A 254,873-nucleotide genomic window follows, 5' to 3' on the forward strand; every position below is an offset into this window, starting at 1 on the left:
GTGTGTTTTGGTTGCGGGGAAGTTGGTCACTTCGTTCGAGCGTGTCCTGGGAAAAATACTTCTGAAAATTCGGCGCAAACTCCAGATAAAGAGAGCGACAAATTGCTGAATCAAGTTGAGGCCACAAGTTCGGGGAGCGCAGTGACAAAAGAAATAGAAGGGCAAACGTCTGAGAAAAAAGATATGAATGAGACATGCTTGTCAGAAGATGGAGAATTTGTTTTGAAAAACCAAACAGTGAATGATTTACAGGAAAAGCAGGAAGATAACAGTGAGGAGGGACAGTCAGAGTTTACTAAAGTCTCTTCAGGAGAAAGCAAATACTGAAGAAAAAGAGGATGAGGAAGATGGTTTGGGAATTTCTAAAAAGGACATTTTCTGAAGGTCTTTTTGGTTCTCAAACTGAACGTGATGAAAGAGATTTAGACTTAGAATGTTCAGGAAAAGTTCTAGAGTCAGAAAGTAATATGGAAGAGGAAGGTGATGATGAAGGTTGGACTGAAGATAGTTTGGCCTCATCTTGTAATTTCCCTTGTCCAAAGTCAACAAAGGAAAGGTTATGGTGTACTAAATGTTAAACATTTTTTAAAAGTTACTAAGAATATGAAAAGTGTAAAAGTAGATTTTTTTTTTTCCTGACAAGAAACTTTTTTTCACGCATGCGAGATCTCAGTTGAACAATAAAAGAAAAGGGGAATATAATGATAAAGAAGTTTACCGGTTAAAAAATTTTATCTGAAAACTTAAGCAAGAATTCAACAACGACGATGAGTTTGAAGTTTAAATGTCTGGTTTTTTTTTTGTTTTTGTTTTTCTTCCATCTTTGGTACTGTCACTTCAGAGTTTCTACTTTAAATCTGAATGGAGCTAGAGATGTGAAAAAGAGAATCAATGTGTTTGAATTAATGAATTTGAAAAAGATAAATGTTTTAATGGTACAAGAAACACATAGTGATTGTTTAAATGAGCTAGATTGGAGGAGAGAATGGGGGGGGAGAAATTATTTTGAGTCATTTAAGTCAGACCAGTGGGAGAGTTGCAATTCTGTTTTCGAAAAATTTTCTACCTGTGTCTTATCAAGTTGAGGAAGTAATCAAGGGTAGATTAATGGTAGTGAAAGCAAAATATGAGTGTTTTAATATTGTTTTTGTAAATGTTTATGCTCTGAATACAAGAGGAGGGAGGATTCGTTTGTTAAATGAACTTGAAGACGTTTTGAGTAAGTCATTTTGAACCTCACCCAGCTTCGACAATGTTTTTGAAACATTTGATTGTTTTATTTTTTTTTGGTTGATATTTGGAGAGAAATGCACAATCATGAAATTCAATATATTTGGGCTAGACAAACAAATGATTCATTTTCTGCAGCTAGGTTGGATAAAATATATAGTTTCAGACATAATTTTGGAATTTTTCAAAACTGTAATATGAATCCTGTAAGTTTTTCAGATCATGCGTTGATTTTGTGTAGTGTGTTTATTGCCAATATTAAACATAAATCTGCTTATTGGCATTTTAATACTGCTTTGTTGTTAGATACAAATTTTAAAGAAAGTTTTATTTATTTTTGGAGAATGTATAAAACTAGAAAAGAGGACTTTGTATCTTTAGGGCAGTGGTGGGATCACGGGAAAATTGAAATTAAAGAACTTTGTTAACAGTACACTGTTAATGTTTCATCTAGGTTAACTATGTCTATTAGAAATCTGGAGATTGAAATAGTGGAATTGCAGGCTTCTGCACAATCCACAGGAGATCGGGGTTATTTTGAAACCTCAAGTCAAAAAAGGCTGCTTTAGCTGAATTGCTGGGTTCAAAAACACAGGGAGTGCTGGTTCGAAGCAGATTTCAGAAAGTTGCTTTAATGGACACTTTGACAAAGTTTTCTTCTCATTGGAAAAAAAGCAAGGACAGTGCAAGTTTATGCATGGTTTACAATGGACTGCTGATATTCTTCTGATTGCAGCAGATGGTGACATCAGGCGGAGGGCTGCAGATTTTTATGCCGATCTGTACAGCTCTGAATGCATTGAAGATGCATTCAGAGCTGTACGAAAGAAGATTAACGATTTTTGCACTGGTCTTCCAAGAGTTTGGAGGAGATTCATACTGTATTGCAAGGCATGGAAGGAGGGAAAGCACCTGGCATTGATGGTCTTCCCAGTGAATTTTACAGAACTTTCTGGTCTGAACTTTGCTTTGACCTCTTGGAGGTTTTTAAGGAGAGTTTTGCTAAAGGTTTTCTACCTCAGAGCTGCAGGAGAGCAGTTCTCACATTGTTACCAAAGAAAGGTGATCTTCAAGACATAAAAAATTGGAGACCTGTTTCTCTATTATGTACAGACTATAAACTGTTGTCAAAGGTGCTGGCAAACAGACTGAAAAAGGTGATGGATCAGATGGTTCATCAAATACAAACTTACTGTGTTCCTGGCAGATCAATGTTTGATAATATTTCTCTTATTAGAGATATTTTGGACGTTGGAATGTAATGCTGGTTTGGTTTCTTTGGAGCAGGAAAAGGCTTATGACTGAGTTGAGCACCAGTACCTGTGGAAGGTGTTGGAGAGGTTTGGTCTAGACTCTGGATTTATTGTCAAGATTATGGTTCTATATGAAAACATTGAAAGTATACTGAAAATTAATGGCTGTCTGTGTAAACCTTTTATAGTCAAGAGATGTGTTCGACAAGGTTGTTCTTTGTCTGGAATGTTATATGCTCTTTCGATTGAAACATTGTTAAAGAAAACAAGGTTAAATATTGAGGTATTGGTTTTACCAAAGTGTAATATGTCTTTTTCTTTATCAGCTTATGCGGATGATGTTATTATTATAGTTAAAAATCAAGAAGAAGTGAATAATTCAGGTAGAATTGTTGATTTATTTAGTAAATTGTCAGCTGCCTGTGTTAATTGGGCTAAAAGTGAAGTTTTGGCTATAGGAAGCTGGCTTAGCGGGTTTCCTCAACTACCAGGTGGATTAAGATGGAAAAGAGGGGGTCTAAAGTATCTTGGTGTATATTTGGGAGATGAAGATACAGAAAAAAGAATTGGGAGGGGATGTTAGAGAAAGTAGAGGGAAGGTTAGATAAATGGAAATGGTTGATACCACAGATGTCTTACAGAGGGAGAGTGCTTATTATAAATGATTTAGTTGCTTCTTTATTATGGCATAAATTAGAATTTTAGAACCACCTGCTGGATTACTTAATAGAATTCAATCCAACAAGCTTAGATTTTTTTGGGATGATAAACATTGGGTTTTCAAAGCTGTGCTTTTCTTACCTGAAGAAGAAGGTGGACAGGGATTAGCTTATTTAGAGAGTAGAACTGCTGCTTTTAGGCTACAGTTTATTCAGAAATATTTAATGGGAAGCGAGGAAGATGTTTTGTGGAAGCCAGTAACAAGTTTTGTTTTGAAAAGAGTAGGGGGTCTTGGATTAGACGTTTCTTTATTTGTATTGTAAAATATTATTATTGTATGAAATGTCATTATTTTACACAAGTTTATTTAGAGGTTGGACAATTTTTGAGTGGAAAAGATTGGAACCAACTGCATCTTTGTTTTGGCATTTAGAAGAACCTTTAATTTTCAAGGCACGTTTGGCATTAGAAGATGGAGCTGGATTATCAAGAAGACTGCTTCAGAATAAGGTTCTAAAATTAAGACACATTGTGGAGACGCCTGGACCAGGACTTCAGAACAAAGAGACGACAGCTTATTCGCTTGGATTTAAGTGGTTTCGAGTCATGAGGTCTATTTTAGACCTGTGGCTTGAAAAATTGACTTTGTATGAAAAACAGATGCTGGTGGATTTTTGTAATGAAGAACTCCCTGATTCTATAGATCCGTTTCCAGATTTGGGACTGAATATTGATTTTTCAGGATTGGCAAGTTCTCTTCTGGTTAATCAAAAAGATTTTATTTTTTATATGTTACGGTAAATAAAAAAATGTTTGTTTAAATTGACTGCCCAAGGGTTGAATAAGAAACAACTAAGTGAAAGAACTGATACTGTTTGGAGAGAATGGTTTAAAGTCGGAGATAATCAGAAACCAATATGGAGAGTTTTTTATAAACCTCCATTGAATAAGAGGGTCAGCGACCTTCAATGGAGGATTTTGCATGGTGCTGTAAGTGTAAACAGTTTTTTGTTAAATTCAGAAGTGATATAAATGTATCACTTTTTGTGAAAAAATTGAAACTATTTTTCATATGTTTCGTGAGTGTAATTGACTTTCACCATTGTTTATTTGTTTGGAAGATGTCTTTAAGAAATGTGGTGTTTATTGGTCTGGAATAGCTTTTACATTTGGCGCAGGGTATACAAAAAAGATTCTAGTACGTGGAATTTGTTAAACTTTCTTGTTGGACAGGCAAAATTTTCCATTTATATTAATAGAAGAAATTAAATAAATGGAGTTTTCGGGGAAAAATTGATAGGATGTTTATTCTGATAGTAAAAAATAGAGTTAAGGCGGAATTTCTGTTTTTTTTCAATGATGAATAATTTAGTTTAATTTATATCTTTGTGGTGTTTTAATAATGTTGTATGTTCTGTGCTTGATGGGAAGCTAATTTTCAACTCATTGCTTATGTGATTGTTTGGAGTAAACGAATGGCAAAAGGTATGTTTATTGAATAATAAAGGCGATGTTAAAATCTAAATCTTTCTTTTCTCTCTCTCTGACTATATACATATAGTCAGAGGGTCCATTTTTTTTCTTTCGTTTTTTTTATTTATTGCTGTAACCGTTGATGCGTAGAAGGTCTTTAGGACATTCCTTTTACAGTCGGCTTCCAAGCTCTCCACATCTTTCATATAAAATGTTTTTTACATTTCATATAAAAAAAAAAGTTTAAAGATGTTGATATCAATTTTATTTGTTTTATTATTTTGTAGGCTTTCTCGGTTAAAAAAATATATGAGAGCTAAAAGACCTACAATTTATATAAAAGGACCAAAAGGACTCCAAAGAGCTTCACACTGACATCCAGCATTGATGCTGTCATACACATAGTGACACGCTAATAATGATAATAATAATAATACATTTACAGAAAATGAGGACAGAAAGGAAACATGATGTAAGTCTGTTTTCATTTTTAGACTTAATGTAATTAAAACATTTTAACAAGACAAATCTGAAACAGAAATTCTTTTTGAAACAAAACAGGATTCAGTTCCTAAACCCAAAATAGAATGTGAAACCTCAAAGTGTTTCAATCATTCCCCTCTCACTTCTTCCAGTGCTTCAGTTTTATTTCAGGACATAATAAACATTAATAAGTTAATGTTTTTTTACAAAACATTATTTAAATATAACCTCAAAATGCAGTGACTGTTTTAATGTTTTCATTCTTTACTAAGCCAAAATGAAAAATTGTGTAAACCCGGTTTTTAAATCTCATGTAGCAGCTTTAACCTGGCTCAATTGCTTGCAACTTTGCTTCATTATTATTATTATTACTATTATTATTATTATTATTATTATTATTATTATTATTATTAATTATGCCGAGCAATGAAGGTCAAGCTTAAGCTCTTGGACAGATTGGCCTCACATTTGACTTAGATTAATAAGGTTCACAGATTTTACGGCTAGAATCGAGCTCAAATCATTATTGCTCCGCTACCTTGCTTCCTGAATGAGAATAGAATAGAATGGAATACGTTATTGCTCCAGAAGGGGAAGTTGCTTACTAGTTGAGAAGCAAGCAAACATTCAAGGTGTTAATACAAATATTGTATAAACATAAGTGCTAAAAAAATACATATATTTATACCTAATTGAGAGCAATTTAAATGACTGAATATAAATAAATAAGTAAACAAAGAATGAAAGCAAGCCAGAAAGAAAGGAAGAAAGAGAGTAATAAAGAAAGAAAGATCAAAAGAAGGAAACAAAGAAACAAAGAAGGAAACAAAGAAACAAATTATTAAAGAAAGAAAGGACTAAGAGTATACAGTTTTTTATTTTTTCCAAACACAGTGCTCTGCAATATAGGCAAAATTCTCATCTTTCATCTCTTATTTCCAGAAGATATTATTCCAGACATGTTGTAGGTTAAGAGGCAACTGTGATGTTTTTTCTTAAAAAACATCACAGTTCCAAACTGTCATACTTGTTCAGCTTACTTTGCTTAGAGAATTTTTATTTTATTTTTTTTTGCCTTTGTTTCTGTTTAATTAATAACAATGGAGAAACGATTGTGTGTGTGATGTTAGAAGAAGATAATATGAGAATCTGGTGAAGACCAGACCATTTTCAACTTGTTGATAAAACAAAAACCCTGGTGTGGCTTTGACTAGGGGAGTTGTTAGCCAACCATACTGGCATGAATATTTACTAGTAACTGAAACAAAGGAGGCGTTGATTGACTTTCAAAATTGCAACAAGAGTGACAAAACACAACAACAATGTTTAGGCTGCAAAAAGGAACATCTCATAATTAAATATGTGCAACATATTCCTAGGAGGAGTTAGTGTGAAAGGAACATTCTAGTCTTTTTCCGAGCTGAAGATAGAGAGATTGGAAAGAGCATAGAGACTGTGGGTGCAAAGGTCAACAGTCTTAGGGTGCTTCACAATGTAAATTAGTTGATGTAGTGTTTTTCCTTTTGGCTCCTCAAAGAGAGGACAGAAACCACTTCAAACAGACTCCTCTTCTGGTGCTCACTGGCTCCAGGCACACTTTTGCTTCTTTAGATCATTTCTGAATCCATTATCATTACCTCACATTAATAGATTTAGGGAACATAAAAGAGTTCTTCATGCAAAGTGTATGGACTCAGTTGAGTCCATGCATAGAAACAAATTAAAACCCCTAAATCTTGGTCTCCTATCAAAACTCTGACACAATTACGTTTCAAATTGTGTGACAAATTATTGCTTTTGGCTAGAAAATGCATTTTAATTAACTGGATCAAAGATAAACCAACTATCACACAACGGTATAGAGAAATATTTAGGGTCCTCCCCCCATGAAAGGCTCATTCTTAAGGGTAATGAGAAATCCTTCATTGATATGTGGTCTCCTATGCTACACTAAATTTACACTTGGAGTTGACGCAACTCTTGACGAGAGGTCAAAATCTTATAAAGTCAGGGGTCTCACCAGATATTAACTAAAAGGCTAGAATATGATTGTCTTGGTGCCAGGCTTTGAATATGTCTGTAAATGTCTTTGAATATGTCTGTAAATGTCTTTGAATATATCTGTAAATGTACAACCTATGATGCAAACAAACTTTGGATCTCGTGTTCCCTCGCCCGGACGCGGGTCACCGGGGCCCCACTCTGGAGCCAGGCCTGGAGGTAGGGCATGTTGGCGAGCGCCTGGTGGCCGGGCTTTTACCTATGGAGCCCGGCTGGGCTCAGCCCAAAGAAGAAACATGGGTCCCTTTTCCAATGGGCTCACCACCTATGGGAAAGGCCACAGGGGTCCTTTCCCATAGGACCCCTGTGTGTGATGGGTGGTGGCCGAGGGAGGTGGTCCTGGCAGTTTGATCCTCGGTTACAGAAACTGGCTCTTGGGACGTGGAATGTCACCTCTCTGGTGGGGAAGGAGTCGGAGCTGGTGTGTGAGACTGAGAGGTTCCGGCTAGAAATAGTCGGTCTCAACTCAACGCATGGCTTTGATTCTGGAACCAGTCTCCTTGAGAGGGGCTGGATGTACTTCCACTCTGGAGTTGCCCACGGTGAGAGGCGTTGAGCAGGGGTGGGCATACTTGTTGCTCCCCATCTCGGGCCTGTACATTAGGGTTTACCCCGGTGAATGCGAGGGTAGCCTCCCTCCGCCTACGGGTGGGGGGAAGGGTTCTGACTGTTGTTTGTGCTTACGGGCCAAATGACAGTTCAGTCTACCCACTCTTTTTGGAGTCCTTAGAGGTGGTACTGGAGAGTGCCCCTACGGGGGACTCCCTCGTTCTGCTGGGGGACTTCAATGCTCACGTGGGCAATGACAGTGAGACCTGCAGGGGCGTGGTTGGGAGGAATGCTCCCTCCGATCTGAACTCGAGTGGTGTTCTGTTGTTGGACTTCTGTGCTCAAAATCGATTGTCCATAACGAACACCATGTTCAGGCATAAGGGTGTCCATGTGTGCACTTGGTACCAGGACACCCTAGGCCGGAGTTCGATGATCGATTTTGTCATCGTTTCATCAGATCTGCGGCCGTATGTCTTGGACACTCGGGTGAAGAGAGGTGCGGAGTTGTCCACTGACCACTCCGCACCTGGTGGTGAGTTGGCTCCGGTGGTGGGGGAGGATGCCGGTCAGACCTGGCAGGCCCAAATGTGTTGTGAGGGTCTGCTGGGAACGTCTGGTGGAGTCTCCTGCGAGACGGAGCTTTGACTCCCATCTCCAGCAGAGCTTCGAACATGTCCTGGGGGAGGCGGGGGACGTCGAGTCTGAGTGGACCATGTTCCGTGCCTCCATTGTCGAGGCGTCTTATCGGAGCTGTAGTCGCAAGGTTGTTGGTGCCTGTCGTGGTGGCAAACCTCGAACCTGTTGGTGGACACCTTCGGTGAGGGATGTTGTCAGGCTGAAGAAGGAGTCCTATCGGGCCTTTTTGGCCTGAGGGACTAAAAACCTCAGAAGAGTGTCTTTAGAACTCTCCCAAAAATACATTAGAAGTGTGTGAGCAAGGACACAACAGGACATCATTCCAAATTAAATATTCCAGCAGTTTTGTCATCTCCACAGGCTTGAATTCTCAGTCAAGAACAGTCAGACCAGAATAAATTTAAAAACAGAGAAAACAAAGACACTGTTAAATCTTAGATTTACATTCTTCAACAACTCCATCAAAACAGCTATTACAAATTCTACATTGTGTTTGTTCATGGTTACAACATTCAAGAGATTCAGAAATGTGCGAGACAGTCTGTCTCGCACAAAATTACATTTTTGTACATTTACAACAAGTTATGATCAACAGCTCAAAAAATAAAAAGCATCAGGTTCTTCTTAGGCTGGGATGAAATGAAGCAAACTGAACCTGACGGGTAAATGAAGGCTTTTGAACAACAAGAGAGTATCAGAGTTCAGCTGTGGTGAGCAACAAGCTGTTTAAAGAACCAAGATAAGCTGTTGAATCTGTCCTTCCTCACTAGTGTTTCTCTTGAGCATCAGCATAATATCAAACTTATTCTAAATGACATTGAAACAGAACTCATGAATACAACGGCTTTCAAAATTATTCACATTATGTGACAGACTGAAGTGGAAGTATTTTGATAAATTGTTTTGAAAAAAATTATAGTATAACTCTATAATAAATGTGTCATGCACTTTATTCTTTAGAGAATATCAGAGACCAAACATCACTCTGGAGACCAGGTGAAGGAGAACCTGGTGGTTCTGTTTGAGGCACAGTTATGTTCTACAAAAGAGTTCTGATCAATCCTTCATCTGGACATGGAAACAAGATAGACCAGCTGGAAACCTACCAATTTATATTAGATATATTAACTAGAACGCAATTTGGACCTGCAGTGGAACGTTTTCAGATGTTGTCATGAACTTTATTGTTTTTGATAAAACTTTTATGTGAGATCAACTCAATGTAGAGGATATTTGTGCAAGTGGAAGACAAATGTTTTATTACTTTTGTACAAGAAGCAATAGAACTGTCACTAGTTGAAAAAAACATCCCAGCTGACTCTCTCAAGCAATGCACATTATCAAACTGACATTTTTCAACTTAAAGGCACTAGCCTTTGATTTCATAATTTAAACATGAGAACAGTAACAGAGTTCTGGCTGTTTAACTGAAAACCATTAAACTGTCGTTCCTGTAAAGTCAAACAAGTGAAGTTGTAACAAATTCTCCAGGACAACACGGTTGCCTGCAGAATGACGATGAAACAATAGAATCATTTCATCCACACGATCAGAATTTCAATTCTACATTTATTGCCACAAAGGCTTTTTGTTAGCTAATCAATTTCCTGATCCTGTTAAGACAAACCTTATGGCACAGAACTGAGGCACTGCTGGATCAGACCATCTACCACTTTGAGCTGTTCTATGGCTACAAACACAACAGGAGGGAGCTGCTCCACCTAAAGTGACAACAGAATACAGCTGCACATGAAGGAGTGCAAGGATTTAGATTTAAAGTTGAATTTATTCAACCAAAAACTGACTCAAATTGTAACAGGCAAAGTTTTTAAATAAATAGGATATAAAATATTATTTATCCCTTTTGTTAATTTTCCTTTTTTGGGGGGAGGGGTGGGGGGTATTTCAACAATCAAATCCTTCTTTCAATTCCCAAGCAGCTTTTTAGATGTTTCCTCTGGTGTTTTAGTGATCTAACTTTAACCATGAACTCCACATGTTTGAGCTTGGTGGGCTACTTGCCTAATCTTTAACTTCCTCCGCAGATTCTGTGTCAATTTTGAATTGAAACTTACAGAACCATTTCAAAATGTCTTAAAGAAGTCTGAATAATTTTGAACCTAACTGTCAGTCTACTCAACTTAGCACAGCACTCTGAATGTATTTCAGCTGAAATATTTAATCATCTGACCCACCCAGACAACAGTGTTATTTTGTACAGAAGCTGTAGATTAATTCAAAATTTGTGATGCGCATTGGCAAAATCAGGAACAAGTCACCAGAGTAGAAACATCAAAACAAAGGTGTCTAAGAAAATAGCAGTTTTCAAACATTTTTTACATTTTAAATGTTTCAACTTTTTTGTGTGAATTTATCCAACATTAGTAATGTTGGATAAATTCATGAAGAAACCACCTAGTGCTTTAAATATTAGTTTGGGATGTTTTGAAAATGGTACATTTTTGTTTGATTTCAGTATGTTTACAGAGTACACCTGAGACATTTTGGAGTGTGGGGAACTCACAGCTGATTAATGTACCAGACTTTATTGGCTAGTCACATGTTTTTGTTAACTTTGGCCAAGTAGATGCAAGTTTGAAGGAAACCCACACCACATCAGGTGGATGGGGAGGAAAAAATAGATACTTCTAAGTTGAGAACATTCACCATAACGATACTGGTGAAACATTCATGTCTGCAAGAATGCTTTTCAGATTCTCATGAGGAGAATCCAGAACTTTTATTGTTTTTAGAACACTATTACTACACATAACATGACACTGGCATGTGGATCTGGGCCTGCAGCTTGAATCAGTGTGATGTGATGGTGACCAGGCGGCGATTGTGTGAGCAGTGGTGTGTGCCACATTGAGCAATTGCATCTAGAAGCTGTAACACCTAAAATATAATTACATTCAAATCAATTTATATAGCGCCATCTCGCAACAAATATCTCAAAGTACTTTACAAGACAGTTATTTCAACTAAATCACACAAAAATTCAAATTGATCCAAGTTATAAAACAAGGACTTTATCACCATAAATTAGAAGTGTGTGAGGGAAACTTTGTAAATTTAAGGTCTGGTGTGAATCCCCAGTGGTCATTCGTGGAGGAAAGGTGGGGTTCACTCTGTTTGTTTTGTCTTGTCCCAAACAAGATAAACAACCACACTCACATACCCTTAGACCTGAGGACAATGTAAAGATATCAATAAATCCTGCATGCCTTATTTGAGCCTTTAGGAGAAAATCCAGGAAACCAGTAGAGAAGACATTGATTCAGATAGAGAACATAACAGCATGAGAGCTTTTTGCTGCAAGGTAACTGTGCCATCTTCTCCACTGTATATGTATATTCTCCACATATATGTAATTCATACACAATGAGCTATTAGTAATTAGTTCCTGATCCTCGTTGCCAGATTGCTAGCAATAATCTGTCTCCTTTTTATGAGAATATCATTTTAATATGGCTTCATCCCCATGGAATTCCCTCTCGTTTACATGTTTTTATAGTTTTTCGAAAATGTGAAAACTGGAGTGACAGTCAACTTGTTAAGATCCATTTAGAAACAATCACTTGAAAAACACTGCAAAATTGATGCTCTGCTTCATAAAATATGGTCTTTGCCAAGGAACATCATCTTACAAAGCTTCCACTCACCTGAAAGTGCTATTTTTTTGGCTATTGTTCCATTTATGATAGTCAAAGTAGTATAGAGGTCAAAGTGTTTCTGTCACTCTCTACTCTTCAGCTTACAAGGTGAAATCTGAACCCAGTCAAATCTGGTACTATGTCATACAGTAGCAACCTTTTAGCTTTTATAGTTAAGTCTTAAATATATCCAGTAAAGTTTAAAGGAGTATTTTATTCATACGCCGTGTTCCAAATTATTATGCAAGTGATATTTTCTCATCACCCTTTCTTAAATGGTCAATGCAAATCATGGTCAGTATAATTTTCAAGTCATGAACTATTACAGTATAAATCACATTTTACTGAACAAAGCGCCCCATGAGAACAGTATTATTTTTCAAAAGTAAAAAACTCAAAATGCACTGTTCCAAATTATTATGCACAGCGGATATTTTAAACATTTTATGGATTGTAAAGAACTACAAATGGTCATTTTTTGTTCACAGCAGCGTTCATGTCAGCATGAGCCCCTTAGTCCGACCATCACCCTACTATCAACAAGTGACCATGAACTTTCCTTAATGGATCATTTTGTCATTCACATCATTAAAGCCGATTCATTAAGATCACAAACTGTGTTTGCTTTCACAACATGCTGCTAGGCCAGCAGCAAAAATGGGTGTCCTTCAAATAATCTTGGGATGAATCTAGCTGAGCTCAGTGCTACATCAAGACTGTAACGTACACTCAGTGTTTAAATGTAGGAAAGAGTGTTTTATAACAACCTCAAGATTATCTGCAATAGATTCCACTGATCAAATTATTTCTCTGACTAGACAGAAACAGGAGGGCAATCACATATATCTGTTCTGGATGTGCCCACAAACAGTGCTGCTTTATTTGTTTTGCATCATATTGCTGCATCACAGTCATCATCCAGCCTCATCCCTTCCTCAGAGCTGATAGATGTTATGGCTTTGTGACCAACCCAAAATGGAAAAGGAGTGCAATGCCAGAGAGAGTAAGAAGGTCATGCTAATCCAATAACACAAATTAAAAGCAAGTAACTTTTAAATATGATCTCCCAAGTTTTAAATAGGTGCATTAACTGAAAATATGAAACTAAGTTGCTGATTTGGTTCCGTTTGTGGTGCTAGTTCCTGTAACTGATTAAGCTTTGGGCTAAAGAAAATGGATATAATTTTTACATGGAATTATGAATCTAGTCCAGTTATAATCTCAGAGTTCTAACACTGAGTTGTGAGTGAAGAGAAAATGACATTTTAGCTACAGTCTCGCCATTTATTTAATCTTAGGTATCAAAGAAACTTAAATAAATACCTGAAATAGTTTAAGCACTTCATACTTTGTTAGGTTCAGCCCAAAAAAATAGAAGAAAGTGTTTGTATCAAAAAAGTAAGGTTAAAAATAATTATTTGTAATAAATTTTATATTTCTGGAAAGATTGTTAATTTCTCTTTAAATTATGACACATTGTGGGGACAATTCATTAATTGGTTGAACTGCAGGGATAGTGAAAACCTTGCCAGATCTCCTCAGCCAGTGCAAAACAGCTCATTATGCTAGTAAGTTTATTTCTTTAACAGGTTCTATTAACAGTGCATGAGATAAATGTCAGAGGTCGCTCCCTAATAGTAAAGGTGGCCAATCTCATCCTCATATTGCTCTGCAGTTTAACTCCAACAATGCAGGGCCTTTGTTCTCCTGTGATAGACATCCTGTCCCACAGCATCACACTAACTCCACCAAAAGCATGTACAAAGAATATTGGACCATCTTTAATGCAATTTCTAGATGATTTTTTTCTGACAAAAGTGGCAGCTCTTTAGGGAAATAAACAGATTGCACCAGTATAAAATAAACTGACTAGAAGCATTGCTAAATTGGAAAAATGAGTAAACACAAATTCCCTTCTTTTATGTGCTAAGTTTGATTAGTCAAAATATTCAATGGAAAACAGACACTTCAGAGTTCATGGTCTTAACATAGTGGAAATATTCTTCAGAATTACATGGATATCTATTTCCCTTTAATAATATTCAAAACAAGCATATTAACATTAGGAAGTTGACACGTTGGCAAATAAAATAGTACATATGCCTTTTCACTTACAGGATTAATTTTCTAAATTCATTCCTAGTATTTCTTGATATGTCAAATTTGGTGTGAGCTATTAAGTGTAAAACAAAGTAGTGACATGTCAGAGAGGCTGCTGGAGGCGTGTCTGGGTTTAGCTGTCCTCTTCATCACTGTCTCTCATGCTGATGCCCTCCAGGCTATTGCCTCCCTTGACTGCTGCTGTGGCCTCCTCCACCTTCAACCGGTTGTAGACGGTCTCGTAGTTCTTGTTGTTGAGCGTGCCATCCAGCACACCCTGTTGCCTGAAGTCACGATAGGTCTTCTGATGAGACACAAGAAAGAAAGATGGGTAAATAGGCAAAGGAAAGAAATAAGAGAGCATGTGAGGAATGTAGAGAGCAGAAGGAGGCAGTTGCTATTCACTATGTGAAAGGACAAAAGCTGGAAGATGGAGGCTGAAGGACGTTCAGAGGCTTTTTTGTGTGTTAAACCAGGAAGGCAGAGTGAAGTGTCTCAGGGATTTTTACTTTCAGTAGGGAGCTATTATCATTCCGAGTCTCATTGGTTTCTACTTAAACTAACAAACTATAAAAAGACAAAAAGCATTTCAGCGGTTTTCGCTTTCATCTCTAGCGCCTCTTCTCACAGCTGCTTTCAAGGACTTCAGTGCGACTTCATTTGCGTGATTTTTTTTTTTTCACTGCCTCCATTGTCAGTTGTGACTTTTTTTTTTCCTATGAATTGCTCAAAACGAAGAGCCACTATTTAGTCACACAAAGATTTAGGGTTTGAACATCTTGGTCTGCTGAGGCTCCTGTGTGGAATTTTGACATTCTCTCTCTGCTTCACGTTTTCCCTCCGCTGTCCTCAACCTAGAGACAGACCTTTGATAATTTGTGTGAGGTTAAATTTTCAGCGAGGTCTGCTTCAGTCCACTGCTGGAGCTCTGATTAGTCAAATTTATGAGTATTGTACATTTCAAATAGAAATTACAAAAACAAATAGAAAAATTAAGAGTGGTGATAAGCCTTTCAGTGATTTATAAACTAGCACAAGTATATAAAAGTCTGTTCTCTGAGCAACAGGAAGCCAGTGGATATTAAGCAGGATGGGTCCCAGGATTGAACCTTAAGGTACCCCACATATAACTTCTGTCTGATAAGAAGTTATATGTTGACTCAAAGAAATCCTGTTGTTTATGTAAGATTCAAACCAGCAACTGGAGACCAGTTCTGATCTGGAGAGTAACCCTAACTCTCCAATAAGTCACCGTCAATAGTGTCAAAAGCTACACTGAGATCCAACAGAACCAGCACTGAGGTTCTTCCACAGTGCTTGTTCTGTGAATGCCATTGAACACTTTGACAAGGGCAGTGGTAACCATGGAAACCAGCCTGGAGGATGTCAATGTGGTTGCTCATCTTTTAGAAGCTGTTTAAATGTTGGAACCCTTGTCAAGGTTGTTCCTTTATATCAACTGCTGTTTTTAAATAATGGGGGGGAAACCTGATGAGAGCAAAGAGTTTATTATGTGAATCAGACAAGACTGTAAAACCTTTCTTAAGAAAAGTTGTGGGTAGGATATTCAAACAGCAGTGGGAGAAGCTTAACTGATGGTTGAGTTGGTGGAATTGTGTCATTTTCTACAAATTTTTTATAATTGCACAAACATTGCTAATCTATTTAAATTTGAACTAAAAGTTTCTCTGTAAAGAAGTTGGCAAATTTACTGCTAGTCCTGTTAGAGTGGAGTCCAGCTGCTACAGTCACAGAACGGTTTGTTAACCTGAAAATTGTGGTAAATAAAGCACAAGCTTCACTAATGTTTTAGTTTATGATTTCGAAAGAACGATTCTCTTTAAAGCGTTGAATGATAGCTTTGTAGATTTCATAATGAAGATGGAATCGAATTTTACACTATTTATCTTTGGCCCTTTGGCAGAGGCTCCTTTTACATCTCACTAGTGGAGATGTGAAAGGAGTCAAGCCTATGTCTGCTGGGACATAGGCTTGGTCCCACCAGACATGATCTTTGTTTTAACAGGAGCAACTATCTCAACTATCAGAGAATTTAGAAGTGAAATTATCAACCAACTCATCTACTGGGTTACAGAATAAAGGGAGGTGGAACCTTATTTAAAAAAAGTTTTAGCTGTGTTATCTTTATGTCTTGTAATGACATCTCTCTACCTAAGTGAGTCAACAGAAATGGCACTTTCAAAGATAATAGAACAATTATCAGAGTTGTCAACATCACTTACAGAAATCTTGGAAGTATTTACGCCCTGACAGTATCTAATTTTGTCCAGTGTGTCCTTGAATATGTGCTGCATGTTCAAAATGTTGAATGGAATTATTTTGGAAGAACTTTCCTGAGATCAGCCATCAGACAGAACAGTATATGCTTAATTTGTGCTTTATTTACATGGATTTAAAATATTTGGATGGTAGACAAGAATGGACTGTATAGAAACATATGTTATATTGCAGAACCAGCATCAATAAAATAATCTACATGATTGTTAATGTGTACCATTATATTTATTGTATGTAATACATTCAGTCATAACATAACAGTTATAGTATTTGGAATTAGCTAAGCAGAAACACAACTCATCTACTTTTTTATTTAACTAAAAAAAATCAGGCTTTGGCAAGTTAGAAGGTCCTAGGTCAGGAGACAGCAGTCCTCGGTTGTCACGGTCCTGTAGCAACACTCGAGGAGTGTTGCAGGGATGCAATATTTGGATGCATCCCTGCTCCAACACACCCAAATCAAAAAGCTGAATAAAATTTCATCAAGTTCTGCAAACTTGAACATTTTATTTGATTCAGGTTTTGTGGAGCAGTGGTGCATCCAAAGTTTGCAGGAGAGTGGCACTTGAGGACTGGAGGTGCAGATCTCTAATCAATGTCAAAAATCATTACACATTTTCTTAGTCTGTAAGTTGCCATTACACTGCTTTAGACAGTGAAATGGCAACTGCCAGAACTTGCAGTCTGTATTTTACTTGGCCTTTCATGTGAAATACAATGTGTTTACTTCATCTCACATTAATCATGTCTTAACCATGAGAACCAGCTTGCTGATTTTTCTTTCTGACCATTGAAGTAAAGGTGAAATAACATAAATGTTGTTTTAAACTTGAATGAGGACATTGTCAGCTGCTATGTTTAATTAGAATCAGAAATTTCTTAAGGAGGAGAACCCATTCTGCAGTTGTCTGACAGCTGCTGCAGTTCTAAACATTCTCTAAAATAGACACTTTCAGTCAAAACTGCAGTCATTTTCAGCAGCTTTGCAGATAATTTGCATATACATATTAAATAAAGTCTATGTGAGGAAAAAGAAGTGGGGATAAATAACCCACGGAACAATGGGGTCATCTAAATTTGAACTTATGTAAAAAGTCATAACTGACCATCTTTAATGACTTCATTTTATAAAAAAAAAACCCTGATAAATGAATGAGAACTAAGTCATGTCGGAGGTGTGACTTCAGCTCAGCCATAAACATGTTTTAACCTCTGTGATCTGAACTAGTTCTTCTTAAACACTCTAGACCCACTATGTAATTGAAGTTTTTTTTCTAAGAAGCTGTAAACCCACTTTGGTCTTGTAGCCTTTTGGATTAGCGACTAGGTCAGGCCTATTGGAAAAGTTAAGACATTAATGTTTCAATGCAGACAGAAGTTTCCATGCAGAGATTGTCAAGACAGTTTGCTCTAATTTAGAAGACTTTTCTTACCTTCACAATCTTGATGAGTACTTTCAGCTGGTAAATGTGGAGCTGCAGGTCCAGTCTGTCAGTCAGCCACACACACACAGTTCTCATGGAGTTTGTGTACCATTGCTGTAAGAGGCAGAAAAAGCATACTGAAGAGGACAAGTTTTTATGTGAAAGATGACATCAAAAAGCTTGTTCAGTATGAAACTTCAACATTCCTGCTAGAAATATGTTGACTGAAAAAAATTCAGGCTTTGACAAGTTGGAAAGTACTGGATCAGGAGTCTAGTTGCATAATCCTGTTTGTGAAGTTAGGTCACTACAAGCAATCAGTCTGAGGTGGGTCTATGAAGCTGCACTATTCCTTTTACAGGCTCCAATATCAGTTAAAAAATTATACTACATCGTGTAAATGCAGTGACAGCTGCTCAGTCCATCAAGGACACTCTATCTATTTGCCATTAGAGGTAGCCGTTTACTCACTGACATCTTCCTTCAGTGCTGCACACAACAGTGAAACACAAGGTCAACAAATCTGCAGCATTAAGCAAGAAAAGTCAAAGAGGGGAAAATAGTCCCTTATTCAAAGACTACCAGTTTAATGAAACTGGTGAATACTTCATGTCAAGGGAAGAGTTCAGGGTTTTGCTTTAAACTTCAAAAAGACAGAGGAGAAAAAGAAGAAAATCAGACCCATAATTCATTTGAAGCATTTAAATGTGCACATTACATGGTTTTATTCAGATACCAGCTGAAAGATAAAAAGCAGAGAAAAATCACTGTGACACATTAATGACCTGTAATATTCAGATCTACCTTGCAATCGAGCTGGATGGATCTGGATATTACTATCAAACTAATAATGACAAATTCTGTAATTACCTTGCAATTTAAGAGAACAAAAAAGGAACCCAAAGTTCATTTCATGCACTTGACAAAAGTCAGAGCATGTCCACAATCAATCAATGGTTTCATAAACATTTAATTCAATGTACTGTCTGAGCAACCTTTGATCTCCTCCGGGATGCCACCTAATTATACTCAAGCTAAGAAGCAGTTTTCTCTCAGTCTAAGCAGCAGAAAACGTGCTAATTCACAAATTAAAGTTCAAGTTCACAAACATTCTCCAAGTTGATTTCTATCCCTTCCAGAATTAGTTATGACTCCTGCTTTCTTAAAAAAGGACCTTGAGAGTTTCAAATGTTTTTTTTTTGTTTTTGTTTTTTTTACTAGCAGCAAAACTTACCAATAAATTCTGAGTTTCAAACATTGCTTTGTAAGTGTTTTAGCTAAACTGACTTAGGAAGCAAACCAGTCACCATAAGAAGAACTGGGATGAACTAAAGAAATATTGATTTGCCTTGTTGATCTTTGCATGGTTTACACATGTGTGCTACTGACCAATTTGCCAGTACCTTGAGTGACAAACATCAAATAAACAGAACCAATGTGAACTGGGAGACAAAAAAGCTACATGTCAGTCCATCAGTTGCAAAGTTATATCTTTGTGATAGGCTGCTAGTGTTAATATACATGCCTTATAAATATACTATTTAAAAAATAAGAAAAAGACAGAGAACTGACATTAAAAGAGCAGAGCAGGGGAAACCCATGAGAACCACCCTAGTTGTCCCTGGGAAAACTGCACCCCACGCCACCAGAAAAAAATTCCTGGGAGAACCACTCAAGCTAGACCCCTCTTTTGGACACACCAGTGGGCAGAGGCACAGCCACTGGACAGGGGGATAGGCAACAGACCTCACCTTTGGTGGAGGCCCTGAGAAGATAAAAAAAACCCAAAACATTTACACAGTCGAAATGAGCCAGGAAGCCAGAGCTTAACCCCTAAAACAATTTCAATCACAATTCCGTAAAATTCCCATCCCAATGAATCTCCACATGGGTTCTTGCAAAGGGTTACCCTCAAATAGTTCTTTACACTTTCAACTTGGGAAATTTATCAAAGCATTATGTTGTAGGATGTCAAAGTTTTTCCAGATGGGCATACGTCTGGGATTAGTGAAGGCTAGTTTTAGAAACTCCCACCAAGTTCTCAGGGAGGAGCTAATGTTGAAGATTTTGAAGCAAATCTGTCATTTTGTGTTTGAGCTAATAGAATGTTTGAAATCTTTATACTATTGGATAGTGTCCAGTTTACACTTAGATAGGTGTGTACTGGCTAAGCTAGTATGCACCTGGCCATTTGGCTACAACAGAAGACAGCTGGCTAATGCTGCTGGCAGTAATAAAGCATTGAGCTGGATCCACAGCATCAACTAACATCAACTCAAGTCATGCTCAGAGGTTTCAAAGCTTCATGCATACACTTACTAGCCTCTCTTTGGGAACATGTTGTGGCAACTAGGGCCATTAAAAAGCTGCTTGATTAAATAGTATCATCCAATTGCTCCAGATTTGTCAACTGGACATCCATGGTGTGAATTTGCCATAACAAAATGTATTGGTTAAATAAAAATATGGATACAGAAGTGGTAAAAAGAGAACAAATACTGATTGTCATCAGAAGATGAGTACGGGTGGAATGGAAAGGGTCTGTAAAAGCACTCAGTTAGGCTGCTTTGTTAATATAATGGTGAACTAGTGCCCTGAAGTATGATACGGAAATACACCAGTACTACCAACATTTGAGAGTTGTAGTCTCAGTTTCCTGTCGTTAGCTGACATGAGTGGTATCAGGTGGTTTTCTGCTGCTAGTTGATGAGGACTTTCAGCTGGTAAATGTGTATGTTTTCTGCTTCACAAACCCCATGGCCCCCAGAAGAAGTAACATCATAGTGACACAGCTTAGTAAATCATGGCAGATCATGGCAGAGAGGAACGATTATTACAAGTTCATGAGTTCAGAGGAGGACCAAATAATAATTGGGTGAAAAATCTAATTTAGTCAGTCAAAAAAAATAGAAAAAGAATGTAAGACATCAGTGAGCAACTCTCATCAGGCCAGAAGCGATCTGGGGGAGTTTAATATTTAAATGTTCAAGACTTTTGAGAAATATTCATACCTGCTAGGATAGCACCATAACCCAGGCCACACCCAAAGTCAGTGCAATCATGATTCAGCCCATTGAATTGTGTTATTGGTTGACTTATTTCTAATAGGCATAACTTATGATCAGTTGTTAGTGATCCATATGTTTGTGTGGAAAGGAGGAGGATGTCTACAACTCTCACTCTAGGTAACGGACACAAGCAAACAATTCTCCTTAATGCTCAGTGTGTGTTTATTCTACACATCTTTCATGATCCTACCCTGGATTTTCTGAATTCAACAATGAAGAAAAAGGAGAGGCTGTAAATGAATTTGATTGACTTGCTGAGAGGCACATAAACAGGACAATTCCACACTCAAAACACTACTGTTGAGGGGCTGATGCTGCTGTCAAACGTTACATTTGCTTTTATTGCTACACACAAGATGCACACGTGAGTGTGTGTGTGTGCGTGTGTGTTGCATTCATACGAAGGAGTCAGCTTAGACACTTCAAGGCCCTGCTGTCACCTCCTCCTCAGTGCATGACTGGGTGCTTCTGAGCTCCATTAGACTCATTCTCCTCTATCCCCTTCCCTCAAATGCAGACACACACACGCCCACGCACACACCCATCAGCACAGTGCAACTCGAGGCTCACTCTGAACCCTCAGAGGAGCCAACGGGTGTCAGAAATCCATCGCTCTGCTTCGTGCTGCTAATGTGTACCAAGTCCTGAACTGCCATGCCTAAATCACTGCATTCCCTCCAATGGGGAGATGAGGCGTGTTAGGAAACTGCCTGCTAGAATATTCTTTCAAATCTGAATCTTGCAGGTGGAAGCAGCCAGTGAATACAGCAGACAGCATGGGACAGAGAGATGGGAGATGGATGAGATGAGGTGTAAAAAGGTTTTTGGCTCCCGTAGAGCGAGCCAAATGCTCTCAGTGTTCCTAAGTGATAAACAGGTCAATAGAAGCAGACACTGTTTTCAGTATCACAGAGACCTCCTGCTGCTCTGAGAGTGAAGAATCAAACAGTAAAAACACCAGTCAGTTGCTTTAGAGAATTATCTCAAGAATACCCAAATATTATCAAATCACACTGCCAATTATATAAAACAACGGGATCTGGTAGTGAGTGTATATAAACCATGTTTATGAATGTAGAGTTTGAGGCTTGATTTGCTCCTGAATCCTGACAGGTTGGGTTTCATTGCTGAATATGTTGCCTAAAGACACATAACGCCTTGCAATACAATGTATTTAATGCACTGAGCTCTCAAATTTTCTCACACAATAAGCACAATAAGAACAAACTTAAATGTTTTTACTGGGACTTGTGTGATAAACCAAAACAAAGAAGAGTGGAAGAAAAATTATACAAATTGTTTCAACTCAGCAATCAATTGCATTTAGTCACATTTCATATCACTAAATAAAGTTCAGAGCAACCAATTACCTCCACACTTCACATTTTTAGTCAATATATTCCAACAATTAAATTATTCTCAGTCACAATGCAGCTGGATGGCCCTCCTCCAGGACTGACAGCATGGACGAGGAGACCAGTAATCTCTTATGAAGCAGCCAAGGGGAGAGTTATAAGTGGAAGAGAAGAGAGACAAGAAAAAAACAGAAGAAATTCTGTTGCAATGTGCTGAGTAGAAGAGCAAACATGGAAAAAGGTGCTCCACTCAGAATAGACCAAAATGAAGTATTTTGGCCTACAAACAAACCATTGAATCATTTTGTGAGAACAATTTCCTTTAGCTGGGACAGAGAAGCAGGTCGAAGTTAATGTGAGGGTGGATGGGTGGAAATAATTAATCCTGGAGCAGAAGACCTGAGGGAGTTCAGCTTCCAGCAGGAGAACCAGCTAAACATCCAGCCAGGGGTTGGATTAGGTCAAAGCAGATTTATGTGTTAGAGACAGAAGTGATCTCTTCTGGAAATATGATGAAGTAAGATGGTTGAACACAGATTACACGAGACAGTCCATAGAAAACAAATCTTTGCTAGATGTATTAGGTATTCGGAGAGTCATTGTGATGGGACAGCTGTAGCTTAGTAGGTGAACTGAAACATCATTCAGTTCAGGGGTGGCTTCAATTTCCCCCTTATGACCTGATGGGAACTTGGTCTTTGCTCTTAAGTGGCTGGTTGAGAGTTACAGTAGAGTGAAACAGAGTTTTACATTTTCCTGACTTTCTACGTTTTTCACAATATCGCACCAATTTAATTAGTAAAAGCCAACTTAAATAAACACAAAATGAAATATTTGTTTAAAGCATAATAGTAATTTATCATTCATGGATTCATTGTCTGTAGCCACATTCAGACCTGGTTACTGGCACTCCTGTTCTCAGTTAAGACATCACTTACTCAGGACCTGCCTGACAAATTGAAGAACACTAAACAATCCTGAAAAGTTAGACATTATGCTGACCTTCGAAAAAATTCAGCATAAAGAGAGAAACTAACTGAGGCCTATGTAGAAAAGATTACAAAGCCATTTTCTAGCTGAGGGACTAGAGTCTAGTACCTAAGCTAGAGCAGTGAGAGCTGTTTTGAACACTCGGTGGAAACATGGAACAATGGTAATGCTTCCCATGAGTGGACAATAGACCAACATCACACTGAGAAAGACAGCACAATGTCATCCAAGAACTGTAGGCCTCACTTCCCTCATATAAGGTCATGCCTGAGGGTGCCATGAAAAAGAGACAGGGATCAAAAAGGACATACATAGCAGAGTTCCAAGGTGAAAACCACAGATGCACAAAAATAACATTAAGACTGGACTTAGTTTTTTCAGAACTCATCTTGATGATCCCCAACACTTGAGAAAAATATTATGTGGACTGATGAGAGAGAAGTTGAAGAATACACTTTTAGATAGTGTGTATTCTGTTACATCTGGTGTACAAGTAACACCACATTTCAGAAAAAGATCATCATACCAACAGGAAAACATCACACCTGGAGCAGAAGATGGTGATGGTGGCAGTGTAATGGTGTGGGGCAATTCTGCTACTTCAGGACCTGGAAAACTTGCTGTGCTAAATGGAACCATGACTTCTCCTGTTAACCAAAACATCCTGATGGAGAACGTCCACCTCAGTTGGTGACATCAACCTGAAACCAACTTAGGTTTTGCACCAGGGCAATGATCCAGAACACAACAGCAAATCCATCTCTGATTGGCTGAATAAAAACAATACAAATACTTTGAAGTGGCCTAGTCAAACTGCTGACCTGAATCCTGTGGCATTACCTTAAAAAGGTTGTTCATGCTGGAAACCCTCCAATGTGGCTGAATTAGAAAAATTATGTAAAGATGCTATGAAAAGATTCACAGCACAACTTTTTAGCAGCAACAACTTTTAGCAGTTGTTGCTGCTAAAAGTTGCTCAACCAGTTATCAGGTTTAGGGGCTGGTCACTTTTTCACACAAGTCCAATCAGGTTTGTATTATTAGTATCATCCTTCATAACCAACACCTCCATTTAAAACCTGCATTTTGTGCTTATTTTTGTCATTGATTAATATTTAAGCAGTTTTAAGGAAGAGGTCAAGGACTTCTTCACCCCACTGTATTTGATGCGAGACTGGACATGGTGAGGTCATTCCCAATGCCCGACTGAGTGGGACAGTTGACTCAGACAGGCATCTGATTTCCCAACATGGAGTCATGTTGTTTTGAATTAGAAAAAATAGGCGTAAGCTTTATCATGTTTAGATAACCCCTACATTTTTCTTATTAGGTGAAATATTCCCATTGTTCAGCTACCAAACTGAACAAATAAAAATTGTGTACCAGGATAAAAAAAAACTACTAATGTTCTTCATTCTATGGAAAAATGTTTCAGTGCTTCCTGTCTTTGGCCTTCTTTTGTATGAAACACTGCACTGTCCTTTTCTTAATAAAAGAACAAAATCCCATATCTTAGTTGTCTATGTTCATGAATTAAACTCAAAAGGAATATTGTTAGCAGTATGAAAACCACAAGACATAGGACAAAAAGAATGGTTCAAAATATTTTTGTTTTAAAACAAAACATAATAGGAATACATTTTCTGTAATACTAAGAACTCACATCAAAGACCTTCTCAATGCAGACCTCATCATTGATATGATCTCGAAGGATGTCCTGGTTCTGCCGAACAAAGGTAATGAAGGTGTCCGCCAGATCCATTCCTGGTTTCTGGAGAACAGACCGAAATTAGAAGTCTTAACAGAAATTCACAGCAACAACTTGTGTAATATTGGAAACGTTTGATGCAGTTATTATATTAATCCATAATGACTTGCACACTAAATGTGAGCCAGTAAGCTTAGAAATTAGGGAGAATTTTGTCAAACATGCAGCCATAAAACCAGAGAAACCTGCCAGCACAGCTTTACGCAGCACATGGTGAGGCCATGTGTTGGTCTTTAGACCTAAACATGGCCACCAACAGAATCTTACAGTCATATGGTTATTCACAATGTCTCTGTCAATGCAGATGGTTATAATGTCAAAACTATGTGTTCAATTGGAGGGTGAACTACATAATGTCACCATAATGTGACTTTTTGGTGGTCTCATCCAATTTATTCATTTTATGCAAAAATTGCTGCATAGGAGGATATTGAGACAGTCAAGAAATGTAGCTTTTTAATGTTCACTTATTTTCAGACATACATATTTAATCTTATTTCATTGTGCATTTAAAAATATACATATTGAAAGAAATTTAATCACAAGACACCAATAACAAACTAAATACGTAATAATACATTTATTACATTATAAAAATATGCAAAGTATTTATAGTATAAATATATTGTATAAATTCCATCCATCCATCCATCCATCCATCCATCCATTTTCTTTCGTATATCCAGTCGTGGAGGTAGCAGCCTAAGAAGGGTGGCTCAGACTTCCCTCTCCCCAGCCACTTGTTCAGCTCTTCCAGGGTGATCTCAAGGCATTCCGAGGCTAGCCGAGAAACATAGTCCCTCCAGCATGTCCTGGGTCCTCCTCCCGGTGGGAGTGGTCCAGAACATCTCCCCAGGATGGCATTCTAACCACATGCCCCAGCCACCTCAACTGGCTCCTCTTGACTTGAAGGAACAGCAGCTCTACTCTGAATCACTCCCAGATGATTGAGCTTAAGCTGTTTAAGCTGTTGCTAAGTTCATATGTGGATGCACATATTTTCACACACAGACAACCTGAACAGTGGAGCTCAGATCAAGTTCAGTCAAATAAATTAGCTACTATTCTAAATATAAATTGAATAATGAAAACATCTTTCCAGTGCACATACTATACCAATAAGCCAGATCCTTTGTCCTCCGCTGCACTGCTAGCTTGTTTTGTCTGCTTCGTGTGTTCTTCAAGTGAAGTGAAACACCAGTAATTCCCTCTGCATCCAGATAAAGTACACCCAGGCACTCATCAACATTTGACATACAAAGAAACTCCATACAGAAACATTCCTGTTCAATAAAGACATGGAGGGATAAAGCAGTGAAGTGGCAGGAGGAGGAAGAGGCCTTTTGAATAATGACTAGTTTTCAGAAGCAGAGAGCAGTGAAAATACCTGGTAATTGCATGGTGCCATATGCTCAATCTTATTTCATTTCTACCATATGGATGTTGTGTTCATGTTCACAGGTTACTGCAATTAAAAAAATATATTTTCTTGTTCTAAAATATACTAGGGTTGTTATAAACAAATATTTTAATAATCTATTATTCTTATGATTAATAAAAAAAAGATAAATCATTGGTAAATCTAACATAACAGCAGTATTACTATCGCATATCAACATCAATCCACTTTTTCACATTTGAGTGTCCCTAATAACTTTCCTGTAGTTTAGAAAAGTAAATCATAACAATAATAGCTCACTTTCTAAGTTAACCTGAAGAAAAGTTGTACAACAATTTTAAATTATATTCAATTTGTGGAAGTTAGCAGAAAAAGACAAAAAAATAATAATTTGAGTCTTGTTTTATTCTCAATGTCTTCCAATCAAAACCAAAATAGAATGTGAGACAACCATTGGTGTCTTTTCACCTAACCTTCTCCCCTTCACAATAGTTCACATTCAGGTGTGAAATATGTACATTGTATCTGCCATACAGGCCCCCGAACACACAGAATGTTACTAACACAAAAATACATAACATGTGAAACATCACAAGTACATAAAAGAAAACAGACACAAAGGAAAAACTAAACAGCAGTGACAGACCGAACAATTGAAATACCGAGGGTAACAACAAGGGAGCAATAAGACGGCCACCACGGCTTTTTTTCACAAGAACAGGGGTTCAAATTGAAAGAGAGACTCCAGATCAACTGTTACTAAACTGTCTATCCGAGGGGCACAAACCAGCAGATAGAGTGGACCCCTGAGAGAGTGCAGGCATTCAATGATGCCAAACAAGCCTTGGCTAATGCTGGGTTTTTGGCCCATCCATCTTCAGTGGCTCTAACAAGTGATGCCTCTGATTATGCAGTTGGGGCAGTTTGTGAGCAATAGGTGGATGGTACCTGGCAACCCCTTGCTTTTTTTTAACAGGAAACTCCAGGATGCCGAAAAAAGCATAGAACCTTTCATAGGGAACCGCTTGTCCTTTTTCTGGAAATATGCCATTTCTTTGGTCTCTCCTATTTGGTGTCAGTGGGATTTTGATGCAGTTCATTCCCTATCACACCCAGGCGTTAATGCTTCTGTTAAACTGGCAGGGGCAGCCAAGCTCACAAATAGACTTGTAAAAATGTCTATACTCCAGCTTTTGGTTTATGTATTCATCTTCAGTGAGTTTAACAGATGAACTTTCACCTTGCCCCGGCATTTATAGCTTTTGTGTTCATGTTAGCGACGGGATTTGACTCCTGCATTCGTCACACACATAAACTCATTTACCAATGAGTGTCGGCATGATACCACCACAATGCGTTTCGCCACCCATTTGTTGCGACTGGGATGACATGAAATTTATTTTACGGTTCGTCCGTAAAAGTATGCATCTAAACCAAAGCTGCCTGCAGTGTTTAAGTTTATCCAGTAACCTGTATAAATATTTGCTCTGAACCGGCAGCTCCAGGAGGAGAAAAGTTGCCATTCTCCAAGCATCGCTCCCGTTATTTTAAGGATGCTTATTGGTCCTCCGAAAAACGACACACTTACATTCGTCAACAACTCAGGCAGAAGTGAGAACTCTGCACAAGCGAGTTCACTAAATGATTTAACATAATTTAACAAAGCTTCAAGGCAGATACATTTTCCTCAAAGAATTTTAATAATCAAGGTACTTGAATCATTCGAGGAATCATTTCAGTCCTAAAATATACTAAAGTAATATTTTCTGTAAGTACATGAGGAAAGATGCAACCTGATACTGAAACTATTGAGATCGTCAAGTGCTATATTACCTTCAGCCATGATAAAACTCCTGCATATATCAAACTTAATGAATTGGCCTTTGTCTCTTTAAGAAGCTCTTGGTTGTTCTGACACTGCATCTTCATCACTACAGTGCTCCTCTGTTATACCATTTACAACCATTCTAAGCATTCAACTAAGAAGTAGTTCTTATGATGGGCTCAGCAGATGTACAGATGTTTGCTAATTGCTGTTCCTGCTAGTCTGGATGAACTGAGTAAGGGAGGAACAGAGAAGGGTGCTTTGTGAGGCAGAGACTTGACTGAAGACTGCAGCGTCTTCACTTGAAGGCAAGTGTTTAATCAGCCCAAATGGTTGCTGCAGGAGATTAAAGGAACATGCATGACAAAATCAAAGCAACTCTCCAGTATGTATGTCTGATGAATGAATAATATTATAACATACTATCTTCCTGCTCTCCCTCCTCTATCTGCTTCTGCTCTCTGTCCTGTGCTGACTTGCATCTCTGTACATATCTTCTGAATTGCAAATTACATATCTGGTCAGTTGGTTTCTCAAAGCAATGGATCAAATTTTCTTGATAAAAATACTGGGCAAAGGAGAGCCCTCGCCCCCATGGGGCATATGCAGCCGGATACAAAATGGATTCCTGGGGGAAGTGGAAGATCGTGTGTCTGTCTCTATGGTTGGTTAAGGATGTTGAAGATGTGTACTGAGAGGGTGCAGGCATTTGATAGCAGAATCTCTGCTTTTTAGATTGTGTGGTTACCTGGTATATTTTGAAATTCAGAAAATGTCGGCAATTCAGAATGAATTGTGTTAGTTGCACTGGATAAATAAAAGAACATGATCCTCGCAGTGATGCCTGCTTTGTCCAGATGACAGTGGGTTTGTTGAAGCAGGTGTATGATGGCATCATCATTGCTGACTCCACAGCAGCAAGCAGACTGCAGGGGGTCCTGATATGTGTTTGTTTGCTTACATCAGAGCCAGATGTAAGCAGATAAAGAAGGTCGTTGAGCCTTCTTTATCCTCTGGAAATAACTATGCAAATAAGGATTCTTCATAGGGCAAAGAAAATTATGGACCACCCTGACCATTCTAATCACAAAGCTTTTTCAGATTCAGTGCAGTACAGATATTGCAGAAGAGCTTTCCTGTCAACAGTCGTCACCATTTTAATTACTCTTTGAAGTATCTAAATTAATTAGTTAATTTCCCTTTGGGATTAATAAAATATTTTTAAATTTGAACTTTGAATTTTAATTGAATTGAAGCCATGTTTCAGTAAAACATGATGCTGAATTTCCTACATTATTTGTACTTGTGAGGGCTTGAAGTTCATCCATCTTGTTAGTTAATCTCACATTACCCATTGTGATAGATTCAAATTCAAAAATACTTTATTGACTCCGAAAGGGAAGTAAAGGTTGTTAATTCAAATGATTTGAGCTTCCTTCTTCTCTTATCTTTGTTCATTTTCTGCCTCCTATTTAACTCCTTTGGGAGTTAAACCACACCTGAAACCTTTCTGGTTTCAGGTGTGGTAATAAGTCATCAGTGTTTCCAATGTTAATCAGCTGCTTCATGATGCAAACCACCCTGTTGCTATGGTTAAGCATCGCAACAAAATAGTAAAATCTGAAAAATATTGCCTAATATTGTTCAACTATACAGTATACAAAACAAGAAGGACAAGTTGTCCAAAACACAATTTTTACATTGCTGCCACCCTGAGAAGTGCAATTCTTGAATAAAACACATAGTTTTTATTCTGATTTATTCAATTAATGCTATTACTCTACCTCTTCCACATAACTTGTGTTTTTATTTTATCAAAATGCTGCTTCTCATGCAGAGTTTTTTTTTTTTTTGTCTTCATTACCAATCAAGAATGTGCCATCAAAGTTAAACTGCTTCAGTGTGGCAAACTACACTGCTGTTTAATGCTAATGAGATCAGAATAAAATTATATGGGGATTTCATTTTTAAGAAAATAATAGGAAGGAATGTATTATAATGTAGTGAAAAGTGAAATGCAGACAGCTTGTTCTTTTCGTGACAAAGGAGGTGGTGCAGCACAGTGAGGGGTCTCAGAGACTTCATCTCTTGTTCTTCAATCCCAAAGAGGCTTACCTGATTCAGGTTTCCTCCATACAAAAGACCAACAGGGGAAGGTAGGTGTTACACTATAATTTCATGGGAGGAGACGGTTGGGAAGGAAGTCTGGATGGGAACAAGAGAGCATCAGGAGGGGCAGAGTGGAGGAGTAGGCTGGGTTGTGCTGCCACTCTTCAGCTCAGGTTTAGTCTTCATGCTCTACTTTCCCACATCTAACATTTAGACACTATGGTTTAAAATATACCAACCAACATCAATGCAGTGTTACTTTAATTATGACCATGTAGCAGCTAGAAAATATTGAATCGTTTATGTGCTGCACATACTTTTATTGCTGCTTTCTTCTTCTATCTTGTAAATAAAATTTTAATTTTATTTTATAGTCGCAGTGAAGCAAAGTGCAACCAAGCGTGTTTAACTTGTAAAGCAAATATACTGATTTTATTCTGCTTTATTCCACAATGTTATAACTCCACTATGACTATCAAAGTACTTTTATTGTTCTGGCAGAATTCAACTTCAAAAATATGAACTGTGCAACATTAATTGTGTCCTCAAACCCTAATAAATCTTTACTAGGTGTTAAAAATTAAAGTTGTTTAAAGTTGCCACATGCAGGGGCTTTTATACATTTTCTTTGATTGTAGGCTTTTCTTATAGTATAGTCCAACAGTATTTAAGTAGATATGATGAACTACATTTGTATTCCCAAGATGGAATTTAGGAATTTGACGTTAAAAAAAATCATAGTAGGTTCAGATTTTGACTTGGAAATTCAAAAGTTCTTCACTTGAAAACTGACTAAACCTAACATGGATGCCTTGCACATGACAGATGTGATGGCTGCAGATGTGATGCATCTCACTTTGTGTTTCTTAAGACCTTCTGCACACACAGAACTACACAAATTATTGGATGAAATTAATTATCAGCTTGCATTAGTCGTCGCAGCCTGCTTATTTCACACAAGAGTTAAGAAATCCTGCTGGATTTCTGGCGTTATTATGGCTGCCATCACTTTCAAATCCAAGTTCAGACTTCAGAGGTTCATTAAGACCAAGCTTCAGTTAGACTAAGATCAGAGATTTTGTGTTTAAATATTGTCAAATATTTAAACACAGAAGTTTTAAGTTTTATTTTATTTTAAATATTGTTAAAATAAAATAAAACAAGAAAAGCGTAAGGTAACAAGACTGAATTATTCTTCTGGAAAAAATTATAATTTAAATCATTTGTAAAATCCCACTAAAGCTTTGTGGGGAAATAAAGAAGTGTTACTTTCCTATCAAAACCTTTTCTGGGCTAAATGTCCACCATTACCAAGAGCAATGATGAGCCCATTCCTAGAAACACACCTGAACATGAACATGAAACATGAAAACACATCTATGAAAAATATTCACCCTCTTGGATGTTTTACTCTTTCTTGCTTTACAAATCAATCATTATTTACAAAATTTTGCTTTTTGTCCAAAAAAATGACATAAACCTCACATTAACATCAAAGTCAAAACTGATTACTGGAAAATACTGCCAATTAAGAAAAAAAAAGAAGACATTTCACAAACTTCTACTGCTGTTGCAACCATCACCACACTTATTGTAGTACAAACAACAGCTGGCTCTGGAAGGGGCACTCACTAGTTCATTAGAATTCCTGGCTACATTAACAATATGAGGACTGAAGAATATTCCAATCAAAAAATAAGAAATATTAAAAGTAGAAGTCAAGGAATGGACATAAAACATCTGGATATCAAGGCTGGACTAGAGTTTGAGAAAAAATATGTAGGACACGCTATGGTCAGGTGAAAGAAAATTTTAGCTGGAGCTTTTTGATTGCCAAACACATGATGAAGTATGATGGTGGCAGCATCATGCTATGGGGATACTTCTCAGCAGCAGGCCATAGAAGGCTTGTAAATGTAGAACATTTTCCAGCAAGTCAACAAGCCTAAGTATCCCGCTAAAGCTCCACAGAGATGTTTGAAAACAACAAGGTAGAGATTCTGGAGTGAAGAGAGAAAGCCCAAACACCGATCCAACAAAACATTTGTGTCAGGACTTAAAAAGAGCTGAATTTGCATCTACTGACTGGAAGAAGGTGAATATTTATACAATCAGTTATTGAATGATATGTGTAATAATATTAATAATACATCAAATTTTTATAGTGCTTTTTCAGACACTGACATTTTATAAGAGAAGAATTAAATAAATTAAAATATTACTTTATGCTTCATATTTTCATTTGTCATTTTTGTAGAAACCAGTTTTTACTTTGAAACTTTTGTTTAAAAAAGAAAAGAAAAATAAAATTTTAACAAAAAAGCAAAATTGATAAGTTAGTAATGATTAATTTGAAAAAATAATATAAAAAGTATAAAGAAGGATGGAAACGTTTCATTGGCAATGCAGTCGGTATATTCAAACACAATAATTATTGAGTGGAGGGCCAGTCCAGCTTGAGCCAAGGAAAAGTAGCTAAGTTGAGCTAAAAATATATAAAACAGCAACCAGTCCTCTGAAAATATCAAGAAGATAGCTTGTCTACATTCAGACAATATCAAAGACAAAGTGAGGATGGAATCAGATTCACAAAGTGTTGAACAACCTGACTAAAAGAGAATTTCAGCCACTCAGTTCCCAAACATTCCAATTAGAAGAATGCAGGTAGAAGCAGAATTGAGATAACAGACAATCATAAAACAAAGGGCAGAGCAGCAGACTCACAGGGACCTCCACATATTTGGCTGATGCTTTTACTTTTTAAGAGGGAGAAGGGGAGCAGTGGGATGAGAAGATGAAGGACTAGAATCATCACACTGAACTCTAGTTGTGAAGATGTAGTTTCCAATAAATAAGATGCTGCCCATGTGGCTATCTAAAACAAAGAGGCTGCATGTTTGTGGTTCTCACTGTGAAAGAGAGGATGGAGGAGAAGAACGTTCCTTCATCATATCTGGACAGCTTGAAGAGGACGCTTTCTAAGACAGCAGTACACTGCAGACACAGAATACAACAAATAACATTTGTTTTATGAAGTTACTATATTATAATTTTAACATGCTTAAGTGTCCTTTTTATTAAATACATATTTCTCAAGTCCAATGCTTTGGAATTTTACTTAGAAAAGATTAAATTCTTTATTAATTGTAAATAAAGTCAAACAAAGAAAAAAGTCCCCCTATGAAATATAGAAACTCACTTCTAATGCAATATCACAAGCAGTACAGTATTAAATGTCAATTCTAAACAAAACAAATGTCAAAGATAAATATTTTTTGTTCATGCAAGACAAGAAAAGAAAAAAAAAGTAATGTACAGCAAAATTCTTTAGAAATGTGTACAAACAATACCACAGAATCAAGGATGAAAATACCTTTAATGCGAGGGAGAAAATCATTTCTTCGAATGTGTCATCAATCAGAACATCAATTTTGGAGTGGTACTGTTGCTGTGGTCCTCAGGGAGGCATCATATTCGTGGAGGGGGGAGACATGGAAACGACAAAAACCATGACAAATTTTTTCTAAACTAAGACAGAAGCATTGAGACATAAAATTAGGAGTGCCGTTAAAAATCTTCTCAACGGTGTAACACTGTAGAATTAAGCAGCTAATAAGATGCCTTTTGCTGCTAAATCAAATTCCCATCCACACAGGAAAAGCAAAGGAATCTGAAGAATACTTCTTCTGTGTCTCTGCACAATTAGAGCAACCTTGTATTCTTTTAAAGCACCGGTCTAGCAGCAAGGACCAAAGGCTCACACGAGATTCAATTAATCTGCCATTTCATGTCTTGTTTGCTGCGATCCCCAGGCCCCTGAAAAAATATTCATGGCACCTTTTCCCTTGAAGGAAGAAGAGAAAAAAAGGCCCAGTGCTGAATGGCAGAGGCAGAAGGGGAGTTCATCTCTTGCCAACAATGCCTTTTCACTGGCCGTCTAAAGAGCACCCAAATTAAAAATTTCAATCAACAAAGCACATAGATCGATGACAAGCTGCAGATCTTGGGAGGTCACAGCCAAATTTAGCTTCTCCTGCTTATCCACTAGTCTGCAAAATAGCAGATTTCTTTCAATTTACCTTGTTTTTGCCAATCTGACTTTTTTTTCTCGTCTTAACTACATTCTCTTTCCCACCACAGCAACTAGGTTATTGATTACTGATGTAATTTAAATAATAAAAAAGGTAAGGAAAATCTGGTTGGTTATTTTTTTTGTTGTAACAGTGCTTATTTGCAAAACATCTCATTCTGTTGGGAAGCAGAATGGTGCCACATCTGTAAGAACTGCTGATGTGTTGGTTGAGCAGCAGAGTTGAGTATGTGTGCTGGACCCATGGAATGTTTGCCAAAAAGTTTATGATGCTACTGACCAGCAGCAGTTCAGCCACCAATGCTGTCTTTGGATACTTACAGTTTAGTTTCAAAATCCAACAGAGACATTTAGCATAAATGTCATAGAGACATTGATGCTAGGTCTACTGGAAATTTCAACTTAGCAAACAAAAGTATGAAATAATTTAGTTTTATCAATTGATTAGATGTTCTGCACACGTTTACTTTGTCTTTTTGTAAATGTAAATTTTTTTTGCTTTGTTTGTATTTTTAATATATGTAAAAAAAGATATTTTTCTATGGTTAGTGTACACCTAAATATTTTAGGTCCATACTATCTTTGACAAAATAAAAAAGAAGAAGGTATATGTCAGAAAATCCAAATAATTAAATACATTTTTCTTTTTCTTTGATGAAATTTTACTGCCATAAGTCGAGAGCAGATATGAAAGCAGGATTTCACAACTTTATTCTACAAACTTGTAATGCTTATACTCTAAATTTCTGTTCTCTTTCAAATATTCTCTGTACCTTCTCAAATGTTTTTCCTCTTCTCTCCACTCAGATCAAATTTCCGCTCAAACTTTTCTGTTCACTTGCAATTTTTTTTCTGCTCTCTTGAGAAACAAAAAGTACCATTACATGGCAAACTCTCAGCCAACAGAATGAAAGTGTTATATTGGGTGCAATGGTTTCCTTCAGGGTATGCCTGTGTGGCTACTATCGATTGTAGTAGAACCCATATGATAGAGAAGTTTTGAGCATGAGGAGAAAGGTTTGAGAGAACACTAAATATTTCTAGGTGCAGCTAAGGTGTTGAGGGAATCCATTTTGGTCTCTACTTTTTGCAGGTCCTATTGGCTTCATCTAGTGGATGGACAGAAATGGACATGCACCATGTAAGATTACCATGATCAGGATTTGACTCTAAAACCATCAACATTGTATAAAAAAATAAAGTCAAAAACAGTTGAGTAGAATGATTAAGTTCTAAAGAATGTTGTCCAAATGGCAATAGTGGAACAATACACACCTCTGACAAAAACTTCTAAAATATCCAATTTGTCCATTCAACAATGGTTTTTAGGTTTGAGATTCCCTAATTAAATCGTTTTATCTTCTTGGCTTTGGAAGTTTCATTATATTTAATGTGTGTCCACAGTAACACAATATGACAATATATGAACAATGAACAATAAAGACAACAAGACCGGTGAGCTGACCTTTAAGTGCTGTTAATGCAAACATGTCAGTTTAAAAAGGGGCATTCAGAACTCCCCTTCATCCCCCCAAAAATATAAACAATTGGATAAGATTTCAAAACTCCATTTTAGAATGGGAACCCCATGTGGGATGAATGGGAAGAGAATAAGGTATAAGAGGTTGGACTTACCCATTGTATGTCAATCTGGAAGCCAAAAAATAATGTCCAGGACAGATGGGCATAGGAGAACATGAAACAAACAAAAGATGACACAGTGAGCAATTATGCAATATATAAAATAAAAAGTAGTGTTCAAATCTGTTTAATTTGCTTATCAAAACGCAAACAAAACAAAATATTATATACTATATTTTCTTTTGTGTTGTATTTATATTCTTTGTTTTGTATTTATATTCTCATTACATTTACTGTGTACCTTTGTATTTAATTTGTATTTTTTGTATTCTTTTGTATTTTGCGCACTGTGTGCCACTTTTTTGCCTGTAAGCTGCAGGTAACTTTAATTTCCTGAGGGAGTCTTCTCAAGGGATCAATAAAGTACAAGTCTAAGTCTAAGTCTTATACATACCACACATCAGTATAAAGCTGCATTTACTAAATCTATTTATATATAACTTTGTAGTGAAAATTATATGAGGTTTGGAACAAACACTGTGAGGAGAGACAACATAACTGGATAAATATGCAGTAAAATTAATGCCGAGAACACACGTGCATTAAAATGTTGATGCAATCTATCAGTTGTGTGTCGATAGAGCTGGCTTATGAGGTTCCAAAACTTGACATAAAAACTTGTACACTACCTGCACAAATAACAATTAACTCTGAGTTGATACAATAAATACATGGAGCTTCACGCAAAAAGATGAAGAATTCTTCTCCTCACTGCTGTGTATAGAGATCAGCTTCTTGGCAAAATTAGGGGGTTGATCCCTATAAAGACAGGTTGAAGCAACCATCTCTACATAGACACAAAGCTGCATGTTGATGATGAACAACACATTGATTCAATGATCCATCTTGCCACTGGATCACTCCAGTGGAAAGACGTGCCTCCTTCAGGTGGGAAAGAAGAAGTTGTCTCAAGTGGAACAGTAGTCGTATATTTGGGTTTAAACACCTGAACTGGGCTGTGTCTACTGTGATGCAGATGTAACACAGACCTATTGTTGTGAAGAAATAGCTGAGAGAAAAGCTGAAACCTGCAGTTTAACAGTATTTGTTGCATCTCTCATTCCTGAGAAAGGAATGAGAGGTGGGCTGTGGAGAGTGATGCAAAGAATGAGGTTGCAAATATGTGGCTGCACTGAGCTTCCTCCTCAGCAGCCTCTTGCACTAAAACTTAGGTATATGATGAGAAAATGATTATTCTGCAGCAGCTCAGAGTAGAGCTACAGCTTCTCTATGAATCTAAGTGGGCATCTCTTGAGAAAGTGCTCTAGATGACCCCTGAAGGAGGAGTTTCTAAGATTGTTCACTTGAAGGTCTTCGTGTAGGACTTGAAGATTTAGAATACATCAGACTCCAAATATATAAGCCAGAGTAAAGCAGGAGGCCCAGAGCGATAACACACACAACTATGCTGCCTACAGACACTGAGTAAACAGTTCCCCCCCGATTTGCTATTATTTATGACCTATGTCTGCAGTGGAAGCATTTATTGTTCAGTGTGATCTTTACTTAAGTATCCAGGGTGTAAAAATTTTCTATTTATTGAGCTCAGTGAAATGTTGTAAAATTCATTCTGTCAGGAAGAACAGGAACAATCAGCATAACAAAACACAATGTCAGCTTCCACTTTCAGACAGCCATTTTTAAACTTAGATGCATAGAAATATTGTATAAAGGAGCTGCTCTGATTAAATAAGTTTGATAAACTGAAGTACCAATTGTGCTAAGCTAACCCACATGTAGGAACAAAATCTCCCTATAGAAATATCTCTACTCTATTCTATTTGAGGTCCTTGTGAGTTCAGAAACATGTTCCTCTATTTTTGTATTATAATTTTTCATTACATATTTCACCTTGACACAAATATTTGATCTCAACTGTGATTTACTTTAATACCCAGAACACTGAGCAGGAGACGACAATTGTGAGACTTTGCAACATTGATCAGTAAGAGAATTTATCATTGACTTGTTATTTAGAATCCTTATGCCTCCCCCACTGATGTCTTTATAGCAAAACATGTAAAACAAGCTGAAAGAATACAGATAAAGGCATTTATTCTTTAGAAAGCTCCTTAGAACTATCTATTTTTCAGTCAGAGAATATCAGTCAAGGTTATTTAGATGTTGGACATTTTAAACTGAATAAACCTAATACAGACAAACCGAATCATGTCAATGCAATGTCAAACTAAAATTTTGTTGTGTTAAAAATCAAAAAGGATTTTGTGGAAATATTTGCTCTAGTTGTAGTGAAGTCTTTCAGCTGCAGTATTCAGATGGGTCAGAAATGGACTTAAAAGAACAGCACGGACCAATTCTTTGTTGTTTCAACTGTTCAGGCTGGTGTTGCTGGCCACTGTGTACGGAATATTTCCTTTACCTTCAGGATGTTGTGGGACAAGAGATTGTTATCTTACATGTGCAGTTGAAAATAGTGAGGAATGTCACCTTGTTTAATTTAAGACAGAAGTAAAAAGGACTTCAACCCACACCTATTTAAGTATACTATCACGTCAATGCAAGTATCACAACCAATCGGTAAACACCTTGCTCTCTTTAATAGTCACTGTTGTAGATGCTGACCAATGCTTCAATAAATTCAACTGCATAAAAAGCTTTTAGTGCTGACCAAAATGCTTTTAACTAATCAATCAACTTTATTTGTGTAGAACAATTCATCAAGGCAGTTCAAAGTTCACACAAGAAAAACATAATACAGTAACCAATCATGAAACAGTAGAAGCAAATTATTTGAATTTCTTTCTTAGAAAGGAACCCAGTTCCTCCATTATTATTATTATTATTATTAGTCAATATATTGACTAAAGTTCCACTCTGTACAATTAAAATACAAGCTATTATCAAGATATTATCTCGAGGGCCAGCATCCTGCACGTTTTAGTTCTCTCTCTGGAAGGACCAACAACCTTTTCAGCATGTCAATATTCTTCTTAAGCCTTCTAACGAGTCATCATTTGATCCAGGTGCGTTAAACCAGCGATAGAACTAAAACATGCAGGATGCCAGCCCACTTTGGGCACCCCTGGTCTAGAAGGTTGATACAACAGCAAATATAATCTATTGTGGTGCAAAACTGTTCAATGACTTATCTCGTAACAACAGTATTTTAACATCTGTTCTCTAAGCTACAGTGGAGCCAATTGAAGGACTTGAGAAATGGGTGATGTGTTCCATCTTCTTATCTCATGAAGGAATCAATTCAACCCTATGGAATGCAAACACCACAAGCATGCACCAGAAATAACACAACCAACTTACTTCTTTGTGATGTAAGAGAATTTAATAAAATATTCAATAAACCATGAACTGAAACTACCAAACTGCAACTAAAATACTAAGGCATAAAAAATTAATAAGCAAATTATCAAATCAAGTCACCAATGAATTATGATATTAAAATGAAATGGAATACTAAAATGTAATTTCAAACTAATTAACTTATTAATAATTGTAAAATGTCAGTGAACAACAACAATATCAGAATTCAGCTTCAGCATAAAAATGCATGTCATAAAAACAAGATTTGTGATGGAAGTGAATTCTCCTTGTTGGCAACAGCTAGCAAGAAAGATATCAGTGAAAATCAGAGGGAGGTGTGTATGCGTGTTTTCCTGTTTGTCAAAAGGATGGGGGCCTGTTTTCCTGTGTGTCAAAATTTGCCGTGGTTTTTTTCAAACCAGCGGCTAATTTGAACAAAAAGCCAATGGACATGTGGCTAAGCCTAGCTTTCGAAGGTACACAAATAAAAGAGTGCCTTCAGAGATCCTTCACTGAAAAATGTGATTGAATGTTTGTAGTGGTGTGCATTCATGAGTGAGCAGCAAGAGACAGAAAAAGAGAGAGAGAAAGAGAAAACAAGAAACTGGATTCAGTGTGATTATTTAATATTTTGCTTAGGATGCTACTATTTAAGCAAATATGATGACCATGCTCCCTTTGATGAATTGGTGTAATCTGTCCAGTCCATCTGACTGATTGTTGGCCATCGTTTCTTTAAGATCCTCCTGACCTTTCCTAAACTCCTCCTTCAGTACATCACAACAATGTTTCTCCATGGTGTCCATCAATGCCATTTGAAACAGATTTTAGTTTGTTGTAGTTTGTATGATGAGCTCAGCAGATGCACAGTTCCACTAGGTGTTTGCTAATAGCTGCTGCTAGTCTAGTGGACACTGTGGGGCAAACGTTCGGCTGGAGACTGAAGCACCAAGTGGCTTTGGGTAAGTAGGCAGAGCACTGCAGGAGCAGATGTCATAAAGCTCAAAAAGTTGATCTGATATAAATCTTCCCTTTAATTATTTTTATTAACAATAAATTTATTACAATGGTTAGGTTACATAAGCCAAACATTGTACTATGGTCATGTGAATCAAGCCAACAAACCATGCCTGGTTAAATTTACCTCCTGGTTGCAGTCCAGCACACAGAGTTTGGGGCTCTGCTTCTTAGCATCCAGCAGCACATTGAACATGGTGCAGACAGAGAGTGGAACCCGGAATTCTGTAGATTGACTCATTTTTGCCATTTTGGCTTCAAACGCAGATTTTGTCCTGCAGGACAAAAAATTATGACTGATTTATTTTAACAGTTTCTGCAAAAAAAAATAAAAAATTGGTGTGACATTTAGAAGTCAACTGATTATTGCCAATACTGATTTTTGATATGCAATCACTGATCAATTGCTGATTTAGCCCAATACCAATTATTTTATTTTACATGTACAGTTTTATTTAGATGTGTCCTTTGATTAGAATGTTTTTCAATTGCTATTACTTGAAATCTGTGAAGTTTCAGGTTGAAGTAAGGCAAATGAAACAGCACTTATTATTTTTGTAATTCTGGTAATCTTCTGGGCAAGATATGTTTTCTGACTAAGTATTATAGAGCAGTATTTTTCAACTCCAGTTCTCAAGGCACCCTTGCCTTGCATGTTTTAGGCATTCTCCTGTTTCAGCACAAATGATTTCAATTGATGGCTGATCAACAGGGTTTTGCTAAATTTCAAAGCCACGAGGAGGCACTTAGCCCTGGAGTACATAGTATTCACACCTTCTATATTCACAACAGTGGCAATGCTGTGATGTCCAAATACATTCCAGTCTAAAAATGAAGCAAGAACAAGCAAAAATTGGCAGGCTGATAATGTCAGTCGACCTCCAGTAATATTTACTCATGTTAGAATGCTGGAGGCTCCTGACCTTTTGACACAGGCCTCCATCATGTCACTGGCCATCAGTTTGAGTCTTTGTTCCAGATGCTTGGCAAACTCTGGTTCTGGCCAGTGCAGGTCCATCACAAACATCTGTAGAGCATCCAGCTTCCAGAATAAATCCTCAGAGGTGGCCGATCCATTACTGCAAGGTGGAGAGTGTCAGCAGCAGAAAGCAATACATACAAACACATTTCAAAGACCTGTGAAGTTCATCAATCTTTGTTCTGATGAAAAACAAATTATTTAACAATAAAAGAAAAACCTGAAAAGCATAAAAATGGCAGCAGTTTTTCATTCTATGATCCAATAAAAACATTTGTCTAATGCTTTTTAGCTTTCCCTGCCATTGTCATTTGGAATTGGAATCCAAAAAAATATTTACATTGGTCATTTGATTGTGTCAAACAACTCTAACACAGTAACATGCTATAACTACCTCTATGCAGAAAACTTGATCATATCTGTTCATTTACATTGTAGGACAGATAGTTATTTCCCACTGAACGTGTAGTTCTCAAGTTTATTTTACATGTACAGTTTTATTTAGATGTGTCAGTTTGCCAGAACCCTCTCTCTGGGTCCTCTGTGTGAGACTCGTCCTAATGCCCATTCACCTCATTCACAAAATGAGTCACAAATCATGTCACATGTATGTGAGCTTTGAAAACCACACATCACAAAACAAGGGGAGGTCTGGAGGTGAGGAAGGAAAGGAGTAAGGAAAGTTACACAGACAGTCATGTTTGGTACTGCCCATTGTAAAGGATGAAACACCTCTCATCACTTGTGACATAAGTGACTTTTCCACTGTTCATCAAGAATCAGTCTTGGTCAAACTACAAAAAGAAGATGACTCAATCTGTGCCACCTCAGCAGCCTGCTACAGGGGCTCCAGGAGGTCTGCTGCTGGGTGGAGTGAGGCTGGTATATTGATGAGTTAAAGCTATGCATCATGGAGTTACTGAACTTCATGATGCCACAGTGGAGAGAAGCCAACCCTCTAACAAGAACTGAAGGCTGAATATGGGTCTTAATACCAAAAATTTCTCATACCATCACTTCCTCTTTCTGTCATCCAATTCAAGTTACCCTTGTCTAATTTCTTAGTATTACACAGAGAAATGATCCTTTATGTTAATTTAAAGGAGAACCAAAAAACTAAAGTACATAGGAAGGAACAGCCTGTGCAGATCCATAGAATTTGTTGCATCATCGTCAGATGTTCCAATAACTGAAGTTTTTCCATCTCTGGCAACATGCAGAATTTGCATATGTAAATGTGACTATTATACATCCTCATTGTTCCTGAATACACCTAATTTAGTTGACTACTGTTTGACAAACTCAAAATGAAAGCGCAACTTCATAAATGCATTATTCCTGTTGTCAGTTGTTCTAAATATCCATGAAATTAGTTCAATATTTGATTTTTTTTTAATAAACATGACTCTTAGATCCCTGCCAATTATGTACTGGGGTTCATAGTTGCATGTTTTAGCTTGGTAAACAGACAGATGGACATCTTGCTGCTTTCTCTCCTGTGCAAACAGGTTAGACCGTAACCATCAGCACCATCAACATCCAAATGGACAGCGCCCACAACTAGAACCACTGCCACAGGGGAGGGGGGAGTAACAAGTCCTTTTAACTCCCTAATTTTTCTCACTTTGCCTTTAAAAGACTGCCTTTAAAAATGCCGCACAGAAATAAATACTTTGGGTTGAGTCTGTGTTGCAATAAAAAGCTTGGTGGCTATCCCCCTCATGTCTAATTACTGGTGCTCTTCAGTGAACGTGCTCCGCCCTGCTCCCCAGGGAAACGGGACGATCCCACTCACCCGTCTGTGCTTGTTAGTGAAGTGCCAGCTTTCTCTCCCCTCAGTTTTTTTTTTCCTAAAGTAGTGGCTAGCCAAGTGAAGTGAGGTAGAGGAGCAGTGTGTGCTGTGGGAATGGTTGGCAGAGTCAGACTGAAGTCCTTTTAAGAAAAACGCCCTAAAATGGTCTCCTGAGAACCTCCAAACACTGTATTGCCCTCCAAAATGGCCATCGAAGCTAGATCTGCCGCAAAGCTACAAACCAGAAAAATGAGAGTTCTTTGGAAAAGCAAGAAGAACAGGTGTGCCGTATGTCACCAATTCAGTGCTTCACTTTCCTTTTACTGTTTCTTTGTTTAGTTAGAGTTAGTCATTCTACCTAGCTAAGACCACTGATGCAGCATAGTGAGGAGAATGTTTGATGACTGAACTAGTAAACGTTGGCCTCCGTATGGGACACGCTGCACCCCAGCGGAACTCCAGGTCCCTTCAGTGATATGGGAATGACAGACAAAAAGAATCAGAATGAACAAAAAAATAAAATTTATCGAGGGAAAACGCTGAGGTCACAAGTGGCTGGACACATTTCATGGAGCTTCACATCAGCCCAGGATCATCACACTACCACGACCATGTTTGACTGTAGCTATATGCATGTTGCAAGTTTGGTTTTGTTAGTGAACAGAATATTTCTCCAAAAGTCTTCAAGACACTTTTTAGTAAATGTGAAAGAGCCCTTTGTGTTGTTTTAGTCAGCTGTAGTTTTATAGCCTCGGAGCTCTCACTGAGGTCAAATTTTTCCAGTTTTCCTTTGTAATTGTTGAATCAATGTAGTGAGGCCTGCAGAGCTCTTCTGGGGCTCACTTTCCCTTTAACCCTCTCAGGCTCAAATTACACTCAACAAAAATATAAACGCAACACTTTTGTTTTTGCTCCCATTTTTCATGAGATGGACTCAAAGATCTGAAATTCATTCTAGATAAACAATATTACCATTTCTTTCAAATTTTGTCCACAAATCTGTCTAAATTTTTGATAGTGAGCACTTCTGCTTTGCTGAGATAATCCATCCCACCTCATAGGTGTACCACATCAAGATGCTGATCTGAGATCATGAAAGATAACTGAAGCTAGTTGAACAATATAGTGGCTTTACAATGACCGAGCTAGCAGCCACTACAATTTAGAATTGGTTAGGTTATCATCAGGTCATCACTATATTTAAGCAGGACAATATAAACTCAACAGCAGAGGTACATCCTGAATATGTAGCAGGCACAATACTTTAGAATTTTGATGTACAATTTTACTGCAAGTCCCAAAAGTTGGTGGATGCCTGGCCTTGCTGGTCAAAGTCAAACAGTCAACGGAGTGGTATTTTACAATGGTAGCATATCATCCAGGACCACCAGAATACAAGGGAGATATGGAAGAAAGTGAAATGGAGATTTGTAACACTGCAAAAATAAAAATAATAAATAGAGAAATGTCAGACAGAAAAAAAAGCAAAGATTTCAACTATTTTAAACTCAGGTTGAAGATTCTTCATTAACAGTGAAGGGTTTAATTAAAATTCTAAGCACATAAGTTGAAGAGTTTTAAAATGTTTTGCTGTACAACAATGTTTAGCAGTTTCTTTGTATCCAAAGCAAAAAAGCTATGTATCACAAAATAAAGTTTTTATCTCAGCCACTAAAGTTTATGAATGCCTTTCCTTCACCCACTGTCTCTTCTGTTCAACTGTTGATAATGCATTGTTGATGTGTTTACTATTGTTAAGAACTATTACTTAAAATGTTCCATGCTGATGAATTGCATCCATTTTTGCTTCAGCTGCATGTTTCAGTTTCCCAATTTCTTATTTTAGACATACATGACTTATGAGGAAAAAAACACATTTTGTTTATAGTCTTCAATGAACCTTTAGATAGTTTGTTCCTGTTCCACCATTTTAACTGGCACGTTGGGGGCTGTGACTGGAGTTAGCTAAATGCAGGAACTTCATTTTATCATAACTGCAGTTTTAGAGATGTTGTTCAGCTGAGGCAGAACATCCAGGTTTCAAACTATTTGGCATTATGTCCATTTAAAAAAAATCTGAAACACCAACTAATGTCACAATAGGACTGCACAGTACTGAATAAACATCCTTCAGTGCATTTATTAATCCAGCCAGGGATCCAGGCAGCTAAAAGCAATTTCTGGAACAAATATGTTGTTTCAACACTATGATAGCATTAAACCATCACTTAATCATTCTTCTACTTCTTTAATGTTGAATAATGCTTGCATCACCTCATCTAATCATGACTGATTTAAAATATTATACAATGCATACTCAGCCTAAAGTACTTCACTTTTTTCTAAATGTAGTTGCACAATTTAGAAGAGTATAACGTGTAAAGCATTTTCCTACCATAAAAAATCCTGAAAATAAATGCATCTGAATCTTTATGGTTGGATAAATCACTGCATGAAAGCAAAGACACTAAATTCCATTCTACACTAAACTGAGGAACAAAAGGTTTTTCATCACCATAATCAAAATTTTAGGTCTAATTGTTGATTCAGTTATGAACCAAAACCTATTGGAGATTAAAAAAAAAATCTTTGCCTATTACAGCCGATGTTGATATATGATAAAACATTTTTAAATGTTTTTCAGTCGTATCCACTATTCCAGTGAGGAACTTTGGGTTGTAAAGCTGCTTTAACAGTGCTTCAATTTGAAATCACAGCTTTCTATTGACTGAGTGTTGTGCCCAATAAAAACTGGTCAGTCTGCTCTGACCTGCTTCCAAAGTTCCACACTAACCTCTAACAGTGTCTCATTATCATTTTCCTCCAATGTATTATTCTATTTATTCCCAGCTCTTCATTCTGAGACTGAAGTTTAGATTTAAGAAAGTATTTGAAAACTTTTCTTACTACCAAAGAGAAAAAAAATCAACTTACAAACTATCTGGAAGATTTACTCCTTGCAAGCTGCAACAAGAAACAAGTTGCTGTGTTATTAGGTTAAGAATCTAATTGTGGCATGCACACTTCACAGCACAAGCACTACTGACTGAGATTGCATTCCACTGACTGTCATATACAGGCTGGATCTGAAAATCCTGCTCTGCTGTCAAGTAGGTGAACGAATGCTCAAATCACTAAAATATTATCACAAAGACCAAAACTAGAAAATGGCAGCATGCAGACTCAAGAGGATGAGATACCTTTCATATTCTTTTTAATGAAAATAACATTCAGACAGACTATGAAAAAACTGAGAGCAGTCTGAGTCACTCCAGACTACAGGTCTTCATCTGGACTTCATACTTTAAGACCACGGTTCAAATAGTCTTGTTCAAATGGTTCTGACCGACTCAAATATGGCAATGTGATAAAAGTCCAATTCTCCCAATCAAAAAGAAAGAGGATTCCCAAATAGTTCTGTCCTTTAAAACAGAATCCACTAAACCCAGATCTCATCTTGGTCACAGCACAGAATTATCCAAACTCAGCTGTTCAGAATTCTAAGACTTTTACATTAACACAATGACATAGAGAACACAGAAAGGACAGAGAGGACAGAAGGCGGAAAGGCCTGGTAAATACTGAGATCAAACGTCAGACTTTTCCAGACTGGGTGGGAATCTGGGAGACAATGGTGTGAACCAGCCACAGAAACCATTGATGTCCAGAAATAAAGGAAGAGCCAACTCATTACTCTTGCAGAGTTTTTCAGGGACTTGAAAACTACAGACAAACACACCATTAGGATTTAGTCATTCAGAAAATGGCCAATAGGTTTATTGGACCTACTGTTATTTAATCTCTGTGCATTTAAAAATCTTCTATACTTTTGAGTTTGTTTTAGCTTTAATGTTCTGTTCAAAGCTCCACCATGAAGCATGTGGGAACAGGGAACATGAAGCTTTCGTACACTTATCATGGCCTTGAATGTTCCAATAACACAAGACAAGTTTAAATTTGTTCCCTCTGATCCATGTAGTGTCAAAAGTGTACAAGCAGGCCTAATATAATATTATTTGATTTAAATGTCTTTTATTTTGTTGTTCCTCTACTGCAGGCCAGTTATCGCTATCGACAAGCTTCCAGCTTCGTTCTGCATAATTTTCTTGGCAGAATTAGTAGGTTCAGTTGTTCAGTTCAGTGGTGCACCATTCTGTATGTTCACCATGATAAATCATTTATTTAGCAAATGCAACCATAGTTCGTGCTGCTGCACGCCTTCTGTCAGGAGCTAAAGACCATGACCACATATGCTCAGGCTTCTTGTTCATTTCAGAATCTAGCTTAAGTTTTTATTCCCCATTTTTAGAGTCTCAATGTATGACAGCAGAACACCATCATATTTGAAGAGCTTTAAGGTTCACAAATGAACTGTTGTTAGACACTCAAACACTGTGGCTCACAGGTACTAAATGGTGGCAAATAATCTGTATTTAAAACTGCCTCAGTAAGTCTGGGATGCAGAGTGTTAATCATATTAAAATATCCCATTTCTCTGATCAGAACTTTAAATATTTAATCCTTTATTGTACTAATTATTATACTTACATTAACTATCACTACCTATTTTTGTTCTGATTTATTTTAGTTTACTTTAGTTTACTCTTTATGTAATGGTTAAACTTCTGCATTACAGTTAAACTGCTACATAGATACTGATGTTTTTAATGACTGATGTTTTTAATGTACCATTGAAATAAAATAATAGCAATAATTAAACGTGGTGGTAAAAAGTTTCGGATTAGTTTTGGTTTCTGAAGACAGGATCAAAGCCAGTGCAGATGCTTTGTTTATAATAAAATCCAGTTTTATTAACAAAAAGAACACACAACTAAAATTATTATAATACTTTTTAATCTCATCTTTGTTCAGTAATGTGTTTAGGATACAGAAGAGCAGTACAGTGCTTTTTCTAAATGGCAGGACTTGTTTTGCCCTACAAATGCACATTAATTAACATGTTAAAATTCTAGTTGGTATTAAAAACTGTTGCAAAAGTTAAGCTTCTCATTCAAAGCCATAGACATCTACGCATTTATAGCAAAGCTATAAATGTGTAATGTGAAAATGAACCTGTGATTAAATTGCAGATACTATATTGTTAACATGTTTCTTATTGGCTGCTGTTCTCTATGATTCTGATAAAAGTCTCTGATGAAAGCCATTGCTTCCTCGTTCTCAAATGGTTCTGGTTCCTGTTGCTAGAGCAGGATTCTGTTTCAGTGGAAACACAAAGAACTGGTGCTTAATTAGTTCTGGCCTCAGCTTGGTGGAAAAGATTCTTCATTAGCTCATTTTTATTTAGGACAGATGTTGAGGAAATGAAAGCTCTTAGTTCAGTTGTTTGTTTTAATCTGAACATAGCAGGAGAATTAACTAAAATAAACAGGCTCCAGATTATGAATACATTGATGTTCCTCTAAAGTGAACATTAACTTCAACAATAATAGTAATTTTCAGATGCTTTGAAGACCTATAGTGTAGCCCATCAGAGGCATGAGCTGCTCCACCGTACATAGGTGTTCTCACAGATCGATCGAATCCAAGCAGGCACCGAGAAGCTGGGCATCTGAGGCAATGTGATGCCCAGCTAGGAAGAGGAACTCTAGCTAGATTGTTGGTTAACAATCTGCCAAACAGATCCAAACCATGACAAAGGAGGATTTTAGTAGAACAAAAGGAAAAAAAGCAAAACAGGTGAAAGACAATGGAGAGCAGACATGAGAGTCACTTGCCTGTTCCATTTTATTCAAACCAAAAGTTTGTGTTGTTTCGGTTGATTGTTTCGGTGTTGTATCGGTCCAATTCCCTTTTCATTTTTGGTTTTGGTCACTTTGAAGCCACAACCATCAAAAGCAGCTATTCAGCCTAAAATCATTTGTTCTGCCCACTGTTTCAGATTGTCAAAAAATTCCACTCATCCATCCATCCATTGTCTTCCACTCATGGGGTCAGGTCGCAGGGGTAGCAGCTTCAGAAGGGAGGCCCAGACTTCCCTCTGGCGTTCCCAGGCCAGCCGAGTGACACAGTCCCTCCACCGTGTCCTGGGTCTTCTCCGGGGCCTCCTCCGGGTGGGACTTGCCCGGAACACCTCACCATGGACAGGGAAATGGAGAGAATGGCTTACAGTTCGTCTGATGGAGGATTGCCGAGGGGGAGATAGGATCCGTTAGGTGCAAAGGCTCCGAGAAGGTAACAAAAGCTCGGGCGGCAGACGAGAACATTCAGTCTGGTTGGCGATCGTTGATTTGCGTTCGGGTGGGCGTGGTTCCTACCTTGGTCCAGTGAATCAAACAGTGAATCAAAATCTGTAAGAATACAGAAGATTGACTTAGTCCCTTTAAACATGAAGCTTGACAAAACCTTGGGGTTGACTCTGACCAACAAGTGGGACCATCGAGCGATGAATGCCTGTCCAACGCTTCTTAAGAATCCTGCAGCTGATTGCAGAAGTCCGCTTCAGGTGCGTCAGCCTGCCAGAACGCTCCCACGAAGATTGTCTCTCGGAAGAGCACTCACACCAACTTGAATGCTAACATCGACAAGCAGATTGGCGCAGCGTCTCCTGTAAAGCAGGCTTTATCGGCCCGTCGTGATGACGAGAGGGCTGAGCCAAAAAGTGAAGCTCTCGATTTGCCAGTCAATCTATATTCGCACAAGCAGCCGAAATGAGTTCCTCCATAGGGTGGCTGGGCTCTCCCTTAGAGTTAGGTTGATATTTTCCAGTGTTTCTAAAAGTAAGTTTTATTAATTGGTCATATTCTGGTCATAGTCACTGTTCTGTTCAAAGCCAGAGCAGCACCATGACTGATATAAAGATGAGACAGCTCACAAGTAGCCATACCTGACTGAATGCCAGGTCTCCTGCTCAAAGCCACGGTGGATGGACTGGGCAATGGAGGTCTCCATCAGGTCAATGTATCGCACCACCAGAGGGATGAATAGGTCCTGTAGGTGTTTGTGGAATGGGCCACTGCAAAGATGAGCTGTGGAAGTGGGACCAACAAAATACAAAGACAGCAGATCTCTTAGTTGTGCACGGTCTTACATTCAAATATTTTTCTAGAAAATGACGTTTCCAAATAGAATATAGAAATAAAAACACTAACTCAGAGAATGACTTCAACCAGGAACTCAATTTTCACCAAAGCTTTTAGCCTGGTCACATAAAAAAATGGTTCACATTCTGACCCTTTTTTGTGTAATTAGGAAGTAAAATGAAAATGTTGCTTTCAAAATTGTTCATGGAACCCTGAAGAGTATGGCATGCATTTGCATTTTTAGATAGGCTACTTACCAGTGCAACTCACTGTTCAAGAAGCAACCTAAACACTAAACATTATATACCTGACTACAGACTCAGGCCCTGTTTATATGACAACCAGATGAATCTGGTTGTTCTGTTTAAAGCAGAGTTAGGTTCTACAAATGTACCTACACGTTCTGTTGGTTTTTATGTAAAACGTCAGACACAGGCAGTAAAGACACTAAAAAGTTCCACAAAAAAAAAAAAATCTTCTTTCACTTTATTTTTTAGAGCATTCTAGCCTTCCTGAGTGCAGCTGAGTTTTTAAACCTCCCATGGTCTTAGCATGATGCTCAGGAGAAGCGCTCCTTGACAACCTGGTCAGGCAGCAGGGAAGTGGGGGTGGATGTCCCGTCAGACCATCAATTCCCGAAACCACACAGAAAAACCCCTCATAAAAGCGTGTAGTGTTTATTTTCTCTAACAGGTGCTTGGCTATTGTGAAAGCTTAGGGGGCTTCACTCTGTATGCATGTGCGTGTGCGTGTGTGTGTGTGCGCGGAGAGGGTGGGGAGAGTATGATCCATAAAAGGGAGGGGGTCTGCCAGGATGGCAGTCTATGCTTTGCACGTCAATTTGAGTGGATTTCTTAACACTTTATGTTGAAAACCTTAAAGCAGTACCATGTTCAGTATTTAACCCCTGACCCTTTGCTACCTGAAACTGCTGAGAGTGATTGACCTCCTGTCAGATTCTTAGGAATCTCACTTCAACAACACTTCAGGCTGGCTACAGCCAACAAGGAGTAATGACTAGAGAACATACTCATAGAATGGTTCTTTGTAACAGACAAAATACTTTGTGTTGAGCATGAAATAATCTTCAGTGGGTTGGTACTCTAGTGTAGTCGGACACTAATTATCTACCCATCATGTCGCTGCTGTCTTATCTGGAGTCTTTAGGTAACACATGCATGTTGAGGTTCAGAATCACTGGTTAAACTGTGCGTTCCAAACAGGCTCCTTTGCTAAATGGACAGCAAGCTGACGTGTTGTGTGACAGAGCACTAGAACAGAACCAAAAAGAGTAAAAGATTAAATTCTGTAAATAGGCTTGATTTTTGGACCGTCTGTGACAATGCAGCCATTTATGACATCATGCACAGCCCCCCTCCACTTCCCCTTCCCCTTCTACCCTCCCACCCCCTAATATCTCCTCTATGGGTTTAAGACAGACAAATAACTCTTGACAGACTGTGCCAGCCCACAGAGACCAGGCAAAAGAATATTGGGTGAGAAGCTAGCAAGCGAGTCTCCCAGGACTTCATTAGTTTTAATTCCTTTCGCTCCGCTCCATCATAATTAACACTAGCCTTTTTGCCCTCCAGAGACTAAAACTTGCCTCCACCATAACTGTTCGCTTTCACATGTTGACAATCAAGTGAGCATTTAAATAATCAGCAGAACAACTGAGGGACAGCACACTTTGAATTATAGTTACACTAAGTCACCAAAGATTGGCTGACTAAAGGTCACACCTGGTATTTACAAAAATAAATCTGTATTAAAAGTAACAAAAAATATGGATTTATTTATATCTGTTATTTTAACTGAATTCAAAATGCAAGTTTTTATCTTATTATGTTCATAATTATAAGATAGAGGACATAATTTATACAAGAGAAGTCAAATGTATGCTTTAGCTTTGGCCATGTTTTGTCTTTTCGATTGCCTCATTACATTCCAAATCAAAATGGTTTGTGTTGTGACACATGGAATAATTACAGCCTGAACAGAAGACGGTAATTAGACAGAATTTAAACTATGGGCTACAAAAGATTTGTTGCTTCTTTACAAAATGTTGCGAGATTTTTTTTTTGTTTTGTTTTTCTGTTCCTAACATTGCCCCTGGGCTGTCTGTCTATCTGGCTGCCTGTCTGTTAGTGTAGCTGAGGTACTTGGGCAGCAGCCATGTTAAATAACGCCTTGCAGCTCGCCAGATCTTTGCTGGCTCAAAGACAAACCACTTGATACAAATTCAATGAGCCCGGATCTGTTTTCCATCAGTCAAAAATGAGCACTGAAATTGGTTTTCTCGGGATAAAACTATGTTAGTGCAATGTTGATATTTCTCAAACTGCGGTGTTTTGGGTTTTTGTTCTCTTCCACTATGTCCGGACCTTGACTTATGAGGAAAGAAAAAGTTCTTACAAAAATAAGTGGGCCAAGCAATTTCACTATCCCTGAAATCATGTAGCGTTGCTTTGTTGGATTCTTTCCAGAGGGTTCTCTGCTCACAAATACCTCCTTTTGATCCACAGTAGTTTTTTATTTGCACCTGCTGTTTTGTATCAGTACCTAAGAGTCAGGAAAAAGTTTTTCCTTGACATCAATTCTTTTATTTAGAAGTTTTTTTTGAAACATGCTTTAAATACTGTTGTGTTAAATTTGCCGTCATAAACTACTAAGCTTTTTGTGTTCAAACATGTAGATATAAGAAGGAAAAAAAGACCATGCAAAACTACAGATAAAGCAGCTAATAAAGCTGTGGTCAGAAATTTATCATCAGTATGAATGTCCAAGTAATTTTCTTAAGATTGTGTAAGTCACTGACACAAATAAAACATAGTGTAGATGAAAAAAAATAGTTTTACAGATCAGGACGACAATTCCAACTTATTAAAGTTTATTTTTTTAAAGTATTATTTGCGGATAATGTGGTAGTGTAGCTTTACAGCCATGTATAAACGGCCATACTTTTGTGGCCACAACGTATGGCTGTCTTTGTTTACAAACACTGAATGGGCCTACATATGCATCAAATATGTAGGTCTCAGTGAACTGTATGCTTTCACGCTCACTGGGACAGTCTGACATTACAGTCTTGGAAAGTTGTAAGCCATGGAAAAAAATATGGACACTACAAAAAAAAAAAAAAAAAGAACAATCATTAATACCTAAAATAGAGCTTAGTCATTATTTCTCCAGTAGGTTAGTGTATTTAGACAGTAACAGACATTTTAGGGTAGCATATTGGGGTTTTATCTGTTTCTTATAACATCAACTTGTTTTATGCAGGAGATCATGAAATGATGTTTGGAGGCACTATTCTTAATTGTGCCTCCAATATGTTCACCATATTTTGACAAAAAGTAATAATATATCATAAATCAGATTCTCACAGATTACAAGAACTCCACCGCCTCCGCTGATGTCTCCTTCCTCAACGAGCTTAACAACTTCTATGCTCGTTTTGAGAGAGGGAACACTACAACTGCAATTAAGACAGCCATCACTCCAGATCAACAGCCACTGACTCTCCTCTCCACTGATGTAGGAGCGGCTCTGAGCAGGATTAAATCCAACAAGGCTGTGGGTCCTGATGGCATACCTGGACGTGTCCTCAGAGCGTGCTCTGGGGAGCTGCCAGAAGTGCTGACAGACATTTTTAACCTGTCCCTGGCCCGCGGCGTGGTACCGACCTGCTTCAAGTCTACCTCCATCGTCCCAATTCCTAAGAATTTCAACCTGACCAGACTTAATGACTATCGTCTGGTAGCCCTCACTCCCATCATCACCAAGTGCTTGGAGCAGCTGGTCCTAGCACACCTCAGATCCTGTCTCCCCCCCACACTGGATCCCCACCAATTTGCATACAGGCAGAATAGAAGCACAGAGGATGCGGTCTCCATAGCGCTGCACTCTGTCCTTTCTCACCTGGACAACAAGAACACTTATGCCAGAATGCTGTTCTTAGACTTTAGTTCAGCATTTAACACTGTCATTCCATCACAACTCATTGCCAAACTCACAGACCTCGGCATCAGTTCACTCATGTGCAACTGGTTGCTCGACTTCCTGACCAGTCGACCCCAACACGTCCGGCTGGACAATCACTTCTCATCCACCATCATCATAAACACTGGAGTGCCACAAGGCTGTGTGATGAGTCCCTTCCTCTACTCTCTCTTCACCCACGATTGCAGACCTGTCCATGGCTCTAATGCCATCATCAAGTTTGCAGATGACATCACGCTGATCGGCCTCATCAGAGACAACGATGAGGTCGCCTACAGGGAGGAGGTGGACCGTCTGGCTGAGTGGTGCGACAAGAACTATCTGCAGCTGAACACCGAGAAGACCAAGGAGCTCATCGTGGACTTCAGGAGGAACCTGCACCCACCCATCCAAAACAAGGGAATAGCGGTGGAGCGTGTGAACAGCTTTAAGTTCCTGGGAGTCCACATCTCTGAGGACTTGACCTGGACGACCAACTGCTCCAAACTCGTCAGGAAAGCGCACTAGCGCCTCTTCTTCATGAGGACCTTGAAGAAGAACCACCTGTCCTCAGAGATCCTCACCAACTTTTACCGCTGCACCATTGAGAGCATCCTCACTAACTGCATCACAGTTTGGTATGGGAACTGCTCTGTCTCCGACCGGAAGGCGCTGCAGAGGGTGGTGAAAACTGCCTAGCACATCGCCGGGGCATCGCTCCCTGCCATCAATGACATCTACAGGAAGCAGTGTCTGAAAAGGGCCTGGAAAATTACCAAGGACTTCACTCACCCTGCACACACGCTCTTCTCTCTCCTGCCCTCTGGGAGGCATTACAGAAGCCTACGGACCAGAACCAACAGGCACCGGAACAGCTTCTTCCCCACAGCTGTCACGCTCCTGAACGCCTCCTGACACAAACTATAAGGACTGTTCCCCCCATCCTTGGACTGTTCCCCTCACATACACGATCTGTATAAAATCTTCATATAATCTGTAAATCTAATTTGCCATTATTTATCCTGTATTATAAAAAACTTATATATATATATAGAATAGAATAGAATAGAATAGCATTTATTGTCATTGAACAGGATTCAACAAAATTTCTATTGCAACTCCCGTGCAAATATATATATATATATATATATATATATATATATATATATATATATATATATATATATATATATATATATATATATATATATATATTTTTTTTTTTTTTTTTTTTAATTCCCTTCTCACCCACCGCGGGTGGTTCTTATCCTCTGAGCTCGGGTCCTCTACCAGAGGCCTGGGAGCTTGAGGGTTCTGCGCAGTATCTTGGCTGTGCCAAGGACTGCACATTTCTAGACTGAGATGTCTGATGTTGTTCCTGGGATCTGTTGTAGCCACTGCTCCAGTTTGGGGTTACTTCCCCGAGGGCCCCCATGACCACAGGCACCACTGTGGTCTTCACCTTCCAGGCCCTCTCCAGTTCTTCCCTGAGGCCCTGGTATTTCTCCAGTTTCTCATGCTCCTTTTTCCTGATGTTCCAATCACTTGGTATTGCTACATCTACCACAACGGCTTTCCTCTGATGTTTATCCACTACGACAATGTCTGGTTGGTTCGCCATTACCATTCTGTCTGTCTGGATCTGGAAGTCGCTCAGGATCTCAGCTCTGGCGTTCTCCACCACCTTTGGGGGTGTTTCCCACTTTGATCTCGGGGTTTCCAGTCCATATTCTGCACAGATGTTTCTGTACACTATGCCTGCCACTTGGTTATGTCGCTCCATGTAGGCTTTCCCTGCCAGTATCTTGCACCCTGCTGTTATGTGCTGGACTGTCTCAGGGGCCTCCTTGCACAACCTACACCTTGGGTCTTGTCTGGTGTGGTAGATCTGGGCCTCTATTGCTCTGGTGTTTAGGGCCTGTTCCTGGGCGGCCAGGATGAGGGCCTCTGTGCTGTCCTTGAGTCCAGCTTTTTCCAGCCATTGGTAGGATTTACTGATATCAGCCACTTGGGTTATTTGCTGGTGGTACATCCCATGTAGGGGCTTGTCCTCCCATGATGGTATCTCTGGCACCTCAACCTCCGTTCCCTGTTGTCTGAGACATTCACTGAGCACATTGTCTGTTGAGGCTTTGTCCCTGATGTATATATGGATCTTAGTTGTTTCGTCCTGGACAGTGGTTCTCACACTCACTAGTCCTCTGCCTCCGTCCTTGCGGCTCGTGTACAGTCTCAGGGTGCTGGATTTGGGATGGAACCCTCCATGCATGGTTAGTAGCTTTCTAGTCTTAATATCTGTGGCTTTTATCTCCTCCTTTGGCCAGCTGATTATTCCAGCAGGGTATCTGATTACTGGCAGGGCATAGCTGTTTATCGCACGGATTTTGTTCTTGCCATTGAGCTGGCTTCTCAGGACTTGCCTTATTCGTTGGAGGTATTTAGCTGTGGCTCCTTTCCTTGTGGTCTCATCGAGGTTGCCATTTGCTTGTGGTATACCTAGGTACTTGTAACTGTCCTCTATGTCTGCTATTGTTCCTTGTGGGAGTGAGACTCCTTCTGTGTGGATCACCTTCCCCCTCTTTGTGATCAGCCGACCACACTTCTCTAGTCCGAATGACATCCCAATGTCAGTGCTGTAGATCCTGGTGGTGTGGATCAGTGAGTCGATGTCTCGCTCACTCTTGGCATACAGCTTGATGTCATCCATGTAGAGGAGGTGACTGATGTTGGCCCCATTTTTGAGTCGGTATATATATATATATATATATATATATATATATATATATATATATATATATATATATATATATGTTTATATTTGTACAAAACATTTTATTATAGCACATCAATATTAATATCTGTTTATATCTTGTACAACTGTTTATAAATATTTATATCCTGTATAGCACTTCTGGATAGATGCAAACTACATTTCGTTGCTTTGTACATGTGACAGTGCAATGACAATAAAGTTGAATTCTATTCTATTCTATTCTAAATGACAGCCAGACATGATTAATAAACTGTCCATGCTTAATAGTCCTTCCCATTTAGATATAAAGTCAACTTAAATAAAAATGAGTCAATGGAACAAAGCAGGTGAACAAAAACTTTTGGCAACAAACTGTCAGTCATACATTGTTGATTGTCTCTGAACAAGTTGAAGCTCAACCATATGTGTGGCAATTAAAAAGCGTCTGGCATTATTCAGGCTGGACTTCTGTTTTTGGAAATTGAGACAAATAATTTGCCTTTTCCCTCACCAGTTTTTTTCTCTCTTGTCCACTGAAGCAGCAGCTTGGTTCAGACATATGTCCGTGTATAGAGAGGTTTGAAAACAACTCAAGACTCACAGTCTGCTTGAAGGAAGTTGTTCAGAAGTTGGAATAGTGGGAAGCTGTTCCAGGAGTCGGTGGGTTGGGCCTGTAGAGCAGAATCCATGTCTGCTCTGTAGAGAGACAGGAAGCTCTCAGCATGCTCGGCCAACAGTTCTGGCCACCACGAGAAAGCCTAACATTGATGGAAAAATGGAAACAAGGGCATCAGATGCTATGGAAGATTACAGTGTATAGTATATACAGTGCATATATCTCATTTAGAATATGAGAATATGAAACAAACATGAACATGACATGATAAAATTCTAAAATGTCATCATAACTGTAATTACAGAGTTTAGTTAATCCTCAAGGCAGAGCTGGAGGAGCGGTCCATAAGTAACGCTGCATTTTATTTCCTATGACTCAACTTCGATTTAAATTCACCTTTGAATGGCTGCAACATTATTTTGGTTACGCTAACCACGTGTTTCCACCTATTTTGCAATTCTGCATTACAGGCTCTATTTGCAAGCTGCTGGCGTTTAGATGGAGGTTTTGAAAATGAACAGTTTTGAGGATTGAAGAATCACCATGTTAGTTTAGTGCAGTTTGTTGACAGAAGTACAAACTGAAAAGGTGCATTTAAAAGGCTGAGTGATTCATCCTTCAAGGCCACGAGTACAAGGGACTGCTGCCTTGTCAACTCTCCGCCTTACATCTCTGCTTCTTTTTCTTTCTCCATCAAACAGAAAAACTGACCTCAGGACATCAGCATACGGCTGAATGGTAGTTGCACTTTTCTCTCAGGTGTCCTTTAGCTCTCAAAAGCAGAGGTCATCTGAGCAGACTGGTCAACTGGAGAACCACATCACCCTTGATGCTCTTTAGAAAAAGCGAATCAACAAGTAGTTTTGCAAAAACATCTGCAAATGGTTTCCACCCTGTTTTGGGCTTGAAAGCAGCTGACAGTCACAGCAAGCAAATATGTCTCATATCTACCTCTGTTCATTTAGACTTCAGCTGCTTTTAAAATAACATCTCACTTTTACAGATTTTCATCATCAAGATCTTTTTAGGACTCAAGCAACATAAAATAGAAGCAGTTTTTCTATTACCTCTATGACATTTTTCAAGGAAAAAATACCTTTTAATGCAAATTTAAGGGATGTTCCCTACAAAATAAAATTAATCCATTGTAGGTATAAAAACTGAATGTTTCCAAACATTATAAGGCTAAAGTTCCTGCACATATATGTTTCAGCAAATACTATTACTAAGCATGTCCCCCCAGAACATCCATAGAAAGCAACCTGAGCCCTCAAATGACTAAGTCTACTCGAGTTATAGCCAACAGTGGCATCATCATAAACTCTATATGTGTGCACAGCAAAAAAAAAATGCTTTTCCTTTTCTCTGGAGCCCTTCTGGCACATCACTACCACTGAATACCAAGAACATGCCACAAGAGGTACAGATTAAGAGATACTACGACCCAGCCATCAGTCTGTCTCTTGGTGAGGTCATTTAATAATTATTCTATTTTATTTTTGGTCATACTTTTTTTGTCAGTTTTTTGATCACATTAACCCATAAGATAAACAAATTTTATGTTTATCTTTAATGATGGAAATCATTAAAGATAATCATTATTCACTTTTCCACATTTTGTTGCATTACAGCCTTGTTCAAAATGGCATAAAATCAACCTCTTTCCTCAAAATCATCCTCTTTATCTCATTATAATAAAGAGGATGAAATTAGTTTTTGCCAAATGTATCAAATAGAAAACAAAGAAACATATTTATTTGAGTACTGGCACCCTTTGCAATGAAGCTTAAAATGAAGCTGTTTCATTGATGACTCAATGATTCAGCTACAAATACACAAGCATTTGTAGATCTTCTGTGGATCATGAGCTATGATCCCATGTTTGGCCTGAACCTAAACCTGCTTTAAACTTTTCCACAACTTCCTTCATGTTTGTTTCCTTGGTCTGCATGATGCTACATGAATGATTGGGTTGTTTTATTTTTATTTTTTACAAGTGCCTCCAGGTGACATATGTTGTGAATTAATGCTATACAAATAAATTGAAAATAATTAAATGCTGTGATTTTTTTCAATAATGTTCAATAATGTTCTCAGTCAAATTCACAGAGTTTGGTCCTGTGAATGGTCCCAGTCAAATTAATGGATTCTATTTAATAATTAAGTGACTTTGGAGGATCAGTGTTCAACCTTTGGAAAGATACATGGAGTCTATAAATGGCAGCTGGCCATAAACATTATTAGTGTGCAGCCTGAGGTTTGGCCAAAGAAGAGCAATATAGCGTTTTTAATTTGATACAAACAGTTAGTTTTTCAGATACAGACTTCACGATCACTCAGCACACAGTTGAGGCATGAAAGGGGAAAAGTTATCAAAGGATTTCTCGTATATCAAAGCATGTGGGCATGGTTAAGCGTCAAACTTTGAATATTCGCCATGAAATATCAAGGTTCAACAACTTCTGCATGCAAGGTCACAGCTGTGTCAGACTTCCTATGTCTCTCTACAGACCAGTCTTGATCACATTGTCATGTTCAATTGATGCCATCACCTTAGCCCCGCCCACTTCCAACAGGAGGTCACCTGTTTCTTCTGCTGTATGTCTTACTTTTACTGTGTTATTTATATGAGTTTAATCTTGTGCAACCTGAGATAAAATGATGATTAACTCTGTCAATGCTGGCTGAACCGTGTGTGGGTGGCAAAATGGCAAACTGCAGTCCCTCGCCATGTGCATACAATCGTCTTTAAATCATACATAGATCATCGGACTGGCGCCAAATTGGACCTTTGTTCACCTCTATTGAGCCCGACAGCATTGAAATGTAATTTCACTTCGCTGCGGCCCCTAGGTTAATCCGTCCGATACATTTCCTCGCTACATCCACCGATCTGCACTAAATTTTTTTGTCCGTCGTCGGGGAGTACCGCTGAACGCATCGATGCACATCGCCTGGTGGACAGGCGTGGAAACTGCGAGAAAGCTTCTGCGGTGGTGGGCAGGCGGTGGTGCTAGAACCCCCGCGGTCACCAATATGCCAGAGCGGTGCTTGGCTGTGGGGGCCTCACAACACCACTAGCGGCTTTCATTGAAGTTATGTCTCCCTTTGTATTTTTCCTCCTTCCAGTCATTCTTGGACTAAGGGATTTGAGTTTTTAAAAATGCGATGGTGCCCATTGTTTGGTCTGCGAGAGCATATGGAGGCCCGGGAAGTTCAGGGCAGGCTGCTGCAGGCAGGTTTTAAATTGTTTTGTATCATTTATATTTAATTTTCATTTATTATATCCTTACTGATTTGCTATGCTTGTCCTGGTTGTGGAACACCGGACCAGCTCTACACCCTCAGCAGGGTCCTGAAGGGTGCATGGGAGTTCGCCCAACCTGTCCACATGTGTTTTGTGGACTTGGAGAAGGCGTTCGACCATTTCCCTCGGGGAGCTCTGTGGGGGGTTCTCCGGGAGTATGGGGTACCCTGCCCTTTGATACGGGCTGTCAGGTCCCTGTATGACCGGTGTCAGAGTCTGGTCCGCATTGCCGGCAATAAGTCGGGCTCGTTTCCGGTGGGAGTTGGGAGTTTCACTTCAGGGTTGCCCTTTGTCACCAATTCTGTTCATTACTTTTATGGACAAAATTTCTAGGCGCAGCCTCGAGGGGGTCCATTTTGGTGGCCTTAGGATCACATCTCTGCTTTTTGCTGATGATGTAGTTCTGTTGGCTTCATCAGGACGTGATATGCAGCTCTCGCTGGAGCGGTTCGCAGCCAAGTGTGAAGCGGCTGGGACAAGGATCAGTTCCTCCAAATCCGATGCCATGGTCTTGAGCTAGAAAAGGGTAGAGTCCCTTCTCCAGGTCGGGGGAGTATCTCCTGCCTCAAGTGGAGGAGTTCAAATATCTTGGGATATTGTTCACAAATGAGGGAAGAAGGGAGCGGTAGATTGACAGGCGGATTGGCGCAGCGTCTGCCATGAAGCGGGCGCTGTACCGGTCAGTCGTGTTGAAGAGAAAGCTGAGTGAAAATGCGAAGCTCTCGATTTACCGGTCGATCTATGTTCCTACCCTCATCTACGGTCATGAGCTTTGGGTCAAGACCAAAAGAACAAAATTGTGGATACAAGCAGCCGAAATGGGTTTTCTCCATGGGGTGGGTGGGCTCTCCCTTAAAGAAGCTCAGTCATCCTGGAGGGACTCAGAGTAGAGCCGCTGCTCCTCCACATCGAGAGGAGCCAGTTGCGGTGGCTAGGGCATCTAGTCAGGATGCTTCCTGGATGCCTCCCTGGTGAGGTATTCCGGGCAAGTCCCACCGGGAGGAGGCCCTGGGGAAGACCCAGGACACGCTGGAGGGACTGTGTCTCTCGGCTGGCCTTATAACCTCTTGGGGTTCCCCCAGAAGAGCTGGAAGAAGTGGCTGGGGAGAGGAAAGTCTGGGCCTCCCTTCTGAAGCTGCTACCCCCACGACCCGACCCCGGATAACCGGAAGAAAATTAATGACTGACTGACTGACTGGATGGATGGATGGATGGATGGATGGATGGATGGATGGATGGATGGATGGATGGATGGATGGATGGATGGATGGATGGATGGATGGATGGATGGATGGGGATGGATGGATGGATGGATGGATGGATGGATGGATGGATGGATGGATGGATGGATGGATGGATGGATGGATGGATGGATGGATGGATGGAGGGAGGGATGGAGGGATGGATGGATGGATGGATGGATGGATAAGTCATGCAGTTTCTAGATGCCCCAAACCTTTAAAAGAATGAGTTTTCCTAGAAGTTGGAAGAAATTAACTGGAGAGTGTCTGTCTTATTGTCTTAACATAGTATCAGCCATGTTAAGGCTGATGCTATGTTTGGTTGTTGACCTATGATTTTTTCAGCACTATTTGATAAAACACATGTTTATATGGTGTATAACGGTGCAATATTTAACATACAATCCTATAACATTAATGAAAATGAACAGTGCTCAATTTGAATTATTGTAATTATATTGGGTTAAGATAACCAGCTAAGTGAATCATGTACATATATATTATTTATCTATTAATTCCATTTATTAAGAAGGAAGTGTTTAAGGTAGGGTTGCTCCGATCGAGGTTTGCTGTTTGCCAACTCCAATCACACATGAAGATCGATCACTGCCGGTCACTAGATCATCTAGATTGGCTTTTAATTTTTCACTTCAGACACAAGTTATACTAATTGATCTGGCAAAATGGAAAAAATTAAAACTAAATAATAACTAAATAATGTCTAACTTAGACATAAAACATGATCAATATTTGTAGGTACAATACAGCAACTACTCAGTCAAAAGGATGACTAAAAACCTGCAATCAGTAAAACAATATTTAACAGAAAGGTTATTGTTACCCTAAATTATACATAAGTTCTATAAATATCACAACATTGCCTGTATCAAATAATGCCGAGAAAAAAATTAAGCATTCATTCAAAGTCAAATGCAGGTTGCATCAAAATAAACAATCTTGAGTTACTGAATTAAAATTCCCTGAGAGCACAGCTAGCTAATTAATGTTGTTTCTGATCGGTTGCTTCTGACTGAGCTGAGTAATTCTGCAGCACACAGGGAGGAGGAAGAGGAACTTGATTTTTTTTCCCCCAGAGATTATCTGTTTTATGTTAGGACATAGCAAAAGTTTTAATACATATGTAAAATCTTTTTTTTGTTTGAGTTGATGCATTTTGACATGCTTTCTTCCCGAGGTAATTTTCCGTCGCAGCATGCAAACTTTCCCGTTCACACTCAGAATGTTAATGTTCCTCACAACATCGCTTAGGATTTGTTGCTGTGCGGTTACGCAGTGTGAAGGAAAGAGGAGATCAACGATAGATGCAGGCTGCAAAGTAAGATACTGGAGATTGTGATAGACAACAAGAAACAGTGATCAGCGATCACAGGTCATACACTTTTTCTCGACTGATTATGATCGGTGCCCAATTGATCAGCACACCTCTGATTTATGGTATTAATAATGACTCGATATTGACAAATATTAAGAGAAAATGGACTTAATGTTGGCCCTGCTTGTACAGGCCAGGTCCCCATTTGATGTTGAGTTGCTGGATCTGCATCTATGTGGTAGGAGGCATTGCAGGCTGTCCCTACTCTGTTCAACATTTAAACCTGCTAAAGAGTGATTAAGTCTTTGATTCTTTGGATTCCTGGGCAGAACTTGAATATCACTTGTGCAGGGTATATGGACATTTCTGAAAGAATTTGATCATCAACTTACTGGAAATGTTTGTGGTTAATGTAAAATTTAACTAGTTTTTTGATGAAAAAGGTTTTTGTTCCATAAATTTATTTACATTGTAGGAGCTACATATACGTTGTTTAGAACTTAATACAAAATGTTATTTTGTGTTTATGTGAGTTTAACTTTTTAGTCTATTATTTGAAAAAAAGATAAGCATCTGTAATTGTATTGTGCTTAAGCTTGTTACGTGGGGCCTTTTCATTAGACCTCTTTATTTTTTTAAATGTGTCACGTACGAAGGAGTTCTAAGGGGCTAGACTAGTGAGAGCTTGCCACACCTACATACATGGATTATAAATAATCTGTAATATAAATAATTTTATGCATGATTCTTCTGTCTGTGGTGTGTTAAATATAACCCGTTTCATCCCCGAATTTTTGTTATAAATAGCCCATTACTTTAAATACTTTTCGCCTCATTGTAGTGGCATTGCAGATCATACATGCTACACAAGACAAACTGTTTTTTATGGTCTAGCTTTGAGCATTTTATTTTATCTTACTGATCTAAAATGAAACACGCAGTGACAGCATACTAAATAAAACTTCTGATGTGGCTAGTTCAAGTTATTTTATTTAAGAATACCAATGATAAGCAAGGACAGAATAAAGAAAACACACTGCACATTTTAGATTTAAACTTTTTTTTTCCACATCCTTCCATATAGGAAAAAAGACAGGGCCCCTCCTGATATTTTTGGAAGGCACTGTACCTGTGTACTGTGCTTATTTTAGGACTGTTTTTGAGAGTACCCTGAAATCTATGTAGAAGTATTTATTTGATATAAGTATTCAAATCTACACTTACCAGGGCTATTGTCCTAGATTTTTCAAAGCTCAACATATATAAGTATATTTTTGTTTACTGAAACAATAAAACATGTTTTAGAAAGTCATTGTTACTGCTTAGCTAGTGCTCCAGTGCTGTTCTAGTTTTGTATCTCCCTCTTCAAGATAACAGCATATTATTAACATAGTCTACCGGACCACACCTCAATTTAAAAGTCTTAAATACATAAAGGGACATCTCACAATGAAGTGCTACAATGCAAGAAAGCAGCACCTAAATTGACTAAATCACTGATAAGTTCATGAAGGAACAGCAAGAGAAGTTAGTAATGCAGTGAGAATGTTCTTGAAATTCACATTAACCATGTAAACAATTATGATGTCTAAATTTAAGCTGTGACAGCTTTGAGGCAGATCTTGGACAAAAAGTCTGTAATTTGTAATTAACGTCACTTCTGAAGATAAGAAGAAAGAGCTGGGGTTGCTATGGCAGCGGTGGAGTACAGTCTGTTATTAATAGTGCAGAAACAGATGCCTGAGCGCCGTGCTGCCACTTAGGGCTGATAGAACCACCACATCCTAACACCTATGATTGATCAGTTCTACACTTTGGCTTCCATATCAAGGTGCATATGGGCCGTAGGCGTTGTTTTCATGATGAGTCTGCTCCAGACGCTAATGCAGAGCCGCCACTTGTTGTGTCATCTGCCACTTTCACGTAAGTACTGCCAAGTTAAATGAAGACTGGTAGCGTTTTGAAAAGCAATCAAAAATGTAAATGAAATGATCAAGTGAGTTGTGGCACTTTTGTTGCTGCTGCTCGAAATAGTACAAAAATGACGAGAGTGATTCTGATGATAGCAGAGGTAAAAAAAAAATATTTTCAGAGCTGAACCATATTTGCTAAAAAGCTAACATAGTCAGGAGTTACACAACTTCTCAAACAGCAGGTCAGATATTTAAAGTACAAGAATTCTGACATTAAACATTCATCATACTTGATAAGGCTGAAATCCTATACAAAAGAGGTCTGAGGCAGGAGGCGGCTATGATGCCCAAATGAGTAAATGTGCCAAAATTCACCTGAAGGTGAAATACTGGCTGACCAGAAGTCACTTTAACAGATAGCTAGCCACAGAAACAAAGCTTGACCCCCTGAAACACACCACAGGTTTCAGTGCATCATGTAACCTGTGGTGGTATTTATTTTATAAATATATAAAATAAAAGTTAAACTAATATCAAACTAGAAAAAACAATAAAAGCTGAAAGAATGATCTGATGTGGGTGCACTCACATCAGATATCTATAAAATGATTACATTTAGTAGGTGGTGGGACATCTAGAACTAATAATAATAATAATAATAATAATAATAATAATAATAATAATAATAATACATTTTATTTGTAGTTGCCTTTCTCAATACTTAAGATATTATTACATAATAATAATTTTATTATGTAACAAAATACAAAAATTTAAATATAAAGTGAAATGAAGTACGAAATCAGATTTAAAAAGACAATTGCAATCAAAGAGCATAGATTACTTGAAACAGATGAGTTTTGAGTTTGAATTTGAAGTGTGACAAAGAGTCAATATTATGGAGATCAGGTGGAGTGAGTTCCAGAGTTTGGGAGTACAGCAGCTGAATGCTCTGCTCTCCCTAGTGACAAGACAGTCACAGGGAATAATGAGATGAATATAAGAAGAGGGTACAGGCAGGTTTAAACAATAAGAGGGGATGAGGTTGTGAACCACTTTGAAAGAAAGAATAAGTATAGTAAAAGTATAGCAGTCACTGAAAAGGTGTGATGTGATGAACTGAAGGGGTGTGATGATACGAGTGGCTGAATTTTGAACTGCCTGTGATTGATGGAGAGTTTTCTGTGGCAGGCCAAAGAGAAGAGAATTACAGTAATCTAAACGGTACGTGATTTGATTGTGGACCAGAACAGCAGTGGAGTGAGGAGTGAAAGAAGGACGGAGACAATTCACTAACAATTAATATTTTGGAGATGAAAGTAGGCTGACTGAATGATATAATTGATATGGGAGGCAAAGGAGAGAGTGCTATCGAGAATGACTCTTAACCTGACGGGAGGGAAAAATGGAGAAGTTATCAACTAGAAATGAGAAGTTATTATGTTTACTTAATATTGATTTAGTGCCAATTCAGAGACATTCAGTTTTATTGCAATTTAGTTTGAGAAAGTTAAGGGTGAAACAGATACCTGAAAAGTATGATTAAAAACATTTCAGAGGTGTATTTACAATACCAATAGTGGATAATAATCGTTCAAGGAGGATGTTTTGCATCCTCCTTGAACGAGGAGGATCTAACTGCGACCTTTGTATGAAAGGTCGCAGTTAGATCAAGCAGAAGGAGTATGGATAATAAACCAAAGTCAGCGAGAATTATGTTCCAATTATTATGAATCAAAGGAAGTTCTAAAAATGAACTTTTAGCCTTGGTTTGAAGAAACTCAGATTTCTGGAAGTTTGTTCCAGATTTATGGTACATAAAATCAGAATGCTGTTTCACCAATTCTCATAGTAACTGATCCATTTAGGTAGTTTTGTCAACTTCTGATCACTTGGAGAAATGTACTCTGATTTCAAAACTGGCAGATGTAGCACTTGTAATTCCAGTCTCAATTCAGGGAGACAGTGTGACAGGGTATACAATATGCAACTCAGATCCATGTGGACCAGGAGGAAGATGTGAGAGCGTGTGGTCAGGCCCAAGTGAGTGAATCATTCATTATCTAAGTGTGATCATTTCATTTCATTGTTTATGTAGTTATTGTGGCCATCCAGTAGACTTTTGGAAATAAGGTTTGAGCACTTGTGGTGCATATGAATAAACCCAGTATGTGGGGTGTCTCAATTACCTAAGTTGTGAATACTGCAAGCACCTCAGACAGATCACACTGAAGAAGAATCTTCAGACTATGGTCCAATCATTTTAATTTCCCCAGGCAGGATGTAGAATCTTTTAAAGATCAATACCACTAATGACCACACTCCAACTCCAAGTATCATGATGTTCAGACAGCAAGCAAATATGACCCAAATCTGTTATTTTGACCATGTATAGCTTTTTCATGGTAGTTTCAATGGCCTAATTTTGATCTTTTCACCCCCCAAAAATATGTATTACTACATACATACAGTATGTGGTAATCTATTGGATATGTATCTAGTAGTTTTCAATATTACATACAGAACCATGTTGTTGCATCTTATTTAAGTTTCACGTCATTTAAGTGAGATGTGTAATTCTGCAAATCACAAGTCAATGGCTGTGGCTAGCAGCATCAACAATTAAATTTATTTTTTTTAGCTTTCTTAATCTTGTTATGATCTTGTGACAATTTTGCCTATTCCCATTGTTCAATAATTTTAAAATTGATCATTATAACTTCCATAAACAGTGATCTGTGTGCTCTAAACAGTGATCTGTGTGCTCTGTCCTTCTTTTGAGTATGTGGGCCATTCAGAAAGCAGTCATATTTAAATAAATAGTATAAGCAACCACACAAAAAATTGGGGTTTATCAAAAAACACATCAAGACCTGCTGTGTCAAATCTTTGAGACAACCTATGTGTCTGCTGACCTTTGCTCTTTGCTTTAGCTAATCATTTGATGTCATCAAGTGACATACTTTTGATCTGCTCCTGATGGCACCATTACTGGTTAAGTTACTGGTGCAAATTTTTAAGTGCAGATAACCTTATTTGATAGAATATCTGTAGAATAAACACATGCAAAATGCATGTTAGATTATATTAAACGTTATACAGTATAATCAAACTCCAACATTAAGAGGTGAATAAGCAATACACTAATCATGATGTCAGATCAGCATCTTGATGTGGCACACCTATGAGGTGGGATGGATTATCTCAGCAAAGCAGAAGTGCTCACTATCAAACATTTAAACAGATTTGTGGACAACATTTGAAAGAAATGGTAATATTGTTTATCTGGAATTAATTTTAGATCTTTGAGTCCATCTCATGAAAAATGGGAGCAAAAACAAAAGTGTTGCATTTATATTTTTGTTGAGTGTATGTGTCTTCCCACAGAACAAGAAGGGTGCTACTGACCTTCTCCCATGTAAAGACTATTTTTAAAAAAGAAATCCCAGAAGAATAACCTCTGTATTGCTGTATTGTCAAACATCTCTCCAATGCCAATTATACCAACCCTTCAGGTGGTATAATTCCCTGCCTCTTTGAATGGACAGCAGATAAAGTACATAAAGTAAATACCTCAGAGTGATGTTCTTCATTCTGCTGTAGGACTTCAATGCACAGCTCTCCCAATCTCAACATATCATCCAGTCTTTTCTCCAGTATGTCTTCTGGATCCACTAACAAAGTTCAAACAAAGCAAGAATTAATCAGATTGTAAAGTTATCATTAAACTCGTTCATCTTTCATATGCTCCAGTGTGAAATCTAAGCTTCGACTTGGATGAAATACAAATACATGTACGTACACTGTACACTAAGTCTCATTTCCACAATGGTCCACAATTTTTTGCTTTTTTACAAGACAAACTAGGACCAGTATGATTTTTACCCGTGTTTAAAATATCATAGTACTATAATCTATGAATTTAGAGTTAACAAAGTAAATTCCCATTTTGTAAAGACAATTCCAGAAGAAACAGTCTGCCAAAATGCAAGAACACAGATAGTTTGCTCATGTTTACACATGTGAACAACAGAAAAGAAAGTTTTCTGATGTCTTTGAAAGTCTTGAAGAGAAAACTCTTCAAGCTGTTACTGGTTACTAGATCTAATAAGATCTTAAACTCAATAAATAGAAACAGTTGATGACAAAAGAGACTATCCCAGTGTCACTAAACACCAGTCCCAGCTTTGACAATTCCCACCATTGATCTGAGCATACTCCATCAGTTGACTGTAGTTGATTTGGGATGCCTTTTCCAAACATTTCTGAACCCGTTTCTTTGTTTCCTCTGAAGAAACAGGTGTGGTGATGTCTTTCATCAGTACCTGAAAATACATAGTTATCCAGTTTTATGAAATTATACTAAAAATTATCACTAAGTATCTTAGTGACTTCACTAATAGGCAAGTCTCCAACCTGCCTGCTCTTTGCAAAAACATCATCATCATTGACTGCTTGTGTAACAATTTGTATCAAAACCTGGCCATTCCTACAGGCATTTGTTTTGCCGTTCATAAAGAAAAATTGGGTTAATTGAGAGTATATGAGTTGAGGCTGAGCTTATCCAATACAGCATCAGTCCTAATATTGACTTTATTCATGAATTAGACATCCATTTATCCAAACACAATCCTACTTTATTGTTGCAGGTCATTTTTTAAATTGTTTTACTTTGGGGTGGAAGCTTACACACTTAATAAAACGTTTCATGAACTCTAAACAAAATAGATTAATTCATTCATTCTCATTAGATTTTTTAAACTATCCGTGGTTTAAACATAGTGTTGCTACCTTATTTAACAACTCAATTTAATGTAAAAAGACATTCCTGGGCTCCCGACCCCGTTAGGGAGAAGAGCTATGTGACAGACTTTAAATGTGCTTTGCCTCAACGTGTGAGGCAGATAGTTAATTCAAACACAGAGAAGCAGCATTCAGTTTTTATGCACCTCTAATCAGGAACAAGCTTCCAGAAAGGGGAAGGGAAAAAACATTTTCTGTTTTGTTACTGGTGCACCTTTGTTAAGCTGTACCAGAAACAAAAACAACCACAGCCTTAAGAGGACTGGCAATAATTCTAGAATTCTGAAGTAGCTATTCTTTATAAAACACTCTAATTCCTTGTTTATTTGCTGCTTCTGTACAGTTATTTACCCACTAACCCTTTAAGACAGAGCTACTTCTGCCATTAACCTTTTACTTGATTTTAACATAGAAAGTACTTGTAGATCTGTGTTTCTGCATTTTACTGTGCATGCTTTAATTTCTCAAACTATCAGTCAGTTGTGGCAGACACTGGTTCACATTGTTGTACTGGTTCTACTGGACATTTCTTCATATTAAAGAGGAGTTTGTCTTCGCCACTTTCGCTACAAGCATGCTAAGAAGGGGTGACCTCTACTCTAAACGCTCGGTTTAGAATAGTGTAATTCCATTTTCTAAATCAGCTACTACCCCACAAAAACTACATAAATATAACTACACTATATCCCCTCTTTGTTTTAGATGTGGCATGAAATTAAGGGACATGTTACATGGGAGTGCTCTAAACTGCAGGGCTTTTGGAAGGGAGTTTACAAAACTCCATTCCATCCATGGCCCCACGACTTCAACAGACCTTGAGACTTGTTTATTGGGTAACTTTAGGATCTCTAATCTAAAGACAAATTATGAAGAAAAACCTAGAGAAGTCTTTTTGGCAATTGCTGAGAAATGTACTGTAACAAAATGGAAATCAGGTGGCCCCCTTCTAATTAAAATAAGGCTCTGTGAGATCAATAGCTGTCTGACCCTAGGAAAAATAGACTGATGGATGCAGAATAGAAGTAAGACTTTTTATAAAATATGGCAACCATTTTTAAGGTATATGCAAAACCTACCTGCACATTGGATTGACTTATTGTCCTCTAATCGTTCTATGAGCAATACTGATACCATCTGTCTCTCATCCCAGCTCGGATTTATATATAGTATTATTTAATCCCTGTTGATTACCCTCTCCCCCCACGCTACCCTCCTTCATCCTGTCTTGTTTACCTATTGAGTTATATTATTGTAAATGTATTTTACTTTAGGTATGTCTGATTATTTTAATGTTGCTGGATTCTGAACAGATTTTTTCCTGTCAGTTAATAATTGTGATGTTATTAAAAAATCTAAAACAAATTATTCTAAATAAAACCCTAAACTTTCTAACCAGTTTGAATAATAAAGTAAAGTTGACTGCATGGTTACTCCAATTGTTTTAGAATGGATGTGACTTGGAATATAATCACATGATTGGACTGAATTGTGTTTTTTTGTAAAGTGTCTAGAGACAGCATGCGTTGTGAGTTGTGGGTATATTCCGGTAATTAATATAACTGAATTTAGAAAATTACTGACAGCAGTAATTTTCTGCCACCAGGGATTATGCTTTTTGGTTTTTTTAGTCTTAGAATAAATGTAATCATAGGAGAGGATGAATTTTTCTAAATTTTTCAGCAAGGGCTTAAACAACTGCATTAAGATACATAATTTATCTAAAGGTTTTTACATGTCTCCACCACTGGTGCCATCAATTTTTTTCAGTCAGCAGTAAAGAGGCAGCTCTGCTATGACTGAAAGCAAGTTCCAGGAGGTTTTCACAAACAAAAGATCGTACAAGATAGTTTTTCAGCAGAATGAAAAACTATTGTGTACTAAGTGCATATATTTTCCCTGTTCAGAATCAAATTTCTCTAGATAAAATGAGAAATAAGAAATTTTTTAAATATTTTTCAAACAGATACTCCATTACATGCCCTAATATATTTTTAGGTGCAACTGGGTAGAAGCTCCTTTATCTGAGTGTTATGATTTAAAGCTTACTTTGAATCTATGTAGTGATCCTGAGAAAAGAAACATTAAACGGCAAAAGTACTTCGGAGTTTCCCTTACTCTTTCCAGAAGCGAAAGTGTTGCTTTCAAGGCCCCATCTGGTCGTCCAAAGGGAAAGCAGTATCTGCAGATTAAAAATGGAGGTGGGCATCACATTAAGAACCAATCTCAAGGACAACTACGCAGAAAGGACGAGACAAAGAAAGATTGCAAAATTGGAGAAGCACAGTGCATATTAGGGAGCATAAACAGATGGCTGCCTTCTTTTGTCTAATTACTTTGATGAAAGAAGCTTTTCTCACCTCCGTCTCCATCTGAACACAGATTTGGCAGTTCATGGAGGTTTCACATTGCTAATTGACAAGTGAACAGTACTTAATAAACAAAGGGAAGTGGTCACACAGGTCAGCCATTTATGAGACAAAAAAAAAACCAACAGGCAGATGTTCTGTTCTGAGGAACAGAAGTGATCCGACTAAGCAAATAAAAGAAAAAAAGAAGAAAAAAAAACAACTTGCCATGAACTTCATAACATTCATTAAGTCAGGAGTTCATGATGTTCATTTAAAAGAAAGAGAAAAATCGATTAAAAATCAAGGTTAAATAAAAGTTGTTTAATTGAAGTTTAACATAGGTAGGTAATCACACCACAAAAATACGTAAATATAAATATGTGATGAAGTCAACTGAAAGTAACTAAAACATCACTTTTGTTTCAAGTACTGTAGACTCCTGAAACAATGAGAACCAACTAGTAAAATATGGTATAACTAAAAACAGAATTACTTTGAATACAGTCATATTCAATAAATTAGAATATATGTTGAGATAAATCTTGTTTGCCAGATAACAAATTCTCTTTAGAAATAACCTTTAAGCAGGTGCAAGTCAGTGGAAGTACTTTAGAACTGGGCGATGTGCTCTTATTCCTCCTGAACACCAGTAGCAGCGTTCTGATCAACTGCAGCTGGAGGATGGCTTTTTTTAGGGAGACAAATGAAGATACTGCAGCATACTGTGCCAGAATGTGTGCTGCACATTCTGAGTGTTGCCTATTTGACATATTAAGTCAGACCAAAGTTTTGAAGTATATCATAGTTTTTTGGCACCCATGCCTTGTTTTTGAGGGCCAGACCTGAACTCGGCTATTTACTCTAAATGTGACTTTTCTGTGTTGCTTGTAACAGTAGTCACTGTACTAAACAAAAATATATGACAACCAACACTTTGTCTCATAGTGAAATTTTTTTTTAGAAAAATGTCAGAAAAATACAAAGTAAATGCTTGTATTTTTCTGTATGTTTGTACTGATAATGTTAATTCAAGAACAATCACAGGCTGTTCTCCACACTTTGCCCTCAGCTGCAGTAAACACTGAGCAGTGCTGAAAAATATTGGATGATTGGATTGTGATGTTATTGCTTCCAATAATGTGATCTTCAGTGTCTTGTATGTATGTAAACTTTTTGTCAGCTATGTCTTATTGAGATAAAAAATCTTTTTTTTTTAACAGCAACCTGAGAAAGATTGAGAGCAGTAAGCTGACAATCAAAACTCAAATAATAAAATGCAATAAGGAAGGAAAATGACACAGCGCAAATATAGATTATAAAAGTTAAATTAGTACCAAAATACAGCTTAATATTAGTCCAAGCATTTACAAACTTGTAAATTACTTGTCCATTTTCTTCCACTTTGACTTTGTCTTACACACAATTGTCTGTGTCACGTGTGGCCATCAACTACAGTAAGACTCCATCCAACAGGCTGAGGATCCTATCGGGAAGCCAAGTGTGAATTCATGACAACAGAAAAAAAAAATAAAAATAAATAAATATAGCATTCCCAGTGTTCATTTCTAAAAATCTTTAATGAAGATACTGATTGTTTCATAATATGTTGTGCAACCATTACATAAAAACTATTTTGGCAAAAGTATTGTATTATACCAATGCATAACACACCCATTTATTTTAACAACTTGTTGTTCTTGTTTTTGTAACAAGAAAGCCTGGCTCATGCTTTGTCCTAAAGGTGTTTTGTCAGGCTGACACCAAGACTCCACACAAAATTCACTCATCTTTATGGATCTTCTTGCTTTGTGCACTGATGCAGAGTCATGTTGGAACAGGAAGAGACCATTATTTTGTTCCCACAGAATTTGAATCACATTGTCTGAAATCCATTTCAGTGTGAAAACCTTCAGGTCGGTCCGTTTGAACTTTCAAAACAGAGTTATGTAGCTAATCCAGATGTATTCAGGTCCAACAAGCTTTTCTAATCAAATTCCAAATGTCAGAATGCAAAGGATCCCTGTCAAACATGGGAGGAGGAGAAATTTTCAAGTTGTCTGCAGAACCTCCACATGTAGAAAATCTCTTAATTAAACACCCTATAGATTAAGGTAATGATGTTCAAAAGTTTCCAGAAAGCATACACAGAGAAAAAAAAAAAAAAAAAAAAAGTTGGGAAGCCATGTGAGTAGAACCAGAATAGGATATCCCCGACCATTAATTTCTTTCAATGCAAAGGTTGGCAAATTGAGAACATATTTAATCATGTAATGAGAAGACTATCATCTAATGATGGTATAAACAGTGATATGAACTAAAGGCTATAAAGATTATAATCTGCAATTGAGATTTAATTTCTATTATTTTGTGCTCTGCCTAATCAAAACCAAACTGAGGAACTCCAGCTTTTTGTCTGGAAGGACATTAGACTAATCCCAACACTGTCTTGGTCATTGTTTACGACCATTAGCCTCTTGCTGAGGTGAGTTAGTAATGACTCCCGCTGATAAACCCCCAGGCTCTCAACTGGCCCCTCCTTTCTGCCCCAGGGCCAGATGGAGGGCCCCTCTGAGGCATGAAGTGTTTAAAGTGCTAAGCTTCAGAATATTTAATGGCACAGGTCCATTCAGATGAGTGTTGCTCAAGGTCTTGGGGCTGTTGCTTTCACACCACACTCACAATGAGTTCACACAGTGATGGCGGTGCTGAATGGTCACACAGATGCTCGGAGGTCTCAACAGCCACTGAACATGAATCTCCTGCACCTGTTGTGTGCCGCTGATGGGACTAAAATACCCCCACTGCAACCTAAAACATTTTAAAAGTTTTAGGTAGTTTTCCTAAGGAGATAAAGATTGCTTTTCTTCTGCAGTGGTTTTTGAAATTTTAAATATAGAAGACAAATATAAACTTACAAATAATAATAATAATACAAATCTCTAATCCTGCTAATTCTAAACACTCCAATGGTTTTAAAAGTGCCTGTACAACATGAAGTATAAAGTACCAGAATTAGGAATGGGACGTCTATTGATATTAAGATATATTGCTTAAAGCTAATTCAAGACTTGCAACTTCAAAGATATATGGAATCCAGTACCTACCTACTTCAGCTAACATTTGCAAAAGAAAATATTGAAGCTCAGCATAGTAGGATGCTGCCAGTTTTGTGAAATTTTCTTACTACAAATTTTTTCTAGTTTTTCAGCCATGGTAACCTTATTCAAAATCACTATCTGACAATCCTCAATGACTCAGTAGAAGAAAACTGGACTTCTTCTCTTGTTTCCTAAAAACATTTAAACTCTTATCCAAAAGGCTTCTCCAGTTCTGAACTTGATTGGAGTAAATAGGTTTATAAGTTGTAGTCAGAAAAATCATACTAACACGGTCACAAACTGAGTAATTAGTCATTAGTAATAGCCCCTATCCTCTATTCAGCCCACCTTTGGGTCATTATTTCCTAGTGATTCAAAAAAGTGTCTAAAAGTGCCATTTCAGTTATTTTGGTGACATGTCCCAAGGTGTGAATAGCTGAAAAACCACCAGGAGATTGGTGGTCAGGCCTGCAAAGTTTAGATTGGGCCTAAAAAAAAATCCAAGATGACCCATGGCCACAGGCCATAAGCATTGTGTCTGGGCCTGTGTGACCCCACTAATTAACTTTAATGAGATGCTCAGGCCCCAATTAAACCACATGTATTATTTTGTCTAGCTTTTTTTTTAGAACACCATTTAGTCTTAGAGCGACACTGAGGTGGAGTGCCGTAGATCTCACAGTCATTCAGTAGGAAATAAAGGGGTGTCCCATCAAACCATCAGTTCCTGAAATCACACACACACATAACAAAACACATAAAAGTGTATGTGGAGTTGATGCAACCTTACAGAACTTTCAGAAACACTTAAAAAATAAAAAACTTCCTTCGGCGTCAAACAATCATGACCATGTTAAGCTTTTAGTAATTGCTAAATAGTTTTTTTTTCATTCCCTAAGAAGTTACAATGTGTCCCCACCATGCTGTGTGGATCAGCAGCATCTTCTCTCAGCAGTTCTAGTCCATGATTGCACCACCACTTTCTTCAACTGTCAGGATGGAGCAATCTAATTAAAGCTTGCACCATGGTACCACTCCCAAGTGTGATTTTCCATGCCCCTGATTAAAATTTTCAGCACAGTGGCAATCCCCACAGCTCCCCTGCTGCCCCATACTGCACCTGGGACCCTTATATGCTGCCACCACAATTTTGTTCATGTCAGAGTTCAACCACGTCCCTTAAAATTATGGAAATGTTCCTGCTTTCAGAGCATGCATCAGCTTTTGGCTTTATGAAGAACATCTGAAAATCCTTTTAGAAAGAACTACCTCCCTGTTTCTGTTGTGTGAATATTCATACCTAAAATGTGTTATCTGATTCTCCAATAGAACAATGAGACGATGTCTGACGGCCTCAAACTGCTCCTTCTCCTCCACAGTCACTGTCCCCGTTCCATCAGGCCTGAGGAGACAAAAAGTACACTATCAGCTGAATCTGCCTCCATCAGCCTAGCATGGGGGCAAATTTAGAAAGGTTAGAACAATTTCAAGGGCTCTTAACCAACAGGGGGCCCTCCCCATTTTTTGTTGTACCACTTTCAGACCAAAAAGCAGATGTCCACATTTGCCCTGAATCCTTCTGGATCTGCATAAAATGGTTTGTTTCTGCTTAGCGCACTTGACGGTGGCTGAAGATCCTGGTAAAGACTCCAGCCAGTTGATCGGCACAGTCAAGAGATGGGAGAGTTTTAGTACTGTCAATCACAATCTCATGTGGCTGGTCATCCCTCCTTGCTTGGTGCTATGCTGTTTCTCCACCATTAGCACACTTAGTGTGCTAATGGTGCTAATAGTGTGCTAGTGGGCTATGCTGAATCTCATTCAGCATAGCTAATGGTGAATGAGATTGATTGGCAGCACCATGACCCTCCTCCTGGTTCTGATTGGTTGTTTTTGGCTGGAAAATTGCATTACTTTTGCCAGTAATAGTAGTTCAGGGAGGAGGTGGAGGAGATTGATCTTTTCACAGATTATCTGTCTCATAACAAACTGTCACAAAATGGTGCCAGTTTTTAACAAATATGGAGAAAACATTTTTTTTATTAAAGTTATACACTGCAGCCTGAATAAAATGCTTAAAATTTTGCACATTACATTTGACTGTTACTTGTGGGGAGAGACCTTTTAGTAATCTAAAACTAATAGAAAAAAATTCAAGCAACTTACTTGCATACTGTATGCAGACTGCCTCATGCAAAATTCACAATCAGTAAATATTGTGCTAGAATCAACATTGGACCAAGGAAAGCAAGACAATTGCAAGCCTTTAAAGTTGACACTTTTTATGGGTCAAATAGACTCAAGAAATTGTAACAGCAGCTGTGAGCTGTGGCCCCATGACAATTTTTTGGCATGGTGCCCAAGATTTCTGGCGCCGCCCCTGTCACTCTGATTCTTTGCTGTTTTGAGTTTCCTTTGTTTATGTTGCTACAGAAACTGATATCTTCTGGACTGCAGGGGGCGCTCCTGCAGGCCTTCTTAACTCCATCAGCCATCTTCCATGTTGTTGTCTGTTGGAGCGGCAGCCTTTCTGCGGCTGAGAGGAAGTGATTAGATGAGCTCATTAGGAGGCCAGCCCATAGCATGGATGGCCTTTAGCATACTGCAGGTGTGTTAAAGGACTCTGGCTAAACTAACATCACTGTTGGACAACGTGTCCCACTATGTCGATGGATAGTGTTTCAATGGATAGGATTTCAGTCCATTTTTTAATCAAGTTAATTGCAGGATCTATAATTTATTATTCAAAATTATTCACATTTTATTTTAAATGCATATATTTACAAAATAAACATAATTCAAGCCCCTTTTGCTCCAGTTCTTTCCAATCTGTTGTTCAAGTTATTCAGTCATCGTATTGGTGCAAAGTGCTGTTAAACCTACTCCAGTGTTCCAGGAAGCCCAGATAATTTATAGAACTTCTTTGGACATGTGGCCAGTGGATGCTGACATTAGCGTTGGGGACATCTATGCTGCTGCTACACACTTAACATTCACAGTGCTGGTTCTGTTGGACCTTAGACACTCTTAACAGTGACAAATTACTAAAACTACTGGAGAAGACTCTCCTGGACTCTCCAGTCTAGACCCAATTCTTGGGACTTCTTTGTTTCAATAGGTAACTTCTTCTTGAACCGTAGAGAAGTTAATTCCTAGGAACACTCTTATTCAATATCTATGTGCTCCGACTGGCTCAGGTTACAGCAGGAGATAAGATTAGTTACCATAACTATACAGGTGATACATTACAATGTCACCAGGTGACTCTAAACCCATTTAATCGCTGAACAGATGCTTAGAACAGATAAATGTGTGGATGTCCCACAACTTTCTCCAGCTGAACAGAAACAAAACTGAAATTACTATCTTTGGACCTGAACAGAAACCATCTAGAGTTAACGCACAGCTTCAGTTATTGCAGCTGGAAAATAGAGAACATGCTGAAATCTTGGTGTGGAGGTGGACTTTGACCCTAACCTTGAGAGTCACATGAAAACAGTTTCCATGTTGGCCTCTGAAGACCTGAGGAACATTTCCATATTTAAAGGTCTAATGTCTCAGGAAGATCTACTAAAACGCATCCATGTGTTTATCTTAAGTCTCATTTATTTCTGCAACGGGGTTTTCACAGATCTGCTTAAAAAAATTAGACCCTGTGTAAGTTATCGCCTCAGTTTCCTGTTCTTAGCTAAGAGGAGTGGCATCCAGTGCGTTCTGCTGCTGCAGCCCATCCGCCTCAGTGTTGGAGATGTTGCGCCTCCTTCTGCATACCTCAGTTGCAACGAGTGGTTATTGGAGTTACTGTCACCTCGAACCAGTCTGGCCATTCTCCTCTGAGCTCTGGGATCAACAAGGCATTTGTGCCCACAGAACTGCCAGTCATTGAATCTTTTCTCTTTTTCAGAATAGTTCTGAGATGGTTGTGTGTGAAAATCCCAGTAGATCAGCAGTTTCTGAAATACTCAGACGAACCTGTCTAGCACCAACCACTATGCCATCACCTTAAATCACATTTCTTCCTCATTCTGATGCTCAGTTTGAACTACAGCAAATCGTCCTGCCCACGTCTCCATGCCTAAATGCATTGAGTTACTGTCACGTGATTGGCTGATTTGTCATATGCAACAATGTTGATTATTTATAGAATAACAGAGTACTTATCTTCAGATCTGGTAATTTATATTTCTTCACAAATACACAGCACACAAAATGTTGGGGGGTATTTTTGTCATTCCCCAAACAAAAAATAAATATGTGTTTTAATAAAAAAGAATAAAATACAGGAATAAATCTTTCCAATATATTTCTGTTTCTTTGGTTTGGCTTGACTCCTGCTGTATTTTATTTGCATTTTTCTATTTTAAAAAATTCAATGTGTGCAAACTGAAAAGCCTGTATTAATATATGTGGCGCTTACATACCAGATTTCATTTTTGATAGCAGACTATGCAACACTAAATCATGAGTTATGTGAGGATTTATACATTCAGACTGCCTTTGATTTGCCAAGCATCCTTGGAAAAAACAGAAACAGAGCTTGAAACATCCAAGAAGCAAAATAAACAGAAAAGATTAAAGGAATAATCAAAATTATTTCAAACAGCTCAGGGTCCATCTTTGCCTTCACTTCATTCTCATTCTTACAAGTAGGAATAGCTTGTTTTCGCCAAACAAACCAATCAAGCTGCTACACATTCCAGCATGACCTCAGAGTCAACCAATCAAACAAGGAGCATCTCTGACTGATCTCGTTCCGCACAACCCATCTGGCTGGCAGTAAGAGAAGAAGGGAAAAAAATGTTAGTTGAATGCTTCATTAATGTTTTTAAATCCTCCGTTCCCCTCTTGCCTTCGTCTGAATAGGCACTCTGGTGAAAAAGAGAAAAAATGCAATCAGTACTCAGAGCAACCAGCCTTGACTTTCTGGGCTTTCTCTGCGTGGCTGAAAGAGAAAAGCAGCCTCTCTAAACGGCACTCGCGGCTGCCGGAGGGGAGACGCACAGAGGTTGTCTTTTAATGAGTTGTTCTTATAAAAGCCTTCAGTGGTTCAGCCTCTGACCATGGCACCTTGAGTACCATCAACAGTGCTCAGCTTCTGTTCATGTGTTTCCAACTAGCCAAAGTCAAAACTCAGCAGGACAAAAAAAATGCAGCAGAAAGTTTGGGAAACAGTCAGGTGAATTTATGAGATTCTTCATCCATCCAAACATGGTAATACCACTTTTATTCTTTAGCTTTATGCTGAAGGACACAGCAGAGTTGCTGCAACATAGTCATCCAAATTGTTTTACTCATCTATAAATGTACTTGTGTTAAATCTGCTTCTGTCAAAGCAAACAGTGTATCTGTCAGAAAAAAACATACATTAAAAGTTTGTGATTATACATTGGATTGTAAACATAAAAAAATTAGCTGAACAAAAATCCAGTTAAAATGCCAAACTGAATAAATTTATATACAGAAAATATTTCAACTTTGAGAAAAATAATGTAATTGGCTATTCATTAAAACATATTTCTGAAATACATCTAGCAAAATGTAACAAATAGGCCTGTAAAGCTTGTGTTTGGATGGATGACTGTGTGAGACCACCTTCATCATTCTTCTTCATTTATTCCATAATGAGAGTAGAGATTTTTTGCACTTAAGCACTTGTTAGGAAATACTATAAAATCTGTTCTCAAAATCTGTCAGTGCGTTACCACACCGTGAGCATATTTAACAAGCGCTGCTTAATCCCAAGGGGATGTGGGAAGTGTATGTGAGTATTCTGGTTTTCATGTGGAAAGAGTTTTATTCGCTCTGTACCACCCAACCTCCTACCCCCCATGACTAACAAATAAAAACATGATGGGTGTGTAATCAATAAGAGGAGCATGGTAGATGGAGGCCCGACCCTGACTCCAGCCTCAGCCTTGGGGCCTAGGCCTCAGGGCCTGGGCCTCAGGCACCAAGGCCTCGCAGTTAAAACCAGGTGTCCTGTAATCCTGTTCCTGTTCCTCAAATGATCAGTCTGAGGCTAAGGGTCCGATGTAAAATTGAAAACTGACTGATCTGTTTTACAGCCCTCCTCCATTCTAAATCAAGATAGATTCAAAGTGATTGTTCAAGCTAATGTTCAAATTCCCTTTAAATGAATCCAACAGCATACACCACATATTTAATGTAAATACACAACTAAACTGTGGATTCTCTTTCCAAGAGGATGTTTCCCAGCATACTGTTTGCTTGGGCCAGTCCACACCCACACATCCTGCTTCAGTTTCACTTTCCAGTTTAACTAGGAAAGTGATGCCAACAACAAAAACTTCAGGGAAAAAAATGACTCATCAACCTACAGTAATTTCACCTAGTATAAAAACTGAAAATTTAGAGAGGGTTAATTTCTTATTTCTAATTTTCTGTTAATTTTGTTGTAAATAATAAGCTACAGCAATGTTTTTCTGACAAAATCCTCATGGAACGAAAAGCCTCATTGAGCTTTTAATAAGTGACTAAATGTTGTCGAGAACTAAACAAGTCAAGCAATTTAAAAATGGTTTGACAAGTCATTTTATGAAGTTTTTCAAGAAGCCATGGAAACCCAGACAAAGAAAGAATGAAAACAAAAGCTTAGAGAACTCTCCTCATCAAGGTGTGACGGTGGTTACTCCAAACAATTGGTTGGAAGACGAACACTTTTCCATGAAAAAATTTGTTCATCATGAGCTTTCAAAATGATATATGAAACTCAATTTGTGCCCCAAATGAGACACAGCCTTCACCACGCAGCAATCAAATTACATCAGAAAATAAATAGCTGTGGGAGCCGGCTGGCAGAAAGCCAGAGGCAGAGCGGCCGGAGCTCAGAAACACGGCACAGCGCAATGTTTGGTTTGTTAGCTCTCACAGCAGAGCGGGGAGCGACAGCTTGTTGAGGATCAGACACATTGTTGCTGCTAAATGAAGCGATCATGTTGTAGGCGAGGCTGCTGTCAGCAAGCAGCTCAGGGGACTCTGGGTGGGGGGCTGTCAGCCTGACAGTCAGCGTCTATGCAGACTTCTGTTGGTGTGTTTACATGGGATGCTGCTGGAGTGTAAATGATAAGAATCGTATCCTCCTGCGGGTTCCATCAAACCCTTTGGCTGTTTGTTGCAGATGGCAGCTGATTGGAGCCGTCAGCAGCGAGGCTTGGTGTGCGCTGTGGCACAGTGCTGGGTGTGGATGCCACTTCACCTTAAGAGGTGCAGAAAGGAGGAGAAGCTGAGTGGCAGGTAATCTTATGTGTCACTTTCCTCCTCCCAATCACCCCTGTGGATGGAGTGAGTTGGTGTGTGCAGGGCTGGGGGAGGTTAAACCCCTGTCACATCCTATGTCTGTTTGCTGTGGATGGTCCAGAAAACAGAAGATCTGACTTGACATGTGAGAGAGAGGATAGCAGCTTCTCCTGGCTCCCGTAATGCTCCTTTAACTCTGGTTTCAGTTCAAATGCAGCCACCTCATCAAGCCTCCACCCTGCAGAATGCTCACTCACATTTAGCTGATCAGCTCCAAGCTCTTCATGCTTTCAAATATCAGCCTTTAATAAACTAATAGTTATCAATAGAATCTCCCAACCAGAAAGCATGACAGTTGTTTCTAACGAACCTAATGCTGAGCAAAGAACAAAAATAGTAAAAGTGAGTTGAATAAAAAAAGACAAGTAACCAGCTGATACAGCTGGTTTATGCATAAATACATCAATGAAGTAACAAAATGAAGTGCAAACACAAATATCTTATAAGCTTACACTTAATGAGGACAACAACATTAAGCAGAAGGCCTGGGGACTTCCGGAAGGTGGAGAAGCGAGCAACAGAATAAATTTTGAGCTCCTGGATGGTCAAGTTACCCTCGACAAATAACTTAGAAAACATTGTCTTTAGTATTTACATGTCATGTCAGGGAGTTACAAGAGAAAAACAAGAGGAATTCAGCCAGAAAGGCCAAAAGAAACTGTTGTTTTATCTAAGGAGGTCTCTGAAGATAACAAGCCAGCAGCGGACAAAGCTATAGAAGCTATGGGAGCTAACATTCTTACAGAGCTGATAGAAGATCAGACGAACCTCAAAAAACAAATCACTGACCACTCAGGACTCATAAAAAAGGAAATTTCTGAATTTAGAAAAGAAATGGGGAAACGGCTGGACGATATTGTTGTAGACCTGAAAGACGTAATGAACAGATTTGAGGAGGCTGAGCAGCGAATAACTGAGGTAGAGAAATTCAACATGGATGTCAAAGACGTACAGAGCCATATGTTTCAGCTACAAGAAGACCTACAAATATGTCTAACAGACCTAGAAGCGCCTTCACAAAAGAATAACATTCGCATCCATGGGGTCACAGAGGGAGAAGAAGGCGATAACTTGCAAAAATTCATATAGCATATAACTGAACTCTCCCTCATGGACATCACGTTGCGCATACAGCGCTGCCACCGGTCACTCGGGCCCAAACTGGCCCCAGATCCATTGTGATACCTTTTCTGGGATACACCACAAAGGAACTTGTGCTTCGTTCTGCTTTCCTCTTGCAGAACGAAGCACAAGTTAGGAAATCTTTGATTCAGATTTCCTAAGTGATATTCTCGCTAAACGTAAAGCATACAACCCCATCAGGAAGTTCTTAAAAGAGAAGGGATTTCGTTTCTAGACCATGTACCCATCCAGACATTATGTGTTTTATGAGAATGGTCCTGTGATTTACAACAGTGCACAGGATGCATCTGATGACATGAGGAAGAGAAACATGTTTGAAGCGGCAGACAAACCAATAGAAGATGCCTCCCAAATCAAACCGAAAGCCCACTCCTGGGAAGGAGCGAGCGGAATCCAGTGATGGAACCGGGAAACGCAGAATTTTTCTGGAAGTGCATGGTGCGATTTTTTGTTACACTTAACATTAAAAGCAGACGTTGTAACGATGTTCAGAAGGCAAAATGCTGGAGGAACTGTGGGAATGTGTCTGCATGACATTTTCATGTTTTTTGGGAATGTATTAAGATCGCACCCTATTGGTCGGAAGTGATAAAAGAAATCAATATTAAAATGGACTTAAATCTATGCTGTGATTTTCCTGTGGTTTCCCTGGGTAGTTTACCCCAAGAACTGAAGAAGGCTGATAGATATCTTCTGTTAATACTATTAGCAGCTGCAAAAACAGCTGTGATTCGCAGGTGGCTTGATGTGGAACCACCATCATGTTCGGAATGGAAAGACATAATTGAGGAAATTCACGCAATGGAGAAACTGACCTTTTCATGAAGACTTGCCACTTCAAATATAACAGATACTGGAAGAAATGGATCATTCATCGGAGCCTGACACCAACTGTATAATTAATGTTATTGCCTTTTCTTTTCTTTTTTGTTGAGTATCACTCAACTGCTTCTTGTCAAACTAGTTGCTCTGTAATTTTTTTTAGAGGGGGGTCTAACTGTTCAATGTATGTATATTTGGAAAACTACTAAAATTATAAAAATAAAGTTTAAAAAAAAAGCAGAAGGACAAAGGAGAAAGGTATCTCTCTTGGGATCCATTACAGAAATCATGACAGTAAGATTTTTGTCTTTTTTATTTGTTCATCAAACAGGATTTAAAAGAATGAGTAGAGAACATAGTGACTTGCTTTAGAATTACTTTTCTAGTTCTGCAAACTGTAAAATAAAAGCATTCAGTCCTCCCAAACTGAGCAAAAAAGGAAGAAATGATCACAGGAAAGGATGATCAGACCAATTAGTATAGTTTTCATTTTTCTTTTCATCTTTGGAAAGATCTTATTGAGCAACAGTCTATGGTGTGAAAGTTAAATGTAAATATGTCAAAGTATGTTGTCTTAGTCTAGTTACTTCTGTAACTTCTGGATTCTTGAGTGCACCTATATATAAGCCACACCCACTAACTTTGAGGGGGAAAAAAACATCGGCCACCCAGATCATTCATGAAACTTCTTTGGAAGTGTGGCCAGTGGATGCTGACATAAGCTTTGGGGACATTTGTGCTGCTTAACATTCACAGTGCTGGTTCTGTTGGACCTTTGACACTCTTGACAGTGACATATTACTGAAACTACTGGAGAAGACTCTCTTGGACTCTCCAGTCTAGACCCCATTTATAGGGATTTCTTTGTTTCAATAGGTAACTTCTCATTGAACCAAAGAGAAATCACAAGTGGGATACCCCAAAGTTCAATTCTCTGAACCCTCTTATTCAATATCGACATACTCCCACTGGCTCCAGTTAGAGCAGGAGGTAAGTTTAGTTACCATAACTTTACAGGTGATACATAATTCTGCATTACAATGTCACCAGATGACTATAAACCCATTCAAGTGCTGAACAGATGCTGAAGGTCTAATGTCTCAGTAGGTTCTGCAGAAACACATCCATGTGTTTATCTTAAATGTCATTGATTTCTGCAACAGTGTTTTCACAAATCTGCCTAAAAGAATCAATCCTTCAGCTGCAGCTGATCCTAAACACTGCTGCTAGTATTCTGATTCAAACTAGGAAGAAAGAGGATTTCACCCAGTTCTAAAATCCTTAAACTGAAAAATAGACTTTAAAATACTGTTGTTAGTTTATAAATAACTGAACAGCTTAGCATCACAAAACGTTAAAGATCTTTTAATGCTTTATGGTCTGGAAGATTGTTAGATTAATCTTCCAGACCTGTCAGATTTTCTGGTTCTGGTTCTGGTCTGCGTCCTCAGAACTAGAATCAAATATGGAGAAGCAACATTCAGCTTCTATGCACCACAAATCTCGAACGAACTTCCAGAAAATTGCAAATCAGTTGAAACACTGATATTCTTTAAATCTCGACTAAAAATCCATTAACCCTAACCCTGTTGAACCAGAATAAATTACACATTAATCAACATTCTGATGTGTAACGATGTCACTTGGAAAAATGTTATGTTTCAATTGTTAACTTTTGTTTTTTTTATGTAAAACACTTTGAACTGCCTTTTTTGCTGAAATATGCTATACAGATAAACGTGATGATCCCACTATACTGTGTCTGAAGAACAGTGTGTCCCTTCATGCTGATGGACATTGTCTGATAGACAGTATGAAGCTGCTGCTGACCTGCAGAGCTCTCTCAGTTCCATTCTACTGCATCTTTAATGAAGACAGGAGCTTTAAAGCAGATCCTTCCTCCCAGCAGACTCACTGATTGGTATACTGCTCTGCAAGATCTCATTGAAATGTTTGCTACAAACAGTAGACATGAAGCAAATGTTGCCGTTTCAACTCGTCCTCCTCTGGACTCAGGACCTGGGTCCTGGAACCAGCAGGAAAGAGTTCACTTCACACAGGATAACTTTGTTTTCCTTTTTTATTATTTAGAGGAATTTGTAACAAATGTGTGCTGGGCTTTATTTGGGTCAGATTTGCTGTTTATGTGGGTGTAGAACTGAGCGTCAGGAGCCACATTGTGGATTCTGTGGGCCATGTGCACGGCATGCGTGTGGCCTGTATTTGTGTGGGTCGGACACATTGTAATGGCTTTGTGTGCCACCAGGATGAGACAATTTGGGGATTTGGCTGTGTTTGTGTGAGTAAGATGCAGTGAGTGCTTTTGTGCATCCCTGGTCTCACACACTCTTCCTCAGTCACTCTATGGTTGTTGCTCTCAATAATACATTGATCCATCTCTTTGTCACAGAGCAGCCCACTTTTTCTTGGTAAAAAGTTGGCTATTTACCACACCGCAGACTTAAAAGTGTCTGGAAAAGTCGCTACTTATAGTATGGAAATTGCGGTAATTGAACAAAAATGTCCCACTAGTACCAGTTTCTACATGTGCCAAAACACGTAGAAACTGTGTTTCAACATGGAGAAACTGTGTTTTTACAGATACATTAGGGGAAAATCTGGACTTTCTGGATTTTCAACCCAATCAACTATTGGTTCTTCAACTGAACAATGAAAATATAGCTGCATTTTGGTAATTTAAATAACTGTTGCATCAGTGTATCGGTAGCTATAACTGTAATCTAAATTTCTCCAAGGAGCAGAACCAGCGAGCTGCATTGTGGTCACTATTAGAACTGTAAAAAAAAATTTATCTACATTGATGTGAATATCACTTACTACAAAGCTAATTGAAATGATTAACAATTAATCATGATGGCTACTAAGTTTTGGAACCAAACAGAGAATTACAAGTATAGAAAAATATTGCCTGAATGCTTTTGACAAGTTTTCTTCAGTGGTTCATTCAGTTTCTCCTCCCCTCCAGGGAGTTTTGCATTTCTACAATTAATTATTTTTTCTTGTCACCATTACGCCTGCCAGCAATCCAAAATCTTTGCCCCCCCCTTCTACACCCACTCAGGCGAGTCCTGAATGAACATTTATTCAAATTAGAGCTTCAACTGACAAAAAGCCAGTTCCAGTAATCCCTCCCGCCCCGCATCAAGTAATATCTGATGATTAACTGAAGAAGCTAATCATTACACTTTCTAATTGACTAAATGAGTCAACAAAGAGAGAAAGCACAGAAATCAGTAATTACCTGCTTGTTAAGAGCACAGGGGGGGAGGAAGTGAAGAGGAGATTCAAGGAGAAGAAATGATGTTAAACAATGTGAAAAGCAACCACTGTAACTTTGTACTGGGCTCTTTGTTAATTTCAGAGCTACCATGCAAGTTCTAAAAGAAAATTTCTCCTAAGAAGCGATTTTATTCATTACTGCAATTTATATTGTATTTTGCCATCACATAAACATAAGTCTAAAGTCAGGCTGTGCTCACATGCTGGCTGCAAAATGACAGTATTTGTGGATGTTGTTTGGGGACATTTCAACGTTTAGACACAGCATCACTGTTTAGACGACCACCAAGACACCTGCAGTTATCATGCCAGGGCACTAGATGGCACTGTGGTTTTAGTATGTTGTCAAATCACTTTGACCTCACAGCTCACTCTGGTATCTGTATTAAACACAAAGGTCATCTCTATGACACGCGTATAAGCAGTATGAGAGGATGAGTCAAACTGAACGAGTCAAGTAGCACACAGCACAATGCAGTCCATGATTGGTTTAGTTGTTGTCTGCCTGTGCATGCGTAGAGCAAACTCTGCAGCCGTGAGTCCTGTTGATGTGTGCTTTCACACTGGTGGAGTACAATGCACTTCTGTCAGAGATGTTCCATTCAGAAAAGATCCTCTCTGAGACCTGGAGTGTAAAAGAGAGACTGGAACTCAACTAAGAGGCTACGGTTTCACTGAAACCATATGCTCCATATTTTAGACTTAAGTAGGGTCTTGATTAGTAGAATCTCAGCTACTTAACTTGATTTCAGTCCAGTTTAAAACTATATGTTGTATTATCTGCATTATACAGGTTTTCAGTGTGTTACCCAAACTTCCCTCACATGGATGGGAACATGTGCTACTATAAAATCTCAAAATAACACCTTTGCATTTTGATTGCACAATAAAACTGCATGTTATAGGACAATATGAAATATGTGATAAAATTGATGTATGTCCTGGTGACACTGTGACACCTGATAAGCAAACATACAACTAAAAATGTTCTAAAATCTTATTATGTATTTTTATTATGTGTTGAACATAAAAACAAATCAGAGATGGCAGATGATCCAAAATAAAAACTCATGAAATATACAGTTGTGGACAGAGAACACAAAAATTATACTCAAGTAAGAGTAGCACTACGTCAATATATTTTTACTCAAGTAAAAGCAAAAAGTAGCCAACAAAGAAATTACTCACAAAAGAAAAAAGTATTTGGTAAAAAGTCTACTCAAATGCTGAAGAACCCATCAAATGTTCAATCATTCAATATGTAAAAATTACATAATCAGACAGACCAAAATATAAAGTAAATGGGAAATTTTGGTATGTTAAGGACGAAAAGGACAATTATTCATATAACAAAACAGTCAGGCAAAATAAAAAAATTTCCAAATCAGTTTCTTTCAACATAAAACTTATGAAACGTTCACAAAAACTGCAGGTGTGTGTCTATCTCATGAATTTTTGGTTTAAACCTATTTGTTCTTCATTGAGTAGGTAGAGAATCCAGAAATTTTACTCATGTAAGAGTAGATAAAATTATTCAAGTAAAGGTAGAAAGTGCAACATAGTAAAAATACTCCTGAAAGTAAATTTTCTAAAACATTACTCAAGTAAATGTAATTGAGTATATGTCTCTAGATTCTAAAAAAATCTGGATATATAAGAATAGATCTGCTCTTTTAGTAATGAAACAATTCAACTGTAATATCCTAATGCTTCCATAAAACAGTTCGACCAACATTAGTGACAATGTCAGTGAAGAGCCTAATGAATGGTACTTATAATATATATTGCAGTGAACTCAGCACTTTTCCTTTAGAACAAAGATGTTATCTTGTGACATCAGTCGTAACTCACCTTAGGTAAACAGTCTTTAGTATGAATAATGAACTTGTATTTAACTAACCATAATGATTTTCTCACACCCATTAGACAGAAGTGAAATGTCGGGAGAAACAAAAATGGCCAAAGAGTAAAGCTTTCAAAAATCTCATATGATCAGTTTTTTTTTCTTAACCAACTCAAAGTAGTCAGCAAAAACTTAACAAATTAGGACACTAGCAGGAAGCCCCACACAATTGGGGTAACTGGGAATCAAATGTTTGTGTCTGATGTGGTAGATGACACCCTGACCAAAGTTATTCTGTCATAATAATGCTTGATCTGGCTGCACTTGATCTGAATTGGTACCTGTTTCCATGGATATGTGAGGCACAGAAAGCATAGCTGTAATGTAACAGCATGGGGTCAACCAGCACGCTGTTCTCGGCATAGTCCATGAGATCCTTCAGGTAGCTCAGGTGGCGGTGGCAGCCTCGAACCCCGTACCGAGCGCAGTACTCATCCAGGACAAACACCTGGCCAGGACTGAACCAGCCCTGAGGACAAGTATGACAATTAACCTGCAGCTATGTACACTACCATACATAGCTGGACAGAGTTCTCTATATTACCACAAAGGATTTTAAATGAAACAACTCAGATACAGCTGAAGTGCAGACCTTCAGCTTTGATTCAGTGGGTTGAACTAAATGATTGCACAATTTATGAGGAAATAAAGAACAGAGTTAAAAGACAAAATTAAATAAATACATCAATTTTTGATTATATGCAAATAAAGCAATGTTTAATTTATTTCACAAACAATGCATTAAATATCTCATTAAATTATTCAAATGCAAACTTAAACAGGTTGATGCCGATAAATAAATGTAGATTAATTCTTCCTATGCCTGAAGCATCACCATGAAATAATTTTAACCATCAAACCCAGAGATCAAAGCCAAGGGACTTACACTGATCAGTTAAACTCCAATAGTATAGCCCGCTTTTGAAAACCATGTAATGGAGGATTTGCAGGAGTTGTCCTAAGAGTTTGTTGGAGAGAAAACGTTTGACGCCCTGAGATGAAATTATTGTGTTAAAAAACATTTAGTTCCTCACATTTTTATGCACGTTTTAGATCAACCTACTGAGTTAAAGCTGAAAGGCTGCACTTGATATGAATTGTATCATTTAAAATGTATTACACATAACCAAAATGAGGAAAAAAGTTGATTCTGTCTATATACGAATGGACTAGTGGACAGCGTCAAATAGAATCAACCAATCAAATTTTATTTGTATAGCACATTTCAGCAGCAAGGCATTTCAAAGACAAACACAAAAGCACAAAGTCATGCAACATAGAATAAACAATAAATTAAGTTCCATCATTAAATTTTTAATTGATTACGTTTCAAATACAATTCTAAACAGGTGCGCTTTTAGTCGAGATTTAAAGGAAGTCAGTGTTTCAGCTGACTTCTTTTAGAATATGGACTGTAGACAGAAAAAAACCTTAGATTATGAAACGGCAGGTTGACATAAAAGTTATTACCTCTCTACAGGTTTATGAAGAATATGTAAGAAAAGGCTGAAAGGTGTGGAACAATTTGAAAATCCTGAGATTTACATTACTTCATTTATCTGGTGTGTAATCACTAAATTAGGCATGAAGCTTACAACACTAATTAAGATTCTGCACTGAGAAACATTAACAAATTAGCACCTCCACGGAGCTGGTTCCACATACACACACACGTACAGTGGAGCACAGCCGTGGAGCAGTGCCAAGCAACCAGTGACCCAGGAAGGAAGATGAGCAGCAGAGAAACTGTTTCACCTTCAGAACAGTTGGTTCCCTCTGAAGATCAAAACTCAACCAGACATTGCAATATTAATATGAAAAGCTAAAGCCATATTCATATTGTTGGTTGGTTTTCATACATGTTCTTCTTTTGGCTGATAAATCCTTCCTTGGAAACTTGGCAGGTAATCTGCTTGGTCTGCAGATGCTGAGAACACACCTACACACGCATGTCTGTGTTTGGTTAGTCCCAGCTAACTGTGCTGAGTATGTCTGCACAGAATCATTCACGTCTCTGGTAGATTTACATTTACTGTTAGAACAAGTTGGGCTCTTATTGTTTCCCAGGAAATAACAGAGGGAAGGTCATTCAAAAAATAACTATTTATTTATACTTTATTATAAAATAACTTGATGAAAATTACTTTCTTCCTCTCAATCATCAATAGAAAGGCCTTATTTGGAATTAGAGCAAACAAACTGTTATTATAATTGCTGAGCAGCTTTTGTCATGTTTCCATTCAAACTAACCATATCTTCCCTGACTTTTCACAACTAATTCACCAAAATGACAAAAACAGATCTGGTGTTGGCAGAGACCAGGGTCCTGGGACTGGTCAAGTCTCTCTGAACTGACCACCCAAAGTTTTGGCAAGGAGTGATACTGAACTAAAGATCAGTGTTCTTTTGCTATGTACACAGTAAAACACCTTTTATATGAAAGAGCAATCTGCACAAGAAGAGAAGGAAGTGCATTAGGCTGTAGAACACTGACATGGCAAGGAAAGTATTGAGAAATACAAAAAACAGTTTTACAACATTGGCCTTAAGTAAATTGAAAGTAAAAGTTACGAAAATGACAAAAATTTGAAAAAAGTTATTTTTAGAAAATACATTTATGGTCTCATTGTAAGGTCTCATTGTATGGTCTCATTGAATCATCTTCTGACTTTCAGTAATGCCCACCTCTTCATTTGAACAGTATATAAAATCTGCAATTGCACAGAATAATAAACATTTCTTAAAGGAACATCAGATTTTTTTTTGAAATTGTCAGGATTGCGTCTGCAGACCTTTCATTGACCCTCCACCCTTCATTACTTTACTTAAGTTTCTTTATTTATTTTTCTCTGTGGGCTTGAGCTATTAATATCACACCACAGAGAGAGAAGGGGGCTCACTGATGGGCGTGAAGCGACAAGATGTTCCTCTGTGACAAACAGATGGCGCACTCCAGTCTTGGCTCTGACCGCTCAATTAGCAGCTAACAAGCAGAATGCCTCGTTAGGCTTCCATCAGCCGTGGCTGTGCGTCTCTGTGTCAGAGCAACAGCGTCTGCCGCCCCCCTCTGAGGGACGGCACAAGCCAAGATCAGTCCAAGCAATGGCAGCTTTGAAGCTAAAAACACCTTTGCCTGTTTTCTTTTATCCATTCTTCTTTTTTGGGGGGTTTGTGACTCGAAGATCATTTCAAATCACTTCTCTCATTATCACTGAACCAAAATATTGTCTCAGTTAACAAGTCACAACTCTGAGAATGATTGCAGGAGTAAAAATAGAAATAATAATAAAAAAAATAATGATAAAAAAAATGCTGTTCTTGTAGCTTATGTTGACTCTGGTAATAGTTTGGAACAGAGCCATTTAATAATTTCCTAGAATGGTAACAGAAGTGAAAGCAAATGGAAGAATACACCTGAGTCGACATCTGGAGAGAAACCAGTTAGAGATCACAATCTAATCAAAAGCATGAGACCTGAAGCTCCGGAAGCTGTTCTCCATCACGGCCACAACAGATCCTTTGGTTCAATTGTGTTCTCAACAATGTATCTTATTTCAGAAGTTTTACTATCGTCCACTTCTATAAAGATATGATCAGGTCCATGCCAATGCTTTGCATGATTTGCTTCTAGTGCTCAATCTGAAACAAATTGCAGCTGATAGAAAATATGGGGCAGTTTTGGGGTTCTGGCCTCCTCTGAAGGATCCAGACATCAGCAGCTGTGTGCTGCCAGTTGGCTCACAGCTCATTCTGGAAATCATTCATTAATGATCAGTCATTATTAATAAATATAATGAGACATACAGTAATATTTTGTTTATGAACTCAGAATGACAGCAACCAGTTGTGACTGGTTTTCTAAGCAAATGCTGTTCGCTGGGGATCTGGGTTTCACCTTCAAAGCAGCTTTAAACTGAGCTGTAGTACAAGTGTGGAGTCAGGAAACGCCACTGTAGAATTAATACCTCAAGAAGGTTTTTTATTAATCTTTTATCCTGTCACAACCACAATTTAAAATGTAGTCATGTGTGGTGTCTTTCCTAATAAGAAAATTAATCATTTCAAATTTAAAGAACTAACATGATTTTAAAATTTTTATGTTGCAGTTGCTGGGCTAGACTTTTTTGTTGTCTGTCATTTTTACTGACTGGGTAAAAAAAAATCTCATCTATTTTTAAAGTGACAATGATAAAATGTTGGGCTTGCATTTTTATTGAAAGCCCAGTCTAACACGAGAAATGAAATGTCTCCAGGGAACTTGCTGCAGAGGCTCTGAGGTTTTCAACATTTGCATCACAGAGACTCTTGGTTATACATGGTGGACTGACAGGGTGGAGCAGCTGGAGACGTAGTAGGACTCGGACATCCACCTGGATTGACAGTACGATTTCTTCCTGGAGGAGGCCATGAGCTGACATACTGCTGCCATCAACTAATCATTCTCTCGATCCTGCTATTATCTTTTTATTTTGATGAACATCAAAAGTAATCCTACATCAGTTTACCTGTTCTTTCTTGTACATTCTGCTCTATCTTCTCCAACTCCCAGTCAGTCGTGGCACATAGCCACTTTTGCTGATCCAGGCTTTGGTTTTGCTTCCATTGTCACTACATGCCTGCTCAGTATGAGGGATTGATGTAAAGTCAATGACATAACACGAGTGACTGTCACTATGTACTATGTCAAGGAGTAGTGAATGCTGCAAGTTAATGACTTGATGCTCTGCTGGGTTTCCTTAGAAATTTAAAGCTACTTTTAATAATGAACTGAGCTTCATTTACTGTTTGACAACTAGCATCAATTGGAAAGTATCTTGACTGGATTAAATTGTATTTTTTTGTAAAGTGCATTGAGACAGCATTTGAAATGGTGCTACATAAACAAACTTGAAATATTTTTAGATGTTCTCCATACAGTCCAACTGACAAACTTTTCCAATAAATACTGAGCAGAAATATGGATCTGTAGCCATACAAATCTGGTAGAGACAAACTAGCAACCAGCTGTTTAACATCCACTAGCAGGTGGTTCTACATAGTATTGACTCAAGTGGGCTGAATACAAAAATACTCTACACTTAAGACATTTTTATTATAAATAATAAAAAACAAAACCTTGTAGACTTTTATTTCACTATTACAAATAGCTCATCACATAATATGGCCACTAAATACATTGTGACAACATGGGAGTTCAAGGTGTATAAAACTGAATACCAGTAAAGTACAAGTAAAATAGAAAGAAGGTGCAGGTTGTTTATCAAAGCACATGAATCTATATTTCAGATGCATGTGGTGATGGCTGAATGTGACTGGAGCCATCCGTTCCAACTTCAGCCGTTGTCTGATAAGCAGACATTTACCTAAATCACTGAAATGGGATTGATATTCAAACAAAACGAAGGCTTGAATCTTGTAGATGCATAGACTTGCCTAATTATTTCAGGATCTGTTCAGACAAAAATAAGAAGGTAGATTTCTGTTTCAGCATACTAAAACTACAGGACACCTGTGTTCTGGTTTCTGAGAAGTTCAGCAACAATCTGGGACAGGATATAAGCTGAGGCTGTAAATTTATAGGTTGACAGGAGGCTAAATAGGTCAGATTCTTGCAAATTAGAGTAAATATTGGTCTTCAGATGCTGTTCACTTCAATGATCACTCTCAACAATCAATCTCATTGTGCTACAGCAGCCAGAGGGCTAAGAAAAACAGAGCATTGGGACAGCAGCACTCACTTGCAGTTTTATTTCTTTTCACAGTCAAGATTCAATTCAAGACCAAATGAATTTGAGAGACCCACATGAATCTAAAGAGTCTGTAAATGCTTTGTTTTATCTAAAAAAGATTCTGATTTTGTGAACAGCTCCATTCTGGTCATTCAGTTAAGCCAAAAGAGTGTAAAGAGCAATAAGATGTAGAGACATGATATTAGGTTTGGACTGGATCTGTCTGGGTTCACGCTCACAGCACCTTCACTGGCCGGATTTAACCTCTTCCCCCTGAGTAGGAGCCACACTGCTGCTTTTGGTAGCACTGTGGACTCCAACGACATCCAAAACTTCTGCCTAATTACCATTGTTGTCATTGGGTTCAGCTCATTTTCAATAAAATATGACCTGCTCTGTGACATGAATCCAAGGCACTTCTCAACAGATGTCTCCCACGCCTAGGCCCAGGACATTTCTAAGAGTGCTCAGTAAAAAGAGGCTCAAGTTGGAACAAAAAACCCTGTGGTGTTCACAAAAGGCTGAGCAATGAAGAGCTGCCTGGACAGTGTGAATGGAGCGGTCTAATTGCAGGGCTGGAAGGAGTCCTGGTGAGGTAGGCAGACAAACCAAAGAGGCCCAGATGTCACTCTCCTGAACATCTTGTTGACTTGAAATGCAATATAAGCCAGCATGACTCCTCAGCATCAAAGTTAGTGTTCAGAGGAATCCTTTGTTAACAGTTTTTTTAAGAATATGCTTTTACTTACAGGCTCTTACAGAGTTTGAACATATCTGCAACACATACTCTATACAGGATTCCAAATGAACCTCCTAAAAGCAGTATTAACCCAGACTGTTACACATGCTGTGTTCTCATCAACAGAGGCAAAGCTTTAACATTCATAGAAATGATTGAAATAGACAATGAGTTCTTGGTTTATGGTATTTTAATATATATATATATATATATATATATATATATATATATATATAAATATAAATATATCTATATATATATATATATATATATATATATATATATTGCAGTATCTACAGTAGCACATATTTTTTAATCACCCTTTTATAAGCCAAACTTCACTTAAATACATGGCGTGCTTTACATTGTTGTACTTTTCCACGATGCAAGGAATATTGAACAGAACACTGATATTTGTAAAGGAATGAAAACATTGAACTCCCTTCCTTCATCTGCTTGAAACAGTCATGAATAGTTCTATTTAATTATTTTAACATGTAAGGTGTTTAAATTGTAATTTTATGAATCACTATGTTATATTAAATGTGTGTAAAGAATGAGTAATAAATGAGTTTTTTATGATGTGGACCCCAGTAAGAGTAACCGTTTTTATGGCCGAGGCTAATGGAGATCAAAACAAATAAACATAAATTGGAAGAATCATTGAAATTGTTGAAGCTCAGGCCACACATACTTCAACTAAAGTTTCTCAGAAATCTATGAGCAATTTACAGTGGGTACAGAAAGCATTCACAGCGCTTTAAATTTTTACATATAATATTTATATTTTTAAATATTACATGGTCATAAGTATTCTGACCCTCAGGACTATTCACACATTTATTACATCACATTTAGATTATTGTAACTCTTTGTATACACAGTTTTCTCAGTCAGTTGATCAGTTTAAGTCCAGCCTGAAAACTCATCTATTCTCCATGGCCTTCAACACCAGTTACAGAGAAAAAGTTAAATGATGGAAAAAAAATTGCTGCAGCTAAATTTTAAGTTTTTGTTTAGTTTTTATTTATTTGAATTGGTATCTCTGCCAAGTTTATCTTTATCTTATTAGTTTTACTAAACTTTTTTTTTTCCATTTTGTCATTTGTCTACTGATGATGTTTGTTGTGAAGCACTTTGGTCAGCTGAGGCTGTTGTAAATGCGCTATATAAATAAACTTTTTATTTTGATGTGGGAAAAGCGAAAGACAAAATCTGAATCTGAATCTGTTCTGTGTTACGTCAGAGTCCCCGATTTAACGTTGCCTCACATTTTAGTTAATTTGTTCAAATGACACAGAGAAAAAAAGTAAATAAAGTCAGCTTATCTAAAAACTTCTGACAGCGGTGAGTGATTGGATGTAAAGTCAACCATCCCTGGATTACAACAGACCTACCGGCTAAAAACACACATCTCAGCTTTGTGTGTGCAACACTGAGGTAATTTCAGGAGAAACCTTACATAACGCTGGATATGAACATAGCTCATATCCACAGAGCCTGGGATGTTCATGGTCTGCTAAGTTACACACAACACAAAAGCCTTCAGTGTATTCTCTCTAGGATTAGTTCTCCCTCCTCTTTCCTGTGTCTCCAGTGAGTTGGCACAGCAGTTGGGCCGTGTTCCTATTTGCAAAGTATTGATTAGAACATTTAACTCTTCAATCAGTCTGAGAGACCCCCCACAGTTTAATAACTGTGGGGCGTCACACACACTGAGACAGAGACTGAAAGCTTTTATGTGTCTTCAAAATGTTTTCTGATGTGTTTTAGCCTCAGCAGGAACTTCTCCTCCCCTTCAGCATGAAGCTCCTACAAGAAATGGATGGCAAATGTAAAAATAATTTTAAATGACCAGCTCCAGTTTTCGCTAAGTGAAAGTTTAAATTAGCCATCATGCACACAGTGAGTCAGTCATATAAATTTAGTGTTCGGAGGGTAGAAGCAAATGGGCCTATACAGCAGAAAGTCAAACCAACAGACAGAAACAATGTTTTCATCTATTTCTATACAAGTAATATGGTTTCATTAAAGTCGCATTTGACAATGAAACAATGAAACAACTGAAATGTTATTTTTTCTTTTTTTATTGGTCTGATGTAATATTCAAATCTTTGATGTTGTGTTTTGGTTAGCTGGAAGCAGAAGGTAATCCTAAAAAAACAAGGCTTGAAACAGCCTGTGTGCAATTAATCTTCATAACATGCATCACTGAGTTACCGAAATAAATAACATATTCTATGACATTCTAATTTATAAATGGATTTGTACCCAATCTTATTTTCAAAGCCATGGAAACTAGATAGGACAGTTATAACAAGGCCACATGTGAAATTATACAAGTAACCCTGCTGAAGACTGTTTACTGTTTGAATCTTGCAGAAAGAAGACATTTACCACTAATTCCAGAATTATTCACTACCCTGGCAGATTTAGATTAAAGACAATCTTTAAGATTGACATGCATATTTCTTCTTACTGGACACAGTATCATTGGTTTGGAGTGGACCAGTCCAAAAGTCTGGGCCAGTCCAAACCAATTGAGATTTTGTAAAGAGGGCTAAAGTTCAGTAAGGAGGACTTTAAACCTCAAAAGCTTCAAACTCATCACCATGAAAAATGATCAAAAATAGACTGGAAACATGGAAAAAATTGTTGAGAAATAACAGGATGGGTTTGATTGCTGTAATGCCAAGAAAGCAATTTAAACATAAATTGAAAAAGAAAAAAACATTTTATCCCATCTTGGTGATCTCACGATGCTGGCTTTGACAGAATGCCAACATGTTTTAATCCTTCATTATCTAACATTTTCTTATTCACGAGACCCCTATTATAAGGCCAAAAAGACATAGAAAATTAGAATATCAAAAACTCCAGTAATGTTATATTGTGGCCCACATCAGGCCTCGAGGTCCAATGTTCTGTCAGATCAGCATATGTTGTCAGATTGTCATAAATGTAGCACAAACTGATGATTATATCTGTCAGAGAAGTGCTTTTATTTAATCACCAACATGACACCATGACGTATTAGTTATATTTTGTTATTATGACATCATGACCTAGCAGTTAAACAAGTCAGACCATCATCACAAACAGGAAGGTGGGTTTTATACAAGGCGTGTTTTGTGGCGTATTTAAAACACCCTGCTTTAAATACACTTTGAAACCACGGCAATGCATCTATATACATTAGTTATAAAAAAATGTATTTACTTTTTTTTTGTTGCATCTTTGTTGCTTAATTGACAGGACCTCTTATTGTGTATGCATACGTACTCACTGAATGTATGCTTTTCTCTGACAGCATATGATCTGACTGAACACTGGACTCCAGCAATGTTTAGATGTGTCAGGGCATTAGCATTGCTTTGGAGAGGTTTATTGCATACTGAGGAAGTCCTTCATTCATTTCATTATCCCTGTGTGTGGAACAAATTTAAAGTTTACGACATACAAAAGACACTATGAACTGAATTAATGAAATACATCAACTCTGCGACAATTTATAATGCTGCTACTGCAAATTGTGAACTATTAAATGGCTTTATTTTATGCTCACTGACAAAATAGGCTAACCTTCAACAAATTTGCTTGTATTTGGATGATTAGTACTGTACCAGGCATCAACTGAAGCAACTGACAGTTAGATGAGGGAACTGAAGCAACTGCTAAAAAAGAACAATCTGGACAAATCACTACTGCAGAATTACAGGCTGATCTCAAACCTCCCATTCATCAGCAAAGTTATTGAAAAAACTGTGTGTAAACAATTAAATAGTTTCCTCATGATGACCAACTGCTTTGACACTTTCCAATCTGGTTTTCGTGCTCACCACAGCACGGAGACTGCCCTCGTAAAAGTATTCAATGATATCCATAAAAATACGGACTGTGGGAGAACCGCAGTGCTGGTTCTGTTGGACTTCAGTGCAGCTTTTGACACTGTCGACCATGATACAGTTAGGGCCAGAAATATTTGGACAGTAAACAATTTTTGTGAGTTGGGGCTCTGCATGCCACCGCATTGGATTTGAAATGAAACCTCTACAACAGAATTCAAGTGCAGATTGTAACGTTTAATTTAAAGGGTTGAACAAAAATATCTGATAGAAAATGTAGGAATTGTACACATTTGTTTACAAACACTCCACATTTTAGGAGCTCAAAAGTAATTGGACATATAAACATAACCCAAAAAAAAAAGTTTTTTCTCAATATTTTGTTGCGAATCCTTTGGAGGCAATCACTGCCTTAAGTCTGGAACCCATGGACATCACCAAACGCTGGGTTTCCTCCTTCTTAATGCTTTCCCAGGCCTTTACAGCCGCAGCCTTCAGGTCTTGCTTGTTAGTGGGTCTTTCCGTCTGAAGTCTGGATTTGAGCAAGTGAAATGCATGCTCAATTGGGTTAAGATCTGGTGATTGACTTGGCCATTGCAGAATATTCCACCTTTTTGCTCTCATGAACTCCTGGGTAGCTTTGGCTGTATGCTTGGGGTCATTATCCATCTGTACTGTGAAGCGCCGTCCGATCAACTTTGCAGCATTTGGCTGAATCTGGGCTGACAGTATATCCCGGTACACTTCAGAATTCATCCGGCTACTCTTGTCTGCTGTTATGTCATCAATAAACACAAGTGACCCAGTGCCATTGAAAGCCATGCATGCCCATGCCATCACGTTGCCTCCACCATGTTTTACAGAGGATGTGGTGTGCCTTGGATCATGTGCCGTTCCCTTTCTTCTCCAAACTTTTTTCTTCCCATCATTCTGGTACAGGTTGATCTTTGTCTCATCTGTCCATAGAATACTTTTCCAGAACTGGGCTGGCTTCTTGAGGTGTTTTTGGGCAAATTTAACTCTGGCCTGTCTATTTTTGGAATTGATGAATGGTTTGCATCTACATGTGAACCCTTTGTATTTGCTTTCATGGAGTCTTCTCTTTACTGTTGACTTAGAGACAGATACACCTACTTCCCTGAGAGTGTTGTGGACCTCAGTTGATGTTGTGAACGGGTCCTTCTTCACCAAAGAAAGTATGCGGCGATCATCCACCACTGTTGTCTTCCGTGGACGCCCAGGCCTTTTTGAGTTCCCAAGCTCACCAGTCAATTCCTTTTTCCTCAGAATGTACCCGACTGTTGATTTTGCTACTCCAAGCATGTCTGCTATCTCTCTGATGAATTTTTTCTTTTTTTTCAGCCTCAGGATGTTCTGCTTCACCTCAATTGAGAACTCCTTTGACTGCATGTTGTCTGGTCACAGCAACAGCTTCCAAATGCAAAACCACACACCTGGAAACAACCCCAGACCTTTTAACTACTTACTTGATTACAGGTTAACGAGGGAAAGGCCTTTTGAGTTACTTGCAGCCTTTAGAGTCCATTGTCCAATTACTTTTGGTCCCTTGAAAAAGAGGAGGCTCTGCATTACAGAGCTATGATTCCTAAACCCTTTCTCCGATTTGGATGTGGAAACTCTCATATTGCAGCTGGGAGTGTGCACTTTCAGCCCATATTATATATAAATTGTATTTCTGAACATATTTTTGTCAACAGCTAAAATAACAAAACCTGTGTCACTGTCCAAATATTTCTGGCCCTAACTGTATATTACTGAATCGACTTGAAAGTTGTGTTGGACTCTCCGGTTCGGTGCTCGACTGGTTTGAATCTTACATAAAGAACAGGGATTTCTTTGTTTCAAATGGAAACTTCTCATCAAAGAGGTCAAAGGTCACATGTGGGGTACCCCAAGGTTCAATCCTAGGACCCCTCTTTTTCAATATTTATATTCTCCCACTAGCTCAGGTTATAACAGGAAATAACATTAGCTACCATAACTATGCGGATGACACAGCTCTACATTACGATGTCACCAGATGACTCGGAACCCATCCAATCACTGAATAAATGCTTAGAACAGATAAATGTGTGGATTAGAACAGAGTCATGTGTCAAAAATTTCTCCAGCTGAACAAAAACAAAGCTGAAGTAATTATTTTTGGACCTAAAGAGGAACGATCTAAAGTCAATGCACAGCTTCAGTTATTACAACTAAAAACTACCGATCAGACCCGAAACTCGGACCTGAACCTTGCGAGCCACATAAAGACGATTACAAAGTCGGCCTTCTATCACCTGAAGAACATCTCCAGGATTAGAGGACCAATGTCTCAGCCAGATCTAGAGAAACTCATCCATGTGTTTATCTTTAGACGCATTGATTATTGCAACAGCGTCTTCACAGGCCTGTCCAACAAATCAATCAAACAGCTGCAGCTGATCCAGAACGCTGCTGCTCGCATTCTCACTAAAACCAGGAAAATAGAGCACATAACACCAGTTTTAAAGTCCCTCCACTGGCTCCCTGTAGCTCAAAGAATAGATTTTAAAATACTGTTGTTAGTTTACAAATCACTGAACGGTTTAATACCACAATACATCAAAGATCTGCTGTTGTTGTATCAACCTTCCAGACCTCTCAATTCTTCTGGTTCTGGTCTGCTTTGCATCCCCAGAACCAGAACCAAGAGAGGAGAAGCAGCTTTCAGCATCTATGCACCAAAAATTTGGAACAAACTTCCAGAAAACTGTAAAACAGCGGAAACCCTGACTTCCTTCTCAACTAAAAACACACCTGTTTAGAATTGTATTTAAAATGTAATATGTAACAATGTATTGTTTATTCCATGATGCATGACTTTGTGTTTTTGTGATTGTTAAGATGTAAAGCACTTTGAAATGCCTTGCTGCTGAAATGTGCTATACAAATAAAATTTGATTGATTGATTGATTGAGGGGTCAAGGGACATGTGTGGAGCATGTTTGTTCTGACACTAGGAATTTGAATTTACAAGATTTAAGTTTTTTTGTTTTTATTTTTTACTTACCTTAAAACAAGTTTTCCAGCTGAATCACTACACTACATACATCACCGCTCTCTGCATGTGTTTCATATTACATCTGACCTTAATCTACCACATGCTTTATTTACACTTTGGTTTTATTTTGTAAACAAAATAATTTTATTCATTTGCAAAGAGAAGACTTTTAGTAATCTGGGTTGTTTCACAAAATAATGTTCTTTTCTTAGGTCCAAAATGATTTAGGTATGAAATTTAAATTTGAGTGCATCTCTTTAAGTCCAAATACAATTTCAGATACTTAAATGCCTTGTCTGTAGGTCAGATTGGTATTTATTTTCTACTTCATATGAGTATTTAGTAGGTCATCTTAATTTTCTAAATCACTTAGCAGATTTTTGACATTAATGAAGTGTACTTTGCACCTGCAGTCACCCAGTGATACTGACAGCTGCCCTCTGTGAAATATTTTGAGCCTCTTCTAATATCACATTTTCATTAAGAGCAGTGATCCCCACATGCAGGGAGCACATGTTTTAGATGTCTCTGTTCCAGCACACCTGATTCAAATGATTGCATAACCTCCTCTGCAGTCAGAAGCCTGCAGAAGCCTGTCAGTCACCCATTCACTAGTCAGGTGTGGAAGCAAGGAAACACCTAAAATATGCACCGCTGGTGTACCTGAGGACCAAGGATTGGAACTAGCAACCTAAAGACCAGTTTGAGATAACATACCAGGCAGGAGAAGGAGTCATTCATTCGGTGCTGCAGAGTGTGTTTCTGTAAAATGGAGAACAAAGCAGCATGGTCAAAGGAACCAGGAGCTGCAGAGATTAAATCATCCATGCCCTGATGTTGACAGGGATCCAGACCTGAAAAGCAAACACAAAACAGGTCAGAATATCATCTTCACTTTAACAACTGTAATACTTTAGGTTTTTACATTTTAAACAGCAAAGAAATCTATCCCAAAAGTGAGCACAGTTTCAGATCAGAAAGATGATGCTTCAGAACTGTCTAGCAGCTGCTATTTGTAGTTCTTGAGCTTTAACTTTGACCTCTAGGTGGAGGTTTAAAGCTTGTCCTGCTCCTTCACACAGATGCTTCAGTGGAATTGTTCTATACTTATTTTGTGAATAAGTTAAGCTTAGACAAGAATGAGGCAAGAGCTACTTCCAGACTTGTGTTATTGTGTAATTAGCATATTTCCACAGGCTGTGATATCTCTAATTTACCTAATCCTGACACTCTTTATATATGCCTAATAATTGTGTTCACTATTTTAATACCAACTCTCTTACCCCCATCAAACCCAGGATGCATTTTACTCTCTATGTGAGGAAATGCACATGAAACACTCTTCACTATAAAGAAACCATTATAACTACTTCAACTTTTTGTAACTTAATCATAAGTAGGAAAGGTAATACAAAACATGTTTCTCTACTGTCAATAACAGCACATAATCCCCTAACTTCCCTCAAATGTTGCACAAATCTGCTCATGGACGCAGACGTGGGTGCATAAACACATATTTGTGCACCACTCTGCAGCACTTCTCAGCAGGTGAAAGAAATCTGGACCAATCTGCAGCACCATGAACTCAGGTAATACAAGGAATCCAACAACAATTTGGCAGATTTTGCAACAAAGATGAGGAAAGCAAACAGGTTCCAAAGGAGCATTTCATGGGAAGAGGATTTATACTTTTCCCATGATCCACCATGGATGGAGTGATAAAAAATCCACCATGGATGGAGTGATAAAAATGAAAAGACAAAGAAAAGAGGATCAAGAGGCGGGATTCGCAACAGGTTGAAACTTCAAGTCCTCTCCCGACACTAACTCTTTCTAATGTGCGCTCACTTAAAAACAAAATGAATAAACTCTCGGCACTTATAAAATCCGACAGGGACTTTAAACAATCCAACTTGATATGTTTCACGGAGACATGGCTGAACGATGACATAAATAACATTAACTTGGAAGGATATTCCTTAGTTCGCTATGATCGTGACGGAACTAAGACAGCAAAATGCATCGGAGGCGGATTGTGTATGTTTATAAATTCCAGCTGGGCAACAAACATCACAGTATGGGAGACTAAATGCACTGTTCACTTTGAATTAATGACTGTCTCATTTAGACCACACTACTTGCCTCGTGAATTTGGTCAAATAACAGTTATTTTGGTATATGTTCCTGGCCCAGATTTTAAACTCGCTGCAGATGATATAGCTGCCAGTTATAACAAAGCACTGCACCAGTCAGGGGATGACCCTGTTTTTCTCTTGGGGGATTTCAATAAATGTGACGTCTCCCCACATCTGCCAAATTTGGAGCAGTATATTACATGCATGACGAGACAGAACAAAATTCTTGATAAATGCTATGGGAATGTGGAAGGTGCCTATGCTTCCCGGGCCCGCCCCCCTCTAGGTCTGTCAGATCATAATGTCATTCACCTTCTTCCAAAGTACCGTCAATTGTTGAAAAGGACCAAACCCACTATAATTCATTGCCAGGCCTGGACAGACAGCTCGGTGGACATGCTGAGAGGCAGTTTTGAAGTTACAAAATGGGAATTGTTTTTTAATGTTTGTGGGGGCAATACTGAGCATACAGTGACCTCCATATTCCAGGGTCTGAACCCTCATAAAGCACCTGGCCCAGACGGACTTCAGGGGAGGGTTCTAAAGGAATGCGCTATCCAACTAGGTCCTGCTATTACAAAGATATTTCAGATGCTGTTTAACAGTAACCACTATCCTAAAGCCTGGAAGACAGCTACCATTATCCCTGTGCCAAAAACTTCCCATGCCAAAACTAACAGTGATTTTAGACCTATTGCCCTTACATCCATTCTTAGCAAATGCATGGAGTGTCTAATTCGTAATAACCTGCCCCGCCAGGTAGCAGGTCAATTAGATCCCATGCAATTTTCTTATAGAACCAACAGGGTGGTGGAGGACGCCACACTCACTCTTCTAAATAACTTGCAGTGTCACTTGGATAAACCTAAGACTCATGCCCGTGTTCTATTCATGGACTTCTCTTCTGCCTTTAACACGGTGCAGCCACACCTCCTTCTACAACGCCTCTGTGACCTGCAAGTCAGTTCTGGTCTGGTTCTCCTCATCAGGGATTTTTTGAGGGATCGACCCCAGCATGTGTGCATTAAGAACTGCCTCTCTGACTCTCTGGTCCTCAACACAGGAGTTCCCCAAGGATGTGTGTTATCACCTTTGCTCTTCTCCATATACACCAATGAGCTACATCAAACTGATGACCTCTCCCTCATTAAGTACGCAGATGATATGGCTCTAATTGCCTGCATATGGGAAGCAGATACCTCCCCCTACCTGCAGTATATTAACAGCTTATCTGCATGGTTTGACAGCAGCTTCCAGGACCTTAATGTCTCCAAAACCAAGGAGATGTGGCTAGGAAGCAACAAGAAGGGAGGCAATAAAGACCAGGGGCACACCTTCAGGCCAATCAGCATGAAGGGTCAGGAGGTGGAGCAGGTGACTCAGTTTAAATACCTTGAGACAGTCATAGACAGTCACCTACAGTTTCAAGACCATGTGGATTACACATTTAAAAAAGGTAGACAGCGCCTGGCTCTCCTGAGAAGACTCAGGGGCTTTAACACCAGTCAGCGCACTATGTCTATGGTCTACAAGTCCTTGACCGAGAGTGTGCTGACATTCAACATCGTGTCATGGTATGGGTACCTCTCTGTCAAAGAAAAGAACAAACTGGGACAGATCGTCAACCAGGCTGGAAAGATTATTGGACTTAAACAGCGGCAACTTTCACATTTGTACACGTGGGCCTTAACAAAGAAGGCACATCAAGTCTATCTGGACCCGACTCATCCTCTTCACTGTGCTCTCCAGTTGCTGCCATCTGGACATAGATTTAAAGTCCCAATGGCAAGGAAGAATGGCTACAAGCGATCATTTGTTCCATCAGCTGTGGATATTCTAAATAAAAATCTGACTGGATAAGTTTATGTGTTCTCCAAGTCTGCTAGTTGTATTCGACTGATTTTAAATTTCACACAGTAACACAGTGCATTGTGACTCAGTGTAGAAGTTCTGTGTGCTCTCTTAGCAGTATAGTAAATTTTAAATTTTTAATATTAACTGAATGACATGAGTATAGTATGACTTGATTTCATTTTACAGATCTTGTTTGTTCATTGTGCATGCAGTTTTGTGGCGACTGTGATGTGTGTTTCTTGTGCCATTGCCAAAGATAAATTTCCATTTTATGTAAGTTTAATGGATAATAAAGGAGTCTAAAGTCTAAAGTCTAAATTTAATATAAATAGAGAAACTTTTATTTAACCTTTCAAATAAAATAACCATGTAACAGTGACATAAAATTTCAAGTAATTATGCTCAAATTTGCATAAACGTTAGCTCATATATTTCAGAAATCTTAGAATCGAATCTCTGAGGTCATTTTCTTTAAATGCAAAATCAATCTACTCAAGTAAAAGTAGCAATAATATTACTCAAGTAAAAGAAAAAAGTACAGAGAAGTAAAACAACTAGCATAAATAAATGTTCCAAACAAGTGAGTCAATGTAACCAGTACTACCCACATTTCAACATAGACTAACAAAATCAATAGCCTTGATCTTGTTAACGGTTGTCTCGGCATTATCTAGTCATCTTTTAGCTAACCTTATCCACATTCAACAGCATACTTACCTTACTCTGCTAGGGTGAGTAAAGTAGACCGGTAGACTCTGTTCGATTGGGGACTAAAACTGCAACATTTGTTACATTTTCAGAACTGTAGTTTGCATTCACACTGCACTGTCAAGCGACTACAACTAATTTAAAAACCTGCTTATAAGTATTCTTCCCTTGATATAAATCTGTAAACAGTTTGGTTTCTATCAAGATGCAAGACTATGCAAATTGCTCTTTTATACTTTAATTATGAATAATTACATAATTGCTGCTGTTAATTTTATTAGTTTGTCAAAATGTAACAAACCATGACTCATATACTTTATAAAAGGGACATATAAAATATGTCATCCTATTAGATGATTAAATGTTCAAACAACCGAGGCAATTAGTCCCGTTTTTGTGATTTATTAAAGGTTTAAAAATTACAGCAGCTGCGAGCGTCACAGATTTAAGCTGAAACAACTTTCAACCATTTATATTCTGCTTTTCCTAGCTTTCTGTGTTGGAATGCAGACCCGTTGCCATGACAACCAACACATCATTTTCTTAACCTGCAGTGACTAATATATTGACCAGAATGTCCCGCACCATTGCTAATTTCCTGCTTTTGGAATGGTCTCTAGTACGGTTGTGTTCAGACAGGTTTTCTATAGTTTTTGAGTCCACTTCAACCAGACCGACACTTAGGTTTTAGGTGGATTGGAGTTCGGTTTTTAAGACCATTTTGGAATTCAAATTTGCATTCTGACCTCCCCCAAAAAATCTGACTTTCTAGACAAACTGATTAGAGTCTGATTCAGGACTCTAATCCTGGGTTGGTCTGAATGCATCTTTAGTTTGGGGAAGGGGGCTTATGCAAAGTTCTTTGCCATTTGCTGCCATGATTCCAACACACACCTGCTCTGCACAGCAGCAGCATGTCTCCATCACTGCCACACAGGTGTAAAAACTGCAACACCTTAGCGCTCATGCTGCATGTAAAGGGGGCTCGGAGAAGCACGTTACATGTTAACAGTGGTTAAACAGTAGTAACAGCTAAGAAAAAAAAGGGCCGGGCACAGAGCACACAGACACGGGAAGTGCAGGAGCTCCTACTGAATCAAATCAAGACAAGAATAACAGAAAGTCGGCCACTCTGAGGGATCCAGGAGATGGGGTGGTGGGGACACAATTGACTTCGTGGGCGGGCAATGCCCGCCCAATGCCCAATCATGCCACCAGGCCTGCCACTTGTTTAATCAGGAACACACAAAAACTTTATTAGGAGAGACACAGAGCCACATGCTGGGCAGCATGTGTGAAATGTGAATGCACATACTGCACGTAATTCTTTGTTCACACAGATTTATCATTCTCACTGCAGGCTTAACAAGCATCTCCAAACGCTCATCATATTTGCGGTTCACATTGAGCAAGCCACAGCAACTGCTGTGGCTTCTAAACTTGACTCAGAAAGAGATCTAGCCGTGACTCCTGTTGACCAAATCAAGATGATTTTGTGTCAGATCACAGATAACTTGTTTGTCTCACTTACTTTAAAGCACAAAGAGTTTTCAGTGGAGGCTGTGGCCATGGCAGTCACAGGTGATACTGTTGCCATATGTTTGGCTCTAAATTTCACATACTTCAGCCGAGCTCCAACAAACTCACTGATCGAACCTTGTCCAACCCGCGACAAGAATGCAGTCCAATATATAGTGGACCTGGCCTAATTCCTCCATAGCACCCCCTAGAACATTATTATTAACCTTACCCCACAGTGTTAGTTTTATCTTCTCCCACTTTTCAAAGTTTGTTTTAATTTTTGAAAGCACCAGGATGAAATTTCCTGAGTTTAATCCCAAGATATTTCTTGCCTTCAGGAATGCATTTGAATTTAAAATCTTCAACAGGATGTCACTAGTTTTCCTACCGTTTTTCTTCCTTTTACTCTATGCTTCGTGCAGATTTCAACCTGTCTTTAATAAAATACAACATGATGGTAAACCCTTCTTTCAACACTAGCCGCTGGCAGGAGCATGTGGCTGTGGCTGAATAGCTAATTCTAATCCCTTGCTGTTTGGATAAGGTTGTCTCTAAATTATACATGCATCATTTGTTTTACACCGAACTTGATATGATTGACCTGTGTTAACCTCTAAAGAGCACAATGGCATTAAATTATAATTTGACTTCACTGCAGCCACTAGTTTATTCCTTCAGCTATATCTTCTTCAGACATCAACTGATTGTCCAGAGTTTTTGTGTATCATCAGGGATTACTGCTGGACACATCAGTGTATATTGCCTAGTGAACTTTTACAGGAATTGCGCGAGAGAGTTGATGGTGGTGTTGCTGAAGCTCCCGCTGTTGCCATAAGGCCAGAGCACGCTGAGCTGCGAGGGCCTCCAATGCTGCTTGCAGCTTTATTTGTTCTTACTTTTCTAAGAAGTCCAGGCAGATTCCCACAAGAGTTGTGAATTTCTCCTCCAGAGTTATCTGAACATGGTGCCATTGCCCAGTATGGTTTTCACTTTATATTCACAAGTTGTTTTTGGACTTAAGCGCTAAAACTTCAATCACACTGAAAGAATGGCTGAATAGGGCATCTAAAGGAGCTCCAAACAAGGGGGTTTGATGCTATCATTAGCATCAAACAAGAGAGGTAAAAAACACATAGTATCCCCGCCTGAGCAAACCTGGGTTTATTTCTCTCCTTCAGGCCCTCTTATTAATGGCCCCAGCAAGTGAAAAGCCTAACACTTCCCATTCTGTCATTATTGTGGAAGTACATTTGGATATGGGAAGTTTATGAGTATGACACATGGCTCTACAAAAGACCATGAGTCACTGAAGAATGCCAGCACCGTGGCCACGCTTGCGACGCCTGCGGCCTGGTGCCAGGGAAAAGCATTAGTGATTGCTTTTTATCAACACTGCCATTTTGTTTTTGTTTGGATGTAGAGATGCCCACAAGGTCTCCCCTCCTGATTCCCAAATGCACTCATCCACCCAGACGCATTTCTTTGTGGCTTTTGTGCGATGGTAAAAAAAAAAAAAAAAAAAAAAAGGCAGCAAAAGTGAAATCTTTACAATCAACTTCCAATCAAGAGTCATTTGCTTTTTTTCTATTCTTTTCTGCAGACTCTCTCACTTTCTGCGTACACTTAGCCTTCAATTCAAGTGGCCTAGTTTCACTTAATCTAATTCCGATGTAGGTCATTTTACATTTGTTACCATCAGATCCATGGGATTATCCTTAATGTAATTTAGAGAAAAGACCGGGCTAAAGGAGGCAACTCTAAAGAAAACGAGACAAAGAGATATAGATTAGTGCTGATAATAAGAAAAGGGAAAAGGAGGGGAAGTATTGATTGATGGACAAACAGCAGAAGAGTGTTGATTATCTGTGTCAAATCCAACTCTAAGAGGGGGAGGGGTGTGTGTGTGTGTACGTGGAAGTCATTGGGACAAAAATATTCTGAAGCAGTAATGGATCGAGTATGAGAAGATGTCACAGAACCTGACAGAGTTGATGCATTTGGTTCATATTGTTTGTTGCCCCCCCAGCACACACATCCACACATGCCCACACACCCTCACACCCAACTCATATTTTCCAAACAGTTTATTGTGGATTTAAAGTTTTAGGTTACAGGTTTAGTTTGCCACTTCCTTTCCTCATTTTCAGTTATCTTGCTGACTTATTTGAAATTTTGTATCACACATTGCTAATATTTAATTTCCCATGTCTATACAACTGTGTGAAACGTATCCATCCATCAGCATCATCTTTTCTGGTCTGTTGTGGACAGGCATAGTGGGGATCACGTGATGTCGTTGGTGATTATAGATCAGCTGTTGCTCACCTGGGGATAGAGTGAGTGGGTGATGGGGGAAGGTTTACTTTTTGCTGACCGCATCAATTTAGCACATTTTGTCTTTATTCACTGTTCTTTCTATGGATCCGTTTTTATGCTGTGTGGACACTGTGAAGTTTTGGATATTGACAAAATAAATCAACTTAAATGCAACTTGGATTGCGTTTTTGATCAGCTGGCGCGTCAACAAAGATTACCCTATTCAGCCACTCGGCGACCTAGTTTGACAGTTGCTAATATTTGTCAGCAAAAAAAAAACAGCGATAGAAACAACAACAGAGTTTGTCGCACAGCTGGACGCCAACGCGAGCCCACGCCACCGCCACCGCCACCGCCACGATGCCCACGAAAGAGAATCGCTTGACAGGGAAGTAGAAGACGACAGTGGTATGTAACCCAAACGTTTGGTGCTGCGTAAAGCTTTTAATCGCAGTTTGGTTCTGCCACATGAAGCTGTTGTGATGACACGCCCCCCCGCTAAGTTTTGCTGTGGGAATGCCGAATTTTGGTGTGCGAGTGTGTGCTGTGGCTCTGCGTGCGTTCAATAAAGTTTAAGGACGTTTCCTGAAAGTTTCCTTTATTTGGATAAAAATGAGTGGATTATCTGTTGTCGAGAAACCTGATAAGGATAAAAGAACGATTGTTCTCACTGAGAAAGCTCTTGCAAATAAAATTGAAACTCTCCAAACAGAGCGGAAAAAGCATGTGAAGAAAATGAAAAGTGTAACATCTCTGAAAGAGCTAATGCAAGATGATAAGAATTATTCACAAGTAAAATTACTGCTGGATGAGTTGACACACTTGTTTAAAGATGTCATTGTATTGCATGAATCCTTGCTGCCTTTAATTCCTCCTGATGAGAAAGATAAACAGAATGCATGGTTTTCAAGTATCACTGAATACAACAAAGGATTTATTGAGGATGTTGAACTGTGGCTTTCTGAAACAAATAAATGTGCAAGCAGACCATCCTCTGACATTAAACTGTCACAGGAAACTCCATCAGGAGAAGTGGAGGTTCAAGAACAAGTGGAGCCTCAGTTGTCTGCCAATCTCCAGCATGACATTCAAGATGATGTGTTGCCATCTGACAGTGTTTCAAATCAAGGAAGCAGGTCAAGCTCCAAAGTATCTTCAACTTCATCTGCACGTATCAGAGCAGAAGCTGAAATGGCAGCTTTGCTCGCGCGTCAAAATATGCTCAAAGTAAAACATGCTATTGAAGAACAAGAGGAGCAACTTAGGAAAAGGAAAGAACAGCTTCAACTTGAAGCAGAAATAGCTGCAACTGCTGCAAAAGTAAATGTGTTGAAAACTGGATCTGCAATGCAAAGTTCAGCTTCACAGAAATCTAATGGTATGGAATCCTATTTTAAAACAAAAGAAAATGCTGTTGAAACTCTTAATGCTAAAATCTTTGTTCCACAGACAAAGAGAAATGCAGTTAGTGAAAATGCAGAGCTTCAAATAAAAACAGTGCAACAAAATGTGACAAAGAAAAGGTTTGCACCTCCTTGTTTTGGACCTACTCGTCCTTTAAGCGGAACATTATCAAATATGCCGCTGCAGCAAGTTGCCCAATCAGCAACCAATGAAAATCTGTTATCCATTATGGAGAAACAAAATGAATTAACTTGCATGTTGGTTCGTCAACAAAGTCTGTCTTCGCTACCCAAAAGAGAAATTCAACCCTTTGATGGCGATCCACTTCATTTTCAGGCATTTATGCGCTCATTTGAACAGGTCATTGAATCAAAGACTGATGATCCTGATGATTGCCTGCATTACCTCGCACAGTACACCAGGGGGCAGCCCAATGAACTTGTCAAAAGCTGTCAACATATGTCTGATGGTGGTGGATATGTAAAGGCAAAGACTATGCTGTATGAGCATTTTGGAGATGGATATGTTATTGCATCTGCTTACCTGAATAAAGTTCATTCGTGGCCCTTGATTAAATCAGAAGATAGAAAGGCCCTTCAGGCATACTGTTTGTTCTTACGTGAGTGTTGTAATGCAATGGAAGATCTTCATTATCTTTCTGAATTAAATATACCTGCTAATATGCTTGCTGTGATTAAAAGATTGCCATATAAATTGAAAGATAAATGGCGAACAGTAGCATCTGACATTCAGGAGAAGCAGCATCAAAGAGCAACATTTTTTGACATTGTTTGCTTTATTGAGCGTCAAGTCAAAATTACTACAGATCCTGTCTTTGGAAAGTTAAGTGATGTTCCATTAATAAATTCATCAGCTAAGAGCACAGATGGAGGGAAACGTTTTTCTCGCCCAAGAACTTCAGGAAGTAGTTTTGGCATCACTACCTCTGCTGTTGAGAGAAATAATCCATCAGAGGCTCAAGACCATCACACTGATGTGAAGATTTGTTTGTTTTGCAAAGGTGGACACAAACTGGAGTTATGCTCTCTTTTTGAAAGGAAACCTCATAATGAAAAGATCTCATTTCTTAGGAGAAATGGTGTTTGTTTTGGTTGCCTATGTACAGGGCACATCAGTAAAGAATGCAGAAAACGCCTTTCATGTAAAATCTGTGGTTTCAGACATGCAAGCATACTCCATATTCACAACAACAATAAGAATGAAGTTCAACTTGTTGCTGAAGGAGCGAAATCTCCTGACACAGTTCAGACGAGTGGTCTTACTGGGGCTGGTGGACAGGACTGCAAGCTTGCTATTGTACCAATCAAGGTGAAATCAAAGAAAGGTCAAAGGATACTGGAAACGTATGCCTTTTTGGACCAAGGGAGTTCAGCATCCTTTTGTACAGTGGGTCTTTTAGATGAGTTGAATCTCATTGGGAGAAAAACAAAGATTCTCTTGCGCACCATGGGACAAGAGAAAGTTGTGGACAGTTTCATTGTACCTGAACTTGAAATTGCTGGATTGGACAGTGACATGTATTATGACATGGCTGACCTCTTTACTCAGCACAAAATGCCTGTAGATCTGAGTAATATCGCAAAGCAACAAGATCTAGCTAATTGGCCGCACTTGAAGTGTGTTAATTTGCCAGAGATTAAAGCACAAGTGGAGCTTTTGATTGGCATGACCATGCCCAGAGCTCTAGAACCATTGGAGGTCATCGGGAGCAAAGGTAATGGACCTTTTGCCATTAAAACTGTGCTCGGCTGGACAGTGAATGGTCCAATTGAACGAGAATGTTGGGAAAGAACAAGTTGTCTGTCAACTGTCATCATGAATAGTGTTTCTGCTGTCTCCCAATAGAGATACCTGGACACAAAAAATAATCCTGCAGACATTGCTTCCAGGGGCATGAAGGTAGAGCCTTTTCTACATGACACTACATGGTTATCTGGTCCTGCATTTCTTACACAGCCAGAGACAGATTGGCCTGTAAACCCAGAGAACTTACAGGAACTTCCACATGAAGACCCTGAAGTTAAAGTATCTGCTTCTGTCGGTGTGTTCCCCAGACAAGATGACGATCATCCTCTGACCTTTTTGATTTGTCGTGCTTCATCATGGACTCGTCTTGTCAGAGTGATGGGTTGGATTTTGAGATTTAAAACATTGCTTTTGCATCAAAAAGAAAAAAGACATATTTTCCAACTGCATCTGAAACAACCCAGTCTGAAGCTGCTCATCATAGGGTTGAGCTACATACTAGCTTTCTTTCATTGGGAGAGATTGAGGATGCTGAGATGCAGATAATCAAGTTCTGCCAGAAGGAAAGATATTCTGAAGAAATCTCCTGTCTAAAAAAGGGAGAGAATGTTAAACAAAGCAGTCACATATATAAGTTAAATCCTGTGCTGGTGGATGATGTGCTGCATGTTGGAGGATGTCTCAGTAAGGCTGCCATGTCTGAAGATTCTAAATATTCTATCATTGTAGCTAAAGATCTTCACATTGCTTATCTTATTCTCCAATATATTCATAAAGAGGTGGGTCATGGAGGTTGGAACTTCATGCTCTCGAAGCTTCATCAGAAATATTGGATTCCTGGTGCTGGTACATTGATTAGAAAGATCATGTCAAGGTGTGTGATCTGCAGATGGCTTTGTGGAGCTGCAGGCCAGCAACAAATGGCTGACCTGCCTGAAAGCAGAGTGACCCCTGAGAAACCTCCCTTTAGTTTTGTTGGAGTAGATTATTTTGGTCCATTTGACGTGAAGCGTGGAAGAAGTCTTGTGAAGAAATATGGAGTTATCTTCACATGTTTGGCAATAAGAGCAGTACACATCGAGGTTGCTTCATCTCTCGACACAGACTCTTTTATTAACGCCTTACGACGTTTCATTGCAAGGAGAGGCCAAGTACAAGAACTGCGGTCCGATAATGGTACCAACCTTGTGGCTGCAGAGCGAGAACTGAGATGAGCTATTGAAGATTGGAATCAAGAAAAGATCTCTGATATGTTGTCACTGAAGGGGGTGAAATGGATCTTCAATCCTCCAACTGGGTCGCACCATGGTGGAGCATGGGAGAGATTGATTCGTTCCATCAGAAAGGTTCTTACTTCCACTTTGCAAATACAGCATTTGGACGAGGAAGGACTTCAAAGTGTTCTTTGTGAAGTGGAGTCAATCCTCAATAGTAGACCTATTACATTGGAATCCACCGATCGAAATGATCTGGAAGCTCTAACACCGAACCATCTTCTCCTACTCAAGTCTAATCCAAGTCTGCCACCAGGTTTATTCCAGAAAGAGGATGTTTATGCAAGGAAACGATGGAGACAGGTTCAATACATATCTGATCTGTTCTGTAAAAGATGGATTAAAGAATATCTGCCTCAACTTCAACAGCGCCAAAAGTGTATGAAGATTAGACGCAACTTTGTTTTTGGAGATGTGGTCCTTATAATGGATGACTCGGCACCACGGGGTTCTTGGATCATCGGCAGAATCACAAAAACTGTGCCAGACAAAAATGGACTTGTACGTCAGGTCTGGATTAAAACTCCAACCAGCCACTTATGCAGACCCATCACAAAGATATGCCTTCTTCAGGAGACTTCCGACCAATGAAGACAATGCATTCGACCGACCTTTTGACATGACCTTTTGACTTGACTTTACCACAACTAGATGTACATCGCAGACTAACTATATTTAGGCTAAGTGCTGGTAACCTCTGGCCTATGACTGACCGATTGACTATGGATGGACTATTTTGTAAAAAAAAAAAATCTGTTTTGACTATTGAAAATGACTTTCATGGACTATTTGAATGTAATGTCTCAATGTGAGTTTTGATGTTGTGTATATCTTAGGTAATGGTGTTGAATGAGTAATTATTACTGTGTAATGATGTAATAATTAGGGGCTGGAATGTTGTGGACAGGCGTAGTGGGGATCACGTGATGTCGTTGGTGATTATAGATCAGCTGTTGCTCACCTGGGGACAGAGTGAGTGGGTGATGGGGGAAGGTTTACTTTTTGCTGACCGCATCAATTTAGCACATTTTGTCTTTATTCACTGTTTTTTCTACGGATCCGTTTTTATGCTGTGTGGACACTGTGAAGTTTTGGATATTGACAAAATAAATCAACTTAACTTGGATTGCGTTTTTGATCAGCTGGCGCGTCAACAAAGATTCCCCTATTCAGCCGTTCGGCGACCTGGTTTGACAGTCGCTAATATGGTCCATCCTATGAAACATAAGAATGTTTATTTAGCAGCTGCAATCACAGTTCATCATAAGCCACTGTGTAAGGTTTTGATTGAAACCTGGAATTATGGTAATGTATCTGACTCCGCAAATCATTTACATACGCAGAAATGCTTACATATACAGAAAGTCAAAAATTTTTTGGTAAGACCACATCAGCGAACTTTGTACTAGATGTGTGAAGGAATAAATATTTTCTATCAGTTTGCGGAAATGGGAACCCTTCTACCATTAGCCACTCTGATGGTAGAACCGTCCACTAGGCAGTAGCTCCAATAGGAAAAAGGTTGTCATATTCCATTTTAACCCTTTAATGCATAGGGGTCACTACAGCCATTTTTCTGTGCCTCTTCTGGATTTTTATGTTATAAATGTACACAGACCACTGAAGTGGACACTAATGCATCACAAAATACACTATCAACTACAGGTCATCAGCTGCAAATTATTTTTGTTAAATCCAATATGGCCAACAGACAAAAAAGTATGCCCTGTCCCTCCATCTACTGTAGACCACTCTTGCAAGTAAAAAATAAAATATTGTGACATAAGGTAATCCCTAAAGAGCAATACTACTGATGTATTTTTCAAATAACTTTGTATTTGGGGAAAATTTTCTTCCAATTTTTCTCCGAGTATTTTTTCTTTTTTCCATTAAAGGTGTTTTATTTTTTGTAGCGCTGTATTAAAAGGATGTTGCCAATTTTAATGTCTTAATTCTAAGCTGGGAGTTGCCACAAAATTTCACTGTGCCATTTTTGTTGTTTTAATATCTACAAAGATGTCCGTAATGCATAATGAGTCTCTGTTCTGTGTTAACAGCTGATGGAGGAAGGCAGAAAGTACTGGCAGCAGAGGTGGTGGCATTCTGGGAGGATGACACCTATGAGGGGGTGTCCGAATGGACTGTGGTGAATTGGAGACCTCAAGTCTGCCCAGCCAGGAACTCAGTGACCTCAGGTCTACACTGCGGGAGAGACACCCGGCCTGTCCTGAACACAGCGCAATGTTGAATCATGTTTGGACAAAAAGCCATCGCCACATAGTTCAGAAGTGGACGAGCATTTTGTCTTAATATCATTTGTAAATGCTAAAAAATTAAATACAATAAAAAAATTCTGTGCCCCATTGATGTTACTCACATATATGACCATGTTACATTTAAGCAGTATCATTTGAATATATTTTAGTACAGCACTGACTGAATTTTAATATGGTACATATAATAATGATTGGGGTCAGGTTTATTTATAAAATCATATGTACTGTTCAGTGGGGAAACATCAACCAACCAATCAACATGTGAGTAATAAATTGTGATGTAATTTTTTTTTCTTCCAATGAGAATCCACGTCGGTCTCCTTTTGCTATTCATATGTTATGTAGAGTCATTAACAACTCGTGCCAGCACACGCCCCTCCAACTTCATACCCTGCATGTGGGATTCCACAATCTACACTACAATCTGTTGCTCAGGAGCTGAGCTCGCCTCAGTATGCATGGTCCAACACCACTTTTTGTGCAGAGATAGTTTTGAAACTTATGAGAATATTCACATTTCTAAAGTACTCAAACTTATACAACTAAGATAGTTACTCATATTGCCAATCAAAGAAATAGAAATGACTGAATGGTTTTTGATTGTAAGAAAAGTATCATGTTTGCTGGCCATATTAATAGACTTCTTGGCAGATTCCTTTCTTTCTAATTTCAACTAAATAACTTGGAAAGCACACTCCAAGTGGCCTGGGCATGCAGGACTGTATTATTTTAATATATATATATTTTTTTAAATTATTGTGAATGAGTGGCAGTGAGCCACAGTAAAGTACATATGGATGAAATCAACATTGAACAGTAGCATTTAATATGTATAAAAAAGGCTGATGTTAGAGTCCAAGATAGTTAGGAATATCAAGTCACAAATATTGGTGTTGAACATACGTTTTCTTAATTACTGTAGTGTTGTGATTTTGAAATTGTACTTGTGCTTCGTTAATGTTGAAGTGGTTTGCACCTCAGGACCACCGTACAAATGAGATTGTTCAAAAAGCAAAACACTACATTCTTCTTGTCCAATTTTAATAATAAGAAGCTACCTTGGGTCTTAAAATTAAAATTATAACTGGCAAATAGATTAAGAACTTAATTTTTCCTATTTTTCTATATCAATCGAGATTTAAAAGGGAATCCCCAAAATAATGTTTTTTTTTCTTTTATATTATGAAATTTATATTTGGAATACATAAAGTTGTCAATTGTTCAAAACCAATTCTTTGATTAGCCCAGCTCTTCTTCATTAACTAAACCTTTAATAAAATCTTTCGTCATTAAGCATTCATAATTTATACTTAAATATGACTTCATCATTTTAATGGTTGTATTTTTTTAACCTTTGAAGACCATAACACTGAAAATAATTAAATTGCCACAATATTATGCAGTTTGTTAACATCCTTGCTTTCATTGTCTGGGAGCAGAAGAAGATCTCTGCAAAATCTTCAGTAATACAGTTCAGCTAAATAATTGTCAATTAATGTATTTGTAAAACTACACCCAGAGGAAAACATGCAGAGGCTTGTATGTTTTTCAAGAGTGATGCTGAAAATCTAGTCCATGCATACAGTATGTTAGTTCAACGCTTCACTATTGTAATCCTTTACAATCAGGAAATTTAAAAATGAAGTTAAAAGCTTTCAGCTGATTTAAAACACTGCAGAAAATTCAAAGAACATATATTTCTCCTATTTTAGCTTCTCCTCATACACTATTAAATCCGCAACAGAATTTAAACGCAATCTTGATACATTTTTAGTTTTAAAATATAGTATATCAAAACTTTTTTTTTTTTTTGAATCTTGTGATTTTGTTCACGTTCTGCATGCCTGTCCATGTATGTGAGGGGGAGGTGGAATGGTGGGTTTCTCTGCTCAATGTTTCCATATCCATGCAGTCTGGACTTCATTGGCATTGTCACAGCAACAGTCACATCTATGTGACATCCTCCTCTGAACCACAGAAGCAGTCACTGATGGCAGGTTATTGATGCAGAGCAAGAGGAAGGAGAGGACAGGGAGCATTTCAGAAGCAGGTGCAAAATGCTGAAAGATCTGACATGATCTGCCTGTCAGACCTAAACAGCTCTGGTGATGTCAGGGCCAAGATGAAGATGTGGGCAGACAAGTCTATCAGCGTCATTCTGGTTGAGCATGTATTCTCTTCCTGAGTGCACAAATAGACAAAGTGAACCGACAGAAAAGTTTCAAAAGGCCACATGAGCTGTTGAGAGTCTGAGGTTAAGAGGGATGGACAGCTTTTATGTTCTACCTCAGAGCCACCTGGTTCTTCTAAAGTAAAAAACATCACACCAATGACAAGAGGACTACATCTGAAAACGCATGAGGATCCAGTCTTTCTGAATCTAGTAACATTGAATACTGATCAAAGCTCTGGCTTTTGAGTTTTGGGTCACAGATTAAGTATAATTAAAATGCACAGCAGAAAGATCACAAAAAAGAGCATAATAATAGGAAGAGAAAAAAAGATGCTATCTGAAAAGGGAATCATTTAATAGTAAAAAATGTGATCAGATTCAAGCATCATTAAAGGCTCTGATGAAAACTTGACTGGCCTTTGCAGGTTGTTTCAGTGCTCAACCATTTCATGATTCTTCCTGTTCAAAAACGTAGTTGATAAAATTTCCTTGCAAAATTAAGTTGTAACTCTTTTTCTTATGTTCTCATTTTTAAAAAAAACATATTACTGGGATTTCTGATAGTGTCACAATTAAAAATCAAAATTCACACCTATAAATTTTCTATCTTAAATACTAACCTCAACTTAGTCACGCTGATCAGAAAACCTGTTTGGCTGTAGCTAACATGGCAGCTGAAAAGGGGGACAACAGAGTCAGTTGTTCCAAGAAAAAAAGCTGGCGCTTACCTCAGACAACATATTGCTTGTCTTCATTTGTAGTTTGTTTTATCTTTTCTACTTTAATCTTCCTGGAAAACAATTACCTGGAACATGAATTTTAATATCTTATTAAACTTTTCAAGTCTTAAAATTTCAGGATGAGTATAAAGAAGAGCTCTCAGAAAAATTAGTGTTTGTCACATAACACAAATGTATCTGTAAATATACAAATTAATGGTAATAAGTGGACATTAAAAATTTTAGGTGGGATCTTTGCTGGTAAATATATTACCTGAACAAAATGAGAAATACATGCGTTAAAATAATGCTCAGTTCAACTTTGGAATTATTTTCATGTGTGTAATCTGAATCCAATCTTAAACACCAGAACAATTAAATGATGTAGACTAGTGATTTGGCACCAACCAAATCTTACCTAAATCTGAAAGCAGGCTATTCCCTTAAAAATCTGTGTGTGCACACGTAGTCATCGTTATTTAGCCAATATATTTCATGCTGATGAGCACACACGTATAGGTTTTACAAAGAAGAAGAGGGTTTCACAGAAACAACAATTATTCCAGTGAATGACTTTCTGTCAAACCCAATAAGCACTGATATAAAGAACAGCAACTAGCACCCAGTTAGGAGCTATTTAAGGGACACCATCTATTTCCTGCTCCAAACAGCATGTCAGCACTTCTCTCTACTGACACTTCAATCTCTTCTATTAAACACTAATGAGTGGTGGTGAGAAAGGAAAGCTATTACAGCAAATTACACACAGCAATAATCAGCTCTCAGCATGAAACTCCCTCGCAGCCAGGCCTAGCTTGGCAGGAGGCTAGAATTCAAACAAAGTCCACTGCAAACACAGAATAAAGAAAATAATTTGCAAATAATGTGGATGGGTGAGAAAGAGAGGGTCAAATAAAAAAAGTAGGAAATGAAGTCTAATAAAGAAAAGATAAAACAAAAAAAGGAAATTAATTGGACATATTGGAAATATCAACAGGAAGCACCACAGTTTCTGGACACAAATTAAGTATAATTTATATACATAGCAAAAACATAATAATAGCATAATAATAGGAAGAGAAAATAAGATTTTATCTGAAAAGGGGGTAATTCAATAGTAAAAAAGGACAAACTGGTCAAAAACTGTCAGAAACCTGGAAAAAAACAGGGCATTGAGACAACATTTAATATGCCTTAAAAATAAAGTTAGGAGTATGAAGACAAATTGTCTGGAGTTTTGAAATTCAGAGGGAGGGAAGAAATGTTTGAAAGAATAAAATATTGCTTTTAATGGAGTGAAGACTTTTCACTCCATGCTTTAGCAAGGGAAAAGGTCACGCTACACTTTTTTTATTGTCCGTCATTTTGATTGACTAAGTCAAAAATATTGTCACATCGTATTTTTATCCATCAATTTTTAAATTATATTAATCTGGGATATTCTGTTGCATTTCTTTTTATTTAGTTTAATATTCAACAAGTTGAACAGAGAATCACACCATAATCAAGCTGAGGAACACATAACTTTTTCTCTACAGTGATAAAATCCACTGACAGAACAACTGAATTAAATGCTCCAAGTATCCTGTCCATGACTTTTCTATGCACGTTCAGCTCTTTAACCTTGTTAAGTCCCTGATTCTGGTGCTGCTGCTCTGTCCTGTCTTATAGATGCTTCACTATTGCATCCACAGTCCAGTTGGTTGTCTAGATGAACACAGATGTATTTATATATTGATATATCAAGGTATTGCTGAACATCTGGTTGGACACAGTCTTTCAGGACAAACTGTGGTCTGTTTGTGAAGTAGTCATACATCGAGGTGACTGTTGACTCATCTACCTGTGTGTTCTGGAGTTTCTTAAGGAGCAAATCAAGGTGAATTGTGTTAAATGTACTGGAGAAATAAAAGAACATGATCCTCTTATGCTCTAGATCTTACGATGCAAGGTGGAAAGATTTGAAAGGAACAACAGTAGAAGGAATCCCTTCAGTATCAGTATTGATGGACAAGGACTTACAGGAGGGGCTGAATATACCATATGGGTCAATGTATATTGACCCATATGGTATATACCCATACCCAATACCCATATGGGTCAATACCCATATTGCTCCGTATGGGTCAATATACCCATATGGGTGGTAATTAAAATGTGTAAATTAGGTAACCACATAAAAATACTCAGATGGTGTGCCTTTGATTCGGCTTCCAAACCAAACAAAATTGATGGGAGATTTAGAGGATGGATCCAAAAAGGATTAACCACTTACTATACATTTATCCAGAAGGGGGTATTTCAGAGTTTTGAGGAACTTCAGAGATCTAATGGGTTGGAGAGGGATGATTTCTTTAGATATCTATAGGTTAGGGCCTATTTTAATCAAACCAGGACTTTTTAGGGTATTTCTGTCCTTGTTGAAGTCAGGTTCAAGCAAGAAACTTGTTTCTATAATGTACAATGGTATTCTATCGCCTAAACAAGGTGACACAAACTACATAAGAAATAAGTGGGTAAAAGAAGAAAATTTATCTATCTCAACGAAAGTCTGGGGACAGATTAACAAATTACATGGGACGACCTCGAGCTCCAAAACATGGAGGTTTGTGCTGTTAGAAAAACTCAGTTTGATATTTTGTAACTCCAGTTCAGAAAATAACATCGGGGTTCTGGGGTTGTCCGGTGATAAAAGTTTTTTGGGAACAAATATATTTCCACCTAAATAATATCTTTACTGAAAAAAATCCCATATAAATGTGAATTCCTATTCTTAGGAAGCATTTCATTCGATAACTGGACTCTGGAAGATAAAAAGCTGCTGTTAGTGCTTCTGGCAGCAAGCAAAAAGACAATCACTAGAAAATGGTTAAAGCCTGAAGCTCCTACAGTTGAAGACTGGGTCAACAATGTACAGGACATTTACATTCTGGAGAAATTGTCTTTTTCTCTTCAAAGTCGAAGGGAATCATTTTTTAGGATCTGGTCTAAATGGACTAACTATAATTCCTGTGGACTAAAGATGTCTATCCCATGCAAGTTAGGTGGTGCTACATAGAATATCCTGGTTCAGGACTGTGGCAAACTTATACTCTTGATTGTGTCTTTGATTGTGTCCCAACATGAGAAAACCCAGACCAGACCCACTCCACGCCCCCGCTCACCCTTTTGTTATAGATGTTCTGTTATTATACAAAAAACCTGGATTGGCTTATGTTATTCCTTTTCATACCCCCAGTGTGATGGAAGCTAGATTGTATAAGTAATTGTATCCTGCCTTTCCAAATAAAAAAAATAAATAAATAACATGATTCTCACAGTGCTGCCTGCTTTGTCCAGGTGACAGTGGGTTTGTTGAAGCAGGTGTATGATGGCATCATCAATTGTGATGAGCAAACTGCCGAAGATCCTAATATGTGCTTATCCTCTTACTCAGGTCGGCCAGAAGGAGTTTTTCCAAGACCTTCATGACATGGGTTGTCAGGGCAACAGATCTATAGTCCTTTATAACTGACTGACTGACACAATCTGGACCTGTAGCCTTGTTCCAGTTCAGTCTCTCCAGCTGCTTCTTCACCTGACTTGAACTCACAGAAAAGTGGGAGGGGGATCCAAAGGGAGCAGCACCAAGCAGAAGCCAACAATCTTCTGCTTGTTAGCTAACAAGTTAAGGGATGGCCTATCCTCTATCCTCTTTGCTTCTGCTCTGCATCCACAACATCTCCTTTTCAACTCCTCTGGAATTTCTGGCTTCAGTTGTGGTATAATTTCAGCTTTTCCAACATTAATCAGCTGCTCCCTGTTGTAAAGTCAATTCAATTTGAAAATAAGTTATCTATCCCAAGAGGTTAGGTTAAACTTTACTAATCCCGTAGGGCAGGAGTGTCAAACTCCAGTCCTCGAGGGCCGGTGTCCTGCAAATTTTAGATGTGCCTACCTTTTTTGTTAAAACAGTAATTAAAACACAGTGACACCTACTGATAGGTGACGGTTTTCTGTGTCCGCCTTTGCACTTCGCAGCTTTGCTGTGTGTTGGTTGGACTGGTTTATATGACTGACCAGTGGCTCTGTACATAGCCTGAACCCAGAGTGCTCTGTCCTGTTCGTCATCACAGGCGAATGTCACCAAGTCGCCCTCCTTTACAGCATTAAAAAACACCTGGCCACCTTGCAGACCTAAAAATGGCAAAAACAAAGACGTGACAAACTTGAATAAGCTTGACGAGCCAGTTGTACAAGCAAAGTACATGCCAGATAATTGTTCTCTTATTACGATAGATTTTTTTATTACCATATATTGTCTTTTAAACCTCTAAAGGTTTATTCCTCCAAAGAGGCGTCAGTACGATGCGATATTATGACATCAGAAACTGAGTTACACTGTATTACAACTTGCATTAAATTTTAATGTAGGAAATTAGGATTTTAACATGTTTTATTGCACGTTTGTTGAAATAAACTGGACAACGGTATAATGGATGGAGCTGTTTCTGTATTGATTTCGAAGTTGCTTAGCAATGGGAGCCAATAGTATTGTCACAAGGTCATAAAATGAAGGAAACTATGAAACAAAACACAATTTCCAGCAGTGGTTGTTGAATATGTCCGATTTTAGATCGTAACATACCACACACTGTATTTCTAAGGAGTTGGGTTTGGAGGCTGGATCTAGACCAAATTTACAACAGGGGCCAGAGGAGATGGGACGTCAGGGGTACCCTTAGAAGGAGGGGCTACAGAACCTCCCTGAACAATGGAAAAGCAGACAACTGCACCCATTGTTTAAAATGTGGCCCTCCGGGTCACATTTCCAGAGGATGCCAAGCTCCACGTCAGCAGCAGAAAAACATCAGAAGGCTACTGGCCTCAGACCAGCAGTGACCCGGCCACCACATGAAGAGTACCGCTGCTGGCATTACTGCCACCGGGAAGAATCAGTTGACATTAGCCTCCAGAGGTGTTCAGTTTGCTCAGCTACCATGTGTTGTTTCAAAGCATTTCAGACACCATACATGTAAAGCAGTAAAACTTGCTGAACAATATCTGTGTGAAAAAAATAAAAAGAGTTGTTTTCCACTTGTAGAAAATTTTGACCTTTCCTCAGATAAAAGGAATTTGTAAAACTAATTTGTAGGCGTAAAATGGTGAGCTGCACTTTTGACAATCTACCAGTTGTAGCGCTGTGGGACCCAGGTGCACTGGCTACAGTGATAAATGACAATAGGAGGGAGGAGCACTTACTTCACACCACTATCAGGGGGATAGATGAGCTTTTAGGATTAGAACCATTAAATAGGCTTGCTGCTAATCAAACAGAAATACCATTTATTTGGTGTATTCCCATAAAGTGGGAGAAGTGATTGTTTATTCTAAATAGTGGAATCATGAGCATAAGTTGTACATTTACAGAATAGAGATTCTTTCTGTCTATAAAGGCACATTCACTAAGCCAGCATGGCACGACTGAAGGATGACTGCAGTTGCACTGGCACTGGCACAGCTCCTCCTTTAAGTTTTCAGAGCTCCAGGATGGTCAGTCCAGGCAATGTAAATGCTAATAAACTTTAATCAACATTTCCCAACAGATCAATATGATCTTTGAACAAATTCTCCCTCTGAATCCTTCCATTGGCGGTGTTCTCCATCAGAGCCAAAGTGCTCTTCAATTACGCTGCACACCTTTGCGCAGCTTATATACACACCTTCATCACTTTAAAAATAATCAAACCTGATATGTTTGGAGTTAATCTGCTGATCCAACCCTGTTCTCTTTTTTTTAGAGAAATGAAATTACCCCATAGAAGCATTCCATGCACTTCAGCGCACAGACCAATGCATTACATCTTTATGCTAAAAACTGTAGACGAAAACATTCGAGTGAAGTTTTCACCTACTTTTATTTTCTATATTGTGTGAGTATGTGAGATTATTGTTGGAGGTTAAATGTGGTTCAGTTTTATCGTTTACATTTAAACAATGAAATATTAAAATCAGAAGAAAAAAAAATTGGGTTAAATGCGTCTTGGTCTAAATAACACTGAATGTTGTCAGATTTCAGTGTATTTAGATGCTTTCTAGTTTGACATTGTTCACAGGAAAAGTTTGCATGACCGACGGACATTTTCATCAGGGAAAGGTGTGCATATATTTACACAAACATTGACACAAAGTTAATTCTTATACATGCTGACTTATGTGTAAAATACTGTTTTGTGCATATGCACACTTTATACATGAGGCCCCTGGTATGTTTTTGAAGAAGGAATATTGTAACATGATGTAAAGCTCAAAAAAGTTGGTTTTATATAACACTTCCCCTTTAAGTCCACCATAATCTGTTAAAAATAAAATCTGTGAAAATGTTTCCTTTATAAAAACAAACTTTAACCCTTTAGAAATTAGGAAAGAAAAAAAATAAATAATGGTTTCCACAATTCATTTTTCTACATAAATAAATGTAGACAGATAAGTATTTTCCACATAGTCTACCTGTCTGAGGTTGGCAGTAGTCTACAGTGTAGCCTTCCAGCTGCATCAGTTCCTGAGGTTCAGCTTTCCTCTCTCTGTAACTGCACATTGCAAATGTGTACTGACTCACCTATAGGAAGCAGACACATAGTTGGCACCTCCAAAATGAGCATGATCAATTATCAATACATTTCATCTTTCTCTCCTTTTTGGCAAATTATTTGGTACTAAAGCAGTAGAAAGCAAAAGTTCTACTAGCAATGGCATAATGACATTAAACATAATGACATTAAACATACAGATGAAAAAGATCAGTTTATGAATTCTTTTTACAACCAGCAATAAATCATGAGTATACATTACAGTATACATTATCGTTGCCTCCCTGTGCTATTTCACTCAGTTCAAATGTCACTTCACAGCTCAGTCTGGGATTTTTCCCCTTCACATAGAGTTTCTCCGGTAGATTTTCTAGAGGACAAATCAGTGAACAGGAGGAAAAGTTGTGAATGAAGGTGTTAATTTTCTGTGCCTTTTAGAATTGTAGTCTGTAGTTTTGTCAAAGGCAGCAGAAAAGGCAGCAATCATTTGTCAACAGCTGAGGGCCCACACCCTCTGGATGAAACAAACTGTAAAATAAGGTGTTGGTTTTTACCAGGATCGAATATATTGTAAAAATCCATGTTCCCATGAATTCTTTTTTCTCACTATGAACCACTAAAACATGGCCATTTCACTTTGACAATGGAAATCTTGATGTATCGGTGAATGTAGATTCTCAGTCCAAAGACCTGATCTTTTTAGCCATTAAAGGAGTTTCAATTAGAATAAACTAAGCAGCCACATTTCACAAAAACATTAAATGATTTTTCACCCATCTTCTCTTGACCTACAAAGATCCTGAGTAAGTGCTCAGAAAGTAAATGAAAGTTCAAGAAAAGTATAGTAAAGATTAAATAATGTAATCTTGAGTTTAAATTAGATGAGAAATCTGAGACTGCTATGAGGATTCTTTTGTTTGATTTTCTTTCAACTGACCACATTTTAGTAAATAAAGGACCAACAAAACATAGTTTCAAACAGATTTTACTGGTGGATAATGTCTGCCAAAAGGGCTCCACTGCAAGACTTGACTAAAAACTACACTCTAATTAGAAAAACACTACCGAGTGAAATATAAACCCTTGCCTTTAGTTCTACATGTAAAATTGGTTCCAGAGGATGGCTATAGTCCCTCCTCTGGAACCCAAGGACCTCTGATCTAAGGTTTTACACCTACTAACTTCATTCAAACTTTGTTGCAGAGTCGCAGGAGCATCTTACCTGAACAAGAACAAAATATCTTTTTTTCCAGCGTTTCCAGACTCTAAGTCCTACAGCATGCAGGTACCTGATGCACAAACATAAAAAGATTATCAACCTCACAGTAGCTACCATGTTTCAATAACTCTAAAGAATTCAGTTTAATTTAAATAAAGTGGTTTCAATCAAATGAGACAAAAGATATCACTTTCACACCAATATTGGAAGATGAAAATGCTGACTTCTTATTGCCATAGAATGCAAAACTGAGGCTTTATTTAAAAAACTAAAAATTCAAAACTACTTTATTGATCCCAAAGGGAAATTAAATTAAGAAGACTGAGTAAAGACACTTGTTTCATCGCAAACATTCTCATAAAGAGCATGGTTAAGAAAATTAAGCTTTCTTGATTTTCTGAAGAAACCTTCTTTGAATTCTGTTCTGGAGAAATTCCATAGCCGTTCCTAGAAAAGAATCAGATCAAAACCAGATCCAAACCAGATCAGCCATTTTAGGTCCCTGTTTCTGATGCTGCATTAGATGGCAGAAGAGAATAACTCTCACAGCAGACTTGTAGAAGAGACCAGTCTTAGAGACGGCATCACTGTTGTGTCTCCAGTGTGTTGTTTAGGCAAACACTGAGATATTTATATTCCTTAACCACCTCCACTTTTTCTCCCATGATGGAAATACGGTTTGATTGATTTAACTCTGTTTTTCCTGAAATCTACAGTCATCACCTTTGTTTATTTACAGTGGAGGAAATAAGTAACAGATTCAGTGACACCCCAAACTTCTCCACAATAGGCAAGACTGTAGGTGTAGTTATAAACTGAATGTTCACCTGAAAAACACTTCTAGGATTAGATGACTGTTTCCACAAATTTGTATTTTTTTGTGTATGTGAGTGTGTGTTTTTGATGTCAAGCACTTTGAACCTTGTTTCTGATGTGCTACACAAATGAACTTGACTGATTCATTTGTTTTGTTTGCATTAAAGATGAGATGAGATGATTGTTCCCACATCATGACACAAAGCGGTCCATCACCTCTCTGTATTTAGCCTCGAGCCCATCTTTGATACACCTGACAACTGCAAAATCATCTGAATATTTCTGCAGATGACAGAAGTCAGACTTGTGCTGGGAATCTGAAGTGTAGACAGTGAAAAGGACTGGTGAGAGTACAGTGCCCTGTGTTGCTGCTACCGGGAGAGCATTCCAGGAGACTGCTCTTCCTGGACTTCACCTCAGCTTTTCACACCATCATTCCAAGCAGACTGGTGAGGAAACTGTTTTGGGAGAGAGTAGGATCCCACCTGTCCTCGGCACTGAACACCAACACCAGATCTCCACAAGGTTGTCTACCATGGTGGTGGGGCTCATTTCTGGAGGAGATGAGATCACATACAGAGCGGAGGTGCAACGACTGTTTGCCTGATGCTCCACTAAACCACCTCCGTTTGAACACCTCCAAGTCGAAGGAACTGACGTTATTTAGGAGATGTAAACGTTCAGATGATCATTATAAATGGGAAGAGGGTGGAAATGGTGCCCAAGTTCAAGTTCCTGGGTACCTACATCAGTGAGCTGAACTCTAACCAACTCCACTTCAGTGACCCACACAACAGAACTGATCTCTTAGTGCTGGAAGACATCTTTGGGTTTTGGGCTGCTGTTTTTGCAACAACAAATTTGAGGTATGGACATTTTTTTTCCAGACTCACCAAGCGGTTTAAATGGACATTATTAGTCCTAGAGACTATCTAAATCACAAATGTTTTTGTGTTCACCCATTAGATAATATAATTGTTCACTGCATAGGATAGATGGATTCATCATACACTGAGCAGAATGTTGAAGGAAACTGGTAAATGGCATATTAAAAAAGGAAGGTTTGGCATGCATCAGTGGAAACTGTCCCACTGACTTGACTGAAACTGCTTTTGTTCAGATATCAAAATTTTTATTTAGTTCAACACAATCTGAATTTAAATGGACTATCAAATCTAGGCAAGAAAAACAAAAACAAAATGAAATAGATCGATGGGAAGATCTCTTTCTTCAGCATTGCTGTCGGCTTTTAAAGAAAAGGCCTTCATTCAAGGCTGTGGTGCAGCTAGACAAATAATCTGGGCCATTCCATGCAACTGTGGGTTAACTTGTGGCAGCACGATAATGGAGAGATATATGGGGCTACAATGAACATGTCTATTTATCTTAATATATATTGTTTAAAACACATAAACACATATTTATGCACACACACTATATCTATATATATACACATACGCACACATACATATATATATATATATATATATAACACACACACATTTATGTATGTTTTTAATCAGAACAAAAATATCTTGCAGAAAGAAAATCTAACTTGGCTACAAATAAACACTTAAAAAATTCACTGATGCTTAACAAATCCAGTGGAAAAAGCCAGTTTGTAATAATGTAATCTATGTGGGTTTTTCTTGAAATGTCTTCATCTGTTCTGAATTTCTTCCAGTTTTATGCTTTTCAGTAACAAAATGTGGCAAGCACAAAAATAAGTCTGACTCGTTTATAAAGGAGAAAAAATTGTATTCTGACATTTTCTAATTTATTTGAAATATTCTACACGAAGATTATCTTTATTTTAAAACATGAGGCACATCATTTTAACCTCCAATAAGAAACGAATAACCTAAAGCCTCTCTGGTAGACTGATAGTGCCCCCTGGTGGAGCATCCTGAAAACTAAGCGTGGCTCTTTCGGTATTTTTTTTTTTTTTGCTGGTTTTATTCTCTCTGCAGCCAACAGCTGATTTCAGTCGGTGCCACTTATTCCATCAGTTCAGGATTCATATTCCACAGAGTAGAGTCAGCAAAAGCAATATTTCCCAAGCCTGGCCCTCAAGGCACACTGTCCTGCATGTTTTCAATGTTTCCCTGCTTGACAATTGATTCAGGTGACTGCGATTCAGCAAAATCAGTTGAAATCAGGTCTGCTGAAGCAGGGAAATACCTAAAAAAAAAAAACAAAGAGCAGGGCAGTGTGCCTTAATAGCAAGAGTTCGGAAACGCTGAGCCAAAATATTCTGGAGCAGACAGCAGCAGAACTCCATCAACATGAATTCTCGTGCCGCACTCAAAAGAAAAACAAACCAACCAACAACGCTTCTGACAGAAATCATAAAACATGATTGACATTCAGGGTTTCCCCCAGAAAACTTGCTAAGCCCAGTGATCAGCATACAGAGGCAGTCCACTGGTAGTCCACCGTGTTTTTGTATTAAAAGTTAAGTAGGCACGAAATGTAAAAATATTACTATGTAATTAAATGTGACTGAAAAACGCCAGTTAAATGATAAGGTTTAACCTCCCTTTCTACAATCCACATCTATTTCACAAAGTCAATTTGAGCCTTTTCTTAAACAGTCTCATGCTTGAACTTTGCTTCAACCTCCTCATGTTGAACAACCCCCCATTCTGTATGTTTGAAATTCATCAGTCAGCAGATCTAAGAATTTCAAAAAGCCAGAATAAATAAATACAACTTTTTGCAATACAGCAATTCAGGTAAGATATTAACCCATTTAATCCCAAATTTTTTCCAGCCATGAAAATATTAGAATCAAATGTCATTTATAGCCATTTGATCAAATCAAGGGGAAATAATTTTAAAAAATTGTGGAAGTTTGTGTTTCCTTACAGTGTGTTTACTACCTGTAAGGTAAGCAGCGGCTCTGTGAGCCCGGTGTAAAATATTCACTACATTAATATACCCAACTATTTCTGTTTGCCAGTTAAGTACAAATTACATTTTTGTACTAGTAATGTGTGATTGTTTTGGAAAAGAAAACAATTGAATGATAACAGTGTGTTTACTGCCTGTAAGACGGATGAAATAAAGGTGCCAAAATCTCCCCATAACGAAGAGCCCTGTGTCTGAGTCCTCTCTTGCATGGAACACATCCCACCTTCACACAACAAACACAACACAGAGTCCATAGGGTGTCTTCCACCCAGGGTGGGAAAGCCAGAGTTACAGTCACAATTGTGACCAGTGGAATAATATGGTGTTTTTACTAAGATGAGCAAAAAGTGCTTTTTACAAATTGAAAAGATAATAAAAGGTGAGCATTGTTTCTTTCTTTCTTTGTATATATCTTTCCGCAGTATTACTTTAGTGCAACATTTGCTCTGTAAAGTACAAATTTGACAATCTGTATATTCCAAACCAAGGTTAATTTGAGTGCTTGAATGTTTATGTATAATTATATTGAACTTCAGTCAGTTGTAGTGTTCTGTTATTACATTAACATAGATCATAAAGATAACATCTATAGTAGAGTCCATCATTTATATTACTGAAAATCTTGAACATTTGTAAGTTTAACTATCATATAGTAATAAACTTAGTCCAGGGGCCTTCAACTCCCGGGATTGAGGGTTGGTGTCAGGCGTCTTTTCCATATGTCTCTTCTTCAATACACCTGAATCAGATGATTAACAGGACTCTGGAGAACTGGACTGCATACTTAGGAGGTCATCCATTTAATTCACACTTTGTTAACTTTAAGGACACACCTGAAAATTCTGAAAGTTGCTCGATACTGGACCCCAAGGCCTGGAATCAAAGGCCAGTTGTACAGCTTCTTCTCATACAACTCAGGCAGAGTTGTACGAGAAAGAGAACAATACCAAAGTCATTTGGTGACTTTGGTACTGTTCAATTTTGGGTAATTTCATCCCCTCTTTACTTTCTTGAAGCACTCAATATGCAATAAAGCCTTGAATTTCTCACAGGCATGGGTGGTGCAAAAGCAACATCTCTGGAAATGATTCTTGCATTGACTGACCAGTAAGTGTTTTGGTCACATCTTGAAGAGAAGTGTTTGAGATTTATTCCCATGACCTACTGACTTTGTGCCAAACCTTTGCATAAGATGGACCTTCTCACAACCCATGAGAAGGTCATCGCTCCTACAACACATTTGTAAAATAATATTTAAAAGGTAAATGGCTTGCAGTTGTATAGTTCTTTATCAAGTCCAAATGATCTGAAAATGCTTTCACCACATTTAGTCATTCACCCATTCACACGCACATTCACACACTGATAGCTGTAAGCTACTATATTGTAGCTACAGCTTCCCTGGCATAGTTTGTCAGAAGCAAGGCAGTCACACCCTGGCACCACAAGGTCCTCTGACTACCACCGGCAGGCATGGCAGGTGAATAGTCCTCTTGATCAAGGCCACAACGACTGACATTGACAAAGTGGGGGTTCCAGGAGGCAACCCAACAATTACAAGATCAACTCTAACCTCCTAAGCTACAGTCACCCTATTTACGAGTGTGATTTTGAGATGGGCCACCACCACTACTTGACTCTGTACCTTGAGGGTTTTGGTCATGAAGGTCTACACCTCTCATGTGCTCATTGATCTATTTGACATCAGTCTCTGTGTAGTTCTTTCTCATATTTTTTTCAACTAGGAAAATATTGTTGTTTTTCAAGTGGACCAGTAGTTTTTCATCTTGTGTCAGAACCTCATCTGGATCCTCTTTAGTTTTAAAGGGTACATCAAAGAGACAGTTTTCCTTTCGTCATAAACTTTGTAGATGCTAACAGAGTGCCACGTGACTGGTGAAGGGGGAGATCATCCTCTTTTCCCATGAACTGATCATATGCATTCAAAATCGGGCATGGATTATCCCTGTCTAAACCACCACTACCAAAAATTTGGAATTGGAAGAATATGGTATGTCTTTAAAAAAAAAAAGCACACCTAGGTCAAATGTATTGACCCATCGGTCACTATTGTGACCGTCAACATGTTTACACATCCTGCTCACACACCAAACCAATTTTTCTAAATGCAAAGGTGAATATCATAACTAAACCCTCTAAAGATGATGTGCACCAAAAATCTTTGTCGTATGTTTATTTAAACATACATTACTAGCCTCTCCTTTGGGAGGTTTGTTGCAGTCTTCCTCTCACCAAGGTGCAACTAAGATATAAACAGCTCTATTCATGTGATAATTTATTCTAGACATTTGGTACTGCATCGGTATTATCCAAACTTTCAATATTTACTGAACATTAACAGAAAATTTAATCAGTAAGGTTTTAGGAGTCCTTGAAAGTGAAATGAATTTCTTGATCACTATTGTGACCGGTGGGTTTAAATGGGTTAATTCGCGAACCATAGAGAATAGATGTTGCCTGTGAAGCAGATTTTTCTTTAAAGAGAAAATGTTTTATTTGCATTATACAGTGTTCTTTTATGCATCACATAAATGTAATTGTATCATAGTCAATATGTTTTTCCGTGCAGCTGCACAGGGTGTACAAACTAATTTAACAAGATGCGTCTGCTGAAATTACCCAGATGGGTCGTCTGCGAACTTGCTGTTCCCAGACCTTCAAAGCAGTTGTCCTCGAAACCTCCACCAAGTCTATTTGAGAGAAAGAGGACTCGTCTGACGCTCCACTGGGTTGGATAAGCCTCGACAGGATAAAGACAGAGCTCAGAGGGGCAGGCAGCAAAACATCTTAAGGTTTGTAGGTCTATTAATTTAGACTGAGTTGTAGGTCTGTCAATTCAGACCGAGTCCTGTAGGTCTATCAATTTAGACTGAGTTTTGTAGGTCTATCAAATTAGACTGAGGAATTAGAATAAACATTGATAAACATTTTAAATTGTAGGAGGTTTGTAAAATTAGAGAATGGGACTTTACTTCTCCAAGGAGCCTCATAAGGAAACTTCAGATTATGTGGGTCCATGGGTCCATTGTAGAAGACATTATTTAAAAACATGGGGAATCACGTATTCAGTATTTGCCCCAATGGCATAATAAATTTGGATTTCCTAAACATGTCATTTGAACCCAAGATTTTGATAGAAAATTGCTGCTATAGAAACAGATGCTGAAACATAAAAAAATATATATAACTCACTCAACCATTTACAAATAATGCAAGCACACACAGATGCACTCAGAGTCTGAAAACAGTAATAAAAAAATAAAAAAAGTAAACAAGCACAACAACACAAATTTCATATGGTTCAGAAAGCTGAAGAAAAAAAATAACATGAGAAATCAGCTGAACAAGATAAGAAAAATAAGAAAACTAATGACTGTCTTTCTCTCTTCCCAACATGTCAACCCGCTGTGACGAGCTTGCTCCCAGCAGCACCAACAAGTTCACCTAACGTCACTAAGCTCTATCCAGCCCTTCCACCTTACCAACCATTAGCCTCACCAAGGAAAAATCCTTCATTGATGACTATTATCCCTATGGCCTCCAACCAAAGTCCGAAGAAGAAACAATGCGGCCTCTGGAAGGGTGTGGAGGACAAGGATGTTTTTACCCCAGTTTCTGAAAACAACAGGATATTCTACAAAAACTGCCTGAGTTGCCACCACAAGTCATGCCAGCTGCTTCGTCTGATCTTCAGTGTCTCATGTATAAATCATAAGGTTGAAGAAGCCCAACTTCACAATTCTGCCAACTCACCCTGCTTCATCAGGCTGGCCTGAACATCCACAGCCACAGCCAATATAGTATGGACAGCCTGATGTGATGTTTATTTTATCTGTGGACAGCAAGGACATTGGGCCAGAGACTGCTTCCAGAGACGATTTAGACCACAACCAGGTGGCCGGAGGCTGCAGAGGACAAGGAGGAAGATTTGATGGCAACCAGGGAGGCTTCCCCAGGGGGGACGAGGCTTTCCTTTAAAAGGTGGATTTACATGACATTGTGAAGGGTGCCGTTGGAGCAACCTCCGGTTCAGCATAATCGCAAGTAGTAACACACACAGCACATATGTGAAATATACAATTGAAGCACATAAAATCTTACCCATGCTCACTGCGGTTGTTGCAGGTACCCATCTAAATTTTCTTGTAGATTGTGGGGCTATCCAAATAGTTTTTTTGCAGTATGTTGACGATTTACTACTGGCATCTCACCATCATGATTTGTGTGTTTCTGAAAGCATGAAATTACTCAATTTTTTGGCAGAAAATGGCCATAAAGTCAGAAAAAGCTAATTGTAGTATGTGCAGCCTTCTGTGACTTTTCTGGGTCATGTGATTTCCCATGAAAAAAATTGTAGGCATTTCATTCCAAGTTATGCTGAGATTGAAAAACCTCTGAGAGAAATATGAAATGTCATAATAAGGGATTATTAAAATTATTAATGAGCTCACACGTTACATGGATTGAAGTTGCTCTGACGTCATTCGAAGCGCTGAAAAAACACCTGCAGAAAAAAAAAAATCACTCTGGGATTTTTTCCCGATCTTTCCTGAATGTTTTACACAAATGGTTAGATGAGAAGGGCTTTTTTCTTTTGCTCCAAAAACATGGTGATAAATTGAAACTGGTCGCCTATTTTTAATCCAAATTAGATCCTGTAGCAGCCACATTGCCACATTTTTTTTTTTTTTGCGCGGTGGCAAGTGCAGAAAGGGCTCTTATGGCATCTCGAGACATCGTGGGTTATTCTAATCTGATTTTGTATGCTTCCCATGCTGTCATACTAATTTTGAATGAGCAGAAGACAGCGCACCTGTCTGCTGTCAGATAGGCTGCGTTATATATGCGTTGGTATACCATATAATATTTTGGTTGCATTTAAATTGAACAGAGAGAAATTCCTATAACATACAGATGTAATAAATTTGAACTTGGAGAGATTAAAAGACCTTTAGTTGTCCAGGAACTATTAGTTATAACAACACAGTTTTATTGTTTAAATAATGAAGCGCTTCAGCAGTGACATGATAAATTAGTTGCTGTAATTCTAAATTATATTTAGATGTCTTTTGTATGTGTACACATAGCCAAACTTTAAAACCGGATCCTGTATGTTAGAGTTGAATTCAAACATTAATTTATGTTGTTGAAAGGAAATTTAAACTATTTGAAACTTCACGTAAATTTGGCCATTTCAATTTAAGAAAATATGTATACAAAATGAGGACTGACTGTAAGTCTTTGACTGCAATGCAAATTTGACTGACTTTGAATTCTGATGGCATCCAACGTTTGTTTGTGTCCATTTCTAGTTGGAGTGAATGTTTTGTGTTTAATAAACATTGTTCAAGAGATTAGGAAAAAAAAAGGAATGAATAATAGTAACTGATTAATTTCATTAAACTAACATGTGCATGCGAAGAAAACAAAAACACAATCTATAAATCCGTTTGCAATCCTATTTGCTGGATTTCCCAAACATTGGAATGGGACCACCGATTAAACCGGGAATTATTTTAACAACATGTAATGACAACATGATTAACTACTGTATTTCTCTAACAGATCAATTAAAGACGGAAGGCCTAAGGAGGACGACCTGTGCCAGCGAGCAAACTATTACGTAACCTACAGCCTGGAGATTTTGTGTTTCTTTAAAAATTTCAGGAAGAAGAACTGATGACCACAGTGAAGGTTGTGGATTTTCTTAAATCCATCTGGGTCCACGCCAGCCACTGGTGAGAAGTTCACTGGGAAATCGGAGAGGACCAGCCCAGAATCCCACCAAGGGGATTCCAACAAAGTATCCCTGAAAAAACAGGGGTACCACCGACGGCCCACTCAGTAGGTGGTCTACCTAGCTGAGGCTGCATTGACAACATGGTCGGAATGGGACATCGCTGCAGAACAACATCCATGTGGATGACGGATGCCATACTTTAAAACCCCTTTAAAGTACTTTAAATTCCCCTGATGTTGAGATTGAGTTTATTTTGCAGCACCCAAGGTTTTCTCATTATCCCAACTACAAATAAATTGACACTTGCTTTTGATTTTTATTTTGTTTTTGTATTATTTAGAAGTGTAACATTTTCCCATTTTCAGGTTTTCGCTTTGCTTAATATCACCAGAGGACAAAACACTTGCTGAAACATTCCTGTGATGTTTATATTCTGGATCATTGCTTAATAACGAATGTAGACTGATGTTTTGTGTTTCTCAACTGTCTTGTAGCATTGTTTACTTCATTTTATACTTGCTTCATTTTATAATTTCTAGGTTTCCTTTACTTAGTTATTTCTTTGCTACCCACAAGAAAAAAAAGGGTGAAGTTGTGAAGTAGATTTTTCTTTAAAGAGAAAATGTTTTATTTGCATTATACAGTGTTTTTTTATGTATCACATAATTGTAATTGTATCATAGTCAAGATGTTTTTCCGTGCAGTTGCAGAGGGTGTACAAACTAATTGAACTGAAGTTTGCTGAAGTTTTCCAGAACTTCTGGGAATTTGCCGTCTTTCCCGTGGCCTTCCCTGCACAGCGATAGTGTTTAGTTTTCGCATCCCGTACACATGATAGTGAATGAGCGTACAAAGTTTAACTATTCCGTCTGTTTTCCTTTGTTTTGTCCTTGAAGATTAAATCTCCACCTCTGTTAGCTGAGAGAGAGGTGTTTGTTAGAGCAGATTTAGATTTTCGCCTACTGCAGTGTATTTTTGCTCTCCATGTATTGTTTTTGCTCCCTGACGTTTGTCTAGATCTCAGTCTCTGAATTGTGCACTTCACATGTCTTATAATTCATGAAATATTTTGCTTGAATAAAAACTTATTGGCTTCTAGACAGCTTCATATGTTTCTGAACATATTTAATGTGAGGTTTGCAGCAGATTTTACGATAACACCCAAAAATGTTTGTGTTAAAGCTAAAGCAGTGCTGAAGTAAAAGCTGAAGTGGGTGCTGCTAAAGCAGTGCCAGAGTAATGCTGTAAATCACTGATCTAAAAGCATACCAGATTTTTTAAAGTAATATCAATTATCAATTAGATCATATTCTTAATATTACTTATTGTCATATAAAAATGTGCAATATCATTTCTGTTTACAATTTCTAAGAATTTTCTTAAAATATATCCAGATACTTTTTAGATTTAATTTATACTTCAGCAGTTGCATATTTTGCAAATTCTCTAAATAATGTTTTCTTTTTTGGAGACATATTGCATTAAAATCAGTTTTTATCTCTGAAATCTCTTAAAAGTATTTATCCAACCAGCTGGGTTATAAAAGTATCTAGGATAAATTCTTCCACTTCTTTGCACATAAGGAAGCACCAAACATTCCATTCAGGTGAACTACATAAGTTCGTCAGAACTGGCAATGAATTTGTGTGATTTGATAAATGATTAATAAATGAAGTCTTGTTTGTGAGTGTACCAAGCATTAACCTATAACAATTGTGTGTGCGGGTGTGTATGTGTGAGTGTCAGATCTGCAACAGAAACAGTAATAGCTTCAAAAGGTCAGATTTGCTGCCACCAAGTGGTTATAACTGAGGGTTACACACCATACTTTGTCTCCATTCTGACATTTCATCTCACCATTACTTTGCACACAGAAACATAAACAGCTGAAAACAGCTGAAACATAATTTTTACCAAATTCCAGGTCTCAGCAAAATGCAGCTAAGCGTGGCTGTAACCTCAAATGTGGATTGAATGTGGCAGAAAAAACCCAGAGATGTTAATTTATAGAAGCCTTGTGACATTTTTGATTCAAAAACACTTTCATTGAGGAGTTACAAAAAAATTTCTCTATCATGGCAAGAACAAATTAAACATAATTATGAATCAAATATGCAACAAAAACAATAATTCACATTAAGAATCTTTTTGAACCTTAAATAACTACTTTTAAAAAGTAATTTCAGCCAGTTATAATTAGAAGTCCTGGACATAGTTCATGTTTCTGTTTCTTTTAAATAAATAATGTTTGATGTCAATTATATCAAAAAAGTTCCAGTTTAGTGAGTTATATTCTACCTTATGTTTTCTATGGTTTGGGACACATTTTGGGCAGAATCATGGATGTTTTCATTATGACAGCTAACAGTAGACATGGTGGTGTGCGTCTGCACGCAGCCAGAGATACACACACAATCAGGATTTGCAGCAGGAGGATTTCCTTTAAGGATGTTAAACAAACATGAAACAAAAAGAAAGAGTTGTGAAAGGCTGCTAGAGTTTGCCCCGCTACCCAATGTTAATGGGGATCAGAAATTGTTTGGAGCCTTTGCAATCCACTTAAAAGCTGTTGTGCACGAGAGGATGCCACCCAGAGGAACAACAACTGAGGGTTGGACCTTTACTATTTGACCTGCTTTTGGTGGTCTTATCTTTTAGGAAGGATTTGGCTTTTTTTTGGATTTCGGCGTAAATCAAAATCAAAAAAATATTGGAAAATATTTTCAGAAAGTTTTCTCTCTTTTTGTGAGAGCATGGGACTTCATTATAGACTTAATTCTGCTTAAATGAAATAGTTTTGCTGTATTTTTGGTGATAAGCTGAGTTTTTTAAGTCTGAACTGATATTATTTTGAGGTTACTGCTAACGCTAAGCTGTTTATTACTGATGGGCCAGACGACACAGACACCTCGGCACATGCGCCGAACAAAGAAGATGAAACCCCATGTCGATGCGCGTATCACTAAGGACAACTACGTCACCAATACAATTCCCGTGTCATTTGAATGTTGTGCACCAAATTATATTGATGAGGGAGATTGTGACAGCTGTCCCTGCTGTCACAGAATAAGGGTAATTGTTTTCTGTTTTTCTTTAATATTACTTTATATATTTGTTGGAATAGTTTAGATTTTTATTTTTGTTTTCATTAATTTGACCAATTTAGTTAACTATTTGTAGTGCACCCATTTAGTTAACTTTATTTGTCAGTTCTTTATAATTTTTGTTAAATGCACTAAATTTCTTTTGTTTGGCTGTAGCTCCAGTTTCCCCTGGAGCTACAGGTGGAATTAAGATGATTTCCAGCTGATGCCCTCTGGCGGTCAACTTCCCAGTGGGCCATTCCATCTGCTCGCCAGGGGAGGGGGAAATTTGGTTTTTAGTTTAGTTTCATTATTTCTTTAATGTTTGTTTCTTTTGAAAGTTAGTTCAGTTCTAATATTTATTTAATTTAAAGATTTAGTAATGTTTCTCTGTATTTGTTTGGTTTTTTTGTGTGTGTTTAATTATCTATTTTGTTTAGTAGTGGTTTGATCACCCACTACTTAAGTTCTCTTCATGTCTTGTTAGTTAGGTCAGTTTTTTGTTTGAGTTCTTTGTGTTACTACCTAAGTTGTAGTTTGTTATGTTAACCTCAGTTTTGGGCCCGATTTATCATTTTAAAATTATTTTTGGATTTTTTGTAATAAATTAATATTTCTTAGAAACGCCACAAATTTGTGTTGGAGGGGCTGTAATCAAATTGGGGATCACACTCACATTTTTTGGGACTGCCCAGTGCTGATTCCATTTTGGCAGGGGATTCAGACAGAAATCAAAAAAATATTTAAGTTTACATTACCACTGAACTCACTGCATTATATACTGGGTTTGACCTTAAGAGAAGATAAAAAGGAAGCCCAATTATTACAGATTCTGTTACTGGTAGCAAGGAAAATGATAACTCTTTCCTGGCTAAAGCCCTTACCTCCCACCCTTCAACAATGGAAAGAAAGATTGAAGAATGTGTATATAATGGAAAAGATAACAGCAAAACTTCATGTAAAAACGGACACCTTTCTGAGTATATGGACCCCAGCTATTTCCCACCTTGGATGGCCACATGGATAAAGATGTTAATGGGTTATAAAAAGATGTGTTAGCCCCCTTTGTATATCTTTTTTTCTTAATGGAATACACCGGATATGTACACCTCCCTTTCATGTGACGAGGCCTTTTGTAAGGAATGTAAATTGTCGAAATGGAATTAACTGTTTGCTGAGCACCCCCCATCCTTTTTTTTATTATTATTTTTATTTATTTTATTTTTTTTATTTCTTTTTGTTTCTTTCTTTCTCTTGTGGTAATATGTAAGCGCATGTATAAATGTGCACATGCATATATGTTGGATTTATAATATTGTTAAATAAAGAATGTTAAAAAAAAAATCATATTTCTTTTAAACTTTACTCAATACTCTCTGGCTGGTTTGTGGGAAATCCTCACAGAGGTAGTCTCGACATGTTTGTGGGTTTTGTTGGGTAGAGATAGTGTTCTTTGCTTTTTGGCTGGTATTTGACTACCAGCATGGATCAATAAAGGAAGAGGAAGTTTTCTTCAAGTGGGATAATTTTGATTTTATCATGGAAAATAATAGTTATTCTGTTGTGATTTCCACTTTTGATAAGTTTTCTTTTGGATTATTTAAATTCTTTTCAATGTGATATTTGAGTTATTTTGGATGGATTAACTTTTATTCATATTGTAGGTGAAAAATGTAGGATTTGCTCCCAAGTTTTGTCTTACTGTAACCGGAGCACTTCCACAATCCTGAGGTATCAAGGTGCCTGACATGAGGGGGATTAACCGATTAACACTCCCGTCTTTATCAAATTTGCCTGCAATAATTTTCTAAATCCAGCAGATGTCACTGTAAGTGACAGGGCAACACAGTTTCAACAGTGTTGACACAGTTTGGGAAATGTGCCACACACCCAGTGAGGCCTCATCTGCCCATCACTACTCTTTATTCTCATCAATAATCAATTATTGTTGCCATTTGATCTTTTAATCAGTATTTTTAACATACCTTCAACAATTTTCCATATAAAGTATTTTAATATTTATTTAATGATTTTAAGAGTTGTTTTCAAATTTTGCCTGATACCTGGGACAGAAGCCCCTTGCAATATCAGTTATGCTTGAAGTCAAGTTGAATGTTACACAGGTTTCATCTTGCCATGCTCAGGTCCTGCATGAGACTTATCCTTTTAACAGTGGTTTCTAAGAATTTGTAAATGCCAATCTTCTTGTAAGGATAGAGGAGAAGTGTATCTGTCAACATGTCAGACGATTGAAAGATTTTTGTTGGACAATATTAGTTAATGTCGATGTCGATATTCAATGGCTTTGTGTTTTCACAAAATCTGATGTGTGAACAGTCTATTTCCAGCTTGAACATGAGAAACCTATGCAGTAGATAACTTTCCATTACCAATGCAGCCAGACAATGAAACACACTCACCCACTATGTTTCATGTTGGGAGGCTTGTCCATGCGGACAGCCAGTTTGATCATCAGATCTGTGTCCTGGCTGTTCTTAGGGACCGCCATCCGGTGGAACTCTGCCTGCTTTGGACCACTGGTGGTGGGGATCAGGACCACCTGAAAAAGGGTGAAGAAATACAAGCCTTATGCTGGAAAGACTTTATTGTATTTTAACAAGTAAATACTGTGTCATTAGAATTTGCAAGGATCAACATGTTCAGATCATAGATGAAAAGCTATACTCTTTAAAATACAAGTGTTTTCTCTGGTTAATTGCTCTATTGTTCTTTTTGTACGTTTCTGTACATTGAGTATGGTGAATCGAATTGTTCTGCTGATCTTCACTGTTTTTAGGATGGAGAAATGCCAGTTTGTCTGGAGTAAAACTGGAATAGGCTACTGTAATACTGAATTAAAACAATACTCTGCTCTGTTCTTGGTGAAATATTTTTTACATTTCCTCTAAAGTGTACCTGTTGTTTCATTACGCTAATTTTTGAAAGCATGTTATCTGTAAACTTTGGATGTATTGACAATTTGTACCATTCTGTAATAGTATATTGGCAATGTATTCTTGAAAAATGTGGGTGAGACTTTATTTGATGGGGTGTGCATAACACTGACATGACACTCATAAACATGACACCTGTTGGGAACATACCAACAGGTGTCATGAAGTGTCATTGGATAGATAATGCCATTTGTAATGAGAAGTTGCTTTGAAAGTTGGATGACAGGTGTTATGTCATGTTTATGTTGGCATTATGTCAGTCTTATGCACACCCTATCAAATAAAGTGTTACCAAAATGGTAATTTATTGAAAGCACAATGTAATTAGTTTCACCTGGAAAGTGTGTTGTAATTGATCCTTCTGTGTTCCGGTAACCTGATGTGTTTGCAGTACTGTAGTGTATATGAAGCATGTAATGTACAAAGTGGCAAAGCGGAGAAATAAAAAATTTGAAGTAACTGAAGTAAAGTGTATGTCATTAGCAATTATAGTAAACCAAAAGTGTAATTGTAGCATACTGTAATAACACTACCAATATATAAAATATGTAATGCCAATATACTTAAAATACATTCTAAATGTATTTTAAATGTATTACATAAAAAGCAACATACTTAAAGTATACTGTCACTTAAGTTGTCCAAAAAAAGTATGCTGAAATATACTTACTACACTTTAAATTGTGCTTTAATACAATTTAAATACTACTAAAGAAAACTGAACATAAAATGAGTTGTTCCAAAATGTCATTCTTTAAGTTAACTAATCCTAAGTGAACTCGAAGTATACTTCATGATTAGTCTGGCTGAAAATATGCTCATGTTAAAATTTAACATACTTAGTATAATAATTTTTCACCACAGTAGTTTGGTTTTGCTGTTGGTTTAGCAAGTTTACTTTAAAGTTTTAACTAACAGAGCAGAGTTGCACACAATATCGAAGAAATCTGTTACAGATATTTTGGATACAAAACTTGGGAGGGGAAAGAGGAGACACTGCAGGCCAGTGACTAAATGTAGATTAATCTCATCTCTTAAATTGCAATACAGTAATATTGCAAGTGCACATTTTCCTGTGCTGCCTTTTTTCATGGAGAGAAAAAAATCCAATAATAATTCCAATCCTTAGAAAAAGCAACTAATCCAACTCAGCCATCAGTGGTAAATTCACAAGTATTTATTTACATTTAGATTTTGAACTTACCCTGCCCAGTTCCTTGTCTTCCAGAGCCAAGACACCAGTACTTTCTATAAAGAGCTTTACTTTAACCAAAGGCAAGGGATGAGTTGTAGAGAAGTCTCCCTGAGTACCCCATCTACAAAACACCAAATTAGAAACTATGAAACAATAAATATGATGAAAAATGGTGATCAAACCAACATCAAAAACTTGTATTCAGACCCATTTAAATTTTTCACTCAGTTTTATTGCAGTCACTTGCTAAAATCAAAAAAGTTTATATTATTTCTCATTAATGTACACTCGGCATCCTACCTTAACAGACAATCTTGCATCATGTAGTACACAGGTGTCAAAGTCCAGTCCTCGAGGGCCGGTGTCCTACAGTTTTTAGATGTGCCACAGGTACATAATGCTGGAATGATGTGGCTTAATTACCTCCTCCTTGTGTAAATCAGTTCTCCAGAGCCTTGCTAATGACCTAATTATTCTATTCACGTCTGGTGCAGCAGAGGCACATCTAAAAGTTGCAGGACACCAGCCCTTGAGGACTACATCGGGGGAGTTTGACACCCCTGACGTAGTATAACAAAAAATAGAGACCCCTTAGACGCATTGAAGGCTTTTGACTCAGTCAGATGGTTCCTTCTTTAAAACACTGCAGTGGAGCAGAGGTAAAGCACAACCCACATATTGAGGCTGCAATCTTCGTGGCGGTGGTTGCAGGTTCGATTCCCAGCCTGGCAACATTTGCCACATGTATTCCTCCACCCTCATTACTCTCTTTCCTCTAACTACTTTCAAATAAAGGCCACTAGAGCCAACAAAAAAAAAAACATGATGTCCAAGTTTGTGTTCCGCCAAACCCTAATTAATGTGCAACAAACCATCAGCTAAGACAAAACTTAACAGAGATCTATCCCTGTTCTTTAGAGCCATTAAGTCAGTAGATCAGGCAGAGGACAGACATCACACGAGTTCAGTTGGCATCTGGGGAACCAAAGCTGTCGCTGTGTGTAGATAATTTATTGTTAGTAGTGGTGTGCTGGCAACTAATAATAATTGGCCAATTTTCGTAAAACAGTATATGATCATAATCCCATTTCACTGTCTTTTGTTGCCGATCACAAAGACGGCAACAAAATATCTCATTCTTTCACCTATATCACATTCTTTTCAGACTTCAGAAGTCAGTGTGCAGCTTATCTCCTCCTTTCCTTCTCACTGCGCAGCAAAGTCTAAGCCCTGTCATGTGAAACTTTAACGCTCTGAGAGTGAATGGGAAAGTTTGGGTCTTGCAACGGAAAAATACATTAGGGGTGAAGAACCAAAATACATCAACACAACAAATTTAATGACATTTAAAAAACAAGCTCTTGATGGAGTATAGTGAGTTATAGAAGCTGATTGCAGAAAAAAATGACATCCGGCCAGACAGCAAGAAAAGCAGTGCACAAACTACCAACACTCACCCGGATGAGCATGACATTCAGAAAACAAATAAACCAAAAAGTTATTTAAAGTTATCGGGCTAGCGGTGTAATAGGTTGGGTTCTGCTCTCACTGTTGTACTGACACTAAACGGCACAGAGACATAATATGTTGCAGACTTGGATAGTCACACCGGAAGCAGCAAGCAAAAAGACAATCACTAGAAAGTGTCTAAAATATCAATTCATTAATATGAATTGATATTCACATTAATGGATATTAATTCGTTAATATGAATTGATATTCACATTAATGAATATTAAGTGCCAATGTCGGCACTGGAAATCTTGTTAAAGTTGAGGGTTGCGTAGATTCCACTGAATACCAGGGATTCTTTAGAATAATGTTCAAGAATTAGTTGTGAAGTTCTGATGGGGATGGATATTTTAACCGGACAATGATCCAAAAGACAGTACCAAATCAACTTTTTTAAAGCAGAGAAACAAATATTCTGTTTTGCAATGGCCCTCTCGAGTCTGCAGACCTGAAAAACATTGAACATCTGTGGGATGATTTGAAGTGGAGACATTTCATTTGAAGACTGGACTCTGAAAGATAAAACACTGCTGTTAAAGCTTCTGGCAGCAAGGAAAAAAACAATCAATAGAAAATGTCTAAAATCTGAAGTACCTACTATTGATGAATGGTTCAAAATTGTACTAGACATTTACATTCTAGAGAAGTTATTATTCTCTGTTAAAGTTCAAAGGCAATCATTTTTTCAGAATCTGGTCAAAATGAACAAACTGTGAAAAACTTATAAAATATGTCTGTCACATGAAAATTATGTCAAGTTTTATCAGGTATATATCCCGGTGTGATTCTTGCGAACTTACACTCCTGATTGTGTTTTCTCCTCATGTAAGGAGAATGGGATCAAGCTCCCACCACTCACTTTCATTTGGGTATTATAAAATAGTGATGTGGAAACTGAATTGTACACAGAGGAGATTTATATGGAGGAGTATACGTACTTCTCCAAATAAGTAGTTTTACTGAGCCTAGTCTCCATCAGGACTAGGCTCAGTGGGCTATTGTAAAACGCCACACCTGGTCTGAACCCAGGCCTGGCTGGCCAGGTCAGGCCTGCAATGCAAAAGGGCTTTAGGATGTCCTGATAATAAAACTCAGAAAGCTGTGACCTTACTGAACTTCCTCAAGAACATCTACACTTTGATCCACATAACTTGTCTAAACTTTGCCAAATATTGTACATTTGCTTTTTCAAGGAATTTCACCTCCCAAAGCGATTTCAGTCTTGTTACAGTGAGAACAGTCAGAAACTAAAAAGAGTTCACTGCATATCAGTTACACAGGCGGTTAGAGGATCTACAGAAAAGCCAAGTTACCACCTTTTGGTCAGCAGGGTTTCAGAGTTACATTTAGCTTGTCTAATTGACTCTGGTGATTCTTTCAGATGAAAAACAGAGCAAAAAAATCCATTAGCAGATTAAGCATGTGAAAGGGCTTCCTCATCCTTGCATAGTCCCCTGCTGTCTGAACAGACATCTGACAACCACCAATGCCACCAAGAACGCTAAAGCCTAAATGGCAATCACAACCAGACAGAGTAGAACTGATTGATAGTGTCATGGAGGAGAATATGTTGTTGGATGGAATAAGCTGATGATTTGAAAAGAACTTGCAGAGGACGATGAAAACATTATGGAATATAATTCAGTTAAAAAGTTGCTCTTTTACTACACAACGGTAACCACTTTCATCATTATATACGTTATGTTTGTTCATGCATGATCATCCATTAATCCCCTAATTTAAATTGTTTACCTCTTTCTCTGCACTGCAAACAGTATTGAGTTAGTAACATAAGAAGATGGTGTGTGTTTCAACGTCTCCTGACATCTAAATGTTTGGCTTAACCATATAAGCCAAACAATCATATATATAAGCTCGGGTCCTCTACCAGAGGCCTGGGAGCTTGAGGGTCCTGTGCAGTATCTTTGCTTTGCCAAGGACTGCACATTTCTGGACTGAGGTGTCTGATGTTGTTCCTGGGATCTGTTGTAGCCACTGCTCCAGTTTGGGGGTGACTGCCCCGAGAGCCCCGATGACCACAGGCACCACTGTGGTCTTCACCTTCCAGGCCCTCTCCAGTTCCTCCCTGAGGCCATGGTATTTCTCCAGTTTCTCGTGCTCCTTTTTCCTGATGTTGCAGTCGCTTGGCTACATCTACCACAACGGCTTTCCTATGTTGTTTATCCACTACGACAATATCTGGTTAGTTAGCCCTTACCATTTTGTCTGTCTGGATCTGGAAGTCCCACACGATCTTAGCTCTGGCATTCTCCACCACCTTTGGGGTTTGATCTCGGGGTTTCCAGTCCATATTCTGCACAGATGTTTCTATGCCTGCCACTTGGTTATGTCATTCGATGTACGCTTTCCCTGCCAGTATCTTGCACCCTGCTGTTATGTGCTGGACTGTCTCAGACAAGACCTTGGGTCTTGTCTGGTGTGGTAGATCTGGGCCTTTATTGCTCTGGTGTTTAGGGCTTCTCTGGCTTCTCAGGACTTGCCTTATTCATTGGAGGTATATATATATATATATATATATATATATATATATATATATATATATATATATATATATATTATATATATACATATTATATATATATATATATATATATATATATATATATATATATATATATATATAATATGTATATAATGTCACACTTTAAGTTAACTAATCCTCAGTGAACTTGAAGTATACTCATAATTAGTCTGACTTAAAGTATGCTAAGGTATGCTAAAATGTAACATACTTGGTATATTTATTTTTCACCAAGGACGGTATTGGTTGCTCGCTGTCTTTTACTCTGCAGACGCTGAATCAAAAGACCAATGACTGAGATCATGAGTGCCCTGGCATGAGGGCAAGAAAACTGCCTGCCTCACCTCGAGTCTCTTGGTTGCCATTTCTGATCACTCCTCAGCACACAAATCATATTATACACACAGTTGGTAACAACACGGTATATTATATAGATAAGCTAAGCGATGGAAAATCAGTTTGTATATTAAAAGGTTTTTAATTATTGTATTGGCAACATACTGACAGGAGAAACATGCTCTCAACAAGTGGCAGCCAGAACTGGCGCGAGGTTGCGCAATCCAAGGTGAGGCTAAGTTCACTGGTGCCTCACCAGGTTCGCTTCTGAGCATTTGAATGGGAAATTACAAAAATTCAGCAATTTGAAGAAAAATGATAATAAGTGGTAAGGCTAAATGAAAAATAAAATTTATAGTACAAAACACAAGATGAGAATAGCAATATAAATTATCTTTTCATTATATTATTTTTCCATGATGACAGGTGAGGCTCTGTCATTGTGTGAGTGTGTGTGACTCCATAACTGACTGAAGGTAGTATGAAGTGCCTTGCACTTGATAGAGTCATTTACCATATAAAAAGCTTGGCTTGCTTATTTGAATTTTGGAAGACACAAATTATCATAAAAAACTTTCAAAGTTTACAACAGAAGGGCGACTGTTGTTGACCACACACATGCAGACATGATGCGAGGGCGGAGGGAATATTTACACACAAGGCAGTCAGGAGAATTCTGTCCTTGACTGCTTGCAGAAAGGCTGTTGCTATCCGTTACAGCTATTGAGTATTAACATTTGAGGTGAACTTACTGGGGTCTTGAAGCTTCTGCTTGGTCAGTCTGAAGTTTTTCTCCACCCTCCACCTCCATGGTGCAGTAAACAATTCGGTTTGGAGCAACTGACTTCAGCCCCTGGACTTCAACAATGACAACCTGAAACAGACATGGGAGGATCCACACTAAAATATTATTCCAGGGATTAATTGTCAGACAACATTTACTGAGATGGGTTAGGGTGATAAACCCTAAACCAGGGGTCAGCAACCCGCGGCTCTTTAGCGCCGCCCTAGTGACTCTTTGGAGCTTCATCAAAAATGTTTGAAAATGGGAAAAGGCAGTATCTTGGCTGTGTGTAGGGGCTGGGAAATATATTTTTTTTGTTTTAATATGGTTTCTGTAGGAGGGCAAACACAACACTTAACGTTTTCCAGTGCTATAAAAATGTGTAGAAGAAACATTCAAGTCTACAATTCTTGGACCGAATCATCTGCATTAGTTGTCAGTGTGGAAGGATTGCCTGAATGTTCGCTCTGCAGCGACAAGTTGTCAAATAACTAAAAGAGTACCATACTTTCTGGAACGCACCTCAATGAAAGCCAAAACTTGGAAAAAAATAAAAAACTGAAAACATACATAAATAAGCGATATAGTAATTTTCATCAGTATACATTTAGAATGACACTCAGCGATATTATTTTGTGTTGTTGCTCAGGTTGGGTTGCTCATAGCTGCTTTGTGTTGCTATTGCACTGATTTGCTTGGCATTTGCACAGAAATTTAACTTAAACTCTTAATTTTATATACTTTACGTTTTCAAAAGGCTGCTGTTTTATTACACTCCGTTTGTTGTTTTTTTGATCACAAGCTTAACGGTAATTATTCACAAAGAGCGATCATCGTTATGCAAACTGCATTTGGGGGCAGATTTTCTGTGTTCCAAAAAGAGAAAAAAATGACACTTTCGCTGTCGCTCTTCATAATACAAATGATATCAAGAATCGGATTTTTTATTGCGTTTCTTTAATTTTGTAAATGCATTCATATTGTAACAGAAGGTTAACTTAAAGCACTATCGTACAACAGCGTCATTCCTTCCAGGACTCACTGCAGGGAAAATAAACATTTAATCATGAATACTAATTATGTATACACTTAGTCATTTTGATAATACGCTAATATAATCATCGAGAGCCTGTTTTGCCTTATATAAAAGTTTTTTGGGTCCAATATGTCTCTTTCAACATGTTGGGTTGCCGACCTCTGCCCTAAACTTTTACACAAGTTGTGACATTATAACCAAAATCCTAATTTGATTTCATTAGGGGAAAAAATAAAGAAAAAAATAATAATTTAAAAAAGAACCGTTGAAGTTCCAGCTACAGGTATATGGAAGAATTCTTCTGTCACAATCTAAAAGCACACATTATCAGTCTGAAAGCAGAACTTTGTTTTTTCCTCCCAAAGCTTTTAGTATTTGCTTTTACTTTTTGAAAGCATATATATATATATATATATATATATATATATTATATATATATATATATATATATATATATATATATATGTATTATGTATTGTATAATATATATAATATATAATATATGTATTATGTATTGAGCTATCCATAGCTGACTGGATAGCTCAATACATAAGGCATCAGTATATCACCCGAGAGGGCAGGGTTCGAATCCAGTCTGGGTCCTTAGGCAAGACCCTTCAAGCTACTGCCTACCTCATACCATGAGAGATACTAAGTTGCATAACATGCCGGCTCAGACGTCGCCCGGCCAAACAAGGTCTGCGTCAGGTGTTGGGGAACCAGAGCACCTTGATGACAAATGGGCTACTGGAACAAGACGGAAATGGGCGAGAGATGAAAATGTGGATCTGTTGGAATGCTACTACTCAAGTAACCCTAGTCAGAGGGGTTACATGCAAAGACTGGGGAAGGAATGGTTACTTCGACATCCCCAGTCAACACTAAGCTAAACAACTAGTAGCTCAGTGTTCCAACATCCGCAAACGGCAACTGCTATCACAACTTGAGATTGACGAGATACAACACAAATGCTACGGCAAAAGGGAGGAACCCGGATGTCAGGACTGTGGGGACTTAACTACAAGTCCCCACCCAGTGAGGGGATACACGGCCCCAATGAGCGAAACAGAGCTGAACGAGACAGCTGCTGACCTGAGAGAGAGAATGACAACCAGGCCTCCCCGGCGCCAATTACAACGGCTGAGTGAAGTACCATCTGAAAGTCTCATTGAGAATGTGAATGCAGCATTGAGAACGATCCCTACCAACACCATAACAGAAACCAATGAGCTGATCTACAACTCAGCATCAGTGATCCTTGAGATACTTGGCTATAAGAGCAACCATGAGACCCAATACCCACCATGGAAAAGACGGTTAGAGGCTAAAATCAAGGTAACAAGGAGGGAAGTGAGCCAACTGTCAGAGCTCCACAAGGGTGCAATGAAAAGACCAGTACCCAGAAAGTACAGGCAGATGCCCATACCTGAAGCACTCGAGACTGCCAAACAGAGCTCCAAGCCTTGTCCAGCCGCCTAAAGAGATACACAAGGGAGAATGAATCCAGAAGGATTACCGGCTCTTCTCCACTCAACCAGCTAAGGTGTACTCTCAATGGCAGGGTAACAATAACAACAGAGCAGACCCACCAAGGCTGGAGACGGAACAATACTGGAAAGGCATATGGGAAAGGGAGGCGTCCCACAACAGCAATGCACAGTGGCTGATCTCTCTACGAGAGGACCACAGCAACCTCCCTGAGCAAGCCCCGGTAACCATCACTGTGACAGATGTCCAAGAAGAGTCTCAGGTATGAAAAACTGGACAGCACCAGGGCCTGACATGATCCATGCCTACTGGCTAAAGAAACTCACTGCTCTCCATGAGCGAATGGCAGCCCAAATGAACCAGCTGCTACAAAGTGGGACTCACCCTGAATGGTTAACTGAAGGGCGGACAATCCTAATCCAGAAGGATCCATCAAAGGGTCCAGTCCCACCCAACTACTGACCAATAACCTGCCTCTCCACAACCTGGAAGCTCATGTCAGGCATCATAGCGGCCAAGATAAGCAAACACATGGATAAACACATGAGCACGGCACAGAAGGGTATCGGTGTAAATAGCAGAGGAGCCAAACACCAACTTCTCGTAGACCGCACAGTTGCCCGAGACTGCAAAACCCGACACACCAACCTGTGCATGGCTTGGATTGATTACAAGAAAGCCTATGACTCAATGCCGCATACTTGGATCATTGAATGCTTAGAGATGTATAACATCAACAGGACTCTGAGAGCCTTCATTGCAAACTCGATGAGGCTGTGGAAAACCACCCTTGAAGCCAACTGCAAACCACTTGCACAAGTGTCCGCTACTGTTCTGCATAGGCCTGAACCCCCTCAGCCAAGTTATCAACAAGACTGGCTACGGATACAGACTCAAAAATGGGGCCAATATCAGTCACCTACTCTACATGGATGACATCAAGCTGTACGCCAAGTGTGAGCGAGACATCGACTCACTGATCCACACCACCAGGATCTACAGCACTGACATTGGGATGTCATTCGGACTAGAGAAATGTGGTCGGCTGGTCACAAAGAGGGGGAAGGTCATCCACACAGAAGGGGTCTCACTCCCAGAAGGAACAATAGCAGACATAGAGGACAGTTACAAGTACCTAGGTATACCACAAGCAAATGGCAACCTCGATGAGGTCACAAGGAAAGGAGCCACAGCTAAATACCTCCAACGAATAAGGCAAGTCCTGAGAAGCCAGCTCAATGGCAAGAACAAAATCCGTGCGATAAACAGCTATGCCTTGCCAGTAAACAGATACCCTGCTGGAATAATTAGCTGGCCAAACGAGGCGATAAAAGCCACAGATATTAAGACCAGAAAGCTACTAACAATGCATGGAGGGTTCCACCCCAAATCCAGCACCCTGAGACTGTACACGAGCCGCAAGGACGGAGGCAGAGGACTAGTGAGTGTGAGAACCACTGTCCAGGACGAAACAACTAAGATCCATAAATACATCAGGGACAAAGCCTCAACAGACAATGTGCTCAGTGAGTGTCTCAGACAACAGGGAACGGAGGTTGAGGTGCCAGAGATACCATCATGGGAGGACAAACCCCTACATGGGATGTACCACCAGAAAATAACCCAAGTGGCTGATATAAGTAAATCCTACCAATGGCTGGAAAAAGCTGGACTCAAGGACAGCACAGAGGCCCTCATCCTGGCCGCCCAGGAACAGGCCCTAAACACCAGAGCAATAGAGGCCCAGATCTACCACACCAGACAAGACCCAAGGTGTAGGTTGTGCAAGGAGGCCCCTGAGACAGTCCAGCACATCACAGCAGGGTGCAAGATACTGGCAGGGAAAGCGTACATGGAGCGACATAACCAAGTGGCAGGCATAGTGTACAGAAACATCTGTGCAGAATATGGACTGGAAACCCCGAGATCAAAGTGGGAAACACCCCCAAAGGTGGTGGAGAACGCCAGAGCTAAGATCCTGTGGGACTTCCAGATCCAGACAGACAAAATGGTAATGGCGAACCAACCAGACATTGTCGTAGTGGATAAACATCAGAGGAAAGCCGTTGTGGTAGATGTAGCAATACTAAGTGATTGCAACATCAGGAAAAAGGAGCACGAGAAACTGGAGAAATACCAGGGCCTCAGGGAAGAACTGGAGAGGGCCTGGAAGGTGAAGACCACAGTGGTGCCTGTGGTCATCGGGGCCCTCGGGGCAGTAACCCCCAAACTGGAGCAGTGGCTACAACAGATCCCAGGAACAACATCAGACATCTCAGTCCAGAAGTGTGCAGTCCTTGGCACAGCCAAGATACTGCGCAGAACCCTCAAGCTCCCAGGCCTCTGGTAGAGGACCCGAGCTCAGAGGATAAGAACCACCCGCGGTGGGTGAGAAGGGAATTTTTTTTTTTTTTTTATATATATCACAACCTGACACACCAACCTGTGCATGGCTAAGGTTGATTACAAGAAACCCTATGACTCAATGCCACATACTGGGATCATTGAATGCGATGTATAACATCAACAGGACTCTGAGAGCCTTCATTGCAAACTCGATGAGGCTGTGGAAAACCACCCTTGAAGCCAATTGCAAGCCACTTGCACAAGTGCCCATCAAATGTGGCATATACCAAGGAGATGCTCTGTCCCCGCTGCTGTTCTACATAGGCCTGAAACCCCTCAGCCAAATTGTCAATAAGATTAGCTACGGATACCGACTCAAGAATGGGGCCAACATCAGTCACCTTCTCTACATGCATGACATCAAGCTGTACGCCAAGAGTGAGCGAGACATTGAGTCACTGATCCACATCACCAGGATCTACAGCAGGGACATTGGGATGCTCTTCTCATAAGGCAAGTCCTGAAAAGCCAACTCAATGGCGAGAACAAGATCCTTGCGATAAACAGCTATGCCTTGCCAGTAATTAGATACCCTGCTGGAATAATTAGCTGGCCAAAGGAGGAGATAAAGGCCACAGATGTCAAGACTCGAAAACTACTAACAATGCATGGAGGGTTCCACCCCAAATCCAGAACCCTGAGACTGTACATGAGCTGCAAGGAAGGAGCCAGAGGACAAGTCAGTGTGAGAAACACTGTACAGGACGAAACATCTAAGATCCATAGATACATCAGAGACAAAGCCTCAACAGAGAATGTGCTCAGTGAATGTCTCAAACAACGGGGAACGGAGGTTGAGGTGCCAGAGGTAGCATTATGGGAGGACATGGGATGTACCAACAGCAAATAACTGAAGTGGCTGATATCAGTAAATGCTACCAATCAATGGGTGGCCCTAAATACCAGAGCAATAGAGGCCCAGATCTACCACACCAGACAAGACCCAAGGTGTAGGTTGTGCAAGGAGACCCCCGAGACAGTCCAGCACATCACAGCAGGGTGCAAGATACTGGCAGGGAAAGTGTACACGGAATGACATAACCAAGTGACAGGCATAGTGTACAGAAACATCTGTGCAGAATATGGACTGGAAACCCCGAGATCAAAATGGGGAACATCCCCAAAGGTGGTGGAGAATGCCAGAGCTAAGATCCTGTGGGACTTCCAGATCCAGACAGACAAAATGGTGAGGGTGAACCAACCAGACATTGTTGTAGTGGATAAACAACATAGGAAAGCCGTTGTGGTAGATGTAACAATACCAAGCGACTGCAACATAAGGAAAAAGGAGCACGAGAAACTGGAGAAATACCAGAGCCTCAGAGAGGAACTGGAGAGGGCCTGGAAGGTAAAGACCACAGTGGTGCCTGTGGTCATCGGGGCCCTCAGGGCAGTCACCCCCAAACTGGAGCAGTGGCTACAACAGATCCCAGGAACAACATCAGACACCTACACACAGCCAAGATACTGCCAAGATACTGCACAGGACCCTCAACCTCCCAGGCCTCTAGTAGAGGACCCAACCTCAGAGGATAAGAACCACCTGCGGTGGGTGAGAAGGGAATTTTATTTATATATATACAATTCTATATACAGTGTTTCACAAAAGTGAGTACACCTCTGCAGATATTTAAATATATCTTGTCCTGGGACAACACTGACAAAATGACACTTTGACACAATGAAAAGTAGTCTGTGTGCAGCTTATATAACAGTGCTTGTATAACAAAATTATTCTATATACAGCCATTAATGTCTAAACTATCGGCAACAAAAGTTGCCGATAGTCGAAAGTTTCTTAAGTGTCAATATTTTATATGCCCACCATTAGTTACCAAAACAGCCTAAACTTTCCTGGGCATTAAGTTCACCAAAGCTTCACATCATGGTGTTGGCAGATATTTAAGACGTCGCACTCCTCCATCTTCTGCTCGAGGACGTCCCATAGATGCTCCATTGCGTTCAGATCTGGATAGATCTTAACCCAAGATCTAGTGAAGATGATGGTCAACCCATCATCTTCACCCTCTTCAACAAAGCAGTGGTCATCTTAGAGGTGTGTTTGGTGTCATTATCATGCTGGAACACTGGCTTGTGACTCAGTTTCCAGAGGGAGGGGTCTGCTTTAGTATTTCAAGGTACAGATTAGAGTTCATAAAATGTAACTCCCAAACACCTGCAGCATTCATGCAGCCCCAGACTATGGCATTCCCACCATCATGCTTGACTGTAGGCAACACACACTTATATTTGTACTCGTCACCTGAAAGCAGCCACACATGCTGGAGGCCATCTGAACCAAACAAAAGAATCTTGGTCTCATCTAACCTGGTTCCAAAAATTCATGTCCTTTGTTGATATGTCTTGAGCAAATTGTTTGCGGGTTTTCTTGTGTACAGACTTCAGAAGACACATCTTTCTGGGGTTATACCAAGCAGACTAATTTGATGTAGTATGGAGTATGGTCAGAGCACTGACAGGCTGACCTTCCACCTCCATAATCTCTGCAGCAATGCTGACATAACTCTTGCACCTACCTTTCAAAGACAGCATTTGGATGTGACGCTGAGCACATGCCCTCAGCTTCTTTGGACAACCAACGTGATGTCTGTTCTGAGTGGACCCTACTGTTTACAAAGATCTTCCCGACTGCTGCATCTCAGTTCCAGGGTCTTCCTCTTAGCAATCCTCTTTAGCCTTGGCGATCTTCATGTAATACAACAATTAATCTATTAAGATTCTCAGAGAGTTATTTGCCATGAGGTGCCATGTTGGAACTTTCAGTTACCAGTATGAGACAGTTTGAGAGCTGTACTACAAAATCTAACACATCTGCTCTCTATGCACACCTTAGACCTAATAACACTAATTAGTCACATGACACTTTGGAGGGAAAATGACAAGCAGTGCACAGTTTGGACGTTTAGAAATCTAGTCTTTTAAGGTTGTACTTTCTTTTGTTGCCGGTGATTTAGACATTTTAAAGCTAATATACAAAGTTATTTTGAGGGAAGAATAAATTTACACTGTTATATAAGCTGCACACAGACTACTTTTCATTGAGTCAAAGTGTCATCTCGTAAGTGTTGTCCCATGACAAGACATATTTAAATATCTGCAGAAATGTGAGAGGTGTACTCACTTTTGTGAAATGCTGTACATAAAACTGTACATATACATATATATATATTTTACTGCTCAGACTAAGTGCAAGCACTAGAAGTTTTGAGTACAATCATTACAAGTAGAGGTGTGCCGATTGACTGGCCACCGATCATAATCGGCCAATTTCCATAAAAAAGTGTATGATCGATGATCACCGATAACTGTCTCTTGTTGCTGATCACCAAAACCAATCACATTTTTCTCACCTCACAGCCAGCATGTGCAGCTGATCTCCTCTTTCCTTCACACTGTGCAAATGCTTGGCAACCATCCTAAGCAATGTGGTGAGGAACTTCAATGCTCAGAGTCAATGGGGAGGTTTGAGTCTTGCAGCGATAAACTACATCATCAAAGTGCATCAACACAACAAATCTAATATGGGATTGAACAACTTGATGGAGTTTGGCTATTTCAAGGCTCAATGCAGGGAAAAAGGACATCCAGAGCGACAAGACAGAAGGTAAAGCAGCACACAACTACCAACATTCACAAGGATTATCATGACAGTCAGAAAGTTAAAATAGCCCAAAAAAGAAAGACAACAGTTGTGGGCTCTCCTTAAACTAAACAGAAAAGATAGCAGATCAGTGTGTGAATTGCAAAACAGAATTGCCATTTCACAGTACCACATCCTCCTCAGTGCTACAACACGTTGGCAGTAGGGTGTAACTATTCTTCAAATGATTGGAGAACCTCAATTATTAAAATTCCTTGAGGAAGATTTATCTGCCTTGAAGCTTCATTAAATCATGTTTTATTACTTAGCGCACAATGTTCTGGCCGGGTTATTATTTATGTTGGACAGCATCCCTATGAATTGTTGCCAATTGCTAGCAGCATAACATAAAATTTTTAAACTCGGTCTGGGAGAATATTTTAGATTGATAATAATGTCTGGGTTTTTATTATTTTTTGGGGACCAAAAAGCATCCTCAAATTGACTGGTGCGATGCCTGGAGTACAGGCCATCAGCTCCTGTACCATAAGCTCCATCCAGAGCTGATGGTTAAGAGCGAATGGTGGAAAAGAGCGCAGCGGGAGTATTTACACAAGTGAGCAGATAGATTGAACACTGTGAGTGGCTCTTCTGTGGTTGGAACACTACAGAACAGCATAGCTTTATGGAAGAACTGGAAAATAAATTTTATGTCATCTTGGTCGCAACAAATGGGTGATGGAGCATATTGTGGCAGTACATAGCTGATAGATGAGTTTCTCTGTGTGACAAACAAAGATGTTAAATTCCCCACAAAAGCTATAAATGGCTAGGAAAGGTGAGAAGTCATCCATTAAACTGACTGAAGATGAATACATTAATACTTAACTAAGTAGAAATTTCTTATAAACTATTCATGAGCCTGCCTCTTTACTATTAACTTAAATATAATTTCAAATTTTTGTATAACTTTTATTCAGGTATAGAAAGTGAGCTATTATTGTTATGTTAGGGATGCTCAAAAATGAAAAACTGGATTAATGTTGATATCCGATAGTAATACTTCTGTTATGTTAGATTTATGAAATCTAACATATGAAATTAAATGAATATTTTATTTTATCAAAACTTTTTCATCCGATTAATCATAAGAATAATCGATAGAATACTTGGTTACTCAAATATTTGTTTACAATAGCCCAAGTCAGCAACAAATATTAGTTTAATGTGCTGACCTTTTTACCATCTAACTTTGGCACCTTCTCTTTTTTTGCTCACCTGGTGCCTCGGGTACAGTATAAAGCGTGCATATGCACAAAAAGTGTGCAGCACCATATTTTACGCACAAGTTGGTATTTATAAAAATGAACTTTGCATCAAAGTTTGCGTAAATATACGCACAATTTTTTCCTGCTGTGAAAATGTGCGTCAGTCACGTAAGCTTTTTCTGTGAACAATGTCAAACTACAAACTGTCAAAACTTACCTAAATGCACTGAAATCTGACTACATTCAGTGTTTAGAAAAAGAAGCATCAAACCCAATGCTTTTTGTCATGATTTTAGTATTTTATTGTTTAAACAAAAATGATGAAACTGAACTGCATTTACCCTCAGATAATATCACGCTCACAAAACACAGAAAATAAAAATAAAAGGATGTGAAAAATTCACTCAAAAATAAATAGCACTTTTTCTCAGTTTTTGTCTCAAAAATGGAATGCATTGGACTCTGCTGTTCAAACAGGCATCTGAACAGGCTCTTTTTTTATGTACTACTTTTATTTTTGTGAGGTGATTTTATGTGCCCTGAAAGCAACTTTCAAATAAAATATATAATTATTATTATAAACACATACTGCTACAAACAAGAGTATTGCTACTTATACTAATTTACATATGTATTTATGGGTGGCAACAGGGCGGACCAACAAATTGGGATGTATAAAGGATAGATGTGCAGCCACATGCATGTGCACAGCTTTGTACATCCGGATTTTTTTGGGCACCGCACTTTTCTAAATTTGTCCATACGCCAAGTTTCACTGTGAAAACTGCGCACTCATTTATGAATGAAACCCCAGGTGAGCTACTTCCTCCTCTGTTTAGACTTGAATAAGTAGATTAACAGATCTTTGAAGATGTATTCTGGTTTATTTTTATGTGTGCTATATCCTATAAGATATTAAAAATGTGCCACAGAAACCTGAGACTAATCTGATCCTCAAGCTTTTCATTTTGACTTGATTCGTCCCAAACTTGGGTTTGGGTCAAACTCGGCCTTTAAATCTGATGTGTAGGAAACATATGCATGGAGCTCGTTAGTTGCTGCTAAGAGGTGACATTTTTGTTCCCTTTGCAAAAGACTGACTTATCTGTGAGTGTTAGAACCGAATCTGACATTTTATACATGTACAAGAAAATACATCTTGGCAGAGCTAAAATGTATTTCACATTTTTGTTTTTCTATAAACAACAACAACAAAAAAACATAGTTTATGGTTGCAAGCATCTTGTATAATTAACCAACCTCCAGGTTAAAGGTCAGCATAACATCAGATTTGGACAGTATGCCTCCTTCATCCCCTATATCCAAGAAGGAGTTGTTCATAGAGGAGCGCTTAAGCTTCTGTTTGAAGTCTGGACCTCCTTTGGACACAGGCAGACTCTCCAAGTTAGCCATCAGCAAGTTGACAGAAGAGCGCAATTCTTCAATGTACAAAGCCCCCATGTCAGTAGAGACAAACTTTGGGTTTGTCCTTTCCTAGAGTATGTACAGAGAAAAGTTACCTTTAACTTTCTTATTTAACATATAAAAACACCTGCAACCACTAAATTTTTCAAACTATTAGTAAAGTATTTATGAGCAGCAAGTATCAAATGTGTGGCTCATTTTAAGCGCATACTGGCTATAAATTGTTTGACACAATCCTAAAGAAACCAGATCTCACCCTAGCAATCTTTTCAATCAGTTGTAGCCTCCCGTCCAGTTCTCTGCGGATCTGAGCAGCTTGTTCATCCACATTGTCAAGCTGTAAAAAAGCAAACAAAAATGAAACAGAAAAAGAGAAGAGCACTGTCAAAAAGATGAAAAACATCCGTGTTTTAGAAACAAATTTTAAAAAAGTTAAGTTTCTTGTTTGGACATGCGGAAGCCCTGCTGTAACATCTTAAAATATAATTCTTGTTTTACTCAACACTGCCTGTCTTTACTGCTCTACACACCAACAGCTTCAGCGATTAAAATGACTGGTCACGGATTAAGGATAAAATAAATAAAAAATTCTGGACTTTTAAATTAGGATGACACAACTGTAGTGCAAAACATATATTTTAATACATTTTCTTTATTGTTTGCCTTTTGAAGACTATGTAGTAGTGTGTAGGTATTGTTAATGTCTTGCAGTGACACATGAGCGCTAACGTTTGTCTGTCACCTATGTAATGGGCCAGTTTGATGCTACTAAGCTTACAGGAAACTGCCTGCGCTGTAAACAGCCATCCTGCACTGTGAAGAGAGAAGTGTTGATCAAAACAAAGCAGCTGTTGATGTTAATTCAATATCTGGAAGTGTGACCAACACAAACTGGATGGCTGAATTCACTTCCTCTGCTGTCATTGATAAAAATAAAGGCAAGCTTCAATTCTAAAACAGCGCAAAAAACTAATGTCATCGTTCACAACTTCTCCTTCTGTTCACTGATTGGTCTGGTAGAAAGCCCCCATGTCCTTTCCTTGACATGGGGGCTAGGAAAGGAGCCCCCATGTGGATGGATCTAAGTGGATGGAAAAAAAGCCTAGACTGTGCTGCAAGCAAGATTTTTTTTTTTCCAGCAGAATTGCACAGGAAGGTAATAGCCAGGTTAGATTGGAACCAAAATCTGTAATTTTTTATTTGAAATTGTTGTGATTAGTTTCATTTTAGACCCTCTTATTAATTTAAGAGGCTAAGAACACATCAGGGTATGGCAGAGAGGTATTTTGTTTGTCAAATGTCCAATGTGACAGTGTAACATTTTTTAAGAATGATTCTTAAGAAAAAAAAGACAAAATCTTTTTCTTAAGAAAAAAAATCATTTCTTAAGAAATTGCTCTTAGGTTATGGCCTAAGCTCCAAAACCAAAAATATGCCAAGAAAATGTTGTGCATTGTTTCTTCAATGCAATATTTGATCAGATTAAGTGAACTTTCATTTACATTTAAGTTGTAAGAAATATGTAGTTATTTTGTCCATATTTTTGTGGAAAAAAATAAATAAATCATGCATTTAGTTTTCAAACAATGAACTCAAAAGTGTGTTCAAGAAACAAACCACCCACAGCCTTTTTTGGAATAATTTTGGATTTGAATTATAGAATACCATGACAAAAGGTAGCAAAAAAAATTCAAACACTTAACTTTGAGACAGCATCCCTCTGCCAGTCCTCAACAACTGCAGAGCTGTTAAAAATTCAAAAACTTTGTGTTCTTTTCTGATTAAAGTTGCAATATGGCACTTCCATCAATTTTTTTTTCATATTTGTTGACGCTGTCTCTATGTCATGACAGTATGGTATGAGACAGATAATCTGTGAGAAAATTGAACTAGAAACAATCTATCACAGCCTAAGGCAGATCTTGGCGCTGTTGTAGCGCCACTCACCTTCTCCCATTTCCCCCGTTGCTCTCTGCTAATGCTACAAGTTTTCACTTTCATCAGATTCTGTTGTGAATGCTGAGGGATTTCAAGTACGCATGATGATGTGTGTACTCGAAATGTACATGTTGTATTGGCAGACACTTATACTGCATTTTTCCTATGTTATATGTGAAGCAATCTGCAAATGCTACAAGTACATTTTCATCAATATTAAGGAATTATTCATTCAAGGTCCTACATCTTGTGAAAAGTTACTAGTAAATTAGTTTTGTGTAATTTCAAGGGAACTAAGAAATTTGTCCAAGAAACTAAACCAAACAGGTAAGATTTTTTTTTTTTTTTTTTTTTTTTTTTTTGCAGTGGAGGCAGAGATCGATAAGTCAGCCAGTTATCTGTTCAAGTCCTGGTCTATCTGATCCAGCTGCTCATATTTATCTAAAATCTCATCACAGCTGATTTTCCACCTACTCCTGTACTTTTAAACTGACACTTAGAAAAGTATTCAAAACCTTCTAAAGGTACTACAGCTGGTGTCCCTGTTGAGTTATAATTTTTCTATCTTAGCAGATCTTAAACATCACCACTGTCTCAACTTCTCCAAATGATCCTCATCCTAACAGCACTCAGTACCTGTCTCAGTTCTTTCATAATATCCCAGAAGAGTCATCCAAAGTCTTTGCAGGAATGCAAAGCTCCACTTGTCCTCTGTACCCCATTTCATCCCAGCCTATAAAGGATTGTACGCAATGTAAATTAAGCTTGCAGTGGTCATACTACAACCTGCATGACCACAATCCTCCTTAAGTTAGTACCTGCTGAAATATTATTTATTGTAAAAAATAAAAAAATTTTAAAAGGGGGAAGGGGGATTTTTTTTTAAGTATGTGACAATTCAAGTTATTCAATGAAGGCTTCCAGGTGTAAAGGCCATTAGGTATTGATAAGAAAATCAGAAAAGATAACTAAGAGTATTTCAAAACATCAATAATAACAGCAGCCAACAGAAGTGGAATAGTTCAGGTCATTTGAGTGCTCACCAAGGACAGTTTTGATTTACTTTATTATCTATTACTGATTGAAAGGTTAGTGTTACTTTTTTGCATTTCAATAACCTAATACTAGGGACAATGGTGAAGAGACGCAGACGCAGACGGACGGATGGATGGATGACCAAATAACCTGTCAAGATGTGAGTCGTTTATACAAAAAAGGTCATGTCTGAAATCCTTCTTAAATTTTCCACAATTACATTGCAGGCAGATGAGATGCAAATCAAAAACTATGTTACTTGTGTTGCTATGCTATTGTGTCTTTGTAATGAATTGTGCTTAAAAGATCATCTTCAAGACATGCTGATTTTGAAATATTAATCACATTGTCCCTTTGCTACAGTTATTTAATCCACATGTCCATCCAGCTGGCTGACTACAGGATGACACAATGACTACAGATGAGAACCTTTTTACATCTTTTCTGTTCCAAAAAGTCTCTTCATTGTTGAAGAGAACTTTTGTTGAAGAGAACTTTTCTCTTCAACAATGAAGAGAAAAATTTTGTTTTGTTTGTTTTTACTGTTGTAACGACTGTAAGACTCGTTATGGTTCTCCAGCTGCACTAAGGCAGAGAAAAGCACCTCGAGCGGGTTATAAACACCCCCCAGAGACTGACTGGCTGCACTTTTCACCAAGGAGCCCTCAAACCCCAGCCACCACCTCTTCAAACTCCTGACCTCAGGGAGGCGTTTCAGGGCAATGAAGTCAAGGACAAAGACTAAAAAGCTGTTTCTACTTAAGAGCTGTTGTTGCACTGAACACAGCTAATTCAACTAAAATCTGATTATTTTTCTTTAAGGTCCCAAATATTTCTTTTTTTTCTACTATATATTTATATTTACTGAGATAGGTATGTTTATTAATATTTTTCCAATTATTTCAATTGCTTTTGAAAGTTTTTTTATTATTATTTATTTTGTTGTGCTTTCTTTTGTACACAATGACAATATAAGAAATTCTGATTCTGATTCTGAAGTCAGCCAAAAGGCCCTTTCCCCTACAACAGGTTGTCCACCTGCTGATCAAAAGTTATGATTGTAGGCCTAACAGAATAAGCAATTAATAAACTAAACGCATTATAAATTAAAACAAGCTAATTAAATTAAAATGACAATAATTCCAAGTTGAATGATTGTTTTTGTCGTGTTCTGCCTTCCTGCCAGAGAGACTGAATGTCAAAAATGCTTCACTTCAGTGCATTGACTTACATTTCTCATTTTTGCCTTACACAAATTTCCCCGGTCGCTCGGCTGGATAAGGACAAGCACCTGTCTCCTCACCATAGTAGTTCCATCTGAAATTAATGGAGAGGGAGTAGGGCTGCCTCCTGTGTGTTGAGTCCATAAGGAGGCTCAATACACAAAGAACAGCATGAATGCCATAATGTGAAGCAAGCCAGAGCTCATATTCAAGTTAAGGCAAGTAAGCGAATACTTTTGGCAAAATTGCGTATATTATTCTAAAAAAATAAGTAACACAACTTAAAATGAATAGTGTATTTTCGCTAATCGAATCATATAAAATTACTAAAAAAAAAAAAATAAAAAATTGATATCCAGAACAGCGTAATTAGTTTACAATTTTTCACCAGTATTGGCTGCTTTTCTGCCTAAGCCAAATGATTACTACATTTTAAAGAACAAGTTTAAGGAGACTACAAAATATATTTTTATTTATTTATAGTTTATGTAGTTTGGATATTTAAATTGTCTTCCAGTTCTAGAGTTAAATAATCTGTATGAATTAATTTATTGATGTTTGAGAGGATGTACTAGAATCATTGCTGTTTAGATGTTTGATCTTATGAAGAGGTCCTGGGACTGGAATCCTTCTGAATGGAGTTTGCATGACTCCAAGTGTGGGTTCTCTTCAAATAATTCAGCTTCCTCCCACAGTCTGCAAATATGACTATTAAGTTAATTGATCTTACACGTGAGTGTCTTCATGCAGGCAGTCATATTCTTATCAAGTTAAATCATTGTAACAAATTATTAAGTAATTAAAAGGGCTCTGTAGATCTTGACTGCATGATGAGGAGCTAATTCAACCATTTGTTTCAGGTGTTCTGGATGAGAAACACAACTGAAATTTGCAGTTGTGTAAAATGTACATTTACAGCTTAAGTGTGTGAATGCAAATTGGAGTAGCACTTATATGTACATTTGGGTCAATATCTACTAATATATACCCGTTATGGCCAATAACCAATATTCACAAAAATTAACACACCATGGAAAAATGATCACATCACAGATATTGTTTAAGTGCTTCTAACACCCATCAATCTTGAGCTGGTTTGCCATCATTGTCAGATGACCAAACAAACGCCACATGACCAAACCCCTGCACGACCCCTTCCAGAAAACCAAACAGCAACAAAAATTGGTTGTTAATATTAGCCCAGTTTTACTTCTGAGACAATTACTGATATGTTAAAAATTGTAAAAATAAAAAAATAAAAAAAATCAGCTAATAAACATGTTAATGGAGATGACCTCATCCCTAAGGTGAGGTCATCTGCTGACAAAAATCCACTTACCTGACAGGCATTGTATAGCAGCTGGTGCTCAAACTTGTGGATGCCCAGTATCTGCTGGAACATTTCGTACAGTTGCTCTTTACTAAGGATTAGCTCTGAAACAGCACTCAGGTGTGCCCGCTGTGGTTGGCACCACATGTCTTCCTCCCCACAGTAGATGGTATCATATTTGGTAATCCAGGAGCTTAGCACAGTCTCTTTACTCAAGCCATCGATCTCTGGAAGGCTGCGCACACGTCGCTCAATGTTTTTCTTAAAAACCTCACGAAAGTCATTGGCTGAGCACCCACCACTTTGAACCATTCGGGAAACTCTCTCACTCTTCAAAAAACCCTGTTTAGAGAGAGAAAGAACATGTTTAGTTATTTGTTCATATAATCCACTGAAATATCTTCAACATGTCAACATTTTTAAAGGAAAAAAGGGGAAACTCTTTAAGTTTAAGTGCAGTCTGGCATGTTTGCAGCCAAATAAGTCCCATCCACACTGAGGTTATTTTGGTAAGGCTGAAAGATCATCATCAAAAATAGTTCAAGTCAATTCATTACCAACATTTCCATAAGTCTTTCAGCAATCAATGCACCAACTTACTCCCACAGACCCTTTCAGATACTGTGGGAAGAAAGAGTGAAATATTTAAGGTTCTTTTTACCAGAAGAAAATAATGATCTGAAAATACTTTTCATTGCACAAAGTTTATGCCATGTGTCTAACAATCCATGCAATTCCAACAGAAATGAAAACAAATAGGCCCATAAACCGTCATGTCTGGTACAAAGGTCTGAAAACTTTATAATCCCAATAGCTATTCTTGCTCTATGTCCAGCAAACTAAAATTAAGAGATGCATGGCTTGATCTTTAAAAACCAAGTTGGCCTTTCCAACTGTCCCGACCCCATTCAGAGACAGAGCCAAAAAAATAAAATGCACTTCATCCAAACAAGCTAGTGAACCTGAGTTGCCCAGAACGAAACAGTCCCAACCCTCCAACGAGCTCCAACCTTAACTCCAACACCCAGGTTCTAATATACTCCTGCCAACTGTGGGTTTCCACCCTGTGGGGAGCACCTACTTCACCAGTACACCAATGCATTTCCGTCAGTGGCCCATATTAGGGTCTTTCTACCTCTTGATAATCTCATTCTGACATTCAGAAAGTTCATGGTAGCTGAAACAATGAACAGTTGTGCTTTAAAAACAGTTTTAAAGCACAACTGTTTGGAGAAAGGCTGAAGCTCTTGGTCTACTGAATCTGATAATCTTCAGATTAGTCCTCAGACTGCTGCCCTCCATCATCCTGCTTTCTGATTTCTATATGTTCTTTTCCATTCTGTAGAGCACCACAAATGCCAGCCAGTATTACTTATAAAGTGATCAGCAGGAGACCTCCTCCTGCCCTGCTGCTCAATTTAATTGAGACCTTAAAGATCACTAAATTATTTACACAGCAGGAGAAACCAGAGACTAGAGACAGGGAAACAGGGGTCTTTAGGCTTTCATCTGTCAGTTGAAGAAGAAATAAAACTAAAACAATGAGACCAGATATATATATATATATACACACACACACACACACACACACACACACACACACACACACACACACACACACACACACATATATATATTCCTTAGCTCCGGTCCTCTACCAGAGGCCTGGGAGCTTGAGGGTCCTGCGCAGTATCTTGGCTGTGCCAAGGACTGCACATTTCTGGACTGAGATGTCTGATGTTGTTCCTGGGATCTGTTGTAGCCATTGATCCAGTTTGGGGTGACTGCCCCGAGGGCCCCGATGACCACAGGCACCACTATGGTCTTCACCTTCCAGTTCCTCCCTGAGGCCCTGGTATTTCTCCAGTTTCTTATCCTCTGAGCTCGGGTCCTCTACCAGAGGCCTGGGAGCTTGAGTGTTCTGCGCAGTATCTTGGCTGTGCTAAGGACTGCACATTTCTGGACTGAGATGTCTGATGTTGTTCCTGGGATCTGTTGTAGCCACTGCTCCAGTTTGGGGGTTACTGCCCCGAGGGCCCCGATGACCACAGGCACCACTGTGGTCTTCACCTTCCAGGCCCTCTCCAGTTCTTCCCTGAGGCCCTGGTATTTCTCCAGTTTCTCGTGCTCCTTTTTCCTGATGTTGCAATCACTTGGTATTGCTACATCTACCACAACGGCTTTCCTCTGTTGTTTATCCACTACGACAATGTCTGGTTGGTTCGCCACTACCATTTTGTCTGTCTGGATCTGGAAGTCCCACAGGATCTTAGCTCTGGCATTCTCCACCACCTTTGGGGTTTCCCACTTTGATCTTGGGGTTTCCAGTCCATATTCTGCACAGATGTTTCTGTACACTATGCCTGCCACTTGGTTATGTCGTTCCATGTACGCTTTCCCTGCCAGTATCTTGCACCCTGCTGTGATGTGCTGGACTGTCTCAGGGGCCTCCTTGCACAACCTACACCTTGGGTCTTGTCTGGTGTGGTAGATCTGGGCCTCTATTGCTCTGGTGTTTAGGGCCTGTTCCTGGGTGGCCAGGATGAGGGCCTCTGTGCTGTCCTTGAGTCCAGCTTTTTCCAGCCATTGGTAGGATTTACTGATATCAGCCACTTGGGTTATTTTCTGGTGGTACATCCCATGTAGGGGCTTGTCCTCCCATGATGGTATCTCTGGCACCTCAACCTCCGTTCCCTGTTGTCTGAGACATTCACTGAGAACATTGTCTGTTGAGGCTTTGTCCCTGATGTATTTATGGATCTTAGTTGTTTCGTCCTGGATAGTGGTTCTCACACTCACTAGTCCTCTGCCTCCTTCCTTGCGGCTCGTGTACAGTCTGAGGGTGCTGGATTTGAGATGGAACCCTCCATGCATGGTTAGTAGCTTTCTAGTCTTAATATCTGTGGCTTTTATTTCCTCCTTTGGCCAGCTAATTATTCCAGCAGGGTATCTGATTACTGGCAGGGCATAGCTGTTTATCGCACGGATTTTGTTCTTGCCATTGAGCTGGCTTCTCAGGACTTGCCTTATTCGTTGGAGGTATTTAGCTGTGGCTCCTTTCCTGGTGGCCTCATCGAGGTTGCCATTTGCTTGTGGTATACCTAGGTACTTGTAACTGTCCTCTATGTCGGCTAATGTTCCTTGTGGGAGTGAGACTCCTTCTGCGCGGATCACCTTCCCCCTCTTTGTGATCAGCCGACCACACTTCTCTAGTCCGAATGACATCCCAATGTCCGTGCTGTAGATCCTGGTGGTGTGGATCAGTGAGTCGATGTCTCGCTCACTCTTGGCGTACAGCTTGATGTCATCCATGTAGAGAAGGTGACTGATGTTGGCCCCATTTTTGAGTCGGTATCCGTAGCCAGTCTTGTTGATAATTTGGCTGAGGGGGTTCAGGCCTATGCAGAACAGTAGCGGGGACAGAGCATCTCCTTGGTATATGCCACATTTGATGGACACTTGTGCAAGTGGTTTGCAGTTGGCTTCAAGGGTGGTTTTCCACAGCCTCATCGAGTTTGCAATGAAGGCTCTCAGAATTCTGTTGATGTTATACATCTCTAGGCATTCAATGATCCAAGTATGCGGCATTGAGTCATAGGCTTTCTTGTAATCAATCCAGGCAATGCACAGTTTGGTGTGTCGGGTTTTGCAGTCTCGGGCAACTGTGCGGTCTACGAGGAGTTGGTGTTTGGCTCCTCTGCTATTTACACCGATACCTTTCTGTGCCATGCTCATGTGTTTATCCATGTGTTTGCTTATCTTGGCCGCTATGATGCCTGACATGAGCTTCCAGGTTGTGGAGAGGCAGGTTATTGTTCGGTAGTTGGGTGGGACTGGACCCTTTGATGGATCCTTCTGGATTAGGATTGTTCGCCCTTCAGTTAACCATTCAGGGTGAGTCCCACTTTGCAGCAGCTGGTTCATTTTGGCTGCCAGTTGTCATGGAGAGCAGTGAGTTTCTTTAGCCAGTAGGCATGGATCATGTCAGGCCCTGGTGCTGTCCAGCTTTTCATACCTGAGACTCTTTCTTGAACATCTGTCACAGTGATGGTTACCGGGGCTTGCTCAGGGAGGTTGCTGTGGTCCTCTCGTAGAGAGATCAGCCACTGTGCATTGTTGTTGTGGGACGCCTCCCTTTCCCATATGCCTTTCCAGTATTGTTCAGTCTCCAGCCTTGGTGGGTCTCCTCTGTTGTTATTACCCTGCCATTGAAGGTACACCTTAGCTGGTTGAGTGGAGAAGACCCGGTTAACCCTTCTGGATTCATTCTCCCTTGTGTATCTCTTCAGTCGGCTGGCCAAGGCTTGGAGCCTCTGTTTGGCAGTTTCAAGTGCTTCAGATATGGGCATCTGCCTGTACTTTCTGGGTACTGGTCTTTTTATTGTACCCTTCTGGAGCTCTGACAGTTGGCTCACTTCCCTTCTTGTTACCTTGATTTTAGCCTCTAACCGTCTTTTCCATGGTGGGTATTGGGTCTCATGGTTGCTCTTATAGCCAAGTATCTCAAGGATCACTGATGCTGAGTTGTAGATCAGCTCATTGGTTTCTGTTATATATATATATATATATATATATATATATATATATATATATATATATATATATATAGTTGGGCAAAAAAGTATTTAGTCAGCCACCAATTGTGTAAGTTCTCCCACTTAAAAAGATGAGAGAGGCCTGTAATTGTCATCATAGATATACATCAACTATGAGAGACAAAAGAAGAAGAAAAAAATTCAGAAAATCACATTGTCTAATTTTTAAAGAATTTATTTGCAAAATATGGTGGAAAATAAGTATTTGGTCGATAACAAAAGTTCATCTCAGTACTTTGTTTTATACCCTTTGTTGGTAATGACCGAGATCAAACTTTTCTTGTAAGTCTTCACAAGGTTTTCACACTCTGTTGCTGGTATTTTGGTCCATTCCTCCATGCAGATCTACTCTAGAGCAGTGATGTTCTGGGGCTGTCACTGGGAAACACAGACTTTCAACTCCCTCCAAATATTTTCTATGGGATTGTGATCTGGAAACTGGGTAGGCCACTCCAGGACCTTGAAATGCTTCTTACGAAGCCACTCCTTTGTTACCCGGGCGGTGTGTTTGGGATCATTGTCATGCTGAAAGACCCAGCCACTTTTCATCTTCAATGTCCTTACTCGTAGAAGGAGGTTTTCTCTCAAAATGTGACAATACATGGCCCCATTCGTTCTTTCCTTTACACGGATCAGTCGTCCTGGTCCCTTAGCAGAAAAACAGCCCCAAAGCATGATGTTTCCACCCCCATGCTTCACATTAGGTATGGTGTTCTTTAGATGCAACTCAGCATCCTTTGTCCTCCAAACATGACGAGTAGAGTTTTTACCAAAAAGTTCTATTTTGGTTTCATCTGACCATATGATATTCTCCCAGTCATCTTCTGGATCATCTCTCTAGCAAACTTGAGACGGGCCTTGACATGTACTGGCTTAAGCAGGGGGATACGTCTGGCACTGCAGGATTTGGCGGCGTAGTGTGTTACTGATGGAAGCCTTTGTTACTTTGGTCCCAGCTCTCTGCAGGTCATTCACTTTGTTGCCCCGTGTGGTTCTGGGATTTTTACTCACCGTTCTTGTGATCATTTTGACCCCACAGGGTGAGATCTTGCGTGGAGCCCCACATCAAGGGAGATTATCAGTGGTCTTGTATGTGTTCCACTTTCTAATAATTGATCCCACAGTTGATTTGGCTGTTTACCTATTGCAGATTCAGTCTTCCTAGCCTGGTGCAGGTCTATAATTTTTTTTCGGGAGTCCTTTGACAGCTCTCTAGTTTTGGCCATGGTGGAGGTTAAAGTGTGACTGTTTGAGGTTGTGGACAGGTGTCTTTTATACTGATAACGAGTTCAAACAAGTGCCATTAATACAGGTAATGAGTGGACGACAGAGGAACCTCTTACAGAAGAAGTTACAGGTCTGAGAGATCCAGAAATCTTGCTTTTTTGTAGCTGACCAAATACTTCTTTTCCACCATATTTTGCAAATAAATTCTTTAAAAATCAGACAATGTGATTTTCTGAATTTTTTTTTTCTTCTTTTGTCTCTCATAGTTGAGGTATATCTATGATGACAATTACAGGCCTCTCTCATCTTTTTAAGTGGGAGAACTTGCACAATTGGTGGCTGACTAAATACTTTTTTTCCCCACAATTTAGCACTTATTAAAAAGTACAAGTTTTAAATGAATGAATTATTTTCCAATAGGTTGCAGAAAAATTGTTTTTTCTTATATATGCACATATTTATGCACATACATACATACGTACGTACGTACGTACGTATGTATGTATGTGCATAAATATGTGCATATATAAGAAAAATATAAGTTCAGACTACATAATTTACACATTAAGCAGTACATAGTAAGCCCAACAGAATAAACCTTCATAGAGGCAAATAAGGTGATGAACAAAGACATCTGAAATGACGTACGTACGTATTTCAGATTATATTAGCATATAGCTTTTAATCCCTTTTTGGCATTTGGTTCAAGCTTTTACCAATGTTACCCTTCTGATTTGAAAATATCGATGGATTGTATGTCAGGTTAAGCCTATGCAGGCGTTTGTCAGCTTGGAATACCATTGAAATTGTCTTTTTATGAGTGTCTTTTTATGAGTGTCTTTTTATAGTAAGCCCAACAGAATAAACCTTCATAGAGGCAAATAAGGTGATGAACAAAGACATCTGAAATGACGTACGTACGTGAACAAAGACATCTGAAATGACCTACCTACCTACCTACCTACCTACCTACCTACCTACATACATACATACATACATACATACATACATACATACATACATACACGGCTAAAGCACGGCTAACAGTGATGCATAGTGTTACGTTTTGAACTAAATGCAACAACAACTGATTCTGGCATACACAGTCACTCCCACCCTTATGTAAATGTTTCAAAAACTCCCAGGCACTATTTGGGGGATGCAAACAAAGTTTTGACCCAAAGGAAGTGTTATCTGAAGGATAAATGGAGCTCAGTTTTAAGAAATTTGGGATGAAATCTCTTCTGCAAGCATGTAATTTAAAACTACAAGGCATTTTACAGATCAAAATCAAAGATAGATACTAGTATATTGTTCCTTTTTTGTTGTTGATTATGATTTTAAAAACATTATAGGGGCTTTTACACAAATTGTCCAGCTTAAATACTGTCATCTGAATGTATTGCAGCATATACTTTTTTTGTCTTCTTTCCTTCATGCATAGTATTTCTTTATATAGATATTGATGTATCTTTCTGCTTGTTAATATAAATCAGATGATTAGAATTCATCCATCTTAACCTATACTAAAATGAAAAAAGTACCTTCTGGCTGACTACTACTGCTTGGTACAGTGGCCAACAAGTGCAACCAAGTAGCCAATGGTGAAATGAGCTGCAAACACTTCTGAGACACAACACATGCAACAAAAAATGCTCTAATAATAGAAAATAGAAGCATATTCCTTCAATTAATAAAACAAATGCAAACAAAAATGGCTGTAACCACAAACAAAATCTTGCATTTACACAGTCATAATTAAAATGCTGCAGTAACAAAAAAAAGTCTCAAATAAAATGCTGCAATCACAAAAAAAAGGAAATATTTTAAGGCAGTACCCCCTCCATGATCAAACGGAACACTTTAAATTCTACAGACTCCCAAATATCCTCTCCTTCCTCCTGAGTTGTCACCGCCTTCTTCACTGTCTCTTCATCTTTGATATACTTAAATTATCAGAATATTTTCTCAATTCCAGTTATTTTTAATGGAAGCCCATTTCCACCACTCTGATAAAAAATAAGTAAATAAATAAATTTGATAACTGACTGAAATAATGAGATACCATCTCAAAATAATAAGACAGTATCGAGATCCAGGATAAAGAGGGCATCCCCCCGACCAGCAGAGGCTAAAAATTGCCATAACACGTGTTATGTTGATCCGCGATTCCCCATCAGATACGTTTGCCCCGTCGTCTCCTCGCCACTCTGCACTGCCTAGGGAAAGCACGCTTGTTCAGCGCAGAGGGAGCTAAAATGTGTTTCAGTTGTCACACTTTTTTCACGTTTTTTCAAATGTGCTCTCCTCACAAACACAGTTGCATCCTTCTAGATTCCAAAACCAAATATTTCCTACAAAGGTCGTTAGTGGTAGAAGGTGGTCTGACTTGATTGTTTGAAAAAATATATATATTTCTTTATTTCTTGTAAAAATAGAGTAATTGCTAAAAAAAAATCTCTTACAACTTAGTTAAAAACAAAAACGTACTTAATCTGACGTTTCAAGTTCAAAAAAAAAAATTTACAAAAACCTCCGGTCATCACACACACACCTATTTATACTTACATACACATGTATATTACTTAATGTGTTCATACTTTATTTTGAGATGCCATCTCAAAATAATGGGATAATTTTATTTTTTCTAAGTGGCAGAAAGAGGCTTCCATAGAAACAGGCTTCCATACTTTTCGTTATTGCAGCATTTCTCTCCCTTGCTCCTTTTTCCATTTTATTTGTGATTGCACCATTTTGTTTGTAATTGCAGCATTTTATTTATGATTGTAGTTTTTGTGTTTGTAGCATTTTATTTGTGATTGCGCCCCTTTTTGTTTGTATTTGTTTTCTTCATTGAAGGTTTTTTCTTCCATTTTCTTTTATTGCAGAGATTTTTTGCTTGCAGCGCTTTTCTGTTGCAATGTTCATTTTGTATTTTGTTGTTGTTGATGTTTTTTTACAAGTGTTTGCAGCTTGTTTCGGCTTTTGTTTGTACCTAACGGCCACAGTAGTTTGGCAATGAAACATTATAATTGTTTCTAAATTACTTGACCAGGCTGCCAGGTCTCGCTGTGGATCGCGCATGGCTCCTTTCATTCAAAACTGGACAGAGGCAAGTCTGTATCAAAATGTCTATCAATTCTTCATCCAGGTACGAGTCAAGCTTAAAGGCTACAGCGCTTCCTCTGCTTATGTAGCTCTATGTGAACCACAAATATAATCTAAAATTATATTTTAGATTATAATGTGCACTTCTAGAAGTGCACAGTTAGAGGGCAGAGAGAATGATATAACTTTGTGAACAAAGAATTATAAGTACTGTGTGTGTTGACATTTCATACACTGCCCAGCGAGTGGCTCTGTGTTAGTTTGATAAAAGTTTATACAAGTGTTTCTCGGTTAAATGGTGCATGAGTGGGTCAGTATTAGGCCTGTGGAGGAAAGGGGCGCCCACCTCTTAGTCATTCAGTATACAAGCTTTTCTTTTTTAATAATTTTTTTTTTCAGGCTACACGATGCATCAAACTGCATCATATCAAATGCTTTGTCAACTTATAGCCAGAGAACAGAAAAACTGGTCCCATGAAGCTCTGGCAACCAAAGCAGTCTCTGTGGCCCTCATTGAAAACTCAATAGACGTAAAATAAAAGAGCTTCCTAAGCCTCAGAAATTATATCTCCCCATTTGTTCCTGTGTATCGTGCAGAGACATACACAGTCCAGCAGATTTAGCTCATCGGGCAGAGCCGGTCCAAGGTTGTATGGGGCCTTGAGCAGAATCTGACTTAGGGGCTCCTTCTGCTGCTAAGAACATCAGCACAACTAAATACAACATAGAATTATTGAAATCTGGGAGTGGGGGTAGTTTAATTGGCCAAGTTTAAAAGCAATCAATTATAATTGTAATTTATTGAGATGAGATCAAAAACTAATGTTAGGTTTTTAGATAAATACAAATATAAATATTCAAGATTAAGAGACAATAAGGGTTGAGAAACCTTTGTTTGCCCCTGGGATCTGTGTTTCTTTTATCTTTGAAGGAAGCAATGAGTTTGTCACATTGGAGACGGATGGCAGGGTGACAGTTAGCCTGGTAAGAAGAATAGGTCATTTGCATACAACCCAGAGTCTCCGGAACTGGATCGGCAACAATCCCAGAGAGTGACGGGAACTGAACCAGAGAATCCCGGGAATGGAGCAGGATGCCTGCAGTCACTGTATATTCTGTATAATATGTGTAATTTGTATAATATGTACATAGCTCTTATATTTATACAAAACATTTTATTTTACTATTACTCTCTGTTTATACACCTTATCTTTGTACACTTGTTTATAAATATTTATATCCTGTATAGCACTTCTGGATAGATGCAAACTACATTTCATTGCTTTGTACTTGTGACAGTGCAATGACAATAAAGTTGAATTCTAATTCTATTCTATTCTAAGAAGAACATCGAGATTCTGAAAAGGTTGTCACTACCACCAAGGAGAGAGCTAAAACATGCAGGATGACGGCCCTGGAGGACCGACTTTGGGGACCTCTGATTTACATGAAGGTTGTGTCCCCTCACCTCATAGTAGCTTCTCACGGCATTGCAGAAAGCTTCATCAGCAATAATCTGAGTCTCTCCATTGAGGAATGTCAGGAAGCGCTCCTTCAATGTTTGCAGCTGCTGCTTGTTGACCTTACAGAGAAAACAGAGGAAGCAGGAGGTATGACATTAAAACAGTCAGACGTAACAAGGAGTAAGTGACTGGAAAAATGAGTTCCATGTAGACATGGGGAATACAACAACATTCTACAGAAAATGGTAAAAGGCATAACATTATTATTTTTATAATCAAATTGCTCTAAGCGGAAGGGATCTGAGCACCATCTTGTTTGGCCACAAACATAACCGAGAAAAGAACATAACCAACTGTCTCACAGATATTTTGAATTTTTGAATATTTTAAGTTATTTAAAATCATTTAGCGATGGTACAAACTTTCTGCGTTATTGGGTCAATGTTCGATCACACGACTGAAATGGCAAAAAAAATTTAAAACGGACTTTCGTTTCACAGTGTTCCTGCCTCGAAACAACACCAGGGACGTAAGCTATCGGAGCTAACAAAAAGGAGACGAATGTCCTGGGTATCAGCAGTGAGACGTCCTAATATAACCTTCTCAACCTTCTGGTGAGTGTCTAAATTCGCTTTGTTGGTGTTGTGTAATGATGTTTTGGTATGATTTTTTTCCAGGTTACTCATATTTAGTTTCGCTGAGTTCATTTAAGTGAGTCAACCTTGTTTAGGTCGGGCTTATATTTTTTACGTAGCATAGTCGAAGTTTTGTCAGTGAACATCGAGGTTATTCAACTATTGTGAAGTAAACCATTTAAGTTTTCTTGTGTTATAATTTACAGTATTTATACTGATTTGTGTTGTGGTATGTCCTCTTCAAGGCAAACTATCCTATGAAATGGATGAGCTCGATCCAGACTGGGTTCCAAAGCTGAATCTGGGTCACTGGGAGGTAAACGCCACAACATAAGACCGATATGCGCCTCAATTAAAGAGGCAATACAGCACGACTATGGTGGATCGACAAGTGAGGGAGCAAGTTACAGAAACACCAGAAGAGGTAAATAATGAAAACACAGTAGAGGAGGCTGTAGAAGAGGAGCGAGTTCAAGAGGGTGTGGAGGAAACCCCAGGAGAGGAGCTCAGCAAGGCAGCAAACTAAAGATGAACATGAAACAACAGCAAAAAGGCAGCCAATAGAATGTCAACAGAGAAGAGAAGAAATAAACCGCCTGTTACAAGAGAACAGGGAGCTCAGGTCAGAGCTGAATGAAAAAAACAGCTGGACACAGACTTTCTCAAGGATGACACTAAAAAAGTAAAATATTATACAGGACTTCCTTGCTTTGTCATTTTGTCATCATTGTTTAACACTGTTAGGCCTTTTCTGCCAGTATCAAAAAACGTTCATAGTTTCAAATGGCTTTACTCACATTGATTCGTCTAAGACTTGATCTACCTGTCCAGCATCTTTGCCATCTTTTTAATGTGTCACTGCTTTTGCAGACACCCTTGATGTGTTGTATGCACGCCTAGAGCCCACGGTAAGCTGGCCTGAGAGGCATTGCTTACAAGCCACAATGCCTCCTCAGTTTTTGGAGACATTTGGAAAATGTGTAGCAATTATTGTTGACTGTTTTGAATTAGGCACAGAAAGACCCTCAAATTTAAAAGCATGAGCACAATCCTTCTCCCAGTACAAAGGTTGACACACTATGAAATACCTTATTGGTGAAACACCTCATGGGTCGATTTCTTTTATTTCTAAGGGATGGTGCGGACGTGCATCGGACAAGCAGATTACAGAAAACTGTGGCCTTCTATCTAATTTATTACGTGGGAATGTTGTGTTAGCGGACAGAGGCTTTGATATTAAAGACGGTGTAGGAATGATGTGTGCTGAGGTTAAAATGCAGTCATTCACTAAAGGGAGATGCCAACTGGATGCTAAAGATGTTGAAGACACACAAGCTTTAGCTCACCTCAGACTTCACACTTATAAAATCTGACAGTTTGCAGTGAATTTCATGTAACAAACAAACCAGATGAAAGAGCCCATCTTTAAAAATTTGATGTGTAATTAAAACATTTCAGAGTGAACAAAAAAGGTGACAGGAAAATGTTATGAAATAAATCACACTTTAAATAAATACTTGTTGAATTTAACATATTTCAGGTAAGTGAACATGTAATGAAATAGATCCTGTCCTAGAATTTTATGTCAGTGAATATTACAGGTAACAAATGTGGCAACCATCTGAGGTAATAGATATTATACAAAAATTGCTATACAAAAATTAGTGCAACTATTAGTCTAACCGGAACAATGTACACACTCAACAGTGCCAGTGTTGCTTAGCATGACCCACAGTGTTAACGGAGGCTCAGAGAGTCTCACCGTGCATAACCTGCAAATACACAACTAAAATGGTGAATGAAAAGACAGAAACATTTTTAAAATGTATACATGTGAATCTACAGGGAGTTGAACTGTCAATCATTCCAATTGTCAATTATTATAGAAGAATAACCAAGACATTGTCATTTCAAAGAGGTTATCAGTTACAATGCTGAAGTTGGGTTCTGATTGTAGCTTCCAGGAGCTGAGCACTTACTTTTGTTCGAACCACAACGTAGTCGCAAGCTGGGGGGTAAAAAATGTCCAAATCATGTACCCAGCCATTCGTAAACTGGACATGTGCCTTCGTTGACTTATAATTCTTGAATCGATTTGCCGTGTAAGCACTGACACCACAGACCAGATATGAAAAGTTATCTGGGACTGTCAGATGAGGCAACTGTTCAGGGTCTCTGCTCCAACGTTTTATTTCAAACGGGTTGTGATGGACCGAGAAGGAGTCACAGGATATATTTAGAAAAATAGTGCTGTTTTTTTTTTTTATTTTAACCCAAAAATCATAAATGACAAAAGATAAACTGAGCTCATAAAAGAGGTCAAAGAAACAAAACTGGACTCAGTCAAAAATGTAAGCAAACTAGCTGCACAAAGAAACATAACTGACCTAACAAAGAAATGACACACAGGGGGTTATATACTGGCTGATCGGACCAAGACACAATAGGGGTAACTAAAAGAATACAAATAACACAAAACAAAGTTTGCTAAGTTTGGCTAAACTAAAGACCCAAAAATGAAAATCAAAAATAAACTTTAAATACTAATGTTTACTTAAATACAAAACTTATCTAAACAAAAAAACTACCATTTCCCTCTGCCAGCAGGAACTAGTGGTGTAATCTAATCAGCACTTAAGTTTGCTGAGGCCTGGCCCCATCTTTTGTCAACATCAGGGTGTGGTTGATATGTTCAATTTTAGCTATTTTTTCCATGTAGCGCTTTTTGGCTTCTGGGAGAAGCTTTTTGCAATATAGCCCTCATTCTTTCAAACAGCTTTTCAGCATTATGGAAGACGAAAAAGTGATAAAAACACCAGAAAATGTTTGTTTTGGTATGTGGCCAAACAACCTGGAGCCAAGTGACTAAAACATCACACGCAGTGATGTCAGCTCCAAAGCTCTATAGCTATATTCTAACTTTTCTTTTTGATTTTTCTTACTTATTACGTTTTCTACAGAAATTCACAATTATTCTTATTACTAAAAACATCTCGAAACATGTTCATTATTAATTCCACGGGCTGTCATCATTCCTGTGTTATTCAAGTATTTTTCTGACTTCCTGCCAGGTAGATGTTAGCTTCCCCCTCCCAGACTCTCACACTTAATAATATTAAGTATGAGGCCTAGATGCGCACACACAGTGGCGGATCTAAGCCTGTTTTAGGGGCGCTTTAGCAGCAGGAGTATTTATAGGTGAACACTGCGGGCGGCTGTGCTTTAGATGCATCAAGCACATTTTAGATGCGCAGCTTTAAGGATTAACCGGTAAATAAATTTTATATCTTCCTGGTCGCCACTAATGGGTGGCGTTACATACCTGGATGTTAAATCCGGTCGCTATTATTGCTGAACACAAAGCTATAAATGTTTGGGCAAGGTCAGAGTTCATCTATTAAACTGACTGTAGATGATTACATAGACCAGGTGTGTCCAAACTGCGGCCCGCAGACCAGTTTTTATTGGCCCGCAGCAAATTCTGAAAATATAATTGAATATGGCCCACGCAAAAAGCTTGAGCTCAACTCTGTTGCACTTCTCAGTTTCAACACTACAGAAACGAAATTAAGTGAAGAAAAACTTTTACCGTGAGTCACCAGACATGGCAGCACCGTAGAAACGCAAAATAGCAAGTGAGTTTAGATTTCAAACACAGTGGAAAGATGAGTATTTTTTAAAAGAAATCAACGGACAGTATGTCTTATTGATGTTGCTGTGATAAAAGAGGATATGAAACCAAACATCAGAGCTACACATTGTACAATGGTGCAGAGCGAACACAGAAAGTCAAGCAAATGGCAGCTAGCCTGCAAGCTCAACAGCAGGATTTTTGTGCTAATGAAATACAGAAAAACGCCACAACAGCAAGTTATGAAGTCGCTAAACTTATTGCCCAGCACAGCAAACCGTTTTCAGGAGGTGATTTCATCAAAGTCACAGAAATAATGTGCCCAGAAAAAGTGCCTTATTTCAACAATGTGAGCTTATCCAGAAATACAGTGTTGCAGAGAATTGAGGACCTGACAGCTAACTTGAAACTTCAGCAGAGAGACAAAGCTTGTGCTTTTGATTTTTACTCAATAGCGTGTGCAATGAGAGCACAGACACCACAGAAACAGCGCAACTGTTCATTTTTTTGCAATGATAATTTTCGCTGTACGGAGGAGCTGAGCCTAAAAGGCACAACGAAGGGAAACGATATTTTTGAAGCTGTCAGTTGAAAAGATGGGACTTAAATGGGATAATCTCTGTGAAGTAACAACAGATGGAGCTGTTGTTACAATGGGTGAGCACAAAGGAATGGCATCGTTGATGTGCGCAAAAGTAAAAGAGAGCGGAAGTGAGGCTGTTAGGATGCAATGTATAACCCACCAAGAAGCACAGTGTGCCAAGACTGTCCAGCTGGGCGATGTGATGAACTGTTATAAAAACTGTCCACATAATTTGAGCTAGAGGACTGTACCACAAAGATTTTCAGGCTTTCCTATCTGACGTGGATACTGAATACAGGGATGTACTCTCCCACTCTAATGTGCGCTGGTTCATCTGCAGTAGTTTTATTCGTTGAGATCAAAAACCAGTTTTTAAAAGAAAAGGGCCAACCTCTTCATGAACTAAGTGACCCTCTGTGGCTGGCAGACCTGGCATTTTTAGTTGATTTTACGCATCATCTGAATACACTGAACAAGAACCTACAAGGAAAAGAACAGCTGGTGCCACATGTATGCGCACATGAAAGCCTTCTGCGAAAAGCTCCGCCTTTTTGAGACACAACTACGAGGCTGTAATAAATGCTTTCAGGGGCACAAGTCACCTCTAGTGTGTTGCCTGACCCTTTGTTTATTTTTCTGTATTTGGCCCTCACTAAAAAAAGTTTGGACACCCCTGACATAGACCAAAAGCTGGAGTATAGACATTTTTTATAAGCATATTTGTGAGGATGCCTTTTTATTGTTGACTTGAATATAATTTCAAATTTTTGTACAACTTTTCTTCAGGTTAACTTAGAAAGTGAGCTATTATTGTTACAGGTTAAATTTCTAAACTACAGAGAAGTTATTGTTAGGAAAACTCAAATGTGGAAAAATTGGACTGATATTGATATGCAATAATAATACTGCTGTTTTATTAGATTTACCTATGTTTGTTTTATCCGATTACTCAATTAATCGCAAGAATAATCAATAGATTACTCGATTACTAAAATATTCATTTACAACAGCCCTAAATAGAATCACATTTTCCATCTGGTAGGTCAGGAATCTGCAACCTGAATCTCTGGAGATACAAGTGACTCTTTCACTGACTTAATATATGTATATACATCATCATTGCTATGCTTTTTGTGTAATTCATTTTTAAGTGTTCCCCATCGCACACAGACTACAAGTTCCCCTGTGGTAAAACTGGTCTAGAACCAGCCTCTAATGAAAACAGTAAAGAACATTATATAGATTTTTTAACCAGACTTGTATCATCAGCACCTTTATTCAGATGGCCTCTTGTAATGCACAATATTATGCTTAGCAATTTTTTGCAATGGGTAATGCATTACTTAATTGAGAATTATGTTTGTGATATTTATGAATAGAAATTGTGAACAGCATTGGCTTTATATATATATTTGATTATTTTGTTGTTATTCAGTACAAAATGTTGCAAGTGTGTAGAATATTTGGATAAATAATGGGTTAGTCTAATCCTGGTCCTTAGCCTTGTTAATTACTCTTGTTGCACACCTGCATGAAACGCTGCTTCTTCATGAGGAACATTTCCTCACCTTTTTACCGGGCAGCAGCAGCTACTCTGAACTCTTCCTCAAACTGTTCCTCGTCACAGCTCTCTCATCATCCTCTGACGATAATAAATCCCCTGAATAATACCTAATTCCCTCTCCTTCTCCGCTACTGAATCTGCTCCAGCGGTAAACATTTGTGTGGTAATTGACATATCGGTTAGTTTGACACCCCCAACCTATTCATTGTGCCCCTAAAAGCATTTACAAAATTAGGCCGCCCCTGAACCAAAACCAGCAAATCAGAGCCCGGAGGAGTTCAGTAGAGCATTAGCGTGTCACACTCAATTTACAACTTTCATGTCCTGTAAACAAACAAATAGCCTACTTGGAAGTCGTTTGGGCCCTATGACCTATGAAAATTATTTATGTATTTATTTAAAATTATGGTGATTAAACAACTTTTCCATAATAGTCACACTTTATGGAAAGGATCTGCAGCTGACTGATGGGAAGTGACGGAATACTGTGAGAATAAAGGCAGATAAGATCTCAGTGTTCCAGGGTTTTGACAGCGCCTCTGTTGCCAAGTATTATAAACTCCCTTGAGTGCATTTGTGTTTTTAATCGTTTTTGCATTATACACAACGTTCAAAAGCTAAAACCTACTTGCTGTTCAAGTCTCACCTTCTGCTGTCTTCGAGCCATGTCGGTGGGCTGCTTGGCGTTGAACGGATAGGAAATACACCGCAGAACAAATACATAGATCTGCAGCTTGGTTCTCTTCTCCTTTTCCTCCTTCTGAAGGCGCTCTCGCTCCTTCTTTTTCTCATTGTCACCAGCAGAGGGGCAGTCTTTTGCACCTTCACCGAGGGTTTTGGCAAACAGCAGCTGCTGACCGCCCGCCCGCCCGCTGTCTCCCTGCTTTTCTGCCTTTGAGAAAGCGGACGGTTTCCTCGGAGGCTCTCTGGTAACTTCTGTGTCGGACTCCCCGCCTGTGTCTTCGCTGGAGGACGGATCCAGCATGGTGACAAGTGTTAAAACTCAGACAGACTAATAACACGGCAAAGTCCTGTTTACGCTTTAGTTTGTTTTAGTTGACGTGGCGATACCGCCAGCATATCTGCTGTCAACGCCGTTTTCCTGCTGGAAAAGTGCTGCGTTTGAAGCCACGATCTGGGTTAAATGCTGTTTCTGATGGCGACGTCAAGGCAGGCGGAGTTTTCCGGACAAACGTCGCCCCGTGAGCTTCGTTTTTTCACTCACAGAAAATGTGTCGGAATGACAGCGCAAGTTCGCAGCCACGGGCTGCAACAGAGGCGTACAGGTGAGCAACCCGTGGTTGCGAGCAGAGATAGGTTGAAACAGAGCGAAGAGGTGTTACTCTGGATTTTTTTAAATGCACCATTTTTTCCCCCAAATTCATAGTTGTGTATCAAGGGTGTAACTATGTGTTCCAAGTTGGTGGAGATGAAAAAAAAAAGGGGGGGGGGGGGCGGGGTAGGGGGTGTTAGGGGAAGGCCCCAGCAATAGAGAATTCTAGCGCTAAGAATAAAGTCAAAACTTACATGTGAATGCCAAATAGTCCTATTCAGTACATTAGGATATACGTCCTGATCAGGCTTGTCAGATTTATAGTATTTCGAAAATAATCTTTTACGAGGTATTAAGCATACTACAAAATATAAATATGTTAAAACATACATAATCTAATTATGTTTTTCACTTGGTGATGGAATTGCTGACAAAATAAATTTTCAGTCATCTTCTAATTTATAAAATAAGCCTGTTATTTGCTCAATGCTTCCCTACAGTTGACAACTCTTTCACAATTCAATAATATTTTGTGAAGAATTATCACATATTTGCCTTTTATTGTCTGATTTTATCAAGTGCCAAAAACAACAACATGAGATTCTGTAACAATCAAAATGTTATTAAACATTTCAAAAGCAGAATAAGTAACTTCTGTGTAAACCAAATTAATCCTTGTCAGTAAAAACTTTGTATTTTTCAATTATGTGATTCTGACTCCACAGCTCTCCTTCAGTTGGTTGGCAGAACCTTTTGTCCTTCTGACTTACACATAGCAGTTGAGATATGATGTCTTTATAACAAATTATTAAAGATGCAAAACCTTTTCTGGATCTGATAGGAGCAGACCCAGAATAGACCCATTAATATTACTGGGTTTTATAAAATGTGGCTTAATGATGAGATGCTGATGTTTGGATAATATAAAATATATTTTCTCTCTGCTAATGAATTTATAGTTTGGTTTCTGTCAGTTCTAGAAACAAGAGAGAACAAAGCAAAATTTATAATTTTATAATTGCCTATAATTTAATTTTACTTTATAGGTGCCATTATTTAAAATTCATCCAACCTTGGTTCCTATTAGGGCTTGGCCTAATCCTCCCTGGGTTCCTAAGCAAAATGTGGTTTGGGGGCCCTGTAGTTATTGTGGACTGGCTGCAATAAACAGTCTGATTATCAGGTCATTCACACACCTGCTATAAAGTTATTGTATCTCTGGAAGTGCTGTTTACATTATAGACATGTATTATAGGATACATTTATTGGCCAACTGATTTATTGACCAGTTGATTTCTGGGTGCTGATTTTCTTAATTTTAGGGGATTGTGATCGGTTGATACATGTGAAGCCCATCTTATCACCTAATCGATTTGTCGTCGGCAAAGGTTTAAAAATCAGCCTCTGTCTTCTTCTACTCTACAGTAAGAGGTGTGAGTGACAGAACGGCCCACCAGGTCAGATCTGCACGTTTACAGTTAACAATATTCACACCACTGTTGCCAACTCAGTGACTTTCTTGCTATATTTAGCAACATTTCATACAAAAAAAAATTAATGTCAACCAAAATCAAAATCAGCAAGTCAGGCTTTGGATGTTTGGATGTGCTTTGCATATTGCACGGTTTTTCATGTTACCGCGAAGCGTGCGATACCTACCGCGACAACCAGAGGCCCCCAAAAGCATTTTTTTTTCTTTTTATCAATAAAATAATAATGTGATTATTATTTTATAATAATGCATTATCAAATATATATTATTTGAAAAACAAATCACTTCATGGTGAAATTGTGTGTTTTGATATTAAAATGACAGAAATTATTACAAATAAAAAAATCAGCTCCACTCAGGGGGCCCATTAGGTGCCCTGGGGCCCTAAGCGGCTGTTTAGTTTGTTTATGCCTTGAGCTGGCCCTGGCTCCTGTATACTTCATAAAATATTTCATCCTATTTGATGAGTGCTCTGAATATTGCCACGTTGTACTAACAAATGATGCAATTTGTCCTGGGAAAATTGTAGAAAAATTATTTTTTTCTCTGTCAGGTTAATGTCACACGCAAACTCGTTGCCATGGCAACCAATAAACAATAGCCTCGGGAGTGCAGTGCAAAGATTACGTTCAAGTGGGGGGACCGGCAAGATGGCGGCGTGAGTAGTCGATCTTTACAAGCTCTTCCAAGAATGTTTTAATAAGGAGCCTTTATAGCTAATTTAATACAGAGAAACACTTATTTTGAGACCTTTGCTAAATATTGTGTTCAAATAGACACTCCGAAGATTTCAAAGAATGGCTGCTAGTGGTAAACGTAAATCCGTGAGCATTGAAAGTACACCAACTAAAATGTCGGCTAAAAGTCACAAGTCGGCGGAAGACCAGGACCTAGCTGAAAACATTATAGCAGCTTTAAAGTCGACGATAAATGAGAGAGCGGACGGTCTTCAAGCCAGCATAAATGATCTAAAAGATTCGGTGGATTATATTCATGCTGAAATGAAAGAAATGCAAGAAAAGATGACTGAAACCGTCATGTAGCCGGGGCATTATGTCCATTATGCACTCTTCCGGTTGCCCATATAAGGAAGACGCTGTTTTAGCGCTGCTGATTCATTACGGAGGCAAGCATCGGTATTTACATTTAAAAGCGGGTAGATCGCTGAGAGGGTGAGAGTCCAGGCTGATTTCTCTGCAGGTATGGTTAACATGAAGTGTGCGCTGGGTTGAGAATTATTTCTGATGGCTCCATTTTATTGCAGGAAACCTCTTGGAGAGGATATACAGAGTTCTGCTAGCTTTTAGCGAAGGTAAAGGCAGTTCATTATTATGTGGTTATTTAAAATATCTGTTTAATTTTATTCTCTGTTGTGTGCAGGTTGGCCTGCTACTGTTTTAGTTTGTTTTGGTTATTTATGGATTAAACTTTTTATTCTTTTGGGAGTTTTTATTGTTCAGCCCTCCAGGCTCGCTTGTAGATAACCTGTGCTGTCCCTGGTTCCAAGCTGTTTATCTAGATTGAGGAGACTAGTGGAAGGGGAGTTTCTTGTTTTGTGTTATTCACCAGGAGTTTTTCTTTTGTTGTGCGAGTGTGTTTTTGTTTGGGAACACCTAGGTGTATTCAGTTACATTTGTTTTTTTAATTATTATTTCTCCCCCAAGCAGTCTGATTTTATTTAATCAAAGTAACTGGTCATCAGCGGTAAGGTTTCCAGGGCCAGCATAGATTTAGGATTTTAAAGTGGTTGATATTGTACAATAAAAATGAATTGACTATTTATGCCTAGCATTATTGTGATTAAATAAACTGTGGTTAATTTGCATCAGTGCCTCTGATAATTTTCTTTACAAACTTATGTGTGATCTGGTAAAAAGACAACACCAGAGGATTTAAGGTTCTTCACACATAACTAGGGTGGTAACCGAGGTCACAATCAGAAGAGTGGAGAACTCAGAAAAAGGGTGCTGCAGGTGGAAAACAAGATGCTCGAGCTTTCACGTTATAAAAGAAGATGGAACTTGCGTCTTTCAGGATTAACTGAATAAGAAAGGGAAGATGTTCGCAGAAAGGTTATTTCCATTTGCCAGAAGACAGCGCCAGAATGCACAGAAAAACTGCCAGACGTCATCGACAGCGTACATCGGCTGGGTCGTGTTGAAATAGAATTTTAAAGTAGCACAATAGTACATAAGTTAACTTTTATGTTAAGATAAACTTAGATACAGATCCAAACTGGGACAGCTGGTGACTCTCAGAACTTACAGAAATTCCTAATCAGAAAGCAGTCTTAGACTCCTTGGATCTCTTTAGATAGGGAGCCTGTCTGCCAGGCAATTAACAAATTCCTGAGCATGGTTCAAAAGTTCACTAGGATCTTAAAACTTTTTATAAATAATTTTTATATTAGAATTAACTATATTTCTTTAAGCATGTTTTTAATTAGTTACTTATTAGATCCAAACTTATAGTCATTATTTAGCATTGCATTTTGTGCAAGCTTGGTTAAAAATACAAACTACTTTCTTGTGGAAACATTTTGAGGCAGAGATAACATTGCAGCTGCAATCATATATCAAACTGGACAGCGGCTGGTACGAGAAGAGCTGGGCCGTATATCTGCCTTTGGGGCTCTTTAGCAGGAGGTAATAAAATTAACATTAAGACAGCCCACACAAAGGAAAAGAACACACCTCCTAATGCATATATTTAAATGAGGAGAATACGCATTCTATAAATGATTTGTTTTACAGCAGAAGTTCGAATCGCTTGGTGCTGAGTGAGTGGTTCCCAAAAATGCATTTTTGAATCAGGTAATAAATATTCTGTTTTGTCATTGGGTGTTGACTTCATGATAATCTGGGTGTAAATGGTGGTCTGTTATTCTGTATGTATTTGTATTCACTTTTGGATAAAACTCTGGATATCTGAAATCTGACGTATGATTGTTTTTTCTCTCGGCACACTTACACAGACACAAGAATTCGGGACAAAGAATTAATTAACGAGCTAAATCAAGTTATTTCTCTTTTTTAATTCTTAACAGTCGCAATAAAAGCACAGGGCGTCCTCGAGAAGTGATGATCCAGTTCTCCATGAGACACTACAGGGATACGGTATGGAAGGCGGCTAAGCAGTCACCTTTCCTGAAGTCAAGCAACCTGCGCTTTAAGGAGGACCTCTCTCCAGAGGACCGTCAGGGAAGAAACATGCTGTGGCCACTGGTGAAAAAAGCATGCGAAGAAGGGAAAACAGCCTTCTACATTGGCCCAAAGCCTTCGTCATTGACAGGGATGGAAAAAGAAAAGAACTTGTTCCTGATAATGTCTAGAAGACATTTTGAAACAAAGAGCTAACAGTTAAGTAAAGACACTAAAATATTATAAAGGCTCCATTCATTATTTAATTTTTTGGACGGGAGAATTTGTAAGATTTCCTGCAACTTAATTTTCAGGGTTAGTAGCTACAACTCTTAGTAGCACTTTTATGTTTAAAATTATTTCACTTAATGCTCGAGGGTTAAGAAACAATACTAAAAGAAAGGCAACTTTTCTATATCTTAAAAATTTTAAAGCTGATTTCTGTTTTATTCAAGAAACTCATTCCACTGCAAATGATACCAAATTCTGGAAAAGTCAATGGGGGGACGAATTATGGCTGGCACATGGCACTACTCAATCAGCAGGAGTGGCAATATTACGAAACAACTTCAATGGAGATGTTTTATGCTCACTCTTAGATACATATGGACATTTTGTTTTATTAGTTGTATCAATAAATGAAGAAATTTTTTTTGTTAGGTTCTATCTATGGGTATAATACCAAAGCAGAAAATATGCAACTTTATGATAGATTAAGTAACGGGGTGAATTATCTATGTGACAAGTATCATAATATGAATATTATTATTGGTGGGGACTTCAATTCAACTCTTGATGATTCATTAGACAGATTTCCTCCAAAGGCTAATATAAATACAAACACAGCTCTTAAAGACTTTATATCAACCTTTGGCCTGATTGATGTATGGAGACAAAAAAATAGCTCAAAAATTGAATTTACATGGCAAAACAAGTCGGGCTCCTTTCAATCAAGAATTGACTTTTGGTTGATATCTGATTTAATAACAGATGAAATTACGTCGGATATTCTACCAGCTCCTTTATCAGATCACAAGCTTATTTTGATTGAAAAAACAAAATTAAATAAGTACGGAAAAATAAAATTACAGCTTACTGGAAACTCAATTCGTCACTGTTAGAAGATAAAACAGTAGAAGAAAATATTAAACAAACAATTATTAATTATTAATACAGCTTGTAGCCAGAAGGAATTTAGTAAAAACTGGGAACTCCTCACATATGAACTTCGGAAAATTTTTATGAAAACTGGAGCTGAATTTGCTAAAAAAAAAGAGGAAAATAGAATCAGAAATAATAAAAGAAATTATCTCTTTAAATAATGTTCTGCCAGAAAATATATTTGAAGAACAAAAAAATAGATTAAACCATTTACAGTTGAACCTGGACAATATTTACATATCTAAAGCTAAAGGAGCCTACGTCAGGTCGAGACAGAAATGGTTAGAAGAAGGAGAAAAAAACTCTTCTTATTTTTTTAGGTTAGAAAAACAGCACCAAAAGTCTAACAGTATTATGAAACTTCAAATTAATAAAAGTATAACTGAAGATCCTGTTCAAATCTCTTCTTATTGTGAAACTTTTTTCAAAGAGTTGTATCAGTCACGGTGTTCTGATGAAACTATTACACAATTTATTAACGCGATGAATAATATGCATCAAATCAGTAAAATTAATAAAGACCATTGTGATTCTTTGATCACTCTTGAAGATATTCAAAAGTCTATCAATAAATTAAAATTAAATAAATCTCCAGGACAGATGGTCTCAATGCAGAATTCTATAAAAGTTTTCAGAGCAATTGTCCCATTTTTACTTCAAGTTTATCTTGAAAGTTTGGACTCTGGATCACTTCCACCTACAATGACCCAAGGTCTAATTACACTGATTCCTAAACCACAAAAAGACAAGCTTCTTCTAGATAATTGGCGACCAATTACATTACTACAAAATGATTATAAAATTATTGCAGGTTGCATTGCTACAAAAATTAAGAATACTCTTGAAGTGATTGATGAAACTCAATCTGGATTCATTCCGGGTAGACATATAACTAACAATATTAGACTTATATTGGATTTGCTAGATTATTCAGATTTAATAGAGGACGACGGTCTCATATTATTTCTGGATTTTTTTAAAGCCTTTGACACAGTGGAGCATACATTTTTGTTTAAGGCATTAGAGGTATTTGGATACGGACAAATCTTCATTAAAAGCTGTCAAATGTTATATAGGAATTGCAATGCGTCTATAAAATTGTCACATGGCTGCTCTAAAAGATTTTATTTAAAAAGAGGTCTCAGGCAAGGATGTCCAGTATCTCCATACTTATTATTCTTGCCATGCAAATTCTTTCTATAAAAATCAAAAAAAATAACAGGGCTTAATGTTGCAAACAAAAATATTGTAATCTCTCAACTTGCTGATGACACTGCACTTTTCTTAAAGAATAAGTGCGAAATAAAAAAATCTATTGAAATTATCAACACATTTTCCGAAGCTTCCGGTTTAACTCTAAATCTAAATAAATGTGAAATACTTTCCATTAAATCTCAATTAAAAGGCACATTTTTCAACATTCCTATAAAAGATAAAGTTAAGTATCTTGGAATCACAATAATTAAAGATCAAAATATAAGATCAACAGAAAACTTTTACCCTATCATTAAATTGGTTGAACAAAGATTTAATCTGTGGCTACAGCGTGATCTCTCTCTCTTAGGACGTTCATTATTGGTCAAAGCTGAAGGAATATCTAGACTCGTTTACCCAGCCCTTGCTCTTGACGTTCCAAAACAAATCATTACTAACATTAATAAAATAAATTTTAACTTTATATGGAAAAAGAAATGCCATCTCATTAAGAAAAGTAGTTTAATGAATAAAGTTGAAAAAGGTGGAATTGAAGCCCTTGACTTCATATCTTTAAATAATTCATTCAAAATTAAATATTTAAAAAAATCTTCTGAAAAACCCAAATTCTATATGGAATGCTATTCCAATTTACAACTTTAATAAAATTGGAGGTTCACCTTTTCTTCTTAGATGCAATTACAGTATTCCCAAAATACCCTTAAAATTATCTACATTTCATAAACAAATGCTGTTAAGCTGGACACTTTTGTACAAACACAATTTCTCTCCTCATAAATATTATATATGGAATAATGAAGACATTAAATACAAAAATAAGACAATATTCTATAAAAATGGTTTGATAAGGGAATATTTTTTGTAAGCCAGTTACTAAATCCAGATGGCCATTTATTGTCTTATTCTGACTTTATGTTACTTTTCCAATTTCCTGTTACTCCTAAGGAATATGCAGTGGTATTTGACGCAATCCCTAGTGGGTCATTAAAGCTTTTATCATCTTTACCTCCAGGTAAAACTAACTCTATACCAAATTTTGATCCAAATTCAATTTATATTGATTATGATTGTCCTTTTATAAGTAAGAAAGCAAACAACAAAATGTTAAGAAATATTCTATTAAGAGATATGGTTTTTTCACCAGCTTCTGCATTTTATTGGTCCAGAATTTTCGAAAATATAAATTGGAAATGGACTTGGTTGCTCCCTAAAAAATACTTAATAAATAATAAAATAAAAGAAATTTCTTATAAAATAATTCATACTGTGTATCCCAGTAAAACATTTTTGATAAAAAGATATAAATGGGATTTGGATCCTACAGTTAGGGCCAGAAATATTTGGACAGTGACACAGGTTTTGTTATTTTAGCTGTTGACAAAAATATGTTCAGAAATACAATTTATATATAATATGGGCTGAAAGTGCACACTTAGCTGCAATATGAGAGTTTCCACATCCAAATCGGAGAAAGGGTTTAGGAATCATAGCTCTGTAATGCAGAGCCTCCTCTTTTTCAAGGGACCAAAAGTAATTGGACAATGGACTCCAAAGGCTGCAAGTAACTCAAAAGGCCTTTCCCTCGTTAACCTGTAATCAAGTAAGTAGTTAAAAGGTCTGGGGTTGTTTCCAGGTGTGTGGTTTTGCATTTGGAAGCTGTTGCTGTGACCAGACAACATGCAGTCAAAGGAGCTCTCAATTGAGGTGAAGCAGAACATCCTGAGGCTGAAAAAAAGGAAAAAATCCATCAGAGAGATAGCAGACATGCTTGGAGTAGCAAAATCAACAGTCTGGTACATTCTGAGGAAAAAGGAATTGACTGGTGAGCTTGGGAACTCAAAAAGGCCTGGGCGTCCACGGAAGACAACAGTGGTGGATGATCGCCGCATACTTTCTTTGGTGAAGAAGGACCCGTTCACAACATCAACTGAGGTCCAGAACACTCTCAGAGAAGTAGGTGTATCTGTCTCTAAGTCAACAGTAAAGAGAAGACGCCATGAAAGCAAATACAAAGGGTTCACATGTAGATGCAAACCATTCAATTCCAAAAATAGACAGGCCAGAGTTAAATTTGCCCAAAAACACCTCAAGAAGCCAGCCCAGTTCTGGAAAAGTATTCTATGGACAGATGAGACAAAGATCAACCTGTACCAGAATGATGGGAAGAAAAAAGTTTGGAGAAGAAAGGGAACGGCACATGATCCAAGGCACACCACATCCTCTGTAAAACATGGTGGAGGCAACGTGATGGCATGGGCATGCATGGCTTTCAATGGCACTGGGTCACTTGTGTTTATTGATGACATAACAGCAGACAAGAGTAGCCGGATGAATTCTGAAGTGTACCGGGATATACTGTCAGCCCAGATTCAGCTAAATGCTGCAAAGTTGATCGGACGGCGCTTCACAGTACAGATGGATAATGACCCCAAGCATACAGCCAAAGCTACCCAGGAGTTCATGAGAGCAAAAAGGTGGAATATTCTGCAATGGCCAAGTCAATCACCAGATCTTAACCCAATTGAGCATGCATTTCACTTGCTCAAATTCAGACTTCAGACGGAAAGACCCACTAACAAGCAAGACCTGAAGGCTGCGGCTGTAAAGGCCTAGCAAAGCATTAAGAAGGAGGAAACCCAGCGTTTGGTGATGTCCATGGGTTCCAGACTTAAGGCAGTGATTGCCTCCAAAGGATTCGCAACAAAATATTGAGAAAAAACTTTTTTGTTTGGGTGATGTTTATATGTCCAATTACTTTTGAGCTCCTAAAATGTGGATTATTTTTGTTCAACCCTTTAAATTAAACGTTACAATCTGCACTTGAATTCTGTTGTAGAGGTTTCATTTCAAATCCAATGCGGTGGCATGCAGAGCCCAACTCACAAATATTGTTACTGTCCAAATATTTCTGGCCCTAACTGTATGTGTACTTTCTGTAAAAATAATAAAGAAACACTTGTTCATCTTTTTTGGGATTGTAATTACACCAAAATATTCTGGAGAGATATGTCAAATTATTTTCATCAAAAAGATTTAAATATTACTTTTACAGCTAAGGATATACTGTTTGGGATGGACAAATGTAAACTTGTTGAAACAAAATTATTATACGTTGTTAACTTTTATTATTTACGGTAAATATCATATTCATACCTCCAAATATTCAGAGCACAAACCTAACCTTAAGATTTTATTATCCTCTATTAATATTTATATAGAATCTTCAAAAATTAGTTCAAATGCCAAAGCCATTCAAATTTTAGATGCCCTTAAAGAAATACAACCCTCGAGCACCGATTCGATGTCAGTATTGTAAAACAATTGTTCTATGTTCTATAAAGCCCTTTATTGTTGTAAATGTATCTATTTGTAATTAAGAGTGTTATATGTTATGTTTGTTCTGTTTTTGCAATAATAATAATTAAAAAAAAGATTACGTTCAAGTGCATTACGAATTAAACTAAAAAAACCCACAAAAACATTTCCAACACAAAAAACACCAAACAGAACATTCTGCCCGTTTTATTTATGTTTTCGAATTTAAATTTTTCAATCAGTGGTGTCTGAACTTCTTTTTTTATTTATTTATTTATTTATTTTTATTATAGGTGTAACTTCCAGAAGGACTGATGTGACTTTGGCCTGACCGGGTAAATGTAACCAAAATTACAGGATTTCTTGTTCATCAAGAGAGGAATAAACACAGTTAAAGACTTGTTGGTAAATTAATTTCTTCTCATGTGATGGAGGAACAGATTATTTAAATCAGCTAAAATTGATTTGGTAGCAAATGCTAACACATCTTCAGGACTTATTGTTTATGATGAGAGGACTAATGTTAGAATTATTATTATTATTATTATTATTATTATTATTTGCCAAAGTTATGAGGGGGAACCGCATATTTTAGCTGCCTGAAATAATCCATTCCACCTCTATAGCATGAGAACAAATTAATTTACTAGTACGTTTTTAACTGTTCTTATTCTCTTCATCAAGAATAAATCTTGTGATTTTGGTAATATTTGTTTTTGGGTTTTTTTTGCCAAAGTTCTGAGGCAGGAACCAAATATTTTAGCCACCTTGAATAATTCATTCCACCTCCATAAACATGTAAAACAAAAAATTCACTAACCCGTTAAGTGTGCTTATGCTTCTCTTTATGAACAACAAATTCTGTAAATATGGTAACATTTACTCAGTATCTGCCAGGACTACTAAGGGGAACCTTATATTTTAGCTTCCTGAAATACTGTAATCCATTCCTCTTCCATAACATGGGAGCTAATTATTTTTTCACAAACTGTTCAGCTGTTCTTCCACCTGAAATAATCTGTTCCCCCTACAAAGACCATTGAACAGGGGAATAGGTTATTTCAGACAGCTAAAGTATTTGGTTCCCCCTAAAAACTCTGGCAAATAAAGAGCTAATGTTACAAAAATCACAGGACTTGATTATTAGAGCAATAAGCACAGATAAAGACTTGCTGAAAAAATTATTTGTTCCCATGTTATGGGGGGTAACGGATTATTTCAGGTGGCTAAAACAAATGGTGCCCCCCTCATAACTTTGGAAAATAAGGAGGAAATGTTACCAAATTCTCAGGACTTATTGTAAGTGATGAGAGAAATAAGCTGCATTTGTTGCTCATCAAGAGAAGAATAAACACAGGTAAAGACTTGCTGATAAATCAATTTGTTCCCATGTTGTAGAGGGGTAACAGATTATTTCACCCTGGTGAAAAATAAATAAAAATTTTAATTTTAGTAGCTATACTAAAGCATACTTTAAGTCACACTAATCATGTGTTGGCTATATCATGAGTGTACTTCAAGTTCGCTAAGGAACATTTGGGGGAGGAGGATGAAAGGAACCTTCACGCCAGATATATATATATATATAAAAAAAAAATTCCCTTCTCACCCACCGTGGGTGGTTCTTATCCTCTGAGCTCGGGTCCTCTACCAGAGGCCTGGGAGCTTGAGGGTTCTGCGCAGTATCTTGGCTGTGCCAAGGACTGCACATTTCTGGACTGAGATGTCTGATGTTTTTCCTGGGATCTATTGTAGCCACTGCTCCAGTTTGGGGGTTACTGCCCCGAGGGCCCCGATGACCACAGGCACCACTGTGGTCTTCACCTTCCAGGCCCTCTCCAGTTCTTCCCTGAGGCCCTGGTATTTCTCCAGTTTCTCGTGCTCCTTTTTCCTGATGTTGCAATCACTTGGTATTGCTACATCTACCACAACGGCTTTCCTCTGATGTTTATCCACTACGACAATGTCTGGTTGGTTCGCCATTACCATTTTGTCTGTCTGGATCTGGAAGCACAGGATCTTAGCTCTGGCGTTCTCCACCACCTTTGGGGGTGTTTCCCACTTTGATCTCGGGGTTTCCAGTCCATATTCTGCACAGATGTTTCTGTACACTATGCCTGCCACTTGGTTATGTCGCTCCATGTACGCTTTCCCTGCCAGTATCTTGCACCCTGCTGTTATGTGCTGGACTGTCTCAGGGGCCTCCTTGCACAACCTACACCTTGGGTCTTGTCTGGTGTGGTAGATCTGGGCCTCTATTGCTCTGGTGTTTAGGGCCTGTTCCTGGGCGGCCAGGATGAGGGCCTCTGTGCTGTCCTTGAGTCCAGCTTTTTCCAGCCATTGGTAGGATTTACTGATATCAGCCACTTGGGTTATTTGCTGGTGGTACATCCCATGTAGGGGCTTGTCCTCCCATGATGGTATCTCTGGCACCTCGACCTCCGTTCCCTGTTGTCTGAGACATTCACTGAGCACATTGTCTGTTGAGGCTTTGTCCCTGATGTATTATGGATCTTAGTTGTTTCGTCCTGGACAGTGGTTCTCACACTCACTAGTCCTCTGCCTCCGTCCTTGCGGCTCGTGTACAGTCTCAGGGTGCTGGATTTGGGATGGAACCCTCCATGCATGGTTAGTAGCTTTCTAGTCTTAATATCTGTGGCTTTTATCTCCTCCTTTGGCCAGCTAATTATTCCAGCAGGGTATCTGATTACTGGCAGGGCATAGCTGTTTATCACACGGATTTTGTTCTTGCCATTGAGCTGGCTTCTCAGGACTTGCCTTATTCGTTGGAGGTATTAGCTGTGGCTCCTTTCCTTGTGGCCTCATCGAGGTTGCCATTTGCTTGTGGTATACCTAGGTACTTGTAACTGTCCTCTATGTCTGCTATTGTTCCTTGTGGGAGTGAGACTCCTTCTGTGTGGATCACCTTCCCCCTCTTTGTGATCAGCCGACCACACTTCTCTAGTCCGAATGACATCCCAATGTCAGTGCTGTAGATCCTGGTGGTGGTGGATCAGTGAGTCGATGTCTCGCTCACTCTTGGCATACAGCTTGATGTATCCATGTAGAGGAGGTGACTGATGTTGGCCCCATTTTGAGTCGGTATCCGTAGCCAGTCTTGTTGATAATTTGGCTGAGGGGGTTCAGGCTTATGCAGAACAGTAGCGGGGACAGAGCATCTCCTTGGTATATGCCACATTTGATGGACACTTGTGCAAGTGGTTTGCAGTTGGCTTCAAGGGTGGTTTTCCACAGCTTCATCGAGTTTGCAATGAAGGCTCTCAGAATCCTGTTGATGTTATACATCTGTAGGCATTCAATGATCCAAGTATGCGGCATTGAGTCATAGGCTTTCTTGTAATCGATCCAAGCCATGCACAGGTTGGTGTGTCGGGTTTTGCAGTCTCGGGCAACTGTGCGGTCTATGAGGAGTTGGTGTTTGGCTCCTCTGGTATTTACACCGATACCCTTCTGTGCCGTGCTCATGTGTTTATCCATGTGTTTGCTTATCTTGGCTGCTATGATGCCTGACATGAGCTTCCAGGTTGTGGAGAGGCAGGTTATTGGTCGGTAGTTGGGTGGGACTGGACCCTTTGATGGATCCTTCTGGATTAGGATTGTCCGCCCTTCAGTTAACCATTCAGGGTGAGTCCCACTTTGCAGCAGCTGGTTCATTTGGGCTGCCAGTCGCTCATGGAGAGCAGTGAGTTTCTTTAGCCAGTAGGCATGGATCATGTCAGGCCCTGGTGCTGTCCAGTTTTTCATACCTGAGACTCTTTCTTGAACATCTGTCACAGTGATGGTTACCGGGGCTTGCTCAGGGAGGTTGCTGTGGTCCTCTCGTAGAGAGATCAGCCACTGTGCATTGCTGTTGTGGGACGCCTCCCTTATGCCTTTCCAGTATTGTTCAGTCTCCAGCCTTGGTGGGTCTGCTCTGTTGTTATTACCCTGCCATTGAGAGTACACCTTAGCTGGTTGAGTGGAGAAGAGCCGGTTAATCCTTCTGGATTCATTCTCCCTTGTGTATCTCTTTAGGCGGCTGGCCAAGGCTTGGAGGTATGGGCATCTGGCTGTACTTTCTGGGTACTGGTCTTTTCATTGTACCCTTGTGGAGCTCTGACAGTTGGCTCACTTCCCTCCTTGTTACCTTGATTTTAGCCTCTAACCGTCTTTTCCATGGTGGGTATTCTCATGGTTGCTCTTATAGCCAAGTATCTCAAGGATCACTGATGCTGAGTTGTAGATCAGCTCATTGGTTTCTGTTATGGTGTTGGTAGGGATCATTCTCAATGCTGCATTCACATTCTCAATGAGACTTTCTGATGGTACTTCACTCAGCCGTTGTAATTGGCGCCGAGGAGGCCTGGTTGTCATTCGGGTCATGATTCTCTCTCTCAGGTCAGCAGCTGTCTCGTTCAGCTCTGTTTCGCTCATTGGGGCCATGTATCCCCTCACTGGGTGGGGACTTGTAGTTAAGTCCCCACAGTTCTGACATCCGGGTTCCTCCCTTTTGCCGTAGTATTTGTGTTGTATCTCGTCAATCTCAAGTTGTGATAGCAGTTGCCGTTTGCGGATGTTGGAACACTTAAGCTACTAGTTGTTTAGCGCTTAGTGTTGACTGGGGATGTCGAAGTAACATTCCTTCCCCAGTCTTTGCATGTAACCTCTCTCACTAGGGTTACTTGAGTAGTAGCATTCCAACAGATCCACATCTCTCGCCCATTTCCGTCTTGTTCCAGTAGCCCATTTGTCATCAAGGTGCTCTGGTTCCCCAACACCTGACGCAGACCTTGTTTGGCCGGTCGACGTCTGAGCCGGCATGTTACGCAACTTAGTATCTCTCATGGTATGAGGTAGGCAGTAGCTTGAAGGTCTTGCCTAAGGACCAGACTGGATTCGAACCCTGCCCTCTCGGGTGATATACTGATGCCTTATGTATTGAGCTATCCAGTCAGCATATATATATATATATATATATATATATATATATATATATATATATATATATATATATATATATATATATATATATTATGTATATATATATATATATATATATATATATATATATATATGTATATATATATATATATATATGTATTTTTATTTTTTTGCGCCCCAATTTTCTCTTTACAACAATCTTACAACGACCTGCAGTGTGCGATGTGTTACGTGGTGGCGTGTTGAATATATCCCGATCTAAAATCGCGCATATTCAACATTGTCTTGGCCCGATTATCGCAGCCTGTGGGGTTTTCCCTGACGAACGCAGCCTGTTGAATGTGACAGGTAGCCAATCAGAAAGCTATTCCCCTCCGTAAGAATGGAGAGGAATCCCAAACAGTTGACATGGTGCAACCGAGAGTCTGGTGATATTTATTACTAAATGTAAAGGTTATTTTTATATGTTTATTTTTATATATGTTTTTTATTAGAGAAGTTTGGAAAATCAGCTGACAATCCTTAAATTATGCCGTGTGAACCAGACCTCAAACTCACAAACACTAGTCCTCTTATTTCGTCTCAACCACTGCCCTAACACTCTCTGACTCTGGTCGCTATGGTAACGTTTACATATCCCTTCAAAATAAGATATAGATGGGCCACAAAAACGAACATTTTACTTTCGTGAAAATTGTAACTCAACTAATGGGAGCCCTGAGCTTGTTTCTCTGCAGCAATACAGTCCCATCTGGGAGTGATAAGAAACAATGACACCCAAAGTGTTGCTTTTGCACAGGATGCTTGGTCTCTACTTGGCGAAGCAGTTTGAAGGCTTCATTCCCTCATTAGCGAGCCGGTCACCATATCATGCAGAGCAGCTTGGAATGTGGAAATAATCTACCGGGATGAATCCATTCTCATGTCTCTTCTCTGATCTGTTTCTTACTCATTTTGCTGCTTGTGGGCGCAACGTTGGCGCGCAAGACGGATTTTCAAAATAAAAGATTTTCCAGACATGAATAATACATAAAACGGAAATATTTAATTATTTCTTGCTCGACCCGGTACCAATTGGTCCGCGGACCGATACCAGACCGGGGGTTGGGGATCACTGAACTAACTGAGACATTCCTGATGCTTACCTTAACAGAATCATCGTCCCAGATGGTCCTGACAAAGAAGTCCAGTTATGCAAATCAGAGCATAAAATTATTTTCTAATTTGAATAAGAACAATAGTAACAACTTTGAGGTTAATTTAGAAATTCTCCTGTCGGACTTCAATTATATGGTTGTCAAAGTAACAGAAAATGGCATGCTTTACAGAAAAAAAAACAATTGGATAAAGCTTCATGAGGTTATAAATATACATACAAAATCTCTGGTGGTAAGGACAACAATGATGTGGAGTACAAAAGAGAGAAACATGACATTTGTTAATAAAGCCAAAAAGCCCTGTCGCTTTAATCGAACCTCCTAATTATTCCTCTAGAGGTCCAATTAGCTTAAAAATGGCTGAACATAAAACAAATCACTGGTTCGGCAAGATGCCGATGGATTAGATGGATGCTGTTTCAATAGCGTTTCAGACAAGTTCGAGTTTTGAAACAAAGTTCTTCTGCTTTGCTTGCTAAACTTTAATTATTGAATGGCACAAAAATGAAACCCTTGAGCCAACACAAAGCTGGACCAACATGCAAAAGATAACCCAGCAGTCTTTTTTGCAAATGAGCTCTTGGAGATGGGCAAGCAACAAATTGTGTTGGTTCTAGTCTTACATCATATACTCATGCGGGATAACTCCCTTAGCGCATATCGAGCTTAACTAACAAACTTTCACCTAAACTTAGAAAAGAGAGAAACAAATTATAAAAAAGATAACTGAAGAGTGTAAGTCAGGGGTCTCAAACTCCAGTCCTCGAGGGCCGGTGTCCTGTAACTTTATTTCTACAAGTTAGCAGGGGGATGCGTTTTATGGCACAGCCTATTATCAACCTGCCAAAATATGCTTACCCTCTCTATTTTCCTCAAATGTTATCCTATTGATATGAAACTCATACCAGCAATTAAGGGAACAAATGTGATTATGTAGAAAAAGCTATTTCACTCGTAACTGTTTGTTTTTTTAAGCTTGGGGGGGATGCATTTTTTGGCAAAATGAATTTTGAGCTGCCGATATTTGCATGCCCTATCTATTTTTCCCAAGTATTGTCCTTTTGGTATGAAACAATACCAGTAGCACAGAGAACAGGGATGATTATGAAGAAAAGGGAAATCCTTCCTAACTCTCTATTTGACAGAGTTAGCAGGGGATGCATATTTTGGCATAGCAAATAATGAGCTGCCGATATTTGCAAGCCCTGTTTTTATTTGATCTTATGAATTAATTATATCACAACAAAGGGTAAGACAGCAATAAGTGGTACTGCAATCACAGTCAAGAAACCCCCAGCAGACACAGATTGATGGCTGTGAACTACTTAAGAGTTAGATTTGATTAAAGTGAGTTCTTAATATCTGTCCCTTGGCTCCACCTTATGATGGAGGGATTTTAGTGCCCCAATGATCCGAAGAGCTATGCTGTCTAGTGCTTCATTCCAAAGGAAGGACCACCCAAGGCAGACAGGTCCTAGGTGAAGTACCAAGACAAAGTGCAACCCTAAGACCCCAATGATGAAGAAAACATTTCGATTTCGTGTTCCCTCGGCCGGATGCGGGCCACTGGGGCCCCAATCTGTTTAGAGCGATGCGCGCTCCCGCGACAGGGGATGCAATTCTCGGCATAACAACTGTTAGAAACTTACTGAAAGATAGTCATCGGCTAGCGGTTGAAGCCACCATTTCTCTCTCGTGGTTGGATTGCCGCCACGCGATACTGATAGTAATATTTCACAGACATAGCGCTGTTCTACCTCTACCAGCCAGTGGACTCTCACATTGAAAAGCTGCTTAAAGCTGCAGCATGTAGCTTAAAAAATACAAACGTTTTACTTGTATTAAAACGTACGCTGTCCTAACATGAGACTGATAAGCTCTGAAAAGCAATCGAGCTCTTCTGCTTCCTCCTTGTGTTCTGCAGAATAACTCTGCTCTGTCAGAAAATCCCACTAGCAAAAAATAATTAGCAGTGCTCTCAGGCAGTTTTGATTTAGAAACTTTTGAATGCAAGCTGCATTTGACTTAGAATTAATGTTTTCTTTTTCACTTGGAATTTTTGGAGGTTTGTGAGATTTATTTGATTGCTTTAGATTAGACTGTTGAGAAGTTTGCTATGAAATATTATTTTACTTTAGTGATTTGCAGGTCCTTTTTACTGAATGCTGCATTATGCCTTCAATATGTTTCATCTTTTTTTTTCTAAATCTGGTGAATTTATTACCAGATGATATTTCGATTTTACCAGATCACATAGTTTTATTTATACCTAAATTAACAGCCAGTTAGATCGGCAATGATTGGTGATCGGCAGTGATTCGTATCGAGCCTCTACTAAAAATACATTTAAGATATGCTGAATTATGGTGTCATTCAAGACATCATTAATTAGAATTGTGACTAGTCAAAACTAAGTTGATTTGGAGGCTACAACCAATTGAGATATCATTTAATTCAATTTATGGTTAGTCATTTAATTGTACATATCATGAATTGAAGTATCAATTCAAGTCAATGGTAAATCTGACGTCATTTTGTCTAGTCACAATGTAATTAGAATTATCTCAAATAAGTATTTTGTCTAGTCAAAATATAATTAGAGATATCTTAAACTGCTAAAACGTTTAGCCTTGAACACATTTCAGAGATAGGAATGGAAGGGCGGTAAAACCAAATTTATGTTAAATTTTAACATACTCGCCATATATATTGTCCATATTCCAGTAGTGTCAGACCAGATTCTGATGTCTGTGGGGTGAACCACTGTGACGTCAGTCCAGGACGTGAGTGGCGCAGACAGTTATAAAGTACCTTGCATCGGACTCGAGGAGAGAGAATTCTCAGAAATGCAATAGTGACAGCGGTCCTCTGTGATCTTCCTGCAGGGAAATAAGCGCTACTTGCCCGCAATAACAGCAGCTTTCACCGGAGCCGACCCCACTGATCTCCCACTGGATTTACGTGCAGTCCGGAAGCCCGACACATCAGAAGCAGTCTGGGGTGTATTAGAGAGTTGGCAAACTCTGTACCGTTAATTCAGAAGGACGTGTTCTTGTAGAACGGACCACAAGCAGCAGCAGCACAGGCTCTGCTGACCACTAGAACTCGTACTGGGAGAGTACGGGCTTTTTTCATTTTAAAAAAATGAAATCACTTGTAAATTGTTAATGTTGTAATTCAGGCTACGGCTCCCGACGATGAGTTGGTTTGGTTCTCATCTGACTCCTATTGGACTGACTATATGGACAGCAGCGCGGCTCGAATCATTTTGCTTCTGACGTTTCTCCTGTTCTCCTTCATGCTGCTCCTCCGGCTGACCTGGACTCTGACTGCCACCGCAAGTTGCTTCCTGCTTCTCCATAACCACCTGCTGAGTGCTGGTACGGAATAGTTTGCCAATATGAACACAAAGCTGAAGTTGGTTTCAGATTCCAGCTTCCAGGGGTGTGTGTGTGGGGGGGTGTGTGTGTGTGTGTGTGTGTGTGTGTGGTGGGGGTGCATGTGTGGGTGGGTGTGTGTGTGTGTGGGGGGGGGGGGGGAGCAAAATTAACATATAACATACGACTGCCAAGTTCTATGCATTTTTGCTGGTTTGCTGCATGATTCTAGCATATCTGTGTGGCAGCAGGTCACCTTCAAAATTGAAATCAGGTCTTTTGCTTAGTGAACACATCAAGTGGCATCGACTGAAATGTCATGTAATTAGATCATTTTCTCTTTGAATGCTGTCACTCAGGTCATCTGGTTGCAGGAACCTGTGAGATCATAACTCTGAACCAAGACAACAGCCAACCAAGGACAACTATTGCCCATCAAACAGTCCGTTGCGCATGCATGAAAGGACAGATTGCTGGGACAACACGAACCAAACCGGCCTGTGTTGAAGGTATTATTTTTACTTTTCTCCAAAGGTTGAAGATTTTTATGAAACCTGCCCTAAAAAAAAAAACATATTGAGCATACAGGATAAGTACCAAATGTGAACTAGAGTTCTTTCTTCACACTTCACTTTATTGTGTGAGCTCAGCCAGTCCATGCAGTGTTTCCTCTGTTTGCATTTTCCTTCAACACACATGGATTGTATACATAAGACTTCAATTAAGTGGTATCAAAAAAAGTAATTTTGTTCTTAAAGATGGTTAGATTTTATGCTTACTTATTATTTTTTCTCTGGAGAGTCTTTTAAACAGCAGAAAAGCTGAGAACTGTAAGGACACATCCATCCATCCATCCATCCATCCATCCATCCATCCATCCATCCATCCATCCATCCATCCATCCATCCATCCATCCATCCATCCATCCATCCATCCATCCATCCATCCATCCATCCATCCATCCATCCATCCATCCATCCATTTTGTAACATCCTTGTCCCTAGCAGGGTCTGGAGTGGTTGTAAGGACACAAATGCTATTTATTTTATTTCATTCATTGTTTGAATGCATTCTTGGACTAGAATTAAGTTGAAATAAGTTCTGTGAATCATGGTTATGTTCATATTTTTCTACTGCTACTGAAAAACATTTCAGCATTATACAGAGCCCATCATGGTACATGGAGAAAATAAAAAATAAAAAGCACATATGCCCAGAAAATTCAAGGACCCTTCACCACAGCCTGGTTCATGTGGAAGGGCATCAAGTGCATCACAGACTAAAACATTAGGGATGCACAATGTCCAAGGGACCCCTCATTGCCAGATGCACTGAATAAGTCCACTTTGAGGATCCTAACATCCCCCCTCAGCACCAGAATAAAACCACTACCTGGTGACACGCCTCTCTGTGTGACCACAGGGGAAATCCCTCCAGGAAAATTAACCCTTGTAAGACTGTTGGTCCTGACAACATCCCAGGTCAGGTCACTGAGGGACTGTGCACAACAGCTGTCTGAGCTGTTAGCGGACATCTTCAAAACCTTACTATCACTGGCATCTGTACCCACCTGACTGCCACTATTGTCCCTGTTCCCAAGTGCTCCACACGAGCCCTGCAAAAAAAGGTAATAGTGTGAACATTCATGAAACTCATGGCTAGATACAAGTTAAAATCCAAAGCAACAATCAAAAATAACACACAAAACATGATAAATGCAGTTTTTTTTCCCCAGTCTTTTTTCATAAATATACGGAGTGAAAATAGATAAGACACTTCAAAGAGCTTGTGAGTGTACCTGAAGTAACAGCAGAGGAGGAAACACAGAATCCCTTTACACTCCGCCATTAATGTGGCTACGAAATGTTTACATCTGCGTTTAGACGTAAACATTTACATATTGTAAATATGTTAATATTTAAATATTTCAAATATTAAAATGCATTTCATCGTCTGCACGTGAAATGCAAACAATGAGCTAGCGTCTGTGGGGCCCAGCGCCCCTCAGTTTACAAGAAAAAAAAACAAAACTAAAAAGTTTAAAGAGAAAAAAAAAAAAGAAATGAAATCCCCTCAGCCCCAAACTGGGCCTACTGACACGCCACTGACCAAGTGTGTAAGGTGTGGTCATGAAGTGCTTCAAGAGGCTGGTCATGACCCACATCAAGGGCTGTGGTCCCCCATCAGTAGGGCTACAGTAAGAACCGTTCAACTTCTGATGCCATCATCAGTGGTCAGCAGCACTTGGTGGGAGTTACTGCTCCCACCAAGAGAGCAGTAACTCTTACTTCTGTCTGCTCTTTCTGTATTTCTCCTTGGCTTTCAACATTGTAAACCCTGTTATCATAACCAAAACATTTTTGTCTTGGTTAACAACTTGCCATAGCAGAGATTTTATCAACATTGTCAACTTTATATTAAAGTGTCATTTTTACCAAATGACATTTGATTACAACAGTCATAAATATTCAGGACATCATATATTTTATTTTTATAAAATAATAATATCAAATATTTTTGATTATTTTAATAATATGAATATGGGCCCCCAAACTGACATTATGAAAATAAAATATTTTTATATTTTCAATTTAAATTGAATAGTTATTATTTTAGTGATATTTTGACAGAGTGTTCTGTCTTTGATATTTATTCTCAAGTGACCAATTAAACATATAATTGCAAATTCACATTTTATTCAGTTTTGTGAAAGTTTGAAAAGATTATACTCACAAAAAAACATTAAAGATAAGGAATAAAAACGACAAAGCTGACATGTTTTGTTCTTTCCCCCCAGTTCAAATCGTCAGGAGTGAACAATGGTGCGAAATGATTCCATGTTTGGATGATGAGGGTTGTAATATCCTGATCAAAAAATCGGGCTGGACCTGCACACAAAAAGGAGGCCGAATAAAAACTACCACGGTAGGAGCAGAACTTGTTGGGCTACTGGGATTCTTTACTATCACATGAATGAAAATTATCTTCAACAAAGGGTGAGGGAAAATGGTTTCAAAAACCAGAGAACCAGAGAAAGAATATATTCTTTGTCAATATTGTAATGTTTTACAGTGTTCAAAGACCAGAGTCTTTGAGAAAAAGCCTCAAGAAGAACACAGCAGTTATATAGGAGTGCTTTAGTCTATTCACACAGGTTGACAATCTAGTTACAAAACAGATTGCAAGCATATGCAATCTTTTCATAAAGGAAATTAAACATTAAAGGATGTTCTTGAGGATGGATACCAGACAAACAAGAAATAATTAAACAACTTTATCGTAATATAGGGTTTGGAGAGATAGCGTCAGAAAACTTTCACATGAGCATTACATAAGAATCGTAATATCATTATGCATTGATATACTCATAATCATAGTAACCTTAAACTTCAATTGCATTTCCTCTCTTCTGATACTAAAAAATCTGAAAATTATATACTTAACCCAGTGTTGTCGTACTCAAGGCCGGTCTTGGTCTTGAGACCCATTTTTTGGTGGTTTCGGTCTTGACTCGGGCTGAGGACTCGGGATTTATTTCAAGACCAGTCAAGACCTAAACTTATAACATACTGTCCAGTTTATTTGTTAACATTGTTTTCACTGGATGCAATACGCACCGATTAAAATCCAAGCAATAACGTGACTTACCAATTACGTGTTGTTCTATATGGAACTGTCCATAAGTCTTTAATATAGTGATGTGACATTCATGAACGATCCAAGTCTTCTGAATTTCTCTTGACTAGGAAGACAGGACTAGAGCTCGGACAGCCCAAGGCATGCTGCTTCGGGTCCCCTCGGTGGGGCATGCTTTTTTAGTAATAATTTCTATGCCATTATAATATCAAAAATTCACTTTTTAACCATGAAGTGATTTGTTTTTACAATAATATATATTTGATAATGTAATGGCCAAACATTATTTTTACATAAACTTCTAAGTTATGTGAAACTTATGTCAAAATCATTTGAATGCATAGAATCAGTCTAGTAGAACAATTTTACACTAATTTAGTGTAAATTGGTCATATGACCCACAAGCTATAGAAGAAAAATACTGAATTTTGACCCCAAAAATTCCTAAAATAATATCAAAAGGTTCAAATGCAATAAACATTAGTGTACTTTGTCTCACGAGTCTAGAAAAATAGTTTCACACTGATTTTGAAGCAATGGGGCACATGACTTGGAAGCTATTGAAGAAAAGATACATACTTTTCAAGATTACAGTTATTAAAAATATTGAGTATGTCTAAAAATTCACTAGAGAACAGTGTGTCTGGTGTAACAGCATGAATTTTGTGTCAGTTGGTCACAAGGCAAGAAATCTATTTACATTTGTTTCTTATTTGGTTGGGAAATTTGTTGACTCACTCTAAGTGAACCTCCGAGCGCTTAAGGAGGGAGTGGTAGAGAACGGCTGTCCGAAATCAGCGTTCATAAATTGGATCAACCTTGAGCGAGGCGCCGCTCATTCCACAGATATTGGAATGTCTTGTGCGGTTGTTTTAACGGCACAAACCTGCTCTAACGGAGCAAAAACAAAGTAGCCCACTTTGTGTTGGAGCTAGATGGGGGTCTGGTGAACTCTGGATGACCTAAACATTTTTTTTTTTATATCTCGAAAACAATAGCTGCACAAACCAAGCACTAACGAAGTAGCCCACTCTGGTTTATTTTTGAGCAAGATGGGGGGCTGGTGGCATCATCAGCCAAAATTTTTACTTTTAATATCTTGAAAAAATGCTGTACAAAAAAATGCTGTACAAATGAAAATTTTAACGGCACAAACAGAGCACTAACCACTCACTATTTGCTGGATTTTTTTGACCTGGGTAGGGTGTAAGCTTGCAATTAGGAGCAGAATAAATCAGAAAGTAGGTCAAGATGTTAGTTTCACTTTAAGCATTCACCTTAATGAGGTAAGTGAATATCCATCAGTGCTCAGAGGGAGGAATGGTGTTAGATAAAGTAATGTTATTGTGGGGTGATGACTGCAATATTTGAGCTTCATTTGCAAAGTAAATTGTGTGCAAGCTGTGGTTGTTCAACTTGGACAAAACTTCTGTGGCACACCAGCTTATGGGGTGATAAAACTGTGTTATGGTTATTAATGAATAGTTAGAAAAAGCCTCTAATTGTGTTATTGTGTCATTCTACACCAAAATATGAAATACATGGTAGATACACAATAGTATGACAAGGGGTTGTTGCAGAAATTTTTATCAAAGAATGAGAATCTGTTCCATTAGCTAGAGAAATATTAACATCTCTTCTTTGTCCTTCTAACAACCCTCAATGATATTAAATTGTCCTAACTCCTATTTTGAGTTTTGTCTCAAGTTCACAAATGTCTGATTCAACCCTAGAAAATAAGTTTGAAACAGTTCTCACCCTATGGAGGACATCACTAAGATCCTTACGGAGCCAGGTGATCAGCAGCTGTGGGGACGAGACCTCAGATTCTATAAAGAGATCATGTTTCATCCTGTTTGAATAGCAGAGCCTTCAGCTGGGATTTAAAGACAGACAGCGTGTCAGAGAGTCCTTTTTTTAGTGGGAAATGTGGAAATTTATTCTAAATAGTAGAATCATGTGCATAAGTTGTACATTTACAGAATAGATACTTTCTGTCCATAAAGGCGCATTCACAAAGCAGACCTGGCTCGACTGGAGGATGACTGCAGCTGGAACGATACCAGTGCTATCATTGCCATCATTGACATTTACCTGCAGATCCTTCTGAATCCATTGGTGATGTTCTCCATCAGAGCTAAAGTGCTCCACAATTACGTGGCTCACCTTTGATCAAGGTGTGATTTTCTACACACATTGATCACCTTAAAAATAATCCAACCTGACATTTTTGGAATTAATATCCTGATCCAGCACTCTTTTTTTCTAGTGAGAATTAAATTACCCCATCGATGCATTTTATGCACTTTGTTGCACAGACCAATGCGTGACAATTTTAAGTGACAAAAACTGAGGAAAAGTATTATTTATATTCGAGGGAAATTATTTTCTTTATTTTGTGTTATGAATGCTATCAGAAGGTGCTGCAGTTTCATTGTTTATGTTTAAACAATAAAATATTAAAATTATCAAAAAGAAAACTGAATTTGATGTTTCTTGGTTTAAATAACTGAATGTAGTCAGATTTCAGTGTGTTTAGGTGAGTTGATATTGTCCACAGAAAAGTTTGCATGGCTGCCGCACATTTTCATGCCAGAGAAAAAGTGTGCGTATACTTACGCAAAGTTCATTTTTATACATGTCATCTTGCACATAAAATATGGTGCCACATATTTTCTATGCAGACGCACGCTTAAAAAAAGCATGCATATTTTTTATGCATATGCACGCTTCATACATTCAGAAATCTGAATGTTTCTCTATTACCAGGTGGACAACAAAGCCACATTGTTCCTCGTCAATGAGGAACAATGAGTGGGAAAGTCCAATTTCCGTTGGACTTTCGTTGAAAAAACTCAGAATCTGAGAGCTGACAAGGTGTCTTATTAGAAACCTCTAGTTCTTCCTTACTACAGGAGAACTAAACTCATAGTTAAAAGTGCTCTCACACTTACAGTAACAAAACATTAAAGAAAAACATTTATATAAACAAAACGCTATCAATCCAAATTTAGATTAAATTAAAGTGAAATAAAGTTACAATAAAATTTTCCATTATAGGCTATTGGTATAACTCAGTGTTATCTACTACGGAGCCCCCTAGGGGACATGGGGAATTTTTTTTTCTTTTGTGTCCCCTCGCAAAACATTTGCGTTCCCTCGCAAAACTTTTGCTTCCCCTCGCAAAACATATGCGTTTCCTCGCAATACCTTTTAGATTCCCGCGCAATACATATTACGTTCCCTCCCTTCAATTGAGGAAGCGGTTCATTTTGGAGCAGCACTCAAGACAACAGAAACCTAGAAACAGGTAAATTATCTTAATCCACCATAAATACTGTATACTTAGCAATATTAATATATGTTTACCTTCATTTATGAAATACTATTTCAAGCGAGGGGACGCAAAAGTATTGCGAGGACGCAAAAGAAAAAAAAATCCCCATGTCCCCTAGGGAGCTCCGTATTTTCTGAACCACTGAAAAAAAAATTCTGACTTTTTTTTTTTTTTCCAGTGGCCCTAATCCTCTTCCGTAGTTATCCCCTCAAATATGGTGACTAATTCTTTCCTGATGCTGCTCATTTGTCTCCAGGTCCCCTAACAGTGGCAAAGAGGACAACAGAGTAATTCTTGCTATTGATTAGCTAGTCATTAGCTGCATTCTCCTTGAAAAGAAGCAGACTTTTAAAGAAAAGAGCATGTTGTGAAAGCAAAAGGAATCTAATGCCAGGTTAGGACATTTCCCAAATGCGAATGGTTGAATGTGTCTCTAGTTTCACTTTCAGTTTGAATGGTCAAATGATTGGAAAAGTAATATATGTTAGAATAATTATGTTTTCTTATTCTTCCATAAGTAGTTACCAGTTTGTTCTTCCTATAAAGGTTAGTTTAGTTTTCTTCTCACCCCAGTGAGAAAAGGAATTTGCTAAAGTGTGTAACCTTTCTTTAACCTCCAGCATGTTTTTGCGGCTGGTATTAGGTACTTCTGAGATACTTCACAGTCGTAAAACTGTGTTGCATCCTGTGCTTCCCCCATTCCGTAGTAGGAGAGCCCCCCCTTTCTTTCCTTCAATAAAAGACCAGTTCTGAAGACAAAGGGCAGAACACATGGGAAAGCTGCTGGAAGAAATAGCTCTTCTGTGTCTTCTTCTGCATAAGAATTTATTAAAATTAACATTGTCTGTGGTTCTCTTTTTATGTAGGTCGAGAAAATACCTATCATCTTGGTGCCGTGACCCGGATCTCTCAACATATCTGTTGCTGACAGACGAAGAGACGACACGCTGAAACCGTGCACGGCCAGGCCCAACAAAACCTGGAGAACAATGTCCCGGGAAGTGAATTCTTTGCCAGGCCAGCACCTTAGGTCTGACTTTGTCTGCCAGCAATGGATTGAAGAGGTCCGAACTAATAAGACGAACCAACAGAAACGTGAGTTGTTAAGCGCTTTTAATTTGGGTTGGAGTCCCAATTTAGAGTTAAAGTCCTTAAAATAAATAAAGAAGGGGTTAGAGTCCCATCCGCAATTGGGCGCAAGTCCCAATTGGATTAAAAAAAACCCCAAAACATCAAATAAAAGACAGGAGAGGGTTCGAGTCCCCTCCTTTTGTAAGCCGGTAGGAAATTTATGAGTGTGAGTGTGTGCGTGCATGGTGCTTATTTCTCTGAGAGTAAAACTTTCTGTCCTCAGAATTATAATCCAAAGTTAAGAACTGGATCAAAATTAGTTTGATCTAGAAGCTTTCTTCTTCAGAGTACGCTTAGTGCTCACTTGGAGCACTTTGCAGAAAAAACACAAAATATCTATATTAAGCTAAAACGCAGAGTACTAAAATAATGGAAAGATATTGTGTGGGTTTTAACATGCAGTAACATTAAAGCCAGTGGAGAGAAGTCTCACTGAGAAAAAAACAGAAAATAAAAGGGGGTTCCGGAACCGCAAAAAAGTTTGTAGTGGTCTAATCCTGGGCATAGCAGTTATATTTATAACTTGAAATATATGTAGGAACAACTGTTTTCCATGCCAAAAATGGAATTATGACTTCCCTAAAGAGGAAAGTTGAAAAGTAAATAAATTAAAACAGGTGCAAAAGTGAGAAATGGAAAGGAACAATAAATAAATAAAATACATAAATAAATAAATAAACATTTTTCTCTGAGAACAATGCTTTTTTTTTGTTTGTTTGTTTGTTTTTTTGATGCATTGATTACTGGGTAGAAAAATTACAACACCAATTTGTTGCTATGATCCTTTGGCTGTATGTCTGGAGGGATCAGTGATCAGAGTTTTGGTACCAACCTGGACATTATCCAGCCTCATATCTCACAAAGGCTTAAAATGAGAGGAGGGCTGCTTCACAGCCTCAGCATTAGGATCAGCAAACTGAAAGTAATTCATTGATCTCTGATAAGATGTTTACTCAGACTAAGTTAACTAAAACTTAAATTAACTTACATTCAACATTAAAATCTAACATGGCAAAGGATAAGAGACTGTGTGTTTAACATATTTTATGTTTATATTTGTTCAAATAAGTAAATGACTTCTAAATAAAATGTTGAGTAATAAGTGGATAATCTAAAGAGAAAAAAGAAATATAGATATGACATATATTTAGAAATAAGTAAAAAAACAATGAAAGACAAACTAATCGACTCCTATTTGCTTCTTTCCTTTTCCTCTGTCTGAGCCTTGCTGCGGTGCGTCTGACCTCTGACCTCAACTCAAACCTGTCTTGCCATAGCCGAGATGATGTGCCTCCCTCGTCACCAGCTAATGACAGCGTTCAAGAAGGCAAAGAAGATTAAGAAGACAAAGAAGAGTTCCAACACCTCCAGATACTGGAGTATCTGCTGATCGTAATTTCCTGACACCTGGGAACTGCCATACAGCAAAATACTGTATGGTGTCCTGCTGGACATGTGGACTGAAACTACATTCCTGCGTTTGGATGCAACTGAACTCATACAATCTCCGCTGGTCTACTCCCTGACATCAGCGTGGAGAAGAAAAGATAATGTGCTTCAGAGACGAAGACAACAAACTGAACAGTTTGACACTTGTTTCATTCGTGGACAACATGGACATTGACTGAGGGACAGTCTGGACAACTCACAGATCCAATACCAAAACCAGTTGGCCTGACAGGAGAGCGAGGAGGGGAGAGGACTATGCTGCAGCAACGCCAGCAGCAGGATGAGACAAACAGAAGACAGCTAAAGATAAGTGTATCACACACACAGCTGTTATATACACTGCTACTGCAATGAAGAATTGCTTGCTAAACGTGTACATGTATTACCTAGCCAGAAAAGGAAGTTGTAAAGGCTTTTATTTTCAACGTTAGACAAATTCTCTCAGTTTATCCCTGTTAACTCTGAGTCCTGAGCAGCAGGACCATTGCTAAGGGTCCGTTTTGGTTCCATGAGCCATAGGTTGGGAAACTGTGAAGGGAAAACTGCAATCACTAAAAGTTGAGCAAAGATCTAACGAAAATTATGCCCGTAAGTTACACCAACTAAAAATTATCAAAGATTCTAAGCTAATAATGATTTACAAAAGTTTTCTTTTTCATTTTTAAAGGACTATCTTGGTAATACATGCTAGTTTGGAATTAAAATGAAATATTTCTAAGTATTAAAAACTAACTAATATTGCTGTGATCATAGACCAAAGTATTTATTGTAGTTAAATTGAACAGTTATGAATCTACATTTTATTAAAATGGGTGAAGTGTTTCAGCAACAGGAAATTCAGTTGCTGCTGGATTCTAACACGTCTGAGATAGCTTTTTTTTTATGTGCACGTTACCTAAAACAGGATCCTGACAACAAAAGATAAATATTAACACATTAAAAATGTTAACAAAATAAAAGAAAATTCTTGAAGCTTCAGAAAATCTTATCACAAGTTGAGCAAAGGAAAACAGACTGAAAATCTATGACAGAAAATCTGATCACTTTTTATGTTTCTGTTTGTGTCAACTTGTGTTGATGGAAATGAATGTGAATATGAGAATAAACAGACAGTACTAAAAAACTGAGTAACTGATCAAATTATTAATTATTTGACAATAAAAAGGTAGATTTCCAGCTGGTCTGAAAGGTTAAATGAAATTTTGGTATTTTAAGTAACTAGTTACTCTAAATTGTGAATTAAAAAAAGAAAAAAGAAAAAATGTGTTCTCGACTAAGTTTGAAACCTTTAATCTAAGTTGATTGGTGATTATTAAATTCATAAAAATATTGAATTAGAGGATTTGAGATTTTGGTTTGATTTCGGGATGGTCATTTGAGAAAAAAAGAGTAACACTGTTCTGCAGAAGAGCCAACTCTGGGTTGTGCCATCTGTCAGGAGTAAAACAGAAGTGTTCCATCCTGATGAATTTGATAACATCCACATGTAAGATCTTTAACAAAAATGCCTTTTTGCTAACAGCTCTCCTACAAGCGATGGAACTGCCAGCTAAAACTAGGAGTTTGTAAGTGTGCAGCACACACCACAAGTAAGGATGAGGTTCTATAATAACAAAAAAGTTAGCTGATCAAATGTTAAAAGAAGCAGCAACAGGACAACATAGAACTGGAAACTTCCTAGAGCAAAATGAAGAAGAACTAGTAATAGATAAGCTTGTTTTAACTATCATGCAGCATAATGATACGAAAACAAGAAAACAAATGTGGATAACTAAAAAGGCAATACTGAATAATGATAAAATTTTTCAGGTAAATAAATAAATCTATTCTACCACATTCCGTTAAGTGGCAGCATTTTTTGACACATGGATATTTTTGTCATGTGCCAACAAGGAGGATTATTACTAACACATATGGATTAAAAGTAAAAAAAAATAAAAAATACAATTTAAAAAAAGAATGTATTGCATGACTAGTCTGTGTTAAAAACAATCCTCAAGGAAACATGTGACCAAAAAGAGGAAGTTTCCCAAAACCTTCCTATCAATTCTGGACAATGCATATGAATTTCATTGAACTTACACAAAGTGGACCACATAAATATTGTTTGGTAATGATCAATGCATTTTCTAAATGGGTTGAAATAGTTTCAGCAAAGCATGCAGATGCTTTGATAGTAGCTAAAGCTGTATGTAAAACAATTATTCCAACACATGGAATACCACTAACTATTTATAGCGATATTGGGCCACATTTTGTTAACAAGATGATACAAAATATGGTTGCTCATTTAGGAATGACATTAAAAAACCATTGCTCTTATCATTCACAGAGCACAGGGCTTATCTATGGGGAGAACAAAAGAAACTGTAAGAGTAGATTAAGAAAATGTACGGAAACAATTAAGACACCATGGCCAGAATGTTTAGATTTGGTGAAATTGTACATGAGAATTACACCCACACAGGAAGGATTTACACCATTTGAAATAATTCATAGAAGACAGTAAAGATTACCAATACTTTCTGAAGATTCACAGAAAGCAGATGAGGAACAAACACTGGCAGATTATATGATCAGGAGTTTAAAACACAAAAAGGTGTCAAATGCAAATTTACTGTCCTCTGACTCTGCTCCTCCACAGGAAGCTACTCTTATCAAGCCAGGAGCCTTGGTGTAAATCAGAGTTATAAAAAGGAAGAGATGGGCCAGTCCATTGTGGGAGGCTCCATTCCAAGTGTTGATAACGACTCCAACTGCTATAAAGATTTCTGAAAGACCAAGCTGGATTCATTTCAGTCACTGTAAGTTGCAGAGAGTGTTAGACTTCTAGATTTGAGTGAAGGGGAAGCCGAACTACAAAGGGAATTTACAAATATAGAAGTAAATTGTCTCAATGTCCACAGAAGAAATCAACAGATCCTCACTCTGTTAGCCTAAAAGTTCTGACATCTCTGTAATCTGAGCAGTAAGGCCAGGTGGAACCCCTGCTGTGCTGTGGCTACAGTATGTTTATTGCTCGGTAGTGGGGGCTGCCTCAGCCTCAACAAGATAAGGAGAGAAGCAGACACATCCTTCCCCAGTCCTATTCATATGACTACAGCTCCTGTTCATCAGTTGTCACCACAAGTTGGAGCTGTAGTCATATGAATAGGACTGGGGAAGGATGTGTCTGCTTCTCTCCTTATGAGGTGAAGGAGACCAACTGCTATCAAGGAGACATCCAGGCAAATCGTCTACTATGAAGGACGGTTGGGAAAACCAAAACTATTCCAAATCATTTCCCACAACACCACTGGCTACCGCTCCGTGTTCCCCTATGAGTGACACCAGGCCCCTGCTACAGATGGACCTCAGACTACCAGAAGAAGGCAGACCTTTTCAACTGTAGAACCTGCCAAGAGATGAACCACGTCAGTACTGCCTGGTTCATAAGATGGAAGTCTGACCGTAACGGTACCAAAATTAACCTTCTTAAGGTGAGGATGTTCGACAACGGCAGCAAGACCAGAAAATGTCAGAATTCCACCATTTGAAGCACCATCGTTCCAGGGAACAAAGGATCCAGGACAATGGCAGACTTGTATTTTCTATGTGGACACACTGCTTATGCTTCTCTTCCGAGGAATTGGAGAGGACTGTATGTGTTGGTTCCCCTGTCCAACCCAGTGACTTTCCTGAAAAAGGTTCAGGATGTCCACAGTCATGGACTCCACTGTACTAGGACTTTTGCCAGAAGTCCAAAAGTGAGGAGGCATCACTACAAAAACTTGGAGTTACTTGGAAATTCAGGATCTGGAGCAGTGAAGAAAAAGGTAATGCAAGGCCTATCACTATGGATGGGAGTAGCTGAAGTTTAAGACCATGTTGAGATCAACAGATATGCCCTGCTGCATCTTAACAACAACGCCAGATAGCAAACGGCACCTCAAAAGAGCTGACTGCATTGAGAAACATGGTTCTGCAAAACCATGTTATGTTAGATTTTCTTACTGCCTCTCAAGGAGGCATCTGCAAAATCATAGGCTCCCAGTCTATACATTTATCCCAGACAGACAGGACCTGGTGGAGCTGTTCATTACGCACTCCATGAATTGGAAGAGCTTCAAAACTCTTCCAAATGTGGACAGTGCAACTCAGGGGTTACAGCTTTTTGACTTTCTTTCTTGGCTCACCTCTGGACCCTGGTGGCAGCTTGTGTTAAAGATCGGAACACCTATCTTGACTGTACTGATCCTATTCTGCCTGTTCACAATCTGCATCATTGCATGTCTTCATAGCATGATATTAAAAACTTTTAACACTGCTCTTATCAGATATCAGATGGTCAGGGTACTCTCTGACACGGATGAAGACTGTATAGGGCTCCAAAAGAATGACGATGAACTAAAAGCTGGAACATAAGATGACGTTCTGTAATGAATGAACAGATCAAATCATTTGCTTAATGATTCCTACACTGAAACTGTGCAGACAAGTGGTGTCAGTGATGAACAAAATATGCATTATGTTCTTACTGTTTCTTTTATACAGCAACATAATACATATATGTATTCTATTTTCCTTTCTTTTAGATTTTGCAAACTGTTGTGTAAGAATTATAAACAGGGGGAAATGTTAGAATAATTATGTTTTCTTATTCTTACATAAGTAGTTACCAGTTTGTTCTTCCTATAAAAGTTAGTTTAGTTTTTTATCACCCCAGTGAGAAAAGGAATTTGCTAAGGTGTGTAACCTTTCTTTAACCTCCAGCATGTTTTAGCGGCTTTAGGACAACGTCTGAGATACTTCTCAGTCGTAAAACTGAGTTGCATCCTGTGCTTCCCCCATTCCTTATCAGGAGAGCCCCCCTTTCTTTCCTTCAATAAAAGACCAGTTCTGAAGACAGAAGGCAGAACAAATGGGAAAGTTGCTGGAAGAAGTAGCTCTTCTGTGTTTTCTCCTTCTGCAGAAGAATTTATTAAAATTAACGTTGTCTGTGGTTTTCTTTTTATGTAGGTTCAGAAAATATCAGTCCATTACCTTTCCCTGTGCTATGTGCTTTTGGCTCTTGCACTCACAGAGCAAGTATAGAAGAATGTCACAGAGGTGGCCAAAGATGGCATGAAGGATATCCACCACAATTTTATGTTATCCAATGCCACCATGAGTAGCCACAGTGGAGCTTAGAAGTTTACATATTTACATATCACTTGTATAAATCTCTTAATATATTTGGGCTTTTAATCATGCTCCTGAAAGATACTATGTGTACCATCTATTCATATCCAATAAATTAGAATATGTGTCCCAATGAGACTTGTATGTCAGATTGAAAGTAGCTTTTAGTTTGGTTTTGGATTTTTGGTGTTCCTTAGTTTGCAGTGTTTTCCCATTTCTGTTCTTCCTTAATGATTATAGGAATGTTTTGCCTGTTTATGTTTCTTTAGTCTAAGTTATACTTAATGTTAGAATTATTTCCTGTTTCTTGCCTCACTCTCCTTTGTCACATTCTCCTCCCCTTCTTCTCTATCTGCCTGCAATCAATTTACTCATCAGCCCTGGTCTTTGTTCAGATTTTGCCTTCCTACTATTTAAGAGACTCTCTTTCAGACAGTAGTTGCCAGTTCATCTTGTTACTCTCCTCAGCTTCCCTGTGTTCTCCTTATGTCTCCAGTTAGGCCTTGTTTTGGATTTTCCTGTTGGACTTTCTATGTTTTATAAGTTGTTTTTTTTTTTTTTTTATTAAATATCCACAACTGATCTATGTCTCCTGGCTGCTGCATTTAGGTCTGGATTTAAGCACACATTTGTATAAATCACTTCTGAAAATATCAACCTTTAAAACAGGCACCAAACATATTTCTTATTGTGCCCTCTTTTCTGATTTTAAAAATAGCTTTTTATTGGTCTGTAATACTCTTAAACATCATGCTTTAAGTAGCTGTCAGTGGAAAATTGTAATTGATAGAAATAAAGGGTTTCAAACATCCATCTGTGTACTTAATATATGTAACATTTTTCACTTATTCAGTAATATTCAAGTTTATTTAAGGGGTCTGTTTCTATTTGAAAAGTTCAAGAACATAGAGGTAGTCCGTTTTTATTGTGCAATGCCAATAACAAAACATCTTAACATGCTGCTACCAACAAGCTTGATCGTTGATAAGGTGATCCTATGATCACCTTATCAACGATCAAGCTTGTTTAACCTATGTTAAAAGGCCAGGAAACTGTTTCACAAAAATGGGATTCTGAAATCGAGGATAAGCCATGAAGCCAGGCTTGAGATGCCGTCATCAGTTCCTCGTGGCTTTATATGTTTTATGAAGATCAAACCAGGCTCAGAAGGTGCAGCTGAAAGAGGCAGGCTTAAATAATTCAAGTAACAGCATATCCACAGATTTCTTGAAAAAACCAAGGAGACCGTGGTTAAAAAATAGTATAGTTGAGTATATTTTGAAGATGCTGTATTTTTCTGGAGTACATTTTTAGTACATTATAAAGTGGAAATAGTTTAGACTATGCTAAAAGTATAAATTTTTTAAAAGTAGAAGCATGTTCTTAAAAATGCATTTCTATTGTTTGTGGTACACTTTCTAAGATATACAGTACTTAAAATTCTAATTATATTATTAACGTTATACTTTGGATAATTATTATAAAATGACACTTTGCATGTATAAATGTAGATTTTTGAATGTGCATTTTAAAAATATATTACAAATATATACAAACAATACTTTTGTGAAGTTGTACTTTTGCTAGTATTTTCAAATAGGTTCTGTGAACATTTTAATAAATCTTAAATCTCAAAATAAATACACTTTAATATCTGTAAGTACTTTGTTAATAGCATCTAATAATTAGAGATGAATTATATTTCGATGAAACACTTTCAGTGTTTACATACATGCTACTTTATGCTAACTAAGGATGTCTTACTGTGTGGTTAAGTAATCTTTTCCTTTTTTTGCTAAAAGGGCAAATATATATATAGCCTCGATGAGGCTGTGGAAAACCACCCTTGAAGCCAACTGCAAACCACTTGCACAAGTGTCCATCAAATGTGGCATATACCAAGGAGATGCTCTGTCCCCGCTACTGTTCTGCATAGGCCTGAACCCCCTCAGCCAAATTATCAACAAGACTGGCTACGGATACAGACTCAAAAATGGGGCCAACATCAGTCACCTTCTATACATGGATGACATCAAGCTGTACGCCAAGAGTGAGCGAGACATCGACTCACTGATCCACACCACCAGGATCTACAGCACGGACATTGGGATGTCATTCGGACTAGAGAAGTGTGGTCGGCTGATCACAAAGAGGGGGAAGGTGATCCGCACAGAAGGAGTCTCACTCCCACAAGGAACAATAGCAGACATAGAGGACAGCTACAAGTACCTAGGTATACCACAAGCAAATGGCAACCTCGATGAGGCCACAAGGAAAGGAGCCACAGCTAAATACCTCCAATGAATAAGGCATGTCCTGAGAAGCCAGCTCAATGGCAAGAACAAAATCCGTGCGATAAACAGCTATGCCTTGCCAGTAATCAGATACCCTGCTGGAATAATTAGCTGGCCAAAGGAGGAGATAAAAGCCACAGATATTAAGACTAGAAAGCTACTAACCATGCATGGAGGGTTCCATCCCAAATCCAGCACCCTGAGACTGTACACGAGCCGCAAGGAAGGAGGCAGAGGACTAGTGAGTGTGAGAACCACTATCCAGGACGAAACAACTAAGATCCATAAATACATCAGGGACAAAGCCTCAACAGACAATGTGCTCAGTGAATGTCTCAGACAACAGGGAATGGAGGTTGAGGTGCCAGAGATACCATCATGGGAGGACAAGCCCCTACATGGGATGTACCACCAGCAAATAACCCAAGTGGCTGATATCAGTAAATCCTATCAATGGCTGGAAAAAGCTGGACTCAAGGACAGCACAGAGGCCCTCATCCTGGCCGCCCAGGAACAGGCCCTAAACACCAGAGCAATAGAGGCCCAGATCTACCACACCAGACAAGACCCAAGGTGTAGGTTGTGCAAGGAGGCCCCTGAGACAGTCCAGCACATCACAGCAGGGTGCAAGATACTGGCAGGGAAAGCGTACATGGAACGACATAACCAAGTGGCAGGCATAGTGTACAGAAACATCTGTGCAGAATATGAACTGGAAACCCCGGGATCAAAGTGGGAAACACCCCCAAAGGTGGTGGAGAATGCCAGAGCTAAGATCCTGTGGGGCTTCCAGATCCAGACAGACAAAATGGTAATGGCGAACCAACCAGACATTGTCGTAGTGGATAAACAACAGAGGAAAGCCGTTGTGGTAGATGTAGCAATACCAAGTGATTGCAACATCAGGAAAAAGGAGCACGAGAAACTGGAGAAATACCAGGGCCTCAGGGAGGAACTGGAGAGGGCCTGGAAGGTGAAGACCACAATGGTGCCTGTGGTCATTGGGGCCCTCGGGGCAGTCACCCTCAAACTGGAGCAGTGGCTACAACAGATCCCAGGAACAACATCAGACATCTCAGTCCAGAAATGTGCAGTCCTTAGCACAGCCAAGATACTGCGCAGAACCCTCAAGCTCCCAGGCCTCTGGTGGAGGACCCGAGCTCAGAGGATAAGAACCACCCGCGGTGGGTGAGAAGGGAATTTTTTATAAAACTATCCTTATAGTGGAATTTACTGTAATGTTGTTTAACAAATAAATATAATGTTCATGACTAAACAGAGACATAAAACATAATCTGAAATTATTTATAATTATTCGATGTCTCATTATAATACCTACGGAAGAGTATAAGGGCCACTGTTTGAGAAATTGCAAAAAGTTAAATGAAAAAATTCTCTAAAGTAAACTGTTCAGTTCTGTTAAACATTTATTTGAAGACTCCTAGGTGATCATTTGAAGACTGTTGTGACTTATCAGCCCAAATACGACATACTTTACAATATTCTGGAGTTAAAAGGAACTCTGAAGTTCATCTCTCCTCACTATCATCAAACATTGTTTTATAGTCGTTTTGTTTGTCTGACCATTTCTACGTGTAACATAGTTAATGTTGTATAGAATTCCACTTGTCATTACTTCCAAGTTTGGGTTCAGGTGTAATGGGTGAAACAGCAACCCCTCCTGGTGGTTGGCAACGTTAAATATAGTGAACGCAGATATCTCGTTGCCAGTTCATGAGAGATGGGTGTTAGGTAGGTTCTCTGAGAACATTGTAACAGTCCTGTAAAATATTCTGTTAGTTTGTTGCTAACATAAAATACTATTCCTCATAAGGTGCTGTACTGCCTTTGATGAACTTGGCCCCTGATTATTTTATATTCTTTTTCATACAGGTAGATATTGTTTCATTTACTTATTGTTTTATTTCCTTGTAATTCTGTCTAATGTTAATATATGAAATACGGCCGTTGGCCAGTTCATGAGAGATGGGCGCGAGGTGCTGTACTGCCTGTGATGAACCTGGTTCCTGATTATTTTATATTCTGTTTCATACAGATAAACTACATTTTGTCTCATCCTGTCTCCTGGTCCCATATTCACACAACGCAGAGTACTGATGAAAAGCCATCATAATTAAAAAGGTTACATATGGCGCAGATTTGTTGTTAATGAAGAGAAGAATAAGCACAAAGACTTTCTGGTGAATTAATTTGTTTCCATGTTTTGGAGGGGGAACAGATTATTTCAGGTGGCTAAAATATATTGTCCCCTCATAACTTTGTCAAATAAAGAGCAAATGCCAAAATCACAGGATTTGTTGTTGATGATGAAAGGAATGAACACAGTTAAAGACTTGGTGAATTAATTTGTTCCCATTTTATGGAGGGGGGACAGATTATTTCAGACAGCTGAAATATCCATTCTCTCCTCTCCTCCCCCATAACTTTGGGGGATAAAGAGCAACTGTTTCCAAATTCTCCAAAAATGATGTGATAGCAAATAGTATAATAGAAATTTCCTCAATCCAGTAATCTGCCATATTTTACATTAGAACAGGATTTACCAGAAAGTCGACACTCTCATCTTTTTAGGAAATCTTAATTTTTGTGCCCTGCTATCAGCAGCTTCCATCCTCTTATGTCAACAATGAGAAATTATAAATACACACTACATGTTGGAAAACTGCATTTGGTAACTGACTTTTATTTCTTTCAGGCTTAAGTGACAAAGGTTGGAGAAAGACCAAGTCTCTTGGCATTTAAAATAACACCAAACAGCGTAAAAAGACCTTATTTATTTAATTATTTTACAATTACACTGCCAATTAAACTGAATTTTACAACCTTGACATGATTATATGAGTTGCTTTTACCGAGAAAGCACAGTAAAATTGGTCAGATCCACCTCTCTGGCTGCAATGCGCGCTCCCAACACAGGGGGAACAAATTTTCACAGGGGAACCGAATTTCGCACAAGACGTTTACCAGTCGCAAATCACGTATGAGCTCCCTGAGGGACGCGGAATGCCTTCTACAATTCCACAAAACACATGGGGACCGGTTGGGTGCACTCCAATGCTATGATGTTTCAAAGATTATAAAAAAAGTTGAATGAAGTGCTGAAAAAGTCACATTTGTGCATTTTTAAATTCACTGCCTCCAAGCATTACTATGGTTTTTCAAAGAATATAAAGCTGAAAGTTGAATGTACTGCTGAAAAACTCACATATGTGCTTTTTTTCACTTATCTCACTTCTCTCATTTTTTTTAACAAAACACAGAAATTAGACTTTGTTCATGCTTCAAACCACAAAAAACTACTGCTTCCCAGCATTTCTATCCTGTTTAAAAGTTCATAAGGCTGAAAATAGAATATTTTGCTGAAAAATTCACTTTTGTGGATTTAAATTGGACATATGGGAGGATGTGACATGAGTCATTTGGGAACATTAAAATATACTGCTTCTCAGTACTTTTATGCTGTTTCAAAGATTATAAAGCTGAACTTTCATGAATTTGCAGAAAATTACACAGTGGTGCATTTTTGACTTATTTCACTGAGAGAGCTTTTTTCGTCTTAGTCTTATTTTTGACTTCTTTCACTGAGATTAACACTGGAATTGTTCAAAGCATTAAAATATACTGCTTCTCAGTACTTCTATGCTGTTTCAAAGATTATAAAGCTGAACTTTCATGAATTTGCAGAAAATTATAAAGTGTTGCATTTTTGACTTATTTCACTGAGAGAAAGCTTTTTTCGTCTTAGTCTTATTTTTGACTTCTTTCACCGAGATCAACACTGCAATTGTTAAAAACACTAAAATATACTGCTTTTCAGTACTTCTATGCTGTTTCAACGATTATAGAGCTGAATTTTCATGAATTTGCAGAAAATTACAAAGTGGTGCATTTTTGACTTATTTCAGTGAGAGAAAGCTTTTTTCGTCTTAGTCTTATTTTTGACTTCTTTCACCGAGATCAACACTGCAATTGTTAAAAACACTAAAACATACTGCTTTTCAGTACTTCTATGCTGTTTCAAAGATTATAAAGCTGAACTTTCATGAATTTGCAGAAAATTACAAAGTGGTGCATTTTTGACTTATTTCACTGAGAGAAAGGTTTTTTCGTCTTAGTCTTATTTTTGACTTCTTTCACTGAGATCAACACTGGAATTGTTCAAAACACTAAAATATACTGCTTTTCAGTACTTCTATGCTGTTTCAAAGATTATATAGCTGAACTTTCATGAATTTGCAGAAAATTACAAAGTGGTGCATTTTTGACTTATTTCAGTGAGAGAAAGCTTTTTTCATCTTAGTCTTATTCTTGACTTCTTTCACTAAGATCAACACTGGAAATTGTTCAAAAACTAAAATATACTGCTTTCAGTACTTCTATGCTGTTTCAAAGATTATAGAGCTGAACTTTCATGAATTTGCAGAAAATTACAAAGTGGTGCATTTTTGACTTATTTCACTGAGAGAAAGCTTTTTTCGTCTGAGTCTTATTTTTGACTTCTTTCACTGAGATCAACACTGGAATTGTTCAAAACACTAAAATATACTGCTTCTCAGTACTTCTATGCTGTTTCAAAGATTATATAGCTGAACTTTCATGAATTTGCAGAAAATTACAAAGTGGTGCATTTTTGACTTATTTCAGTGAGAGAAAGCTTTTTTCGTCTTAGTCTTATTTTTGACTTCTTTCACCGAGATCAACACTGCAATTGTTAAAAACACTAAAATATACTGCTTTTCAGTACTTCTATGCTGTTTCAAAGATTATAAAGCTGAACTTTCAATAATTTGCAGAAAATTACAAGTGGTGCATTTGTGACTTATTTCAGTGAGAGAAAGATTTTTTCGTCTTAGTCTTATTTTTGACTTCTTTCACTGAGATCAACACTGGAATTGTTCAAACACTAAAATATACTGCTTTTCAGTACTTCTATGCTGTTTCAAAGATTATAAGCTGAACTTTCATGAATTTGCAGAAAATTACAAAGTGGTGCATTTTTGACTAATTTCACTGAGAGAAAGCTTTTTCGTCTTAGTCTTATTTTTGACTTCTTTCACCGAGATCAACACTGCAATTGTTCAAAACACTAAAATATGCTTTCAGTACTTCTATGCTGTTTCAAAGATTATAAAGCTGAACTTTCATGAATTTGCAGAAAATTACACAGTGGTGCATTTTTGACTTATTTCAGTGAGAGAAAGATTTTTTCGTCTTAGTCTTATTTTTGACTTCTTTCACTGAGATCAACATGGAATTGTTCAAAACACTAAAATATACTGCTTTCAGTACTTCTATGCTGTTTCAAAGATTATAAAGCTGAACTTTCATGAATTTGAAGAAAATTACAAAGTGGTGCAATTTTGACTATTTCACTGAGAGAAAGCTTTTTCGTCTTAGTCTTATTTTTGACTTCTTTCACCGAGATCAACACTGCAATTGTTCAAAACACTAAAATATACTGCTTTTCACTACTTCTATGCTGTTTCAAAGATTATATAGCTGAACTTTCAGGAATTTGCAGAAAATTACAAAGTGGTGCATTTTTGACTTATTTCACTGAGAGAAAGCTTTTCTCGTCTTAGTCTTATTCTTGACTTCTTTCACTAAGATCAACACTGGAATTGTTCAAAACACTAAAATACACTGCTTCTCAGTACTTCTATGCTGTTTCAAAGATTATAGAGCTGAACTTTCATGAATTTGCAGAAAATTACAAAGTGGTGCATTTTTGACTTATTTCACTGAGAGAAAGCTTTTTTCGTCTTAGTCTTATTTTTGACTTCTTTCACTGAGATCTACACTGGAATTGTTCAAAACACTAAAATTTACTGCTTCCCAGTACTTCCATGCTGTTTCAAAGGTTATATAGCTGAACTTTCAGGAATTTGCAGAAAATTACACAGTGGTGCATTTTTGACTTATTTCACTGAGAGAAAGCTTTTTTCGTCTTAATCTTATTTTTGACTTCTTTCACTGAGATCAACACTGGAATTGTTCAAAACACTAAAATATACTGCTTCTCAGTACTTCTATGCTGTTTCAAAGATTATATAGCTGAACTTTTATGAATTTGCAGAATATTACAAAGTGGTGCATTTTTGACTTATTTCAGTGAAAGCTTTTTTCGTCTTAGTCTTATTTTTGACTTCTTTCACTGAGATCTACACTGGAATTGTTCAAAACACTAAAATATACTGCTTCTCAGTACTTCTATGCTGTTTCAAAGATTATAAATGAACTTTCATGAATTTGCAGAAAATTACAAAGTGGTGCATTTTTGACTTATTTCACTGAGAGAAAGCTTTTTTTGTCTTAGTCTTATTTTTGACTTCTTTCACTGAGATCTACACTGGAATTGTTCAAAACACTAAAATACACTGCTTCTCAGTACTTTTATGCTGTTTCAAAGATTATATAGCTGAACTTTCATGAATTTGCAGAAAATTACAAAGTGGTGCATTTTTGACTTATTTCAGTGAGAGAAAGCTTTTTTCGTCTGAGACTTATTTTTGACTTCTTTCACTGAGATCAACATTGGAATTGTTCAAAACACTAAAATATACTGCTTTTCAGTATTTCTATGCTGTTTCAAAGATTATATAGCTGAACTTTCATGAATTTGCAGAAAATTACAAAGTGGTGCAATTTTGACTTATTTCACTGAGAGAAAGCTTTTTTCGTCTTAGTCTTATTTTTGACTTCTTTCACTGAGATCAACACTGGAATTGTTCAAAACACTAAAATATACTGCTTCTCAGTGCTTCTATGCTGTTTCAAACATTATAAAGCTGAACTTTCATGAATTTGCAGAAAATTACAGAGTGGTGCATTTTTGACTTATTTCACTGAGAGAAAGCTTTTTTCGTCTTAGTCTTATTTTTGACTTCTTTCACTGAGATCAACACTGGAATTGTTCAAAACACTAAAATATACTGCTTCTCAGTACTTCTAAGCTGTTTCAAAGATTATGAAGCTGAACTTTCATGAATTTGCAGAAAATTACACAGTGGTGCATTTTTGACTTATTTCACTGAGAGAAAGCTTTTTTCGTCTTAGTCTTATTTTTGACTTCTTTCACTGAGATCAACACTGGAATTGTTCAAAACACTAAAATATACTGCTTCTCAGTACTTCTAAGCTGTTTCAAAGATTATGAAGCTGAACTTTCATGAATGTGCAGAAAATTACACAGTGGTGCATTTTTGACTTATTTCACTGAGAGAAAGCTTTTTTCGTCTTAGTCTTATTTTTGAATTCTTTCATTGAGATCAACACTGGAATTGTTCAAAACACTAAAATATACTGCTTCTCAGTACTTCTAAGCTGTTTCAAAGATTATGAAGCTGAACTTTCATGAATTTGCAGAAAATTACACAGTGGTGCATTTTTGACTTATTTCACTGAGAGAAAGCTTTTCTCGTCTTAGTCTTATTTTTGACTTCTTTCACTGAGATCAACACTGGAATTGTTCAAAACACTAAAATATACTGCTTCTCAGTACTTCTAAGCTGTTTCAAAGATTATGAAGCTGAACTTTCATGAATTTGCAGAAAATTACACAGTGGTGCATTTTTGACTTATTTCACTGAGAGAAAGCTTTTTTCGTCTTAGTCTTATTTTTGACTTCTTTCACTGAGATTAACACTGGAATTGTTCAAAACACTAAAATATACTGCTTCTCAGTACTTCTAAGCTGTTTCAAAGATTATGAAGCTGAACTTTCATGAATTTGCAGAAAATTACACAGTGGTGCATTTTTGACTTATTTCACTGAGAGAAAGCTTTTTTCGTCTTAGTCTTACTTTTTGACTTCTTTCACTGAGATCAACACTGGAATTGTTCAAAACACTAAAATATACTGCTTTCAGTACTTCTAAGCTGTTTCAAAGATTATGAAGCTGAACTTTCATGAATTTGCAGAAAATTACACAGTGGTGCATTTTTGACTTATTTCACTGAGAGAAAGCTTTTTCGTCTTAGTCTTATTTTTGACTTCTTTCACTGAGATCAACACTGGAATTGTTCAAAACACTAAAATATACTGCTTCTCAGTACTTCTAAGCTGTTTCAAAGATTATGAAGCTGAACTTTTATGAATTTTCAGAAAATTACGCAGTGGTGCATTTTTGACTTATTTCACTGAGAGAAAGCTTTTTTCGTCTTAGTCTTATTTTTGAATTCTTTCACTGAGATCAACACTGGAATTGTTCAAAACACTAAAATATACTGCTTCTCAGTACTTCTAAGCTGTTTCAAAGATTATGAAGCTGAACTTTCATGAATTTGCAGAAAATTACACAGTGGTGCATTTTTGACTTATTTCACTGAGAGAAAGCTTTTTCGTCTTAGTCTTATTTTGACTTCTTTCACTGAGATCAACACTGGAATTGTTCAAAACACTAAAATATACTGCTTCTCAGTACTTCTAAGCTGTTTCAAAGATTATGAAGCTGAACTTTCATGAATTTGCAGAAAATTACACAGTGGTGCATTTTTGACTTATTTCACAGAGAGAAAGATTTTTTCGTCTTAGTCTTATTTTTGACTTCTTTCACTGAGATCAACACTGGAATTGTTCAAAACACTAAAATATACTGCTTCTCAGTACTTCTAAGCTGTTTCAAAGATTATGAAGCTGAACTTTCATGAATTTGCAGAAAATTACACAGTGGTGCATTTTTGACTTATTTCACTGAGAGAAAGCTTTTTCGTCTTAGTCTTATTTTGACTTCTTTCACTGAGATCAACACTGGAATTGTTCAAAACACTAAAATATACTGCTTCTCAGTACTTCTAAGCTGTTTCAAAGATTATGAAGCTGAACTTTCATGAATTTGCAGAAAATTACACAGTGGTGCATTTTTGACTTATTTCACTGAGAGAAAGCTTTTTTCGTCTTAGTCTTATTTTTGACTTCTTTCACTGAGATCAACACTGGAATTGTTCAAAACACTAAAATATACTGCTTCTCAGTACTTCTATGCTGTTTCAAAGATTATGAAGCTGAACTTTCATGAATTTGCAGAAAATTACACAGTGGTGCATTTTTGACTTATTTCACTGAGAGAAAGCTTTTTTCGTCTTAGTCTTATTTTTGACTTCTTTCACTGAGATCAACACTGGAATTGTTCAAAACACTAAAATATACTGCTTCTCAGTACTTCTAAGCTGTTTCAAAGATTATGAAGCTGAACTTTCATGAATTTGCAGAAAATTACACAGTGGTGCATTTTTGATTATTTCACTGAGAGAAAGCTTTTTTCGTCTTAGTCTTATTTTTGACTTCTTTCACTGAGATCAACACTGGAATTGTTCAAAACACTAAAATATACTGCTTCTCAGTACTTCTAAGCTGTTTCAAAGATTATGAAGCTGAACTTTCATGAATTTGCAGAAAATTACACAGTGGTGCATTTTTGACTTATTTCACTGAGAGAAAGCTTTTTTCGTCTTAGTCTTATTTTTGACTTCTTTCACTGAGATCAACACTGGAATTGTTCAAAACACTAAAATATACTGCTTCTCAGTACTTCTAAGCTGTTTCAAAGATTATGAAGCTGAACTTTCATGAATTTGCAGAAAATTACACAGTGGTGCATTTTTGACTTATTTCACTGAGAGAAAGCTTTTTTCGTCTTAGTCTTATTTTTGACTTCTTTCACTGAGATCAACACTGGAATTGTTCAAAACTAAAAATATACTGCTTCTCAGTACTTCTAAGCTGTTTCAAAGATTATGAAGCTGAACTTTCATGAATATGCAGAAAATTACACAGTGGTGCATTTTTGACTTATTTCACTGAGAGAAAGCTTTTTTCGTCTTAGTCTTATTTTTGAATTCTTTCACTGAGATCAACACTGGAATTGTTCAAAACACTAAAATATACTGCTTCTCAGTACTTCTAAGCTGTTTCAAAGATTATGAAGCTGAACTTTCATGAATTTGCAGAAAATTACACAGTGGTGCATTTTTGACTTATTTCACTGAGAGAAAGCTTTTTTCGTCTTAGTCTTATTTTTGACTTCTTTCACTGAGATCAACACTGGAATTGTTCAAAACACTAAAATATACTGCTTCTCAGTACTTCTAAGCTGTTTCAAAGATTATGAAGCTGAACTTTCATGAATATGCAGAAAATTACACAGTGGTGCATTTTGACTTATTTCACTGAGAGAAAGCTTTTTTCGTCTTAGTCTTATTTTTGAATTATTTCACTGAGATCAACACTGGAATTGTTCAAAACACTAAAATATACTGCTTCTCAGTACTTCTAAGCTGTTTCAAAGATTATGAAGCTGAACTTTCATGAATTTGCAGAAAATTACACAGTGGTGCATTTTTGACTTATTTCACTGAGAGAAAGCTTTTTTCGTCTTAGTCTTACTTTTTGACTTCTTTCACTGAGATCAACACTGGAATTGTTCAAAACATAAAATATACTGCTTCTCAGTACTTCTAAGCTGTTTCAAAGATTATGAAGCTGAACTTTCATGAATTTGCAGAAAATTACACAGTGGTGCATTTTTGACTTATTTCACTGAGAGAAGCTTTTTTCGTCTTAGTCTTATTTTTGACTTCTTTCACTGAGATCAACACTGGAATTGTTCAAAACACTAAAATATACTGTTCTCAGTACTTCTAAGCTGTTTCAAAGATTATGAAGCTGAACTTTCATGAATTTGCAGAAAATTACACAGTGTTGCATTTTTGACTTATTTCACTGAGAGAAAGCTTTTTCGTCTTAGTCTTATTTTTGACTTCTTTCACTGAGATCAACACTGGAATTGTTCAAAACACTAAAATATACTGCTTCTCAGTACTTCTAAGCTGTTTCAAAGATTATGAAGCTGAACTTTCATGAATTTGCAGAAAATTACACAGTGGTGCATTTTTGACTTATTTCACTGAGAGAAAGCTTTTTTCGTCTTAGTCTTATTTTTGACTTCTTTCACTGAGATCAACACTGGAATTGTTCAAAACACTAAAATATACTGTTTCTCAGTACTTCTAAGCTGTTTCAAAGATTATGAAGCTGAACTGTCATGAATTTGCAGAAAATTACACAGTGGTGCATTTTTGACTTATTTCACTGAGAGAAAGCTTTTTTCGTCTTAGTCTTATTTTTGAATTCTTTCACTGAGATCAACACTGGAATTGTTCAAAACACTAAAATATACTGCTTCTCAGTACTTCTAAGCTGTTTCAAAGATTATGAAGCTGAACTTTCATGAATATGCAGAAAATTACACAGTGGTGCATTTTTGACTTATTTCACTGAGAGAAAGCTTTTTTCGTCTTAGTCTTATTTTTGAATTCTTTCACTGAGATCAACACTGGAATTGTTCAAAACACTAAAATATACTGCTTCTCAGTACTTCTAAGCTGTTTCAAAGATTATGAAGCTGAACTTTCATGAATTTGCAGAAAATTACAGAGTGGTGCATTTTTGACTTATTTCACTGAGAGAAAGCTTTTTCGTCTTAGTCTTATTTTTGACTTCTTTCACTGAGATCAACACTGGAATTGTTCAAAACACTAAAATATACTGCTTCTCAGTACTTCTAAGCTGTTTCAAAGATTATGAAGCTGAACTTTCATGAATTTGCAGAAATTACACAGTGGTGCATTTTTGACTTATTTCACTGAGAGAAAGCTTTTTTCGTCTTAGTCTTATTTTTGACTTCTTTCACTGAGATCAACACTGGAATTGTTCAAAACACTAAAATATACTGCTTCTCAGTACTTCTAAGCTGTTTCAAAGATTATGAAGCTGAACTTTCATGAATTTGCAGAAAATTACACAGTGGTGCATTTTTGACTTATTTCACTGAGAGAAAGCTTTTTTCGTCTTAGTCTTATTTTTGACTTCTTTCACTGAGATCAACACTGGAATTGTTCAAAACACTAAAATATACTGCTTCTCAGTACTTCTAAGCTGTTTCAAAGATTATGAAGCTGAACTTTCATGAATATGCAGAAAATTACACAGTGGTGCATTTTTGACTTATTTCACTGAGAGAAAGCTTTTTTCGTCTTAGTCTTATTTTTGAATTCTTTCACTGAGATCAACACTGGAATTGTTCAAAACACTAAAATATACTGCTTCTCAGTACTTCTAAGCTGTTTCAAAGATTATGAAGCTGAACTTTCATGAATTTGCAGAAAATTACACAGTGGTGCATTTTTGACTTATTTCACTGAGAGAAAGCTTTTTTCGTCTTAGTCTTATTTTTGACTTCTTTCACTGAGATCAACACTGGAATTGTTCAAAACACTAAAATATACTGCTTCTCAGTACTTCTAAGCTGTTTCAAAGATTATGAAGCTGAACTTTCATGAATATGCAGAAAATTACACAGTGGTGCATTTTTGACTTATTTCACTGAGAGAAAGCTTTTTTCGTCTTAGTCTTATTTTTGAATTCTTTCACTGAGATCAACACTGGAATTGTTCAAAACACTAAAATATACTGCTTCTCAGTACTTCTAAGCTGTTTCAAAGATTATGAAGCTGAACTTTCATGAATTTGCAGAAAATTACACAGTGGTGCATTTTTGATTTATTTCACTGAGAGAAAGCTTTTTTCGTCTTAGTCTTATTTTTGACTTCTTTCACTGAGATCAACACTGGAATTGTTCAAAACACTAAAATATACTGCTTCTCAGTACTTCTAAGCTGTTTCAAAGATTATGAAGCTGAACTTTCATGAATTTGCAGAAAATTACACAGTGGTGCATTTTTGACTTATTTCACTGAGAGAAAGCTTTTTTCGTCTTAGTCTTATTTTTGACTTCTTTCACTGAGATCAACACTGGAATTGTTCAAAACACTAAAATATACTGCTTCTCAGTACTTCTAAGCTGTTTCAAAGATTATGAAGCTGAACTTTCATGAATTTGCAGAAAATTACACAGTGGTGCATTTTTGACTTATTTCACTGAGAGAAAGCTTTTTTCGTCTTAGTCTTATTTTTGACTTCTTTCACTGAGATCAACACTGGAATTGTTCAAAACACTAAAATATACTGCTTCTCAGTACTTCTAAGCTGTTTCAAAGATTATGAAGCTGAACTTTCATGAATATGCAGAAAATTACACAGTGGTGCATTTTTGACTTATTTCACTGAGAGAAAGCTTTTTTCGTCTTAGTCTTATTTTTGAATTCTTTCACTGAGATCAACACTGGAATTGTTCAAAACACTAAAATATACTGCTTCTCAGTACTTCTAAGCTGTTTCAAAGATTATGAAGCTGAACTTTCATGAATTTGCAGAAAATTACACAGTGGTGCATTTTTGACTTATTTCACTGAGAGAAAGCTTTTTTCGTCTTAGTCTTATTTTGACTTCTTTCACTGAGATCAACACTGGAATTGTTCAAAACACTAAAATATACTGCTTCTCAGTACTTCTAAGCTGTTTCAAAGATTATGAAGCTGAACTTTCATGAATATGCAGAAAATTACACAGTGGTGCATTTTTGACTTATTTCACTGAGAGAAAGCTTTTTTCGTCTTAGTCTTATTTTTGAATTATTTCACTGAGATCAACACTGGAATTGTTCAAAACACTAAAATACTGCTTCTCAGTACTTCTAAGCTGTTTCAAAGATTATGAAGCTGAACTTTCATGAATTTGCAGAAAATTACACAGTGGTGCATTTTTGACTTATTTCACTGAGAGAAAGCTTTTTTCGTCTTAGTCTTACTTTTTGACTTCTTTCACTGAGATCAACACTGGAATTGTTCAAAACATTAAAATATACTGCTTCTCAGTACTTCTAAGCTGTTTCAAAGATTATGAAGCTGAACTTTCATGAATTTGCAGAAAATTACACAGTGGTGCATTTTTGACTTATTTCACTGAGAGAAAGCTTTTTTCGTCTTAGTCTTATTTTTGACTTCTTTCACTGAGATCAACACTGGAATTGTTCAAAACACTAAAATATACTGTTCTCAGTACTTCTAAGCTGTTTCAAAGATTATGAAGCTGAACTTTCATGAATTTGCAGAAAATTACACAGTGTTGCATTTTGACTTATTTCACTGAGAGAAAGCTTTTTTCGTCTTAGTCTTATTTTTGACTTCTTTCACTGAGATCAACACTGGAATTGTTCAAAACACTAAAATATACTGCTTCTCAGTACTTCTAAGCTGTTTTTATGGCAGAAAATTACACAGTGTGCATTTTTGACTTATTTCACTGAGAGAAAGCTTTTTTCGTCTTAGTCTTATTTTTGACTTCTTTCACTGAGATCAACACTGGAATTGTTCAAAACACTAAAATATACTGTTTCTCAGTACTTCTAAGCTGTTTCAAAGATTATGAAGCTGAACTGTCATGAATTTGCAGAAAATTACACAGTGGTGCATTTTTGACTTATTTCACTGAGAGAAAGCTTTTTTCGTCTTAGTCTTATTTTTGAATTCTTTCACTGAGATCAACACTGGAATTGTTCAAAACACTAAAATATACTGCTTCTCAGTACTTCTAAGCTGTTTCAAAGATTATGAAGCTGAACTTTCATGAATATGCAGAAAATTACACAGTGGTGCATTTTTGACTTATTTCACTGAGAGAAAGCTTTTTTCGTCTTAGTCTTATTTTGAATTCTTTCACTGAGATCAACACTGGAATTGTTCAAAACACTAAAATATACTGCTTCTCAGTACTTCTAAGCTGTTTCAAAGATTATGAAGCTGAACTTTCATGAATTTGCAGAAAATTACACAGTGGTGCATTTTTGACTTATTTCACTGAGAGAAAGCTTTTTTCGTCTTAGTCTTATTTTTGACTTCTTTCACTGAGATCAACACTGGAATTGTTCAAAACACTAAAATATACTGCTTCTCAGTACTTCTAAGCTGTTTCAAAGATTATGAAGCTGAACTTTCATGAATTTGCAGAAAATTACACAGTGGTGCATTTTTGACTTATTTCACTGAGAGAAAGCTTTTTTCGTCTTAGTCTTATTTTTGACTTCTTTCACTGAGATCAACACTGGAATTGTTCAAAACACTAAAATATACTGCTTCTCAGTACTTCTAAGCTGTTTCAAAGATTATGAAGCTGAACTTTCATGAATTTGCAGAAAATTACACAGTGGTGCATTTTTGACTTATTTCACTGAGAGAAAGCTTTTTTCGTCTTAGTCTTATTTTTGACTTCTTTCACTGAGATCAACACTGGAATTGTTCAAAACACTAAAATATACTGCTTCTCAGTACTTCTAAGCTGTTTCAAAGATTATGAAGCTGAACTTTCATGAATATGCAGAAAATTACACAGTGGTGCATTTTTGACTTATTTCACTGAGAGAAAGCTTTTTTCGTCTTAGTCTTATTTTTGAATTCTTTCACTGAGATCAACACTGGAATTGTTCAAAACACTAAAATATACTGCTTCTCAGTACTTCTAAGCTGTTTCAAAGATTATGAAGCTGAACTTTCATGAATTTGCAGAAAATTACACAGTGGTGCATTTTTGACTTATTTCACTGAGAGAAAGCTTTTTTCGTCTTAGTCTTATTTTTGACTTCTTTCACTGAGATCAACACTGGAATTGTTCAAAACACTAAAATATACTGCTTCTCAGTACTTCTAAGCTGTTTCAAAGATTATGAAGCTGAACTTTCATGAATATGCAGAAAATTACACAGTGGTGCATTTTTGACTTATTTCACTGAGAGAAAGCTTTTTTCGTCTTAGTCTTATTTTTGAATTCTTTCACTGAGATCAACACTGGAATTGTTCAAAACACTAAAATATACTGCTTCTCAGTACTTCTAAGCTGTTTCAAAGATTATGAAGCTGAACTTTCATGAATTTGCAGAAAATTACACAGTGGTGCATTTTTGACTTATTTCACTGAGAGAAAGCTTTTTTCGTCTTAGTCTTATTTTTGACTTCTTTCACTGAGATCAACACTGGAATTGTTCAAAACACTAAAATATACTGCTTCTCAGTACTTCTAAGCTGTTTCAAAGATTATGAAGCTGAACTTTCATGAATATGCAGAAAATTACACAGTGGTGCATTTTTGACTTATTTCACTGAGAGAAAGCTTTTTTCGTCTTAGTCTTATTTTTGAATTCTTTCACTGAGATCAACACTGGAATTGTTCAAAACACTAAAATATACTGCTTCTCAGTACTTCTAAGCTGTTTCAAAGATTATGAACTGAACTTTCATGAATTTGCAGAAAATTACACAGTGGTGCATTTTTGACTTATTTCACTGAGAGAAAGCTTTTTTCGTCTTAGTCTTATTTTTGACTTCTTTCACTGAGATCAACACTGGAATTGTTCAAAACACTAAAATATACTGCTTCTCAGTACTTCTAAGCTGTTTCAAAGATTATGAAGCTGAACTTTCATGAATTGCAGAAAATTACACAGTGGTGCATTTTTGACTTATTTCACTGAGAGAAAGCTTTTTTCGTCTTAGTCTTATTTTTGAATTCTTTCACTGAGATCAACACTGGAATTGTTCAAAACACTAAAATATACTGCTTCTCAGTACTTCTAAGCTGTTTCAAAGATTATGAAGCTGAACTTTCATGAATTTGCAGAAAATTACACAGTGGTGCATTTTTGACTTATTTCACTGAGAGAAAGCTTTTTTCGTCTTAGTCTTATTTTTGACTTCTTTCACTGAGATCAACACTGGAATTGTTCAAAACACTAAAATATACTGCTTCTCAGTACTTCTAAGCTGTTTCAAAGATTATGAAGCTGAACTTTCATGAATATGCAGAAAATTACACAGTGGTGCATTTTTGACTTATTTCACTGAGAGAAAGCTTTTTTTTCTCTTAGTCTTATTTTTGATTCTTTCACTGAGATCAACACTGGAATTGTTCAAAACACTAAATATACTGCTTCTCAGTACTTCTAAGCTGTTTCAAAGATTATGAAGCTGAACTTTCATGAATTTGCAGAAAATTACACAGTGGTGCATTTTTGACTTATTTCACTGAGAGAAAGCTTTTTTCGTCTTAGTCTTATTTTTGACTTCTTTCACTGAGATCAACACTGGAATTGTTCAAAACACTAAAATATACTGCTTCTCAGTACTTCTAAGCTGTTTCAAAGATTATGAAGCTGAACTTTCATGAATTTGCAGAAAATTACACAGTGGTGCATTTTTGACTTATTTCACAGAGAGAAAGCTTTTTCGTCTTAGTCTTATTTTTGAATTCTTTCACTGAGATCAACACTGGAATTGTTCAAAACACTAAAATATACTGCTTCTCAGTACTTCTAAGCTGTTTCAAAGATTATGAAACTGAACTTTCATGAATTTGCAGAAAATTACACAGTGGTGCATTTTTGACTTATTTCACTGAGAGAAAGCTTTTTTCGTCTTAGTCTTATTTTTGACTTCTTTCACTGAGATCAACACTGGAATTGTTCAAAACACTAAAATATACTGCTTCTCAGTACTTCTAAGCTGTTTCAAAGATTATGAAGCTGAACTTTCATGAATTTGCAGAAAATTACACAGTGGTGCATTTTTGATTTATTTCACTGAGAGAAAGCTTTTTTCGTCTTAGTCTTATTTTTGACTTCTTTCACTGAGATCAACACTGGAATTGTTCAAAACACTAAAATATACTGCTTCTCAGTACTTCTAAGCTGTTTCAAAGATTATGAAGCTGAACTTTCATGAATTTGCAGAAAATTACACAGTGGTGCATTTTTGACTTATTCACTGAGAGAAAGCTTTTTTCGTCTTAGTCTTATTTTTGACTTCTTTCACTGAGATCAACACTGGAATTGTTCAAAACACTAAAATATACTGCTTCTCAGTACTTCTAAGCTGTTTCAAAGATTATGAAGCTGAACTTTCATGAATTTGCAGAAAATTACACAGTGGTGCATTTTTGACTTATTTCACTGAGAGAAAGCTTTTTTCGTCTTAGTCTTATTTTTGATTCTTTCACTGAGATCAACACTGGAATTGTTCAAAACACTAAAATATACTGCTTCTCAGTACTTCTAAGCTGTTTCAAAGATTATGAAGCTGAACTTTCATGAATTTGCAGAAAATTACACAGTGGTGCATTTTTGACTTATTTCACTGAGAGAAAGCTTTTTTCGTCTTAGTCTTATTTTTGACTTCTTTCACTGAGATCAACACTGGAATTGTTCAAAACACTAAAATATACTGCTTCTCAGTACTTCTAAGCTGTTTCAAAGATTATGAAGCTGAACTTTCATGAATTTGCAGAAAATTACACAGTGGTGCATTTTTGATTATTTCACTGAGAGAAAGCTTTTTTCGTCTTAGTCTTATTTTTGACTTCTTTCACTGAGATCAACACTGGAATTGTTCAAAACACTAAAATATACTGCTTCTCAGTACTTCTAAGCTGTTTCAAAGATTATGAAGCTGAACTTTCATGAATTGCAGAAAATTACACAGTGGTGCATTTTTGACTTATTTCACTGAGAGAAAGCTTTTTTCGTCTTAGTCTTATTTTTGAATTCTTTCACTGAGATCAACACTGGAATTGTTCAAAACACTAAAATATACTGCTTCTCAGTACTTCTAAGCTGTTTCAAAGATTATGAAGCTGAACTTTCATGAATTTGCAGAAAATTACACAGTGGTGCATTTTTGACTTATTTCACTGAGAGAAAGCTTTTTTCGTCTTAGTCTTATTTTTGACTTCTTTCACTGAGATCAACACTGGAATTGTTCAAAACACTAAAATATACTGCTTCTCAGTACTTCTAAGCTGTTTCAAAGATTATGAAGCTGAACTTTCATGAATTTGCAGAAAATTACACAGTGGTGCATTTTTGATTATTTCACTGAGAGAAAGCTTTTTTCGTCTTAGTCTTATTTTTGAATTCTTTCACTGAGATCAACACTGGAATTGTTCAAAACACTAAAATATACTGCTTCTCAGTACTTCTAAGCTGTTTCAAAGATTATGAAGCTGAACTTTCATGAATATGCAGAAAATTACACAGTGGTGCATTTTTGACTTATTTCACTGAGAGAAAGCTTTTTTTCTTAGTCTTATTTTTGACTTCTTTCACTGAGATCAACACTGGAATTGTTCAAAACACTAAAATATACTGCTTCTCAGTACTTCTAAGCTGTTTCAAAGATATGAAGCTGAACTTTCATGAATTTGCAGAAAATTACACAGTGGTGCATTTTTGACTTATTTCACTGAGAGAAAGCTTTTTTCGTCTTAGTCTTATTTTTGACTTCTTTCACTGAGATCAACACTGGAATTGTTCAAAACACTAAAATATACTGCTTCTCAGTACTTCTAAGCTGTTTCAAAGATTATGAAGCTGAACTTTCATGAATTTGCAGAAAATTACACAGTGGTGCATTTTTGACTTATTTCACTGAGAGAAAGCTTTTTTCGTCTTAGTCTTATTTTTGACTTCTTTCACTGAGATCAACACTGGAATTGTTCAAAACACTAAAATACTGCTTCTCAGTACTTCTAAGCTGTTTCAAAGATTATGAAGCTGAACTTTCATGAATTTGCAGAAAATTACACAGTGGTGCATTTTTGACTTATTTCACTGAGAGAAAGCTTTTTTCGTCTTAGTCTTATTTTTGACTTCTTTCACTGAGATCAACACTGGAATTGTTCAAAACACTAAAATATACTGCTTCTCAGTACTTCTAAGCTGTTTCAAAGATTATGAAGCTGAACTTTCATGAATTTGCAGAAAATTACACAGTGGTGCATTTTTGACTTATTTCACTGAGAGAAAGCTTTTTTCGTCTTAGTCTTATTTTTGACTTCTTTCACTGAGATCAACACTGGAATTGTTCAAAACACTAAAATATACTGCTTCTCAGTACTTCTAAGCTGTTTCAAAGATTATGAAGCTGAACTTTCATGAATTTGCAGAAAATTACACAGTGGTGCATTTTTGACTTATTTCACTGAGAGAAAGCTTTTTTCGTCTTAGTCTTATTTTTGACTTCTTTCACTGAGATCAACACTGGAATTGTTCAAAACACTAAAATATACTGCTTCTCAGTACTTCTAAGCTGTTTCAAAGATTATGAAGCTGAACTTTCATGAATTTGCAGAAAATTACACAGTGGTGCATTTTTGACTTATTTCACTGAGAGAAAGCTTTTTTCGTCTTAGTCTTATTTTTGACTTCTTTCACTGAGATCAACACTGGAATTGTTCAAAACACTAAAATATACTGCTTCTCAGTACTTCTAAGCTGTTTCAAAGATTATGAAGCTGAACTTTCATGAATTTGCAGAAAATTACACAGTGGTGCATTTTTGACTTATTTCACTGAGAGAAAGCTTTTTTCGTCTTAGTCTTATTTTTGACTTCTTTCACTGAGATCAACACTGGAATTGTTCAAAACACTAAAATATACTGCTTCTCAGTACTTCTAAGCTGTTTCAAAGATTATGAAGCTGAACTTTCATGAATTTGCAGAAAATTACACAGTGGTGCATTTTTGACTTATTTCACTGAGAGAAAGCTTTTTTCGTCTTAGTCTTATTTTTGAATTCTTTCACTGAGATCAACACTGGAATTGTTCAAAACACTAAAATATACTGCTTCTCAGTACTTCTAAGCTGTTTCAAAGATTATGAAGCTGAACTTTCATGAATTTGCAGAAAATTACACAGTGGTGCATTTTTGACTTATTTCACAGAGAGAAAGCTTTTTTCGTCTTAGTCTTATTTTTGACTTCTTTCACTGAGATCAACACTGGAATTGTTCAAAACACTAAAATATACTGCTTCTCAGTACTTCTAAGCTGTTTCAAAGATTATGAAGCTGAACTTTCATGAATTTGCAGAAAATTACACAGTGGTGCATTTTTGACTTATTTCATGAGAGAAAGCTTTTTTCGTCTTAGTCTTACTTTTTGACTTCTTTCACTGAGATCAACACTGGAATTGTTCAAAACACTAAAATATACTGCTTCTCAGTACTTCTAAGCTGTTTCAAAGATTATGAAGCTGAACTTTCATGAATTTGCAGAAAATTACACAGTGGTGCATTTTTGACTTATTTCACTGAGAGAAAGCTTTTTTCGTCTTAGTCTTATTTTTGACTTCTTTCACTGAGATCAACACTGGAATTGTTCAAAACACTAAAATATACTGCTTCTCAGTACTTCTAAGCTGTTTCAAAGATTATGAAGCTGAACTTTCATGAATTGCAGAAAATTACACAGTGGTGCATTTTTGACTTATTTCACTGAGAGAAAGCTTTTTTCGTCTTAGTCTTATTTTTGAATTCTTTCACTGAGATCAACACTGGAATTGTTCAAAACACTAAAATATACTGCTTCTCAGTACTTCTAAGCTGTTTCAAAGATTATGAAGCTGAACTTTCATGAATTTGCAGAAAATTACACAGTGGTGCATTTTTGACTTATTTCACTGAGAGAAAGCTTTTTTCGTCTTAGTCTTATTTTTGAATTCTTTCACTGAGATCAACACTGGAATTGTTCAAAACACTAAAATATACTGCTTCTCAGTACTTCTAAGCTGTTTCAAAGATTATGAAGCTGAACTTTCATGAATTTGCAGAAAATTACACAGTGGTGCATTTTTGACTTATTTCACTGAGAGAAAGCTTTTTTCGTCTTAGTCTTATTTTTGACTTCTTTCACTGAGATCAACACTGGAATTGTTCAAAACACTAAAATATACTGCTTCTCAGTACTTCTAAGCTGTTTCAAAGATTATGAAGCTGAACTTTCATGAATTTGCAGAAAATTACACAGTGGTGCATTTTTGACTTATTTCACTGAGAGAAAGCTTTTTTCGTCTTAGTCTTATTTTTGACTTCTTTCACTGAGATCAACACTGGAATTGTTCAAAACACTAAAATATACTGCTTCTCAGTACTTCTAAGCTGTTTCAAAGATTATGAAGCTGAACTTTCATGAATTTGCAGAAAATTACACAGTGGTGCATTTTTGACTTATTTCACTGAGAGAAAGCTTTTTTCGTCTTAGTCTTATTTTTGACTTCTTTCACTGAGATCAACACTGGAATTGTTCAAAACACTAAAATATACTGCTTCTCAGTACTTCTAAGCTGTTTCAAAGATTATGAAGCTGAACTTTCATGAATTTGCAGAAAATTACACAGTGGTGCATTTTTGACTTATTTCATGAGAGAAAGCTTTTTTCGTCTTAGTCTTACTTTTTGACTTCTTTCACTGAGATCAACACTGGAATTGTTCAAAACACTAAAATATACTGCTTCTCAGTACTTCTAAGCTGTTTCAAAGATTATGAAGCTGAACTTTCATGAATTTGCAGAAAATTACACAGTGGTGCATTTTTGACTTATTTCACAGAGAGAAAGCTTTTTTCGTCTTAGTCTTATTTTTGACTTCTTTCACTGAGATCAACACTGGAATTGTTCAAAACACTAAAATATACTGCTTCTCAGTACTTCTAAGCTGTTTCAAAGATTATGAAGCTGAACTTTCATGAATTTGCAGAAAATTACACAGTGGTGCATTTTTGACTTATTTCACTGAGAGAAAGCTTTTTTCGTCTTAGTCTTATTTTTGACTTCTTTCACTGAGATCAACACTGGAATTGTTCAAAACACTAAAATATACTGCTTCTCAGTACTTCTAAGCTGTTTCAAAGATTATGAAGCTGAACTTTCATGAATTTGCAGAAAATTACACAGTGGTGCATTTTTGACTTATTTCACTGAGAGAAAGCTTTTTTCGTCTTAGTCTTATTTTTGACTTCTTTCACTGAGATCAACACTGGAATTGTTCAAAACACTAAAATATACTGCTTCTCAGTACTTCTAAGCTGTTTCAAAGATTATGAAGCTGAACTTTCATGAATGCAGAAAATTACACAGTGGTGCATTTTTGACTTATTTCACTGAGAGAAAGCTTTTTTCGTCTTAGTCTTATTTTTGACTTCTTTCACTGAGATCAACACTGGAATTGTTCAAAACACTAAAATATACTGCTTCTCAGTACTTCTAAGCTGTTTCAAAGATTATGAAGCTGAACTTTCATGAATTTGCAGAAAATTACACAGTGGTGCATTTTTGACTTATTTCACTGAGAGAAAGCTTTTTTCGTCTTAGTCTTATTTTTGACTTCTTTCACTGAGATCAACACTGGAATTGTTCAAAACACTAAAATATACTGCTCTTCTCAGTACTTCTAAGCTGTTTCAAAGATTATGAAGCTGAACTTTCATGAATTTGCAGAAAATTACACAGTGGTGCATTTTTGACTTATTTCACTGAGAGAAAGCTTTTTTCGTCTTAGTCTTATTTTTGACTTCTTTCACTGAGATCAACACTGGAATTGTTCAAAACACTAAAATATACTGCTTCTCAGTACTTCTAAGCTGTTTCAAAGATTATGAAGCTGAACTTTCATGAATTTGCAGAAAATTACACAGTGGTGCATTTTTGACTTATTTCACTGAGAGAAAGCTTTTTTCGTCTTAGTCTTATTTTTGACTTCTTTCACTGAGATCAACACTGGAATTGTTCAAAACACTAAAATATACTGCTTCTCAGTACTTCTAAGCTGTTTCAAAGATTATGAAGCTGAACTTTCATGAATTTGCAGAAAATTACACAGTGGTGCATTTTTGACTTATTTCACTGAGAGAAAGCTTTTTTCGTCTTAGTCTTATTTTTGACTTCTTTCACTGAGATCAACACTGGAATTGTTCAAAACACTAAAATATACTGCTTCTCAGTACTTCTAAGCTGTTTCAAAGATTATGAAGCTGAACTTTCATGAATTTGCAGAAAATTACACAGTGGTGCATTTTTGACTTATTTCACAGAGAGAAAGCTTTTTTCGTCTTAGTCTTATTTTTGACTTTCTTTCACTGAGATCAACACTGGAATTGTTCAAAACACTAAAATATACTGCTTCTCAGTACTTCTAAGCTGTTTCAAAGATTATGAAGCTGAACTTTCATGAATTTGCAGAAAATTACACAGTGGTGCATTTTTGACTTATTTCACTGAGAGAAAGCTTTTTTCGTCTTAGTCTTATTTTTGACTTCTTTCACTGAGATCAACACTGGAATTGTTCAAAACACTAAAATATACTGCTTCTCAGTACTTCTAAGCTGTTTCAAAGATTATGAAGCTGAACTTTCATGAATTTGCAGAAAATTACACAGTGGTGCATTTTTGATTATTTCACTGAGAGAAAGCTTTTTTCGTCTTAGTCTTATTTTTGACTTCTTTCACTGAGATCAACACTGGAATTGTTCAAAACACTAAAATATACTGCTTCTCAGTACTTCTAAGCTGTTTCAAAGATTATGAAGCTGAACTTTCATGAATTTGCAGAAAATTACACAGTGGTGCATTTTTGACTTATTTCACTGAGAGAAAGCTTTTTTCGTCTTAGTCTTATTTTTGACTTCTTTCACTGAGATCAACACTGGAATTGTTCAAAACACTAAAATATACTGCTTCTCAGTACTTCTAAGCTGTTTCAAAGATTATGAAGCTGAACTTTCATGAATTTGCAGAAAATTACACAGTGGTGCATTTTTGACTTATTTCACAGAGAGAAAGCTTTTTTCGTCTTAGTCTTATTTTTGACTTCTTTCACTGAGATCAACACTGGAATTGTTCAAAACACTAAATATACTGCTTCTCAGTACTTCTAAGCTGTTTCAAAGATTATGAAGCTGAACTTTCATGAATTTGCAGAAAATTACACAGTGGTGCATTTTTGACTTATTTCACTGAGAGAAAGCTTTTTCGTCTTAGTCTTATTTTTGACTTCTTTCACTGAGATCAACACTGGAATTGTTCAAAACACTAAAATATACTGCTTCTCAGTACTTCTAAGCTGTTTCAAAGATTATGAAGCTGAACTTTCATGAATTTGCAGAAAATACACAGTGGTGCATTTTTGACTTATTTCACAGAGAGAAAGCTTTTTTCGTCTTAGTCTTATTTTTGAATTCTTTCACTGAGATCAACACTGGAATTGTTCAAAACACTAAAATATACTGCTTCTCAGTACTTCTAAGCTGTTTCAAAGATTATGAAGCTGAACTTTCATGAATTTGCAGAAAATACACAGTGGTGCATTTTTGACTTATTCACTGAGAGAAAGCTTTTTTCGTCTTAGTCTTATTTTTGACTTCTTTCACTGAGATCAACACTGGAATTGTTCAAAACACTAAATATACTGCTTCTCAGTACTTCTAAGCTGTTTCAAAGATTATGAAGCTGAACTTTCATGAATTTGCAGAAAATTACACAGTGGTGCATTTTTGACTTATTTCACTGAGAGAAAGCTTTTTTCGTCTTAGTCTTATTTTTGAATTCTTTCACTGAGATCAACACTGGAATTGTTCAAAACACTAAATATACTGCTTCTCAGTACTTCTAAGCTGTTTCAAAGATTATGAAGCTGAACTTTCATGAATTTGCAGAAAATTACACAGTGGTGCATTTTTGACTTATTTCACTGAGAGAAAGCTTTTTCGTCTTAGTTTATTTTTGACTTCTTTCACTGAGATCAACACTGGAATTGTTCAAAACACTAAAAATATACTGCTTCTCAGTACTTCTAAGCTGTTTCAAAGATTATGAAGCTGAACTTTCATGAATTTGCAGAAAATTACACAGTGGTGCATTTTTGACTTATTTCACTGAGAGAAAGCTTTTTTCGTCTTAGTCTATTTTTGACTTCTTTCACTGAGATCAACACTGGAATTGTTCAAAACACTAAAATATACTGCTTCTCAGTACTTCTAAGCTGTTTCAAAGATTATGAAGCTGAACTTTCATGAATTTGCAGAAAATTACACAGTGGTGCATTTTTGACTTATTTCACAGAGAGAAAGCTTTTTTCGTCTTAGTCTTATTTTTGTTTTCACTGAGATCAACACTGGAATTGTTCAAAACACTAAAATATACTGCTTCTCAGTACTTCTAAGCTGTTTCAAAGATTATGAAGCTGAACTTTCATGAATTTGCAGAAAATTACACAGTGGTGCATTTTTGACTTATTTCACTGAGAGAAAGCTTTTTTCGTCTTAGTCTTATTTTTTACTTCTTTCACTGAGATCAACACTGGAATTGTTCAAAACACTAAAATATACTGCTTCTCAGTACTTCTAAGCTGTTTCAAGATTATGAAGCTGAACTTTCATGAATTTGCAGAAAATTACACAGTGGTGCATTTTTGACTTATTTCACTGAGAGAAAGCTTTTTTCGTCTTAGTCTTATTTTTGAATTCTTTCACTGAGATCAACACTGGAATTGTTCAAAACACTAAAATATACTGCTTCTCAGTACTTCTAAGCTGTTTCAAAGATTATGAAGCTGAACTTTCATGAATTTGCAGAAAATTACAGAGTGGTGCATTTTTGACTTATTTCACTGAGAGAAAGCTTTTTTCGTCTTAGTCTTATTTTTGACTTCTTTCACTGAGATCAACACTGGAATTGTTCAAAACACTAAAATATACTGCTTCTCAGTACTTCTAAGCTGTTTCAAAGATTATGAAGCTGAACTTTCATGAATTTGCAGAAAATTACACAGTGGTGCATTTTTGACTTATTTCACAGAGAGAAAGCTTTTTTCGTCTTAGTCTTATTTTTGACTTCTTTCACTGAGATCAACACTGGAATTGTTCAAAACACTAAAATATACTGCTTCTCAGTACTTCTAAGCTGTTTCAAAGATTATGAAGCTGAACTTTCATGAATTTGCAGAAAATTACACAGTGGTGCATTTTTGACTTATTTCACTGAGAGAAAGCTTTTTTCGTCTTAGTCTTATTTTTGACTTCTTTCACTGAGATCAACATGGAATTGTTCAAAACACTAAAATATACTGCTTCTCAGTACTTCTAAGCTGTTTCAAAGATTATGAAGCTGAACTTTCATGAATTTGCAGAAAATTACACAGTGGTGCATTTTTGACTTATTTCACAGAGAGAAAGCTTTTTCGTCTTAGTCTTATTTTTGACTTCTTTCACTGAGATCAACACTGGAATTGTTCAAAACACTAAAATATACTGCTTCTCAGTACTTCTAAGCTGTTTCAAAGATTATGAAGCTGAACTTTCATGAATTTGCAGAAAATTACACAGTGGTGCATTTTTGACTTATTTCACTGAGAGAAAGCTTTTTTCGTCTTAGTCTTATTTTTGACTTCTTTCACTGAGATCAACACTGGAATTGTTCAAAACACTAAAATATACTGCTTCTCAGTACTTCTAAGCTGTTTCAAAGATTATGAAGCTGAACTTTCATGAATTTGCAGAAAATTACACAGTGGTGCATTTTTGACTTATTTCACAGAGAGAAAGCTTTTTTCGTCTTAGTCTTATTTTGAATTCTTTCACTGAGATCAACACTGGAATTGTTCAAAACACTAAAAATATACTGCTTCTCAGTACTTCTAAGCTGTTTCAAAGATTATGAAGCTGAACTTTCATGAATTTGCAGAAAATTACACAGTGGTGCATTTTTGACTTATTTCACTGAGAGAAAGCTTTTTCGTCTTAGTCTTATTTTTGACTTCTTTCACTGAGATCAACACTGGAATTGTTCAAAACACTAAAATATACTGCTTCTCAGTACTTCTAAGCTGTTTCAAAGATTATGAAGCTGAACTTTCATGAATATGCAGAAAATTACACAGTGGTGCATTTTTGACTTATTTCACTGAGAGAAAGCTTTTTCGTCTTAGTCTTATTTTTGAATTCTTTCACTGAGATCAACACTGGAATTGTTCAAAACACTAAAATATACTGCTTCTCAGTACTTCTAAGCTGTTTCAAAGATTATGAAGCTGAACTTTCATGAATTTGCAGAAAATTACACAGTGGTGCATTTTTGACTTATTTCACTGAGAGAAAGCTTTTTTCGTCTTAGTCTTACTTTTTGACTTCTTTCACTGAGATCAACACTGGAATTGTTCAAAACACTAAATATACTGCTTCTCAGTACTTCTAAGCTGTTTCAAAGATTATGAAGCTGAACTTTCATGAATTTGCAGAAAATTACACAGTGGTGCATTTTTGACTTATTTCACTGAGAGAAAGCTTTTTTCGTCTTAGTCTTATTTTTGACTTCTTTCACTGAGATCAACACTGGAATTGTTCAAAACACTAAAATATACTGCTTCTCAGTACTTCTAAGCTGTTTCAAAGATTATGAAGCTGAACTTTCATGAATATGCAGAAAATTACACAGTGGTGCATTTTTGACTTATTTCACTGAGAGAAAGCTTTTTTCGTCTTAGTCTTATTTTTGAATTCTTTCACTGAGATCAACACTGGAATTGTTCAAAACACTAAAATATACTGCTTCTCAGTACTTCTAAGCTGTTTCAAAGATTATGAAGCTGAACTTTCATGAATTTGCAGAAAAATTACACAGTGGTGCATTTTTGACTTATTTCACTGAGAGAAAGCTTTTTTCGTCTTAGTCTTATTTTGACTTCTTTCACTGAGATCAACACTGGAATTGTTCAAAACACTAAAATATACTGCTTCTCAGTACTTCTAAGCTGTTTCAAAGATTATGAAGCTGAACTTTCATGAATTTGCAGAAAATTACACAGTGGTGCATTTTTGACTTATTTCACTGAGAGAAAGCTTTTTTCGTCTTAGTCTTATTTTTGACTTCTTTCACTGAGATCAACACTGGAATTGTTCAAAACACTAAAATATACTGCTTCTCAGTACTTCTAAGCTGTTTCAAAGATTATGAAGCTGAACTTTCATGAATATGCAGAAAATTACACAGTGGTGCATTTTTGACTTATTTCACAGAGAGAAAGCTTTTTTTCGTCTTAGTCTTATTTTTGAATTCTTTCACTGAGATCAACACTGGAATTGTTCAAAACACTAAAATATACTGCTTCTCAGTACTTCTAGCTGTTTCAAAGATTATGAAGCTGAACTTTCATGAATTTTCAGAAAATTACACAGTGGTGCAATTTTGACTTATTTCACTGAGAGAAAGCTTTTTTCGTCTAGTCTTACTTTTTGACTTCTTTCACTGAGATCAACACTGGAATTGTTCAAAACACTAAAATATACTGCTTCTCAGTACTTCTAAGCTGTTTCAAAGATTATGAAGCTGAACTTTCATGAATTTGCAGAAAATTACACAGTGGTGCATTTTTGACTTATTTCACTGAGAGAAAGCTTTTTTCGTCTTAGTCTTATTTTTGACTTCTTTCACTGAGATCAACACTGGAATTGTTCAAAACACTAAAATATACTGCTTCTCAGTACTTCTAAGCTGTTTCAAAGATTATGAAGCTGAACTTTCATGAATTTGCAGAAAATTACACAGTGGTGCATTTTTGACTTATTTCACTGAGAGAAAGCTTTTTCGTCTTAGTCTTATTTTGATTCTTTCACTGAGATCAACTGGAATTGTTCAAAACACTAAAAATACTGCTTCTCAGTACTTCTAAGCTGTTCAAAGATTATGAAGCTGAACTTTCATGAATATGCAGAAAATTACACAGTGGTGCATTTTTGACTTATTTCACAGAGAGAAAGCTTTTTTCGTCTTAGTCTTATTTTGAATTCTTTCACTGAGATCAACACTGGAATTGTTCAAAACACTAAAATATACTGCTTCTCAGTACTTCTAAGCTGTTTCAAAGATTATGAAGCTGAACTTTCATGAATTTGCAGAAAATTACACAGTGGTGCATTTTTGACTTATTTCACTGAGAGAAAGCTTTTTTCGTCTTAGTCTTATTTTTGATTCTTTCACTGAGATCAACACTGGAATTGTTCAAAACACTAAAATATACTGCTTCTCAGTACTTCTAAGCTGTTTCAAAGATTATGAAGCTGAACTTTCATGAATTTGCAGAAAATTACACAGTGGTGCATTTTGACTTATTTCACTGAGAGAAAGCTTTTTTTGTCTTAGTCTTATTTTGACTTCTTTCACTGAGATCAACACTGGAATTGTTCAAAACACTAAAATATACTGCTTCTCAGTACTTCTAAGCTGTTTCAAAGATTATGAAGCTGAACTTTCATGAATTTGCAGAAAATTACACAGTGGTGCATTTTGACTTATTTCTGAGAGAAAGCTTTTTTCGTCTTTCTAGTCTTATTTTTGACTTCTTCACTGAGATCACACTGGAATTGTTCAAAACACTAAAATATACTGCTTCTCAGTACTTCTAAGCTGTTTCAAAGATTATGAAGCTGAACTTCATGAATTTGCAGAAAATTACACAGTGGTGCATTTTTGACTTATTTCACAGAGAGAAAGCTTTTTTCGTCTTAGTCTTATTTTTGAATTCTTTCACTGAGATCACACTGGAATTGTTTCAAAACACTAAAAATACTGCTTCTCAGTACTTCTAAGCTGTTTCAAAGATTATGAAGCTGAACTTTCATGAATTTGCAGAAAATTACACAGTGGTGCATTTTTGACTTATTTCACTGAGAGAAAGCTTTTTTCGTCTTAGTCTTTTTTTTACTTCTTTCACTGAGATCAACACTGGATTGTTCAAAACTAAATATACTGCTTCTCAGTACTTCTAAGCTGTTTCAAAGATATGAAGCTGAACTTTCATGAATTTGCAGAAAATTACACAGTGGTGCATTTTGACTTATTTCACTGAGAGAAAGCTTTTTTTCGTCTTAGTCTTATTTTTGACTTCTTTCACTGAGATCAACATGGAATTGTTCAAAACACTAAATATACTGCTTCTCAGTACTTCTAAGCTGTTTCAAAGATTATGAAGCTGAACTTTCATGAATTTGCAGAAAATTACACAGTGGTGCATTTTTGACTTATTTCACTGAGAGAAAGCTTTTTTCGTCTTAGTCTTATTTTGACTTCTTTCACTGAGATCAACACTGGAATTGTTCAAAACACTAAAAAATACGCTTCTCAGTACTTCTAAGCTGTTTCAAAGATTATGAAGCTGAACTTTCATGAATTTGCAGAAAATTACACAGTGGTGCATTTTTGACTTATTTCACTGAGAGAAAGCTTTTTTCGTCTTAGTCTTATTTTTGACTTCTTTCACTGAGATCAACACTGGAATTGTTCAAAACACTAAAATATACTGCTTCTCAGTACTTCTAAGCTGTTTCAAAGATTATGAAGCTGAACTTTCATGAATTTGCAGAAAATTACACAGTGGTGCATTTTTGACTTATTTCACAGAGAGAAAGCTTTTTTCGTCTTAGTCTTATTTTTGAATTCTTTCACTGAGATCAACACTGGAATTGTTCAAAACACTAAAATATACTGCTTCTCAGTACTTCTAAGCTGTTTCAAAGATTATGAAGCTGAACTTTCATGAATTTGCAGAAAATTACACAGTGGTGCATTTTGACTTATTTCATGAGAGAAAGCTTTTTTCGTCTTAGTCTTATTTTTGACTTCTTTCACTGAGATCAACACTGGAATTGTTCAAAACACTAAAATACTGCTTCTCAGTACTTCTAAGCTGTTTCAAAGATTATGAAGCTGAACTTTCATGAATATGCAGAAAATTACACAGTGGTGCATTTTTGACTTATTTCACTGAGAGAAAGCTTTTTTCGTCTTAGTCTTATTTTTGAATTCTTTCACTGAGATCAACACTGGAATTGTTCAAAACACTAAAATATACTGCTTCTCAGTACTTCTAAGCTGTTTCAAAGATTATGAAGCTGAACTTTCATGAATTTGCAGAAAATTACACAGTGGTGCATTTTTGACTTATTTCACTGAGAGAAAGCTTTTTTCGTCTTAGTCTTATTTTTGACTTCTTTCACTGAGATCAACACTGGAAGTTCAAAACACTAAAATATACTGCTTCTCAGTACTTCTAAGCTGTTTCAAAGATTATGAAGCTGAACTTTCATGAATATGCAGAAAATTACACAGTGGTGCATTTTGACTTATTTCACTGAGAGAAAGCTTTTTCGTCTTAGTCTTATTTTGACTTCTTTCACTGAGATCAACACTGGAATTGTTCAAAACACTAAAAT

General features: G+C 37.8%; 3 protein-coding genes across 5 annotated transcripts; 2 read left to right on the plus strand and 1 right to left on the minus strand.

Annotated features, from left to right (window-relative positions):
* Window positions 1-8,775: 8,775 nt before the first annotated feature.
* On the minus strand, window positions 8,776-186,049 carry cadps2 (Ca++-dependent secretion activator 2). Of its 3 annotated transcripts, none has more exons than XM_055025422.1 (27): window positions 185,445-186,049; window positions 178,391-178,504; window positions 168,002-168,334; window positions 162,723-162,803; window positions 162,302-162,535; window positions 151,211-151,332; window positions 146,078-146,189; window positions 144,340-144,479; window positions 129,350-129,416; window positions 128,048-128,156; window positions 125,537-125,734; window positions 104,129-104,265; window positions 90,337-90,524; window positions 76,871-76,972; window positions 72,240-72,303; window positions 69,523-69,646; window positions 68,895-68,995; window positions 57,513-57,669; window positions 49,983-50,124; window positions 41,291-41,446; window positions 40,495-40,642; window positions 36,066-36,080; window positions 33,714-33,788; window positions 33,251-33,334; window positions 24,903-25,010; window positions 17,836-17,940; window positions 8,776-14,408 (listed from the first exon to the last, which is right to left on the minus strand). In XM_055025422.1, the coding sequence occupies exons 1-27, from the start codon at window positions 185,781-185,783 to the stop codon at window positions 14,238-14,240; spliced, it is 3,726 nt and encodes a 1,241-aa protein (XP_054881397.1). In that variant the 5' UTR covers window positions 185,784-186,049; the 3' UTR covers window positions 8,776-14,237. The 3 variants fall into 3 exon arrangements, with proteins under 3 accessions (XP_054881397.1, XP_054881398.1, XP_054881396.1); XM_055025423.1 differs by having other exon boundaries at window positions 24,927-25,010; window positions 185,427-186,049; XM_055025421.1 differs by having other exon boundaries at window positions 185,427-186,049.
* si:ch211-196c10.15 (uncharacterized) lies at window positions 186,025-190,919 on the plus strand. The gene is made up of 2 exons (XM_055025432.1): window positions 186,025-186,084; window positions 190,610-190,919. Exons 1-2 carry the CDS (start codon window positions 186,029-186,031, stop codon window positions 190,917-190,919), a joined length of 366 nt encoding a protein of 121 aa, XP_054881407.1. The 5' UTR covers window positions 186,025-186,028.
* A 14,427-nt stretch (window positions 190,920-205,346) lies between these two features.
* On the plus strand, window positions 205,347-218,475 carry LOC129355821 (chemokine-like protein TAFA-5). Its single transcript, XM_055025434.1, has 5 exons — window positions 205,347-205,872; window positions 206,229-206,378; window positions 208,667-208,794; window positions 213,709-213,937; window positions 215,251-218,475. The coding sequence occupies exons 1-4, from the start codon at window positions 205,734-205,736 to the stop codon at window positions 213,739-213,741; spliced, it is 450 nt and encodes a 149-aa protein (XP_054881409.1). The 5' UTR covers window positions 205,347-205,733; the 3' UTR covers window positions 213,742-213,937; window positions 215,251-218,475.
* Window positions 218,476-254,873: the final 36,398 nt, after the last annotated feature.

Source organism: Poeciliopsis prolifica, unplaced genomic scaffold, assembly GCF_027474105.1.
Source record: "Poeciliopsis prolifica strain line A6 unplaced genomic scaffold, Auburn_PproV2 SCAFFOLD147, whole genome shotgun sequence".
Classification (NCBI taxonomy): Eukaryota; Metazoa; Chordata; class Actinopteri; order Cyprinodontiformes; family Poeciliidae; genus Poeciliopsis; species Poeciliopsis prolifica.

Bases quoted from the DNA above. Each gene is read 5' to 3' on its own strand.
- si:ch211-196c10.15 (XM_055025432.1), top strand. From the start codon at position 186,029: ATGTGTCGGAATGACAGCGCAAGTTCGCAGCCACGGGCTGCAACAGAG. The intron at 186,085-190,609 runs GTGAGCAACCCG...AATTCTTAACAG, and splicing joins GCTGCAACAGAGGCGTACAG to TCGCAATAAAAGCACAGGGC.
- LOC129355821 (XM_055025434.1), top strand. From the start codon at position 205,734: ATGGACAGCAGCGCGGCTCGAATCATTTTGCTTCTGACGTTTCTCCTG. The intron at 205,873-206,228 runs GTACGGAATAGT...GCTGTCACTCAG, and splicing joins TAACCACCTGCTGAGTGCTG to GTCATCTGGTTGCAGGAACC. The intron at 206,379-208,666 runs GTATTATTTTTA...CTTTCCCCCCAG, and splicing joins CAAACCGGCCTGTGTTGAAG to TTCAAATCGTCAGGAGTGAA.
- cadps2 (XM_055025421.1), bottom strand. From the start codon at position 185,783: ATGCTGGATCCGTCCTCCAGCGAAGACACAGGCGGGGAGTCCGACACA. The intron at 41,447-49,982 runs GTATGGCTACTT...TCCACCTTGCAG, and splicing joins GAGACCTGGCATTCAGTCAG to TAATGGATCGGCCACCTCTG. The intron at 14,409-17,835 runs GTAAGAAAAGTC...GTGTCTCATCAG, and splicing joins TACTCATCAAGATTGTGAAG to AAGACCTATCGTGACTTCAG.